The 288,358-nt window shown below is 39.8% G+C and overlaps 10 protein-coding genes across 23 annotated transcripts in view; 5 read left to right on the forward strand and 5 right to left on the reverse strand.

Moving 5' to 3' along the window:
- Positions 1–8,093: 8,093 nt before the first annotated feature.
- LOC134674423 (serine/threonine-protein kinase Doa) lies at positions 8,094–71,531 on the forward strand. Of its 8 annotated transcripts, XM_063532544.1 has the most exons (14): positions 8,114–8,255; positions 8,970–9,009; positions 10,842–10,981; positions 49,669–49,795; positions 60,695–60,776; positions 61,336–61,402; positions 62,021–62,134; positions 62,463–62,553; positions 63,023–63,202; positions 64,829–64,958; positions 67,466–67,610; positions 68,709–68,814; positions 69,436–69,583; positions 71,215–71,531. In XM_063532544.1, the coding sequence occupies exons 2-14, from the start codon at positions 9,007–9,009 to the stop codon at positions 71,289–71,291; spliced, it is 1,410 nt and encodes a 469-aa protein (XP_063388614.1). In that variant the 5' UTR covers positions 8,114–8,255; positions 8,970–9,006; the 3' UTR covers positions 71,292–71,531. The 8 variants fall into 8 exon arrangements, with proteins under 8 accessions (XP_063388606.1, XP_063388614.1, XP_063388585.1 ...); XM_063532536.1 differs by lacking the exon at positions 8,970–9,009 and having other exon boundaries at positions 8,094–8,255; XM_063532515.1 differs by lacking the exons at positions 8,114–8,255; positions 8,970–9,009; positions 10,842–10,981 and adding exons at positions 40,407–40,534; positions 41,600–42,734.
- A 1,380-nt stretch (positions 71,532–72,911) lies between these two features.
- Positions 72,912–117,452, reverse strand: LOC134674404 (NADP-dependent malic enzyme). Of its 2 annotated transcripts, none has more exons than XM_063532480.1 (12): positions 117,284–117,452; positions 100,663–100,867; positions 83,239–83,397; positions 82,563–82,744; positions 81,901–82,061; positions 79,652–79,856; positions 78,232–78,358; positions 77,549–77,774; positions 76,873–77,015; positions 76,224–76,397; positions 75,511–75,634; positions 72,912–74,313 (listed from the first exon to the last, which is right to left on the reverse strand). In XM_063532480.1, exons 1-12 carry the CDS (start codon positions 117,328–117,330, stop codon positions 74,180–74,182), a joined length of 1,887 nt encoding a protein of 628 aa, XP_063388550.1. In that variant the 5' UTR covers positions 117,331–117,452; the 3' UTR covers positions 72,912–74,179. The 2 variants fall into 2 exon arrangements, with proteins under 2 accessions (XP_063388550.1, XP_063388546.1); XM_063532476.1 differs by lacking the exon at positions 117,284–117,452 and adding an exon at positions 104,594–104,836.
- Positions 117,453–121,655: 4,203 nt separating this feature from the next.
- Positions 121,656–126,659, forward strand: LOC134674528 (translation initiation factor eIF2B subunit alpha). Its single transcript, XM_063532632.1, has 8 exons — positions 121,656–121,806; positions 121,882–121,983; positions 122,342–122,481; positions 122,621–122,737; positions 123,191–123,303; positions 125,257–125,401; positions 125,825–125,971; positions 126,495–126,659. Exons 1-8 carry the CDS (start codon positions 121,794–121,796, stop codon positions 126,627–126,629), a joined length of 912 nt encoding a protein of 303 aa, XP_063388702.1. The 5' UTR covers positions 121,656–121,793; the 3' UTR covers positions 126,630–126,659.
- Positions 126,660–127,025: 366 nt separating this feature from the next.
- Positions 127,026–196,062, reverse strand: LOC134674495 (tyrosine-protein kinase Fer). Of its 3 annotated transcripts, XM_063532600.1 has the most exons (15): positions 195,600–196,062; positions 194,549–194,739; positions 140,723–140,819; positions 139,633–139,834; positions 138,081–138,218; positions 137,143–137,391; positions 135,240–135,341; positions 134,618–134,726; positions 133,411–133,593; positions 131,614–131,814; positions 130,872–131,048; positions 130,195–130,408; positions 129,256–129,531; positions 128,733–128,855; positions 127,026–128,549 (listed from the first exon to the last, which is right to left on the reverse strand). In XM_063532600.1, the coding sequence occupies exons 1-15, from the start codon at positions 195,793–195,795 to the stop codon at positions 128,413–128,415; spliced, it is 2,595 nt and encodes an 864-aa protein (XP_063388670.1). In that variant the 5' UTR covers positions 195,796–196,062; the 3' UTR covers positions 127,026–128,412. The 3 variants fall into 3 exon arrangements, with proteins under 3 accessions (XP_063388670.1, XP_063388678.1, XP_063388668.1); XM_063532608.1 differs by lacking the exon at positions 133,411–133,593 and having other exon boundaries at positions 195,600–196,060; XM_063532598.1 differs by lacking the exons at positions 133,411–133,593; positions 134,618–134,726; positions 135,240–135,341; ... (4 more) ...; positions 194,549–194,739; positions 195,600–196,062 and adding an exon at positions 132,516–133,389.
- Positions 196,063–197,995: 1,933 nt separating this feature from the next.
- Positions 197,996–209,286, forward strand: LOC134674469 (eukaryotic translation initiation factor 4B). Its single transcript, XM_063532557.1, has 14 exons — positions 197,996–198,056; positions 198,564–198,677; positions 199,700–199,893; positions 200,399–200,506; positions 201,054–201,142; positions 201,811–201,986; positions 203,214–203,337; positions 203,839–203,940; positions 204,780–204,853; positions 205,984–206,194; positions 206,997–207,081; positions 207,168–207,207; positions 207,331–207,827; positions 208,303–209,286. Exons 1-14 carry the CDS (start codon positions 198,044–198,046, stop codon positions 208,363–208,365), a joined length of 1,890 nt encoding a protein of 629 aa, XP_063388627.1. The 5' UTR covers positions 197,996–198,043; the 3' UTR covers positions 208,366–209,286.
- Positions 209,287–210,862: 1,576 nt separating this feature from the next.
- On the reverse strand, positions 210,863–228,462 carry LOC134674476 (uncharacterized). 3 transcript variants are annotated; one of them, XM_063532580.1, is made up of 6 exons: positions 227,998–228,462; positions 215,346–215,424; positions 213,261–213,515; positions 213,038–213,161; positions 212,234–212,748; positions 210,863–211,985 (listed from the first exon to the last, which is right to left on the reverse strand). In XM_063532580.1, exons 3-6 carry the CDS (start codon positions 213,423–213,425, stop codon positions 211,410–211,412), a joined length of 1,380 nt encoding a protein of 459 aa, XP_063388650.1. In that variant the 5' UTR covers positions 213,426–213,515; positions 215,346–215,424; positions 227,998–228,462; the 3' UTR covers positions 210,863–211,409. The 3 variants fall into 3 exon arrangements, with proteins under 3 accessions (XP_063388650.1, XP_063388641.1, XP_063388657.1); XM_063532571.1 differs by lacking the exon at positions 227,998–228,462 and adding an exon at positions 217,044–217,252; XM_063532587.1 differs by lacking the exon at positions 227,998–228,462 and adding an exon at positions 217,044–217,251 and having other exon boundaries at positions 213,273–213,515.
- A 1,914-nt stretch (positions 228,463–230,376) lies between these two features.
- LOC134674537 (transmembrane and ubiquitin-like domain-containing protein 1) lies at positions 230,377–258,653 on the forward strand. The gene is made up of 9 exons (XM_063532644.1): positions 230,377–230,575; positions 233,423–233,610; positions 241,416–241,484; positions 241,942–242,067; positions 243,810–243,959; positions 244,281–244,503; positions 251,578–251,737; positions 252,987–253,117; positions 254,727–258,653. Exons 2-9 carry the CDS (start codon positions 233,433–233,435, stop codon positions 254,869–254,871), a joined length of 1,182 nt encoding a protein of 393 aa, XP_063388714.1. The 5' UTR covers positions 230,377–230,575; positions 233,423–233,432; the 3' UTR covers positions 254,872–258,653.
- A 2,840-nt stretch (positions 258,654–261,493) lies between these two features.
- Positions 261,494–263,336, reverse strand: LOC134674545 (large ribosomal subunit protein eL15). The gene is made up of 5 exons (XM_063532654.1): positions 263,219–263,336; positions 262,796–262,988; positions 262,472–262,608; positions 262,067–262,177; positions 261,494–261,776 (listed from the first exon to the last, which is right to left on the reverse strand). The coding sequence occupies exons 2-5, from the start codon at positions 262,965–262,967 to the stop codon at positions 261,582–261,584; spliced, it is 615 nt and encodes a 204-aa protein (XP_063388724.1). The 5' UTR covers positions 262,968–262,988; positions 263,219–263,336; the 3' UTR covers positions 261,494–261,581.
- Positions 263,337–267,776: 4,440 nt separating this feature from the next.
- LOC134672393 (double-strand-break repair protein rad21 homolog) lies at positions 267,777–283,402 on the forward strand. The gene is made up of 17 exons (XM_063530275.1): positions 267,777–267,883; positions 268,150–268,452; positions 268,624–268,739; positions 269,310–269,493; positions 271,028–271,267; positions 271,649–271,759; positions 272,013–272,097; positions 272,803–272,865; positions 273,357–273,526; positions 273,593–273,830; positions 276,287–276,382; positions 276,613–276,711; positions 278,337–278,549; positions 279,109–279,305; positions 280,348–280,440; positions 280,804–280,968; positions 281,307–283,402. Exons 2-17 carry the CDS (start codon positions 268,195–268,197, stop codon positions 281,430–281,432), a joined length of 2,454 nt encoding a protein of 817 aa, XP_063386345.1. The 5' UTR covers positions 267,777–267,883; positions 268,150–268,194; the 3' UTR covers positions 281,433–283,402.
- A 4,242-nt stretch (positions 283,403–287,644) lies between these two features.
- LOC134674562 (ATP synthase lipid-binding protein, mitochondrial) overlaps positions 287,645–288,358 on the reverse strand; it is a 3,504-nt gene continuing 2,790 nt past the window's right edge. For both annotated transcript variants that reach the window (XM_063532679.1, XM_063532687.1), the window contains exon 4: positions 287,645–288,272. In XM_063532679.1, the coding sequence (XP_063388749.1) occupies positions 288,109–288,272 (164 nt within the window). In that variant the 3' untranslated portion in view covers positions 287,645–288,108. The remainder of the gene's footprint in view (positions 288,273–288,358) is intronic.

Raw genomic sequence — 288,358 nt, forward strand, 5'->3', positions numbered from 1 at the left:
ACCTAATCTAGTGTAGGTATCTACTTATTTAGAGCGCATGTCATACCTACTCTGGTACCTAAGGCTAGGCAAGTTATTAATAATCCTGAATCACGCAGCCAAGATTTTTCTTAGGATATTAATAACACTAGACAATTTTTTTAAAATGTAGTACTTATAGGTGTCTGCGTTATCGAGATTTTTCGTACGAACATCTCTTACCTACTGCATCGCTTCATTCGCAGCGCTAACCCCTTTCGAGAGTAATTAGCGCTGCGAATACCTACCGATGGCCGGCTGAGCTTGCACGAAAACTATGCAAAGAAGAATATTTACAGTAAAAAAATAGAAACTACCTCTTAATAGTTATTTTCAGAAGGTATATACGAGTACTTTATACTTGAAAAAATAAAATTGGCTTCAACGGGTCATATTAATTAAATGGGCAACGACTGCTTGCCGGGATGAAGTGCAGAGGTGGATGTGCGGCATGAGGCTCGACAAAATCCGTAATGGCTCCTCTACACGATGGGCCAACGCCGGCCACTCCAAGGGACGCAGCAATGCGGTAGAATGAGATAGCAATATCACTTGCTCCCTCTAACGCATAAATGCGTCCCTTGGAGTGGCCGGCGTTGGCCCATCGTGTAGAGGAGCCATAACGAGTACGTAGGTACGAGGAAAGCCTGGGCGTGCGCGATATCACCGATTAAATGCAGGACAGCAGGCTGCGATGCCCGCGCCGATGATACCATACGGTCACGTAAAAAGAAAGGCCTTAAGTATGAGTACGTAGGAAATTTGGCACTACAACTTTCCATCTCAGGTCTAACGCCAAGCGCGCACCACGATTTTAATTTTTGCGACACGATTTTAGAATCGCGCTGTAATTTATCGCAGAAATTTCAGTGCGCGCACTGCGATGAAAAAGTCGACGATTTGTTCATTCTCGACATGGATGTCGTACCAGTCGCTTGTCGTGAAACAATATGCAATCGCTGTATGACTGAGTATTTATACCACAAAGGTGATCTCCTTCTATTTCTATAATTAAACGGTCAACATCTAGCGTCTCATCTTGTAACTCCATTGGAGAAGCAGGTTCCGATATGTTGACGCTTGGAGAGCGAAATGCCGACTGAGGTCCCGGCTGCGATTTTATTATCGCAGTGCGCGCGGGGCCATACAGCTTCGTATGCTGCAATTCACTTTGCGACAATCGCGTCGCGCGCTGTCGCGGAAAAATGTAACAAATCACAATTTTAAAATCGCTGCGATTTTTTTGTCGCATATGCGCGCACCGCCATATAAACCCATACGTTACATTTCTGCGACTAAATTATCGCGCGACAAAAAATCGTGGTGCGCGCTTGGCTTAAGATCCAGGGGCATACCAAAACAAGATGAAAGAATGTAGTGCTAAAGAACATAAGTGAGTGCCAGTTGTCCGAGGACGATGACGTAGACAGGGCGAAGTGGAGAAAGTAAAGCAGGAAAGCTAACCTTACCACCATGTGGGATAGATAGCTAGGAAGAGAGAAAGAGAGCTACTCCTCCACCATCTACTCGGTACTTACATCTCGTATCTTATCCCTCTATATTAGTCTAGATAGGTGTGTAGTAGTTTATCTCACTACGAAACTTATCTTATCAGGAAGTGGCATCGCCTAATTAATCTTGAAGGAAAACATTTTAGATAAATGCTTTATTAATTTGCAGTGATTTTGTGGCGAATGTGCGTGTCGCAACTGTGCCAATGACTTTGTGAAAATGAGTAAAAGGTTAGCTACTTACATTAGTTCTACCTCTAATCTAATACGTAAATATAGATGGTCAAGCAAATCTTGTCAGTAGAAAAAGGCGCGAAATTCAAATTTTCTATGAGACGATATCCCTTCGCGCCTACATTTTTCAAATTTGCCGCCTTTTTCTACTGACAAGATCTGCTTGACCAACTATACCTAAGCGTTAAAATTTGAAATTTTAAACTACGGAATTCAGCCGGTAAATAATTAGTATGAGATTCCTAGTATACGATATTTAACGGTTTATCCGTAAATTCTTTGCAATTATTTGTTTCCTATTCTAGATACCTATGTATAAATAATATTGTATTATGTAAACTTCAAAATTACAATAACATTGTAAAGCATACAAAGTTACAATAAACCTATATTTATTTAAAACATATATATATTTAATTAGAGCTTATTACACTTCTCCTCAATCCGCGACGTCGGTGCCGATGTTTTCCCTGAGCGGCTACCGCGAAAACCGAAATTCCCAAATTGCGGGGATCTTTCTCTTTTACTCCAATGAAGGCGTATTTAGAGTGACAGAGAAAAATCCCCGCAATTTTCGAACTTCGATTTTCGCGGTTATAGCCCAGTATTTTCGTTCTGGGGCATTTTTTCAATTTAGAGGGCTCTAATATCACCATAAATCTAAAATTGGAGATTGGAGATTAACGCCAATTTCATTTATATATTTATAATCAAATCGACCAATTTGATCAGTCCCGTCTGAGCGGCTACCGCGAAAACCGAAATTCGCAAATTGCGGGGATTTTTCTGTCAGTCTAATTACGCCTTCATTAGAGTAAAAGAAAAAAATCCACGCAATTTGCGAACTTCGATTTTCGCGGTTATAGCCCTGGACTGGATACCACAAGCCCGCTCCAGACTATGCGCGTGAATCGCGGGCGAAGCCGCGAACGCGAGTGTGGAGTCGATTTCGCTGTCTGCGAACATCGACGCCACACTTGCGTTCGCGGCTTCGCGCCGCGATTCGCGCACGAGTGTGGAGGGGGCTACACAGAGCGTACATTTTTTTCACAAGCCCGCTCCACACTCGTGCGCGAATCGCGACTTTGATCGCGACACGAAGTCGTGTGGAGCGGGCTTAATGCATTTTGGGGTTCCGTAACCGAAGTATAATAAGCGGCCAAGTGCGAGTCGGACTCGCCCATGAAGGGTTCCGTAACAGCAAGTAACATAATAAAATTGCGGTTTACGATTTATAACGTATTAAGACTGCGTCGAGCAAAATCAGCGAAAAAGGCAGTCACCGTTTATTAGTTGCTAGCGTTCAAATCTCTTGTTAATAAAAATTATAATAAATGTCACTATTATCCCAAAGAGTGTGTTTACAACGAATCACCCTTGAAAATCTGAAATCTTTTACAACATAATATATACATTTATGCAAAGTTGTACCTAAAATGAGATTGAACGAGTGTCAAAAACTACTTACTAGATCTCGTTCAAACTAATTTTCGCTGGAAGTTTGCATGGTAATGTATAACTAAAAAAATATATGATGTATAGCCAAGCAAATCTTGTCAGTAAAAAAGGCGCGAAATTCAAATTTTCTATGGGACGATATCCCTTCGTGCCTACATTTTTCAAATTTGTCGCCTTTTTCTACTGACAAGATCTGCTTGGCCAGCTATACATCATATATTTTTTTAGTTTTATCGTTCTCTTATTTTAGAAGTTACAGGGGGGGGAGGACGACGACACACATTTCACCACTTTGGAAGTGTCTCTCGCGCAAATTATTCTGTTTAGAAAAAAATTATGTTAGAAACCTCAATATCATTTTTGAAGACCTATCCATAGCTACCCCACACGTATGGGTTTGATGAGAAAAAATTTTTGAGTTTCAGTTCTGTTTAAGTATTGGGATTATTGGGAACCCTCAAAATGTATTGTTTTTTTCTATTTTTGTGTGAAAATCTTAATGCGGTTCACAGAATACATCTATTTACCAAGTTTCAACAGTATAGTTCTTATAAGTAGTTTCGGAAAAAAGTGGCTGTGACATACACGGACGGACAGACACACAGACATGACGAATCCATAAGGGTTCCGTTTTTTGCCATTTAGCTACGGAACCCTAAAAACGGGACCCTATTACTAAGACTCCGCTGTCCGTCTGTCTGTCTGTCATCAGACTGTATCTAGTATGGCTCTTCTACACGATGGGCCAGCGCCGGCCACTGGGCAAGCGGTAGAATGAGATAGCAATATCACTTGCTCCCTCTAACGCATAAATGAGTCCCTTGTGCCGGCTACATACGTAACGATAAATCGTTGCGATAAAACTGTGCAGTCCGACTGTGCAGATAAATCGAACCGTGTGTATGACAAATCGTTACGATAATCGACAACGATCGATTTATCGTTACGTATGTAGCCGGCATTGGAGTGGCCGGCGCTATCCCATCGTATAGAGGAGCCAATAAACCGTGATAGTGAAATTTTCACAGATGATGAATTTCCGTTGCTGCTATAACAAAAATACTAAAAACAGAATAAAATAAATATTTGAGTGGGGCTCCTATACAACAAACGTGATTTTTTTGCCGTTTTTTGCGTAATGGAACGGAACCCTTCGTGCTGTGAACGGAAATGGCTTGACGCTTGACTTGCGCTTGAAGCCCCCTCCAGACTATGCGCGTGAATCGCGGGCGAAGCCGCGAACGCGAGTGTGGAGTCGATTTCGCAGGTCTGCGTTCAGGACGGTTTACTAACGAATGGGCCAAAATCGTTTCCCAAAGTATCACATCCCAAACTATGTTTCCCAAATTATCATTTCCCAAAAAAATGTTTGGCAAAACAACTTATCGCAAATTTTCAGTTAGCAATAGTCTTTTTTGGCAAGTTATTGTTTAGCAAATAATTACTTGGACAAGTTTCATTTTACCAAATATTATTTAGTCAAATGTATCATTAAGCATAACTTACATGTCCCAAAATATTGCATAGCATACAATTTACATACCAATAAAATGGAGGCTGCAGAATTTTATTTGTCTAGTATTTAACTGATCATTACATATACATAGTAAAATGTAACGTCAAAAAAAAATATTCTTACTGCCAAAAATACATATTTTTAGTAAATGATCACTAAAATTAAAACTCCATTTTAATGTAAAATGACAACGAAATTTGTTACATCTTGCTATTCTATTAAAGCAAATAACACCAAAGTAATCATTGTAACCCAAAAATAGTAAATAACCACCAACCAATTGAATATTTCAAACCACATTTTAGTTTAAAATGTCATGCAATTTTTTTACATCTCGTTATTCTATTAAATTAATTAATCCACTCCGACCTTTTTTTAGTACATAGAATTTCGTTTCTGTAAGGACCGCAGTTCTAACCTAACCTAACCCACTTTTCTAATAGCATTTCGATTCTGTGAGGGTGACAGTTCTAACCTAACCTAACCCACTTTTCTGATAGCGGTTCCGTTTTGTGAGGATCGCAGTTCAAACCTAACCCAACCCACCCAAATTACGTAGAATTTAACGTACCTATTATAACATAACAAAAAGTACTTTAAATAGAGATGCCTATTTGTCAAATTTGCGAAGTGACAATTTTGACCAAACATCTTTTTGGAATATAATATTAGACAATAAAAAACGTTTGCTAAATAAGTTTTTGTCCTAATAACATTTGACAAAGTAAAATCATGCCAAATGATAATTTGACCAAATAAATTATATGCGAAGTGTAACTTTGCTAAAGGTTCCTTTGGGAAATGAAACCATTGCGATAAGTTTGTTGGGAAGTGAAATTTGGCGAAATGTATTTGGCCGAAATGAAAGTACACCGTTCAGGACTCCACACTCGCGTTCGCGGCTTCGCCCGCGATTCACGCGCATAGTCTGGAGGGGGCTTGACAGACAGCGCATAATAACACTAGCTTTGCACCTAGCCAAAGAGCATATAATCACTACGTTTTAAGAGTCGGCACTCTCGAACAATCCTCGAACCGAATTATGAACGTACATATCCCAACACACCAAATACAGGCTTAAAGATCTCGCATCCAGGCCATAATTGTTAAAAAAAGAAAAACCACACAATACTACCAACACAAAAAAAACAACGCTAGGGCTCGACACTTCCAGTATTGTTAAAATTTTTTGAACTGATCTTGTTCACTTACCTGTACTAACAATGGCATTGTTCTATTACAATCCTATTATCTGCTTTTGTTCTCGTAGGCGCCAACCAATTTACTTACAAAATAAGTTAGAAGTACATTGCATGTATATTGAATTTTAAACCTTATTTCTTGTTGAATGGGGTTAAAATGGTCTAAAAAGATAATATCATATTCAATCTTTTGGAAAGTCACATGCACCTTAGCCACGACAGGGACGTATTCTGGTGTTAAATAAAATATGCAGAAAGATAAAAATGTATAATTATTATACATATTAGTTAACTAAAATAATCATATTTAATCAAAATCAACAAGTTCTTATACAAATATATATCAATCTTCAATCTGCAGAATGTTTTACATACTACTAGAGCCAGAAAAAAGTTACGTCAGTGTATATATAAAAAAATAATCCCATGTGTCCAAAATCAACAGATTCTTATACAAAAATAATCTTATACAATGTGATAAGAGGCCAGGTCATTTTTTTTATTGGTGTCTCGCTCGCTCTTTAATTACAATTGTAGTTAGGTATAGGTCAGAAAAAATTACCACTAAATAACATTCCGACATAAACAGATAAACCACGTGCTTATCAATTGCAACAATGCGAGTACGACCCTGGCGGCACATCTGTTATCTCTAAATGCAAAACGTTTGAAGTGTTATCCTTATCTTCAAAGCATTTTTATCCTTATGATAAGACTATAGAGCCGATAATATAATGAAATATTATGGTATCTCATAGCTGTTTTTCTACTGAGTGAATTCTTTTTGAGTGTCGATGGTTGTTAAATGCAAAAAAAGTTAGGTTAGCCATTATTTAGTTAGTGTATTTTGTAGTCTATTATTTAAAGAAATAGAGTCGTTAATCTATACTAACATTTCAAGGCGGTTATAATCTGCTTTTACTACGAGGTGATTATCCTAATTTGTGGTTTACCACTCAATGGTATTGTATTCTTGAGACTCTTTGAGTAAACTAGATCAGATCGCCTGATTCAGACTATACCTACTGTTTATCGATATCGATAAATGTGCGATACGTGCTGCTGTATTTACCTACTGTACTACCTATTAATAAAATAAAAGAACATTATATATATATAAACAATTTTATTTTACATGATAAAAATAACATATGTAGTTTATTATTCAAGTAGGCATATTACAATATGCTGAATTCGCGCGCATTCTTTTTTAATCTGGTCCCTTTTTATTGAAGGCACTGGATGGAGAATGATTTCCACAAATGAACTTGTTTCCATTCAGCTTTTGAATAGGTAAATAAATACGCCAAATCCTCATTTCCTTTTCCTCAGCTTTGCCCATAATCGACATCTGAAATAAAGAGATTATCGATAAAATTGGTCGTACACTATTCGTGTCATAGGTTACTTAGTTTTTTACTTAAAAATACTTTATTCACAAAATATTTTCGTTTTAATCATGGATTGTACACGACTAAAACTAATTAAATTAGTAACTGTTAACGACTCAAAGTAAAACATTAAAATATTGCATACAAACATCAGTTTACCGACCTGTTCGGATCAAGTTGGAAATTTGGCCAAAAATGCGTCAGTAGTTAGTCTTCTTACACACCCACTACAAACTTCACATTTCCTTAAAGATTTGGCCCCCATTTAAATAACAGCTAAAGTTATTTTACCAATTACAATAAAAAATAACCACGTATTTCCACGTTCACGACAATTCAAATGACATTTGACGTTTTACTACCAATCATACCAACCTAAAGAAAAGTAAGTATAATACGTCTATGTTAAAAGCAAGTATGGTATGTGCCACCAAAATGCAACAGCAGTCATTTTAATTCGATAAGATTATTTCTATGCCTCAATGTTGGTAACAAGGGCTTTCATAATTTATCAAAGTATGGGGTGTCGATGGGCTGCACCTAGCAACACACCTGGTCACATGGCAACACATAGTTCCTTTTCCGATATTGTATCAATTTGACATGATTTAATTTATTACTTTGATTTATTTTTTGAGAAATATATAACGTTATTTTAAAGAAATTATATTATTTGTGTAACTAGTGATTTATTATTTTCACAAATAAACACTTATAACATATAAGTACATTGCTTGACTAACTTGACTTACTACGCCATTGCAGTGCTGTTCAGCCAACCAACAAAGTGCTTGGATTCGGATCGATGTTCGGGCCCTTGTTGCGAGGAAACATTCTACAAGGCTCTGCATCACGAACTTGGAACTGCGTTACAACTTTCAGTCATCAACTTTGGTGTAAATTGAAGTATTTACGTGAATTGAGGGTGAGTTAGAAGAATATGTTACTTTCTAGATAAGCGTATCCTATAGTTCCTACAAACTTGGAAACCAACATGGCGTTAGCGTAGCATGTAAATAACTATTGACGTTTATCTAATGGATTCTGTTATTTTTATGCGTAGTGTCGTTTTTAGGTGTATGTTGTAGTCGTAGTTACAGTAATGTTTCTATACAGGTTGTTATCCTTGGTTTACAACGTTACCTACAATGAATATAATATGTACTTGCTCCTCGTAGACTAACTTGAGAGTTAAATTGGGAAGTTTATTTTGGTATCTTATTGCTAGATCTACGTCTTTTATTGAAATTTAAAAGAGTAAATTACTAAAATATCTCCATCACTTGTAGTACATTGTATTAGTATTAAGAAGAGCTAATAAGCAATGTTCATAGAAAACATTAATATCTTAAGATTTTATTGCTTTGTACTTTGATGTCATAAGTAGATACATCATTTAATAATCATTATAATTATAATGCATCTATAAATGTAAGTAATTTTTAGATTGCTGTTGAGCAAGTAAATTTTCTTTTTATAAACACTTAAGACTGGTTTGCATGGCTAGAAACTTATGCACAATCCCAATAGACAGGTTTTCCAGAATCCTTGCTGTTAGACCTATTTGGCATGACCATATCAGTCTGATATAATACCCGGGGGTGCAATTCCACTGGTTAAATAAGTTTATGTTTTTCAGCTTTTTCTCATTGGATAGGAGTTTTGGTATCCGATTTATGGTAAGTGAAGGTACCGCTGTACTTTCCTTATTGTAAGTAAAAACAGTGACCCTGTCAAAAATATTAATTGTTTAACATTCATGATGATAAACAGGCTAACATTCATTGTAATTATTTTTGGCAGGCTCATACAGCATGATTGGTTTTGTGATCAAAGCTTTCTCTTTTAATTGCATAGCGGCAGGCTCATCTGAACACCATTGAACATATTTTAACCTTACCTTTTATTTTACATTAGGACATGTTTGGGAAGATTACCTAAGCCATAGAGAAATATAGTAAAAATAGAGAGCTCACTCCATACATCAGTTTTGGAACCAAAACGACTATTTTTTTCGCAGTCGACATCTAGCATCGAGTAGAGGAATTATCAGTACCGCTACTCGATACTAGAATTCTCTAGTGTCGCGACTCACGAAAATTGTATTGAGCAACAATTTACCACTAAACAAAATAGAATTCCTGTTAAACCGGTTATAATACATATATGCTAAAAATTGTTGAGCATTAGACTTTTCGGTTGGTGCTACATCTATTGTCAAGTAGTGATAATTCCGCTACTCAATGCTATTTATGTCAACTATGAAAATAATAGTCTTTTTGGTACTAACTGAAGTAAGTATGGTCTGATCACTCTTATGTATTTTTTTCTCTGTGCCTAAGCATAGACATCAAATATATGTAGATAGGTATTCATTATTCAATAAAAACTTGTTCTCCCAGCAGCAAAAGTGAAGACCTGCTTTATGAATGGAATGCATTCATAAAGTGGGTAAGCATTTTTGCAGCTGCAGTAAATACATATATTTGACATCTAATATTAGGTTATTCTTCTGGTACCCTCCTAAATCTATTAACTCTCCAACACAACATCACCATTATATTGCAATTTTAGGATCAACAATTTAGAAAGACATACTAAAGGTGAAATCAAAGTAAAAATTATATTTTCAGTCTTAAAAATCACAATTTCTGCTTACATGTGCTAGCAACAATTGCTTCAAATTATATATTGTCATTTAGTTAATTTTACTGAAGTTGTAGGTTGTCGAGTATAAAAAATAGTTTAGTTTGCTGTTAACCTAATGACAATAAGCTGTTTAGATTATTTTGAGCTTTGCAGGGCCTACATATTCTTTTATAATACTTTAAAAAAGTGGTGTAGATTTGAAGAGAATTGCCATGTGTAGAATTTTACTAAATAATAAACAGGATGCTCCGCAATAGTCATACCTGGATTATTGTCATAATAATTATATTTAATGACAATTCACACATTGGGTGGATACATTGTACGATGTTACACCCTAGTTTTCATCGCATTTTAATATTTCCATTAACACAATATCTTTTATTAAACACACCTGTTTTTCATTATTAAAAACATTAAACATGTTATGAATAAATTTTTCTAATTAGTTGCTTGCTTAGAACCCTATGCATAACCTTTTACTACTTTAATACAAGCAGATACCTCATTCCAATTCCTTGTTTTTAAAATAAACTTTTGCTTATATGTATTACGAATTGTTAATGGTTATGTTATGCAAAAACCCTTGAACTTTTAACTCTTCAAAATTCAGCAATGATTGTACAATGTTTTAGGTCCCTATACATATTATTATATTGCTAATAAACGATTTTCTGTTACAATTTTATATCCTTGAGCCATTGTCACTAGCTTGTTACACTCAGCCGTACGAATAGTTGTAAAATACCATTGTTTTCACAACTATTGACACAATTGCCACAGCATAAAGCCATAGAAATGGTACAGGGTACAACAACAATTTGCCAAGGGCACCAGTTACGAAATGAAACAATGGTTACAGATGCCGCGAACTCGCAGGAAGCACTACGCGTCGCACTCGCGGTCCCGGTCCCGGTCCTACGAGGCGAAGCGGAGGCGGCTGGACGACGGCGACCGGGAGAAGGAGGAGCCACACAGAAAACGTAGCAGGGATAATGACAGGTTAGTGCTGCTCTTCTCTTTACAATCGTTGTGCTATTGTAGAACCTTTAGGGAACACCATTAACACAAGCAAACAATAAGTTGTTTAAAATCAAATTTCAAGTCTAGGGCCTTAATTTAATGATGCTCAGTTGTAAAAAGATTCAATTAATTCAATGTTTAAATTCAATGTTCTTTTCAATCTATTTACCTCAACTTAGTGTGTTTACATTGAGTAACTGGCAAGTGAAAGTGAAACCAACGTGTAATTTGATCCACTCCATTACAGTAACAATAACTGCAGCTAGTGCAGCTATTTGGTCTGGTGTTAAATTACTATTCAAACTATCATTGAGTATTGTATACGTATTGCAATAAAATAAAATGGCATTTATTTACTCGTTTACGTACAGTCCTACCCATGTTGGTCAATAAAATAAGGCGCATATACAGCATCGTTGAGTGGCGCCCTCTATTAGCGCGACGCATATTCTATTAGCAACAGAGAGAAGTTGTGTTAACTTCAGTTACTGTAGCTTCGTTGTTTTGCTACTTGCTCACAGATGGCGCCTCTAGTAGCGCAAAGCAAAGCTAATCCATCTAGTGACTAGATTCTAGTCCATCTACTACGTGGCCCATACTGAAAGTTTCTGGATTCTGATATATGAGACGACTTATTTTTTTCTAAGTGGCCAGTCCAGGAATTTTCATTATGCCCTAAGTAAAACCAACCTAAATAAAAGTAAACTTTTTAATTGATGATTCATGTTTGTGAACTTAACACATTAAGCTTCAGCATTATCACATTTCTATATTAATGTTTTCTTAGTTCTTCAATTGTACTTTTAACCAATATTTGTATTTTATTAACCATAAAACAAATTATATGTTATGCTCACTTCTGACACTCACTAGCATATCATTAAGTTTCTAATTAATCTAATGGAATAAAATAATAATCTAATCCCGTTATTTAGTCCCTGGTATACACATCAATTTAACTACTTAATTCAGTAATTACTACAAAAAATATTTTATGATTCATTAACCTCGTGCCGCCCAATGTGCAATACATTGTACAAAGTGACACTCAGCATAACTGCCCAGACTTTAGAAATTAAATTCAGAGCTAAACGCCCAGTGTACAATACGCTGTACATAAAAGTTTATCAGATGTAAGTTTAAAATTTTCGCGGATAATTGGAATTTACCTAGAGGTCGTGAATGGTCGGTTCAGTGGCGACCATTTTGACAGCTGACGTTTGACAGATATTCATAGACAAGTGTTGTACTTCCGCAATTATTCAAACACGCGCGACACATGGGTATATAATCTTGATTTATTAAATGAATCATGGCTTTTATCGTTTAGAGAGTGATATAAAAATTATCCTAAATGTTTGTTTTATTGAAATATACTGTTATTTTTTTACAAAGGCACAAATAAACATTTTTTTTCTTAATCGTAAGATTATGTTCATCATATTGCACACTGGGCGCTACTGTTATAAAAATACATAATATAACCTGCAACTGAAGGTTCTGTTTTGATAGTTTATTTTAGGTTTGCGTGATGATTTACTTGTTGAATACGAGCTGGAAGACTTTTTGCAATCACACAATAAAATTTGTGATCCTGAATACCAACATTCTGGTGATGAACCAAATATTTACACTCTTACGCTACGTCTTACGTAGGCGAACAACGCGCGAACGCGGCGCGGCGAAATCAATCCTTTGATGCCCATAGAAGTGTCCTACGTAAGCGATCTCGTTGCGAACGCGGTGCGGCGCGATTTGCACGCGAATGTCAGGCGGCGCGGCGCGGCGGCGGCCGCTTTCGCCGCGCCGCGCCGCGCCGCGTTCGCGCGTTGTTCGCCTACGTAAGACGTAGCGTTAGTGAAAAATAAAGTTTCGAAGGAAGTGATACTGAAACACAGCAAACATACTATAACTTATATATAATTAAGAAGGATATGAAGTTGTATGTTAAGGAAGTTTATTAACTATTTTTCAGACCTTGTTATAAAGCATTTCATTGTCAAATATGAATGTTAGCATACATAAAAATATAGCCCAACACTAAAAAATTGTTTTTCTAATTATTTTTGACTTACGTGGCTTATTATGTAACTATTTAAGCAGAATAATAATAGGCAGAGGCTACGTTATCGCCATTACGTGCCTTAAAGTTGATTTAAAAAAATATATTTTATTACTTTATAACATCAATCAAAAACCCAATGTGCATTTAAATGAACAAAAGATACGAAGGTGAAATTCAGTTTACTGTATTCATTTTTATTCACATATACCCAGAAAAAAATAAAAAAAATCCTGCTCGCTTTTTGTGAAAAAAAAATATGTTTTAAGTGCGTGGGCAGTTACGACTTCAAAATATTATGGCTCATATATTGCACACTGGGCGTTTAGCTGATCTTGCGTTTTTTTTCTTGGGCGGCACGAGGTTAAATACAATTTATATAAATATACTCAACCATTGACAAAACAGCATTGTTTTGACGTTGAAAATCGTCAGAACTCCTAAAATTGTGATGCACTATTGCCAATCCTCAAAGCCCATTTGTGCCAGCAACAGTTTTCCAATTAATTATAGTAAATTACGTCACTAATTGCCTTTGAATTTCCTTTCAATGACGAAGTAAATGACATTATCGTCACAGATAAGCGCATGGAACGCAGTGGGTGTGACGCAGGTCATAGCTAGTAGACGTACTTAGAAGTTAGATTATGTAGGAAACGACCTCCAAACGTATCATTTTAACCACAGGCACCACAGCCCATAATTATAACCTAATTGTGTAATTACTTAGTAACATTAAGGTATGAAGACAAAGCCATGTACAAGATATTAACGACATTTACTAAAGTTTCCCTAGCACGATATAGACAGAGTGCTCCTAATGGAGTTTAGGAGAGGAAGTTTTTATTTTATTATACATATTAGTTCATAATGTAGTAGTAGGTACTAGGTATTGGACTTAGATACAACTGAAGAGTTAATGCTAGTGGCTGTGAGCTACAGACCACGCGAAAACTATGACCAAAACCGCTATATTGAAAAAAATCTAAAAACTGAATCCACAACATTAATTGAACCTGCTGGGATCAAACGTTCACGAGAATCGGTTGAATACCTCCAGCAGAAAATATCCAGACATAAGAAAGCGTTACTGCCCAAGCTGGAACGGAGATGCTTCGCGTTTAGCTGGGTCCAATTAGCATGGGATATTATTTGTTTTAAGAATTCAAATTACAAAGATAAAAAAATAACTAAGAATGAGGTTCCGGGGCAAGCCGCCGAATCTGACACAAGCAGATGACTTTGCAGTATTTTAGTCTATAATATATTTGTAATACTTAGGTCTTGTTGCCTGATCAAACAATAAATAATAAATAAATAAGTCCCCAAAGATAAACGCTTCATAAAGCATAGTCCTTGTATTTGTTGTTCATCTTTCCTGTAACTTGCCTACTTAGTAGGTAACTAGATTTCCGTGAGAAAACTATCCAGTTGCAGAATTATTGTTACATGTAGTTCAATCGTTCACCTGCATGATCGCGCAGCGTGAATGTAACGGTCAGTGCGCCGGCCGCTTCACACGGCGACCTAACGGAGACCTTTGCCAACCAAGGAGAGACGGGCCAATAACACAAAAATTATGTAAAACTATCCATTGCAGAGATGTCAACATTGTCAATATGTTGATCGATCGGTAACATGAATGGTCAGTGCGCCAGCTGACGCGGTGGCGGTGGTATCTTCCGAAGCGAAGCCCAAAACCAACAATAATTTAGAAAGATTACCTGCCTACAACTCATTAGATTAGACGACAGCAGGGACGACGTCACGTCACACTTTATACAAACGTAGTCCCCATTTTACTTTCTCATTTCCTCTTAATAAAATTTTAAGCATAAATTCCTCGAATTGGAGTATTAAGAATCAAACTCACCTCTTCTAATTAGATCAATTAGAAATCTATTCCATAACATGATTGGGCATTTTTACTGCAATTTGGGTTATTTAAATGACTCATGTACTCTCAGAAAACATCATGTCCGGGTTGAATGTTTTTTATCTATATATACCATTTGGCATACTGTCTACCTGGTTTTTTAAAAGCATCGAATCGGCAGCAGCGATTGCCTGGTATATCTTTAATAATAATAACGTAAGGCTTCACAATAAATTAGGTATTTTAACCTCTATTTCGTTAAGCGTACTTATAAGAAGGATGAAAAGTTGAACGATGCGATTCGTTCTCCGTACTGCTGAGGAAGTCGTGCCGCGCCACGCCGGGTGAATCAATCGACCTCGCTCCCAGCGCTACCGGCCGACCCCGGTGAACTACGCCACCGGGAAATGCCGTACTTGAACACTTCGTCTATTGGAAATGGCAGACGTACTCAATACCCTTTCAAATTAAATCTGTCGAAGCAAAAACGAATTCACAAAAGTATTCATCAAATATGACCTCCAGAACGGACAGACAACAAGAAAAATGATAATGACATTGACATCTGGTGAGCAACTAATAGTGAAGATAAGCATCATAACAGCGGCTATGGCCAACTTGTCCAGACCAAAGTTCAACCATGAATTGAAGACAAGATAGTAAACATTTTACTAGTTTGTTAAGTAGATAGGTGGTAATTAGGTATTTGTGATTTGTAGCTATTTTCTCCAATAAAATGTAATGCGCATAAACCAAGTCCAAATTTCCAACAGTAGGTACTAATGACAGGCATGAAATCAGTGAGAAACTTTATGTGTCTGTTGAAAAAACGAAACGTGTGGCGCAAGAGCCTCCGTAAAATATGTGGTGGCAGCTCATGGTTACGATAAATAAGTAATTTTACCGACTTAATGTATGAAACTGTTATTGAATGCGTAGAGTTGGCGGCGCCTTTTTGTTGGCGCTCGTCAAGAGGTGCCAATCAAATTCGATTGATTACCTTATAATTCTTATAAACCTCCTATGAAGTGCAATTGTTTCATCGGAAAATCGACCACATGAACTAGGGAGTAAGATCCAAGTTTCGTCAAGGTGCCATTAAAGTTGTGAGTTTGGGAAGTAAGTGATCGATTTATGTATGATTAAGTAGGTGGTTTTCATGTCGAGAGTTGTACAAATTGGCAGCACGACGTATGGCGGGGTGTCACACGTGTCATGATTAAACACTCGGCCTTCGACGCATGTCTCTTCGTGGGAATGCGTTTTTTTCTTTTTTGCTTGTTACTTTGACATTTACGCATATCAGAATAAGCGATTCGAGCGATCGTGACCTGCCCTATCCCGGGACTACCAAAAATATGTGAAGTCCGTTATGTTTAACTGCACCTCCCAGACTTGATTCTCTCTCAACAAAAGTTGCTTTTGGTGGTATATGTAAGTACATTAATACAACTTGGCCCTAAGTATATTTTTGTATTGTACCTAGCACAATATCCGTAACTGAAACAATTTCAGGTTAATCAGGTTTAATAATACTTACCTATAGGTATTCACATATTATTGAAAAATTCGTCCGTAAAAATGTTTTCATGATCGATCTTTTTTCCATCCAGATTGTTCTAAGAGCTAAATATTTTCTTAATTTTTCGCTGTTTGAGCTAAATTATATTTTGGTAAATAATATCGCCGCTAGTGATCCAAAGGACTCGAGCCTTTTAGCTTTTTTTTTAGGGCTCGCCTCATCTCTTGACGCCTAAAAGGCTAAAAGCCTATTTAGTTAGCTCTTTAGCTCTATAAGGTTATTAGCCCCAAGATTCTAGGCTCTTAAATAGAACTAGGCTCGGGGGCTAAAGAGATAAATAGGCTTTTAGCCTTTTAGGCGTCACGAGATGAGGCGAGCCCTAAAAAAAGAGCTCCAAAGGCTCGAGTCTTTTGGATCACTAATCGCCGCACCTGCAACCGAAACATAATAAGTCTCTACTATTAGTAATTTTTATGGAAATTGTAACATAACATTGATATTTCTTTACATGTATTTAAAAGACAACATGCTCACAGAATAGAAGGTGCGAGGGGGATACCTACTGTTAAATTGTTAATGCAAGTCGGACTGGTTGAAGGTGGAAGGCCCGGCCGGCCGGCGCGGGCGCGGGCCCGCAGCGCGCGGAATCCTGTTTTGTCCTTGCGTGCCTCGCGCTCGGTTTTTCATCACGCCTCCTTCACGGATCCCCGGCCACCAAGTTAACGAAATGCAGCAATGTTTTATTTTCTTCGTTGTCCTTTTTAATTAGATGGTAATGCATTCAAGTAAAAAGATGGACGGGCATTTAAAAAATCTTGAAATAACCTGTTAAAGAAGTGTATTTAACGCACGTCAGTTTTACAATTTAGCTCACTTGTAGCGATTGTTACTCTTGTTGAAACTGGTAATTATATTAGACAAATTGACACATTAAGTACAATAGGAACATTTGTTAACGTTAAGTTAATAGTTCCTTAGTTGACGATGACGTAACTCGGTTATTGCTTCTAATGCATTTGTCCAAGAGGCCGTTGAACTAACGCGCGCGCCGAGGGCCAAGTCATTTACATGATAAATGTAACTCGTAGGGCAATAAATTGATATTTCGCACAAAGGCCCGACGACAGTAATTGTAGGTTGTCGGAAAATCGCGCGTACGTGTCGCAAGAACGATTTCTTTAATCATATGTCTGGTCTCAAGGATATGACTCTGCTAATGCCAAACTGTAATTTATGACAATGAGTGCTTATTGGCACGGAGATGAGCATCGTGAACAAAAGTGTCATTATGTAGATAATACACGAGAGTGTAATAAAAGTCGTCGCATAAATTCTCTTTTTGGTTGACACGATTGTTTTTATTATGAATTTTGGTATTTTGCAATATTCGCAAACCGGGTACTACAAGGTCGCCTACTGAAAATGGTAATCTTAATGTTGATCTGCAATATGAACGGGCGATGCATAAGTTTTCACTGACGTCATGTCAAAGCGTTGGATACGCTTGGATTCCACTGTTTACGTCCTCAGTTGGACAACAATGCATACCTACCTAAATTTGTTATGATTGGTACACAATACATAGTGCGTGCCCGTGGTAATTTTTCTTTTCTTTAAAAAGGAAAGGCTTCGACGTTTAGAAAAAACTGTCAGATAGTCTCGTAAGCGCTTGATGCTTACGTCCAATGTTCTATTGTCGCAAGACTTGGGTAGAGGCGACGGGCGAGCCGGGGCAGCTGTGCGGGGCGCGGGGGCGAGGGCGACAGGCGTTGTTCTTGACACAGTAAAACTAGAAGTGCAGTAGGTGCAACTTGCAGCCCACGTAGAGCTTTTTGCTAGCCGACAGCACCTTACAGACATACCTACTTCGTCTAACCCGCTTAGTTACCAAACCAGATATAAGTCGTTTCAGTCAGAACATCTGCCTAGAGCGAGATTATGTTAATTGTATTTAGTTGCAGTGAAACTTGCATAAATTATAAAACATTGTATAGAAACTGAGTGAGAACAAAAGGCATTCTTAGCAATTAAGACCCCGTTTGGAAGTGCTGTTACTGTATAGTATTTTTGATTTCACCGCGTTCCCGGCTCGGTAAGGCACGCGGCTCGCGAGTTATCTGGCGTGATCTGCGTAGATCTCGGCCAAGAAACGCTTTCCATGTCGCGAGGCGGAACAGCGGCCCGCGATTTATGCCCCGTATCGCGCCTGCGCGATACAATCCGATCAGGATTTATACTTGACTTTTACCCCAGCACTGCTTGGCTTCCTGCATATTTTAAAACAGCTCATATTCATTTCTCCTAATATGTAAATTTAAACATTGCATTTTTATTGAATAGTTAAAATAATTTGGCTAAGTGTACCAAAAAATGTACTAAAACAACCAGTGCAAAAAAAAGCTGCCGCCGTTAAGTTCTATGGAAAAGCATGACCCGCGAAAGTGCATAGTATATCCTCGATATGTCGGACCGGAACATGAAGCTAAATTGCTACGTCGTTTAATCCAGTTAGATGGTACAAAAGAGCGTCGGAATGGCATGCTTGATCTCAATAGTAATCGCTTGTGTTGTCAATTTATATTAATTTATAGAACATGTTGAGTTTCAAGTCCGTGCAAAATGAAAACAATAATTGAAGAATGTTATTTGCTTGTAATGGTCTTCTAAAGAGTGATATTAATTTTATTTGAAACATTCAATCGATATAATTACAGTAGAGTCCGGTTATAACGACACTCAAGGGACCGCTGATATTACGTCGTACTAACCGGACGTCGTACAAAACGAGCCGCCAATTTTAATATATTTTTTAATCAAAATAATTACATAATTTTGTATTTATTAATACTTATGCGACAATCAAAGAAATAAAACATTTTTTTTAAATATATATTTACGTTAGTATTACGTTTAGCAGAAGCCACTTTTCATCAAGGTACGCGTACTCACTCGTCATCCGCAAATTACTCGAATCCCGTAAAATAAAAAGTCGTAATTCTTGGGGATCTAATCAAGATGACGTTGTTTTATCACATAGTTCCTGTGGCCACCTCCTGTGTCCATCGACAGATCGGCTCGAAGGTACCTACCAAAATATTGCATTGTCACCCAACTTACATAATTATATCTTATTTATCTTATTTATTTTTTATTTTTATGTGTGTGAAGTTTAAGCTCAATCGAATAATGGGAATTGTTTTATTTAGTTTGCAAGATTACGAAAAGTCGCATGACTATCTATTTCATCTTGCTCCCTATATGCAAAAGGGGGAGGAGAGTTGGGTGCGCGGGACGGAGTAAGCTTCTTACCAACAATTTATTTGTAAAAACTACGTCGCTCGTCGTTGTAACCGGACTTGACGGACGGATTTTGAATCAATTTCCGTCGTTAAAAGCGATCGGTCGTTATAAGCGGAGTCGTTATAAACGGTTGTGCTTTCATAGTAGCTTGTACTAAAACCAAACAAGTGCCTATACTTACGTCGCTATAAGCGGTTGGTTGTTATATGCGGAGTCGTACTAACCGGACTCTACTGTAGTTTGAATAGACTTGTATTTCAACAAAGAGTCTTGTGTTTTTGTTTGAAGAATTGCCGGGGCCAAACGAATAACTAATTATTGTAGTTTACTTTTATGTGTTACAAGTCACGACCCTACTAATGGTGTTAAATATTAATGTAGTTGCAGTCTAATGTTTTAGTCAAGGCACTGCCGAGTAATGTCACATTTATGGCAAGGTGATGATCATTACCGAAAATGATTTCCTACCATGTCGGGCGCCTCGTCGGATTACCGCGAGGTCGCCACAGCCACATCCTGCTGTCGACAATAGGCCATCTCGGCCTTGCCGCGAGGGTCTTCAGGGCCTAGTTAAGCACGTCTGAGGATTAGGTACACCTCTGCACTGCACCAATTACTTATAAAGGTGATAATACCGCGATAACTTGAGTTTATTCCTGTGATATTTGTTATTTGTCTTATTCGTCGCTTATTCTGTCGCATGGCAATGTAAAGTACAAGAAGCGTGAAGTGTATGTCATCATTTCAAAGACTTCCCATCTACATTATATTTAAAACTATTTTCAGTGGGATTAGGGATAAGTAGATTTATAAATTACATCCTTGTTTGGAGGCGGGCAAGCGAATCTGATGTTAGTGAAGATTATTGAGATTGACTTCAATAGTAGGTACTGTTATTGGGTATGTGTTATAATTTATTCGGATGAATCCGTGAAGTGACTAATTATGGTTGTATAATTGTACATGTTTACTAATATTTTATTTTTATCATATTGTGATCTAATGTTAACTCAATCATTTTACAATACTGTAATCTGTTGGGAATCATTATAATTATTATCTTTGACATGTAAACCGGTTTTATCAAATAAATGACTATGACTATGACTTATTAGTGAAATTGTGTTGCATGTGTCACGCCAGTGTATGTCGCCGAAAAAATTGATATTTTAGTGAAATAAACAACTCGTCAGAATTTCATTAAACACTCGTCTTCGTGTGGGGATTTAGCACACCTCTGCAAATTTGCTTTAATCTCATAATTTTAATAGCGACAGCTTAAGAGATTTTAATTTTTTAATGACGTTTTTATTAGCTTCCTCACTCCCACATCTCGACAGTACTAAAAATGTTACGAACGGTTTTTTCCACTGCTGCTAGTAGATATCCGATTTATGATTTGTGTTACCTATTTATAGTTCTTTTTTTTAGCATTAGAAAGAACTTGCAAGAAGGTAAGCGATCTTGACATGTCTTTTAATTGAAAAACGCTTTTTAAAAATCAAAAACTATTACTTATGACAGCAAAAGAATATAAATGATCGTATTCGATTCATAATTGTTACATATTTGACGTAACTTATTTTTAAAATGTGTTTTTCAATTAAAAGACACATCAAGATTGTTTACCTTATTTCTAATGCTAAAAAAAACGAACTATATTGACAAATATATTTAAGTTAACTAACCCAATCCTAATGATTTCTCATGGCTATGTCGGATATCTCTATCGGATATTAGTAACACTACTAAAAAGGGTAATGGATTATAGTGATGAATTTTTGTGGATTACATGTTTTGTCCCTGAACTTATTCTTACATCCAATTCAAGTTTCCATTATTCAAGCTAAAAACGTATGAACCCTTTAGTCTGATTTAAAGCCATTGTGGGCGATTTGACGCAAGAATTGCCCAAGTTAACGGAGAATTGACGTGTTTATGAAGAGTACAGTGTTATTTACGATTCCCCGGTTGTGGTCGCATTGTGCGCCGGAACCAACGACCGTTTAGTGAGAGCTCGTTGACTTATTTATAAATACTGCAATCACGCTAATAGGTACACTACGCAAAATAAAACTAGCCACTTGGAACATCTAAATTTCTAATATTAGACCATTAACCGCTGCCAAATACGCGACAATAAAACTTATTTATCTATATCGTTAATTCTTTCAACGATGTTCTTTAGAACAAATTAAATAGTAACACAAAAACAATGTCTGGTCGTGTAGAGATGTTGATCATAAATGGATACATCGTAATAAAACAACATAAGAGCCAGCCGTGTATTTATTGATTGTTGGTTCCGATAAATCACTGCTAGCGGTCCTGCTCGGCTCGTCTATAAATCATTTGAGTTTGCAACATGGACCCACTTTTACCTTAATCGGTCAGCAACTAAGTGTTTTTAACCGAGAAAATTACATTTTTATCATCTTTACTATTCTGACAACGATACAATGTTGCGACTGTAGATGTATAAACTACGTCCCTATACTACTTTAGCCTGCACATGATCCCTGAACAAGCATCTGAAGTATCATAACATAACACCTCGACTATACGAGTCTTGTTCAAAATTTTCAGATATTTCTTAATTTAATTATAATTATAACATTACCATTTTTCACCCCCTGTCTATCCGATGGCAACTCTGCAACCCATTGAGATAATTCATACGATTTTACACAAAACTGTAACTTGATTCTTATCTTAGCTCTTGTACCTATTATTAATTATTCAGTAAAATTATGTACCTAAGTCTACTCGAATTAGCTTTTAGCATTACGGAACATCGACCTACTCGTCCGGAATCCTACTTGTTGGTTGGTCGGCCACGGCGCGGCGTCGTCGCCGCTGACCGACACGAGCAGACAATAGCCCGGTTGTCACGTCTGTGTCTCGTTTGACGTGACATTTGACGCCCAATTCCTTTACTTTAGTGAAATTGCGCGAGGGAACAATCGCTCCGTTCACCTATTAACACAACAACTTGGATAATAGGCAGTACTTTATCTTCATACAACTCGGCACAGACGCGTTACGACAGGATACTTCGAACATGTTAACGGTTATTATTATTGGTTTCATAAAATTTACGTACATTTAGCACATGGTAAAACTGCCAAATGATTAAAACGACTGTTACTTTCCCATTATTTTCCGCTGAACGAGAGGTTACTAGGTTCTGTATTTCCTTAACTAAAAGTTACAGGTTGCTAATTTAGAATTTTCGTCGGGTAGAATTTCGAATTTGGTGTGCTCGCTAATTTACGAAGTAATGGTACTGATTATGTATAACTGTGACTAAACGGTGACATAATGACTTTGATTGTCTCCGCTGGACAGATCTTGCACAACGAGCCGATAGGTACTAGTAAATCAATACGTGCCTACTTATTTGTTACGTATACCCTAGTTGAGAAACGATTGCTGAACAAATGAAGACATGTCTCATCAAGCATTTAATAAATAATTTGAATGTAATATTAAGTCATCGATTCATTCATATTACAAGCAATTCAAAGATTTTTAATACAACAAACAAATACCAAAGCAGAATGTTCTCCACAAAGCAACGAAGCGGGTTTTCAGAGTGAATCCAGTGGGGCTTGCAGACAGCGTACTGTACGATTCTTATCAGGCAAAGTAAATTAGTCAATTAACTAGCGACCCGCCCCTTAACACAAAACCTTAACAAATTATACACCTAAACCTTCCTCAAGAATCACTCCATTGATAGGTGAAAACAGCATGTAAATCCGTTCAGGAGTTTTTGAATTTATCGCGAACATACTTACACACAAACAGACAGACGCAGCGGGGGACTTTGTTTTTAGGGTTCCGTACCCAAAGGGTAAAACGGGACCCTATTACTAAGACTTCGCTGTCCGTCCGTCCGTCCGTCAGTCTGTCACCAGGCTGTATCTCACGAACCGTGATAGCTAGACAGTTGAAATTTTCACCGATGATGTATTTCTGTTGCCGCTATAACAACAAATACTAAAAACAGAATAAAATAAAGATTTAAATAGGGCTCCCATACAACAAACGTGATTTTTGACCAAAGTTAAGCAACGTCGGTAGTGGTTAGTACTTGGATGGGTGACCGTTTATTTTGTTTTTTTTTTGCATTATGGTACGGAACCCTTCGTGCGCGAGTCCGACTCGCACTTGCCCGGTTTTTTTAAGGTATAGTGATTATATGCATGTTAATCAATATCTGTTCCTGTGCACAAGGATGTCGAAATGGGCCTAAAATTATTACTGGAGCTATTCAACTTTGACGAAGTGTGTCGTTAAAATTATCCACGCTCCCTAAATTTCAAGTTGATTGGATTTCAAGCACCTAAATTGGATTTCAAGTGATATATATAAGAAATCTGTTGACGACGGATCAACTTAAGGTAGATCTGCTAATTAAAAAGAAGCTCGACCGCTTTTTACAGGCGTGTCGTAGAAAGCCTAAGCATGATGGCCATGATGGGCACTTGATGAGCTCACGATTTCTTTCAACTACAATTAAAGTTGCCTTTTAAATAGATTTTTCTGTATTTCTGCAGATAGGATACCAAAACTTTAGCAGACATGTATAGTTAAATTGGCAAGGTACATTAGGTACAATTACGCGCGATTATCTGTTGATTTGATACCCAATACATACATTATATAGATCACAATACATAGATCATTTGGCTTAAATAAACATTTATGCGATAATTTAACTGCTACGTATTAAAAGTCATAAAAATTTAAAGAAGCTCTTCGCGCTTAAACCGCTGTACCGATTTGAATGAAATTTGGCATTTGCCGAAGCTAGCACTAAACATACAGATTATCACACTGGCCAGCTTATTTTTATGGTGAACATATGGCAACACTGTCCGCAACGGGTTGTGCATGTTGCTGAGAACCCGTTAGCCGCGTTTAGGCGCGGACGGGAGCGGTGCGGGATCGATTAGCGAACCGGTCCCGTGGACGTTGACTCCCGAGCCTGCGCCCACGTCGCGAATCGCGCCCGCCGCGCTAACCTAGCTACATCAATTGACCACCTAGGGCTATATGCGCGAAATTCGACCGTCTTTTATTTCGATCGCTTTTGATATAAGTACCTACACAAAAGAGGGTAAAGGATAATACGTAGACAAACAACATTTCAACTGACGGTAGGTCCTGTGATGCACCTCTTTATCTCCTCATCTCTTTAATAAAGGATTTTTTTATTAAAGAGATGCGTTCCTCATTTGGAGAATCACGCACAGATCGCAAGATTCGTCGTCGAACGAGATTTTAACCCTTTAGGTCAGGAAATGAATGCTCAAAAAACGTTGTAGAGGGAAATGCTAGGAACACAATTTTTGACTCCGTAACTTTGTTTGGACTAGTTAGGAGGTGAACATATCAAAAGTCCCCGGCCGTAGCCCCGGTGCTGGGGGGCAGAGGGGGGGTAAGAAGGTCGAATTTTTCGGTTTTTCATTGATATCTTGGAAACTTTGCGTCTTAGCGACATGACCACTAAGACAAACCGAAAGTTGATAAAATTAGTTACAAGTTTTATCCAGTCAAGTTTCTCGATATCTTGACTAGTTTTTGAGATACCCGCTCTTGAAAGTTTATTTAGGGATTTTAATTTTATCTTGATATCTACATCAGGGAAGCTATTAGGCCATGTTTGGTATCATTTTCGTATAAATCGGGGATGCTGAATTCATTTATGATATCACATTGGCACTATTCCGAAGTAAAACAAAAATTAATAAATGTATATTTTTGAAAATCCCTCTTCACGCTTAAACCGCTGAACCAATTTCGTCGTTGAAATTTGGTATAGAAATAGTTTCAGTCTCGCTCTCGACACAGGGCATAGGATAGTTTTTATAACCAAAAGCATCTTTTGAGGGTGTGAAAAGTGGGGTGGAAATTTGTATGGGTCAATAGTCAATAACCGCTGAACCGGTTTAGATGAAATTTAGGATGGTTTACATCTGTGATTTAGATGAAAATGATACCAAACATGACTTCAAACCTTACTTTAACCAGTATTAACCTCAGGAATTCAGTTTCGTCGACGAAGTTTAATTCCCTCCATACTCCATTTCACAACTTTAAAGGATGATTATTGAGATAAAAATTATCTTATGTCCTGTCTTGGGACTCGAAATATCTGTATACCAAATTTCAATTAAATCGGTTGAGCGGTTCAAGCGTGAAGAGGAATATAAAAAAAAAGGTATTTGTTTAAAGTTTTTATGTTTTTTCTTAGGAATGGTGTCAATGTGATACCAAAAATGAATTCAGCACCCCCGATTTATACGAAAATGATACCAAACATGGCCTAACAGCTTCCCTGATGTAGATATCTAAATAAACTTGAAAGCCCTAAAAAAACTTTCAAGAGCGGGTATCTCAAAAACTATTCAAGATATCGAAAAACTTGACTGGATAAAACTTGTAACTAATTTTATCATCTTTAGGTTTGTCTTAGTAGTCATGTCGCTAAGACGCAAAGTTTCCAAGATATCAATGAAAAACCGAAAAATTTGACCTTCTTTCCCCCCTCTACCCCCCAGCACCGGGGCTACGGCCGGGGACTTTTGATATGTTTACCTCCTAACTAGTCCAAACAAAGTTACGGAGTCAAAAATTGTGTTCTTAGCAATTCCCTCTATACCTTCTTATTTCTTGGCCTACTTCCTTTTCTAATTAATATTGTATGAGTGAAAATAGAGAACGGTGCTGTTTTTCTTGTACCGGGCAATTAGTAACATGGCGAACAGTATAAAATGATAAAATCAGCTAGATATTTTTATCACAATGAATTACCTACTATATAATATTATAAATGCGAAATTAACTCTGTCTGTCTGTCCGTTGCCTCTTCACGCTGAAACCACTGAACCAATTGAGATGAAATTTGGTATGGTGATTGTTTGAGGCTCCAAAAAGATCAACCCACGCGGACAAAGTCGCCGGCAGAAGCTAGTATATTATTCATCCTTAGCTTTGGTATAACTACACTCAAAACAGCATTAAAAAAAAATTAAATCATAAAATTAAGTTAATCAAGATGCATCGACAGCTAGTGTTTAGGTACCGTTCACTTTTAAAGTGACGCCCAAACAGTAACAGTACCCTTCAACAATAATTGAGGCTGTATGTCAGGCGGTGCCCCAGTTGATGATATGTGAGTCATAGCATGATATGCGATATTAACTTTAAATTAAGCACAGTTAAAAAAATGCATGTCAATTTCTCTTTCAACATTGAATGTAAAAGTGCCATTTAATCGAAAGTGATATTTTGTTTTCATGTAATAGTGTATTAACGGAAGTACCATTATAATCTCATACATTGTTTGAATGGTTATTTATTTACAAGGCCTACATTATAAATACCTTATTGACTAACATACAATATCATACATATAAATTTCATTAACTTACATTTCACGAATACAAATTGTGTTCAAGTCATAAACCACTCCATATGGATTCCGCAACTGCATAAGTATTGAATTAAATTTAAAACGCAACAAATATTCGTACTTCACTTTGCAAGTGTCAAGTACCAAACACCACTCGGTCGCGCACTCTTTCCCTGTAGTTTGCTTTAATAGAAATTCAACAAATTTAACCAAAATTAAAAGTATGTATGTATATGTAGTTTGCTCTCGTGGCACTCTTGATTTTCATAATATGTATTGAGAGAGCTTTGGTCTGCTTCAATTAGCGTTTCCAAAAACTCGCGGTCGCAACATAGCTGCAATAGTAATTGGCCACTCCATCGAAAGAAAACAACTCGATAGAAGTCTTATGTTAAAAGTGGCCGATTGCTATGTAGTGGCCTATAACTATAGCAGTCACCCTAATTATTGGATATGGGAGCGCCAAAGCTCGATCAAGTTCGCGCTCGTAAGCCTAGTTTTACTGTGGTTGACGGGTTTAGCGACTGCCAAGATAAGCAGGTGCGGGACTCAGGTGGTGACTATTATGAGGAAAAAATCCTGTTCTTGTTCCGTTGGGCTTTAACTACCAGTTCTTAACGGGCATGATAATGTTTCCTCTTTTTTTACTTGCGTTTGACCCTCACCTGCTAAATGACATTAGGGTGGAAAATTGTTACTCTGAAGTCTCGGAACTCTGGTCATTATATCTGAGATAGTATAAAAGATTTACCTACTGAGGTAATAGTACAGTATTCAGTAACTCCCTAAGTTTCTTTTCCTTATGGTATATATTGATTACAAATGAAAAAAAAAAACTATTTTTAAAACCCTTTTTCTGTGTTAAAACCACATATAAATGGTTCTGTACAAACTGCTGATTATTAGTTCCTTTCGTTATCACATCTCAGGGTTTTAGATGCATTCAGTTAATATTTGTATTAACTAAATACATCTAAAACCGCTGCATTGCAGCAATATGTTATGACACTCAATCTGTTTCGTCACAGCACAATAACATTGTGAATATTAAGATGAATAGAGCATAGTTAATAGTTTTGTTCTTTTGCTTGGTAAGCCACATAATCCCGAGTCAATGTCACAGGCGTGTCCTTGTCGAGTGAGAAACAAGAAACATAATACATATTTATTCGCCTTACTAAAAATTGTGATGCCATTTCCTAACCTTGCCGTACGTAAAAGAACCTAAATAAAGGTTATTCGCAATAAATAGCCGGGGAGCGACTGTTATCAAGGTAAGAAGAATCCGCTAAGTGGCCAGTGTTGAACTTTTAGTTACGAAATCTTGTGCATTTGACAGCGACCAACAAACTGCTAAATTGCTATATGCTGTTTATTGTGAGGCTTCTTTACTTACATTAGCATCCGAGATCTGTGAAAAATATTTCTTTAAATCCGTCCCGTTAAAAAGAAGTCAGTCCTTTTGTGTTAACTGGTTTCTCCTTTCTTTCGCCATTTATCTTGAACGGTCCGAGTGCATGACAGGAAATTCTGGGAAGTGTAAACAAGAGGCAACTGTCGGAGCTGATTAAACATGATAAAGCCGTCTGGTATCGTCCTGAAGGTGCAAGGGCCACGGGCGCGCGGGGAGGGCCGGGCGACGAACCCGCGTGGGTCGCGGGTCAGCTCCGCGCCGCGCCGCGTTCATTAGCGGCGCAGGCGCACAATGCTGCATTTTACGCATACTTGAAGGAATAAGTGGGCATAAACATTTTACGCCTTTAAATAACTTTCCGTTTACTCAACTCCGCATACCTTATCTCAAATCTAGAAATTGAAACTTAAACGATCTCACCGCCATTAACTCCTTGACTCGTAATTGAAGGTCGGGTGAGATATCGGACGAAGACCTCACCGCGGAAGCTGTAACTTTTTGTTTTCCGCCCTGTCCAAATCGCGCTTTATTGACTGCCCTCGAATATGTTTATTCTTGTTTTTATTGTCTACTGCCCGAGGTGCTGTAGGTACAGTCCGGTCCGGTTAATAATAATTCATTTCTTTGTAAAGGAAACCTATTGTTGAATTAAAGGTTTTGCGAGGGCATAGCTCTCTCCGTTCAGGGCCGACGCGAAGGTTTGCGGCTTGACAATAATTTTCTTTGCACACAATGCGTTCATTTAATACGCTCACTCATTTTAACTTGGAAGTTTACTGCGCAAGTAACGTTAAGTGGCGAGATGACTCGTGTCTTGTACGTGGGCACTGGGGATAACCGGCGACTCTTTTCATAAAACTGACAAAGAAATGTACATATGTAACGTACGTATAAGTAGGTGTACTGTCATTGTTGCAGAGAAACAGTGTCAACGAAAGTTTTTGTTATTGACATTATGAATTTGTGTCAACGAAAAATAATTTAGACCGGTATCATTAATCTAATTCGAGTCGCTAGACGTATGCAATGAATCAGTATGAGTCAATCGAGAAAGTAAACCAGTAAGCATTGTTCCAGTGGATGCGCGGCGCACCGAGACTGCGTGGGCGCAGCGCGAATTAAAGCAGCTCTCTATTCATTACTCATCATTATTGCTATATCCATTTTCGGAGACGAAAGCGAGTGTTTTTGAGCTTGCTTAACTATCTTAAACATATAAAGAAACCTTGAAATTATCGGTTTATACACTTTCCTATGTACACGAGCGGCCTGTTGAGGAATTTATTATTCTGCGAATCCTCAACCGCCCTCTCAAAACGAATCTCAATGAAGATTTGATAACAAAGAGATAATGAAACTCAATAAAAAATATTGTTCCATTGAACTATTCGATTATTATTGATTTGGTCGCTATTAAGCACATAGAGCTTTCCCCATTGGTTCGTTTTCCCGGTACCGAAACCGTGTCCTGTGTTAGGTACTAGTACTGCCTCCTTTCTTTATATGCGTATTGTATTTTTGAAACTTGGGTAATTAGTATTGACTACTGATATTAGTAAGAAAATCAATTAAGTCAAATTATCCAAGTGGTTTCAACGGGAACGACTAACAAGTTTTTATAGAAATGCACGAATATTATTAAATAAACTATAATGTAACAATAAGTGCAAGTACATAATTAGCCATGGCGTAGTTGTTTATTAAGAAAAGTCAAACAATGTTTACTCTTACTAATCTACACAATAGGTATAATAAAGCGATTGTTCGCGGATCGCAGTCGTCGGGGCTAGAAAGTACGGCGCGTAAGAGCGGTAATTACCTGACGCACAAATTGTATTGTTCCGACACCAGTAGAGTTCCCTGAGATATGCTTGCCGTTTCTACGTCGTTTGTAATAGCAGATAACAGTAATCATATTAAATGCTATTTTCCTACTTAACCCTACTACACCACACTTTGTTGCACGATACCTTATAATAATGTACTAATGGGCGACTTAACAATCTTAACATCCAATGACATTTTCTACCTTATTACGAGTACCTTGCGATTGTTAGTTGTGATTCTGTTTCATCATGCAGTATCATTATGAATATTTCATCACTCGTATCCTAGTCTGGTCACAGCCAACGGGTTATAAAAAAAACTCATGTTCTCTGTACTGATGATTATTATTTTTATTGTGTAGGGTAGCGGCAGCTGATTTTCACAAGGCTTCATATTTCCCTTACCACTCTGCCGGGGAAGCCATGACTAACGAACATTATTGCTGGGTCGAGGTTTATATGAAACATCAATAGCAAGACTCATACAAATAATGCAAGTAGCTCTTTCCAAACCTGCCTGTATCATGTCGTAAGTTAAACTGGCCTTTTCAGTTATTGTAAATGATTATTTTGTTGCCGTCACTGCGCTTCAAATTAATTAGTGCTAGTTTCGTAATCAGAATGCAAATGCGTGTGGTAATGTAATAAATGAATAAAAGATACACACATTAAATATTTTTCGTCTTGCTTGTGCCTTTCTCTATCAAAATTACACACCGTGATATCTTTTCACTTTCACGACCACAATGCCAATCAAAATAAATCTTTAAAAATGTAAATTGTATTCAAATAATGGGTTTAAATTAAAAGACGCTTTAAGGACCCAGACATGTACTAGTCTTTACATGCTTTAAAATGTATATTGTATAGTAATATCATATTCATTTTATTATATATCGATTAAGTTTATACTTAGGTACCTGTACCTTTCTCATGAGAGTCATGAGTTTCATAGCGTTCCTCATAACTCTCATAACTAATCTGTTTTTCGCTCTATAATAGTACATTATTTTTTTCTACAAATGCACATGAGAATGTTGCCGTCATAGAACTGGATTGAAGAAGATCGCTACTAATATAACTGTAGTGTGAGTAGAGTGTACCGAACCGAACGATCTAATGGTATCTTTAAGATATACCGAGTGTCTGTGAACCCCATTACGCACAATTGAAACAAATTGCCGTTTTTCTACGAACAGTAGCAGCAAACCAGTACATCTCTGGCGGCATTGAAGCGCTCCTCTGGCGGTAGGCGGTAGTGAAAGCTATTTTATTTGCGCTTGTTTACGTCGGCTTATCTGTAAACATTAATTATCAGCCTACCTATACACTCTCCATTTCACGGATACAATTATTTTTGATGCTATCATATCTCCGGAGGCCACAGAATGGAGACATTTACTTCTTTTTAGGGTTCCGTATTCAAAGGATAAAAAACCGGGCAAGTGCGAGTCGGACTCGCGCACGAAGGGTTCCGTACCATAATGCAAAAAAAAAAAACAAAAAAAAGCAAAAAGAAAACGGTCACCCATCCAAGTACTGACCCCTCCCGACGTTGCTTAACTTTGGTCAAAAATCACGTTTGTTGTATGGGAGCCCGCGATGCAGTTGAAATTTTCATACAAATTACTATGAAGAAATTTGGTCAGACAGTAAGTTATTGGTTTTCTGTTCGCACACAGCAGTAGTATGATGTGAAATAATAATAAAAAGAAACTCATTAATCCTATTGAAAGTGATCTTAAAGTTATCACCCACGCTTTATAAGCGTAGATTAGACGAGAAGACTCAACACCAAATAAAGCAAGTTACTAGTCATATAAAAAAACCGGACAAGTGCGAGTCGGACTCGCCCACCGAGGGTTCTGTACTGTTTAGTATTTGTTGTTATAGCGGCAACAGAAATACATCATCTGTGAAAATTTCAACTGTCTAGCTATCACGGTTCGTGAGATACAGCCTGGTGACAGACGGACGGACGGACGGACGGACAGCGAAGTCTTAGTAATAGGGTCCCGTTTTACCCTTTGGGTACGGAACCCTAAAAACGGGACCCTATTACTAAGACTTCACTGTCCGCCTGTCACCAGGCTGTATCTATCATATCATGAACTATCATGCACCGTGATAGCTAGACAGTTGAAATTTTCACAGATTATGTATTTCTGTTGCCGCTATAACAACAAATACTAAACAGTACAGAACCCTCGGTGGGCGAGTCCGACTCGCACTTGTCCGGTTTTTTTATATGACTAGTAACTTGCTTTATTTGGTGTTGAGTCTTCTCGTCTAATCTACGCTTATAAAGCGTGGGTGATAACTTTAAGATCACTTTCAATAGGATTAATGAGTTTCTTTTTATTATTATTTCACATCATACTACTGCTGTGTGCGAACAGAAAACCAATAACTTACTGTCTGACCAAATTTCTTCATAGTAATTTGTATGAAAATTTCAACTGCAAGTCTGCACGGTTCCAATTACAGGAATGACTTGAATTGTTTTTAGGATGTTTTGGGGTATGCGCTGTTATTTTATAAGTCGCAAAATAAGGGTTCTTCTAACATAAGATAGGCTTAGATGAAGTCGCTTTAAAATTGGTTTATTTATTTGTTAGGTTTTTAAGCAAAAGGTACCGTGGGTGCATTTTCGATTGTCCGCTGAGGCAAATTCTACTTGCGTTTATCGATACATCCGACAATGTTAGTGTCCTATTAAATATGTCGGCATACGCTCCTCATTCTGATAACTTAACACGTTTTTTAAATCGGATTAGTCATTAGTTATATTATAAGCCGTGTAGCAGTTATAGGAAAGTAGATAAGAAATCATCTTCATTGTATTCATATAGGACCTAATCGAATGTGCCAAATAAATATGCGCATGGTATTAGATAAATGGTATCCGTTAAGTGTTTCAACGTGCTGATTTATAATGTACCTACTCTGGTATTGTTTCGTCCGGGTGTGGGCAGCGGGTCTGTTTAGCAGTCAAGCAGTAAATAAAATATGGGTCACATACAAGATATGTATAATATAAATGTACCTATTATCGAATGCTGGTTTAATCTTTTACTTTTAAAAGTGTTCACGGTTTTTAAGAGATTTAGTCGTTATATTAAGAAAAATAAGTACATAATCAAACATGTGCTGGCTTGCCATCAAAGAACGGTTCCTAATGTTCCTATGCTTCATCTGCATTGCAATAAGGACTTTTATATCAGGATTGCTGTTGGAATATCACATAAAACGTCCTTATTGCGTGATGGAAGCCTACTGGCGTACACTACTGGCTTATTAATGACTACTGCCATGCACATATTAAAGTTACAAACAACGATAAAAGCTCCTACTCAGCATGTTGCCATAGAGCGCTAGGGCGAAATTATATTCTCTTTTATAAAAGCCTATAGCTACTTACTAAAAAACGTGTGTGCCTATATTCCGCAGTCCGCACATTCAATACTCACAGTGAAAATGTTTGTAAAAGAATACTAATTACGAGTATGAGCATTGTATTGAATTTGGAGTAATTTGCAAATGTAGGGAATGGGGGCAATCGGACCTAAGCCAATACTGTTAGCTCCGGTGTTGAGTCATCGGTAAATGCTTTTGTTAACTCGATTTTCATGAACAGACACGTGTTACCGTTTCCACAATCGCCTCGCGATGTTTCAGATTATTGATAAGTTGATAACACAACAGGTCTCTACACTTAATGCATAGACCGGATAGACTCGTAACCATTGATGTGGCACGAGGAGTGTGGTGTTTGTGGTGGTAAGTAAATTAAATAAGTGTCCAACATTTATAAAAACCGGCCAAGTGCGAGTCGGAACCCTAAAAAGCCAAATTTTTGTACGCGTGTCTTTTTACGTAATAGGGTTGTGTAATCCAACCATGCAATCATTAAATATTTACAAGTCGCCTCTGCGTATACATAGACTTCATAAGCATATTTTCTTTTTAACACTTGTACTTTTCTAGTAGGGCAGCCTAGATTAGCGACGCGTTTCGCCAGTGCCAAAGCACGTTCTATCAAGCTTAGTGAGTGTTAGTATATCATACTCTTGCACGTGGCCTGTTTACTCATCCCTAGACAGGAAGTTGTAATGCAAAACTTAGACATTAGTCTGAATCATGAAGAAGCTCTTTGTTCGTCTCGGTGTTGATGTTTAGTTGCCAGTTAGTAGCAATGACATTGACCATCACGCTCGCCATAGGAGGCAGTGCCCTGCCTGCGATTAGTCCGTATGTTTATATTGTAGCTTATAAAACTGAACGTCACACCACATTAGCATCTTAATATGACATTTTATAGGTAATTTATTCAACTCTGTGCAGCTACACTGTGCTTGACTTGTTAGTTTATCCGATTCGCTTACTAAATAAAGACATACCGTGAATAGACCTCTAGACGATTATGCAAATAGTATCATTTATTTCCATTTACGAATCGAATCTAAATTAAAATTATTGGATTTGCCGATGCACTCGTGATGTTTACTAGCGGGGCCTTCGCAGGCCGCTCACGTTTACGGAAGTAAAACACTATTCCGATCATTTTTGTCAAGGACAAGCGTCTGGGTGAAATTCCACATTCTTCGCAAGAACGAACTTAATGACTCGAGGCCTTGCAGAACCGATAGCGATACTATTTTAAAGGAAAGACAAGTAAGGTACCCGTTTAAGGAGTTACGGCAATGCATCGACCGCCCACGATTCCTTCGGAAAGCAATGGAGGCGTCGTACTAAAACCCTACAAACGATCTTTTGGATCGTAATTTGTATACGGAAGCATTTAACTGATACTCTTTGTTATTATTAAACGGTTTAGCGGCGACATTTCTACCGCGTACTTCATAATATATATTGCGTCTCGTGTTCGCCCCTACGTATATTCAAATATCAAGTAACTATTGAGGTAACACCAGATTTGACCAACCAGTTAGTTCATTTACAAACTGAAAAGGATACATCTTCATGTGATACGTGATCTATTTAGGTAAGGTAAGGTAGCTTCATACCATATATAATTAAACTAGGCAGTTGCTGCATATCCTGAGTGTGGGCGCCGTGGTGTCCCTCGGAGCAAAGCTCGTCGTTTACGCAACTCTCAGTATTTGGCGTATCTCGTAAACTGTGATCACTTTTGTTTTCAAACACAAAGCCGCCCCGTGGCCTTGATTACGATCCCGCGCGGTATTATTTGCAGCCATTTGTCAGCTGACGTGACATGATTTCCCTTTTATCAAAAGAAATATTAATAAGCGAAAGTTTCCTTTTCAAGCACTGGTTAAATGACGATTTATGACAAGTATCCAATCAACGAATGACGTGTCAGATTATAAAGCAACGTCAACTCTTAACCTTTTTCTTGTAAAATGCTTCCGCGATTCGAAAACAAAGTGCATTTTCTGCATGAGTCAATCAACCCGATGCTAATGACGGCGGCGTTAATTAATATAAAATAAACGTTTGTCTTTAGCAATGCTTTATTGCCTTGTTGAAAGGGAACTGTTTGATAAATTGAGTTTATCTGGAAACTTTCCGATGCGATATATTTTTACACCTAAGGATAATTAAATGACATGCTTACAAGTTTAATTTCTGCGTTGAAAGTAGGTTAAGTTAATATTCGCGCTACGCTAAAGCAACTACGGCACTTCACCTGTTTTATGACCCGCAAACGAAGCTTTAATTGCTTCTAAACTTGAAACCATGTACAACACCCACAAGCGGTATTTTCTCTAAAAGCAATACATACAATTGCAATTTCTAACCACACGTCATAAGTGTGACACGACCCCAAAAGTTTGATTATGGGAACAAGTATATAATGTTGTGTATGAAGGATGACGAGCGGCCGCGGTAAATGCTGACCGCCTACGCGCTCATTCGCCGAATCGAACTGTACGACGCTGTACTGACAGCTTTCTGCCCCAATTACAGACGTCTCGATTTCGCCGAATTGTGGGAAGTCGCCGCCCGGTCATAGACAGCGATTTGTACTCCCGCCGATAAATAATGAAGCAAACTTTTACTTTACTCCTACGATATCTATCACAAATTGTGGCCACCAGTTTTTGTTACTAATCTTAAAAGAATTTAACTTTTACGTTGTCGTTGATTTTTAACAAGTCACGCTATAAACACTCGAATGCTGACTTTTTTTTGTCTGGCGTAAAGGCTCTACCGTCTCCGTGAGTCACAAGCACGAAGGATCTTTGTTGTGCTTCTGAGAACCTTTGCCATCCACCAGGCCCGTGTGATAAAAACTTTTTGAAATGCGGGTCGATCGGAGAAAATAATTAAACGTCGCATTTAGTTTAATATCGGCTGACTGCATCCGCTTGGTTGTCGTCTAATCGGTCCCTTGAATTATTTGGGTTTTTAAATTAAAATGTAATGGAATGCATTTCATTTTATTTCAATAATTAAAGAGTTGTTATAGTGATTGGTTGATCAGATCTTTTTTATTGTATGTTAAACACAGTCAAGGAGATGACGAATCTATAACGTGTACCTAATGTTCGGTTATTCATGAATCTGTATGACCCATTCTGACCCCAATGAATAATAAGGACCGTTAGCTACTCCTAACTTGTTATTATTGCGTTACTTATTGAAATATCAGCCGTCGATATAAACGTTTTTTGCATAGTTTCAAGTGTTCGTATTGGGAATTAATTGGTGCGCTTGTTGTAACTATAATTATCTACTGGGTGTAATAATTGGCTTATGTACTCTCGGGTACACACGCAGGAAAACGTTAGTGAGGAATCCCAGATTTACAGGAAGTCCATATATAGAAGCTATTTTGATAAATTGTTTAGATTGTACTGAGAGATCAGGTTTCCGAGAGGGCTCCATTTACGGCGCTGGATTAATTTGCTACACCACGGTTCGTGTTTTAAGTGCCGACTAATCCTTTTAGTCGAGCATGTTCAAATGATTTGATTAGCCTTAAAAGTTGGAATGGTTTTTCACATCATTTCCATCCTCGGAACTATTTAGGACCTCCTAAGGACTCTAGTAGCGTCAGTATAAAGTCGTGTCGAATTCGTACTTGTTCGTACGTAACTATCATCTCACACATGTAGTTGATCAATGTTCATGAATCGCGGAAGCGATCCGGCCTTTGATTTATTATAGGCATCTCGGAAGAGTTGAGAAATAATTTAACCTTATTAATATCAGAATATCTAATACTAGAACTCCTAATTTAGTCACGTTTTGCGTAAACAGAAACAAAGCAGTGATACGCCGCAGCCGGCTCTATCCAATTTTTCTTTCATTATTAGTCTAACAAGGCTGCCTAGTAATGAACCATTTGGGTCATTGGTCCTCGCCGTTTGCTGGCTGACGCCGCCTCCGGTGCTTTTATTTTTTGCCTCTATTTGCCGCCAATAGTCTGACGTAGTAACTAGCCTACACTTACAACTCCAAGTGTTTTCCATAAGCACCTCTATGACTCTACTGATTGTGTTTTCATATACTCGCGAGTAACGGATTCATCTCGAGGGTTGGACCTGCTAGTCGTTGCGTAGGTTGGAGCCAAACACTTGTTTTACTAGGGTACACACAGGGTGAAATCGTCAACATTAAAATGAATCAACTTATTTCCTCCCCTGTGGGACGTTGCCCTTGGATGATTATGAACAGAGATCAAATGTCTATGCTCTCTTAACTAATTGCTAATTAATTAAGAGAGCTAATTTGCTGAGATCTTAATTCGTGCTTCATGTTCATTTTAGAAAGCTTTTTCGGAAGATGTGGCAGTTTCACAACTTAAACTCAACATCTCTACACTAGCCTCCTAAGGCCCAAGGTCCTACCTATAGTACTTATTCAGTTCAATGGAATTTTAATCATATTCGATTGGAACAGAGTTGCTTTTGCTTTGTTTCGTCCAGTTTTTGAACAACGCAAAATGAACTCTATTTCCTGCATTGTAGGTTCAAATTTCTGTGGAAAATTATACATTTTTCATTTGTATGGCGGGGCCTTAGGAGGCTAGAAAATTTATTGAGATATTGTTTTATACCTCTAGGTACAAATTCTACCTTTTGAGGTAAAAGCGTGAAAAGAAAAAGGAATCTTGTAATTATACAATTCAGCACGAGATGGTTTGGGCCCTCTCGTGCTTGAGAGGAGGTATGTGCCCAGCAGTGGGACGTCTATAGGCTAAATTATTTTATTTGTTTTATATACATTTAAGTTATTAGTAAACAAGTAAAGCTTCTCGCGTTCAGTTAAACGCACCATGTTTTCCAAGTCATATGCGTCCGTCGTTTTTATACTATGAGTTTATGAGTTTTATTTATAATAACGATCGGGAGATAGGTCAAGCTCTACTGCGTTAGCTTTGAGCCTAAAGGGGAAAAATTACAGAAGCGCATAATCGCTGGCAGTGACACACTTTGTCCGCTGAACAGGAGATAACACTCTGGGCTGTTTATTTGTTACATAAATAAATGCCAAATGAACCGTGTCGCGATATAATGCGGATGTTTACACAGCGGTTAAATGACATCGCATCGATGCGTTTATGTAGGCTAAGCTAAAGCACTCGTCACTTGAGTAAATATTACCCGAATTTTTATAAAGTACTTTTTTTGTGTATTATTAATTGTATTGATAAACGGTTAAATAAAACTAATGATATCGGTTCGAAGATGCAAAAGACAAAGACCATTTATCGGAATAATGTGGAAAGTTTAAACTCGAAGAAATGACAATAGGGAGGATAATATTATATCTACCATAATTCCGAGACAATTTTATTTGTCAATATTGATTGATAAATATTGATTGATAAATAAAATTGTCTCGGAATATGGTAGGTATAATATTATCCTTCCTTTGTCGAAAGTATTTTCTCGGTAAAGGACTGTAGGCCGCAATGATTTATGTCTGCAGTCTCGGCTATTAATTCGATTTGTTTTTAATATTCGATCTTCGCCACTTTCTCTCATATTGGGCAGCCTTAAGCTGGTATCTAAATTTCTCAAACAATTGATTTATATGTCCTGTCAATTTCTATTTAATAATAGATTAATCAATAAAAGCTTGATTAATGTTACAAATGTGGATTTAAATAAATATAGAAGGAGCAATATGGTTTCTGTTTTGTTTTAATTATGTCTGTGACTTATGTGTAAATCTGTCAAGAGTATTGAAACCGCACACGCCTTGTGTTCAATTAACGTAAATTTTGAACGCACATGAATATGCGTTGTTTTATTTTTGTCTGTGGCCCAAATGCATATGTAATAATGTTCGATGCGTGCAGTGTTTCGAAACCCGACTCGGCCATCTGCCCTTGTCCGTAGGTTTTTTTTATGAATGTTTACTTCTGGGTACTTATGTATAAGTGCATATTATCGCTTTAGAATGGCTAATAATGTTTTAATCTTGTTTCAGGTAAACAAACAGCTTGAAATCTGTTAAAAATATTTGAGGTGAGGCCTTTTTACATGATAGTAAATAGTAATCGTTTTATATATTGATCTTAATTAATACCTATTATAGCGTGTGTTTATTAATTATACGAGTGTTGAAGTCGAAGCGTGGAGCTGTTGCTGACGTTCTTATGGAATGATTTGATTTGCTCGTCTCCTGCTATCGTCGAATTCTGTAGTTTCTTATACCTAACCTAAAGTATTTTAATCCATTTAAAATGACGAAAAAAAAAATTTTACGCTTTATTTTTGTCTCTTACTGCGTGATTGCCAAAGGTTTTTCTGTCTCCATTTAGCCTTATCATATGATGGTAGTTTGTTCGCTGTTTTTAACATAATTTATTAAGTTCTATTAATATTAAATCTATCTTGACGTTACTCGTACTGTATGGTGGTGGCTTAAAAGCCGTGTCGAGCAGTCGATCCTATGCAGGGCAGTCGAACTGGCTCGGACGTATGTCGGCGGGCGCTCCTGCGATTGCACCCGTAGCGCTATCGAGTTAGAGTCACTTGTGGTAGACCGCAGGAGAGAGGCGCGCAGCGGTGGGGTCCTCGCACCGGTCCGCTCTACGCCTCCCTTCAGTCAGTCTAGTAGCAGCGGTGCACGCACACCGCACGCACAGTTCTCGCGCGCGCAACGAGAAGGTACGAGTATGCATGCGATCACGCACTGGCTTCCGGTGCCCTCTCGACCGATACCGAGCAATCCCGGCTAATGGGTCCCACACTTATCGGACTTTGTGTAGTGCCCTGTGGAGCCAGTGTATACGATCCGGTGCCTAGATTACAGTGAAATTCTCAGTGCCATTTAATGAGCGGAAACGTGTTGATCTAATTTATCATACTAATAGTGTAGTGTTTGTTTCTCTCAACGATAAAATTAATACTGTAATTTATATACAAATAAACTAAGTGTCTCATATGATCTGTCTATCACATTTAACCATACAAGCACGACGCATTCATACATAATTAATGTGTTTCGGCCTTGTTGTCATAGCTTAATTGACAAGAATAATACATGTTTAAAGTGATTGCAATGAGAAGAAAATGAATAAAATACGATTGAAATATTATAGACTAAACAGAAGTCGTGAAATAATGTATTATAATCTCTTGTAAATAGCTTGCATTGTAATATTGCATTAACCTAGAAAAGTCGCAGTTAGATAGCGATAATATGTCTGTGGCGGTGCAGCTGGGGTGTAGACAGGCGAGGATGTGTCCGCCGCAGGCCATATGGCAGCAGCGCTAGTAGCCTTATTAGGGATGCCTCCAAGGCGACACTCGATGCACTTATACGGCGTAATTGCTTCACGAAACGGGCTAACGTACAAAAATCTTATCACCACTTAATAACGGATACTGAACATTTTTATTAAATCTTTAAAACTGTAGAGTATTGAAAGCGGTTAAAGTTTGACCGGCTGCATAACTGCATAAGAGATAAGGTAGGGCAAGCGGTTTGCGAGTAAGTTATGCAAGCGAGACGAGCGGTGGAGCGCTGCACGGCGGGCACGGCCTGGCGGGGCGGTTCGTTGACCAGTGCGTTGTCCCGCCGCGCGCGGCTGCCGCGAAGGTCGCGGCCCACAGCCCATAGACATCCATGCACCACACGCTGCACCTTCACGACTATCCGCAAAAATACCACCAACTCCCGTCGTCCCTAATTAGATCAACACGTCACCGTTCCCTCCTTTTTCTGTACAGGTAGAGCAGCTATGTGTTCACTGTGTTCAGTGCTGAAAGTTTGATTGTGAAACTAGTTATTTTTAATTGATAGTGGAATTTTTGATCTCAAAATGGTGACTTCGAGAATACCGGCTTATTCTCTTAATTCGGAGTTCAACAGGGAGTTCAGAAGTTTCCGCATAACTCGAGCGACGCCGCGGTCGAGCCTATACGCGCCAGCCATTGTCCCCATCCACGAGTACCCTAGGGTCAGCGTTCACGAACGAAGGGAGGCGCTCAAAGCGGCGCTCGCCAAAGCGTGGTCATCCAAGAGTAGCGAAAAGAAAAAGCACGACACGTGGACCGTTCCCAACGAACAGAGCCGGACTGGTATCATGACCGCAGATTTCACCAACAAGTCGCAATATAAAAATGGTGTGGACGGCGAAGACGTTTCGCGAGTTGCACTCGTCAAACATGAATTCGAAAGCAAAGATGTGGAACGCAGAGAATCATTCGACAACCGGGTGGAAGGCGGTCAACCTGCAAGCTTTAGTTACAGCCGGCTCAACGGGAACGGTATAGACATACAAGAAACTCTCAAGAAGGGCTGTGATAAAGGTTTACACAGTAAACATTCAGGCTATACAGACTACTTAAATAATGTTCCTAAATGTAAAACTAGTTTTGAAAACAACTTCCTCAAACAGAACCACGAGGAACGTTACGGAAAACGAAACGGGTACGATGTGGTACTGAAGCGTACTGATAGAGACTTAAACCTTAACAATGTCGAATACAGCAGCCTAAATGGCGACACTTACGATTCTTTGAAGTATTCGCGAACTGCGAACGGAACAGAATCAGTGCAATATAAAAGTTACGGTAAGGCGGACACCGTTAAGAGTAAATTGCTCAGCACAGATAGTCCGAGAAGCGTAACGTCTTGCAACGGAGAAAAGTTGAATGGATACGGAGGAGCCGAACGACGCAGCGCCAAAGAGCAACAGAGGCTGCTGACCAGCGGCCCCAAGTCCGTCGTGGAGCAGCGCCTGGCCGAGCGGCTCGAGGTGAAGGTGGCCGAGCTGCCGGCGCTGTACCTCGGCGTCGACTCGTGGACGCCCAAGTCCCACGCCTTCCAGAAGAGCATGCGCGAACACGAGTGGAGCGTATCGTATGTAACACTATTTTGCCAAGGAGCAATGCATTTACATGTTCTTTACTAACAAACACTTTCCTAATATCCTTTCGATGATCGTCCGATAGTCTGTGATTTCAGTAGGTATTTTTGTCAGGAATTTATTGGTAAATATTGACGGATTAAGCCATACGATCACGTGAATGGCAATAATAAGCTAGGTTTGCGATGCCCGAGTGCATCGACTTTCTACTGGTCTGGAGCGCGCGAGCCGGTCCCCGCACATGTTTCGCTAACCACCAACTTGCCATAAATGCTCTACCGTTCTTACTCCATAACATCTCACACTTCCTTGTTACTAAAAGCGACAGTTACTTAACATAAGATATTTTTTTTAATTTAGGATATTTGTTAGATATGTATTATGCAGATTATGCTTTATTTGTTTGCGATCAGAATTATCCTTATGTAGATGTCATTTATTTATGTATATAAATATGTTCGGCGACTAAATTAGGAATAATTACGAAAAATAACAAGGACCTACATTCTCGATTGTAAATTGATTTACTTTTAAATTGTGGTCATTCGATGATGAGGTCTGATAGAATTGCCCATACCTATGTTTTAAATAGCAACAAACCAATATACGGTATTACGTAATAGCTACTATACGGAAGTACAAGTTGCATAGCTATCAGCAGATTCTGACGTCCTGAATCATCATATAACGAATTAAAATATTTACTCACGATCCCTATAGAAATCTACTGACGACCCAAAATCGCCATACAAAAAAGGCCCTGAAGACTAAGCCGTGTGCTTTTCAGGGTGATTCCATCGTTAAGAAACTGAATTCTCGTGGTCATAAAGAGATTAGTCAACCATTATAAAAATTGACTAACCTAATTACAACAGCTTTCACAATTTAAAAAACTTTCAGTGTACGTGGTACGCAATAAATAACTTGAATTCTTCATAAGCCGAGACGCTACATTCTTTAGCAAAATAATCTGTTTGCTCATAATGCAATTTTATAATTCAAAGTGACAGTCTCCAAGTAGTTTGGCGGGTTGTGCAAATTGTTGCACAATTTAGCGTGAGTCACCATCGTTGCGCTTTATTCCATCCTGCTGCTGCCCGGGTTGCTTAACCTCGCTACTCATTCTCATTATCGCCATTTCGCCGCCGTAATGGTAAACGCAATTGAAGTCAAATATTCATTAAAACAATGTTGTTTTCCCAAAATATAATATTTTACATATTATTTCGTGGTCACGTACCTCAAAATCGGCTACCACTTTCATCTTCTTCCTGCCCTTATGGGGTCAGCACTTTAATATGAAATTCGTTTTGAGCTATAATTTACCAGCATTCAAGTTCCGACATCAAGTTTCACGACAGGTGACCGAAAGAGAAGTGCTTACAACACAGCACACTCGCACTTTAAAGGCTTTAATTACTTATCAAGTTATCAGTTCATTATTTCTACAGCAGAAAGAAAATATATCACCAGTCGCGGTCCAAAGGGCATCCAAATTAATTTTACTGATAAGACTACATTTTTCACAAATAGCGTTACTAAACACTACTTCTGAAGTTCTTAGTGCGTGACTTTAATGAGCTATCAGTCACGTAAGTAAATGCCGCAATAGTTAATTGTTTTCTTCATAAGTATTTTTAAAATCTGTATACATAATAACAAACTAATGACACAATGGAACGTGGATGCATTCGTCCATTGAGATTCATTTCGATAGTTTGCAGTAAATGTTTCAAGGTCTTGTTCTGCTTAGCTGCTCGGAAAGGATTTGTCCACTCCGTTATCCGTATTGTATTGTCTTTTGTTCCACTTTTCTTGTCACCCTCATATGAGCACTGCAACGTTGTAGTTATTGTTATGGCCTAGCTAGAGAAGTGTGTGTGTAGAAAGTGTCTTCAATGTTGTGGTGAAGTTTAGTGGCCTCCTTGCGAAATCTTGAGACAAATTCACCAAATAATATGTAAAAGTATATCGAATAGGTTAATGATTAAAATCAGTTAAGTACTTTGCTCAGATATGCTCAATTCAGCGAAGTGTAACGGGAAATAGAAATAATATATATCGTAACTGCCATGAACATTATACCTAAATAAGTAATAATCATTAACGTATACAAGTTACGCCTGAACCGTAATATGAGCGTTTTGTGCTGGACCTAATACATTAAAGAATAGTTAAATCGATGTTTAAAGTCACACATTACATTAATATCAATTAAGATAAAGACTATTTTTCTTATTATTTACACATATATACCTAAATCAATGCGCTTACATTTATGATGGATAGGAAATAAGTTTGTTTGGTTCGTACGTCGGACATATATGTCAAATGTGGGTCCGATCAACTTTCACTGTTGACTGACTGGTCCCACTCGGTACCACAAACACGTGCCCGCACCATACCTAACAACCGAACGTCTCTTGCATGTTTTATGCAATTTCTTTACGACTTCTAACGTAACATTTAAAATCGGCTAGAATAATCTCGTATTCAACATATTAGGCAGTGGGCGGCACCTAAAAAATGTCAGGCGATTAGTTATAAATGTTATAATAAATAGTCTCGCCTTAATGCAAGGTGTTTATTTATTGCAGCTCGATTCGCTAACTAATTAGGTACATACCGGTTTGTTTTAGAGTCACATTTCGTAATAATAATAAACTAATTTGCCTAGAGGTCATCATATATTTTCTCTTGGTTTGTTAATTAAGAGCAGGTAAGCATGTTAACTCCATATATTGATGTTGATAAATAACTAAAACTATAGTAATTACACTTACAAGTAAAGCTAAACTAGTAACTAGTAAAAGTAAATGCGTAGATCCGACGGTATATGGTGAAATCGTTAATTCGGTAGCAGTCTAATTTGTTTAGCGCTAGAAAGGAGTCACGGTTGTCATTGACCCGGCGACCGCCGGCGCGGGCGGTGTTTTTTAGTCTCGCCCGTATTGACACAGTTCACAGTATCTGCTCATCCGGCACGGCCTTGTCGGCGACCGACAACCGACCAACTTGACACCAAATACAAACAATTCTCCAACTACGGAAATATTTCCACACACAACTGGCGCACTGCTCAAGAATCTGCTCTCTATAGATATCGAAAAGTTTTAATATTTGAAGGCGATTCTTTGTTCTTCAACGAAAAATTTATTGGTAAACTATTTATTTACAATATTGCTCGGACAAGTTAACTTGTTAGTCCATATCCATGCAATTCAGAACGGTTCCTCCACTGTGACTTCTTCTTCTTCCTCGCGTTATCCCGGCATTTTGCCACGGCTCACATGGGAGCCTGGGGTCCGCTTGACAACTAATCCCATGATTTGACGTAGGCACTAGTTTTTACGAAAGCGACTGCCATCTGACCTTTCAACCCAGAGGGCAAACTAAGCCTTATTGGGATTAGTCCGGTTTCCTCACGATGTTTTCCTTCACCGAAAAGCGACTAGTAAATATTTCGTACATAAGTTCCGAAAAACTCATTGGTACGAGCCGGGGTTTGAACCCGCGACCTCCGGATTGCAAGTCGCACGCTCTTACCGCTAGGCCACCAGCGCTTCCCGGTTCCTCCACTGTGACTATAACATTTCTAATTTCGTTATTGCTTTTAAAATGCAGTTGGGCCCATGACATATAATAGACATGACGTCGGCTAGTCTCAAACCTCGTAGCTCGTGTCCAGGAGAGTTCAATCAACGGTGTGATCCTTACAAAAAACGGGCTCGATTAACATCAAGAAAAAAAGAGGCAAGCGTATTACCGGCTCACAATTGGCGTGAAACCTTGACCGGACGTGGTCGTGTCACGTTGGGTTATGATTTCGTAACCAAGTCGACTCGCAGTTTCGGCCCGAGATCGATTATGGTCATTGTGCCACGACGTTTCACTCTCGGTTTCACGATTTGAACTTGTAAATTGTTTTCGCTTTTTTTTATTGAAGGTATGTGTATATTATGATTATGACAGTGATTCGTCTATTCGTAGTATAATGTAATTATTTATTGTTTCTAAATCTTATTTGTTTATTAATTTTTATACAATCGTCTCCGGCGACTAAATAGTAAACAACGATGCTTTTAACATTTACCATTCCAAATACCTAAGTCCATCAGAAGTATTTAATAGCTTTAATAAATAATTATATTAATGGAGTTTCCGGTGGCTATAATATAATTAGAACTGACGTAGATATTAAGTGTAATAACCGGGAAATAACGAGCCGTAAAGGAAATATCTATTGCTTTTCCCTCTCACTATGTATATTGCCATGAAATATTTAATTACGTTTACCAGTAAGCAGTGTTTACATATACTTGTACATGTGTCGCAGGTTCCAAGTTACATACTCATGTAGTTACGTAGTCGGCTTTCACCTTCGACGAGCAACCACCTCAGGTTGTCCGTCGTAATTAAAGCTCCCTAACCGGCAGTTTTACGAGAAGAGCGAGCGGAAGGAACCGACCGACCTGGCGCTTTCCATTCCACCAATTAAAAAGAAACAAGGCCTTAATGAGCGAAATTAAGCCAGCCGTTAATAAAATTCGTAACGAGAACTTTCAGATGTTTTAAATCACGAGCTGCAACTTCTCGTCACTGATGTGAATTTGTCGTAAGTATTAGTTTCTTAAGAGAGATTCACAAGCCGGTTTTCGCAGTAAACATAACAGATACCGCGAATCTAAAATGTTGACGTCGTTCGTCGTTGAAAGTGAACGCTGCGTGTTTGTATTCGAGACGTATCGTTTGACACTAACGCTTGGCTTTGTCCATCATTGAAACTCCCTGGGTGACTGTCGGTCGCGGCGCGCCGACGTTATTCAATGATAGCTATTCAACGGAAGTACATAAACGTGCCTTCAACATTTTATATTCAGACTATTCCTATCTGATAATGACTCACCTCCTGTTGCTGAAATTATTCACGCATGTCACACTCCGTCAGATTTAATTTAATTGCAGTTTCATGCCTATTTGAAACAATAATATTTCATAATGCACCTGCATTGTAATGCCTCTAACTTCATTATGCACGTGCAGAATCGATCACATGAGCTGCCATTGAGACGTGTTAGTTCAAGTTCAACGTGTGGTACTAAACACAATGTGACATTTAAATGCTGCCATTTATTAGGCGCCGCCCGCGCAGCTCTGTTGGCGTTAGTTGCCGACTCGAACGAGCTCTGAATTGGATCGTTCGCGAATGCAGATAACTTAATCTATTGAACGCCATATGTCGCATATGGCCATCCATCAATCGTTCTGTACACGGCTTCATTAATGCAAGGCTTCCCAACTTCCAATTGTTATACAATGGAGTCTTAAGTAAGGTATTCATGTTTAAATAATTAAATCTCGCCCAGATTTTTGTAAGGTTTTCTCAAAAACAGTTGATAATCCTATAGGTAGTCAAAATAGAATTTTTCACAACTTTGTTACTATTTGAAGGGTCGAATAATGAATGATGTTCAGTTCGTATAAATAATGATTCAACTACTCGGTACTAGATGTCGCCACTTTGTTCATAGCTTATAAGATTCTCACTCTACTTAAAATTGGCATAATCTCACACTTCTAGTCATGTATGCTATATTTAACCCTTTAATATCTCCGTCGGTCGGTAAACCAATTACGTAAAGTTAATTCCATTATAGAAGTGAGAGCGCTACTTACACATTCTTGTAGTGGCAGTTCACGTCAGTTGGCCATTCATTCCCTACCTTCTTAACTGGTACCTATTTGTATTTAATATTAAATTTGACCATGATGTATATAGATAAATTAGACGAGGAGTGTAATGATGGTGTTCGATTGATAAGGTATTTCGACACGCTTCTCTATAGACCACAACACATGCGGGTTTGTTGGTAAGTCACCTTACCAGTCTGAAACCAACTCAGGGCGTGACAAACGTTCATGCCCGTCAGAAACGAAACCTGTTTTGTTTGCAAAGACCCTGTCTACTTTCATCAATCCGAATAGTGTATGCCTACGAACCATATAGAGATTTTCAATATTAGGTGCATGCAAATTTGAGGTCAAGGTAAGCTGTTCTCAGTAAAGTTAACTCGCTGCACCTATACCTACAAGCTCAAGTACTCGTATGCACCTTAATCTCTATCTCCAACACGCGATCTAATGATAACCTCGTAAGTTTTTTATTCGTAATAATAACGTTTTACCAAGATAGATTGTTCAGTTAGGTATGAAGTAAGTTGACGCACCGTTTGTAAACGCGAATTTATTGTATGTCGCTGTATCTAAGCAATCATGCCGCGCGTGCGACAGTGGTCGTGCTGAGTCGATTGGCAGTACACCGGTGACCGCAGCCCACGGCGGGTCCCTGTCAAGTATGGCGTACTCTTGACGTGCCTCGCTTCGCTTTACTTGGCAGTTCTTCTCGACCCTCTATCGCAACATTCGCTATCATTCAAAGAAACAGTCGACCGCGATACACGTCATCTGTTAACCTTGGTTTGCTAAGTATTTATTTTGTGCCCGACAATGCAGCGGATTTAGTGCTAACATTTTACGGTTTATTATTCAGTTTGGACTTTCATATTGTAACTATTATATACCTGTTAAATGATGAGTGAATAGAAAAGAACTTGATAAATGGCATTTTTGTATACAAATGTTTCACTGTAATCACCAGTGGACTCTAAGGTTATTAAAGGCCTAGGCACGGGGAGACGTCGTTGGTCTGCTCTATGCGCGGTCCTACGCGTCTGCTGCGTGCCGCCTCCCGACCAACTCGCGCAGCTCATAGACCCTTACTCCGGTGGCAGAGGACGATCGACAACGTTAGTAACAGCTCCGCGTTCCTAGCACGCTCTAACCTCACCTCACATTATTTGAATACGATTCGTTATCGTGTTACCTATTCACTAACCCCCTACAGACTATTGATCGATGATTTCGCAGCTCGGAGCACTCGTGGAGGCGGCGAAATGAACGCTCCAAACGTTCGCATCACAGGCGTTCGCCGACTTCACACAGGCGGCGGAGACATCACCGCGACGAGTCTTCACCACGTTCACCCCCGGAACAGGTCAGTAACCGTTCCTTATTTCTTACTTTAAGGAGAAGTATGAAAGGATTTTTTTCTTTATACCCAACGCTCGTCATCACCACAAGTGTTCACCCGAAAGCCTGTCTGTTAGCCATTCGTGATAACGTTAGCTCGTGTACCTTTCGAATGCAAAATGCGGAACCAGAATAAAGCGCGAAACGTCAGCGCGCCCGTTTGGGATAACGTGCGGGACGGGTTTGGATTGTAAACGCGCGTGCGCCTTCGCCCGTGAAGATGTGCGCGAGAGACGGCGACCTCCTCGCGCTTGCGCCCGTTCTATTTGCGTTCGCCTTCGTCAGTTGGTACGCCTTCAGTCAGTCGCGAAGCTCTGCCGGCCGCCTGGCGCGCTTCTCCCGACGCCCCGAAATACTCGCCCGCCGCGCCCGGCCGCGCGCGAGCGCGAGCCATGGCTGACCAACGGTCGCGTCCGCCGCCTAACAATTTACTCTTCTGCGGGCCCCCGCCCGCCCTTCCGCCCGTTCTTCTCTTACCGGCAAACTACCCGCTCGAACCACCCGTACTGCCTGCTCAACCTGACAGTGCCCCAAGTTTAACAAACAATGAAAATACTCTGCACGAAATAAACAACGTGGGTGTGCCAACTTACAACACTCAATTTGAAACGCATTCGGATGACCCCGAGGTACAGAAGGACCTTTATACGCAGCCTGTGTTACCAGAATTCAATAGCAATTTTAGAAGAACAAATAGTTTCGACTCGTCATACATATACAATGAATTAGAAAATGAAATTGAAATTAAACCACGGCTGTGTAGGTCTGAGCCAGATTTATCTAAATGTGGGTTGATGGTTGAACCTGAAGCTTTTGTAGGATATGAACCCCACGACCCTGCTCCACTTGTACTTAATAATCCGTTTTATGACGGATCATACGCTCTTGGTCCGGCACAATACAGCCAACCAATGGTCATGTTACCTGATAATTACTTAGCGTTTGAAGACTGCTTCGTGCCAACGTGGGATTATAAACCAGAACAATTTGTTGAGAGAGAAATGTATTATGACGGTTTACCCATGATACCGTCCAACGATCCTTGGGCCATTATGCAGTATGGCACAGACAATGCTGCATTTGAATATTACACACCTCATTACGACGAAAACGCAATTGGAGATCATAAAGATATTCATTACATGCCATTGAGTGACATAGAATATGCGATACCTCAATACATGAGTTTGCCAGTGGTAGAAGAACCTAAAGTTGAAACGTTTACGGATAGTCATAGTCAACCGTCAGCAACAACAACTACTGTTGATAACGAACAAACCGAAGACGACAAAAGTTTACGAACTGAAGACGATCAAAGTTTACGAACTGAAGACGACCAAAGTTTACGAACTGAAGATGCAACAACAACTTGTCTATCAAGTGTTTCTAATCAAGAAACTGACGATAATGAAAAAGTCTGCGGTGTAGACTCTATCTCCGATAACAGACAATCATCGGTCCAAAGTGAAGGGTCGTTAATTGCAGATACCTCGATCGATGTTACGTCTAGTTTGGCATTCGTACCGACCAGCCAAAGTTCAGAGACGCCCCTCGGCGGCGACGCCACCAGCGACGACGACACGTCCCCGTCCTCCACCGACTACCACGAGGCCTCTGCTCTCGACCTAGCACAAAGTCTCGACGAACTGTCTTCTTGTGAAAGCACAGACTTTTCACAAAGTAGGGACGAGGTTTCGCCGCTTATTCCTAATCCACCAAAATTTGACGAACTAGTGCCAAGTGATGTTAGTAACAGTGTGAAAGATGAAAACTTAGTTTCAAATAAAACACCAGTCAATATTCCTAATCAGCTCATTCCAAATAATAACAATGTGCCAATAATTAACATAACTAACAGTATACCAGATAGAATAGACTCTAAAACAGATGTAAGCATATCAGTTGAAAAACACACCATTGTACCTGTCTTTGAAAATCATGAACAAGTTAGTAAAGTGAGTGAATCGTTATACTGTAATAATAATAATGAAAAAAATATAAAAGCTAGTCAAATTGTGAATAGCAGTGCTGCAAAAGTCAGTGTCGCCGAAATATCGCCCATAACACCGCCGCATCCGCCGGCAGTTCCGTCTTCTTGGTTAACTAGTAAAACATCGGTTTGTGACAATGAGAAAGATGCAGTGCCTTACACATCGCCTCAGATACAAATAGAACATGTAGAGGCGTCAACAGTAGTGGAAAAGGATGCTAAACTTCCGCCAAAGCAGCCATCTTGTGTGAGCAAGCTGGCTCCAGCTGAACCCAAGCCTTCCTGCTCTTTTGTGCCACTTGTTGTACCAACACACGGGCCCCAATTCAAGCCGAAAGAACCACCTAAAGAAGTAGAGGTCAGACTCATATTTAACTTAAGTGTGTATAAATACATCATAAATTTTTAGTCGTTATATTTTTATTAGACATTTCTGAATCAAGTATGACCGCTATTTAGAATTTCTATGTACGCATTGCGCTGCTGCTACTAGCATTCGTGAATATTGAGAGCATGTGTATCTATTTTTGCATATTATCAGGTCAAGGATTGATATTCTTATCAATCAGATATTTAACCACGCTGTTAAAACCACTGCATTAAATGTTTTAACTAATGAAATGCATTTTCTCAGATTGCTGTTTCGTTACATTATATTTTATACAATAACAAAATTTATATGCATGTAGGGTACATCGCCAATTATTAGCCAGTTTTCAATTACTGGCCACCTATACTAAAATGAATTCTGTGTATAGGTGAATAGAACTCATTTTTGTAAGAGGCGGCCAGTTATTGAACGAGTGGGTTGTGGATAAATTTCAGTTACTGGCCATTTTCCTTATACTGAAAATGAGTTTTATTTATCTGTAAATAGAATTCATTTTTGGAATAGGTGGCCAGTAATTGAAAACTGGCTAATAATTGGATTTTCGTACCTTATATACTAAAATGAACTTTGTTCACCTATAAATAGAAATCAAATTAAGTGGCCAGTAATTGGGGGGTGGCTAGTAATTGGCGATGTACCCTATGTCCTCGTTTAGACGTAAAAATTCAAATTAATTTGAACCAATGGTAATTTTCTATTTAGGGTAATTCCTCATATTTTCGGTGTAATAGTTGGCTTATGTCATGACATGAATATAAACGCAATGAAATTTTTATGAAGCCATCGGGTGTAAACAAATCCACGTACATGACAACGAAAATAGTCTTAGCAGCTGGTACAAGTATGTGATTCTAATGGCGTTCGCTAGATGGCGCCACGTGGGGCATATTCGCGCGTTAAAAACAACGCATGCGCACAGGAATAGTATTGCGACGATCACCTTCACCTAGGCGTAGCATCGCAGCACCGCACGCCCGTTGTTATGATTACACACGACCCTCAAACGCGCGCCGCCCACTCGATGAGAAGACAAAGCTTTATCCATGCACTGACATGATAAAATACCCTTAACACCTCACATAATGAAATTTCGTTTATTTGTCATCTCATCTGTAACCGCAAGTCATATTTTTATAAAACAGTAATAACCAGACGTTTTATACTGTTGTTTTGCGCTGTGTCACGTTTTATTGCTTCTGGCATTTAACAGTTTGTGCATTCTATTGATACTGAAATTACTGAATGGCGCGTTGTAGGTATATTGACAAAAACTTTCCAAGCGCGAATAGTACTAATGGACCAAAATAGGTTTTGTATTTTAGGTAGGCAAGTAAATTTGTGATAGAAAAGCTCGACCTATGATGGCGCTATACTACCCATGTTGTATGTACTTCCCGGGTATCATTTACAAACTGTAACCGAAGCCAGGGTCCAAAACAAAGGGTCCACAAAACCGTAACGACCTTTGTCTCTCTATATAGACGAGGAGCACACAACAGAGGCGAACGGATTAAATAATTGTTCTCCTTTGGCGATTCCTATGCTGGTTTTAGTATATAATATCTGATTTTTAGGCACTCGTCCGCAAGGGTGGCATGTTAGTATGCATTTCCGAAAAACTAAAAATGATAAAATAAAGTAATAATTTTACCCTACCTGTAACTGAAGCCTTCGTCTCGATTACGCCGTATGCTGCATTGATTAAGGTTTAGATTGCCTAGTTAAAAAAAAAAACATTACCTACTCGTAGGTAAAGTCAACGTAGACCCACTCGAACATTTGACTAATAGATAATAATCAAGAAGCGTCCGCTTCAATTGTTTTGAATTGTACTACGAATTTTAAATTGAAACCCGCCTCCAGCTAGTTCGAGTCAGTTTTGCGAATGAATCAGATGTCCCGCAACTTCTTTACAACTGAAGAAATCATTCGGACGTTTATAATGCGTGAACAATGACCCATATTGTATATGTGCACGTTTGTTGAGAAGTTTGGAGTTGGAGTATTGTCTAACTCCGAATTTCTCTCATTACCGTGTTACGTGACTGTACACAGCTATTTATATACTGTTTAATATTAAAAACACCGTGTTATCTTATTCCCTATTAACAGTTATCTGTTGTCCTTCTGGATGTTTTTAGCGTTTATATCTTAATCATTTACACTTGACGATTACTCAACATCAAAGTCAAGAGTTCAAGTTCACCGGTATAGGATGTATATAGGCATTTCGGTATCGCGTATCATTAAAGCCGGCGAGTGGCACGCTCGCAGATATGGTCTGATAAATGCGGTACGCCGTTTCGTAGCCCACCTATCTATTTGGTAATGCCCAGTTCCTTCCGGCCGACCTTGCCCGTATCGCTTACTGCGTCTCAGTGCCGGCCACCTTCAGTTAATTCAATCAATTTAGCCCTCGTGAGACATACGAATAAGTACTTCATGTTTATTGAAATAAAGGAAAAATATTTTAACAACAATACTTATAGTCATCAAAATTGCTTTAATGTTCTAATCGTATACTGGCAGGAATAAAAAATATGTACCTAATCTAAAAATGATCAATTTATTTACATTTTCCGATCCTTGCTTTTCTTTACATTAGGACGACTGCAACTACATAGGCTGTGATGTGATGTCACACCCAGCACTTGCTGGTATGGTATGATACGTACTTACGGTATCACTTTGTAAGAGGCGTTTCGTTCCAACGCCAGGTACAGTCACCTGCTACAATATGTTACTCTTCGAAGGCCGCAAAAATATGTGACACGCTCTTACGGCTGTACAAATAGGTCGTGTCAGATATTTTTGCGGCCTTTGTTGATATTATTGCTGGTAACTGTACGAATCGGAGTAGAATTCTCATTTCCTTTTTTTTCTTGCTTTATCCCCTCAATTTCTACCGTCGCGTTCACGGCGGCAGAAAATTTACCTCTCCCGTCCACACAGCTCCGATGTCGCTCAATGGATTTCATAGATAAGATATAAAGAATCAAAAACGTGTGGGAGTCGAGGGATTAAAAGTTAGACCCATTTATACATATTGGTATTCTTAAAAAATAAGATAAAATGACGCCATACAAAATGTAGTCAACATGTGTATAGCGATACCTAAGCATATATTATGGTGTTTAGGTATTCAAAGAAAACGTAATTGCGTTGCTCAAGGAGTTGTCGACAATTAACGGGCCGCCTGAGCGCGGATAAATCCTGTTCTAACCGAAAGATTCCATTACGACTCTCCGCTCCATTGGTTTGCACTCCTCAATCCGTCGCGGCACCATAAAGTTCGTTTTAAGACGACCAACGTCTCGCCTGAAATTCTGCCACAGCCGCTTTAACGTGTTTTTATTTTATATTTTGCTTTATTAATATATAATCTTTATTATCCATTGTTATTGGAAGAAGATACGCCGCGCATTGGGTGGTTGTATCGCCCCCGCGATACAGTTACGAGGCAGCCGGCGGGCTGAACACCCGCCGCCCTAACTTAGGCACTGCTCCGTGTAAACCGTGTGAAGTGTAGTGCTAACACAATGACAGAATTAGTAATAAAACACCAGCATATAAGGTTGCCTCCCTCCTTGAGGTTCACGTCTTTCTATGAACTTTACAAGCGGTTTCTTAAAGATCATGGGTGCAAGTGGCATGATGTAGTTAAAGTGCTCTCCGCGGTAGCTGAAATACTTTTCGATGTGGATGGTGCGTGTAGTGGACTAGGTTCCAAGGTCAGTGTCATCTCTATAAAAGGAGCTCTCATATATTTTCATCACTTCATGCCATTCTTTTACTGCTTCAGGTTAATGAACTAACTACGTTTCTTATTTAAATTTTAACATATGTATTTACATTTAGCAAATTCTAAATCTCTTAGATTATGTTTCCGAGTAAATTGAGACGGTAGGTACTTCGTTTATTTTATGAGTTCACTCAAAACTATTTTAAAAATTCTTAACCCGGGCTTCTCAGGTCCCCTCTTTGTAGTCTTAACAATACGTACCACTGAGAACTAGGGGATGCGTTATCCAATCCCGAATCGTTTCTTACCTGCACCCCAACTCGAATAAATACTAACAACCGACTTCATCGGCAGTTGACAGCCGGCTGCACTATGTAATTTGTACGAAACGTTCGTAAAGATAGTGTTTAGTGATGATAGTACCCATTCAATATCTAGAATTCACCTGTGATAACCCTTCATTCGGGACGTTGTTTTTATTAATTACTCTGTGTACAACAGCTTACAAAATGAAGACTTTAAACATTGTAAAGACTCTCAAATATAAGTTACAAAGTTTCAACTATCCTCTGTCTCTCGATGATTACTTGTTAATACCAACGGTATGTACCTATATTCTCCAGTCTATTAAATGAAATAATCTTTTCTCAATAGTTGCCAAATAAGTGGAATTCTGTATTGGTCTAAGCCACAGCTACTTGTCAAACACGTCATGTGGTTTGCATGTCGTGCTATTTAAATTCTAGAACAGCGTTGCCATTTCGCTGAAAATGAACGTAACCTACTACCTACTGTAAATTTGTAAAATTGGCTAGTGAAAGTAGGTAGCCACTTTTAAATGACGTCGTGTGATCGTGAGATCTTGGCAGAGCGTTTCCGTTGCATTGCATGCAAATGTACCTTAAAATGAGAATTAATGCAACTCACCCTTAACACGTTCAGATCAAACATTTATTTAAAGTAAGTAGCTAAACGAGTACGTACTAAGATAAAGATATCGCATGAGTACTCTCTTTGCCTGCAACAGTTTTGTTTACTTACACTGTGCCTTGTAGGTAAATGATAAGTGTGACAGTCGCACGGACCGCCCTCGTGTTTCGTCGTTTCCTAGCTATCGGACGTGCTTCATTGCGCCCGCATCCGTTCTGCTTTTAACGCATTATACTTTTTCCGTATTAGGATATATACTCATACATGATACAATATCCTTATCGTTCGACATTTGACCTGTTAGATAAGGGTTACGGCATGTTCAGTGATGATGATATTGTGGCACACGCGTGTCAAACGGCAGCGCATCATTGTTCCGTGCACGCGCTCCACTAACCCAATTACACGCCGCTTATTGACAGAACTGTCTTGGCTCTCAGCTCGCCGGTCAGAGAAAGGCGCTCGCCTCGCTATCAGGCAAACATTGCCGTATGTCCCTGTCAATTAAAATGATAAAAGGTGCCCTTGGCGCTGAAGGTAGACTTCTTCATCTTCACCTGAAATTAAACTCGAAAGCGTAGGCAATAGAATGGATGCCAAAATCTTGCGTTGGTGACTAATGCCGAACCGATATTATTTATGAGAGTATAATATTAAATTGAAATAAGTATACTTATATATGACTGATATGCAATTGGAAATCAAAAGCTGAATTTGTGCTACCAATTTGTTAATAACTTAATATGTACATGACTATAAGGTTACTAAAATATTTTTCTCCAAATATATCGAATATTCATTGTGCCAAATGTAGTAAACTGGTGCGGTTTAATTTATAATATCGTTGAGTAGGTATTTGTAAGCAGGATTAGGTGTAAATGGCACTTTGACATATACTCGTAGGTATAGAGAGAGTAATGCGACGAAATGCGCGCACGGCGGCCAGCCCGAGCGTGCGGGAGGGCGCTCCCACGGGTTGCTGATATTTTTAGTCCACGACCATTACTTGGCACTGCCGGCCGCACTCGCCTGCGCTACTGATCTTTCTGATTCTGAAATTCGTTCGCGCTTAGGTACGCTCCCAATCTCGAGATAGAACCAGTGGTATGTCCGGTGGGGAAGCATTAACCCCATCGGCGAACACAAAACATATCAATTTAATAATCCTGAATGTGAAATTATGACGTTTAGTGAGTGTTGCGAGACGTGTCCTAGTGAAAAGAGTGCTTACATAAAAGTGAAAACTACTCGCAAGACTAAACAAACATGGCCAACATAACTGCAAACGGTAATGGCACAACAAGCCCTAGACGGCACCGCTACCAGAGATCGTCTACTACGGCAAGCGTAACTCAGCTGTTATCAGATGGGTATTCCAGTTTTATCAATAGATTGACACGACGGGGACCCTCCGAGAAATCAGACGCCGATACAAAGTTGACAGCCGCGAGAACTAGATATGACGATAAGCTTTTGTCCAATAAAAACTTATCGCTGTCGAACGTCCAACGATATGACACCAATGGGCACATCTCGCCGTATACGTCGCTCTCCGGTGTGACCAGTGCGAGGAAATTGAACGACGACCGTACGTACTCGAGTTACCTGGGCGCTTCCAAATCCCGAATAGACCTATCCCCACTGCATTCTACCTCCGGTATTAATGCTCTCGGACGTAGTGACTCATTCCGCAGAGCTCACATAAAAAATAACAATAACAAGTTATCACCGTTTTCGAAACGATATCCCCTTAAAGAAACTAATAACAATATAGACAGTACAATTTTTCTAGGTAGCACTAGAAGTCGATTAGAAGATAAATATTCATCCGTACTTGATCGAATTGCAGTTCAGAAAAAGGAGAAGGCCAGAAAAGACATTGTGGACCGAGATAAAACGTTAGAGCCGGAACCGCCAAGAGGGTTGATGAAAAGTTTAACGACTACTTTCTTTGGGGAAAACTCATTTAAAAGAAATAATGTTTCTAGAGAAAAAACCCGAGATAAGACGCCTTACAGAAATACAGCTGACCGTCGAATGCCTTCGATGGGTAAAAAAAACCTGGAGAAGGAACTCTATGATAAAAATGGGTTTGATGATCCTCTTAGAGACCGTCATTATGGAAAGGATAGAGATAGCATTTATCGCAAGCACAGAAGGAGGTCTCTGAGGGCCGAAAGAAGCGAGAACAACGACAGAAAGAAACTTTCGTTGCGACCCATTGATATCAACATACATTCAGGTGCTAGAGACTTAGTCTCGCCTCCACAGCACAGTATTTACGATACGAATTCGAAAAACAAAGTGACAAGAACTCCAACGTCGCCGGTGGTAGAAGTGGGTAGACAGAGACAGATTTACTTTCCGTCGAGCGACGAGGACGACGACAAAACCCCTGTCGGCGACCGCATACTCAGCGAGCGGGAAACGCGACGTAAAGAAATCCAGAGTTTGATAATGAAGTATGCCCACCTAGACGAGATGTATGGGCGCATGGCGGAGAAAGGGTCGGAGCTGACGGAACCCGGGCGCAAGCCAGAGCCTCTGGGCGTGGGCGACGTGGTGGCGCTGCCGCCCGAGCTGCGCAGCCGTCGGCGCCCGCAGCGCCCGCGCCACCACTTGCGGCGCGCGGCCACGCCGCCTGTAAGCACCGCCTAACCCACCGCCTGCCGTCTGCGTCTGTGTGCCGCGTGTCAATAACTTGGTCCGTGCTTTTTTTGCTCACATTCCAATATTTTCAATATGTTATGAAATAACATTCCGTCACAGTCAAATATCGGCCGAACCCGAATTCGAACAAGTCCCTGTTAAAAAAAATGTTTTGCTTAAACTGCAACCTATAAAATCCATTGCTAAAATATAACTAGCGTGTCTAACACCGATCACAGTATTGGCTGCGTCGTTACGCCTGCAAAATTGGCATCTGCAACAATAAGATTCTGCAAAAAGTAATTTTGGGTTTAGGTATTATATTACCGTATCATTACTAGTCATATTTTATGCACATACTTATTGGATTTTGTAAGCGCAGCGACGCCACATTTAAAATGCAAGTATTTCATCACTGAAACATAAATTATATATGTGGGTACTTAGTAAACCATAAACTGAGGGTACACGATGAACTTCGAGTCGTTATCAATCGCCGAAGTATAACCGTGCGTTGACATTGATTTAGTTTAAATATTAGTAAAATTATCAATGACTGCCATGATAGTGCATGTATTGTGCTTTTTTGTACGTTTTCTCAAGACTAACATGTCATTATTTTGCGTGAATATATTTTCGAAATCCAAAAGAAAAAGGTGCTACATAGATACGAGTGCTAGTGTTAGTATTGCAATGATGATTCTATTAGTGTAATTGGTGTTTTAACGTCAGGATACGGGTGGACACTTTCCCTATGTGACCTGTATGAGTGGTTATTATGAGAGCGAGATGAAAGTCAAGTGCGTATGTTGCGGTCCCACCCCGTCCCGGTCCGATCCCGTCGAGCGACGCGCGGCGGAGGCGCAGCGCCGCATCCGACCGCCGCGCGTTGCTCGACACCGCTCCGCAGCGCCCACCGTCCGCCATCTAACAGCATGTACGACACACAATACCAATTGTCGCTTGTCTGACGGGCAACCGTTCCATTGTCTGATTGTTGGGTACAACACTACTCGGGTCGTGGCGATCGCGTGGCGCTCCTCGTGCTTGTGGCGTGGTGCGTGTGCGACGCGGTGTGACGGCGCGGCGCGGTGCTGGCGGCGCTGGCGGCGACTGCGGGCGACTCCTGGCGGCCTGGCGCGGCGGCGGCGTCCCTCTGCAGAGTTCCCGCGCACGCTCCTCCGTCAAGGACGACAAGGACGGACACCTCGTCTACTGGCCCGGATATGTCATGGGAGCGAGATGTTCGTGTCCACAACATAACTTAACAAACTATATCTTTATTTTACACTACACATAAAATAATACTTTTTTCAAAGACACTTAAAAATAACTAAAAATCTGGTGACAAATATTAATTTGTCGCGCATTTACATTCACACAACAGTTTGAAACAACATAAAAAAATTACACATAACATCCACTTTTACAACAGGAATCAAGATTTTATAAAATCATTTGTTTCTTACTAGAACTTCAGTCAAGCTTTCCAGTTCAGTGTTTCCAGTTGAAAATGAAGATTTTAAATTTATTTTTTAATTTAAATTCTGATTACAAATGATATACCTAAATACATAAAAAATAAAGTTTAATACCATCATTGTAATATATTTTATCGGAAGTCATGGTGGGGCTGTCAACATTGGTTTTAATCCTTTTTTATACACATTGAAATTAACAAGTTACAAGTCTTGAATTCAAAGGGTAACTTGACAGTTTTATGGTTTAAAATCTAATGTAAACTCCACCATGACTTTGTCACCGCTTCATGTGACTAATTGTGTCTCCTTGGTTTCATTGCAGACAAAATCATCGACACGCTCGGTGAGGGCACGTTCGGCAAAGTGGTGGAGGTGAAAGATTTAGAAATGTAAGTATTATTTATTTAGCTTCTGTTATGATATGTGACGTTTTCAATCAAAAGGTACCACATTGTCGGTTGTCGATAAGGTTGATTTCAAATTGAAGCTATATGGAAACAACACCTTATTGACAACCGACACTACCCTTTTGATTCAGAATAGCACATATACCTCCAACTGTATTTGAAGAATTCAGGGGGAAAACGATTGTAGCCCATTTTAGTATAATGTGATATATAGATTATTTTACTTTTAAAGTCATATTTATCTCCCGGACTTCTCTAAGGATCATTGTTCCTTAGTAACTATGGTATCCCAAAAAACCCACTATGTAACAAGTTGTAGACTGAAAGACTTGAGATTTTTACGTACCTTAAATTCCAGCAAAAATAAGGCAATACCTGTATGGGAAATTTTAAATGATCAATTACTTTCACGTGTTTGTTTACAAGTCGGTTCCTACAATAATCGTGCCGAATTAGAGCGATGACTAGTACTTTGAATGCCGGATGCTGAAACATTGTTTGGCAGTGTTGTTGTGTATTTTTATTTAGTTTTTGCTTTGATGTTGTTACCTGCAGCAACAATCGTAATCATAGATTAAGTCATTCTTTATATGATTTCAGGGAACACAGAATGGCTCTGAAGATAATTAAAAATGTAGAGAAGTACAGAGAGGCTGCGAAACTAGAGATAAACGTATTAGAAAAGTTAGCTGAAGTTGACCCAGACTGTAAAAAGTGAGTACACCTACATTTTTTGAATAGTTTGCGAAACTACTATTTGATATGAAGGAGATTCGAATGTAACAATATTTGACCTTGCACGTTTATAAGCGAGATTATGGCTTCTGGTTGGCAGGTGGCCAATGAAGAACTTGATGTCAACTCAAAACACAAAAATACCTTTTGCTCCCGCGTCATTTATTTCTAAATAGCGAACTTTTTGATAATAAATCTAGACTCGTACAGATTCTTGTCTCGGGCGTAGACTTCAGACTAATTGTTTGTATTTATACCCACGATATAAACGCAAATGTACTAACGGAAATTTTTGTTTCTCTTTCAGCTTATGTGTGAAAATGTTAGACTGGTTCGAATACCACGGACACATGTGCATCGCATTTGAAATGCTCGGACAAAGCGTATTCGATTTTCTGGTGAGTTCTACCTCTCATTTTAAATAATATCTTAAAGAAAAATAAGTAAAATCCAGGCATTATACAATTATATAAAAGATACATCGTGAAAAGAAACTTGCGAATGCCGTCACGCTCCACATACCGTGCATTTTTGCTAAAATTTAATCTCGCATACTAAAGAAGCGTAGCGTGTCAATTTATTGCCTAATTTACTCTCAGTTAGTCTGTAGCGGCGAAAAGGCCTTTTCTAATTGTCAGTTGTAAAGCTCATTAGAAAGCAACGTAAAGAGAGTGTCCTTTCTCCAGGCGTCTATAGTTTCTTTCGGACTTGTGTAAAAGCTCCTTTAAGAAAATGTCGAGTTGACTCATTCACCAAAACTGGCGCGAATAATCGACAACTAATATAAAATAGTTAAACGTTGCGCGCGGATGATGTGTTTAACGGCGAAGTTGATGTGTTTAACGTGTTACGTATATGTCGTTGCAGAAAGACAACAACTACCAGCCGTACCCGCTGGAGCAGGTGCGGCACATCGCGTACCAGCTGGTGTACTCCGTGCTGTTCCTGCATGACAACAAGCTCACGCACACCGACCTCAAGCCAGAGAACATCCTCTTCGTGGACTCCGACTACGAGGTGCTCAGTGTGTACGCTAGCTCTAAGAAGGTACGGACAAGCGCCTGAGGGACGGCTACCATACACAATACACATCGCAAAACATTACTCTTTATAACCTGGCGTGTACCTACGCGTGTTGTGAAAATTCACGTTAGCAATAGGGTAAACGAGGAAAATTTATGTCCATTATATGCCATTTATTTTAAATGCTTTTCAAGGTAGTGTTTAGTTCGGACACTGCTGTTGGTAGATCAAACTGAAATGAAAACACGCCAGGATTTACGATGGTAAACAGTAATGTCGGGATGGTAATGTAAGGAGTTTTAATCGCAATTTAGAGGTGTTTTTGTTTACGATACCTTGTATATAACTGTACTTTTCAATATTACACCTCTACATATACTTGATGACTCGAATTCTAATATTACTTTCGCGACTCATTGAGCGGTTCCGTACGCCTCCGATGTTTGTCTCGCCCACTTACGGGCTTAGATACTGTGAGCTTATTAATATCACGAATTGGTTTCATGAATATTATCACTGTAGCGTAACTCTAGAGTGCATTGCTTTGGTGCCTGGTTTTCCCTAACATTGTTTTTCATAATACGGTTTCTCCATTCTTTAGTATTATTATCAACTGTGTGCTCATATTTCCTGTTATGTTATGTACACATACTTACTGTACCGTCGTCCCCTTTTGTATTGGGGCCTATAATATTAACTAATGAGGATAAATCGGTCCATTTAATCTTTGACGTCATGGAGTCATGTGTTATTTTATTAACTACTAGCGACCCGCCTCTGCTAGTAAATTATACACTTAAACCTTCCTCAAGAATTGATATTGAATTGATAGGTGAAAATCGCATGAAAATCCGTCAAGTAGTTATAGAGTTCATACAAACAGACATACGCGGCGGGGGACTTTGTTTATATGGTGTAGTTGTAGTGATTGTAGTAATAAATTCGTTGATATAGTGAAAAGTACTATTATTAACAAACGCTTTTTTTATTAAATACCGATATTATGACAACGAAATCTTTTTCCAAAAACAAATGAGAGGTGACTATCTATAATTAATTTGTTGAGTATTTTTTTACTCCGGTCACAACCAGAACAACCTGCTAGGCTAGGAGTACTTGGGTGAATCAACTTTATAACACTTGGTTTCGTATCCCTAGACTACCTAGCAAAGAAAAGTCGATTTTTCTAAAACAATGTTGATGTTTTTACTTTTTGTTTACACGGGCATTATTAGATCCATAAGTATTTAATAAATACATTAAAATTATGGGTCTAATAATGCATGTGTAAACAAAACAGTAAAAAGAACGACATGGTTTTTAAATATTGTTTTTTTTTTGCTAGGGAGTCTAGGGACACGAAATCAGTGTTCTAAAAGTTGATTCACTCACTTATGCCAAATAGTAAAGTTCCTATTCTAGTTTAAACCGGAGATAATATTCGTCGAATCCAGTGAACGGGGTAACGAAATCTGAATAATAAAAACGATCGCCCTAAGGATAAGTAGGCGGGTGTCCTTCTGAATCCCTGACAACGTTTGTCCTATAGTCACTTGCCCTAACTGGTTTGTCAACAAAATAAACAAAGTAGATCCAAGTAGGCATGGGTGAGGGGTACGGTCGGTACAAGCTTGTGCGTTGCGGTTGCAGAAGCACGACCTGCGGCGCGTGAAGCGCAGCGACGTGCGGCTCATCGACTTCGGCAGCGCCACCTTCGACCACGAGCACCACTCCACCATCGTCTCCACCCGCCACTACCGAGCGCCCGAGGTCATACTAGGTAACTACCGCTACCGATACCATATCTACTCGCTACTAGTGCTTCATTAATACACGTTGCCGTTGATTCACCGAAGCTGACTGGAATGAAATATTAAATAAACTATACTATAGATATCACGATTCGTAGACACGTACAGTATGGAAAGTCAAAATGGAGGCTCGAAGGGTTGGCCTTCAATAGGAAAATTGAATTACCTACGCTATATTCCCTCCTTTCTACTGACAAAGTGGGTTTTCCAGAGATTTTGTTCATTTTGTCAAATATTCGTTTAATTCATGCCAGCGTTGATGAGAATCAAACGTTTGACCTGTTTAATAAATGAGAGTATTTATGTAGGTAAATAAATGTACACAAAAATAATTGATAACGATTAATCAAGCCGAGGTGATTATTGAGTCACTACGCCATTTTTTTTTTTCCTATTAAACCACGATAAAAAATGTCCATGATATAATCTCATGATACCATTCTAGATGCGTAAGGGCATCATAATATTATTCAATATTATCTTGCGTGACATGCGCTCTTTGACCTTAATTCTCATGTCAACTTTTACTGCATTTACAAACAGCCACTATCTGTTTATGTGCCATATAATGTCTCATGTATGTAATATCAATGCTATTGGCGTGAACATGAATAACTAAAGCTATATTCGTTTCGTGATTGAGTAATATATCCATACTGTATTTGGGCTTATATAATGACAAGTAATTTAAATAATTGTGAGAATAATTCACACTGCAAATCTAGACACGCGGCAGCGTGTCAAGCCAAGTTCAAGCAAAGGAACTTGCTAGCCAGCGCCGAGTGTAATATTACACGAACCACTTGGTGCCACTTTTGACCCTTCTATAACTCAAAACATCTTTGACGTAAACACATAAAACTACGTGTGTTTAATTATATCCATAAGGATATCTAGAAGCCTAAATTTCATGAAGCTAGCTCAAACGGTTATAAAGGTATGAAGGTCAAAAAGTCGTAAATTTTAAGACTGACTTATGACTTATAGTACCTAAACCTAACCTACTTCCAGATGACCTAGAAGGATGAAATTTGGAATCCAGCTTGGTTATTGTGTGTAACCGTAGGAAAAAATCTAAAAATAAAATAAAGTTAAAAAATAGGGGGGGTCCCCATACAAAAAAACCACTTTTTATTGGGACTGACATATAAGTACCTAAACCTAACCTACTTCCAGATGACCTAGAAGGATGAAATTTGGAATCCAGCTCGGTTATTGTGTGTAACCGTAGGAAAAAATCTAAAAATAAAATAAAGTTTAAAAATATGGGGGGTCCCCATACAAAAAAAACCATTTTTTATTGGGACTGACATATAAGTACCTAAACCTAACCTACTTCCAGATGACCTAGAAGGATGAAATTTGGAATCCAGCTCGGTTATTGTGTGTAAGCGTAGGAAAAAATCCAAAAATAAAATAAAAGTTAAAAAATAGGGGGGGTCCCCATACAAAAAAATATTTTTTTATTGTAGCGTTGGAACCGTTACAAGCAGATATTTGAAACTACCCCAATATATGTATTATTATATTTGCTATATTAAAATAAAGTTTAGTCAAAAAATAAGTGGTGTCCCCATACAAAAAACTTGTAATACGCTCTAAACAACCGGCCAACGGTGTGTCGTCGGCGGCGCGCGGCACCACATAATTATACAAAGAACAGAAGTAAAAACCATACAGCGGAAACACAAGAAAAAACATTAAATCTCAATACCTGCCTAGTTTTCTTTACAAAAAGTATTGATATCCCACCAAAAACATAAATGTAAAAAAGGAGAGCCAAGTTCAATACAAAAATTATGCTTGGCTGTGGGGCTCGCCGCAAAAATAATGGAGATCTAAATGAGTGCCACTGCCAAGTTCTATGCAAAATCCAAATATGTATTTATAGGAACAAAATAACATTAATAAACAAGTATTAAACTCTATTTCTTTGCTTTATTGGATACCTATAACAATTGCTGTTATTTAAAAAAATGTGAGATTTTAAAGTAGGTTAGATTTGGCTTGGCCAGGTTTTATCAGAATTACAATATAGAATATATATAAAATGATTGATATAATGAAAACTGGCCAAGTCAAATCTAACCTACTTTAAGATCTCACATTTTTTTAAATAACAGCAATTGTTATAGGTATCCAATAAAGCAAAGAAATAGAGTTTAATACTTGTTTATAATGTTATTTTGTTCCTATAAATACATATTTGGATTTTGCATAGAACTTGGCAGTGGCACTCATTTAGATCTCCATTATTTTTGCGGCGAGCCCCATAGCCAAGCATAATTTTTGTATTGAACTTGGCTCTCCTTTTTTACATTTATGTTTTTGGTGGGATTTAATCCAATTTACCCTGAAATAAAGTAAATGAAATATGTATTGCAAAAGTGCATATTTTGCTTGCGACTACGCCAACGTCTAAACAAAGTATAAATATTATTTCAGTAAGTAATAAGTACATGTTGTGATATTCCAGAATTAGGATGGTCGCAGCCGTGTGACGTGTGGTCGATCGGGTGCATCATGTTCGAGCTGCACCTCGGCATCACGCTGTTCCAGACACACGACAACCGCGAGCACCTCGCCATGATGGAGCGCATCCTGGGACCCATCCCCTACAGGTACCCTCCCCACCTCCACCTCATACACCTACACTACACTCTGTGGTGTGCCACCACCACACCAGTAGGGAATGGTTCCGCTATCTAATTTGTATATCGAGGACCGGATATTCCCGTACTGTTTGTATCATAGAAGGTAGCATCCTATAGAAGAGGTAGACGCGTGCCTCCGTGAGGGACAAAACATACACAATGCGACAATATTAAAAACACGTTTTAACATTCCTGACAACATACCAAAAACAATCTACGTAATTCGGTCGGGTTATTTGTTGCCCACCATAAACTATACTAAATAAGGACACCATAAGGTGGGGAACAAACAAAAAGTGAGACTGACAAGGACAAGCAATAATTCCATAAGTGCATCTCGTTCAGTCATTTGGGGGTCCCCCGTTTCATCTCGATATTATTGTACCTCTATGGTTTGTATTTTGTATTGAAAGCTAAGACTGGGAGCCGCCGCCCCCCCCCCCCCCCCCTGCACACTAACTGCCCGATTCGAACTTTAAGATACGTCAATTAATAGATCTAGAGTCGATATGAATTAGATGTGTCAGCTTCAATAGTGACATTCTTGTTTTAAAAAATGTCACATTTGACACTGACATATCTAATCCATATCGCTTCTAGATCTATTAATTAACGTTTAAGATAAGTTCGAATAGGGCCGTATGCTCTCTTTCTAGCAATTTGGCGGTCTGCTGCGTGTTGTCGCGTGGCTTTATTTTTCTTTGATATGTATTGGAATGAGACGACTCATTAATATTTGGGCAAATACGTCAGCGAGTGTTGCTGGCATTTGACAATAATGAATAAGACGCGCCTAGCAATAGATAGGATTATTCATACCTACTCCATTTTCTGAGGCAAAACACTATCTTATCTATAACTTGCCCGCAATCGGCCTCGTTTTATTAAAACACACTAGACAGGGCATTCCTTAATCCAGGCTAATATTAGCATATAACTTGTTTGATTTGGTAACAATCTGGTATTTACTCACAGACGTTGCGAACATGACAACAGAGTACTTCATGTTTATTTATTATTTTGTGTTACTGAACTGTGTCTAATATATTGATTGTATATTTCCAGAATGGCGCGCAAAACGAGAACGAAATACTTTTACCACGGCAAATTAGACTGGGACGAAAAGTCATCAGCCGGCAGATACGTCAGAGAAAATTGCAAACCATTATTAGTAAGTAACCGTTGTGTCGCCCTTCATGCTCCACTGAAGTGCGCGCTCCACATAGAATGCGGCACGCATTGCGTACGTAAGACTTCCGTTACCCTTGACTGGTGCCCTGATTGCACGATTTCTAACATAAACAAAGTTAATTTAGATAAACATCTGATTAACGATAATCCGCTGTGTATGCATTGAGGTGTTTCTAACTGCCGACTGCTTTCTGATTAGTGCCAAATTAACTAGCTATTTCAATGCTACATCCGTCGGAGCAATTAGAAAAAAACTCTATAAATAAAATATAATATGTAATACAATAAGTTAACCCTGGCCAATTAACGGCCAAATGTACGTTTTCTTTTTTTCGAGAAACCGACATCCCCATTACTTTCAGCAAGTGTTTTAAATGCGAATCGAAGTATGTAGTTAGACAACGACTTTTACTCGAGTTACGCAAAAATTACATAAGTCGATTGCCACATGGAAACCTAAAGCTCCGGTGTGCGAACGGGACATAGCCGTGTACGTGATTAGCGCTGTCTCGCTCACACACCGGAGCGCCGTGTGGATCTGCAAAACGATAACCGCGTAAGATGAACCTAGTAATGTAATGCCATCATTATGTTCCTGCAGAGGTATCAACAAAGCAACAGCGAGGAGCACCGGCAGCTGTTTGATCTCATCACGCGCATGCTGGAGTACGAGCCCAGCCAGCGCATCACGCTGCGCGAGGCGCTCAAGCATCCCTTCTTCAGCAAACTGCCCACACACCAGAAATTAGGTCCGTATACTGACTAGCCTAAACTGACGATCGACTCGAATCGACGACAAACAAAAAAAAACAATTACAAATTAACTTTATCGACAACCTTGTTGTAGTACCCCTTGATGAACACATCACCTACAAAGCTAAGCAGCAGAGCGTCAGAATCGTAAATTGTCTGTTTAGTTCATCCGAATCTGACATCAGCAGTGGTGAATAAATCTGTAATATGACGCGATAAAATAGGCGCTATCACAGAATAAATAATAGTACTAGGTACAGAAGACTCACTTCACTTCGTTTTGTTCTCTAACAAAACGCGTCTGTTACGATCAGGACAGATATGGCCGCTAGGTGGCGACAGCGCCACGCGCGGCTTATGGCTAGCCACCAAAATTGGTGTGGAACGGATGTACTTGTAGCTACCTGTTGCGAAGCGACGAAATCGCGGAGTGAGCCATGCCTGGCGCTATGTATAAAAGTGGTGACCTCGCCTTTTCTTCTGTCTATTTTGTACTATGTTTGTGTTTTGTATTTACTTTGTACAAAAAAGAGTCATTACACTCCGTATGACAGTAATCATGGCGTACATTTACGTTTTCAACCAAAAGGTACTACTACAATGTTGACGCTAGATTCCAATTACCGTAATGACAACGTACAATTATTTTTTTATTTCAAATAATACAAATCTTTAAAGTTGATGTTAGTCATAACATAAGGGACATTATGTTCCACGTCATAGGTGCACTGCCATCGCCCAGTGTTGATTCACATTTGATAATCTAAATCATTAATTCAATGTACATAACAATCACATTGTATTACAAAACAGTGATCTCATAATCAACATCGATCTATATGACACACTTAAGGCAGTCTGCTTCAAAGTATAAAGCTACTTTGACCAGTTATGGTGTTATTATTATGATGAATGGTTTTTTGTTATAGGACACCAGTTTACAAGGCCATCATTCCTTAGGTCAGGCCTGTTTCACTTCTAGATGCTTCTGAAGCTTCTTTATGTTTTCATGTAAACGGGTCATTCCTGAGAAATCTCACTCCCAGGGGATTCCCATACCTATTCGCAAATTTCTAGGAGATGCCGCTTTATTAGCATCTGGTTATTGGTGACCAGTGATCAACAACCATAACTGCTGAGCTCTCCTGGGATTTGCGATTATGTAGAGCCGGGGGAATGAGTTTGCTGAGAAATGACCAACCCATAGTGCGACATGATATTTTAAATGATTGTTTACATTGTGTTGTCAGTGTGCTCTTAATCTACTCGCTTCCGTATTTATATACCTGGTTGTTTTATGTTTTAAGTATCATTTAATACTTACAATACTATTTAAAGCTTTCGTTTCTTAACAAAAGTATTGTGAAAGATGTTCATTTCATTTAAACAGTTTAATTCTCACACTATCATCATATATTTTTTCTTATTTCCGACTTAGGTAGTTTGATATTCTGTCTTTTCAAATTTTAATAACGTGGGTCGAATCGGGTTGTAGATTTTATGTTACTAAAGTCGCACCGTTCTCAAATAATTGTAGCTAGTGCAATAATGGACAAAGAGGGTCTATTTTACCGATTACTTATATGTTTATAGGACATGTGTAGTAATTATTTGGTGCACGTTACAGGCAATGACCGGTCACGCGCCGGAGCCGGAGCCGGGTCGGCGGGGTCCCGGGAGCGCTCGCACTCGCTGTCGCGGTGAGGCCGCAGCCGCGGGGCCGGGAGGCCGGCGGGGACCCGCGAGCCGCGGCGAGGCCGGAGGCCGCGGGCCGACGCGCCTGTGGAGCGCCCGCTCCCATCTTGTACATAGATCGTTATAATGAAGTGATAAGTGATCATTATTTTGTCGAACATTGTAATCTAGGTAATTTGTTGTGAATCGGTACTTCTCATTTGTATTTATAAATAATTATTCAAAATAAAGACTGTCGGTCTGAAATTACACATGCATTTTTACTGACGCGATGTCGAGAGAATTATGGTTATTAGACGGGCACACGGCTACCGAGTGTACTTTGTAGTTTTACGAAACTTAAACCTCAAGTACTTTTTTTCTTTCGCCTATAAAGATCGGTCCAAGCTCTACACAGACTATAGCACCATAACGCCATAACATAACCATCAGAATTTAGAGACACAAAACCTGGTGAAATAGTTTGTGGGAGACATTTCCCTATTAACCCTTTAACCACCAGAGTCTGATATATAAGACATTACATATCCCGCTCATTTCGCCACAGTCTGATAAATAAGACAAAGATCTGATTTGGTTTTTACAGCACATTTATAACTCCCGTAACTATTCTTACCTTACTCTGCGTGGTACAATTACTGTCGGTGGCGACACGAGCACGCTCGATCAAAAATTGCTGGGGGTTAACAGGTTGACAATTGTTTTGGGGTTTAGTATTAACCCTTTATAAGGCCCGTTGACAGGGACGTGCTATCGCAGAATTTGTTGCAGCTATCAGAAGCCTACATTTCAAAAATCTATTTTAAAAGCAAGTTGAATATTCAATTAATGCAAACGATTTTGAGCCCTATTATTAAAACAGTATGGTTGAATTTCTGATTGAGCGTATGTGGTCGATATATCGCCTCTGCCTTATAAAGGGTTAACCTAGCTTGGCAAAAATTTACACAAATTCATTCTTTGAATTTGCCGTCCATGTAGACAACGGCCCATTACATTCAAATCCAACCTATCTATTTCAACTATCAAACCAGGAGCACGATATGGCCAGAGCACACAGGCTGCGTGTGCGTAGACGTGCGCGTGCTCTAAAATGTTTGAGCCGAACCGACCCGTACGTAAAATACATAATACCGTAATTTTATACACCCATGTCGCATACGTCATGCAAGCGGTGTGCCGTCTTTCATAAGGATTGATCATTACAGTACATCTGGTGCTCCATTACGACACCCTGTGCTATAATAATAGTAAAGTATATGCTATAAGCAAATTACGTAAACTTCGTCGAAACTTTAAAGGGCGATATGTATGTATCTACTGTAAAGCGTACGATACACGTGCGAATACGTAATTTGCAACTCTTGATCCCTTCTCAGAGTTCATATTGGGACTGCACTTGCTATAAATATGTAAGTAAGCATCAAATGTACACATAAAACGTTTCGCAATTGTATCGTAAACTAGTATTTTACAACGCCCACATGCATTCAGTGTGCACAGGCTTCACATCTCTTCTAGATTAATCTCTTTAGCAATTAGTCCCCATCGGTAGGATATATGTATATAAAATATTCCATACCGAAAATACACAAATATGATATTGATTTTATAAATGAAAGATCGTGGAACATTTCATTAATTTTTATTATAAATACCTCGTTAAAGCCGTGTAGCATCCACACAATCGTCTGCTTAGTTTTATCTCAGCGTATACACAGTTGAAAGGAACAGAGCTAAAACCTGAGCCATTATAAAATCTACCTCATATAAAAATATTATAAATCACAATTTAGATCCGGGTAACTTCAACATAATCACCAATTACAACTAATAGAAATCTTTGTTCGAAGATGAGACTGACATAACCGTAAACATCGTAATGAAGGAAAACTTTAAGTACATATATTACAAACAACGACTGGAATCCATCAAACTGGAACTACTTGATATACTAAAACAATAAATAAATACCTTGTTTACCGTTTTAATTGAAAACATTTTCAGTTAGATGGAAAGCAGTCTATGTGGTAGGTAATTAAATAATCATAGGTGTACACCTAAATAATTTCAACATAATTTTGTCCCTATATACACATATACAAACAATAGTGTCATATATTAGAAAATAAATAACTAGGTACGAAATGATACACCGCCAAGAATTTTTGGAATGATAAATGTAACGACTACATAATATTCGCTGATTTCAGAAAAGGTATTTGTTATATTGAAGACAGGCTCTGCTGGAGATAGAAGAATCTTTACTATATTTTTTTTGTTAAGTATCTTTTTTTGGACAATAACTACAGATCAGAGATAATTTTAATTAACTCGTATAATTTATAGTATTTTATAGCAAAGCACTAACAATTTTCTCAAAAGTGCCTACTCGGCACGTAAATGCACTTGTTTGAAAATTCATATTAAGTAGATATTTCTTCAAAAAATTTAAACTTAAGTTTATATAAATATATACGTTGCATCACAGATTGCAAACTGCATTAATGTTTATATTGTTGCCTGGGCCGTTAAGAAAGGTGTCCCATAGCACACATACATAGGTACCCTTAAAGTCGCTGTAATTAACAATTTTACCACTGTAATACATATCTGGAAAATGCGGAGTGATAATTTTATTGTACCAATTAATATTTTATATAAGCGACTTCAAGGTATACTGACGATAAATCACTAATTTACCTTCTAATTACGATCTTTATTATACTTGAACTTTCCGCGCAAAAGACAGTTGCTGAGCACATTTGTACTACATCTGTACCACAGTGAATATGATTTAGTATACATATTTACTTACACACAGTGAACCTTGTGTAGTTAAATAGAAGGTTAGTTAGTGATTCGTGATCGCCGGGTTGGTGGTGGGCTGGTATAGGTTAGACGACGTCGACGCGGGGCTCGCTGGGCCACGAGTACACGGGGGGCACGGCGTTGCCGTACCGCACGTCGTACATCTGCGCGCGGATGAACGCCTCCGTGTCCACGGGCTGCGGCTGAACGGTCGCTTTGCCTGCGAATTAAAAATTATATAAATATACATATTATTAAAAAAACATCACCGGGTCCAGAGGGAGGGGAAAGGCCGAAGGCTTCGTGGATGGTTTGCAATATGTTTGAAACCTACATACACACGTAATGACAACGTGGAAGGAATAAACAAAGAAGGCAGAATAGTGGATACCCTCAGATGGGAACAAAAAATCATTAAAAAAGATTGCATATCAATAATAAGGATGAAGTGCACGTAATTGCAATTAGGAGCGCAAAAATAAATATTAGTATTTAATGGAACTGATAATAATATATAAATATTAGAAGTTACCTAACATAAGATACTTTCAGGTAAAATAGGTACTATTAGAACGTTAAATAGGACATCTCACATAAATTCATGATACATAAATATTTACAATTTCGTAGCTACATAGTGAATCAGATGGGTTAATAAACGAGTAAAGTCTATTTTCATCTTTTTCCAAGATTTGGCAAGTATTTCGGAATTTGTCTATTTAGATGAGGAATGCCAATAATATTAATTTTGAAGTCTGGATATAGAAAAACTGCAGACAAATTCATTACAAATCACAGGTATGTTTTCTTTGGCCGTTTATAATTGACATTTTGGCACGGTTTTGCGCCACGACAGATGTGTCCTCAAAACATAATTCGTCATGGCGCCCCGAAAATAGACGTGACGTTGACCCTCCGCCGACGCGAGGTGGAATTAGAACAGGCGGCTATACTACTAACTATTAAGTATTGTACAAAATAAGCCTAGAAAGTTCTTAAAACGCTAAAACTAGGAGGCAAAATATCTATTAGATAAATTCATGTAGGTATTCCCATTTGTCGCCGCCTAATGTGGGGCGAGGACAAATGGGAATACCCAGAAAAAGTTAAAGGTCGAGCTTAGGTAATCTAGTCCTTAGTTTAGCTAATCTAAGTTAAGGTTTCGTCTTAACAGACTATCGCACTGCACCGCGACCTTGGTGCGCCGCACCGATAAGTGAGAGCGATAAAGAGGTAGAATAGTCTGTTACGGCCTTAACTCTGCAGTGATTTTAATAGCACAGTCGTGCAAGTGTTATTTTAAAGTTTAAGTTATAAGCTAGGTTTTTTTATAGTTTTTGATGCTCTTTTGCACCACTTCTACTCCTGCAGATTTTTACAAAACGTAAATGTATAAATTATATGCAGTTCGACTCACCAGTCTTGTAGGCGCGCTCAACGATCTTCTTGGCGATCTTGACCGAGCAGTCCTGAATGGTCTCAAGCGGCGGGTACAGTCCGCCGTGCGCCAAATCGTCGTCCGACACGATCTCCGCCAAGGACTGCAACATATTTGCTACATTACGACCATGTACAAGTACATACACTCAGAGTAGGTAGACCTTCCGGGGACGTCAGTACTTGCCTAGCCAATTGTGTGACCAAGAAGGTTATCAGACACCTTCAACACCAATAATGCATTGGATTTGTTATCCTATTTATGTTCGGGAAAGAATAATTAACTGCAAGACATAACAATCACCTACATATATTTGATCCCCCGGTACTAACTAAGATTATTTTCTCCAGTTCATTAATACAAAAAGGTATAAATAAATCCTGTTTAGTACCATATAAAGAATTGAGATTATTTTCCCGTTACCAAATTTGAGTAACAAATGGGAGGACGAACTAAAAGAATATACAATACAGGGTGCCCAGTAATTATTGGACAACCTTCTAACCATTGACAGCCCGCACCTTAGGCTGGTCCAGAAAATGCACTTATAGGTCTATTGTAGTAAAAGTTTCGTGGTTTTCGAGACAATCGCACTTCACACGAGACGACCCCCAGTATCGCGCAAAATGGAGGAAAGCGGACCCTGGCAAAGGCCGGGAAAACGCTAGGTAGAAGAAGAAGAAGTGATATACCTCGGCTGCCAGCAGCATGAAGTCCTCGCTGATGTCGATGAGACCGGCGCAGATGATGCCGAGCGCCAGGCCGGGGAAGATGTAGGAGTTGTTGCCCTGCCCCGGCCGCAGCACGCGCCCGTCCTTGGCGCGGTACTCGGGGAACGGCGAACCGGACGCGAAGATCGCGCGGTCCTGGTTACAATAAATTGATACTTTTTATAAATGTTAACAAACAATACCTAACGATCCTACTTGAAGTTTAAATGAAACAGATCATCTCCCTTTTAAGTTATCAACCATTTGCGCCTAGGTGCAAATAACAGATTCATTTGTGTAAGTACCTCGCAAAACGGAGATATACTCGAAACGACGACCTCACTCGGAATTGTTCATAATAATTAGGTAACACTGTACCTACTTTGTGTTTTATTAAATAAATTTAAAAAATATATATACATGTACTCGACCTTATTGCCTATACAGATAGTGTGTACATATTTTTGGCACTTTGTCGTAAGTTTTCCAGCGGGAAGGCAAGGTAGATGTAAGCGGCTTCGACAGTGCACTCGGCTTTGCTAGTGAGGTTAGACAGCGAGAAGATGATCGGTTTGTCAGCTTCTTGCTCTAATGGATGGCTGGCACTTCAGTTCCAACGTGATAAACTTACGCCGGTGTTGGAGTAAGCGGCTTCGGCAGTGCACTCGGCCTTGCTGGTGGGGTTGGACAGCGCGAAGATGACCGGTTTGTCGTTGAGCTCGCCCATGCGCTGGAGGATGGCCGGCGTGAACGCTCCGCCAATCGCAGCCGCACCTAAGCACCATACATTCGAATTAGGAATAGGTACTTAACAATTTAAAATACCTACGTTACTAATCAAATTTTCAAAATGACCTTCATTTATGATGAAAATGTAAAGTCTACTCCCTGGACTGTGCACATCATAGGTGCACATCCACATTATCTATGTCAAAGGCAACTTTAGTCCTCTGTGTGTTTTCAACGAGTATCTTTAGTAATGATGGAGCCAGGCCGCGTAGCCAAGATGCTAATCGCTTACGCTTCGTAGCGATCGAAACGCAACTGTCACTGTCACGCTAATATGGAAGAGTGATAGAGAGACATAATGCTTTTCGTTGTCGAAGCGATAGCGATTGTAATCTTGGCTAGGCCGGCAGAACCGCTTCGCATAAATTTCTCAAGACCGATCCTGCGTAATATTATTTTGTGATGGTGAAATGTGGTGAGTTCAACCTCGAGTCGGTTATTGACTAGGAACTTCTTGGGGTTGACCATCCAGATCAAAGTTAAGTAAGCCCTAATGAAAATTACGTAATAAATCTTACCAATAAGCACTGTAGGCTTGGCAGTTTCAACGACTTCAGCAAGCGTCTTGATGGTGGGACGATTTTGTGCGAACTTTTCCTTGTGATGGTTCAGGCCGCCTTCGGGCCGGTCCTTGACGATGAGGCCCTTGGAGTCCACCATCCAGATGCGCGCGCGCGCGTCTGCGTCGCTTGTGCCTTCGGCCTTCATTGCCATCACGCATAACTCCGCGATTCCGAGAGCAGCCTGGGAAAACGATTACGTTAATAAGACACGAACTACTTATAAGGGGAAATTTGATAAGTGAAAGATAACGCGTTAGCGTTAAACTTATTATATTTGTAGCTCGTATAGAGTTTTTTGAAACGTGACAGTTTTTAGGTCTTGGAATACGTTAATAAGACACGAACTACTTATAAGGGGAAATTGGATAAGTGAAAGATAACGCGTTAGCGTTAAACTTATTATATTTGTAGCTCGTATAGAGTTTTTTGAAACGTGACAGATTTTAGGTCTTGGAATATACCTATATCTATTGGAGCGAATTAACTAGTTCTTATGTCAGTGTTAGTCACGAAAGAAAAGATAAAAATTAAAATTAGAAAAACTAATCTGGTAGTGACAGTAGACAGCAGCCGGGCCACCGTCTCTGGGGCGGTGACTTTGTATGTCGTCGTTGAAAGATATAATTAGTGAAGCTCACCTCGCCAGCGCCCTGGAACACGATGGTGTTCGAAGACAGCTTGGTGCCGGTGAGCCTTAAGCTGGCCAGAAGCCCGGCCACCGCCACCGCCGCGGTGCCTTGAATATCATCGTTGAAAGTGCAGTACCTGAGGACAAACGTCAATCATTTCATTTTATTGCAGACCTATCACCATACGTCGGACTATAGGGGGCAGTTTGAGGGCAAGGTAAGGTTTACAAAAAAATCTTAACTTACGAGTATTACGTTGTAGTAGAGTTTAGTACCTAGTATTTGTAACATAGTTAGTGTAACATAGCTAGTTAAATTAGTTACCCGTTGTCATTTATCTTCTTTGTTCTTCTTTAATGTGTAAATACTCTTTGAAGTGATGACTGATAGCCCACTGAAGTGGCCACTTAAAAAACAAATAACGCAGTTAGTTGCTATGATATTTGGAATTTCACATTATAAATACTAGCTACCAAATACTTAGTACAAATTTAATATTCGAAAGTGAATTGATTAATTTGCGAACCTTACATTCTGACATGCCACGAAAATGCCCGCTGGAGTCCGTCGTATGCCTATCACATATGAATGTCACCTTAACATGTTACCATTTTATTGATTGAAAAACCTTGACCATACATCCAACGAGGTAACACTAGCTTGCAATTGGATTGGAGTAGATACTTGACACAAATCAATACCTATTAGGCATCTAGATGCCTAGATAAAGCACTAATACATCTGTTCTTGATTTATCTTATCTACGACACTTTAAACACGAAGTAGTGTGCATGCATAATAACTGCTGTAGAGTATAGAGAAAGTATTTTTTTTTTCAGTTTGTCTATATACCTACATCATTTATCCTATAAAAGGGTAGGTATATGTACGTAAGTTTGCTTTGGGTTAACATTAATCATGTTTGCTGTTAAAAGTTTAAATTAATTTTAGCACCTACCTAATCAGAACTAAATTCAAGTAAATTCACTTGCTAACGTGAATCTCAAGTAACCAATCATTTACTTTGGCGAAATCATCGAACTAGATCGGTGAAATTGCCCAAAGCGGCAAACTAAATTCGAACCCGAACTGCAATCTTATAATCATTGCTAATTAAGTAGATGCTAAGGTTTAAACAGAACAGGCCGCGTAGCCAAGATGCCAATCGCTTACGCTCCGTAGCGATCGAAACTGCCCCTGTCACTGTCGCGCTAATATGGAAGAGTGATAGAGAGACATAATGATTTTCGATGTCGAAGCGATAGCGATTGTAAGCTTGGCTAGGCCGGCTGATCTCCCTTTTGAGTTATCGATCGGGAATTGACGGGTAGTGTAGTGTAACTAACATATTATTGTGTAAGGGTGGTATTCCACTTGTCCACAAAGCGGCAAACTACTTCGAACCCGAACTGAAAACTTGGCCACTCACTTGCCACGGTACTTCTCGAGCAGCCTGAAAGCGTTAGCATTAGCGAAGTCCTCGAACTGGATGAGGCAGTTCTGTCCGAAGCGGCGCACCACCGCGTTCATGAACTCGTCGATGAACTCGTCGTAGGCGGCACCGCGGACGCGCTTGTGCCGCAGACCGATGTACAGCGGGTCGTCCAGGAGCGACTGGGTGTTGGTGCCCACGTCTGGAAACATTATTGCATTTTGTTAAACTCTGGCCTGTTGGACTCGGACTATAACTAAGCACTTCACGTGTATGGGGGTGCAGGTTTACAAAAGGCGTACTATATACTGCGCGTCTTACTTAGGTACCTTGCGATTAAACTCCCTGAGGGGCGCTAGGTATATAATGAAGCGATCTGTGCCCGGCAGGGCTGAATGAAACCAAAAACATGTTTATTTTGACACGGATGATCGGAGTATAATTAGTAATGCCTGCTGATTAATCACGGCCTTTAAATCTCGAGCCGTAACTTACCCGTGACCAATGATTTCGTGTTCAAATGCAAATAATTAAATATTTGCCTAGAACGATTTACATTATATGTTTACCTACAGAAGGCCTTTATCAGCAAGCACCTAACTAATTTAGGCCATATTTATGATTTTCACATGATTGTAAATATTTGCTATTGACAAATAATATTTAGCGGTCTATAATTGCACCTACAAATAATTGCTTTTATTAACTATTCGGTACCTACCGTGTTTAATAAGTATTGAAGCAAAATATGAGGAAGTGTAGCACTGGAGTATAGAGTAATTTAATTGGCGCGAAAACAAATGTCGCCCACGCACTTCGCTGGCCCAATATTACAGGGTTCTATGTTACATTTTCGAGATAGTTGAAATTCGACTTAATGTCACAATGACAATGTTAAAATTTCAGTTCGATAAAAGTGAAACATAGAACCCTGTAATATTGAGCCAGCTGCTTGTTACAAATGAAAAAACAGATGTAAATAACAATAATGTTCGTGCATGTTCAGTAAACTAGTGTGAAGTAATTAATAATGTAAGTCTAAAAAGTAACAGTGTGAGTTTAATATTGTCTCTATGGGCCCATTTCTCGAACGATATTAGTCTAATATTTTTAGTGTGTTGCCATGGCAACCCATTCGATTTGACAGTTCGTAGACTAATGATATTAGTCGTTCGAGAAATGGGCCCTATGCCTATGACGTACACTAATAATAGTAATAATACCCCCGCGGGGGCAGCTTGTGGCGAGCTGACGGTGAGTGGCGACACCGCGGACCCCTATTCCAGAGGGCCCTGTCATCTGGCCCTCACCTCTGTGCTTGCCTTGATTGGCCGGCCAGAGTGGAGTCGCAAGAGCGGGACCTATGCTCCAGGTTGGTTGGAAGTGTAAAATGACGCCGGCGGCCTGCTGAACGGATTACCGGGATCTGGCTACCGCAGACTCACCTCTCGACAACCTCACAGCCGCTCCAAAGTGTTGCCCTGTTGTCGCACTGTGCGTGCGGCCATTGCGGGGCCCACTCAATGAGTTGGCGAGTCACCACCTGTCTTATACAATTTTGAGACTGATTGTCACGGCAGGTGTCCGCTAGTCTCTCCCATAGCCCATTATCCAGTCCATCCAACTTTCAAATCTATAGCCCATGACCTTAGTTCCCATCGCAGCACAAAAGTGCTGCACTGTAATAGTCTTTGCACCTGGCGGGGACCATCTCCGGATGCATCACATTGTGCGTTCGGGGATGGTATCCGCCATGTGTATCCCTTGCTTTTAGATTAAAGTGTCTTAAAGGGCCTCTGCGCTGTTGGCTTCGGCTCCACGTAAGCCTCCCAAAGGTCCGGGACCCCATGGTCCCGAGATATGGAAAAGACATACAAGTAATAATACTAGGCCTGAGCAAGTGGGTCCATTTCACGAACGGTATTAGACTAATATTATTAGTGCACGAACTGTCAAATCGTATGGGTTACCATGGCAACACACTAAGGGCCACTTGCATCACTACACTAACCCGTGGTTAAGCGGTTAAACCATTAACCTAGTGTCAAATTGTACTGGTAACCATGGTAGCTCCAGGTTTAACCGGTTAACCCCGGGTTATTGGAATGGTACAAGTGGGCCTAATACTATTAGACTAATACCGTTCAAGAAATGGGCACCTGAGTGGGTACAGCGCGAGCTTGCATGGGGATGCCCATACGGCACGCCCGGGGCCCTGGCCCGGTGCTGCAGCGTACGGTACTGACCTAGCGTGATGGGCAGGCACTGGTGCGGCTTGATGCCGGCCAGCGCGGTGTAGAGCGACAGCTTGCCGACGGGGATGCCCATGCCGCAGGCGCCCAGGTCGCCCAGGCCCAGGATGCGCTCGCCGTCCGTCACCACGATCGCGCGGACGTCCGTCTCAGGCCTAAAACACAATATACCAATCTTTAGAAAACGCCCTCTACTTACATTTATCGTGAAGAACATTGTCACAGTTAATTACGAAAAATAGAGTAGAAATGGAATCATGCAGAATTTATGTGAATGCCATCTAGCTGCCCTATTTAGAATAAATAGCTTTTGTAATGAGATTTATTTTTAAATACGTAATTTTCTTTCAATTTGAATTAGATACTTAATGGACGTGAAAAAAATCTAACAATAGGCAATTTAAGTTTTTCTGCCAATAAATTACAGTACATAACAGATACAGTTTTCTTCTGGGCTAACTGGAACTACTGGAAGATTTTTCCTCTATTATAGTTTGAAACTTTTATATTGGACACCCAGTACGATGTATGTAAATATGAGAGGTACATACAATGAAGATTCCACTCGGGTAAAATGAATGAGCCTGTATTTATGGCGGGCCAGGCCCACGGTGGACGTGTACAGAACGGGCATCAAAACAACAAGTAACGCTCACCAGTTCTTAAGGATGTCGTAGACATGTCCCTTGTCGTGGATGGTGATGAACAGGCCGCGCGGACGCCGGTAGATGAGCCCGTACTTCTGGCAGGCCAGCCCCACGGTGGGGGTGTACACAATAGGCATCATCTCCGCCACGTTCTCGCCGATGAAGCGGTAGAACAGATGCTCGTTGCGGTCCTGCAGATAACCCATAATCAGTAAGTTTACTATCTACTCATCACTACAGAATAATAATACGATAAAGATCCTACACATTAGTACCTACTTAAGTAATTTGTCTGAGAGTTTTCCCTGTAGGTAATTGTATATTAATACGTACCATATTTTTCCTTATACTGTCTGTCGCTATGCTCAACTTTAAGTCACACTTGATATTTCGATTTCCTGACTAGTAACGATACCTACATTAATAAAGATTAAAGGCGCGTATAGGTATGTATTTATAGTGTGAATGACCATGTTAGCTTCAAATCTTATAAAGACATATTCTGTTTAAGGTTCGAATGGATTGAATGTTAGTTAAAGAGCGTTCAGATTTTATTTAATAATTAATAATTTCAGATTGGCGCCAGCGCCATTTATTACCCTCGACTTTTAAGAACACAAAATAAACACTATTTTTCGTAGCCAGGTTATTCCGGACTTTCCGGAGGTTGAAATACTATACTCACCAAGAGTCCCATGAGGTAGATGTACTTGTTCAAGGGCTCTTCATAGCGGTCGATGGAGAGCTTGCAGAGCTGCACCTGTTCCTCCTGACTCTTGACACGAGCTGGCAACAGCCCGTGGATGCCCAGCATCTGGCGCTCCTCGATCGTGAACGCCAAGCCCTGTCGAACAAAAATTTTATATATTTACAATGTGAAACATATGTAGGTACTTAATGTAAAATGGAAGACGATCACGACTGGAGAACTTTCAATTCCTATCTATGTCGTATCTTTACTACTCAAATGCGTAATAGAGACAACATCGCATGGGCATATTAAATGTTACGAGTAAGTTATTGATGTAGGGGAGAGCGGAGTTAAACGTGCCGGAGGTAAGCTAGTTGATCCGATGGGAATAGGAACGCAAGTAAACCATGGAGCGATTCGTATGATGTTTGTCGGGAAAAGTCAGACCACTATGCGGTTGCAGGACCCGTTTTCATTGCTTCCATTATAGTAGAATAGTAGTTATGGAAAATAAATCAAAAACGAGGGCACAACGAACCCCACGGATAATCACATTTTTGTTTTGGATTTTTTTTACTATCTGTTGATAGTACACAACAAATTATCATATATTTTGACGAACTGCAAAAGACTCTATTAGCGTGTGTGAACTGAGATTTAAATATTTGACGGATAACTTATAAATTTTAGCAACGGAACAACCCGCCCCATAGCGGGGTTAGTTGTTCCGTTCCGACCTATCTCATAAAAAAAAATCTGGTAAAAAAACTGTTTAACGATGCACAAAATAATATCTCTACTCAGAAACGCAAATAATCATTATTTAATATAGCGCAACCCACATACCTTATTCACACTGTTTTCATAGATCAAATTTGTATTTTATGAAAATCGGCACGTTTAACCCCGCTCTCCCCTACCTAACTCAACAGGGTTATTCAAATTCAAAAGAAGACAATTTTATTTTCAATACGAATGAAATTTGTGGTCGTAAAAGGGAAGTTAACTAGATAGGTTATTGAATTTTCTACAATGGACACTGGGCCCGATTCGGATTTTGAAATAGACATCTATTAGATATCTTTTAGACATTACCAAGATACGATAACGATATATTTAAGATCTAACCTGTCAAATTTGACATTTACGCGATTCTGGAGATACTCTTGAACGATTTCCACAGGATATGACTTAGAGATCCAATTCACATCTAATAGATATCTTACTCTATCTAACGTAAAAGTGATATTGGTTGCCCGAATTGCGCTGCAAAAGAGAACTAGTTGATATCTAAACTACAACGTACCTAGAATGGATCTAGTACGTGTCGTCTCTTGTGGATATCTTGAAATTCGAATACGGCAGACTTTCGCGTCCGGGTTTCTGGATGCTAGAATACTCTAGCTATATATTTACCCCCAATAAGTACCTATTTTAGTATCGACATTTATCTAACTTTTAGCATGTTTAGTCGTTTAAGTGTCAACTGAATAAATAAATAATAATTGTTTTACGGTTCCACTCTCGTATTTTAGTCACAAATACCATACGCGACCGTCACGACATCGACAATTTTATTTAAAATTAAAGAATTGTTCAGTAACTTCTTTGAGACTAATGGACCGTAGTTCTGTAGAAAGCGACCAACTTTTTATTTTTGTCAAAGTGACTTACACCCTAACTCAGTGGCTTTGGTCGCTTTCTGTATTGATAAAAAAATTGAGTTGGTCGTTTTAAGCCTCGTACATAAATTATTTATGTACGAGGCTTAAATCGACATTGATGGATTCTGAAATTATACTTTCAGTTATGTACATATCTATCAACCGCCTTTGTTGAAGTTGAATACCTTGTTCTACGAAAAACAATGCCACTGAAGTGGAAGTTCGGAAACAAAAGACAATGCGGTCGATTGTTAACAAACAACCATAAACAACATACTTAGATATCGAATGTAGATAAAAGTCCCGGTGGAACATTTCCCTCAGATAATTTAATTGCAATGCCATTTTTCGACGTCATCTTACATTGCACTACCAGTTACTATAGTGAGTCATGCATTTCCTTGTCACAATCTGTCAATTACTCACAAGGCTACACATTTAGAGGTCTAATCGTTCATGTCATTGTTTAAAACCGAGCAATTTGTAATTTAGACAAATGTATCGCAAACATTCCATTGAATATCAACATCTAGATAATGTACTAAGTATAGTTCCAACGATGACTTCCTAAATTACCTCTATAGAAAGCGTAAAGCGTAACACATATGATATGATTGTGTACACAAAGAGCTAGGAAGTCACAGAAGGCGAGAATATTAGAATCGTACGTGTAGTAACCGGCCACTTCCTTATTAGGTACAACTGCAGAATTGCAGATCTAAGTACATTCCGTCTATTGCAACCATCAGTTTGAGTCAGTTTTGCATGGGCAAGAAGTTCCTTGTAGCCGAACTAAAAATGCATTAAGTATGTATATAGTTACTTTAAATCTGCTTAATCTCATAATAAATGAACATACCTACATTTGACAAACTCATTGCCTTAGAAATATTGGTTATGTTACTGAGATACCAATAAGCTACGTTAAATAAAATCGTACTTATGACTTATGATTTATAGCATAAATTCTGCATTTTGCTCAATTAAATTACCTACGATAATAGTCGAGGCATTATAGTGTTAACTACTTACCTACGACGTATTGTGTGCTAACACTGCAATAATGTGCAACGAAGAAACCTTTGAACGGTAACTGGCCTGCGTACCTCATCAATATGTACTTCTATTATCATCCATATTGCTTTTGTAATGAATTCATGAACGAGCCCATGTTATCACTAAATTTCTAATATTTATATTAGGTACAGTCAGCCAAGAAAGTGGTCTACCACTTTTCGACTCTATCAATCAGGTGATAGAGTCACTTTCTTAGCTGACCGTACCATTATTGTGACAAAAATAACAAAACTCCCGTCTACCTCCTTGTTAACTTTTCAAAGCTAATCGTAAATCTTTTGTTTTGTATATATTTTTCCCAAGTTACGCATAGATTACCTTTATGTTAGATAATTAACTTTCCGTTTCTACAAATAACTGATGATCGATTATCTCTATAGCGAAAAAGTCGTGACCTGGCCGTTAAACACTAACTTATTAGCTCTCATGTGTCACGTACGAAGGTTATCTCTTCGAAACGTCTAGGTCTTTTATATAAGTCTCCAATCACGCGACGAAATCATAAAGTTGAGACAAAGTTGACGATGACAAGTGGGTGAATAAAAATTATTCTGACACTGTACGGCGTGTATGAGTGACCCCGGAAACGAGTTCGCACCGTTTGATAACAGTCAGCTGTGCGGTGAAGGTGACCGCTGCCGACCTTCAACACTTGCTTCAAGCCGCATACTTAACTATGCCGCCTGCGTAGTACTTAAACCACGGATATAGAGTACGATTTTGTTATTACGGAGTTTAGAAGTTAAAATGGTTTGGATAAAGTGAGAATAAAATCACGTCAATTCCCACTATCGCCTGTTCGCGTGTCACGGTGGGACTTTGACCGGTCATCATAAAAGTGTAGGTCTGTTGTACGCGACTATGGAATTGATAGGATGATAATATTGATAATGCTTAGAAACATGTACAAATCCAGCTGCAGATACTTAAGAGCTCTGTTACATCTCATTTCAATACGAAGTTAACCCAAAAAGCATAAATCCGGCAATTCTGAGCATCGTATCAACAAATGAATATACGCGTACCGAAATGTCAGGGCTGTAGAATTAGAAATTAAAATAACTAGAAGTTTGCTGAAGGATAAAATACAGAGTTTTATACTTACCTAAAGCAGATAAATATTTTATTTAGGTACCTCAAAGCAAATATCGCTATGATTAACTAATGGCGCAATTTCTTTTCGTTCAAAGGGTACGGGGCTTACCTCGTTCCTGGTAATTTATTTCCTTTCTTAAACAGACCGAATTACCAATGTTACTTTTTTCTTTCAAGTTTCACTATCGTTACACCGAATATACATCTTAAGCATGCCAATTCTAGAGCCAGAATACACACAACGCTACAATAACGACTCTAACCCTGTCTATATAGAGTCTGAAATGAAAGTTATTCATAAACACAAGCCGCCGGAGGCGCGGCTGTGACGTCACGACCAAATGCGAAAAGGTCGTTATACTTCATGTACTATGGACTTAATTAATATCAACGACCTTATGTCGACTCAGGCCGCGTAGCCAAACTGCCAATCGCTTACGCTCCGTAGCGATCGAAACGCAACTGTCACTGTCGCACTAATATGGAAGAGTGATAGAGAGACACTAAGCGTTTCGTTGTCGAAGCGATAGCGATTGTCATCTTGGCTAGGCCGGCAGTAAAGGCTAAACTCGAATGTCAGCCTTAATCGCGTTAGGTTACCGCTTTACTCGGCAGCGGCACCTAGGTGTACACGCGTCATGGAAAATTGAATCAATCTAAAACACAGAATAAATTGGATGTGAGCATTAGATGGAAATGTAATTAATACAAATTAATTAGGCGCGTCAATCCCACGCCCACCTGACTGTGTAAGTAATAGCTGGTAATTATTGAAATTATGTCGAAATCATGACAAATATACGAATCAACGTATCTAAACCAGTAATTGAATGTTGAAGTGGGATAATTACATATTGAAATGTTTGTATCTACCTATACGCGAGTGACGTTTATGGATTGACTGACATAGAATTTCTCTGACGTCGAATGAATGTGTCCGGATACCGTGTAATGTAAATCCAAACGGTGTAGGTGGAATATGAAAAAGTGATTACTGGAGTCTGTCTGTCTGTTCAAGTAATCTCAAGGCTACACACAGAACGTACCTATTCAATTCCTTTTATTTGTACAAAGTGGCTCTGTGCCTATGGTTTAATAAATTAATTCACAGTATTTTACAACATAAAGAATGTAGCTGTTAGCAGCAATTTTATTTTACCACCAACAGGTAATTAATTAAATGTGATATAAACCTTTCGAATGCAAATTATTATTTACAATGTAGCTACTCTGTACCAGGTACACTTTATAAATTCATTCAAAATAATGTGTCCATGCAATTTTACAAAGCGCTGTACTTATACACCGTGTTGTGCACAAACCCTCTGCGGCTTTAATCAACAGTGACAAACAAAGGTGTGTGAGGCATCTGAAACGGGCACGAACCCTGGAGTCCACGGCGGCCAGGCACTCGGGCAGCGCGCACAGCTCGCGCCGCGGCGTCAGCTGCCACCACTCACGCTCCATCCTACACCTGCCCCACCACCACCGGCCCCTTGAGCACCTGACTCCTAATGGAGTGGTGGAGAACTTCACAACTTCGCACTACACAGTAGGTTTAAACACTATTTGCATATGGCAAGCGGCGTTACCGCGCAGAAACTCGGTCCGTGTTTTCACTAATCCGTTTTATTGACACAACAAACAATCCTTCGCTAACACAATCACGCGCACAAACACGGCACTCGTAATTTGTTAACAACAAGCTCTGTACGTACCTTGATTCTAATACCCCTCATAAAACCAAGCTCAACGATCACTTGTCAAAATTAAGCAGGAAATATATGTTGATTAACAATCAAAGCCCGTTGAATTAACGTTAAACTTTATCGTTTTCCTCGTTTATTTTGTATGCTATCGGTACCAAATTAGAGACGTGTGTCTAGCGGCGTGTGACTGAAGGAATAGAACTACAAGCTTTAGTCCCGGCCAATATTATTAGGAATTTATTAGAAATGCAGCCAACACCGCGATCGATAACTAGGTTACTTACTTATGTTCAGAACAGCGGTTCTGAAAATATTGCTTAGGTATAATATCTGACGAAGATATTAAAATTAGGACTTGTTGTCATATTTCCTTCTCGTTATATTTTGCAACAGTTCGCTTGCAAGCGCTACGCACTTTTCATTGCTATGAACATAATAGGTATGTATAGGTATGATACGAGTACATTTGTTTATTACAAAATCTTAACTGCGACGAATTAATCGTGTTAACCAATAATCGACTTTACCCATTTACATAAAACAGAAGGACCAAAAACGTTTTACGTACTGTAGGTATTTCATTGCTCTATCAAATTAAGACATATCATTAATTAAGATTGACAAGGCGCTGTCCAATCTGTCGATAGATATCAGTTATAACCAAGTTAAGAGACATGTACTTAAGTGCCCCATAATGATTGTGATTAATTTTAGATAAAATGAAAATGAATAGATAGATCAAACGAATTAATTATGAAAGTTTAAGAGGTTTGAGGAGAAATAAAACAATTATATATGTTGAAGTAGCGAGAAAAGACGCCGCGCGGCGGCTTACGGAAGTTAAAGTGGAAGTTTAATTAACTCTCATTAATGTCTTACCCTCCGGGCTCTACGACCGCGCGGTGATTTGTTTTACTTAGATTAAACAAAAGACACTTGCGTGCACCCGACCGATAATCGGTTTGTGCTATACAATCAGCTTTGTAAAAAATATATTAAATTACTTTAATGCAATACAGTCATTCGCCAAAGTTACGTAATAATAGCAATACTTCTCTACCATCCATCACTGTTAATTGTAAGTACCTAATGATTTATCTTATCAGTTGAATTAGGTCAAAAGGTTCAATAATTAAAACCAGCATTGACCTATCGAGAAAAAAATCATCAGTGATAGGTAATTTGTTTTTTTTTGTTTAACTAAAGGTCAAGATCATAACTTTTTGCAGCGTTTCAGTAAGAGTGAACGAAATAACTTTTAAGAAAAAAAAACCGACTTCTATGGGGCCCGGTGAAAGATTATGGTAGATGGTGCACTATGTAGAAAAGGAGGTAAAACGAGTACTTTCTAGTAGCATTTCGTTTCCGTAAGGGTCGTAGTTCTACCTACTTAACGGCGCATGCGGTGCGGTGTACGGAAGTATGAGCGGGAGGGGTTTGGCATCATCATACCCACATTTTATGGTAGGTAATCATAGTGGTTGATTTAGTTTAGGTATCATAGTGGTTTTCCGGGTCAAGGTCCGGGTCTCTGAGTCAGAGTCCGGGTCCGAGTCCCGGTCCGAGTCCGGGTCCGAGTCCGGGTCCGAGTCCGGGTCCGAGTCCGGGTCCGAGTCCGGGTCCGAGTCCGGGTCCGAGTCCGAGTCCGAGTCCGGGTCCGAACCGGATCCGGGTATGAGTCCGGGTCCCAGTCCAAGTCAAAACCGAAATTCGAAATCACCAAACATGTACTATGCGTCGTTGAAGAGTTCTGTTCTGATCATCATCAGCAGTTCCACTTCATCAAATGCGACAGTTTTTAATGTAAATGCTTGATTTTATGATGAAAATACAAAAAATTCTATACGTATGCCTTTAAGATTTGAGGAGTTATCTCGATTCCTTATGGATCCCAACATCAGAACTCGAGCTTGACAGAAATGTGGCTTAAAAACTAAACTTGCTTAAACAAACATAACGAAGAGGACAAATCGCCAAACGTGAACTATGCGTCGTTGAAGAGTTCCGTTCTGATCATCATCAGCAGTTCCACTTCATCAAATGCGACAGTTTTTAATGAAAATGCTTGATTTTCTAATGAAAATACAAAAATCTCTATACGCATGCCTTTAAAATTTGAGGAGTTCCCTCGATTTCTCATGGATCCCATCATCAGAACTCGAGCTTGACAGAAATGTGGCTTAAAAACTAAACTTGCTTAACAAACATAACGAAGAGGACAAATCGCCAAACGTGAACTATGCGTCGTTGAAGAGTTCCGTTCTGATCATCATCAGCAGTTCCACTTCATCAAATGCGACAGTTTTTAATGAAAATGCTTGATTTTCTGATGTAAATACAAAAATCTCTATACGCATGCCTTTAAGATTTGAAGAGTTCCCTCGATTCCTCATGGATCCCATCATCAGAACTCGAGCTTGACAAAAATGTGGCTTAAAAACTTAACTTGCTTAACAAACATAACGAACTGGACAAATCGCCAAACGTGAACTATGCGTCGTTGAAGAGTTCCGTTCTGATCATCATCAGCAGTTCCACTTCATCATATGTCACTTTTTTGGATGTATATGCTTGATTTGTTGATAAAAACCCAAAAATCACTATATGTATGCCTTTAAGATTTGAGGAGTTCCCTCGATTCCTCATGAATCCCATCATCAGAACTGGGTTTTGACAAAAACGGGACCAATCTGTATGCATAAACATTCAATCAAAAAAAGAATTTTCAAAATCGGTCCAGTAATGGCGGAGATATGGAGTAACAAACATAAAAAATAAAAAAAATAAAAAAAATAAAAAAAAATAAAAAAAATAAAAATAAAAAAAAAACATACAACCGAATTGATAACCTCCTCCTTTGGGATTTGGAAGTCGGTTAAAAAGTGGGCACAAAGTTTGAGGATAAAGCGCCTAAAAATACGCTCACAATAAACCCACGGTGTTCATAATGGGAATATTACGGCGGCTATGACGTAATTTGCGTATGAATGAGCAATATTGTTCGATAGTGCCATGCGCAGGGACGACACAATGGTTTTGCTAAGGTCTACGTTGAATTATTAAATTATTTAAGAGAGCTATATTTTTCAATCTTTTTTAATATAAACGATTCGAACAACTCTAAAGAAAGATACCTACCTAAGTTCAATAGTACCTAATAGACAACGGTCAGTTTGATTTATATATCGTCAGGTGACAACTAGTCCAAAAGTAGCTAATTTACTTACTATCAGAAGTTCAGATTAATAGTAAACCGTACTAGTACCAAGACAATGTTGATTTTTATTTAATAATTGTTTTACAATTAGTGACGTTATGACTTACGTGTCACCTACAAATTAATCAGTTACCCTATAAAATATAATATAATACCTATTGTACAAGTTGTTGAAGTGAGTATAGTCTAAATTGTACAGATGACGTATGGAGTAAAAGTAAATCGAGTTAGAGCTAGGAGTGGGCCCGGCCTAGCAACTAGCAACTTCGTCGGTATTGCATTCCTCCACTTGTTTAATTGATTGTAAACCACTTCGATTGTGCAAGTGTCACTTGGATTATAAACGAGTAGCGCATAATTAATATTTTTTAAATGGCAATAGGAGACGAGGAGCCATTGATCAATATAAAATATGACAGGCATATAATGTGCCATTCATTGGCTAACCCTTTTTAATATTCTTATAATAATCAATTGTATTTGCAAAAAAACTTAACTGGGAAGGGAAATTAATAAATCAATTTTTGTTGCTCTCATTATATGTATATCTATACCATTTTCCGGGGCTATCTCTCCGTCTATCAGATACACAGGTGTACAGTATCAGCTATAATATAACAGTAATATTGATAACACCAAAATACACAAACAAACCCATGTTCATAATTGTCATGAGTAAAATTTTGACGTGGATTAGGCTAGGTATAAAAAATTTGGCAGCATTTATTACAACGCTTATAAAACTCAATTACGACTTCCTGAATTAGGAGAGTAATGTAAATGAAAAAAGTAAATAGAATTGGAAGCAGAAATAATGTTGTACCTACATGAAAACAGTTAATTAAAAGCTGGTGAATTTAAAGAGAAATTATCGACGAAAATCGTTTGTTCTGAATACAAAATTATTTGAAATGTTCTTGATACTCATTCCATTAAACAAGTCACTTCTATTTATATTGTTGAATCAACAAGCTCATTGAATAGGTATTTATGTAAAACAACAAGTCTTAGGTTTTTCATTTATGATTTAAATTTTGTTTCTTGTATTGTAGGTTTACTTTTATCTAATTTATTTTAGAGTGTTCTAATTTTAAATCGTTGCAGTATTATTTACACCTAGATATAGATCTAGCATACATCTGCATCTTTATGAACATGATTTTGAGATCATACATGCAGTGACTTTCAATACAAAGCAAGGATAGCCTGGCTTAGGCCGCACAAATGTTTTACAACCTAGGCCCTCTCGACCGATATAAATGTTCTGTTCTAGGTCTGCTCGCAACGCCTAGGCTAGACACATGTCCACATATTAAGATCAAGGTACAATAAGGCACCACTCATTGACATTTGCGCACAATTATGTTTTTATACAGATGTTTAACGCGTAACCACATCCTGCTCGCGAGCGGGAAAAACTATCGAGAAAAGAAGTTGTAGGTATTGCATTTATACGCAAGACTTAAAGGGACCTTATACTAACGACGAATGTTATTTTTCCATTTGTTATGAATTTTTATAATAAAGTGTTTTACTATTACTTTTGAACAGCCTTGAACAACCAGCCAACGTTACGAGTTAGACTTGACAGGGGACTTCAAGATACATAATTAATCTTTTTACGACCACACCAACACATAAACCCTAACAAACGTTTTTGCATGAGTAAGTATATTTAAGTCCAAACCTAAACACACTGCATAATGTTATTTTCAGATCTTAGTGCAAATACTAAACTATAAAACGAACAAACTCCCGTTTTCTTTAGTTTGCGGTGTAACCTCAGTCGCGGCGGAGGGCTAAATTGAACTAATATTGTGTCGGGGTTTAGCGCCGGCGACGCGTTATCTGTCGTTATGGCGACGTTAATCCCGCCTGCAAACTGCCGGAGGGCCGATCATTAGTTTTCCTTGGTTTAATGTAGGCTTCCATTCAAATAGATCGCAAACAAACACGAACATTTGCAATTGAATAATCTTGGATTTAATTTAATTTCTCAAACCGCTGTTTTTCTGATGAAGATATCGAAAAGTAGATAGGTACTTAAAGCAAAACTGAACTATTGCAGGATGTTATCAGTAGACTAATCAATACAGTGATAAAAACTGCAAACACGAACTTAATCCCTATTAATATGGCAATTAATAAGCAATATAGGTACCTACTAATAACACTTGGAAATGAATACCGCGATTCTTATATAGATAATAAAATAGATTGTTGTGTAAATATATTATTGCACTTATTGAAACATAAATACATACTACACATATCATAATTCTTTACAGTGCAATGTAGGTATTTGTAGCTTTCTGAGAATTCGGGTTCGCACGGCAAGATATCGCAAACAAGACAAGTAAACACCTAAACAATGTACAACTGCGTCAGAGAAACTCCCGGCATTGAACGCAATTCCGAGTTCACAGGAATTCACTCACAGAAATATTTGGGACGAATCCGATGATAAAACATTCACATAGAACAGAAAGGGATCTCTAATACGACATATAAAGACTGACGATACTGACATGTCAGCATTCTGCACATTTTTATTTTCTTGTCTACGCAGTTTCTTAATATACGGCGCACAACCAAGGCACACAAAGGGCGTACCTATTTAATTAAAATTTTGCGTTTTCTAGTTCAGCTCTTAGCAAGGCGGTTTAGTTATAAATGCGTCCTTTGTCCGAGTTATTCGAAAATGAAACATAAAATCAATGATTTTCTGAACCCTATAATCAACAATTAGTTGTCTCGTGTAGCGATTACATTATATATATATCAAGTTATCGAGGTAGCTACGACCACTATGTAACTTTCCCCTTCATAAAAGATAAAACATTAGCAATGCGACCTACATACAAGTCCTGCTTATACCTAAGTAATCGTTATGTTCACAACCATTATACTTAAACATAGCCATGTCCCACGCCCGCGGGCTGAACCGATATGCCAACACATGCTCGTCCCTGAACTACATGCATGTCACATGCTCCATTACTCACTGCTCTAACCCGATCATTACTGTTACCTGTCTTTCATTGACCCACAGACATAATCTATCGATCAGGGTCAATCTATGCAGATAACTTAATGAACAGGACGAAATTAACGAACGAATAAGTACCCAAGACCTTGCAGCAATGAAGACTCTAAAGGATTTTTAAGAAAATATTTAAAAACAGTTTATAAATGGGTAGCATTTATCTGCAGATAAAAAGATGGTGGAAGGAATATATAACCCGCGACGATCAAAGGTTCCACGAGTGCCAATTAGGCACCTACTTTGCAAAAAGCTCAAGCTTGTAAAAGCAAACCTTATACCTATTCGATCAATTAGTGAGTTTGAAGAGTACTTAGACTTTCGAGAAAAAGACTGTGGAAAGATTACGCAATCATTTATATATCATTATCATAACAACAATTTACATGAATCTTATGGGTACCAGTTATGGGATATTTTATGGACCTTACTGCTATCTAGTACTTGTAAAAACCCTAATCTTAATGGTTGCATAAATAACTACTTGGAATTGGAATTAATTACATATTTTTAGAGAAGATTGTGTATGTACCTTTACTCATACTTTTCCTACGTCATGCCATTACTCGTATAATCAATAATTTCTACTTCGTAGGCATTAAGTTTGCTTGTAACTACTTACTTACTTCAAATTAATTTAGCTAATGGCAATAACGTACGATATGAGTCGTTACTGTCGTTAGAGGATGGCCTAAGAGAATGGCCACATAGCTTGGCCACTAGCTAAGTACGAGTAGTTACTGCCAATTTACAACTTCCTACTAAATGCGTGAGTAACCTGTTCCGATGGTCAATATTAAACATCAAGTCACCGTGACTTGGCGCGGCGTAATGATGTCGAACACGGATGAATTCTTAAGTTAAACCCCAAATCGATATTTTCTAGCAGGCCTAAATATAACGCAACAAAAATAAATTCGTATAAAAAGCGTACTTTTGTCCGTTTTATGCACATAGTAGGGGATAATATTACTTTGATAGAATTTTCCAACTACGTATCAAGTAGGTACGGCAGGTAGGTATTGCAATGAAATCGTCTGCGTGCGCGTGCGCCTCGTCACGGTGATGCGCGTGAGGCATAGGTGGTTTTCCTTCAGATTTTCAGCAGACAGCCAACATTCACTATTCAATTTTGAAAAGCTTCATGTCATGAGATATTCGCTTTCGATATGTCTACGAATAGCTATTAATTTTATTGAGGATTTATGAGATGGCCACCTTTTGAACGGCTGAAAATGACGGGCATACGTCCTACCGATTCACAAGTAACAGACGATATTGATTGTTTGCCAACTACGAGCAACTTGCGTGATGTCAGGAAATCCGATACTTGTCATAGCGAAAACAACTTGTTTCTTTACTTACACTGCCGATAAGTTTTATTTTTTAAGTATGGCAGACCAAAACCTTACGATGACATAATTGTACCTATACTAATGTTTCAGCAACGCCATGACATAATAATATCCATGTGCGTCATTTGATTGTAAACAGGCATTACCTATTGACTTTTTTAGTTTAGGTAAGTAAGAGTTTGACTTGACCAAGCATTTTGTGTCACAAATGTTTATTAAGCATTTTTAAGTACGAGATAGCTACTCGTAATATATGTAAAATATGTACGATAATATATACTGGAGCGGCCTTAGAACTTTAAAAATAGTGTGTCTCGCATGCACTAGACTCGGTTTTATGATGTTGTGAGTGGTGGAGTCCAATCTATTTCGAAAGTTTTATTGAAATAAAGCGATGGAAATTGTCGTCTCTCTAATATAATAAATATAATAATCTCCTGTGAATTCTCTATGAATAGACTTTTTCATTCATGAAAATATTACTCGATTCTCACATGATATAGGTCTTCATGTCATGAAGTGAAAAAATGGAGAGATTGGGTAAATTAAGTAGGTACACATTTTTTTATCAAACGCCTCCAACCTATTTTAAGGATATTTCTTGATACTATTCGACTCTCCGCTGTCATTATATACTCGGTTTGTCTGTAATGATCAAGAAGTAATTCACAAATATATTGGAATTTAATTTCTTAAATCCCAAATATCCCAATCGCAAGAATACCCAACAATGCGAAAGACGAGCCCAGTAAGCCGACACGCGTATTCGGGAAACGAGATAATCACAAGATCTAGAAACGATATAGAGATCAACTAGATTTACATTTATAGATATCGACTAGATGTGACTTGGATAACTAAGTCATAACTTGTCGAAATCGTTCAAGAGGGCCTCCAGAATCGCGGAAACGTCAAATTTGACATATCTATCTTACAAATATCTTTAAATTATCCATATCGTAACTTGTTGAGGTCTAGTAGAGATCTAATACATTTTCAGAATCGAGCCGCGAGTCTCCCTATTTTAGACGATTTGAATGTAATTGAAAATGTTGGTGAAAACACATGTAGTGAGGGGTCTGCTCGCCACACAGACCCTCGCGAGGGCCAGCTACAAGGGGGCCCTACTACAAAGACTGGTACTAAAAGGTTTGTATAGGTACCTATATGACCTATAGGTCGGTATTAGTATTTGGCTATTGACGTGCATGCCGATTAGATATTTATCAATCATGATTGGAGCGATATATGAATAATACTTGAATACTGAATAATTTCGAATTTGTATTATTACTTGTTGAATTTATTTTGTTATTAAGTTTACATTATTTTTTTCTAGATGCTAATGGTAATATCTAATTGGTAGCATTATTCATAATAAATATCAGTTTAGGTACATACGTAGGTATTGGAGTCTTTATTCCAAATGCAGACAAGGATTACTGTAATATACAGTTACTTGTACAATAATATATGACTACCAGTTAGCTGGTCACTTAATTTATACAGGTTGTCCCAGAAATCGACGTCAAGCCGTAAACGGATGATAGACCAAGTCATAACAGTTATCATAAAAATACAAAAAAAAATCCAACTCATGTTCTTTAAAAATTATGGTCACTTTAATAATTCACTAAAAAATCCACACCCTGTAGTGGTTCTTTAACTCTTTTTACTACAAATTCCATAATTTATTCGATTTTTTTTATTATTATGTAATCTTGAATAATGCTTCTGTAGATTTTTGCCTAAAATTTAAAGCCAACTGCTATTACTTGGAAGAAAATTACACTTTTTTAAAACCAAATTATTTAAATTTACTGTTTCGCCCAACTTTAACTGACTGTACTGGAAAAAAAATGTACTACGCTAGTTTGGCAAATAACGTTAAAAAGTGGCGCGTTTAATAAGGATTCCAAAATGGTATAACACCTGCTAGATTACCTTTTAAATAATTGGTCAATTTTTTTTGTAAATAATCCCAGTTTTTTAGCAAAATGTCCATACTTCCTTAAAATGACTTTAGCTTACCTAAAGCTTTGCTCAACGCCGTTTCTTTGTTTGATAGAGACGGGAAGAGTCATTTTGGAGTGTGAGCGAGATAAGAAATCAAATTTCCACGTAATTTAAGAGCAAGGTTATGATATTGACTCAATCTTTTTACTTTAATTTAGGACCAGTTTTCTCATTAGAAAAAAATTAAATAAAAAACAAATTATCAGATTTACTTTTTTTTACAATAAATGTTCAAACTGCCTTCCTTCAGCGGCAATGCACGCACGACATCTTCTTAAAAAAGATCGGGTTATTTTCCGGGCAAATCTTCCCCTATTTACAAATTCAACCGCCTCCGTTATTCTTTCCCGCAGCTCAGCTAAATTCTCAATTGTTTTTGAGTACACTTTCTCTTTAACCGCTCCCCAGTAAAAAAAAAGGGGATTAAAATTTTAGTAAGAGAATATCTTGATGAAGAATACCCTTGCTCAGGTGGATAGGGCGCGCTGGGACAGTCTTGTGGCCACCCCGTTCGCCTGATTTAAATCCCCTAGACTTTTTTTACTGGGGAGCGGTTAAAGAGAAAGTGTACTCAAAAACAATTGAGAATTTAGCTGAGCTGCGGGAAAGAATAACGGAGGCGGTTGAATTTGTAAATAGGGGAAGATTTGCCCGGAAAATAACCCGATCTTTTTTAAGAAGATGTCGTGCGTGTATTGCCGCTGAAGGAAGGCAGTTTGAACATTTATTGTAAAAAAAAAGAAATCTGATAATTTGTTTTTTATTTATTTTTTTTCTAATGAGAAAACTGGTCCTAAATTAAAGTAAAAAGATTGAGTCAATATCATAACCTTGCTCTTAAATTACGTGGAAATTTGATTTCTTATCTCGCTCACACTCCAAAATAACTCTTCCCGTCTCTATCAAACAAAGAAACGGCGTTGAGCAAAGCTTTAGGTAAGCTAAAGTCATTTTAAGGAAGTATGGACATTTTGCTAAAAAACTGGGATTATTTACAAAAAAAAATTGACCAATTATTTAAAAGGTAATCTAGCAAGTGTTATACTATTTTGGAATTCTTATTAAACGCGCCACTTTTTAACGTTACTTGCCTAACTAGCGTAGTACATTTTTTTTTCAGTACAGTCAGTTAAAGTTGGGCTAAACAGTAAATTTAAATAATTTGGTTTTGAAAAAGTGTAATTTTCTTCCAAGTAATAGCAGTTGGCTTTAAATTTTAGGCAAAAATCTACAGAAGCATTATTCAAGATTACATAATAATAAAAAAAATCGAATAAATTATGGAATTTGTAGTAAAAAGAGTTAAAGAACCACTACAGGGTGTGGATTTTTTAGTGAATTATTAAAGTGACCATAATTTTTAAAGAACATGAGTTGGATTTTTTTTTGTATTTTTATGATAACTGTTATGACTTGGTCTATCATCCGTTTACGGCTTGACGTCGATTTCTGGGACACCCTGTATATGGTGATGTGACTGATGATATATATTAATTAAGAATACTTTATTTATACTTTAACAATATCCCAGAATCCAGATCAATATAATTCACTTAATTGTTACAAAAGAAATATAAGATATAATTTTATTACTTACATATGTTTGAATTATCCCTTTTTTTAATATTTTTTCCAAAACTTTTAGAAGCAAATAGGTATATCAACGAATGTTGATAAGTAGGTACCAACTAATATAGGTAGTATAGTAATAGTAGTAGTGGTAGTGGTAGTAGTAATATAGGTACGTATAAGTAGATATAATTTGTATTTTAACAAGAACCTGGATGAAGGAAGTAAATAATTAAATATTATTTATAATTTATATGTAATGGTAACTAGCGAGCCGGAATAAGTTAACTTTTGTTAGTCATAAGTGAGAATTAATAAACTATTTTAAATAATTAAGTATATGTATATTTCCCATGGTACCCGGAAAGAAAAGTGAAGACTAAGTTGTTGTTAAGTCCTACATTTAATTCAATTGTTTTTATTAAAATGTAAACAGTCTAAACACGCTGAAAAGTTGTCAGAAAGTTTAAACCACGTGAACTTTGACACCTGGCGCAAACAATCAAACATCGCGATTAGCATGACAATCGAGCAGCAGTTCCAAGTTCCGACGCCGGATCCGGGCCGCGGTGGATCACTGCGACCACTTCCGCACACAACCATGACCTAACCAAATTATTCGCGGTCATCGATCTATCCACAGGTCACTGTAAGGGTTACTACCACTAGTTACCTTGTTTAGGCCGGGGTGTTTGAGCCGGTCAAGCCCTGACAGCCGGCTGGAGGACTGTCCGTCCCCGCAGCCCCACAGCCCCAGTCTGTCGCGGTCCATAGCGTCGAACGTGCACTTGGCTCTGGCGTCGGCCAGCGACTGCCGTTCGCCGCCGAACGCGCCGCTTTTGTCTCGCACCGCGGGGGGACCCATGGCGCACTCGCTCCTGGGAAAGCGGGAAAATTTTCAGCGATAAGTTTTCCCTGATAGGACGGTGCGGTTGCGGCCACCCGATAAGAGATGGCGCTGTGATACAATATTCCACTTTAACTTTAATAATTGTAGAATTAAGTATTGAAATACCTACGTACCTAATAATAAGAGGGGCAAACTGAAAGTTTTTAGATTAGAGAAAAATTTCATAAGTAGGCCGTCACTCTTATGATTTTGGGTTCTCAAAGGTTTTGTGTAAAATACATGATTAACATAACATGAGGTATCTACCCATCAAAATTAAAGAATTTCATGCAATATTTGTCTTGTGTCATAGTCATAGGGAATATTGATTGATGTCAAAATCTTCTGGCTTATTTTATTCGATTTGTTAGGAATGGCCAATTACAATGTAGTGGCCAATAACTACCTACAGCAGTCAGAGTCACCATATCATTCACCTCAAAAAAATTAATAAGAGTTATATTATATTTTCCCAAATTATATGCCGCTATGTTACATTACCTCAAAGTGGCGTTATCTAAAAACTTTCAGATTTGCCTTTGTATTATAACGCGTGAAGGATGTATATTTAGCTTACGTTTATGATTCGCTACATTTTCTATGACATCTTTATACATAGACTCGTGGTCACGGAACTTGTGCGGTCTGTCCATTCGATAACAGATGGCGGGCCGTGGGAGTGGGAAATGTTACGATTGCACAACTTATGTAATTAATTTCATTAATTGAGTATCTAGATAAAAATAACATCGACTGTTTTATATCAATCAGGTATTATATTACTCTTAAAAAGTGCGTTTGCTTATGGATAAGTATTTGCAATTATAGGAAACGTAAGGTAGATTTCTAGTCTTTATTACAATATAGTTAAAGAAAATTTGTTGCAACCATGGCCATTTTACTTTAAGAAGTCAGCGTAGACCATGTGTAACTAAGTTCAACCGGGGTTGGTTGCAACTAAGGGGTTATTGCGTCTATGTTAAGTTTTATTCTCCGAGTATAGCTCAAGCTTTATAACTAACGTTAGGCGGGACGTTGTTTAAACAAAGACCTTAAATAGACGCAATAACCCAGTAGGAACCTTACTTACAAGTAGGTATAGTTCTAAACAGCACCATGTGTTCCAACTGTCATACATATTACATACTTAACATTCATAATTATATTATTTGATAAAATGATGCCACCAGAGACCAGAGATAACTATAGTTGCGTAATAGATATACCTAAAACTTCAGTTATACCACTGAATAATATATAACAGTCATGGAAATCGATACAACCACCGAAACCACATACACGTTTATGTTATCATTCAGCGATAATTGCGGGGGTCGGTGACCTGCGACCAAAACACGTCGCTATGTAGGATAGCAAACTACGAGTACCTACATACATACCTATCGCTATGACCTCAACTCAACCCCCCTGAAATAGATCGATTGAGAATTATAAAGCGATAGGGACCTGCCTACTTGAAGTTTATCCGAGCACTTTTGCTTTCGACTAAAAGGAGGTAATAGGTAATAGAGGTACCTACTTAGTATACTACTTAGGTAGGTACTTACAGCAAAAACTGATTGTGATTGTAGCTATAAAACAGTTAATGTTTTCGCACGCGGCCTGCTCTTATGTAAATAATTGCTGAGAAAGGTTTATTCTTAGATACAGCTGTTACAACTTATATTATTATTGATAATTTTAATTCACTTTATTATACTTAGGAAACACATTGTCAGGTGACAAGCTAAACTGACTAATTACCTACTTTATTACATACCACAAGTTAATGCCTAAATAAGATTGTTTTATACTTAATGTTTTTTTTTTGTAATTAGTAATTTTTGTTTTTCACCGAACGACATACGGACAATCGGACATAATCTGCTTAAGTGGAAGCCTTTTCGTCATGAAATACGCTATATCTAAAGCTACATCTCGGTCAATTAAAAAATATGATAACTATCCGTGATCACGCTCTCGCACAGCCGTCTCCCTCACGCTTTCGCTTAGTGATTAGGAATAGTTTCATAAGTTTATACTTTAAATAAATGAACAATAAATAAGAGGGTAATTTATACTAGCCAGCAGTACCTTAGTGACTTTCCTACTAAACTACTTTAAAGTTAGGGTCAATCATTGGCTAATTCACCCTACCAACCTCTACGACGTGGCTACTACGACGGCCCTACGGCTACGATCTACGCGATGCTACGTCACCGCCCTGAAAATTAGTTCAACCCAAAGGGCCAAGGCGTATAAGTTACTTTAGGCTTTGCAAAATAATGCTATTTGTTTTATAAATAATGAGAAATTTTACATAAAAGAGCATTAAAATAACATTGCCGCGGGAAATGCTGTTAACAAAAACGTTATTGCAATTTTCCTTTCTTATTTTAAAAGTAATAATTAGCATGTCACCTAAATCACAGAATAAATAATAGTGCTAGTACTACTACCTAGGTACAGAAGACTCACTGTCTAACAAAACGCGTCTGTCACGATCAGCACAGATTTGGCCGCTAGGTGGGGACAGCGCCACGCGCGGCTTATGGCAAACCCCAAAATTGGGGTCGAACGGATGGATTTTTAGCTACCTGTAGCAAAGCGACGAAATCGCAGAGTGAGCCACGCCTGCCTAAAGCTAGTTACGGTGCCCTTAGAGAATGAACTAATCTTGTCTATTAAATACTTGGCTACGGCCTACCTACGCGGGCACCCAGGGCAATCGAAGCCTCTCTTCTGGCACACACACGCTTCCACACCCGACATTCAGCTGTAGGCAAACAGTCTAGAGTAAGTGCAACATTAACGTACCTACTACTGATAATATATATTTAGGCTACATAACTACGTTGTGTATAAATATTGGAGAAAACGGAGAGTTATCAAAGCTATCAAGTGATTGAAACTATTACATGTGTGTTGATAAAACAATCAAAAAACAAGAAATTGTAACAATACTAATGATCTCTGTCTACCGACTGTGTAAGTGTGTATGTTATGTGCTTGGAAAAAGTTGGTATTAGTATTATTACTCAGTTATAATATTCCGCGCTGTGGCAAATGTCGCCTCTAGAGCTGGTGCCAGTGCTAAAAACCAGTCAAATACGAAAATAATTAAAATACCTAATAAGTAACAAAAATACGTAAGGTGCAATGGGTTAACTTAGATAGCAGGGTAGTTTTGAAAATGGCAAATATCTACCAAATCGAACACGTTAATTAAATTGTAAAACTGACAAAATCGCGTGTTTAAATTTTAAGATTTACCTCCGACCCTTCCGAAATAGAACACTTTAGAAAGCACTTCATACTTTAGCAATACTCATCAAGGCATCTTGCTTACTGTTGCTAGATTTGTAAATAATTTACCTTATTTAAAATTAACCCGCTTTCGAAGTTACCCCAATGCGCCTTGCCTATATTTACATAAAATATTCAATCAAGTAATTAGGTGATGCAATTTGTGGCAATTTTGTTCATTTCTTATTGAATTTGTAGCAAATATAGAAAGCGTACACGACCGTAAGATAATCAAAGATTTCGTGAAGACCGAACTTACCTTTACCAGTATCTAGAGTTGTCTGTAATTGAACGGGCTCCATAGAATTTAGTCAAGAAATACAAAAATAGAGATTGTTATATTAAGCAATAGCTTCAATAATTAATCTCGCGCGAGACTAATGTTTATACAAAAAAACATGTAACTCACCGTGTACTCTGTAAAGTGCCCGCGCCATTCACCTGACGGGTGTCAAGCTGCCCGTTCGATCTGACTTTACGCGACAAAAATTCCATATTCAAATACCAAAGAGATCAAATAATATCACAGTGAAAACGTTTACTAAAAAGTAAATATATTTTTCAAAAGTTATAGTTTTAAATGTAAAGAATTTTTTAGTAAAATTCCGAAAAATTAAAAATGATAACACATTTTTAACACAGAGCTTAGGTAGAGCTCCAGTGAACTCTCAAAGACGACTGAAGGATGGAAATCTGGTGATCCCAATAAATATATAAGAAGCTTATCGACGACTATGCACTATGGTGCGGGTTGGTGACTTATATAATCACAAGAAAATAAATATGCATCAAGAAATGGTTGAGATAAAAACATCGTGGCTTATAATAAATCAACAGTAGGTACGGTCTCTAAAACAATTACGTTCCATTTATGTTGTTACTAAAACAGATGTATAAGTACCTAATCTTAGTGCAAATCTAACAAAAAAAAACACAGGTACATTAGGTACAATCAATATCAAAGATAAATACTTTTTAAGTACTTAGGTATTTTTTTATTTTTGCCGCAAAAGTGTAAAATACGTAAATACCTATTTCACGTGTTACAATACACGTGGTTTGACCACGGTGGTCAGCGCTAAAACATATTTATTATTGTAACATACCATCATGATAAGCCGGTTCTTAATTTAGTTTCCGTTTTCAGCTGCACTGTTTATTTTTCTGATTGCGTTGCCCACTTGCCCACCCCTTTAAAATAATCCTTCACTTGTCTATTTTTACAATCTTCGATCAAACGTGTTAGTAATGCTAATGTGTCCGTTAACCGTTTATATTTTAATCTTTGCTTGATCTTAAGCTTGGCAAAGTTTACCGTTAAAATTTAAAATTAATAAAATTTTAATGGATATTAGATAAATATTCTGCGATCCAGAATGGAAAGAAGAATAATAAATGAACTGCTGTGGCGTGATGTTTTGATATATTATGTAAGAATATATAACAAGTAGATAATGAACACGTGACACCATTATCTCGAGGGGTTATGGCTATTTACCATTGAAATAGCCATGACGTACACCTCTGATTACAACCAGTTAATTACGATAAAACTTCAATATTGGCATTAAATAGCATAAAATGTAATGAAGTCTTTGTCTTTTTTATCTAAGTCTTACCCGGCTGCGTGGGAGCATAGACTGTGTATTTTTGTCCCAAAAAAACACGCATCCTCAATTGCTCATTGATTTAGTAAAGTGTTCAGTAAATCGTAAGAGACAAACGCCAATCCGATAATCCCGCAGGTCGCTAGCGCATGGTCAAGATCAGCGGAAGGTCGCGCGCACGTGTCCCGCATGCTGCGTGATCGCACGCCGGCGCACGCGTCATCCAGGGAGTTGTCGTTCAGAAATGCAACTTTAAACTGCATTCTAACAGACTGAAATATTATTATGCGGGCGAAACGATACCGTCCATGTCACAAAGTGAACCTCTTAAGTAATGTGTCTGGAGCGCGTCGCAATTCATCTTCGAATTTATTTGATCCACGACAATAATAAAAGCGACTTCATACAGTCTTATACCTATATTTATCGAGATAAATCGTGTCGTTGCCGTCGATGACCACGATATAGTACCTATATCCTCCTAAGGCCCAAGGTCTTACCTATAGTACTTAGTTAATCAGTTCGATGAAATTTAAACCATATTCAATTGGAACAGAGTTGCAATTGTTTTGTTTCTTTAAATTATCGAACAAATCAAAATCATCTCTATTCCCTGCGTTATAGGTTCCATTTTCAGTAGCAAAGTTTGGATATTTCATTTGTATGGGTGGGCCTTACTAGGATATTATATACCCAGCTACGTCAGCTCAGAGGCGTAGGTAAAATTGCCACCTTTAGGTTCATGTCATGAGGAATATTGTGTTCACATACTGAATGTGTTTTTACATGTAATGTAATGTTTATTACTTTATAATCAGTCAATCAATCAAATCAAAATATACTTTATTCATGTAGGCCTAGCAACAAGCTCTTATGAATCGTAATTAATCTTAATCTAATTATCAGAGCAATTTATTGATGTTAATATTATTCCATAATAAAATTGGATTATTATACATGTCAAATTTAACACTAAGAATTTCACAAAAGGATCGTCAAACATTAAAAAAAAAAATTGTATAAAAAAAATACTAGTCTAGAATTTCTAGAATAAAATCTAAATGTCAAAAAAAAGCATAAGTAACAAACAAGTAGATAGTATTACATCGGAATATCCATTTCCTCATCAATAATCAAATATACCTAATAAATAAATAATCATTTCGAATAACAATTAATCCCACGTTGTATTATCATTCATGTAGTCCTGTGTGGTATAATAAGCTTTGGAAATAAGTTTACGCTTTACATAATTCTTAAATTTATTAATAGATAATTCAGTAATATGGTTTGGAAGTTTATTATAAAATCTTACACAATTACCCATGAATGATTTTTTAATTTTATGGAGCCGAGTGAAGGGCACTGCGAACTTATGTTTATTTCTAGTATTAATATTATGGATTTCACAATTTTTCCTAAAATTTACAATATTTTTATGTACATACAGAATTCTCATAAATGTATTGACAGTGCACTGTCATTATGTCAATTTCCTTAAATTTATCTCTAAGTGAGTCTCTATGGTTCATTTTGTATATTGCTCGAATAGCCCTCTTCTGCAGAACAAAAATGGTATTTATCTCTGAAGCACCGCCCCACAGTAAAATACCATATGCCATAATGCTATGGAAGTAACTAAAATATACTAATCGAGCTGTTTTCACATCAGTTAACTGACGGATTTTGCTCACTGCAAAAGCTGCAGAGCTCAGTCTATTCGAAAGAGTAGCAATATGGGGACCCCACTGGAGTTTAGAATCTAAAGTTATACCAAGAAAAACTGTACTATCAACTAATTCCAATTCCTCATCCTTCACAATGACACTTGCTTGCACATGCCTTACGTTACTACTAGTGACAAACTGAATACATTTAGTCTTTTTCTCATTTAACATTAAATTATTAACATTGAACCAATTTACTACTTTTGAAATAGCATTGTTTACATCATTGTAAGCTTGTTGCTGTCGTTTGACTTTGAAAATAAGTGAGGTGTCGTCTGCAAACAATACTATATCATGGTGGGTCTTAACAAGGAATGGCAAGTCATTTATGTAGATAAGGAACAGGAAAGGCCCCAATATTGACCCCTGTGGTACACCCATAGAGACCAATGACCCAGGTGATCGCTGTCCATTCACATCGACCCTTTGTATTCTACCATTTAAGTAGGACTTAAGTAAATTCAGTGCCGATCCTCTAACGCCGTAATAATGAAGTTTCCTGATTAATGTTTCATGACAAACACAGTCGAAGGCCTTAGATAAATCACAGAAGACACCTAAAGCATCTCGTGACTCCTCCCAGGCATCGAAAATATGCTTAATTAGCTCAACACCAGCATCGGTTGTTGAGCGACCCCGTGTAAAACCAAACTGCTTATTATGCATCAAATTATTAACGTTAAAATGTCGTACTAATTGAGAAAGAACTAATTTTTCAAAAATCTTGATAAATGTTGGTAGCACAGATATCGGTCTAAAGTTAGTGGGGTCAGAGCTGCTACCAGATTTAAATAAAGGAATTACTTTACTATGTTTCATTAGATCAGGAAACTCGCCGCAATCAACACTGTTGTTAAATATAACTAGGTACCAAGTCAGGCGCTACAATTTCTACTAAGGATTTGACAGCATGGACAGAGACTCCCCAGAGGTCACTAGTTTTTTTGACATTAATTGATTTAAACGCCTTTATTACATCTGAGTTACAAACATGTTCAAAATGAAGGTCTCCACAACACTCTGGAGCGTTATCTTTTAATAATGTAACAGCAGATGAGGGTGATGAATTTAAATCCTTAGTTGTAGATACTGGTACCTCGGTGAAAAATTTTTCAAATTCTGTAGCTACTTCTAAATTAGAATCTATAATTTTGTTATCAATGTTTAGTTTAAGTTCTTTAATTGTGTGTTTCGAACAACCAGTCGCCACATTTATTACTTTCCAGGTTGCTTTAATAATGTCTGAACTACTTTTTATTTTCTGACTTAGATAATTTCGCTTAGCTATATGACAATCTACTTTAAACTTCTTCGAATACGCCTTCACATGTTCTTTAAATTCATCACTCTGATTAAACCGCCGTTCCTCATATAAGGCATACAGTTCACGTCTTCTTTGATGTAAGTCCGCAGTAGCCCACTCACTAAAAACTGATGCACCACTAACTACGACCGATTTTGAGGTGAATATCGCATTATAATGATTCATAAAAGTGTGAAAGAATAAATATAAATTCAATTAATTAATTTCGTGATTACCGATAACAAAGTCCACTGGAGTGTCTCTGTCACTCCAGTCGCTTAATGTGCGCGGGCGAGATAATCATTAATGCAAACCAGTATAGCGATTTCCGATCATGCAAAGTTATAATATTATCATTATGTTATACATAACGAGGTCACGTTATGTAAGGGTTAGTCTAAAAATCGGACTCACCCACGTCTAAAATATGCTACTTATTTATTATTGTTTTTTACATAGGCACACACAACTCACATGTACCATGTTAATATGCCTACAATAACTACTACTACACTTTGCTAATAGAGGATATAATAAAAAAATTACCGTCACAATAAAGGTGTTTTACCTACCGGTAATTATAAGACTTCGAGAAGTCTTAGTCATACCGCGGTCATTAAATATTCAGTTTTATTGTAGTAGGTTACTTTTGAGTACAAAATGTTAATATTTTTCAATTCACGATTCAACCGCAACATTTTGTCTCGACTGCGAGTTGGTTCTTAGTATAAATCAGACACTGAGCCCTATTTACCTACACCAAAATATACGTAATCGGAGATCACAATTTTACTAGTCAGTGATGGCAGTGAAGTAGTCGGTAAGCATTTTGAACTGACTGCTACTGCACAGTTTCGCAAGTCCCGTCCCGAGTCATGGTGGCGGATGGTTTAGCAACTGTGTGGTCTACCGCAACCTCATCGTGCTTCTCGATACAGGACCTTACGACGACGGAATAAGCAGACTATTTGCAATTCATGCATATTGTTGCAATTTCAGCACAGACTACTAAAATGCCTTATTTAAAACAATGGACGAAAATGCTATTCATAGAAGCCTGAGTGCCATATCAGTATCACGTACGTTTAGCATGAAAAAGCCTTATTACTAAGCAATATTTATAATAAAATGTGCATTGTATATTACTGGCAACCGTGACGAAACTGTTACTGAAACCGAGTCGTTACATATAAACATTTGTTAGGAGAAAGTATAATTTGTTACACATTTGGCGAACGATTTGAGCTTGGAGAGAGCGATAATAAACATCTCAATTCGATATAGCTCCATCTATCTATTGTTAAGCAGCGCTTGGCCGTTAACATTACATTGCATATATCACAGTTAACATTAAGTATAGTCATACAAATTAACCATAAGAGTTGAAACTTGAAATAGTAGGTGGACTCTTAGCTGCATCCACCGTTCAGTTCAGTGACTTCATTCTGTGTACAGAATTACAGATCCCATACCAAATGCGAATGTGATGATGATGATGAGGTCGGCACGTTGCAGAACTTACGATTTTCGATAGTCTCGGTACTTTCAATGATTTACATATCGTTGTAATTAATTAAACAATGAATTTTAGCAGAGTCAATATACAAGAAACTCTAGAGCCCTTGTTCAATTATATTATTAAGGATTTCCTGCCTCAAGGGCCGCTGTTTCCGGATTTAGATTACTCAAATTAACAGCAGATGTATTTCAACTCTATCTCTAACTCTATCATTAATTGGAAACTTTTGCTTTAACTTTTTTACTCAGTGCTATTTTCAGTTAAATTATTAAAATATTAAGCATGGTTTGTGTTCATATTACATATTACTATAAATATTACTTCAAAACATATAGGTATATGTGAATAACCCCAGTAACAAAGTTACAATTACACAATTACATCAACGTACCTGTACCTAATCGTCCTAATCAGACATAATCAGAGCGCGCATCTCTGATGAATGCGATGTGTCTTGCATTGCACGTGTAGACTAGCTGTTTATGACTCTTTTTAACAACCCCTTAGATGTAGATGTAGATGTAGTGTAGGGACGCCCGGCCGGAAGCAGGCGGGCTATCGATCGCTTGTCGCGTTCATTTAGCCCGGTTCCCTGGAGTTGGAGCTGCAGGTTACTGTCCCGGCGGCATTCCCACACTATTCTCCTCAAATCTTCTTGTTTTCCTGCAGAACAGAAGGACATCTTTGAGTTCGACGTCCTTTAGTTCGTTTTCTTCTAGTGTGTCTCTACCGAATGTATTATATCGCGGTGCCGCGTACATAGTACATTCTGCTAGTAAGTGTAAGCTGGTCTCCTCCTTACCACAATGTGGACAGGAGGCATCTCTACTAATTTCCATTATCTTAAGGTGTCTGTTGAGAGTATTGTGACCTGTAATGATACCTGTCAGTAGTCTCAGACTGCTCTTACCTAGTTTCAAAAGATACCTGGTTCTCCTGTGGTCTATATCTTTGATCATCATCTTCGACTGTCTGCATCCAGTCTCTTCTTCCCATTCTCTCTGTGCTTCCATCTCTTTTACCTTCTCTATGACTCCCTTCGTGACATCAGCTGACATAGGCAGAGCCGGTTCCGGACCTATGTATTCCGTCTCCGCCCCTATCCTCGCCAGCTCGTCTGCTTTCTCGTTTCCCGTTACTCCCTGGTGTCCTGGTACCCATGCCACCGTGACACTTCTTTGCTTGCCTATCAAGTTGAGCTCCTCTCGGCATTCTCTCACGAGCGAGGAGGTAACTGATATTTTCTTTAGTGCCTTTAGTGCTGCCTGGCTGTCTGTGTATATTACAACAGCTCCCTCTTGTTTTGCGCTCTTTTTGATTATGCTTGCGCAGCGTGTTATAGCACATACCTCGGCTTGGAACACGCTTGCATATCTACCTAGTGGTACTGATACTTTCTCTCCCAGTTTGGGAATCACTATGCCCGCTCCTGCTAGTTTCGTCGAGCTTCTTCTTGAGCCATCCGTAAAGCAGATGGTCGTCGGGTGTCCGACTTCCACCTTCCAGTTGTCTCTTTCTCCTATGTGTATTCTATATTTCTTGTCAAAAATCTCCTGCCTCTTTATAAGGTCATTATTAGCCATCAACATTTCAAGTTTTGATAGTGCCTCTCTTTGTATTAGCGCGTGTCTCTTGTCCACGCAGCTTCCTCTCCATTCCTTGCATGCTTTCATTCTATACCACTGTTCCGTGGCTCTTTTCTCCACCTCAATCCAGAGTGGCTTCAAGCCTAGCATTACCTCCATTGCATGTGTCGGGGTTGTTCTCATAGCCCCCGTCATCATGAGGCACGCTAATCTCTGGACTTTGGTTAGCTCTCTTTGGTTTTCTTTGATATGTGCTCTATGCCACCCACCTCTAACAACCCCTTAGCCACCGTGGAGCTCTAACAATGTGACGTCAAAAACACGACGGCAATAATGTGGCATCTTTTTTATTCATAATATTTCAGCATAAAGTTATGCCTGAAATATTATGAATAAACTCTAATAACTATTATATTTTAGATCTTTCGATAGTACAAAATTTTATAGGGGCTGAAAATTGGATTAAGTAGGTACTTAACCATACCTACATGGTAACGTATACGTTATATGAAAATTTTGTTGAAAGATTCTGGCAGCTCAGCTCAAGACGTCTAGAGGTATACGCTATTTAGTACATTCACGAAAAATATTGTCTACCTATGCCATAGGATAGTAAGATACCAAAAGTATTGAACAATTTAACTCCTTCCAAGGGCACTAAGTACTTTAATTATTGTGGATGGCAGGCTATTGATGGTCATGCAGCAAGATAAGTACGTTAGATTACATTTATATGCGGCATCCGGCTTTACGCGATTAAACCTTATGGCATAAAAAATTAAATTAACTTTAGCAGATATACCATCATATCTATTAAAGTCTGGTCGGAAGACAAGTTTCCTTCCGGCTTCACTACTCTTCTGCTAAACCTAAAACAGACAAAATTAAGAAGGGTAGGTATTTGGTAGGTATATTATAACTTATTACTACAGTTACTACTAAGCAATAGCTTAATAAGCATGTTAATAAGCTAGAACCTATCATTATATGATTAAAAAAAACACATTATAACCACCACCATATTATTGTTTAGACTCGACCGATTGTTTGATTAGGTACTTATACCTACATACTTTATAATTACTACGACCGCACTGGATTTCGTTTAACTAAATGTTTCCTTTCAGTTCTTCAAAATTTATTTTATCTAATGAGTTTATTTACCTACGTGCCCCTATTATTTATGAACGCAATATTGTTTAAAAATTGCGTCATTCGTAAATGTTAGCATGAACGGTATGAATGTGAAGGAAAATTTTAAATATCAGCAATTGACTTTTTTTTGTCATTTCCTTAACGGGTAGCCAAAGTGCCTTCATATACCTACTTACCATGGCCCAGCGAAATTGGACGACGACGACGACGTCCACAACTCCACATCGACATTAGGATTAAATAACAAACTCTTAGCTATCTGAGTAATAAATAGAATATGTCTATACTGAGTAAGTTTACAAAACAGAACTGTTACCTATAGGGTTTCTGGTTTCTCGACCTTTTTAATTTCTCGAGGCACGGGAATTCTCGACCAAGATTTCTTGAGTTTCTCGAGAAATTTTGAAAGCTCAAAAAAACACCATGTTGTTTAATTTTTTTTTTTGCTTTTTTATAAATCAAACTCGTAGGAATCATAGGTGAGATCAATAATCAAACATATGGTACATTTTAGTCACCATAAATTGCACTTAATAATCAAAAATACAACAGCAAAAAAACTATAGGTCCAGGCGTGCGCACCGGCGATGTGTTATTCTATAGTGTATTTCTTTAGGTATTCAACAAAATGTAAACAAACCACAATATGGTATTTTATATAATATTCAAGTCAATAAATTTAACTCGATGTGACAAAACTTACAGAAGTTTTACTACGTAATATTAATTAATCGTACTTACTCAAGTACTCAACGTAACAATAAAGCTGCTAAAATTTTAATATTTTGCTAATAGGAATATATCAGGATGATTTGATTTATCAATAGTACTTTAGTTTTGTTATATTTGTTATTACACCTATTACATGGTCCTATAATTCGTTACAAATTTTTTTTAAGCTTTTTTCAATAAAGAGACACTACATGAATGTCATGAATCATGATAGTTCAAAAGTTTCAAAACATGAAAATAGGTTAAAGCTATAGAACGATAGGGGACGGATCAAGATAGTTTTTTATTTGGTCGGTAATAAATGTTTTAAATAGTTTCCTACCTGAAAATGTAAAAAAAAAACATTGTTCATATTGATTTAACTACCTAAAGAAATGCATTATCTTAGACACATCATGTGTTATACGCGTGTTTTCTTTTTACTTATCACAAGAGATTTATTTCTCGAGTTCTCGAGGCATTGAATATTTTTTTCCCGTCTCGACTTAGGACAAATTTCTCGAGATTTCGCGCCTCGGGAATTCTCGAGCAGAAACCCTAGTTACCTACCTATAAGTTTATTTAAATATGTACCTCGACGTTTCAAATAATGCCCCGTAAATTTGCACCAATCTTTTACCATTCAGTGCAAGGAAATTTCGAAAACAGATTCTAATATGATACAATTACGAGTGACTAGTGAGTTTCAGAACTACCCGACAATATGAAGTATTCGGAATCACTCGAATACATTTTACCTGAAAATATGAATCATATTTTCTAAAATTAAACACATTTTTGTTGCTCACAAGTAAGTAAGCCTTGGCAAAATGTTCCCGGGGCAATGCTAGAAAGGTGGGATCTCTACGGGCCCCATTCCAAAAACTTTCAGCGTTATCCTCACACTCAATCACTGTAATTTTAACAACTGTTCCAAGCTTGTCTAACCACTTGCACGGTTTCGTTTTCTTTCGCACGCTTTTTATAACGTAATGACATTGAACGTTACCGTAATTTTAAGTAACGTCTGTTATTATTTATAATGACGGCTTCGTTATAGAAACGCGACGGCTAGAGTATGTTACATAGAAATCTTGTCGTGGTAAAGAAAATCTGTAAGTGCCGAGCAGAGTGGTAGCAGCTTAATTTTATGTAATAAAGTATACAATACACGTGATAAAGACTTGAAAGTGTTTATAGTGCTACCTCAAACACTTAATTACCATGATTACCGTTTGATTACCATTTACTACACTGACAGCCTAGGAAGAGGGTTTATGTAATAATTAGTTTGTTTTATATTGTACCTACCTATTATACTGTAATGAATTTAATGTAATACTTTAAAACCGAATCCGAATACTTTAACTGTTACAAGTATACCTGTTTTATTATCGGTTTTGTCGGTGGTCACAGGACTTACAGCTTACAGCCCACCTAATAGTCTATGGACTTACAATTCTAGAGGTGTCACATGCGCGTTGCCGGCTCTGTGATGTGTAAAATCGGTTTATTCCCTTGAACTTTTATCAATGACCCCAACAGTAAATGGAGCGCTCTATTACTAGAACAAGGACACAGGTGACGATTTTCCCAAGAAAATTCATTTATCTAATTCTTAATAGCTCCTCGTGTACACACTGACTCAGCTTGTAAAGGCAATTTTAGCTAAGTAAATGCTTAAAACGATAGTCACCCCGTCAAGGGACATAACAATATGGACATAGAACCTAAATACGCATACCTAAATACCTTCCTACACATTGTTATAATATATGTGTGTTGTTGACTGCTAGAGAATGCCTCATGGCATTAAGGTCGCCTTTTGTACACTAAGTTTTTCTTTTCTGCAATAAAGTATAAATAAATAAATAATTCCAGGGTAAATAAATATTTTGGTGATCGCGTCAAATTAAATCTTTTTTCTTCGTTTTCGTAAAATTCGTCCAACAGCAGGTTCAAGTATTATAATAAAAAAAGACAAATAAGTTCCGTGCGTCATTGTTAAAAGCTAAAATTGTATATGCAGGCACTGATGATATGTTATAAACAACAAGTTCTTTACCTACTATATAATTAGGTATTTATATTATGATACAAGCATAATCACAGAACTAGTAACAGGAAATATAAATACTTCGATGAGTAAGATGCATAGCATAAATGTCTACTCGTATGCATATAAGGTGTTTCGATATTATGTATACATATATCGTTGCATGTAAATTGTTCATTATTTATTACACCTGCATCAGCTAAGTAAACCTTTCATAAACAATAGACAATGTAACCACACAGTGTAGGTACCTAAGTATACTCTAGATATCAGTCTTATCTAGTTGAAGCCTAATCTAGATTCACAAAGTCTACGTAAATAACAAGTAGATATGCGTATATATATTCATTAAATAATACATATTAACTCAAACCCAGACATCAAAAGTTGCCAATTCCAATATAAGTTATAAGTAGATTAGGTAAGTATCTAATTTGAACATTAAAAATGTATGTATGCAAAAGTAACAACTGGCGGTCTTGTTGTTGGTAAATAGCGATCTCTTTCAGGCAATTTAAATACCTTACAACTCTTGCTATTCATTAGTAAAATGGTTATGTATACAGTGTTGCCAACTTGGCATAAATGATGCCAGATCTGGCATATTTTCACTCGCTTTGGCACCAAAATTTTCCATTTAGCATCTGGCATATTTTTTAGCATAATTTAGTCTAAGCCAAGTTTGCACCAACTTAGCAGCAATAATATGCGCCATCGCTTTATGTGGTTCATAATTTCATATGAATTTTGACTTTTGTGGACGGATGGACGTCAACGCACTAAATAAAGTTGGTCAAGCAGATCTTGTCAGTACAAAAAGGCGGTAAATTTGAAAAAAGTATGTGTTTTAAGTGTCTAATTTCAAGTGATATTTTAGCATTTTTTTAGCATAGATGTTTCAAAAATCTTTGGCATAATTTTGGCATAATCTAGACTTTAGTCTAGCATATTTTCAAAATCCGAGTTGGCAACACTGTATGTATACCTAATTAATACCGATTTAAGACTAGGTGACCGAAATCCATTTAATCTTTCATTATCCATTGTCGACTAACCCCAAGGAAAAAGGCCTAGGAGATTCTCGCTAAGATACCAGCCGTAATTCTTAGTTGTAGCCGCTGTAGGGCTAAGCATTTAATTTGTTATCTTATCGTAAAGGTAAAAGCTTATTTGCACCAGCTGGGTCTGGCCCGTGCAAATCTTGACATTCTTGACAAGTTATGTTTCTGGCCAGAGGACAAAACCCTCCTAGCCCCATGTACCTTTGGCATACCTACGTGTATAATTACATCAATAAACAAGAAAATGCTTAATAAATTTATTTCATACCTTATTAATTAACCTAACTCGATCTAATTCTCGCAAACGACCTGTTACATACTCAAACGATAAAATAATGTTGTTTATTTATAAACAAGCAATCACAACAACTTACTGCCACTTCCTCTTATCGTTGAGCTTGACGGACGCGGAGTTCCCCATGGCACCTGCACTTCAAGAACTTTATTTAAAACTATAGTAAAACGGTAGACTCGATCGACAGCGAGTGGCGGTGTGCGCGCGTCTTAGCCATGCGACTCCTCGAGACTGTTCTCCGCGGCCCTGACTTTCCCTCCACCTTTTCCACCACTTGTTGCGAACAATGAACATATCGTAAAATGAGCTCCGAATTATCAAGATTGAGTTATCAGTATAACTATGGGTAGTTTTAATTTTCATTTCGATACGTCATATTTTTTCTACTTGGCGGTAGATGGCGTAGACAGTTCCGTAATTCCGTTGATTCAATCTTCCTGCTAATTAACTACTATACAGCTAATGAAAACTTATACCTAGCCACCTAGACTTGCATTGATAAAGCAATAAATAGATAACGCACCCTCGTTTTTTGCATGTTTAGAATAAGCGTAAATAAATAATTCAATGTCAGTGAAGGTGACCTAAACGCACCGCACCAGAATGTTGTAGGTATAGTATAGCTCAGACCAACAGTTTAAAACAGAGCACAATGGTTAGCTGAACAGTCTAAACTACTTTTGCAAGCTCTTAATATTTCAGCAATAAAGTTATAAGAATAGTCAAATGCTTTTTAACCGACTTCCAAATCCCAAAGGAGGAGGTTATCAATTCGGTTGTATGTTTTTTTTATTTTTTTTATTTTTTATGTTTGTTACTCCATATCTCCGTCATTACTGGACCGATTTTAAAAATTCTTTTTTTGATTGCATGTATATGCATACAGATTGGTCCCGTTTTTGTCAAAATCCAGTTCTGATGATGGGATCCATGAGGAATCGACGGAACTCCTCAAATCTTAAAGGCATACATATAGTGATTTTTGTGTTTTTATCAACAAATCAAGCATATACATTTAAAAACGTGACATTTGATGAAGTGGAACTGCTGATGATGATCAGAACGGAACTCTTCAACGACGCATAGTTCACCTTTGGCGATTTGTCCTCTGCCTTATGTTTGTTAAGCAAGTTAAGTTAAGATGATCAGAACAGAACTCTTCAACGACGCATAGTACACACGTTTGGTGATTTCGAATTTCGATTTTGACTTGGACTGGGACCCGGACTCGTACCCGGATCGGAACCGGACCTGGACTCGGACTCGGACTTGGACCCGGACTCGGACCCGGACTCGGACCCGGACTCTGACCCGGACTCGGACCCGGACTCGGACCCGGACTCGGACCCGGACTCGGACCCGGACTCGGACCCAGACTCAGACCCGGACTCGGACTCAGAGACCTGGACCTTGACCCGGAAAATCACTATGATACCTAAACTAAATAAACCGCTATGATTACCTACCATAAAATGTAGGTATATAGTATGATGATGCCAAACCCCTCCCGCTCATACCCCCGTACACCGCACGGCATGCGCCGTTAAGTAGGTTAGGTTAGGTTTGAACTGCGATCCTCACAGACCAAACAAAAGTGGGTTAGGTTTGGTTAGCACTGCGGGCTTTACAGAAACGAAATGCTACTAGAAAAGTGGGTTTGATTAGGTTCGAACTACGATCCTCACAGAACCGAACTGCAATCAGAGAAGTGGGTTAGGTTAGGCTAGAACTACGACCCTTACGGAAACGAAATGCTACTAGAAAGTACTGGTTTTACCTCCTTTTCTACATAGTGCACCATCTACCATAATTTTTCACCGGGCCCCATAGAATCCGGTTATTTTTTCTTAAAAATTATTGTTAAATATATTTCGAGCTACTCGAAGCTAGATGGCGGTTATGTCAAGATTCCCACAATGTACTAACATTTAACTTCCTGTAGCTAAATTATGTTTAATCATTAGTGTCCGACCGAAGGTTCGGTTTCGGTTTCGGTTTCGGCCAGTTTCGGCCAAAAAATCATGTTTCGGCTGTAGTTTCGGTTTCGGCCAAAAAACGGCCGAACCTTTCGGCCGGGCCGAAACTTACAAAATGGTACTTCGGACAAAGACCAAAAGTTGGGGAATAAGTAGGACAACAATATTAATATCTACATATACTGATTCATGTATAGGTACAGAAATTAATTGGTTTATTATAAAACACAATTCCACTAATGAGGGCGCCACTGGACGGCCGACGCAGTCTTAAGAGGCTGTCAATAATTATAACGCGCACACTGTCTAATTGTATCGGAGTGAATGAGATAGCACTGTCGCATGTTACTGGGCCCTGGGCAAGAGAATAATAAGAAAACTCATCATCTTCCTCGCGTAATCCCGGAATTTTGCCGTGCCCTGGCAATGGGAATGGGAGCCTGGGGTCCAATAGACAACTAATCCCAAAAATTGGTGTAGGCACTAGTTTTTACGAAAGTGACTGCCATCAGACTGACCTTCAAACCCAGAGTGTTAACTAGGCCTTATCGGGACTAGCCGGCTTCCTCACGATGAAAACATCGTGAGGAAGCCGAACCTTCACCGAAAAGCAAATAGTAAATATCAAATGATATTTCGTAGGTAAATAAGTTCCGAAAAACTTTTGCTTCGTCGAACGTCGAACGTCGACGAAACTGCGGTCTCGCTTTTTAATACAATGGACATTGGTTGGAGTCTGTGCTCAACTACTTATCCTGAAGCCTGAAGCACGGCTTTGACTTCGCATGAAAGTTCGCCTCACTGGGGCACTTCGGACTTTTAGGCCCAGGTGAAGATTGGTACCTGGCCTTGCGATATTGTTGACAAAATATTTCGCGCTCGCTGCGCTCGCGTTTTTGGTTGACCCTGTATCTACATGTTAGCTTGACTGGTGACTGAATAGAGTTAGACCAAGAAAATTCTGCAATGATTTTGATACGCAGTGCAACTAGTGCAAATGTTATTGATACGTCATAATTTCATAGAAGTTTTGACGTTTAAAATAACACTTGCACTGCGTGTGTTATCAAAATCGTTGCAGAATTATCTTGGTCTTAGTAATTTTCTTAAAAAAACTGCTTAAGTAACATCAATTTCAAGGACATTCGGTGTTGTCAGCCCCATAATATGTGTATAAAAGCGGTTTTATGACATTTTTCAACGATTTTATCAAGTCTACAAAAGTTTCGGTTTCGGTTTCGGTTTCGGCCGAAACTAGAGCCAAAGCCGAACATTCGGTTTCGGTCTCGGTTTCGGCAAAAAAACATGTTTCGGTCGGACACTATTAATCATGGCATTCATGACCTTTGTTACTGTTTTTGCAGCGCTAGCAAAAACTGAGTAATTGGCGGAGACTCGTCATACACCTGGGAACTTAACAAAAAATCTCAATTGGACTGAAATTTGTTAATGAGATAATTAAAATGCTCTAAGCGGTACCAAATTGTTGATAGCTTAACTAGGTTCAGTCGGTATTTTTGACACTAGTTTGGATCCATCTGGGGGTCACACAGAAAAACAAATGGTCTAAGTAGGTATCTTCTTCCCGAAAGGCATGTAATATTTTATAATGGCATAATGGAAAGAGTGTTACGATGTTCTGGGATTATTATCCTAGGAAATTCTTGATAATATAAAGGCGATACGGTGTTTTTATATCATTTCACGGAACAGCGTCAATTTAACAGCGTCATCTAGCATGCAATTTATAAACGAAAGGAAAATAATAAATCTGGGGTCATCATGCCGAAAAAAATATTTACTGTAGGTACATATATATGGTGCTACACATGTGCTACACACTAGTGCGGTAATAAGCACTTTCCATGCCTAAGTCGAAAATTTAAAGGGCCATATATGTACTGTAAATCGTTGTACGATAAGCCCCCTCCAGACTATGCGCGTGAATCGCGTGCGAAGCCGCGAACGCGAGTGTGGAGTCGATTTCGCTGTCCGCGAAAATCGACGCCACACTCGCGTTCGCGGCTTCGCGCCGCGATTCGCGCACGAGTGTGGAGGAGGCTAAACAGGTGCCAATAGGTAATTCGCAACTCGTGTCGATTTAAAACAATCCCTTCGGTCGGGTTTTAATTTATAACCACTAGTTGCGAATTTCCTACTTTCCGAACTTGTTTCGTAAATAACTAATATAACTATTCAGGTATCGGAGACAGGCGCCATCTAACGTGCTATTCGTAAACTAAGCAAAATGTGTGTGAGTCTGGGGTCATTACATTATCGAAAGAAAAATCTAAATAGTGCGATTCAGGATTTTTAATACACGGAAAAGCGCCATCTTTCGAAGAGAAAAAGAAGAAGACCCATTAGAACGCAGCGCACTAGTAAGTCTAGTAAGATGTTGTTCCGAACGCGACCACAATCTGCTGTCACTGTCATATTGACATTTGTTTGACAACGTTAAAGCGACCTGAGAACCTGACGAAATATTGAAATAGGTTAAGAAAACTAAGTTTTAAACATTTATAGTACATATTTTATATTATAGAAAATTAAAGAATTAGTTCAGTATACTTTATATAATACTAGTGCTTAAATTCTTATTCTTAAATCACAATGAAAAAAGAAGGTAAGTCTCCTAAGAATGATTTCAAGCACCTTATTGTTTCTTAGATGTTTTTAATAAAACTTTTGTTCATTACAGAAGTTCAAGAAATTTTCTTGAAAATTTTGAGAGAAGAGGAAGATGTATCCGCTGGGGTTGCTGCAATCAGAACCTTGCTGACTGTTATAAAAACATATAAAGGTAGGATTTTGTCTTACGCAAACATACTAAGTATTTATAATTTCAATTTGTAAGAAAATACGAGGACTTGGTGTGCTTTAGGGCTATTACATAGCAGTAACATTTTAGCAAGATTGTGTAATAGAAAACAATGTGTAGATGTAGATTACAGAGAGTATTCAATTTACATTATCATGAATGCTCATATGCTCAATTTCTTTCAATTGTTTTGCATTAAAAAGTAGGCTATTAGTAATTTCACTGTTTTCATGTAAATTTAGCTCATATAATAGGAATGTATGCATTGTATAAAATTGTTAGCAATTTGAAAATGTTAGGTGTAGTATGTCTCAATAGTAGAATATTACATTAATTTCAGTGGCAACAGTGCGCGAGCTAGACCTGAACCTGCAGCTGGCAGTGGACGCCATGCGCCACTGCGACCAGCCCGTCACCGCCATCTCCTCCGGCTGTGAGCTCTTCATGCGCTTTATCACATTTGCCAAACTTGACATGGAGGTTTGTAATATATGAATAAGTTACTTTTTATGAAATATATGAATGACTTATAATATAACTCAGCTTCCCTACTGATTATTTTCTCACAAAAACATAATGTTAATAATGTGGTAAAATGTAATTAGTATGTTTGTTGCAGTCATTTGACAAGTGCCAGGAGATCATGCTGGAGCGTGGTAACGTGTTCCTGCAGACGCTGCTCGAGGCGCGCGGCAAGGTCGCCGCTCAGGCACTGCCTTTCATCAGTGACGGATGTGTGAGTACCTGCTCTGTGAAACCATCAGAGCAATGTCTGGCTACTTCAAATGACATGAGGATTTCTGGGACAGTGCTACAAGTTATAGATAGTATACTTATCAGTCATTTCCAATTCCCTCTATTGACAGTAGCTACAGACTTACAGAGGCAAAGGGGAGGCTTAAGGTGTAATATAACATGATTTTTCCGTTATTACTTAGTATTTTAATCTGTGAGTCATCAGGAGACTTATTGTGTGTTTCATTGTTCTATGAAGTTTAGACCATATTTTAGCAAAATCAATAATTTTTATTGTGGACAATTTATATAAAATGGATACCTATGTACCATCGCCCACACTTGTTAACAGTACATCAGTGGACCTTATGCCTTTTGTAATAAGGTCCACTGATGTGCAGTTAGGAGTGTTGCTGTTTGTACTATTATCCATCATATTATTCTATATTTTTAGAAAATATTGACACATTCGAGATCAAGAGTGGTACTGCAAGCCATGCTGGAAGCTGCTCAAGCCAACAAGAGGTTTCAGGTTTACGTCACCATGTCTGGCCCAGAGAATAGCGGGTTCGTATTATGTCTATTGAATATTAAAACCAAAATATAACTTTGCTAATCCGCGAAAAGATAACGTGCTAGTCAATCAAAGCTAACCCGTTATACTTACTTGCTTGTTTTTTACATGCAATTAATGTTCCCACCCTCCCACCGCAAAAATAAATATAACAAACCACCAACAAAAGAACAATAGTCGACACGTGTTTCGCCTCTCTACGAGGCATCGTCAGGAAATGTTGACGGTCAACCGGCCGTTTCCGTTGCCGGGCGTCGCACTATCCTATTTTTTTTTTTTGCTTTTTTTTGTAAACTCAATTAGAAACGGGCCACGATGGTCATTTTATTTTAAGAACCGGGCCCCTGAAGGCACTAATTGGCGACCCGTGCAATAGAGTATTTCCATAGACGTATGGAAGAGATCACGCAAGTATTAATTCTTCTTGTAATAGATAAGAAACTGTCAATGCTATTTCAAATTTTAGTTCATTATTTTTAGGGTTCCGTACCTCAAAAGGAAAAAACGGAACCCTTATAGGATCACTCGTGCGTCTGTCTGTCCGTCCGTCTGTCACAGCCAATTTGCTCCGAAACTACTGGACCAATTAAGTTAAAATTCGGTACACATATGTAAGTCTGTGACCCAAAGACGAATATGTAACGTCATCTAATGAATTGTAAACGTAAGGGCTACTTTTGGGGGGTAAAAGATAAAATTTAAAAACAAATTTTTGCAAACTATATCGTGTTACATATCAAACAAAAGAGCTCATTGTGAGAATCTCAAATATATTTTTTTTATAAATTTACGATAAATAGTTTAGAAGTTATTCAAGAAAATAGACAAAAAATGACCATTCCCCCCCCTCTATCTCCGAAACTACAGGGTCTAAAATTCTGAAAAAAATACACAAAATAGTCCTTTACCTAAAGATGACAGGAAAACCTATTAGAAATCTACAGTCAAGCGTGAGTCGGATTTAAGAACAAAACTGCGGTTTAGGTTTTTTAGGGACACAGCTGCAATGGTTTAAGTGAAACGTGATGTAGACAGCTATTGCGAAGGCCCTAGGCCGATATCCGCATAAGGCCGAAGGCCCGAAGCATCCCGAAGAGGCCTGCCTTTAGCTTCAAGCATGAGTCGGAATGACGACAAAAAGTGCGACTATATAGTTAAACCGTAACAAGCCTGCAGCGATTTTGATAGCCCACGCAGTGCAAGTGTCATATTAAACGTCAAACTTCTATGAAATTATGACGTATTAACAACACTTACACTGCGTGGGCTATCAAATCCGCTGCAGACTTTTATTGGTGTGACTATAGGCTGTATCTGGCACACAGCCGCATTGGTACAAGTGTAGTACTGATTGATTAGGTTACTATTGTTACGTGTTTTAAAAAGCACTATACAGGGTGGCCAAAAAATAACTAAGTGTATTCCCGTTGCCAAACGTGCAACCCCGAAATTGCGAGGAAAAATTTGGCTGTTTCATACATTTTGGGTGGTTCGTTTTCTATGGAAGGATACATTTTTTTTTCGCGATTTCGGGTATTGGTCCCATAGTAAAAGTTGTAAAGCTCAGTATAATCTGAAAACCTCCCCGGCTACGGGAATGCACTTATTTTTTGGCCACCCTGTAGGTATTATCTCTCTTCGGCCTTCGCTTTTAAAACACTTGCGGAAGTTGTAGGAAGCGCGACCCGTCGGACGCTCCGAGCTATTAGCCCTAGGCGGAGCTCGGTCTCGGTCAAAAAAAATTGTTGAAAATTGTGTGATGTACGGAACCCTTGAAACGCGAGTCCGAACTCGCACTTGACCAGTTTTTTTATTAAAAGTGTGTGTAGCATAACATTCCATTGATTCACCATCCGGACAGATATAATAATCAGCCTTTTATTCATTTTTTCTGCATTTCGAGACGTATAAGTGGGAGTCTGACTGATGTGTCTTGTCTATTATAGAACTCTTATGCACAAGCAGCTGACGGCAGCGGGCGTGGACTCGACGCTGATCCTGGACGCGGCCGTGGGGTACATCCTGGAGCAGGTGGACATCGTCATGCTCGGCGCCGAGGGCGTCACCGAGAGCGGCGGCATCATCAACAAGGTACTTTGATGGTACATTTATAGTTCAATAATGGTGACGCCTTAAAGCGTATGAAACTTTCACGAGTAAGCAGAATTTGCAGGTGGAATATCCCGTTGGTCATATAATTCAACATTAGCGACATGTATTAAACTCACGAAAGTAGGACAAGCAGTTTTGCAGTTGAAATCTCCAGCTTAGAAATAATTTAGAAAATTTATTAGGGTAATGCTTGAATTCACTTTGCTTAAGAGCATCCGGTAAGAGTCCGGCCTGAGAAAAGATCCAAACTCCGACCAGCAACAAGGAAGCGAAAGCCTGGCTGTCGCTCTCGTAGCGTGTCTCGTAACTTTAAAAAGTTTATACTCCCTTGAGTGTTAGCCAATACCAATACACAACTGTTTTATAATAACACCTGACAGCCTATTGAATTTAAATCAACAGATCGGCACATACGGCCTGGCGATGGCAGCGCTAGAGCTGAAGAAACCCGTATACGTACTCGCAGAAAGCTTTAAATTCTCAAGAATATACCCCCTCAACCAGCAGGACCTGCCCAAGGAGTTCAAGTATCTATCTAGCGTGCTAAAGGTAATTATAGCAACATTAACGTCTCTAGTCCACTTTAATATTTTAACGGGCCTACCACCTCGTGATCTAAATCTAAAACTTAAACTTGGCATTGACATTTGACTGCTGCGCCCTAGATACAGATCACGCTTGCTCCCACACATTAGGGACTGTCATTTTGTTATCTTATACATACCTTTAAACGAGCAATTGTTGTATATATATTCATTCATTTATTTATTATACTTATTTATATATATTCATTTATTTATATATATACTTCGGGCTTCTCGGAAACGGCTCTAACGATTTCGTTGAAATTTGCTTTATGGGGGTTTTTGGGAGCGAAAAATCGATCTAGTTGGGGCTTATCTCTGGGAAAACGCGCATTTTTGAGTTTTTATATGTTTTCCGAGCAAAGCTCGGTCTTCCAGATATTAATATGTATAAAACGGGACTTAAACTTGACAAACTGCAAATACTACTAAGCTGCCCCATTCCATACAGACACGCTCCCTATTGATGACAGACTTTATCTGTACAGAACGGCGCAGATCTGAGCAAGCAGCACCCGCTGGTGGACTACACGCCGCCCGCCTACATCACGCTGCTGTTCACCGACCTCGGCATCCTCACGCCCTCCGCAGTCAGCGACGAGCTCATCAAACTATACTTGTAATATATTTATTGTTTTTATAGCCTTGTTTTAGTTGTGTTCTCTGTACTCCTCGGAAATACTAATTGCGAAATTTCCACTTTGTATTTTTTCGGAAGTCTCATATTTTTTCAAAATTAAAGTTTCATTTATTTCCTTTTGGAAACTTACGCGATTTGCACATATGTAGTTCTCTGTGCAAACAAGGGAAAAACTTGCATTAATGTATGGAGTAGCTATTAAAAGTCAGAAAATGAATCGTCCAGCAGTAAGCTACAATATTTTGGAATTGGACTGTACTTGTTATAGGCCCCTAATTTTTTAGTTCTCTCGACCTTATTTTAAGGCGAAAGTGAAGACAATCGTAGCTCTTATTTTAAATGATCAACATAACATTATCTTAGGATAAAAAAACAAACATTTCCAATATCATCTGGCACTTTTATTATGAAAAAAATATGTACAGTCAATTTGTTACCATTAAAATATAAAACGCAATATACTATAGCACTTACATTAATATTCATCTCACTTTGTGTTTCATAAACGTTAAATTCAAAAACTCTCATCACGTATTCATGCACAAGATACTAGGCAAGACACATAAGATTATATAGAAAATAAAGTACACGGAAGCACTATTATACGAGTTATCACATTACATACCGAATTCCCGCGTTCATTTCTTAGCATATAAACTGTCATAAACCATTTAACAAGCATGTTTTTATAACATCAAGATATACAAGGCACATAATGGAAGCACAGTGAAGTATTTTACTGAAACTACACAGCAATATCATAATAAAATACAAATCTCATTACATAATATTCATACAAAAAACAATATGAACTACAGAATATTAATTGCATCAAACACTTATGTATTTATTATGTGGAAGACTGTCTTAGAACACCTATATTTGAAAGATAGTCTTCATTCCTATATATGAAGACATTTACTGACTACGGTCCGTGTCCTACTTGCTAGAAAGTACCATTCGAAAGAGATCATCACTCCGCGTCGTTCCAACAATACTAAACAACAAGTACCCTAACTGTACACACACATAATTCTTACAACTTACTTTATTCAAATAAAACAACGTTACATTTCATTTATACAAACCAACATAATTATATTTAAGCATGTTTTCACAAAGAGGTATAAGTATTCCTCCAAATAACTCCTAACTCTCGGTTCTATAGAATCTGGCCATTATTACGCTTGCTGCAAACTTTCAATATTTTTCTTGGCCAAACATTTAAAAAAGGTAGTATATAATTGTCAGATAAATTAACAAATTGATCCAAAAAATTTCGTTGAAAATACACATTCACTTATCTATGAATGAAATGAATAGGTAATACAAATAGAAAATACTATATCAATTCAATGTCAACATTTTTGTATTTGCATCACTTTGAATTGTGCAAACTTTACTTAACTGACCATTATTATTTATTTTTGTCATATAAGGTCCACTAAAGGTCAATTAACTAGAAAAAGGAGCACTTTCGGAAAATAGTTCCTAGTGATCGTTTTTTACCTATCTGTACCGTTTCACTGTAACGACGGTGTTACGGTGCAATCTCCAAGTCCCAAGTCTTTTATATCAACGGTAAGCTAATTATATATTCTCTGTGGTCTGGATATTGATGCATTAACAGCTCAATCATTAGATATGTGAACGTCACGGCCACGTGGCGAGCGGTCGCCCCACTGCAGTCATCCGCTCTGTGGTCTAGTGTATAGCCCCAGCAGCGTAACCTATAGATACAGAATGGCACAGCCCGTAGGACAGGGCTATCTGTTGTAGATGTTGTCGATGGCGGTGTAGAGCTGGTGGAAGTGCGGCCGCTTGTCGGGCTCGTACTCCCAGCAGCGCAGCATCAGCGCGTACACGTCCTCGCCGCAGCCCTCGGGCGCCGGCATGCGGTACCCTGCAACGTGCAACATTAAACACTCTCACTAAACGAGGCCAAACTGGGTGCGTATATGGAAATATGTTAATTTATGGAAATATGTTAAAAAACAAATCATTTATTATCAAGTGGTGTCAGAACTATGTTACGAGTATTGAGCGTCAGCCGAGTGTATAAATGTTAGAATTAGATGGAGCGTACCCGAGTCGATCTTCTCTCGAGCCCGCGAGTTGGTCATACCGGCGTAGGGCGTCTCGCCCTTGGAGAAGATCTCCCACATCAGCACGCCGTAGCTCCACACGTCGCACAGGGACGTGTACTTGCCTGGAACACGACAATGTTCTATTTAATACACGTTAGTCTTGTTTGACGCCGTCAGATCGGGAATGAACATGGAAGTGATGGGCGTAGCAAGTCACGCTAATTCGGTGTTAGATGGCAAATACAGGGCGCTTTTTGAACAACTAGCCATATTGTGCGAGGTGATTATATAGGCTATATTGAACAACTTTTTCTAGTGTTCTTGTTCTTTGTTCAACTCTATGGCTAGTTGTTCAAAAAACGCCCTGTATATAGTAAGAATTAATGTATTTTATTTGGGATCTCTTTCCGAGCCATTGACTGACTCAACTGACTGGCCATAATAGCTGTAAGGGAAACTTCCCTGCGGATGCGGCCAGGTCGCAGCGGATGCAGTTCTCGTTAGAATAGTTGATATACTAACCATAATTCAAGGCCTCCGGCGCCGTCCACTTGATGGGTATCTGCTTCATGCCCCCCGACACGATATACTCCTCTTCCTCTCTTGACATTCCGAAGTCGGAGATCTTGACCGCGTGGTCGTCTCCAACCAAGCAGTTCCTCGCGGCCAGGTCCCGGTGGATGCAGTTCTTGGACTCGAGGTAGCGCATGCCGGCGGCGGCGTCGCGGCACATGGCCAGCAGGGCGCGCGACCCGAGCGACGACGCGCGTTGACGGAGGAACGTTAGCAGGGAACCACCTGGGAAGAGTTTATTCGGTTACATATTTATTTACTTGTGAACTAACTCCTTACACTGTATAAATTAAGGACATTCTATGAAAGATAAAGATGCCAACGTATAAAACGAGACGCAGTCAGCCCACGCAATCTCGATTCTTGAAATATCTCAAATCTCGAAAGTTCAATCTATGGATACGTCGAGACGATGTATTAACTGCTCAATGAATAACGTGATTACTGTGTAGGTAATACTTTTGGCGAACAGGTAAGTATAACAGAAAATACCGGTCGGGGACGGACTCATCCGACTGGCGATGCGGGCTGCGATCTTATCGTCTGGCCGGTGACGATGGCGGCAAGCGGCGCGGTCACACCGCTGCCCGCATCGGCGATCGCGTGTGCCCAGTGTGCGGCCTTCGGTATTCGGTATTTCCCATCCCGTTCGTCTTTAAAACATTACTTGAGATCAGCTCCATAACTATCATGATGTTGGGGTGCAGGGACCGCTCCAAGAACCTCATATCTTGAATTATTCCAGAAAGGTCCGCTTGTGTTCCTCTATCACGATGGACTGCTTCTGCACGGCGATGCCGAGGAGCCTCACGATGTTAGGGTGCTGGTACTACTTGGGTATCCTGCCTTCTTGTAGAAAGGTCCGCTTCCACTCCTCGGGCCACTTACCTGAGACCAACTCCATGACTATCATGATAGGCTGCTTCTGTACAGCGATGCCGATGAGCCGCACGATGTTGGGGTGCTGGTACTGCTTGAGGATTCTTCCCTCTTGCAGGAAGGTCCGCTTCTGCTCCTCCGGCAGCGCTACGCGACATGTCTTCACCGCCACCTCCTGCCCCGTCGTCTTTAGCCGCGCCTTGTATACGTCGCCGAAGTTGCCCTGTCAATGATTAGGTAACTGTTAGAAAATAAATTTCGAAAAGAGGTTGTAGTTTGTTAGAGTTAACCGTAACTTTTGGCGATATTTAAAAACATTCAACAACAATTCTTGCTGCAAAGATAAGGACAGCATCATAGTAGGCGACTCAAATACTAAAAACGTGTCAAACATGAACAAAATGCTGACCTGTCCAAACGAGTGGCTAATGAAAGATTACGCACGATAAGTTTAGGCTTGTTCATAATCATATTATAAAGCAAACGCAGTGCGTCCAGGCCCCGTAGACAACATGCCAATCGCTAACGCTACGTAGCGAACGAAACGCCACTGTCACACTAATATGGAAGAGTGATAAAAAGACACAAAGCGATTCGATGGCGAAGCGCAAGCGATTGTCACCTTAGCTAGGCCGCCAGTACTTGGTAATAGTTCCCGCCGCGCCGGTGGCAGCTCGTTCCCTTACCCGTCCGATCTTGTCGAGCAGCTGCACGTCGTCGTTGTTGAGCTCCCAGGTCTCGCGCGGCACGGCGCGGCGCAGCAGCGCGCCGGAGCGCGCCGTGACGGGCACGCCGCTGGTGCGCTGCCACGCGATCAGCTCCGCCACCGACGGGAACGCCGCGCCCTCGAACCTGTAGTGACCCTGAAACACGCACAAATACGACGACTTAGTGCCAGTTGCACCAACCACATTTGACAGACTGATCATCGTCAGCCGGCGCGCCCCGCGCCTTTACTATGAAACTTTCCATACATAAAAATTTAGCGAACTCTTTAACGTTCGTAACAGTTTGGTGCAACCGACCCTTATAGGGTGTAAGTAATCATTCAAACATGTATAACAAGGAACGTTCCAACAAGGGTACAGTATATATTCGATATTTCAGAACAACCATATAATCAAGTATTTTTGCGTGCCTACACAAAACAGGCGAAAACAAAAAGGTGATTTGAGACTGACCCCGTTTCTTTGACAGAAGAAATTAAGAATTCCACTGTAATGCTGTTCGAACAAACTAGAGATGTAAAGTGGTTTCTGATAGTTGATTTCGGATATTTATTTTTAAATTAAGACACGGGTTGTAAAAGGATGCTTCTGGGGAGGCGTGTACGTGATTGTGCTGACCCCAGATACGTACAGCGTCAACTGCCACGCACGCGTGATTGCGCACGGTCTCTCCACTAGTAGGTATACAATGATGACGTACCTCCGGCGTGGTCTGCACGATGAAGTGCTTGTGCTGCCCCCAGCAGACGGACAGCACTAGCTGCCGGGCGTGGTTGCGCGTGGTCTCGCGCACGAGGTAGTCGCCGTCGGCGCGCAGCAGCCGCACCACCTCCTCGCGCGGCAGCACGCCGTGGAACCACTCCTGCTCCACCAGCGACCGCTCCGCCTCCAGCGTGCCCACCTGCCAATCCCACACAACATGACTACAAGCATTGGTTAACAAAAAGAAAGCATCTTAAGCAATGTGGACCTGATTTGAACACGATGTGTTTCCTCGAGTATCCTTAATAGATGTTCATTAAACATACTTACATGTATTATAATAAAGCGATAACAAGTAACTCGGTATACGCATGCTTCCGAAGTTACCGTACATTGTCAGAGATATACGCCTGCAATATAACAGGCATACCTACATCACTCAACAGTGTCAACACGCTAGTGATCAGTGTTTAGCTCCCTAAGTATATAAATAAACCTAATGACACCCTTTTTCTCACATTAATTGTAAGTAATTAAGTATGTATTTTATAGAAAGGGTTAGTGCACTTGACCCTGCCGGTAAGATAAAATGACATGACAAAACATCATTAGATTATGACCCAAAACCAAAACTATCCTTGGTTTACCCATATGACTCACACCACTAAGGAATTAAGTGGGTCGATGTGACGCTTCTTTCTAATAATACGTAAATTGGGTCATGTGTTAGGTTATTTACTCGTATTTTCCTAATAATGAGTATCGCAGAGCTAAGTCATTCAATTAGTTCTCACAACAAAACAGCACGCGTTAAGTGTACTTAAACGAAAACAAACGATTGATTTCAAATTACATGCAAACACGACACTCCAACAACAACGACGCAGAAATCGGACGTACGCATTCTTCTTCAAGTTGTAATTCTTGTAGCTGCTGTAATTCCTGCAACTGTTGTAAGTCGTGTAGCTGTTCCAATTCTTGTAAATGTTGTAATTCCTGCAGCTTTTTCAGACGCTTCTTACGCCGCGGCACCACCACCGGCGGCGGCAACTCCGAGCGGGTTATGTACATCGAAAACGGATCATCCATCACGGCGATAGATAATTATATTATCACTTTATTATTATCTGTACATAATCACCAGACATCAACCGAGAGAAACAGGATGCGGTTGATGTAAAACCACCGACTGAAACGCGTTTAGACATCACGTAAACAGGGAAACGTTCGAAGAACGTCGCAAGTTCGCTTTACCTTGATTTTGAAACTGAGTTTTGGAGCGAGGCGGTGCTATTTTAATTTCATTTGAAAGCTATCCCGAGCGAAGTTCGCACGCTCGCGCACGGTGCGTCTATAGTTAGAACGTCGCTGACGAACTCGTGTGTTTATACGTTGTCGTATACAGTTTGACGCGTGTAAAAATAAGCCTCATGCATCCTGCGAAAGCCCATGCCTTGCGTGATGGCGTTCGCCTGCAGGCGCCGGCGGACGACGCCGCGGCGACCTTCGACCATCGATCAGCGTGCAAGAGCGCGTGACTTGTCTTTGTACAGTTTCAATGGATCGGAGGTGACTACCGCATCGTCCCGGCCACCGCAGGAGAAGCCACCCGTGCGAGTGATCATCAGTGTTAGGCTCGCGCACTCACCACACCGTTAGGACAACTACGTTTTCGCCTCCTTCTCTTCTTGAAGATGCCTTTGTTTACACGACAATGCACATACACGTCCATGCGTTTGGTCAAACGTCTCTTAAGGACTCCGAGCCGTTTCTTGCGGCGGGTCCCGTCGGTTACCGAGTCGGCGGGCCCCTCGCTGCTGCTGCGGTAGGTTTTGGGGGGGAGGGCCGGGCTGGAGGGCACGGACTTGCGCCGGAAGGGGCGCGCGAACATCCGGAAGAAGGGTCGCGGCGGGATTATGGAGTGCAGCCGCAGGCGCAGCGCTTCGGTGGACGTTCTCGACCCGATCGAGGAACGCTCCTGAATTCAATTACCTTTTAGTGTCCTTAATAAGCAGAGGCTTGTTTGTATTGGGCACCGTTGGCTTAACTACTTAACATAAGGAAACCCAATGAGAAAAAATACTTACAAAAACGTAGGTATTAACGTAACGGATACTGCAGACGTTTGTAGATGTATATTTTCGTTAGCGAACTCTAATATTCTACCGGAAATCAGAAGGTTAACTTGTTACTTGCTGCCAGATACCTGTTTGTTATCTTAATCATGTGTTTGTTTGTATGCGTTCACATATGATAACTAAAAAAAACTCGTAACTCACGTAGCTCCGCTAAACAAAACATCCTACGCGCGATTTCCGATGTACGAATGTTATTCTGCAGCCTGAATTAACAACGCGTAGATTTCAAGAATTAAACCATGATTCATAAAATACAGTGGCTAAATGTAGTTCTACTTCCCAAACACCATTTCATTCAAGTGTATGTATAACAGGTTCCTAAACACTTTAGAATTATATCTATGGCTTGCTATGACGTTATTAGTTAGCAGAGTTAAAAAATACACTTACGGACAATATTACATAATTTAATAAAATACTTATTAATGAAATTCACGTTCTCTGAGAATGAATCTTGGATCCGTAGCTGATCAACTCTGAAGTCTCAATTATTTCTAAAAACATTCTGTATTACAAAAAAATATTATATTGACTAAGTATCATCATTCATCTGATTCCCAAGATACCAATTTCCCAAAATATTACATGGTTTAATTTAGTAGATATTATTTAGTTGAGAAGAGGCAGTTCTGAATAAACTTGTTCACCACTCTATTTCTAACTATTCAACACTCCCTCTAAAAAGTTATCAGTTCTCGTAATTTACGTGGTATGCAATCTGTCCAATGTGCATTGCTTCTCACACTCTCATTAAGCAAAATATGAGACGCAAATACACTTTGGACAAGAATACATATACAGTACAGTATACGGTACCTACAGTGAATATCCACGCTTATTTGAACCAGCAGTAGGTATACTGACCTGGTGGTCGGGCGAGCTGCCGTCCAGACTGTCGACGCCCACGGTCTCGGCCGACAGGTCGGGGCAGCCGCTCGGCGCCTCCTCGCACCCCAGCTCCGCCAGCGCAGACCTGTCGGAAAACACACCTCATAACTATTAGGCACTCGTAGGATAACTGTCAAATTGTACTTGTTTATGAACACTATACACCTGACCTTAGCGGACTGCCTGGAATCGAAATAGTCGGTTCTTATGACTACCTATATTTATTAATGTAACGAGTGACTACTAACAACTACATAATTTCATGGAAACAATTAAAAGTCAAACACGGTGATTTTATGTAGGTATGCACCTCTTATCGGTTTCGGTTTTTAAGAAATATGCATGATACACAGAGTAAGTTGTGTTGTGTGAAGATTATTCTTAGTGCATTACGCTGCGTTTTACGGTACAATTTAGATCCAAGAAACAGACCACGAACCAAGACTCTCTCTCACTCTAGAAGTTGGAGAATGTGTTGGTCTGCTCGATCGCTAAAAATGTTAGCCAAGCGAAACCAAGCCAAGGCTTGTACATTTTACAAATCCAACAGTCAATGAATGGAGGTTGTAGCTTACCTAATGCTGAGAGTGGTACTTACCTGATCATCTCTGCCTGCTTGGCGCACTTGCGCTCGGCCATCCGCAGTTCCAGCAGCTTCACCGGCTCGGACGCCGTCGCCGGGATCGGCGGAGGGGAATGCCTGGAACAATAGTAACGACACAGTACTGTCAGGGAGACACGTCGAATACATATTTTTTTAATGTATATTTCACTTATATCACTTATATTGCTCATATTTAGAATACATTTTATTTCACAATTTCCTTACATTGATAAATAATGGCTTACATAACGTAGCAAAATAAGAAGATAAAAAACCGGGCAAGTGCGAGTCGGACTCGCGCACGAAGGGTTCCGTACCATAAAGCAAAAAATAAAAAAAGGAAAAAAATGCAAAAAGAAAACGGTCACCCATCCAAATACTGACCACGCCCGACGTTGCTTAACTTTGGTCAAAAATCACGTTTGCTGTATGGGAGCCCCACTTAAATCTTTATTTTATTCTGTTTTTAGTATTTGTTGTTATAGCGGCAACAGAAATACATCATCTGTGAAAATTTCAACTGTCTAGCTATCACGGTTCGTGAGATACAGCCTGGTGACAGACAGACGGACGGACGGACGGACGGACAGCGAAGTCTTAGTAATAGGGTCCCGTTTTACCCTTTGGGTACGGAACCCTAAAAATGAATATAGGTAGGGCTGGATGAGCATATATTATTTTATTATAACACCGCTATATTCATTAATTTGCTGTACATTATTTTAGGTAGCTTACATCAGATGTAGTGCATAGTAGTTTTCCATCGTATTTTCTCGGAAACGTTCGTATTTGTAATGCTACTTCAGTCGACGTTTCCGTGAAAATACGATAGAAAATAATTATGCACTACATATCTGTACTCTGTGCAAACTAGACCTAGTTAGTAGGTACCTACGAAGTGTGTATAATTATACTTTCATAACTATCAAATGTAATCATACTGATAAAAAATGTCCGCTAACATTGAGTATCCGTAACTTCTGTAAATAATAGGTAAATACGCGTTTAGCCTACAATTAGTGTACTTGTTTATTTCTTCTCGGCAAGGTACTAATTTAGGCTAGACTTCCGTAACGTTATCGCGTAACCTAAACAGGTATTGTGTGTTTACCCCATTCCACTGTGTTTTCCATACATCAAGTCGTATGAATATCGGACTTCTATGACGCATAGGCTTTTCTGTGTAATACATAGGTAGGTACATAATTACAATCATAATAGGCCAGAAATGCGCACTGAACACTATTTCAACACAATGCACTTGCAATGTAAGCTATATAGTTAGGTAGGTACCTACATAAAGATAAATATCATCAGAAAACAAACATGTACTTAATAGTTATAATTATGCTGATCACATATTTATGTAATCAAAGTTATATATGCTACCGCCGAATGAGTATCAGAAAATATACCTAGTTACTCGTAGTTTTATGTGTATGTTAATGTATCCTTATTGTTCGCTTATACTTTATTTTAAGTTAAAGTAAGGAAAAAATGCATTTTAACTACAGGTAAAACAAATCAAATACAAAACAACCAATTTTAGTAAAATGCTATAAGAATATCGATATCCCCAAAATATACCTACATAGGTATACAAAAAACCTGCAGGAAAAATATTCAATCAATTTACATACCGAATATTTATTTGCCCACAGAAATATCGTTGCATAATTGACCGAAGACGTGCAAGGGTTACTATCATACATGTTAATGCCATTGTCACTGTTAGTGAGGCTGAGGCTGGTGCTGTTCTTGCAGACGCCATTGGCGTCCGATACCAGCCGTGCTTGTTTCCCGCGGTTATTCGTAGCGCGCTCTTGAGTACCGTCAGTATCTCCTTGAGCCATTCCACCGTCCGGTTGTCTACAGCCCACACAACCACTAGCCCTACCTGTCGATCCCATTGACGCCGTTGGTGAGACTGGTGTTGTTGTTCTTGCAGACTCCATTTGCCTCCGGCACCAGCTGCGCCTGTTTCTCGCGGTTGTCTTGCAGGGTGCCTTCGAGTTCCGTCAGCTTCTCCTTAAGCCACTCCACGGTGAGGTTGTCCACTGTCAGTTGGTTGGGCTGCAGCTTGCCGCTCGTGTCCTCCACTAGACTCTCGTCGAACGTGAACGATACTGGCGTTGAAGGGGGTGATCTGAAACAATGTAGCAATTCATCAAAAATATTCATTTTCAATTAAAACAAACCTATATTTATTTTTTAAAACAACACATATGTATTTGTTGGTGGAATCATCGTATAGTAAGTAAGTATTCTCAGTTAATAGAATCATAAAATACCTAACAGGACCTTTTCCTACTCATAATTTAACGGCCAAGCCATGCAAAACAAATTAAATTCATCAAATCAAATCATATTATAACCACAATGATAATCGAATGATCAAAATAATATGTAACTTTTCTATGAACTCCTTGCACTCGTACTCGTGGGGCTTTGCCTACAGTACAGGTTCTGTACAGTAGGGTCCACCTTGCACTGGATCTCGGATCTCTCGAAACTAGTCCGTAGTTGGCATCCGACTGCTGGTTAGGTAAATAACATGGTAGCTGTAATTGAGTTGCGAGTAAGTAACTCTACGTAGTGTGGAGGGAACCAGATCGCGCGGTAGATCACCTATGCGTTTGACTGACCAAATAAAATCCGCAGTGGGAAACCGCGTATCAGATGATCTGACTGTGCCAGATAGTCTGCCAACAGGGAGAGATGGCGGGAGATCGTGCGAAGAGCTGTGTCCGCCTCTACTACCGATGCGGACGCCTCAACATGACCACGACCGCTCCGTCAAGAGCGATACGACAGAGAAGAACCCTACGTACTGACTTGTACTTGTCTATGAACTCCTTGTACTCCTCATGGGGCTTGAGGTTCTGCACGGTGGAGTCCACCTTGCTCTGGATCTCCCGGAACTTGTCCGTGTTGAAGTCCGACCGCTGCACCACCTCCAGGAGGATGTTCTTCCTGTTGACAACAAATATTACTTTATATAGGGATACATAATCGGCGTAATACCTTAACGAAACACCACGGTGGCGCAATCACAGAATAAATAGTAGTACTAGGTACAGAAGATTAACTCTCTAACAAAACACGTCTGTTACGATTAGGACAGATATGACCGCTAGGTGGCGACAGCGCCACAAGCGTGACGCGCGGCTTATGCATGGCTAGCCACCAAAATTAGTGTGAGACGGATGTACTGTCTTGTAGCTACCGGTTGCAAAGCGACGAAATCGCGGAGTGAGCCACGCCTGGCGCAACTGACTGTAGTTTGCGACTGTAGCGGCCAAGGTGCTCACAAATATCTGAGCACGCCTCTATTGTCAAGGCGTTAGAGTGCGTGTTCAGATATTGTGAACACCTTGGACGCTCCGATATATCTGATGGCGACTGTACAAGTCGCCGACCACCAATAAAATGTACCTATACACTAGGTAATATACAGCTGCGCAATCAAGCGAACATCAAACAGGTGAGATATACCCTCCATAGAGTATACTATAAGCTGGTCGCCGTGGTGTTCCGGTGTCATATGGACCTTACTTTTTTTCATTCCACCAGCCTAATAAGTTCACAGTTCAAGTTATTAGCTCTAATATAACTATTTCGTAAATTATTTCACATCGATAGTGTCACGTTACTGAAGATTGTTTATATTTGTTTCTGTAATGCAACAAACAATTGCATTTATTATGCAATGTTCATTGATGAGTTGTTGACTGATTTATTTAAACAAATCACGCTTTGCTTATAGTGAGTAGGTAGTAATAGTAAGGTAGGTAAAAATAACCCCCCGCCGCCGCCACGAGCCGTGGGGAGAAGAAGAGAAAAGTAGAGAGCTACAAGAGGAAAAATTAGCAAGTGGAAGAACGAAGGAAGATGGAAATCGTTTTACTCCTGTCAATTTAATTTTGTGCATACCTAGACCCCGCTACTGTCATACATTTCCATTTTTCCTATTGCTCGCAGATGTACGCGTATCTGTTTGGAAAAAAGTAGCCTTTGAGGCGCCACCTACCTACCACCACCTACTGTACTGACCAGGAGGTGGCGGTGGCCTCGCCCTGCCGCCGCTGCAGGTCGAGCAGCGCGGGCAGCGCGGCGGTCCGCAGCGCGCGCTCGCACTCCGTGGCCTCGGCCAGCAGCAGCACATACTCGTTGTGCGCCCGGTGCAGCCTCCGACACGCTACATGTCACACTGTACTGACCAGGAGGTGGCGGTGGCCTCGCCCTGCCGCCGCTGCAGGTCGAGCAGCGCGGGCAGCGCGGCGGTCCGCAGCGCGCGCTCGCACTCCGTGGCCTCGGCCAGCAGCAGCACATACTCGTTGTGCGCCCGGTGCAGCCTCCGACACGCTACATGTCACACTGTACTGACCAGGACGTGGCGGTGGCCTCGCCCTGCCGCCGCTGCAGGTCGAGCAGCGCGGGCAGCGCGGCGGTCCGCAGCGCGCGCTCGCACTCCGTGGCCTCGGCCAGCAGCAGCACATACTCGTTGTGCGCCCGGTGCAGCCTCCGACACGCTTTGCCGTACTTATCCCGCGTCTCGTCCAGCTTGCGACCACCGCGGCTCGTTGGACCTGGAATGTGCACATATATTTAATGTCAAATATCACGCCACATAATTAAAACTATGAATGGATTTAGTATATCGATCAAGAAGTTGCTTGGAAGTAAGTTTCCAAATGTATGTTGCATCTATTTCTCAATGCCAATAGAGAAAAAAAATTACGTATGCAACTGCCAGTATACTGAGATTATTTCTGGGATTAAATAAATTAGACGTTCCACGCCAGGAAGTAAATAAATATATTTTCTATAGATGTGAGACAGTTTTACATTTTAAGCGACATGTTTTTAGAACATTAAGTTATGGACAGATTTTAGAAAGAAAAAAATGTAATGTAAATGTATTAGATCAATTTTCAATGATAATAATATTTACGGAAATGTCTTTGTCTATAAGAGTTATAGATACTTATGAAAATTCATATTCAGAATTAATGGCCAATTAAAATAGAAGAGATGATTAAAAAGTGGTAAAGAAAGCCGGTGTACGAATACGTTGCACGTCGCTAGTCCGGATAATACACTCGGTAAGTATTGGGTGCACGATGAGATTTGCAAGTGACTGTCGATCAAATTACCGCTTTCATACATATTTTCTGAAATATTCATGTAGAGTACTGTAGATACATTTTCTCCTACTTGACAGCTAAAGTGGAGTATCTCGAAAGAAAATTGCACGAGACTTAATTACCTATCTATTCTACTGAGGTTTTCATTATCATATGCTTATGTACGTGTACTTTCTCATTACCATGCACTCAGTGGCGTATGGCATGGGTGGCACCCGGGGCGGACATTGTGGGTGTCACCCCAAAATTCAATCAAACTTGTAAAATATATAGGTATATTAGTGCACAGTATCAGTAAAGCATAAGTGATGTCGTCCAACTTACACTTACATTTAAGGTAGTTCTCCTCGAACTTGGCGCGCATCTGCTTGTACGACTCCAGGCACTTCTGGTACTCGCTCTGCTTCCGCGTCACCTCCTCTGACAGCTGTAATAAGATAGATTAAAATAGATATGATGAAAATGTCTATTGCATATAAAAAAGATGAATAGAGACGAGATTAAAACACAGTACAGTCACCTGCAATAATATGTTACTCTTTGAAGGCCGCAAAAATATGTGACACGCTATGACTCTAGAAATAAGATCGTGTCAGATATTTTTGCTGCCTTCGTTGTGTAATATATTATTGCAGGTGACTGTACCTATGCCTAAATTCTCATACGAATTCAAATTACAGGGGTCCCCCCGCTAGGCTAGGTCTGTATCGATACCGCAGGAAACCAAAAGGTATGCTGGGTTGGGAGGTAATATATGGCAGTCTCTTTCGTAAAAACTAGTGCCTACGCCAAATTTTGGTATTTATAGTTACCATGCGGACCCCTGGCTCCAATGAGCCATGGCTGAAAGCCGGAATAACGCCAGGAAGATGATGATGATCCCTGTCTGACGCTTCATACGACTATGAAAATGAGGTTTTTTATAAACCAAGTATCAGGGTAAAGAAAAATTACTTCGAATATGGTCCTAATTGGCAAAAAGCATTGAAACTCTAAGGTAAGTACAAAAGAAATAAATACTTACAATAGACGTGGAGACTAGTCGTAAAGGCGGGTATTTAAAAAATAGATAATCGCTTTTATCGACTTCTATTCTGTGGTTGTGCATTGCTCTGCTTACCACCAATGTGAAATCTACAATGAACAGAACTAGAACCCTATAATTATCGGCAATTACCAAGCAATAAAGACAAAGTGTCAATTGACTCAACTTGAAAACTACAACTTTCAAATCAAGACTCGAGAAACGTAATTTTATTCGCATCGGAATCGAATCAAATTACAGGCATCGAGGAAAATGATCGAGAAATAAAGTTGCCTCTTTGCGAGCGATGTTATGGAGTAAGATGTAATAAACCGGTGCGCCAATAATAAACAATGTAATTAATGATAGGCGCGGGCTGATCGATGAAGCGACTTGATTGATCGAAGACCAGAAGGTACCGACGTGAGGAAAGTTTCTCACGAGCCGCTTGTTAAATGAACACCTGAATTGCTTTTATTTAAGGCTGCTCTACATAATCTTACTGATATGTCGATAAATCGTATCGAATAAGTCATACGAAGATAACGCGCGAAGACTGGTCGACATTACGTTATGACTAGAATATCAGCTGTTGTTGGTGATACTTATGTTAACGTCAATTTATCAACAGAAATATATTAAGTTTGATAGGTACTTAATTGCTTTACATTAGGTGCATTTTAAATAGCATTCTCTGCTTAGCCATAAGCCGGCACTCAATTTTGTAATTTTAAAGTAAAGATTGCCAAAGCCTGTCCTAGATTTGGCAACAGCACTGTTGCAGCCACCTTCATTAAATCTTTAAGTAAATGTATCTACCGTCTTATGTATAACATAGTCTCATAATGACATGGAATTTTTTTTAAACCCTGGTTTTCTGTAAGTCTGTTAAAATAAGTCAACCGGACTACAAAAATAATTGATAGACTCCTTATATGTAGTTCTTATTCATCATCTTAATCATCATCGTGAGAGCGCTGGTGGCCTAGCGGTAAGAGCGTGCGACTTGCAATCCGAAGGTCGCGGGTTCAAACCCCGGCTCGTACCAATGAGTTTTTCGGAACTTACATATGTACGAAATATCATTTGATATTTACCAGTCGCTTTTCGGTGAAGGAAAACATCGTGAGGAAACCTGCATACATCTGCGAAGAAATTCAAAGGTGTATGTGAAGTCCCCAATCCGCATTGGGCTAGCGTGGGGACTATAGCCCAAGCCCTCTCGCGCTCGAGAGGAGGCCTGTGCCCAGCAGTGGGACGTATATAGGCTGAGATGATGATGATGATGATGATTCATCATAATGGGGGCTTAGTACTTTCAGTAGGAGTGAAGGTACGGTGGGTGGATGGAACACTAGGTAGACATAGCGGGCTCACCCACACTGCGAAATTCATAACAGTTCCTTTTGATTTTGCCCTTCCTTTACATGTGTATTCGGTAATAGTACATTATTTCAGAGGCCGGGAAAGGGCAATTCGTGGATGAGTTTCGATTTTGTCGGACGACGCGAAGCGGAGCCGACAAAGAAGACGAATCCACGAATTGCTATTCCTGCCGAGGCATAGGTATATAGTGCTTTTCTCCAAACATGCGAGGAAATAAGCTAAAATAATTATTATTTAAGCATCAAGCATCACTCAAATCAAACCTACACATCCAAAATGTCAAAAACAATTTCCCTCTTTAATTAATTTTTAAAAGTTAAAGGCACAAACTTATTCTGCCATTCAGTACCATTCAATATTCGTTCATTCAATATAATTGCGCAATATAGTTTGTCAAACCAACTTTTCAGTCAGTAAGAACCAGGAAAACTACACCCATCCTTTTCTTTTGGGTGCTAGTACTAGTGTAAGACAAAGATAGTATGATTCTCTTTGTCTATGTTTGAAATGAGAAAGTCCTTTGACAAACTATGTAAGCTTTATGAACACGGATGAGATTTAAAAAAAATATAAAAATAATCTTTGATTTTATTAAGCAGTATTCGCACGATCATACACGTGAAATGATAGCTGATCGGGTCGTGTAAAAGCGGCTCGCGGCAATAATAATTGGCTGTTTGCGTTTTTTATTATTAAAAAGTAAAAAACACTACAGTAATAAGTTATTACTGTAGTGTTTTTTTACTTCCCGTCCGCTAGAACAGGACAGCGATAGTTTGATGTTTTTTAGTTAGAGTTTGACATTAACGAAGAACTTCCCGTACTATTTTTGCTACAGTAAGGTGTACATTTCCGAGCATATTGGAGAAATAGTACATTATTGCAGAGGCCGGGAAAGGGCAATTCGTGGATGAGTTTCGATTTTGTCGGACGACGCGAAGCGGAGTCCGACAAAGAAGACGAATCCACGAATTGCTATTCCTGCCGAGGCATATATAGTGCTTTTCTCCAAACATGCGAGGAAATAAGCTAAAATAATTATTATTTAAGCATCAAGCATCACTCAAATCAAACCTTCACATCCAAAATGTCAAAAACAATTTCCCTCTTTAATTAATTTTTAAAAGTTAAACGCACAAACTTATTCTGCCATTCAGTACCATTCAATATTCGTTCATTCAATATAATTGCGCAATATAGTTTGTCAAACCAACTTTTCAGTCAGTAAGAACCAGGAAAACTACACCCATCCTTTTCTTTTGGGTGCTAGTACTAGTGTAAGACAAAGATAGTATGATTCTCTTTGTCTATGTTTGAAATGAGAAAGTCCTTTGACAAACTATGTAAGCTTTATGAACACGGATGAGATTTTAAAAAAATATAAATATAATCTTTGATTTTATTAAGCAGTATTCGCACGATCATACACGTGAAATGATAGCTGATCGGGTCGTGTAGAAGCGGCTCGCGGCAATAATAATTGGCTGTTTGCGTTTTTTATTATTAAAAAGTAAAAAACACTACAGTAATAAGTTATTACTGTAGTGTTTTTTTACTTCCCGTCCGCTAGAACAGGACAGCGATAGTTTGATGTTTTTTAGTTAGAGTTTGACATTAACGAAGAACTTCCCGTACTATTTTTGCTACAGTAAGGTGAACATTTCCGAGCATATTGGAGAAAAATATATTTAGGTACCCGATTCTGCAATAATTGTAATCGAAATCCGTTTTCAACGTAATATTAAGGACAGTCACGAGCAAAAATTAATGAATCACGACTTTATTCACAGCAAAATGTAGTCGTCTTATAAATGTACCTATTTAACGAAACAGACACTTATCATTACCCGAGAATACCAGTACCAGGTGTACCCTTATGTCCAAGTTGCGAAATATGGCTATAAAATATGAGGCCTATTGGATCGAGCTGCCTTTCAAAATGATCGCTCACCTATCTGATTTATAAAACATTGCCCCTATGTGGTTGCCAGCATAACTTGACATCAGTATTGGTTACAGCAATGCCTAACCAGTGTTCAACCTATACTGGCACGGCCGTAGCGACGCGTTCGGTAGGATACGTGAATAGTAGAGACGCGAGCGCCGGAAACGGTTCGAATTACAATCCCATGCCAGCATCGCGAGACTGACAGACGCGTGCGACATCATGGCTTCACAAATTAACATCATAGGTAGCTACCATACCAAGATATTTTCATTAACAACTCTTACAGCTGTTTGGGCTTTTGCGTCTCAATTAAGTTTAATCTGTTTAGTTGCCATGCTGACCCCAGGTTCACATAAACCGCGGCATAATGCCGGGACAACGATAGGAAGATAATGATCATCAAATTTGTGAACCTTAAAGTTGAATCACAATAAAAAGACCTTCGATAATGGAAATTCAAAATCTTTCATTAAATAGGTACTTGTAGTCTCATTTGTTTGAATAATTATATTAATTATTACAGTACATACATACATACATATTCACAAATAAAATTCAACATCTCCACTGTAGAAATGCACTGAGTCACACACACAACTCACACAAGTCATCAATATTCGATTAGCCAAAATGCTTCTGAAGTTGAACTGGGTAAAAGGTGAGGTACTTGCTCTCAACTAAGGAAATACCCAAAACACTGCAATGACAAAGGTGACAAAAAAAATCTGACAAGCTAGATAATTTTAAATAGGTACCTATACCTACTACTTTTTTTGCTGTGAATGAGTATGACAATGATTCTGGAGCCTGATGGAAATAGCCCATGGTAGGTACCTAAAGCACGAATAGATGAAGAAAACTCTGTAGCCTGCTATGACAAAGTCCGATCGGTTCTCAAGTGGCTTACAAAAAATCAACTCTGAAATTCAAAGGTTACTATCACGAACTAGGAGACTGAATTTTTCCAAACAATAAAATTTACGACTATATAGAAACGGTCTAGGCAGAGAGAGAGCAACCAGCCCTTAGGATTTAATATTTAGGTGTTGTACTCGAAGTCAGGAAAAATGGAATAAAGACTTAAAGGGAAAACGGTGCGTTAAAGACGTGTTAAAAATTGGTACGAGTCATTCCCTAAAATACTCGTACCTATTTATTTGTTACATAGAGTAAGTTTAGCATCACATAAGTCGTAAAGTACGTATAATTAAATTAATGTGATATTTTAGGCAAAATGTACCATTGTCGGCCACAACATAACGATGGTTTTTATAGGAATTTCTTTCTATAGCGGTCGATTTTCTGACAACCGATAGTGGTGCCTTTTGTCTGAATTTGCCATAAAATTGATTTGAGTGATAATGTAAAAAAATATTCATGTTCTGTTTGATGGACAGCTCTAAATAAAAACCTTTATTATTGAAACAAGAAAATATATAGTGCTTAAATATTTATAGATTAACCCGCCCGTAGTTAAATAAGCGAATTATCAAGTCAAGACAAGCCTCAGACATGAATGGCCCTAATTCATGAATGAGTCTCATGAATAGGCAACAAGACAATGTAAGTAATTCTGAAATCTCACGATTAACAACAATGGCCTATCCCATCCTGTTAATGATTGGCAGCCATAAGCCATAACTATTTACATCCACTCAGGCGGGACCAGAGCAAAAAGCCGTATAAATACAAGAGCTTAATGAAGCATACACTTTTAATCGGAATTAACCCAGCGTTCAGAACAAAAATACTTTAACAATGTTAAAAACTCATACATTGTAATCTAGTTAGTACCTTTTCTTTCAAACGATACTTTATGGCAGTACCGTTAGCAAGAACAATGGACGTGTGCTGTATCTCGCGAATTATCGACAAATGTCGCGTCGGTGCAGATGTTAATTATGATTGCCTTGATACCATAATAAACTATGAAACACAGCAATAGCGATGCGGCGGCGGTAATGTTCCTAATATTCCAGCTTCGTCGGACGATGTGACATACAGCGTCATGCACCGAACGACCAAATTGATGCTCAATGTGAGCTATTTCATACAAGTTCGAATAATTACCACCACCGATTCGCACTGGTACCGCTTTCTGTGCGTTCCCAACTTTACCTGCGATTCCATATAAACGATAAGTAAGTGTAATGGCAAACCGTTTCAGATTGAGATCTTTCGAGACCGAACAACTGTTAAGGCGCCGGTTGAGTTCGCCGCCGTTGAGATATTATTAAGAGTCGTTAAATCGATAAGATAACGACGTTTAGCTTAGCTCAGAACCCGCCTCGCGTAACATGACTTACATGACTTAAGCACCTACAGTAGACAATATGAACCGAAACTATGATTAGGTAAAATCAATTATCTCATATTAATATACGTGAGAGCCCCATGTCAACCCAGTTAGTTCGCGAATTTATTATGAAAAGGCAGACCGGATTTCTTATTTCTTATTTTTCCTAACTTATACATCGCTTTAGTTGCTCAGGAAAACATTGACAGAAATATTTAAATGGGCACAGTCTACTCGCTTCGGTACTTACCTAACTTGTACAATATACAAGTAATAACTTTAACCACAGATTTTAACTGTAAACTATGCTGTAAACCGTTAAATATAAAGTCATAGTCAACGTGTTGTGGTTTTCTAAAAAAAAATACTTTAATATCTCGATGATGCCTTAACCCTTAACTCGTGTCTTAATAAAACAGCCTTATATTAATATAATGCCATAGATGATACGTGCGTGCGCGGACCGCAAGTTTTAACGGGTTGTAATGAACACAAATTATTGCTTTAGACATGCTGGTTGACGACGGTCGCAATTGGGCTCCATTTTGCTGGTAAAAACCGTTTTTTTGAACTAATATTTTCACTAAGGTATAATACATTATTTAAGAACCATATAACGAAAACTCATAATCCAACACAACATTCACGTTCACACAGGTTAATGTCGGAACAAATCTTTTGTGAGAAACTTAATCTGCATACCGGTTTCGGAATTCAATTTAACCGCTCACCAATAAAACATCGTTTATAGGCCGGATTGTTAAGTACAAAGAAACCATAAACGTGGGGTCCCAGAATCGGACCCTGCGGTACACCGCTATTCGCTAACTTGGTTCATTGACTCGGATCACTCTCGCTCTTGGTGATATCGCGGCCCGATCAGCCTCACCTCATGTCCACATGAAATTAAAATGCATTGCTGTTGCAAATGCTCAAACCGGTGTAATTTCATCAGCTCCTCAGTTGAACGCTTATCCTAAGTCAAAATCTTTTTTTTTTACCATAACCCGCAAAATTAAGCACACGGCAAACTCCAAAAATAAAATGTTAATCTGTCGACATAATGTTCCTATAATAAGTGTATTTAATTCATTTACACATTTGAGCTATCAAAGAGAATTTGATAACAATAGCAGTAAGTAGTCTCTTCCAGCATTCAAGAAACCTGTCATTTGCAACTGCAGAATTGCAATTGCAGATGGAAGACAGAATAGCATCGCATCAAAGCACCATGAGGCTGACAAAGGCTGAAAGTGAAAATGTCGCGGAACAGCTAAAGGCGACATAAATATTTCATGCAATATCTTTTGTGGTATTTTTTGCCCGGTGTTCTCTTGATTTACCTGTGGTTTTTTGCATTGGATTTCAAGCTATTAACTTTCAAGCTTATTCGTGTCGCAATAATTGCATTGTTTAAAGCAGGTACGACAAATACAGGCTGGCATGATATAAGTAATAAATACTACTTTACTCGATTGATTTTTCAGAATTAATGTACATACAATACTTATAGTACATATGCATTTGCACCTCGCTTCACACTAGGTACCAATAGATTTTTTAATTGTATATCAGGATGGTGGCAAACGTAACATAATGACAAACTACAGTTAACTTTTCAAAACAAACTTGGGAGCTTTTATGAAAAAATAATATCATTACTTTTAGGCACTGGTCCCACCGCGAGCTAGTAAGCTATGAGGCTATAAACACGAACAAAAGATAAGCACTCCCGTGTAAATAAAAGAGACACGGCGATATTTATAGTTACTCGCCCAGCGGTGAGCTTACCGTTAGAACGACGCAGCATTTGTTTGAATGTATTTAAAAACCATCTATTGTCAACCAAACGGTGACCTACATAGGCTACATACCGCGAGTCGCTGCTCAAGTGTTCGTACCGAACTACATCTGTCAGTATGTCATCGACAGATTTGCGCCTGACATGCCGACTGCGATCAATTAGTAACTTCTAATGTGTAAATGTCAAAAAAGTTAGTTAACGTGAACAAATCAGTGTTACTTTTTTCAGAACATAAACATGTAGCGGATGGCGCTGGGCCTAACATACGGCGTTGGATGAAAAAGAGATTTCCTTTGGCAGGATTGGTCCTTAGGACCCAGGGATGGATTCAAGAAGTGGAGCCACCGAGATTTTTGATGTAAATTTTTAGGGGGGGGGGGGGGGGCACTACACACTTGATCTTATTAACTGTATCATTTAAACTACTAGGTCAAGTTTGGTATCGTTTCCGTATAAATCGGGGGTAGCGAATTCATTTCTGATCTCATAATGACACCATTCCGAAGTAAAAACACATAAAATATGAAAAAAAATCTTTTTTAAAATTCCTCTTCACGCTTAAACTGCTGAACCAATTTAGTTAAAATTTAGTACAGAGATAGTTTGAGTCCCAGGGAATAACATAGCATACTTTTAATCTCAATAATCATCCCTTAAGGGTGTGAAAAGGGAGGAGGAATTTGTATGGGGATTCAATAACCGTTGAACCGATTTAGATAAAATTTGGTATAGAGATAGTTTGAGTCCCAGGGAAGAACATAGGATAGTTTTTATTCCAAAAAAAACCTTAAAAATGAAAGGTAAGGTGGTAAGGTTAGGATTGTATGGGAAATCAATAAACGCTGAACCGATTTCGATGAAATCTATGTCTACATCTTTGATTTAGTTGAAAATGATACTAAACTTGACTTCGAACCTAAACTAAAAGAATTATTAACCTCAAACGTCGCAGACGCTTAAACCCCCCCCCCCCCCCCACCTGCATCAAAAATCTGGGTGGCTCCACTTCTTAAATCCATCCTTGGGTCCTAAGGACCAATCCTGCTAAAGGAAATCTCTTGTTCATGCAACGCCATGGTTGACCTTTTTTTGCTCTGAGCAAACACAACTAATAGAATAAGTAAGTAAAATGACACGAGGGGGTGATTTTAATATACTCACGAAAGGAAGGCAACGTGTGAATGAGGAATATCTACTGCAAATTGCCAGAAGTCTCGTTAATAATTCATGCTATGGGCCTTTGATTATAAATCAGATAGAAAATGGTACGACAGGAACTAACTTTTAGCTATAATCCATATTTTGGACAGAAGTTAATGGTAAATAAGAGATATCGAGCTGCGGAAACTGATATAAAACCGTGTCACATTGACACCACAACACTGACACCTAGCCTAAGTGCACAGTGAGCCAACAACACAAAGATACCATGAGCTAGCTGCCGCGCGGAGAAAGCGTTTTTCTCGGAAAAACAGAAGGCCGCTCTTTGTGACACTTGCCACATTGCCTTAAACGGAACAAACGCGCCTTTATACAAAATATATGTTCTTGAAATTAATGAGTAACACTTGAAACAGGTATTAAAATGCAAACCAGACCGCAACCCACCGTCTGACCAATGCATCGACAAGAAAATCTCGTTCAAGAGCAACTCTTGTTATTAACCATTTCGGAGGCTAATAGCTTTGGATGGATAGGTACATTGGTTTGCTTTGGTAAGTACGTTAAATAAGAAAGAATTTATAAAGATTAATTTAAAGTTACACAAAATAAAAAGCGTTAGTAGGTAGATGAAGGGCGAAGCTTAATATCTGAACACCGTATTATATCTAGATAATTGGCAGGCTAGACATGACGTTATTGTAAAGAATGTTGACGTATCAACATGGCTTGCAGGTAACATTTTACATAATTGGTTATCGACATGAGTCATACTTAGGGACCGGGAGCTTTCTCGTGCGTGGAATAATATTCTTGCTCCGCTTTTACTTCAACAACGGCGAATAATTTATGTCATACATATGTATAGTGGTCGGGATACGTCTAGGAGTGACGTACCTAATTCACTCGGTTTAAATTCCAGTTCTTCACACGCGCACACGGGTGCCTAGCCAAGGTGACAATCGTTTGCGCTACGATAACGAAACATTTTGTGTCTAATTGTAGTAATTGTCTATCACTCTTTCATATTAGTGCGACAGTGAAAATTGCGTTTTGATCGCCACGGAGCGTAAACGCAAGTACGCAGTTCGCTCCCAAGGATATCAGACGTAAGAAGGATGCTGACTCTCTAAATATGTTTGTACCTAATGGTCACGGTCACGTATTATCCCGATTTCGTTCTGTAAGAAAAATAATTTTGCTACTAGTATCTAGCAAAATTATTTTTCTTATATTTTATAACTCCATCCAAATGTCAAATTATCAAATATTTTGTGTATGTTTTTAATTTCCAGGCAGTAAATACATACACAGATGTATGCCCTGTTTATCGTTACTATCATTAGGTACCTAATTTGCAGGAGATATATTTGGCCTGAAACATATTGCATTTGGCTAAAAGGAAACCGTTTGGCTGGCAGCCAGGACTGGAGAGAAACGAGGCAATAGACGTAACGTAAGAAACAACAAGCCTTTACAAGTGAGTTGCTCGATTAGCAATAAAGTCGATAAATCTCGGTATGGACAGCGTGTCTATCCACAGACAATTTTGTCTCGACTGCGAACTGGTTTCTAATGTAACTTGACCTGGTGATTGATGACAATTTTGCGAGACGTTATACTTATTCTGGTCTGATTGTGGTGGTGTGGTTGGTAAAAGTTGTGAATAGCTGGGCAGGAAAAGGCGAGGCGTGGCCGGCCGGGCGGGCTTTCTCCGGCCGCACACGTGCAGCCACCTGCGTACCCGCGGATCCTATTTCCTTACAAGCTCTAGGTTTGAGTGAGATTAATTGAGATTATAAACTGTCATATATTTGTTTCGACGTTACCTTATAAGACTCACAAAGACTCGGAAAGAATGATGAAATAAGTCACAATCAGCACCTGGTCTTCTTAAATAGAATTGTCTTATAATGTCATTCTATTTGCAACCCTGATTATCCTACAGCATTTAATTAATACGTGAACAGGCCTTAGGCAGTTAGGTAGATACAGTACACTATGTCTGCCGTGTAAAGGATGACTCACGCTAGACCGGGCCGTGCCCGGGCCGAGACGTCCGAGATGTCATTTTCTATGAGCGTGACTCATCCTTTAATAGGTAAATTTTAATTAAGCGGGTGAAGTACAAAAGCTAGGTGGCGTCCGTCCCTATTCTTCATCTTTAATTAAAATTAAGTATGAACACATAATATTTATCCAAGTTCCATTGAGTGTTTAATCCTCAGTTTTCCTCAAGCGAGGCTCGAGAGCCGGAGTGCCCCCGGCGGGTCCCACGTGAAACGCCAATTAGGTATGCACCACGCCTGTCTTACGTGTAACATAACATTTTTTTTTGCAATGCACATTTTTTATACTACGCTGCGAGTACAATGTTGTGATGATAGGAAATGGAATAATAGGCATTGAAATACATATAACCAAAAAGAATAGATAGTATAGAGGGGTCCTGTCATTGTCAATTTTGTAGTCACGGTACATTTACTGCCATCTATCGACACACGATTAAAACTTAAAATAAAATTGAAAATGTATAAAATAATCAAAATATGTTTACGGATAAATGATTCTTAATTTTTATTGTTCCCTACTGACCCATGTTCTTTCACTGATATGTGTTAAAATTGTTAAATACCAAACGGTGTCGTTAACGCCATCTAGCCGAGAATAGTAAAAAGGTAATGGCGCATCTATTCGAGAACGACTTTTCCTTGGCCGTCCGAGGCACGTTTTTTTCTTAGACTTTATTTATCTTATACGGAGTTATATATATCTCTGATATAACTGACCATCGATTGACCCTAGTCAAAATCCTGATGATTCTGGTGGAAGATGACGATAAGCTAAGTGGTGTATTATAATACAATCACTGTGCTTTGAAAAAAAAACAATATGTCAGGAAGAAAATCAACTTGCTTCGCACGAGTAAAGGATGACCCACGCTAGACCGGGCCGGGGCCACGTGATCACCAATCAGCCGCCATAGAAAATGACATATCGGACGCATCGGCCCGGGCCAGGCCCGGTCTAGCGTGAGTCATCCTTTATTGTTATATGTCAACGTAAGAATACAATAGGGTATTATACTGTATTTAAAATAAATTATTTTACACCATGCATGAAATAAAGCACCAGATAATTATTAGAAAAACACAGATAGAAGTTATTTTTAAACACAAGTTCTATTTAATAAATCTGATAGATATATAAAAAGTAGGTGAGCTGACCGTGACGTCACGATGTAATGTTTCATATAAATTCCATATTAGCAAATCGTTTTGACAGTTCTAAAAAAGTAACTGATTTGACTAATAGGAAAATACCCTATTGGTCGCACATACATATATGTATATTAATTCATTTGACACGCCAAGCACAACCCTTTTAAATAGGATTCTTTAATCAGCCTACTACGACACGAGTATATCCGTGAACACTAAGCCTTAATGCAATTTATGTATTTACTACACAGACAGACACCGGTTTAACTGCATCGGATGACTCACCTCTACGCAGTCTACTCTTTCTTTTTTCCTAGTATAGTCCTTTACTGGGATTGTACAAAACCCGTCGGGGAACCTTTTTTTTTATTTTACCTCTTATTTACATCTTTTTTGTTTACAAAGTACTTGCTATAAAGATGTGATGTCAACAAATAATTAAAAGGGAAGTAGAAATTTAGAGTAATTCATTATTATAATTATAACATCCCCATAATATACATATTATATTTTTTGTTAATCGAATTATTTCCATTTTGTATAGTGATCCAAAAGACTCGAGACCTGTGAGCTCTTTTTTTAGGGCTCGCCTCATTTCTTGACGCCTAAAAGGCTAAAGGCCTATTTTACTAATTAAATAGAAAAGGCTTTTAGCCTTTTAGGCGTCAAGAGATGAGGCGAGCCCTAAAAAAAGAGCTCATCTCTTGACGCCTAAAAGGCTAAAAGCCTATTTTACTAATTAAATACAAAAGGCTTTTAGCCTTTTAGCCGTTAAGAGATGAGGCGAGCCCTAAAAAAAGAGCTTACAGGGCTCGAGTCTTATGGATATCACTAATTTTGTACCTCAAACAAGATAATCGAATACCGGTAGTTAAGTATATACTCGTAATTAGTTGGATGTAAAATAGTGTGCATTAGTAGCTTATATATATACACATATACCTAATACCTACCCAACCTTAACTAATAGTTTTCAACCGTACCATCAAACATCAATGTGTTCTAGAACTAAGTATATACCAAGTACCAATTGCAACGGTAGTTTGCCATAACAAAGTGAGGTGAGCAGGAAAACAAATGTGACCTAAGGGCGTTGACACAGCATGCCGACGCGTACGCAGCGTGACGAGGACCTCCCGCGGAACTAACCAACAACCGAATCCTTTATCCGTAGATACTTTTTCTTACAGTTGTGTTTTAAGATTTAAGAAGGTAAAGGCGTAGACGTACCTAAGAGTTTGATTTTATAAAGAAGTCTTTAGAAACTATTTTATTCGCCATTAGTTTTCGCAGAAAAAGCGTAGATATCGCTACCCCCTTGGCCTACAACATGACGCATCTAAGGGTGATATTCCACCTATCCAATTTTTTTGTCCGATGTGTATTGTGTCTCACATTTTGATTTAATAAGGGAGTGAGACGCACTGACATTAGATAAAGAAATTGGACAGGTGGAATACCACCCTAAGATTCCAACACATTGACAAATAAGAGACGGAACGGAGGAAGGCTTAGGCTGTCCGACCTGTCCGTGCCAACAACAGGCCAGTGTTAGGCAAATTGCAGGGGGAATTATTCTTTATGCAGTGCAGGGCGAGTAGCAAAAACTAAAGCGGTTCGCGACATTATCTAAAAAGTATTTGTGACACATCGACGACTCAACATTGTTTTTTAGTTCCAAATGTTATACTTAATGTACCTATTTCTAATTCATGAATAAACTTGGAATAAAACCACCCTCCAGATTCCAGGTTCCTGCATGAATATCATACTCTTCCGACACTATATCCTTATTTAAACAAGCCGATACACTAATCTCCGACAACCGTTATCAACACCTTATCAACACTAGACTCATAATAAACCTTAAAAAGATAAATATTAATAAACTAAATAAACGGGAAAGTTCTTGGTAGTGGGCGCGTGGTGCTACCAAACCTGCTATTTGCACAGCTAAGCAAACTACATTCGTTTGTTGTTATCGTCAAACCATTCTTATAAGAACCGTATAGTCGACGCTAATGGGTTGCGACAGAGCTCTTGGCTGAATAGTTGAGTTATATCAGAGTGTTATGTGTACCTATGACGGAGTTGCGCCAGCTAAGGAAAGCTGTAAAATAATAGCATCATTGTCGACGATATCGCTTAAACTGGGTTAGGTTGTTTACAGGCAGCTAAGTACTGTTTTGACCAATAAGCATCTTTGTTTGGCTGGCTTGAACTAAGAGGCATGTCATTCTAGCACATTTTGCAACGAAGACAAAACTATGTACGAGTATATTGATTTCAAAAAAGTGAAATAAAAATGGCCGCACGCGACTCGATTAAGTCCCGTTTGGATTTAAATTATGGGAGACAGAACTAAAAGCTAAAGGTGGCCACTGACGAGCCTTCCAACAGTCCAAATAGCGTGGCTGCAATCCAAAATCGGTCCGTGAATGTCAAAAACGTACAATGTTTAATATTAGGATGCCTTCCATTTGGATGAATCCATTGTAACGGCATCCATTTGGAAGGCTCGTCAGTGGCCTGCTTAAGGCGCCAATACGTGAAGTAGGTGAAGAGCCTAGAGTAGTTGCATCAAAGAGTAATGCTGTTCTAGCTGTCTATTCCGAGGGGACTCGGGGACCCCAATGATCACAATGGCCTGTGTGCCCAGAATAGACAATTGGAAAAACGACACTGATGGACCGACTTGCGCCGAATTGTCCGAAAGTCAATGAGAAAGCCAGTGCACAGTGGAAAGCAAATAAACAAATGCAAATGGCATAAAACAAAAGTAACAAAACACCTATTGATTGGCGCTCAAAATGACAGCTGTCACCTATAGTTTGGTTCCCTTAAAACATGTTTGAAAGTCCTCTGCTATGCTGCTGAACCCATGATCCTAAAAGGATTTCTGGCAGTGGTTGTATAAGGAAAGCTCAGGTTCGAATTTAATGGCGCAACATAATTAACATGAAGGAGGCACACGATCAGTGCCCTGTTTATCAAAAGCTTGTAACTTGTAATACAAGTGGAAGTCCCTTTTTGACAGCTCTTGTTAATAAGGGACTTCCACTTGTATTACAAGTGTGTACAAGTGACAAGCTTTTGATAAACAGGGCACAGGAGTGATCGGACATTGACTGTTTCTTAAACTTTAAATAACATGGAAGGTGCTGATAACAGGTAAGGTAAAAGTACGCTCCACCGAACGCTCAATATCCGTCCGTATCACCGAATATCTTCTATTTTAGGCTATAAGTCGATTATTTACAGCTGATATTTACTTGCGTATTTTTTTTCCACGAGTTAAATACCTATCCCTTCAACTATGCCTCAGAGTCGGCCAATTTGTCCCGCAGTTGGGACGTGGCAACTGATCGAAACGGATCGTTGCTGCCGATTGCCACTTTGTATGGGCAACCTTAAAGAAATCGGTAAGAAGTTGCGTATATTTCTTAAGGTCATAAAACCTTTTAAATTTATTTCTGTGTTGTAAAGTATGGTTTTTCAGTGTGACTACTTAATTAGTTTGTGTATTTTAGTAAATTTAATTAATTTAGTGCAGTCATATTATCAGAAATTAAGCTTAATGTGAGTTCGGTGATGAGTACACCGACAATTTGATTGGAAGGTATTATCGAACAGCGTCCGAAATCAGGGAAAGCGTATGTTTTTGAAATTATTTTTTTAATGTTTGATTACGAACTATTTAGATTAACTACCTAACTTCACAAATAACTTAATGTATTTGTAATTTTATGAGCAATTGCCGAACAACAATAACCTATATAGATTATTATAAAACTGCGTTTAAAATGTTCATGTTTTACGACTTTTTGGCATCAAAATAAGGTTTTTGGCAAGACTATTATCAAACAATAATTTTAGATATTTTACGTCAGTATTAACAAGAACTTTATACATGTACGGTTTTGTAATGGATTCAAGTATTAAATTTAATGATATATTTGTAGTTATACCACATTCATTACGATTAAAATACTATTTTCAAAATCCGTTCGCGAAATAGGTTCCACATATTTTCCATGTTTCGTTCACCGAACGGCTGTTCGGTGAATGGTACCCATGGTCTCTGCTACCGAACTCATGTTTGCGTTGGCCATGTTTCTATTCGACGTTCATGAGAATATCATCCTTATTACGATAACGGCTAGGTCGATATTTATATGTTTATTTTTTGTGACCATTATTTCAATGCCAGCGCTTTTCAAACTTTAGACATACTTATTGGACGCCTGATAATAGTCTTGGAATGTGGACAAAAAAACTGAATAGGATAATAAAAATAATGAAGCATGATGTTCAAAAATTTTTTTTAGATTCCTCTCGTCGTGGGCGATTGTGATTTTTTAAACTTTTATCTTTTGTTATGAAATTCCGGGGCTCACATACAGGGTGGCTAAAAATTAACTACATTCCCATTCCCAGGGAGGTTTTGGGATTATACTGAGCAACTTTTACTATGGGACCAACTCCGAAATCGTGAAAAAAAATTTACCCTTCCATAGAAAATGGATCAGCCAAAATTTATGAAACAGCCAAATTATTTTATACATATGCGTACATGTTTTATAATTGTTGCGTACCTTACTTACTGACTTATTTTTCAAAAGAATTTCAATAAAAAAGACACGTCAAGATCGCTTACCATCTTTATAATGCTAAAAAACGAAGCATAGTAGGGATTTAATAGTGAACTACTGAAGTTTGAGCACCACTCAACACCATATTTTCATACAATATTTCCTAGTTCGGTAATGCGGGCTCCCTATTCGGTATAATGTGCAAATCACGTTTCTTAGTTCGGTAAACGGTACAAACAAGGAAATTGGAAGAAATGACTTTAAAAATGTTTTTAATACACGTCCAATCATTTCAGTAATTTATAGGTATATTTAAATGAGGACAAATTTATCTATGTTTCTATTTTAGTATTGAACATATTCGTAAGAAAATATCAGAACGAATAAAAAAATTTAACGTAAGTCTAGGGCTTAAGCATTCGGTGAAGCGTACATTTACCTTAGGTGCCTTTCCTGTTCCATATTAATAAATAGTGGTAGGTATTTGTATTGGCAGTGACGCTGCTTGCAGGGCCCGTATACTTAATTGTCTTTGTTCAGCTTTGGCTTTGTATTTTTAGGAATATTTTTTTGTAAATACTGTGGCAACACCAAAGTCACGGTTCGAATTTAAATCTTGCTCTGTCATGAGCTGTCAGAGCCAGTATGTTATAGAACTACTACCAGTGCACACCGCCTCTCGCTATTCTCGTTAATATTCTCGCAATTTTGTTAAAAGCACTACTGCCAATCTCTAGACTATCTAAAATCAGTGCTGTGTAGCCGAAGGACGCCGTGCCCATCTGTGCAGTGGAAAAACCTAGGTCTAAGTTGGCCGACTGAAGGTAACGGTTCTGAGCTTACCTCTAGCTTGCGACAAGGCCAGCCCGGACCACCACCAGCAGTCCACAACAGAGACCAACGGTTCAACCCACAACCACCGGATTGCAAAGGTAACTTCGTCTCACACTATTTCGCACTTAAATTTAATTTCATAAGTTAATCTGGCATACAACAACTTTCTTGCTCAACCGGCCCTAAAGTATTCCCCTATCGTCCCATTATTTACAGTCCACTCTTTCGCCAGTGAACATTTTGGTCTTCGAACCGGATAATTTGAAAAGTGACCTTTGGTTTTTCGTTTGTCGTTGTCTGTTGCTTATTCAAATTCGTTTCGTCATATCATCTGCTTAATTCTAAATTTAGGGTAGACTTATAAAAAAAGTCGAGGGTAAGCAAGAAAGTTGGTGGTCGTGTAGTGGTGCTTTAATAAAATCATTCGGTCACTTATTTAATTACGCTGGCAACATTTTTCATAATTGTCAAGTGTCAACTGTCAGCTGTCTGTCATTGAAGTTGTGGAAGGTGAATTGCAGTTTGTTTTGAACATTTTTTGTGTAATTACTGCAATTTTGTGTAGTTTTGTGTTTATTAATATGGGAGGCAGTGATAAGTCTGGCGAGAAGGATGATGCTGGCGTAGACACGGTGATGATTGCTCGTGATTATCAGGTAATGAGAATAGAGTATTTGCAAATGTTGTCGGATGCTGAATTAGCTTTGTGTGACGAGAGTGAATTGTGTGCAATTGCGAAAAACTTTCATGAAGCTCAAATAAAACTTTTAAGTGCTGCTCCGCGAAGCGAGCACCGCGAGATTTGTTCCCATACCGCGATGTTCGACTCGAAGGTTAGGGCAGTGAGATCGCGTTTGCAGAATAGGAAGCAGGCCTTTGCTGGGGCTTCCGGGGTATCGGGGACGCCGCAGCCGGTCTTGCCGAAGTTGCCGAAGTTACAAATTAAAGCTTTCGATGGGAAAATTGAAAACTGGGTAACATTCATACAGTTGTTCAATTCTTTAGTACATAAGCGAACAGATATTGCCCCTGTTGAAAAATTACACTATTTACTGTCGAGCGTGCAAAATGAAGCATATGACCTTATAAAAAATTATCCTGTCACCGATGACAATTATAAGGTAGCATATGAGGCGCTGTACAAGCAATATAATAAAATTAAATTAATTGCTACAACTTATTATGATAAGCTTACTCAGTGTGAACCTGTAAAAGTGTCTCGGCCTAGTGACCTACAGCGGGTTCATAGGGTCTTTACTGAAAACTTGTCAATATTGAAAGGTTTCAGCTTGCCGGATAAAAACTTTTTACTTATTCAGTTACTGTGGTCGAAGCTGGATAGGAGCACGAAGGAGCAGTTTGAGCTAGAACACAACTCCGATGATATCCCGGAGTTTAGTAAATTGCAGAATTTTGTTGAGAAAAGATACCGAGCACTAGATGCTGCAGGGTCAACGGGCTTCGTTGCTAGTACCCCTCAGCCTAGCAGTAGTAAGCCTTCTAGTAAGCCAAAAATGGCCTTGGTGGTCACTGCTCCAACGTGTGTAGTCTGTAAGCTGGCTCATAGTCTTGTATCTTGTCCAACTTTTTTAAAATATGACCCCGCTGATCGGTTCAAATGTGTGAAAGAAAATAAGTTATGTATTCTATGTCTGTCGGGGTCTCATTCTGTCAAGTCCTGCAAGTCAAAACAGCGGTGTGAGCAGTGTCGTTTCTCCCACCATACGCTGTTACATTTTAATAATGCAAATGTGCCTGCCTCCCCGGCTGTGGATGTAAATAGCTCGAAGCATCCGTCTGACACATCGAATCCGCTGGCAATGGTGGCAAGTAATGTGGCGGCCTCTTCTTTGTTTGCAACTGCCAAGGTTTTGGTGAAGAATGCCCAAGGCGACTTGGTAGCGGTAAGGGCTTTGCTTGACTGTGCCAGTGCTTGCAACTTTATAAGCGAGGAATGTGCAAAGAAGCTTGGTCTCCGGGCAGAATATGGGAAGCATGCTGTGACTGGCATTGGTGATGTGGTTTCTAGGCCTGGTGGCACATTGTCATGTACTGTCTCGTCCAGGCTCGGGAAGTCTGATATTGCTATTACAGTAGAGGCTTATTTGTTACCAAAAATTTGTCCGGAAATGCCAACGGATCATGTTGATGTCTCATCATGGCGACATATCAGGGGCTTAGAGTTAGCTGACCCTCATTGGCATATTCCAGGACCTGTTGACTTGCTCCTGAACGTCAACATTCTCGCTTCTTCGTTGCGCCCTGGTTTAACCCATGGGGCCCCTGGCCAGGCGACTGCCCTCAACACCATCTTCGGGTGGATTTTGATGGGTGACGCAGGCGACTGTGCAACGGACATCTGTCGTTCTCGGTTCCGTGGTAACAGTTGTCAACTGGTCGTGGGCAGGTTATCAATTGACGACTCTATTAAGAGGTTCTGGGAGTTGGAAGATGTCCGCTCTCCGAACACCGTCATTTTGTCGAAGGAGGATCAGCTGTGCGAGGAATATTTTCTCGCTAACTTTCGTCGCACAGAGGAAGGTAGATTTGTCGTTCCTCTACCTTTCGCTGACACTTCCAATAAACCCACCTTCTCGGGCTCTCGAGCCATTGCTCTTAGGAGATTTTCGTCGCTGGAGCGAAAGTTACTCAGTAACTCCGACTTCTACAAAAACTATGTAGCCTTTATGAAGGATTACGAAAGCTGTCGCCACCTTGAGGAGTGTGACCCTCCAAGGGTGGATGAGGGGAAGTTCTTCTACATCCCCCACCATGGAGTATTGAGGCCCTCGTCAACCAGTACTCCTCTCCGGGTCGTCTTTGACGCCAGTGCCAAGGACAGCCGAGGCATCTCGCTAAATGATGCGCTACTGCCAGGGCAGAAGCTGCAAAATAACATTTTCCACTTGCTCCTTCGTTTTCGGTGGCATAATGTTGTTTTCACGGCCGACGTCAAGCAAATGTATAGACAAATTTTAGTGTCCCCGGAAGATGCTGAATATCAGCGTATCCTATGGCGTCCGTCTGTCAATGAGCCTGTCCGGGACTATCGGCTGCTGACCGTTACTTACGGCGTTTCGTCCGCTCCTTACCAAGCTCTCCGAACTATTGCTCAGTTGGCAAGGCAATCGGGAGAAGAATACCCTTCCGGTTCGGCAGTTCTAGACCGCGACATCTATGTCGACGACGTGGTGTCTGGAGCTCATTCTATCGAAGAAGCACGGAAGCTTCGTTCGGAGTTGTCGGTGATATTAGCTTCTGGCGGTTTCCATTTGCGGAAATGGACGTCGAACCACCAGGAGTTCTTCGACGGTGTCCCCTCCTCAGACTTGTATTCTGAAGACTTTCGGGAGTTCAACTCCATTGGGGACATCTCACTAAAAATTCTTGGCCTCTCGTGGTTACCTCAGGCAGACGACTTCACCTTTCGAGTGGCTGTCGAAGATCGTCGGTGCACTAAACGTACCATCCTCTCGGAGATTGCTCGGATCTTTAACCCTCTGGGCCTTCTCTCACCTGTGACGTTCTTAGCGAAATATCTCATGCAGTTGCTGTGGGTCTCAGGTGTCTCGTGGGATGACGACGCGCCAGAGAACCTTGTATCCGAATGGCGAGAGTTCAAAGCGCAGCTGCCTTCGTTGAGGTCCGTGTCTGTCCCGCGTCGTATGGTCAACGATTTCGTCTCGCTCGAAGTTCACGGGTTCTGCGACGCCTCAGAGCGAGGGTTTTGCGCGGTGGTTTACGTTCGAACGTCAGGCGAGGACGGAACGCAGTACGTCCAGTTGGTCTGTGGTAAATCGAGAGTGGCACCCCTGCGTAAATTGTCTATACCACGTCTCGAGTTGCTGGCCGCGGTACTACTTGCAGACCTAGTGGAGTCGGTCGCAACGGCTCTGGAGCCTCTCCACAAAATCGACAAGGTGTACGCGTGGTCTGACTCTAGCGTTGCGTTGACTTGGATAAAGTCTTGCCCTTCCAAGTGGAAAACTTTCGTGGCTAACCGCGTGAGCCACATCCAGGAGATTATTGCTCCTGATTGCTGGCGACACGTGAGGACTGGCGACAACCCTGCCGACTGTGGGTCGCGGGGCCTCTTGCCGGACGACCTGGTCCACCATAGTAACTGGTGGAAGGGTCCATCTTGGCTCGTGCTGGACAAGTCTGACTGGCCTAAGTCAACGTTATCAGTCGACGTGGATGTCCTACACGAAGAGCGCAAGGTGACTGTCCTTACTGTCTCTGTGCAGGAGACGTGGACAGACAACCTAATGAATAAGTTCTCGGCACTGAGGACACTCCAACGTGTCCTCGCCTATTGTTTTCGTTTCGTGCACAACGTAAGAAATCGGGAGACGCCCAACAACTTGTTGGACGGTCCTCTAACACCCCTGGAGATTAAACAGGCGCTTATGTTCCTCGTGCGTTCTGTTCAACAACACCACTTTGCTTCGGAGATCGAGAAAGTGAAAAACAATCTTTCGAACTTTCTCCCGAAAGCATTTAAGAAATTGTCTCCATTCCTCGATGACGCGGGTCTCTTGAGGGTGGGCGGACGCCTGTCGCGAGCTTCTCTCGAATTCGATGTTAAACATCCCCTGTTGCTACCTCGCGACGATCGTCTTACCTCCCTCTTGATCGACGAGTACCATAAGCGTTTCATGCACCCAGGCGTCCAGACGCTTCATAATTTGCTGGCGCAGCATTTCTGGATACTGTCCCCAAAGCGAGCTATCCACGCTGTCACGTCAAAATGCATGAAATGCTTCCGTGTTCGACCACTCGGTGCTCCTGCGCCGTTCATGGGCGACTTGCCGTCTTATCGGGTAGCCCAGCTCAAAGCTTTCCTGAGTGCTGCTGTCGATTTCGGGGGACCTTTTGACATAGCTCTGGGTCGCGGGCGAGGTAACAAGACCTACAAGGGTTACATTTGCGTTTTCGTGTGCACCTCGACAAAGGCTGTACACACGGAGCTCGTCACTGAGCTGTCCTCAGACGCGTTTCTTGCCGCGCTTCGCCGCTTCGTCGCGCGTCGTGGTCGGTGTAACCGGTTGGTATCCGACCAGGGGAAGAATTTTGTCGGCGCGAGCAATATTTTGCAACGTATTGTAGGAGATGCTGCGACGCATAGCGAGATTAAATTCGAGTTCAATCCGCCAGGCAGCCCTCACTTCTCGGGTCTCGCTGAGGCCGGTATCAAGGCTGTTAAAACACATTTGGCTCGAGTCATCGGTAGTCAGAGGTTGACGTACGAAGAGTTTCTAACCATCTTGACCCAGGTCGAGGCTCTTCTTAATTCGAGACCCCTTACTCCTCTCAGTACCGATCCTAACGACTTATCGGCCCTTACTCCGGGCCATTTTCTCACAACGGAGCCCTTATCTGTCGTGCCCGAGGAAGACCTATCAGACGTTCGGGTTAGCCCTCTCCAACGCTGGAAGCTGCTTCAGAAGATGCACCAGGACTTCTGGAACAAATGGTCCAAGGAGTATATGCATACCCTCCACCAGCGGATGAAGTGGCACGATAGGCAACCCAACGTCCAAATTGGTGCACTAGTGTTCGTTGTGAATGAGCAGACGAGCCCAATGAAGTGGCCCCTGGGTCGCATCATCGACACACACCCCGGATCCGACGGGATCTGTCGTGTGGTCACTGTGCGCACGGCCATAGGGTTGTACAAACGGCCTGTGGTCAAACTGTGCCCACTGCCTGCATAGTCGCTTTAGAGCGCTACCTTTGTGTTGTCCATTTTTTCGTTTTAGACTTAATATTATCGTACTTACCTTACTTTATTGTTTCTTTTTCGCTTAGTCAAAATACAATGCATTTTGGTGGGCGGAATGTTCAGCTTTGGCTTTGTATTTTTAGGAATATTTTTTTGTAAATACTGTGGCAACACCAAAGTCACGGTTCGAATTTAAATCTTGCTCTGTCATGAGCTGTCAGAGCCAGTATGTTATAGAACTACTACCAGTGCACACCGCCTCTCGCTATTCTCGTTAATATTCTCGCAATTTTGTTAAAAGCACTACTGCCAATCTCTAGACTATCTAAAATCAGTGCTGTGTAGCCGAAGGACGCCGTGCCCATCTGTGCAGTGGAAAAACCTAGGTCTAAGTTGGCCGACTGAAGGTAACGGTTCTGAGCTTACCTCTAGCTTGCGACAAGGGCAGCCCGGACCACCACCAGCAGTCCACAACAGAGACCAACGGTTCAACCCACAACCACCGGATTGCAAAGGTAACTTCGTCTCACACTATTTCGCACTTAAATTTAATTTCATAAGTTAATCTGGCATACAACAACTTTCTTGCTCAACCGGCCCTAAAGTATTCCCCTATCGTCCCATTATTTACAGTCCACTCTTTCGCCAGTGAACAGTCTTGTCTATTATCCGGCGAGTTTACATAAGTGGCAGTGGCAATGTTTGAACAACTAATTAAACTTTTTGATGTGTGAATTGACGTCTTCGCCCCTGTCGTGTAGATATCGTAAACCTAAATACATACACGTACGTTTTACGTATGTACATTTTATAGAATACGTTCATGTAACAGCTGTGAGGGAGTAATTTTGGAAATTCTTCGAAAATAACTCCGAAATTCAAATTAAATATGATGTAAATTATGTAGATATATAAAAACTCAAATTATGCACGTGAAACTCTTAATCGATCAGTATTCAGATTACCGTCGACTTTCCCTCGTGTGATGGGGTAATCTAACAGCGATTCCATGTTTTATCTACATCCATTAGTCCGATAATCTATAAGTACATATGTACATGCAATTAAATCCAGTTTAGCTAGGTAAATAGCCTCGGGGTGCTACGGACAGGAAACCTCCCAGAGCGCCAGGTCCCTTCTCATTCCTCTTGAATTGATCCGGGGGTAAGGGAAGGGTTCTTGGACGGTGCACCCCGGGGGCAACGGTAAATAATCTCTTGATTTTCAAGTGATTCCTTACCGGTGCTGCCAATGTCCTGTCGTGGGGGGGGTTGAGGGGGTTCCGCACAGGGTGTCCTCTCAATGAGGGAGAGTTCACCCGAGTGTGTGCTGGAGGGGGCCTACGGGCCGGGCGGCTACGGTCGCGGATGGGGCCTTCGGGCCGGGCGCCTTTGGGCGCGTGAGGGCACAGGAATGCCGCTGACCTGTATAAAACTGCGGTCCCCGTAACTGTCTAGGCAGAGGGCCTATGATGACGGCCGGGGGGGTTGCCACTGCTGGCCGGCGCCGGCATGGTGGCCACGAGGATGACCACCTCTATAAAAAATCGCTAAGACAACCTGAGGAGGTGGAACCCGGGGTTTTTCCATCTCCTCCCGGCGTGGAGGTTGTCATGAGGGATCAGTGTGTGGTGTCGCCCTGCATACTACCTTCGAGAGGGGGAGCTTCGGCTCCAGGGCCTTCGGGTCCAAAGAGGGGACAGCCTCGGCTGTCGGCAGCAGGCGGTGTTCGCGGTAGAATGCTCTGCGATCCCGTGTCCACCGTCACTATTGCTGCGAGACGGGCATACCGTGGAGGGTTTAGTCGGTATTTGGCCCCTTGGCCACGAGTCCGACATATCCGTCCTAGTTCCCCGGCTAGGCGGAATGCCTAAATGCATTACTCCACGTAAAAAAAAAAAAAAAAGGTAAATAGCCTCACGGTAGGTTGTTTAGATTTTTATTTATGTACCTATACCTATAATAAAAATGTTTATACTAATTTGATTATTTTGACTTTACTATAGGGTGTGCTATGTCAAAGATTTGAAAAACAACAGGGAACTGCACACATCAACTCTGGACATCAAGATCCATCCCCAAAAATTATAGTTATTAAAAATCATTTAAGTACCCCCCAAACGATATGTCGAAACACCAAACGATAAAGTCTCCAGACAAATAACAACTGTTATGGTGAACGAAACACGTTCAAGCGGCGCCGAGTCGTAAATTTACGACCACAAACAAGCAGCACTCACACAGAGAAGAGACGTAGCACACAAGCGAGGGTACATGTACACAGCGCAGGCGGGTCGTGCGTCGTGCGCGCCGGCGGCGGCGGCGGCGGCTGCGCGCCCGACACAGGTTTACTCAATGAACACAAGCCAGAGACGGGATAGCCAACAAATTATCGATTGCCAATTGCCATTGAGGCAACACGAAGATGTTGCTAATATTTTAACTACACAATGAACACAACACTGTAGGTACAAGTGGCGATACTCAATAACTAGTCGATTGACCTTAGCACACTAATAACGAAAGTTACTTCAGTTTTACTCCGGTAAGTGTACATAATACCAGAACAAGTCCCATAAGCACACATATAATATTATGCAACCGACGAGCTTGTCAGAATAATATTACAAAAGTGAATGAAGCATTGAGAGATGCACCAACTGTCAGGGACATATGCAGTCAGCGTCAGCAATATTAGCTTGGCACCTTTGCATACAAATTTATATGCAGGGGGTACTTTTTCTCTACAGTTGACTATACCTATCAAATTGAGAATCTGTGACCTTGAGTCGATAGGCACCAGTCCGATAAGTAGTTGCAGGCGTCCATAGGCTACGTTAACTGCTTACCATCAGGCGGGCCATATGATTGTTTGCCACCGATGTGGTATTAAAAAAAAACTCAAAGCGTGGTGACCACCAGATTCTTAACATAAATAAAATAAGACCGAAGTGATCCCATAAGAGCACCGTGAACAAAGTTTTGTACGGTGCTCTAAAAACAGCAAAAATCTATTAACGATTAGGGGTCATCCATTAATTACATCACATACTTAATAGTATTCGAAACTGAATAAATTAATTCTTAATGTATACCTAACATTTTAATATAGACATGATGTTAGCATCATTGACGAAATATACAAAAAGATTTGCTGCCAATAGATATCTATGTTGATGCGTCATCTACATCTTTATACGCAACAGCGCGTCCAACGGACATCTTCTTTACGACCGACCATGTCACTCACTTTTTAATTTATCGGTCCAATAGCTTATGTCATGCTCTTAAACGAAACTATGCTAGAATAATGTGTCAAAATCGAATTAAAACAGTTTAACAAAAAAAAGGAAGGACATCTTCTAAGATCGTAAACATATAAGATTAATGATTGAGATTTTGACACGGTGGTGTATCGATGTGGCGCCACCACACCACTAGCGCAGGAGTAGAACGTTAAGTAGGCGGGATCGTTGCACCGGCTAGCGGTGCAGTACAGCCTTCCTTTCCACTCTCGGAGCCTCATGCCGATTCAATCTATTGTTGCCAAATATAAGTGACAAGTTACATTTGGCACGGCGTGAATAATTCATACTAACTGAGATTAAACGCCAAGTTCCCGAAGCGACTATGCCATAATTCATATCGCTGACAACTACAACGGGTGGTCCGGCCGCAATGCAATTCCGTCGCCCGAGGACGGTATCAGAAGCGTATGGCGTTTCTAGTCATAAACACAGGTGCGATAAGTATCGGGACGCGGGCGATGGGTGGTCGAAGCGAAATTCGGCGCAGCACTCGGGCTCCAGACCGGTTCTGGGAAGGCTCGGCGGCGGCTATTGTGTCTGCCCTCCTCCGCCACACGCACCGCTTCATTACGACTCGCGGCTCACGGCCCGAGGACCTCTCGCGAGCCCTATAATACGACGTGTGATTACACGACTATAATACCTTCCAATTCTAATTAGGCTTCAATCTGCCTATTGTTTCTAAATTAGGTGAAAACGTAGACATAAATAAAAGGGCGTCATCTAATATGATAATCCTAAAAAAACAGTAAACCTTCGTCACAGTCTAACAGGTTGCCCAAAAATAACATGTAAAAAGGTTTTCAAACGGCAAACAGCGCCGCCGCTGGCGATGGTACAATAGACGAGGAATAATATCGTCCACTGTCGCAGAATGGCCTGGATCATCAGATTAATGTCTATTTGTGGGCATCGTAATGGCTAATTAGTCCTAGGGTTCCTCGAGATAATAAAACAGTCTAGATTCAACTGAGACACAATATAATTCCACGGAAGTCAATAAACAACATACAACATTCTTGTATTGCCAAATCTCTAATCAAAATCACTAATTAGGTAATCAAAACTAATATTCGGAAATCAATGCGTCTACACGTGTCAAGGGTCGATAGGAACTGTCGCAGGGCACCGCCCGCGCGCCGGCGCTGGCGCAGCACTATCTCTTTTTCGTTACCGGCGCGCCATATTTCATTCTGGCAGCCATTGTCAATAACAACCGAGGTCAGAGGCAAATAGGAGAAAAAGAACTTCCACTTTTGTTTTCTTTTTCGAACACTCAAACAAAATAAACTCCGGAGCAGCCGCTTGAACGCGCCGCCTTTTAAAATTCAAATTCTAATACTTTTTTTAATACATTTTCTATCCCATCTTTTCATTAATATATTATGTTGAGCGCGGGCTGTCAATTTTAGTTTTTTTAACGTCGAGTTCGTTAGAGCTGGTACCTACCTGAGCAGCAGCACCGGTGGGCGGTCATCGGCGGCGTGTGAAACACCATCAAATATAAATACCTAATTGTAGAGCGAAGAGAACCATTAACCAAACAAGCATGTGTCAAACACATTCATAATAGTTTATTTTAAATAATAACTTATGTTAATTTGATCGCTTTGTTCAATTAAACAATTTCTGTTATAAATAAAGCGTTGGCGTAGCCGTTTTGAATAATAAAAGGAGTGCCAAATTGATACGCCTAATGAATTCATCATAAGTAATTAATTGGTGTTTCATATGATCACCCACTGAGCTGTGCGCCGACGACGCCGCCGCTGACTAGCGATCTGTCAGATTGCGGTGCCTATATTATTTGTCGTTTGTCGCCCTCCACAAATATTTAACTCCGGTTCGAATCGAAAATTATCCTCTACTAACAAAATAAGTATTCCACGACCGCTACGTAGATCAAATCAAGATCATAAAACAGTAAGTTTGGCTTAATCTTCGAAAAGAGACCGACAATTTTACTGTAAACATTAACAGATAATAGAACCATTTTTGATAAGTGCTCATTCGTCATAGGATGTAAATGAATGGATTTCAAAGCCTATAGAGCTCGAAGGTTGGAATGCCCTAGTAAAACAATCCTAAACGTCATTTTATTTCTGTAGACTATCTTGCGAGAAACATTGATCACGATTGAACGGGCAAAATACACGTACTTACTTTTCATGAAAGCATTGAGCAAACCCAAGGTGCTAAATGGGTCGCCTTAATAATTAATCATAATCATGATTCCGGCATACCAAGATCTCAAGTAAGCAATTAGACGGTGGCAATCTGAAAGGAAATTGGCAATTGACCCCTCAGTTGACCCTGTAATCGCTGGTCAGCCATGCCACTGACAACCAGAAACGTTCTACTGTTTGCTCAATTGCGTGTGATGTGAGAATGAAAATAAGTGTCACTCACTCACTTCATCTTATTCCAATACTGGGTATGAAAATAGGAACCTAGACACGAAAAGAATACTGAGTCAGTTGCACCAAGAACTACTTTTTATCGTATGGGGGCCCGGAGGGTATATGGAGTAATCATATCAAATTTTTCCCTCTAAAAATGCAAGAACTACTTTAGGACGGACTCCCCGGGTTCTTAAAATTATTGGAAATTTGACAGATTTCATGCAATTCCGGAACATGACCCTACACATTTTTGCAGGTTATTATTATTACAATTGATTGTGTTTATAACTACAAAATTGTTTTTGTAGTTTAAATAAAAAAAGATTAGATCTCTTGTATAATCTGACCAACTATCCCAGATTTGACTAAATGTAATTCTCATGACCTGCAGACACAAACTCATCAACCAGTGCACGAAGTGTGAGTAACTAGGTGATGTTATTGTGGAAAATGATGTAATTTCAATTAATTGTAAACATAATGCGTAACTTGCTCGTCCAGCACGAGACGGATTCCCACAGCCCACACACAACAACCTTCAGTTTATTATGACATTATGTAGAATGAAAGAAATAACAATTGTCTCAAGTTGCAGTCTTATATCATTAACTGTGTCGATAAGCATCTGTTACGATAAGATTATTTTATGGGCCTTTTTGTTTTTTTGATTAGTGACGTTTAAGATTTTAAAAGTAATGATAATGAATAACAATATTGCAACTGCACGGGACTTTCATACAAGATTTACAGCTTCAGTATTGCTATTTTATAACTGGCCAAAACTAAAAAGAGATCTCTAAGTTTACGTAAAAACAATAATTATTATGTGGATTAAGGTAGGTACGTCCGAAATAAATAGTATTGTAGAGTGTCGGTGGGTAAGTATAATATATGTAAATAATGCTAGTACCAAAATAAATACCGACGCCCCTGCAGAGTGATAGTAGATGAAAACTAGCAATTTGCTATGACGAAATATGTAATTTGCCATAAGTTACAACTGCCTTAAGTTGGCACCTTAAACGAGTGAAGTAAAACGTTGTGAAATTTTTAACGATTTTAACTTTTGGTTCTCCGTTCACAATTCAAACTATTCTTTCATTTTCAGCAGTTTTTTTTGTTTTTAACAATTTGTTTCGTATTGTGCTAATTGTGCAATAAAATAGGTACGAATGAAATGATATGTCACGAATGTCACGGTGCAGTTGTTGTAAAACATATTTTGTAGAAACATCTTACAATTTTAATATCATCATCATCGTGTTGTAAATAATTGTTTATAAACAAAGCCAATGTTTTTGTCACGAATCTGAGTCATTTACAAACATCCGAACATGACAGATAGAAAAAAAAAATATCTCTCATTTAATGATCTATATCTTCACCCAGCCCTAAAAGTATATATAAGTCGATATTGTTTTGTTTACAATCACTTGGCAATAAGCGTATTTCAAATACTTAAGTACTAAACTAAGGTTTCGACGGGTAAGTTCTAGTGGTTATTTATTCCAGGGACGTAACGGGTATATAAGTACTTCAACTGTTTCTTCTACCTTTCTTCAACCTTAAATTTGCTTACACATTTCCGAGTAAGCAGGAGTAGACATAGTTTTTCATCGAATTGTGTAAATCTTAGAGGCATTCCATGACGCTATTTTTTAACACTTCTGATTAAGCTATGAAACCGATATTTGGCATGATAATATTGGATAACGTAGCTTTCAATTTAACGGTATATCATACAGGTTTATGCAGTCACCTTCTCGACTAGTTAGGTAGACCCTTTTGTGGAATGACCCCCTTGTCTTCCCATTTTAAAACTACCGGCTCGATTCGGGAAATGAATTAGAGACTCACTAGATATGAAATAGTAAAGTTATGTGACGTTTCACGGGTAAAGGTACCCTATGACGTTGGCGCTTACGCTATTATTAACGCCGCTCCAATATTATGTGTTCCGTACTCCACATCGGATATCTTCATTGAGAGAGTAACGCGATCGTTGACCAATGATGCCGCTAGCGTCTATGTAGTCGCTCCGCCCCACGCCGTGACGTAGTTCCGCTTCCACTTCCTGCGAACCGTTGCTCGCTTCCCGCCACTCGCCACCGCCATGACATTGTTTCGTCGACCGTCTTGACCGATGGTCCGCAAATATTTTTTGCGTATATTTTTGCAGCATGGTGCTTTAACATTTCCGATCCAAAGCTCGGTCGATTAAATAGTGAGATATGGCAGAGATCGCCACTATTAGTCTTTTGGCGGTCTCGCGATCGAAGTCATCGAACGGTGCTTTTCGATTCTACCCACTTTTTTCTTGCTAAATTAATTTTCACATTCCATGCTGCTAAAATCGTTACCGTTAACTCGCATTTTCGAGATCGAAGTAGGAAGTGCGTCAGTGGTTTTTGTTAACAAGTGGTAACAAGTCGCTCCGCATCGGAGAGGGAACGCGCGGTCATCGTGCCTGCGGCGGCGGCGGCGGCGCCCGGGCGGCGCGGCGGCGGACGGCCTGCGCGCGCTGCTTTCGGGCGCCGCGCTTCGCCGATAAGGAGGTTTGGATTGTCTCGAACCATCCGGTGAGCCAGTTTAAGATATTCTAATTTTATTGGCGTTCAGAAGTTACTTCGTCACTCGCGGAGGGTTCTCAGGCAGTAGCCTGGGAGTACCTCGTGTTGTTAGTTGCGGCGCGACCGGGGCGCCCCGTCCCCCGGCGCGGGGGCGCGGGCCCGGCGCCCGCCCCCGCCCGCGCGCGCCGCGTCTTCTGCTGTCGTCCAAGGTGACTCCGAGACACCGCGACGCTGCGGGCCACGGTAGATACGCCCGCTCCTGTTGCTGCAGTCGCGGTGCGGACGCCTCCAGTCCGCGGGAGAGAGCCCGCTCCTGTTGCTGCAGTCGCGGTGCGGACGCCTCCAGTCCGCGGGACTCCGAGAGACGTCACACGCCCGCTCCTGTTGCTGCAGTCGCGGTGCGGACGCCTGTCGCGGTGCGGACGCCTCCAGTCCGCGGGACTCCGAGAGGCGTCACACGCCCGCTCCTGTTGCTGCAGTCGCGGTGCGGACGCCTCCAGTCCGCGGGACTCCGAGAGACGTCACACGCCCGCTCCTGTTGCTACGCCCGCTCCTATTGCTGCAGTTGCGGTGCGGACGCTTCCAGTCCAGCGGGACTCCGAGAGATCCGCGTGGCTCTGCGAGACGTCACACGCCCGCTCCTGCAGCTGCGGGCGCATCGCGGGTGGATCGCGCCAAGGTGAAGGCGGACCGCTTCTGCGTCCCGACTGCTCGAGCGGAAGGAAGGTAAGTTACGTATAAGCAGTGGAAATGCTACGAGTACAGCGACGATCGCCGCGTTGGTTGCCGGCCGTCATGACGTCGCTGGTGACCTACGCGCCGGTGTGGCCACCACGATGGCACCGCCGAGGGCAACAGCGTCGCCGTGATGATGCGTGCAACTACGAGCCTAGCCATCGGCGCCTCCCGTGCCGGTAACGTCCGTCACGCGCACCGGCGCCTGTCGAGCTGGCCGCCACGACGGCGCCTCTCGCACCTGAGCCTGGCGACGGTGGCCGCCATGATGGCGCCGCCCGCTCGATGACACCGCCTGCCCCCCGAGCTGGCCGCCACGATGGCGCCTCTCGCATTACGCATCGACGCGGTGGCGGCGGCTGCCACAATGGCGCTGCCCGCCACGATGATGCCGCCCGCCACGATGGCACCACCACCTGCGCACTGGCGCCTCTCGAGCTGGCCGCCACGATGGCGCCTCTCGCCTCACAGCAGTGCCTCCCAGACCAGCCAGCCAGACGGCGACCGCCTCATGCACCGGTGCCTCCCGAGCTGGCCGCCACGATGGCGCCTCTCGCCGCACGCACCGGCGCCTCCCGAGCCGGTGGCGGCGGCCGCCACGATGGAGCCGCCCGCCTCACGCGACAACGCCTCTAGAGCGGGCCGCCACTATGGGTCCTCGCCTCACGCACCAGCGCTTCCCGAACCAGTGGCGGCCGCCATGAACCGCCCGGCCTCAGGCACCGGTGCCCCTAGCTTCACGCACCGGCGCCTCCCGAGCGGCGGCGGTTGCCACAATCACGCCGATGCTGCCCACCGATGCTGCAACTACGACGATGTCGTCCCTTGCTCGCTGGGCGCCACAGTATCAGTTTTGTCCTGTCCACATGGTTCCATTGAGGTACGCAGGCGCCTATAGCTATGGTGCAGGTATAGGTATGGTATGGTACAGCACGAACAGACCGCTAAGCTCTTGGTTTCGGTTAAAGAATCCTCCGGCGACGGCAGACAAGGTCGTAAAGAGCCCCGTCCTAGCGCGGCTCGACTGCCCGGAGTTGAAAGCGGTAAGATATGTCGATACTCAGAGGAAAATACGTCGTGTTCCCGGGCTTCATAAAGGTGCTGATCGACTTCGCTGTGTCGCTTCGAAGCTCCTACGACTTCTCGAGGCCATGGAGTGGTCCAACCAGAGAACAGCTAGCGACAAGGCCCTGTGCGACCGCTCGAAACCGAGGTGAAAGGCATCGAAAAGGTCTGCAGACTTCACATAATTATCTCTGCTTGCTCGCGCTCTCCAGCTTAAGTTCCGTCTTACAAAGACGAACTCGTGCGAAAAGCCATAATAAACAAAATGGGACAAATAAACCCGCTGCGCCTGAACAAGCTTGAGTTTCCGGTGCTAAGTAAGAGAAAGGGGCCAGGAGGACTCCAGCAGTTTCCATCTGTCTGTATTCGACTTTATCGAAACAGTTTTGTTACGCAAAGCGCCAAAATCGATTTTAGACTTGATTTCATCAGTTCGATTTCCTTAAAAGCATGCTACTAACTCGATGCCCTATACTAACTCGATATAGGGTGTCTCTTCGGATAAAGCGAATTAGACCATCACGCTCCTAGACATCACGTGGTTCACGCGGCACAACACACCGATTGAAAGTTTTCTTTTTCGCGACATACAGGCCTGCCTTGCTGCAGAGTTTCTCGCAGAAATGAGACTCAATGCCTTCTGTTCAGTCTCAAATTCGCAAACTTTAGTTCATGGAGGAAGGTGAAGCCTTCGCAGTCCCCAGCAATACGGAGCTGCCGAAAGCCTCGCACCACTTTCTTCCTCATCTTATGCAAGCAGTCCGTTACAATCTCCAATATTGGTAGACAATGTACGAGGTAAGGCCCTTTCAGCGAAGAGTAACCGTTAACGGGCCGCATCTGCAGCGCTGACGACAGAAGTGTAAACATACAACCGCACCGGTACAGTATACATAAAACGACGGCGACACTACATCCCTTCCGTTACTACGGCTGTCGCAAAAACTGCTGATGCCAGCAGATCGTCTACAGGTCGCGCTGGTTGCTTGCTACTTGCCAGGTCGGTACAACCCCCGAGGGCAACGGTTTATCAAGAAGTCACTGCGCGCCCGAGTGGCAGCTGCGCCCAGCAGCCGCCGAGACTGTCTTCACCTGACAGGCGCCTTGTTGGCCGGCCTCCGCTTTCGAGAGCCCTCGCACTGTGCCACGGTATTTCTTAACAGACTCATTGAACTGCTACCACGACCTTTGACAGCTGCCTGTGAGACTTGGCATGGATTTCTCCACCTCCCAGCCTAGTCTGTGTACTGCGACGGCGTGATAAGGAGTCTTAAAGCAGCTGTGGTAAGCTTGCAATTTACTGGCGGTCCTAGTGAACACAACGTCAGACCGCCCTCCCTTACGAGTCAACGACCTTAAGAATGAGGCGTAGCTCCTGTCAGATAGGACGCTCCAACACCGAGCTGGCGGGATCAGGAGTGACGTCCGCTACTGGCGTGACTGGCGCATGCATATAACATGCCAAGGTCTAACGCTACGTAGCGAACGAAACGCAACTGTCACTGTCTCACTAATATGGAAGAACCGGATATTCCCGATTCCGGTACTGTGTTTGTATAGAAAACAGTAACGGGAGCCCCTAGATCGTCCCCTTGTCTAGGCTGCATGTACGGCCACAATGTAGAAACGGTCTTTATGGTGCATCAAAAATAAGATCAACTGCCAGGTACCTCTATCCAGTGAAGTAGCGAGCTATCTCAGACGTCTATTTCTATTATCCATGTTAGCTTTCAGAACGATACTCGTTCATAAGCCTCTCACAAGTGCTGTGTATGAACCACTATCGGACACTATGCCTTCTTCCAACGCCATTAATAGCGAGACCAGCGCCTCCCAAAGCACCAGCTTGGGACGCGAGACATCTACTTGCCCTAATTTAAATAGCCCTACAAAGTTAGGTACGTTAGAAGAAGTACGATAGAATAGCTGCCGCACTTTTGCTGTTAGCATCAGGCAGCAGGGTCAATGACCTTACTCTACTACACTGTAGCCCGGGCAATTACATAGATAACTTTAACGCTATTATTTTGTGTCCGTAATTCGGCTCTAAACCAGATAACGTGTCTTACCGACTGGACTCTTAGAAGCTCCGGAATAAAGTATAGACCCAGTATAAGTAGGTAGTCTGGGTACGTCACCTTGCGAGAATTACACAAAATGTTAGGGGACACTTCGCTTATTTCTTTCAGCCACAGTCTCATCCAAGCCGGCCTCGCCTACGATTGCTTTTGATCCACGATGTACTTAATAACTAAATTGGCTGGAAAGCTATTCACTTAGCGATATTTTCGCTTATGTTAATTGGGAACATGACTCGCCGAGATTCTGCGGATCGGATGCGATTTCGAATGAGAATTCTCTTAAACCAGTTTCGAACCTGAGATTACAATTTCAATTCTCAATTTCCTGTAATTCACATTATAACGAGTCACTGTGATTTCATGGGTTGCAATATGGTGTATACATATTTATTCGTTCTCTGAGTTCTATGACAGTAGGTGTAGCCCTATCGCTTGCGCGCCCGCTAACTCGCCACCAGGAGATAATAAACAGGTCTCAATGAAGATATCCGATGTGGAGTACGGAACACATAATATAAAAATTTTACCTTCCAATAAAATTATTATTATGTTTCCTATCCACATCGGATATCTGAGTAATGCCTTCCTGGCAGGCTACTAGGCTACTTTTATGCCGACGGTACTTCTCCTCAACAATGACATGGCGGTGGCGAGTGGCGGGAAGCGAGCAACGGTTCGCAGGAAGTGGAAGCGGAACTACGTCACGGCGTGGGGCGGAGCGACTACATAGACGCTAGCGGCATCATTGGTCAACGATCGCGTTACTCTCTCAATGAAGATATCCGATGTGGATAGGAAACATAATAATAATTTTATTGGAAGGTAAAATTTTTATATTATTGCGGCGCTATGCGACGTAAGCACCGGCCATCATAAGGTACCTTTTTCCGTGGAATGTCACATACCTTCACTATTTCATATCTAGTGAATCTCTAATTCATTTCCCGACTCGCGGCGCCAGCCGCCATAGGGTACCTTTTGCAGTGGAACGTCACATATCTTTACTATATCGTATCTAGTTAATCTCTAATTCATTTCCCGAATCGCACCGTGAGTCTTGCGCCAAACTATTTTTTCATCACACTTGCTCGATGTACATACTAGAAATAACTATTGTGTGCAATTCATGTAATTCGGGTCGTTACTAAATATCTGACGTCGGTACGTTCTGGTCACTAGCTAGTTATTTAGTGCCCAATCTTTGCCGCACGTTTCCGTCCAGTGCCTGTAATCTTTGCGCCGCACTCTTTATAGACCAATGGAGGATGTAATTTAAAGAAATTGCCTCAAACACTTGCACTACAGAGAGTTATTTCAACCTTACATTTTACATAAAAGCCTCTTTCAACACAGTGGTTTTCTTAATAATTAACACTTGCTGTTTAGTGAAAATATAGGTAACTTTCAGCAGCAAAGCTTTGAATGACACTTTGAACTTTAAACTACAATTGGACAAAATTCTTCCTTAAGATGAATTACAGAAATAACAGAAAACTTCCTTCCTTAGAAACAACATTACAGGGGAGTTCTGCAATATTAACGTAAAATTAACCTCATTCATATTTCCGATCAACAATGAAGTCATCATCATACCGTAACAAACAAAAGATTCTGACATTGACATTTAATAATAGTTCCTATTACGTGTTTTCATCATCTTTCGGATGAAGGTAAGTACTTCTGTTTGATCATACAAATAAGTTATAACTAGCAGCCAACACCGTTGGGAATTGGGAATTAAAAACTCTATAAATTCAACATCGCACTATCACTATGGGCTAAAACTTAGTCCAGTCAAAAAACTTCAAATGTCCTCTTTTTTAGCGTTTCAGCCCATAGTTCATCGTACGCACCTATCTACTGGTATTCTTTAGCGTCTCCTTACCGCAATTTATGTCCATACAAGTTGTTTATAGCGGCCGAACAGTGCAACGAACTATTTAGAGCAGTGCGACATCGCGTTCCGAGAAACGCACCGCCTCGGCCAAGAGCCAGGGCACAGAATAGACAAGTTTTTTTTATTGATGGTGGTAAACATGCACAGCGACGGCTGTAGTAAGCAGAAACTGCTCCACAAACCTTATTTAATTCAGTCGTCCTAAAACTAGCACCGTAACTAGCATCCAAAAAATTTTGGTCCTGATAATTAGTGCAGGCAGACAACTCTTATTAGGCTGCTTACTTCCTAAACTAATTAGGTTACATCTTTAGAATTCTGAATTAAATTAAGTAAGATGTGTAAAGCATTTGTGTAGGTACTTATATGTAGTTGGGGGTGTTCACAGTTGAACTTCAACAAAAAAATAAACAACGGGTTGCACTCCGGGAGTCCCGGAGTCCCACTTCACTGCAAAAGTTTTCACTTCAAAAATTAAACGAAAAACACGCTATTACAAAATACAAATAGCTATCAATTCTAATGTACCTACCTATTACCTGATAATAAAAACAACATAATGTAAGCAACATGATATACCTTTGATATCATGCATATAAATAATAAATTGTTACCTTTTATTGAAACGTACCTATTCGTATAACCGGTCTAAAGTGACTTAATAGGCGATGACGTATCTCAACGAATTAAGCGTAAAACGTAAAAAAAAAACCAAAGTAGTCTTCTGTAGTTCTTCTTAAGTTCTATGACTATTACTTTGTCTATCAATAAATTTTTAGAGATATTCGGATTGCGACAGTAGTTAACTAACTATTGTTTTTTTTTTTTTGTGTAAAAGCGTATTTATTATTTATACTTTTGGCGCTTATCCGTCCTATCACCAGATCCGAGTGAAAACCGCTTAAAACTAGGTCTCGTTTAATATTCTAGAAGAATGTTTAGGAAGGCTACCGCGAGGACGAGCCGACGAATGCCCGCTAATGTCTATTTCTGTTGTCACGCTCACGATTAATTCCGTGCGACTAGCGCTGATTAGACATATGGCCTTAGATATGTGGACGTGGCATTTGTGCGGCTATAATGGTGTTGTTATGATTACTGATGATTTAGTGCTGGTTGTAATGATTGAGAATCAATTTGGTTATAACAACCAATTAAAATTTTATTTCATTGTATGTATTAAATGGGTTGTTTTATTATTTTTACTGGAATTCGTACGTGCATGGCGCAGGTGTTCATTGAAAAAGAAATCTATTAACATATCCTCACAAGGTAACTAAAACATATGTAAATCTATGCTGATAATTACATAATTTATCATTATCAAGAATTGTCACTTCCACAAGAAAGACAACCTCCCTTTATTTTATATTTGTGTCATTTTCAAAACCCAAACTCAGAGTCCAAAACCCAAACTTTCGAAATGCCCCGTCAAAATATAGATCACTACCTACATGAACGTTATTGTAGCGTAGCGGTAACCAATCTTTATAATCAGCTGCAATACAAAGGATAATTTAAGGTAACATAAAAGCGGCAAATTCAAGTAAAGCTACACGTACAGCAGCTGATGCTTTATCCATCTCGCATTTTACAACTATGCTGCATCCAAACATAAACGTTATTGAACTCAAAACAAGGTCGCTTTTAATAGTACAAGACGGAGTGAGATAAGAGTTTTACAGAATTATGGACGAGAGAGGCGGTCAGACGCAAATAACAGGTCTGGAAGAAGCTCTAACGAGCGACCGTCGGCGGCGCGAGTTCGGTTGCATCAAAATAAGTAAACAGCGGCTTGCGGCACCTCAAAGTCCGAGTAAAGGTGAGTGTCCACTACACAATTTGTTACCGATCTCACCGTTAACATTTATCGTAATGACATATTCATAGAATTTCTTTTCCACCTGGGAAGTCTGGAGTAGAATCACGCAAGAATCTCAAACAAAACCCATCGGCATGAAAAGCCACTGCAAATGCCCTCTGCCCCATCGAAGGGGCAATATAATATGCCTTAAGGCAAGGAAAGCCATGGACGTGGAACATTGACACTGCCCGGACGTGGAACATTAGGTATCAACTGATATGACGATCTGTAATTTGAGTATATATCAACAATCTTTGGGACAGTTGTCAGACGATTCTTTTGTAGTGAGTACAGACCTTAAGCAAATTGACTGCATATCACCGAAGACGAAACGGAATACATTAACGATCGATCGATAAAACCTGCAAATTGCTTCACGGTCTCATTTCTGGGAAGTTTGGATCAATCGCTTTAAAAGTGGGCGGCATAAGTGAATATATATGGCCGACTTGCCGGAACAGAGTTAGAATAGTTTAGACGGCTAAGATAGAGGAAAATCAAGGATCTGATATTTTATTATACTAATTATATTATTTACTACTCAATTAACGTATCTATTTTATTTAACCTACTCATATATTCAATTTAATATATTACAAACCGCGTGGTTGCGAAATTATATTAGTAGCAGCTGCGTTGACAGACATGCCATTTACAAACCTACCTACCTATAATTATGACCTAAACGCGTTTTAACAAAAACATTTTGTTAATCGACTTTCCAAGAAATCAGAATCGAGTAAAGCCCCGACTACTTGCAGACATAGCAAGTAGGTATAATACATATCAATTATGAATATTATATTACATTCGTCGCTTAACGTAACACACAATTAAATAAGGCTTGTTGGCTACCTGCTATATTAACAGTATATTAAACACACATTACCAGATTATAAATATATAATTTATAACAATGCGCGTTACTTTTATGGCCAAAATATGGATTTTATGACGAAACATAAATGGCCTCTCATCTCAAGAATCCGCAATGGAGCACGAGGTCTGCGGACTTCGTAAATATGATAACATTGATAAAAAAATGAACTCGGGGAAGAACTGCTAACTGGATTTGCCGTCTCGAAGAAACAATCTCAAATAAAACAGCTACAGCCACCAACGATCGCTCATTTGCTCAATCTCATCTGAAACAACCACAATGAAGAAATATTCGGTAACGGGGAACAATTTGACGATCAAAATACACGAGAACAAAACACGACTACGGATTATAGGAAACAACAATAATGTGGAGGCTGATAAGAACGAAGGCGAAATACAAATGGTGGGAGTCAACTGCACCGTGACAGTCCACCAGAATTCAGGAACGATCAAACTATTAGTCACTGATCTAAGAAAAGAAGAAAGCAGGTTATTAGATGTCGTGAAGGACATGAAAATGTCTTTCATCGAAAAGCTAAGGCAAACGTTAAGGAAGAATATCTGCATATAATGAACAGCGGCAGTGTAGTGGATTGTGTTCTGTGAATTGTGATGTGCCCGTGAACTCTGATATTAATAGATTGTCAATACTACTGGTATGTATTATTAATAAACCTCGCAAAATCAGAATGTCCTAAGATATTTTAAACACTCATGGTACTCTGATACAATTAATAGTAAAATAACAATGTCTTTTTTCTTAAACGCAGAGTTGTGAAATTTGACATATTTTTTGTGGTTAAATTTTCTGTCTTGCATAAAAGTAATCTTAACCTATTAATTTAATATTTTATATCCAGTCATAACCGATTACATCGTAACATTATTATGTTAAATAATGTTTTATATTTGAAATTCTCAAAATTAATCATTATCTATGAAACAAGCACACTTGTGTTGCACTGTTATCTCGTCAGATGCAGCCTTGATATTTGCTGTGGTAAAAGGAATTCCTGACGGATAACCGTTTGGTGCTCGGAATGTGGTAGATAAAGCCTCTTTGTTCACGATAAACTTATGTATGCATTCAATTGCAATGCATAATTTATTATTGAGGAGTTGTATTTTGCTGGATTTTACTTATTATGTTACGTTTTTCATTAGCAAAAAAAATTTACAAGGTCCAATTTTTTCTTTGTAGTAGGTACTTACTTAAATTTTATTTTAACTAAGCTATCAGATACTTTTGCCTTACAGAAAGTTAAGATTGCTGCAGTTATTGTGCTTTAGGGCTACTCCCAGTATTAGCTAACTGTCTAGTCCTCAAAATAAATTAAGGTTTCAGATTCTGATGCATTACCGACCATTAGCAGATTTAATTTTTTCCAATTTCTAAGTGAAATAAACTGGATCGATGTCTTTTCATGATGATAACTTTTTGATTGTCTGTCTCTGATTTTTTGTTTTTGACACGTGCAAAAACTATTATAATATACCTATACATTTTAGCTATGAGCATTTTGCAAAGTAGGTACTTGCTTAGATAGCATATAGCAAGGGCACCAGTTAAAAGTCAAATTTATTATTTTTGCACAATTTGCTCTTGACTACAAAGACAAAATAACCACGGCCATTTAGTTGGAAACTTTCAATGTCAAGACTATCCTCGACGTTAGTTAATCGGTGTAACATCCGCAACCCGAACAGGTATGACGTCACGTCAACCTGTTGCCGAACTATCAAAATTAGATAACGGCGATGGGAGACTTTCACTCATCGACTGATTTCACTTTCCCCGCGCGGCCGGCCCACTAATGAGACGGTTCGATCTTGCGCAATAACAATGAGACGTCGCATCGAACCAGGCAAGCTGGCTGTGTAACTTTATATCAGCTGATATCTCTTTTTAACCATGCAGCCCATGCAGGCAAAGGACAGGAGGACTAGAGGAAGAGGGACCATTAACTATCGGTGTCAAGTCAACCATAAAACAGACTCTCCGAGACTGTGGTCGCCCACTTCACATGTGGGCGCTGGGCGACTTGTCCTTTTTAAGCGAAATGCAAAAATATGACGTTTTACATAAGTACCTAAGCGTTCACACATACGTTCACACATAATTTTGCAAGTCAAGCATTATGTTTGTATTCTATAGCCTTCTCGAATTTGCAACGAAAGTCTACCAGCAAATGAGGAACTGAAACGAAGGCCCAAGGTAACGAGACGAGAACGTTCACGATAAATATATCGGTTAGTTAGTTTTTATCAAGATAGAGTACTAAAATAATGCAATGTCGTGTCGCAGAAACACGTGGCTGTTTGCCAAATTCAAATCCAATCAATAATGTGTCAAACACAGTACCTAATACCTACAACATTTTGTCGGCCCATTTTATGATGGATTTATGAATTTTGTAGTAAGTATTTGAATTAAACCAAAGGCTGAGAAATTAGAGGTCTATGTTATTTCGATTCTTTTCTCGACGATCGATCGCAGTCTATTTAGTTATGTACTTATATTATATTAGTGAGGAAAATATTTTACAGAACTAGCAGCTAAATACAAACACTCAATTTCAATTTAAAAAATGCTGTCTTCAAAAGTATAGGTACAGAAAATAAAGTATACAATCGCCTATTCATTTACAGAAATAGGAGGACTCATTTGAAACCGGCAGCTTGGCCTAGTTGCTTCTCTGATCTCAGTCGGCCTACATGGATGAACAGAAATGAATCCAGCTCATAAACTTACAATGTAATTTGCGGTTTAATACTCAACTTTTATGATTGTTTTAGTTTAATTATTGTATTAACTTAACAAGGCCTTGGTTCATTTTTCTTTTAGAAACAGAAAGTAAATATTAGTACCTTCATAACGATTATCCGACTATATATCTTTAAAAATGTTTTCTCATTATTGTTTTGAAATTCAATCCTTGACGTAATAGAAACGTGAGAGGAGCCATGCGTCAAGGTATTGTGAAAATCTACTTTAGCCTTACATGATTCATCGCAAATCAATGAAGGTCCGTGTTTGAGGTCACTAAAAATTGAGGGAAGTGTCACTGACTGAATCAATCAAAGAAATTACATAGTTTTAAAATAAAAGACATTCGAATGATGAGAATAATATCTACGGATTACGGATCAATATAGGTTCAATGTTCGCATATCTTTATACATTCGGGCGCTGAGCGAAGCCTAATGGACGATTACAATGGTCTAGCTAAGTACTTATTAATGGTGGCAATCCATTCTAGGGTTTAAATTGATTCGCAATTGATGATGTCCACAGCAGCCAAATGGCCAAGAAATGAAAAACTTATCATAATCTGAAATGGGCACACAAGTGTAGTAGCTTCCCAGAAATAGGGAAGTCGAGACAATCGGCCTAGATCCCACATCTCTCGACCACGGATGGGTTACTCGATCTCCGCAACCGGAGCAACTGGGCCACATCCGCTGCAACTACTCGGAAACAAGAACATTGACTGATACAATAACATTAGTGTTATCTATTTATCGGCGGCCGATGTAATACCCGCCAAGATCATACCAATAGTGAAACGTGAAAATCATTGCCTCGTCCCCTGGGTCGACGGAGCCACCACATTTCTGAACAGTTTGCACGGGCATCTGAAGCAACCTTACGAAAAGATCCTACCTATCTATTCGTCAAACTACACTATCGATGCAGATTTAACTTCATAGTTAGAATGTTTGCTGACGTTATTACTTATGAGTCAAGTATTTCGCATCACTTTTAAGTCATGCGCGAAGACTGCTTGAAAGTTGGGCGAGGGGAAATCCAGTCGCGTTGCGCGTGTATTTCATAAGTAATAATATGTAGCCGATCTTTATGTATGATTAATTAGAGTATTTTAGAGTATTTACAGACGTCGATCTTAAATTAGCAAATATCTAAATGATCACCTAGGTACAGAATTAGATCCCCCCGCGGGTTGCTCACCTTGTCGTGGTGGAGGGGCTTAGTAATCGTGGCTTGTTCACCCACGGTGAAGCGAAGCGGCAACCAGGGCCGGCCTGTTTGACGGTCGGGCTGGCCCGAGGAGGACGCTCCAAGTGGGCTTGTTAAGCCCGCTTGTGACGCGTTGGAGGTGGACCGTCGAGGAAGAGGAGTGTCGGTATTGCGGTGAGCCGTTCTCCCTATCCTCGGCGGCCGAGGTGGCATCGCAGGGGAAGAGGCGTGATGGTATTACGATCGCCACTCGCCCTATCCCCTGCGAACTTGGCGGTGCCGTTCCGCTGTAGCGGCGTTGGTGGGGCTGCAGAGGAAGAGGAGTGTCGGTGTTACGATGTGCCGTTCTCCCTGTCCTCTGCAGCCGAATTGTGGTTTTGCGACAGACCCATAGACCTGATCTGTCGCCGGGCACCGGAGAACTTTCTGGCGCCCGTAGCTTCCTTGTGGCGGGCTCGGGGGGGTCCGCTACAGTGCAGAACGGAGGCGGAGGAGGAAGGCGCGTCGAACCATCTGGCGCGCCTAGCGTGAAGGGCCTTCGGGCATTTGCGAAGGATATACCGTGGATATACGTGGGTATACCGTGGGCCTCATTAGCCTAGACGGGAGTCCCACATAACCACTCGGGTCACCCCCCGCACCCGGGTGGTATGCGGAATGCATTTTCCCCCCTACAAAAAAAAAAAAAAAAAGGTACAGAATTAGATAAAATTCACGCGATAATCTTTAATAAAAACAACTGACTAAACATAACGACAAACTGTAGATTGGTTATGCTCGCTCTTAGTATTACACTTACATATAATTAGCCCAAACATGGATTGAAGGAAGTGTTTAATTATGAAAGAATTCCGTTGTTCATTTTATAGTTATCAATGTTGTCATTGTCAGATCCAAATTGTCCAAATGTCACCAAATGCTGATTTCGGTGAGCAAATCGCACTTAAGGTATACGTATTACGGCCTGGACAATTATAAACATTACTTAGTTGAGTCTTGAATCAATACATTTTTAATGAAAAGTCTGAAAACATGTAAAGGTAAAGAAATGTAGAGCCGGAAATCATGTTATATTTATGTTGATTGTGGGTAGGTATTTCGTTACTTTAGAAGTTTAGAATGTTTAGATGTTCGGTCCATAGTTTAAATACGTTTTATACAAGATAGTAGATTACTGGGCAAGAGTATGTATAAGTTATATTCAACTTCGGAAGTCTAGGATAAATTTGTCAACAAAAAGCTAGTGGAAATAATGGCACTGCAATAAAAACATGTAAGACGTCGGTGCACGCGCCGGGCGCAGGCCAATGAACGGTGACAGGTGCTGCAGCCAATCCCGGCACTTTATCCGACTCATTTACGGAGATCATAGCGTGTCCTGTGTCCTTTTCTGGCTCGTGAACACCTAGCATACCTGAGCGAGAGCGCCGGCAAGACGGGATATTTTTAAACTCTGTTGCGATGCAGTTATGTCTGGGCAGCTTTGTTTACCGATCAATCTCAGCTAAGCTTTCCTTTTTAGGATATTACGGTAAACTTGGCTTGTAATTGGTTTACACAAAGTATAGTGGTCGGTGGTTTTTATCTAAAACCAACCATCTCTTACTCGAAACCGTGCAGCTTTACGAGTACTTAGATAAGTATTCCTTTGTTCTCTAACATCTAAGCTACGCGTGTCACGCTAAATTTTCATGTTGAACCAGACAGTGACCTGCAGCCATTGTCATTCTACGGGGATAGGCCCACGCATTCCAGGAGGTCGTTACTGCGGACTCTAATGTCAGTCATTCATTAACCGAAGTGCATTCCCTCCATACAAATGACTCTACATCAACCCGGTGCCCGGTACACTCGATGACAATTCTAATGGAGAATTTAAAAGAAACCTAGAGTTAAATGACCGGCGCCAGATTATTCAAAAATACTTTACTCAATATTTTGTCCAGTTTACAAGTAGGTATACATAGTAAGTAGGTACGAACCTTTATGGTATACCTTCGTAGAGCGAGATCGTAAAACCACCTTCAAACAAACGATGTACCGCACAATAAACGCTGTTAGAGACTGGAACAACTTAAAACATGTAAATATTACAGAGCCAACGTTTGTTGTATAATATTAATATTACAAATGAGCATTCGGAATACTAGGGCAGCGTCGCGATTTCAGGAGCTAATGCAAACGTTACAATATCGTATAAGTAGGATTTATTTTGTAACTGAAAAAACAACCTTTCACGGGGCAGAATAAGATTCAAATTACAAACGCATGATGAGAGTTTGATGAGCAAATCCCGTTATAAAAGCATTTCTACTTACACCACGCTGCCAAAAAATTGGCAATAAGCCCGATTAGCGAGCAGACCGGGAATTATAACCTTGCGATTCGCTGTGATACTATGATACACGATATACCTACATGCTTGAATCTCTTATCGTAATGTAAGAATAATGTTCAGGACACTATGTTGTGAAATAATTAAAGTATGTAGACAGGAACTCCATTTGTTAGAAACTCTTCCTACTATTAAGTAACCCAAGTAACAATTAAAACCGGGCAAGTGCGAGTCGGACTCGCGCACGAAGGGTTCCGTACCATAATGCAAAAAATAAACAATAAAAAAACAAAAAAAAAAACGGTCACCCATCCAAGTACTGACCCCGCCCGACGTTGCTTAACTTCGGTCAAAAATCACGTTTGTTGTATGGGAGCCCCATTTAAATCTTTATTTTATTCTGTTTTGGATTAAAAATTTATTCAATAACAAAACTTATACAAACTATTATTAAAATTAAGTATAGACTAAATAAATTAAAACTAAAACTAATAAAATAAATAAATAAAACTTACCCACCTACCTTAGATCCCCCAGATCTGTCCCCTGCGGAAGTGTGCCCATAAGGCTGGCTACATTCCCACGCTGAATAGCTATGCCTATTCTGTTTTTAGTATTTGTTGTTATAGCGGCAACAGAAATACATCATCTGTGAAAATTTCAACTGTCTAGCTATCACGGTTCGTGAGATACAGCCTGGTGACAGACGGACGTACGGACGGACGGACGGACGGACAGCGAAGTCTTAGTAATAGGGTCCCGTTTTACCCTTTGGGTACGGAACCCTAAAAAACAGAACATAATAAATTGCCTATGTAGATTATATATTGGTTCAACATTCATTGAGAGTGGAACTGTTCCTAACAGCAGCAACCAGACACCCTTCCCCGGTGCAAAAACCGATGGTGGCCCGCACGAAAATTTCTGAGGCGCAGTATGGCCCTCAGGTAAAAAAGTTTGGAGACCCATCTGAGTTATACATATGAAATCGATCTTAGTAAATGTGTTCGAGTTAACTTATGTATAAAGTGACATTTTTAGGGTTCCGGACCCAAAGGGTAAAACGGGACCCTATTACTAAGACTTCGCTGTCCGTCCGTCCGTCCGTCCGTCCGTCCGTCCGTCTGTCACCAGGCTGTATCTCACGAACCGTGATAGCTAGACAGTTGAAATTTTCACAGATGATGTATTTCTGTTGCCGCTATAACAACAAATACTAAAAACAGAATAAAATAAAGATTTAAATGGGGCTCCCATACAACAAACGTGATTTTTGACCAAAGTTAAGCAACGTCGGGAGTGGTCAGTACTTGGATGGGTGACCGTTTTATTTTTTTGCTTTTTTTTGTTTTTTTTTTGCATTATGGTACGGAACCCTTCGTGCGCGAGTCCGACTCGCACTTGCCCGGTTTTATTTCAATGTACGCTAGGTACAAACAACAACACTCCTAACTGTACAATGTACATCGGTGGACCTTATTACAAAAGGCATAAGGTCCACCGACTGCAAAACACAATCCGTGTCACTGTTCTTGATATCTAGTGCATTTAATCGTTCAATCATCAACAGATGACCAAGTCCGCTAATTTAGCTCGCGTCGTTTACCGTCATAAATCATTCTCTGGATCGAATGCGATCGCTTAGCCTACACAAAAATACGGTTATATTATAAACAGGTTGGAAAATCCTATTTAACAGCTGATGAAATTGACCTCGACATAGTTTAGCCTCAGACCTAATTATGTACAGCGAACAGGGTGCTGCAACTAGATCGACGATAGGAAGCAAGGCGGGAGAGAGTTCCCGTGCTTTATAAAACCACGTATGCGCCAATGAGACTCGAATGTGCATACAGCATTTCAATTACAGTGCTAAGCGTCTACCCCGACCATAGCCCCGACCGGTCGTAACGGTCCAACACTTAACACATTCATTCAAATGTAGCAAGAGCAGTATGATTACAACAACATCCGAGACCTCTCCGAGACAGAGCGGAGAACAGAAATATACAATAGAGATTTTAGTTTCATGAAGTTAAATAAATTAAGTTCTTATACATCATGCTTAATTAGAAAAGCTTTTAAAGGATATCTATCGGATCTATCCTTTAGGTATTTACCTAATATATTTAAAATGATCCTTTCATTTTAATCGGCACATATGGAATAATGGATAATGGGGATAAGGAAAAGGCTAGAAGAATTATGTTTTAATGATATTTTGGCGTTATTCATAACATAAACACTAAATTGTCAAGTCCAACAAGTCCTTGATAATCGTTTGTCCCTATCCGTCATATTGACATTTTTGTTGTTAGAAAGGGACAATTGATCAAAGGTAAGCAGTTGCTTAAAATTTCATGACCTTATTTTAAAATGCCCTATCTTGAATGTGCTGAGCAACATGAACGTGACTTGTGAAGCTAAAAACACGAAAAAATAAACAAAACGGAGAGCCATGGAAACAGTAAAGTTGTTGACAAACTTTACGGCTAAAAGCCTTTGTCAATTACAAAATATTTACGAGCGGTTTTATACCGCAACCCGTAAGTGGGTGAGTCAGTTACTTATCGACAGCTAGACGTGATCCGACACGGTGATAAGTTTATCGGCTTACGACATTAGTCGTCATAGTCGTGTGTCGTTCGAAAGTTTATTGTTTTGATTCGAAGGTGTGTGGGCACGTTGACAAAGGCAGTTTACTCACGAACCATTAGGTTAACAAAGGAACTGGCTAAATAACTAAAGTTAGTATTTGTAATCGTTTTTCATGGCTTTAGTTAGAATTTCTCTCGTTCAGATTTCTAAATGTAAACTTGTAGATTAAGTTAGTGTAGGTAATTTTTTGTTACAGGCCACACGACCGTGTAATGAATAATGATAGATGTCGATCTCCTGTATGATGTGTATTCTGAGTGTGAGAAGCCAAAACGAGTAAGTTGTATAGTTAAAAATATCACAAATTTAATTTTAAGCAGTTAACGTGCCAAATGTGAATATCTCTAGACCTTTACGCACCTTTGAATTGCAGACGATATAATTTCACGCACAGTCAAACTAAATTGGCAATCAAGGCAATTGGAGAATGATGGCTGGATAGGCGATTTCAAATAAAGAATATTGATCGTCAATCGATTCGAATTCGATTGAAGAAGTGACTCAAGCAAGACAATTGGGTAGGTAAAGTTTTTTGAAGATAGGCAAATTATATTTTTTCCCGATAGTATTCATTATAGCGATCACGGAAATGCAGCTCTTTTATTTTTATATTATTTTATTTATTAAATATAATTTTTTAAATGATCGATATGACGTTTGTGAAGTGAAATGGCAGATTCGAGTAATTAATTCCTTTGCCGTAGTAAATGGGACGAGATAGAAAAAAAATCGATGTCAACTGTCAGTGTCATTCTTGGAAAATAACTTGCAAATAATTTGAAAATAATGGTCGGACGAAACATTTGTGTTTTCTTGTAATTGGATGTCGGTGTGATTTCTAGAATAAGTATTTTTAACGTCCCTAGCACGCTCAACACGGATATTTTGATAATGATAACGATTGCTTTCGACTACTTGGCACTGCTTCTTGGAGAACATTTTCATTAACGCCTTCACCACGACTCTTGGACTGCTACACGAGTCATTTTGGATCTCAGTATCAACACAATAGATGGAGACGATCCCGGAAACGTTCGAATGGAAATAGAATATTACAGAGATGAACTCAAAAGTGCGTCGTACCGTCTTGTAGGAAGTACAGACGTTACTTTCCAAATTCAGCGTATTTGAGCACACCAAAGTCTTTAACAGCGATTCGGTGCCAAACTTTGAAGATATATTGGCCAAAATGGTAACTTATACGTTTGTGAGGACTATATAAACGTGATTGTTGTATTATACATACATGATGATTAAGATTGTAATAGTCTTATAACTAGGTCGTTATTGGCTATTATACCTATATGGGCTCGGCAAGGTGTTCACAATATCTGAACACGCACGCCCTGATAATAGAGGCGTGTTCAGATATTTATGAGCACCCTAGCTGCACCAATATATCTGATGGCGACTGTACTTTAGAAAACTTATAATATAAATCCAAAATAATGTAATATATTTATGTGAAACGTGAGTGAAATCTCTTTATAAATCCATAGGGGTCGGATTAAAAACTAAGTAATTAAGTCCGACTCACGCTTGACTGTACATTTCTAATAAGTTTTCCTGTCATCTATAGGTATAGACCTATTTTATGTATTTTTTTCAAAATTTTAGACTTAGTAGTTTCGGAGATAAGGGGGGGGGGGGGAATGGTCATTATTTGCCTATTTTCTTGAATTACTTCTAAACTGTTTATTCAAAAATTATAAAAAAAATATATTTGAGATCCTTACAATAAGCTCTTTCATTTGATATGTAACATGATATAGTTTGAAAAAATTTTTTTTTTAATCCATTTTTGTTATCCAGTAAATTCCGTTTCGTTTTATTTTATAAATCCACAAATTATTATCCTTAAGCATTAACATTACAACAGTATATAGGATCACGCTGTGTGGCGTGCCCTTGAAGAGAGTTGAAAGGTTCAAATATGGTCAATATGGATAAGTATGTCTGTAGGGTAAATGTGCTTCACGTTGGGGCCTGTTTACATATTGATTAGTGTTGATTGCGGGTTTAATACATTTGCCACTATACACAAGTAGCAAGTGTATCAACTCGCAAAAATACTACATTTTTGCTTCCATTGAGGTATACATAGTAAGCACTATTCTCAAATTATGTGAGGAAATAAAACAAATTCAATTTAGTAAAGCGTATTTAATAGGGGTAAAGTGACGCGAATACAATTAAAAAAACAACGCATATTCTTAGTTTATATTAAATGTAGATGGCTTTTTAGTTTTCACTTGGTCACAGAAATACGCTAAAAACCATTTTCAGAATAGGTGTTTCTTGCGTTTTGGCTGTCCTTCTTGTGTCCTTCCACAGCATGAGCATGTCGTAAGTCCTGTTGTATTTGTTCCTGGACTTAGCAGGAAGCTAGTTATTCATTATTAAGTTTGTTTCTGCTTTCAAATGAGGTGGTGTGCCGTCTATTCCAGGTCGTTTTCGTCACTTGAACTCATTTTGTTTATTACGAGTATTAAAATAACAAGCGGTAACTTATTGAGTATTGCACAACGAATAAACTTTGCCGCCTTTTATTTGCATATTTTTTAAAATTATATTACCATAGATACTAAGCATACGGTACGCGCATGCGTCAATCCGGGCGCACCGCGCAGCGCCCTTTCGCGGTGCTAAAGCGGTATCCAGACGGGACTGATAAAATCGGTCGATTTGATCAGAAATGAAATTGGCGTCAATCTCCAATTTTAGATTTATGGTGATATTAGAGACATTTAAATTGAATAAATGCCCCATAACGAAAATACTAGGCTCACAAATTGGTGTTCTTGTGTCCGCACCTCATTTTATCGGTCATTATCGGCGGTTGAATTCGGCGAGCCAAATTGGCGTTTGCGTCCGCACGTCCCGATTCGATCGGGCAATTTAATCAGATTGGCGAAAAATTGACTAATCTGGATACGCCTTAAGCAACATCGAGTTCACGATAATTTGACATATAATAATAATAGATTTTTAGCATAAGTTGCATTTCATAAAACTTAACCCAAATCATTTGTACATTTTCAAGTCAAAGATAAAGACATGTTGGTTTTAAAATTTTAATAAGTATAGACCATAACATTGTCATGATCTTGTAACATTGTTAAAATAAGAGAGTCTCCCATTTTCATTTTATTGCATTTTTTATAAAATGTCTTTAGATTCTCGGGATATCTTGGTCCTAATTCGATTGCTCTTTTTTATGGAAATAATTATATCCTTCAGATTCAGAGGATGCTCGAGGCTTAGCCGAATAACACTGCAAGGAAGTATGTCATGGCTCAATGGTTCTAATTAGCCATCAGTATAATACCGCCAATGAATGTTTACATCCACCTGAAAATAAGAACAACATTCATAAAATGAGGATAACCACACAAAACTAACAGATGGTTGAAATTGTTAGAAAAAATTAGACCGATTTCTTGTTTACGAACTTAACAGCTCATGGCAATTTAATAATAAAAATCAAAACACAAGTGAAGATAGTTTTATGTACCTATGTATTTCACGGATACGTACTCCTGTACGGCCATTGCTCCTCTAATTCAACGGCATTGTGCTTATCACTGTTATGATAATAATTTCAAATTTGTAGAATCTGCTCGCAATCTCGTATGAACTCGCTTATTTTTCTTGCAAAACTCTGTCCAAGGGTCAGCGCAGGGGCCGTCGTGTAGGGGTGGGGAAGAAAACGTTGTCCAATAATTATGCAGTGCCAAGTTATCGAAAGTAAATTCAATCTTTGTCCAAATACGCGCAGATGTCGTGGGGAATCAGAAGTCCGTGGGTCGTGCTGAGGTCGTCGAAAATCTCAATGATAACATTAATAGCAATTCGCAAGGTAACATGAGGCTTGTCCGTTATTTTTCGGGAATGAGAGCTAAGTGACACTGACAGTTGACATCGATTTTTTTTCTATCTCGTCCCATTTACTACGCGCCAAGGAATTAATTACTCGAATCTGCCATTTCACCTCACAAACGTCATATCGATCATTTAAAAAATTATATTTAATCAATAAAATGAAATAAAAATAAAAGAGCTGCATTTCCGTGATTGCTGTAATGAATACTATCGGCAAAAAATATAATTTGCCTATCTTCAAAAAACTTTACCTACCCAATTATTAGGACTGCTAAAAAAAATCCGTATAAAATACATATATACATACATACACATATACATATATATACATACATACAATAAAGGAACTTTGAAGTGGGTTTTTAGATAGAATCTACACCTAGGCTGTTCCATCGGTTCTTTAGCAAAAAAAAAATTGGAAATACAAAAATTTAATGCGTTTTTAGATTTTTTTTAATGTGTGCTCGCCACACGGAACGCTGTCAAATTAAGGGCTCAGAGAACTGACCTGTGTGAACTGCGAGGATATCTTGGCGTGGTCCTCCTGGTAGACCTTGCGGGCCTTCCGCCGCTCCACCATGAGCGAGGCGAGCCGGTCCAGCGCGCGCGCCTCCAGCGCCTCGGCGTTGGCCTTGATCTGCCGGCTCGTGTTCTCCCACTCTTCAGTCATGGTGCGCCAGGCTGACGCTATCACTGAGCCTGGGAACAAAATACTCTTTAATCTCGGACCTGTGGTAGAAAAAGAGCAACACTAAGCCGTTGCTTTTGTAACTAAGAATTAGTAATTTAAAAAACTATAAATCGGAGAAATTCGTGTACCTATACCTATAGCCTGTATCTTTAGGTGCCTATTTAAATAAAAGTAAACAAAATCTACCCTCAAATAGCTCCTTAAGCCAGTTGAGGGTAGATGAAAACATTACATGATCAAATAATATTTAGTTAAAGAAAGAACAAAAAGATATGTAGGATAATTGCGTCAGTTTACCGTCCGGTGTCAGTTTCCGTCCACATGTCGGATTAGTAAATAGGTAATATTATAATATTTGCTACTTGCGAAATATATTGTTTATGTCAATTGTGAATAGATAAATTGTTTAGGTATTAAGGATGCAATACGTCCAAATTGCAAGCAATGAAGGTTTACATTCAATTCGTCAAGTGGACGGAAACTGACACTGGAAGAAAACTAGCACAAGTACCCTATATTTTCCTATCTACGTTTACCTATATAAGCCCGCTGCTATAAATTGTGGCAACAAAAATCATGTGCCTTTTTTGCATTCTACACGAGTTTCTAACTTTGACGGGCAGGGTGACGAACGTCAGGTAGATAGAAACTTTCACAAGGAACTTTATTTCCTTCCTAATTTAAATATAACGTTCACGTGTTAGTTCAGCTATTTTGTCACGGTGTCCATTAGTGTTAATTGGCAATAACAGCTATTTTAACTCGGGCTTAATGAATATTTAAAGCTGCAATTCAAGTTCTTATTGTCATACCGTTAGAGACCAATTTTGCATAGTGCTTCAGAAATCAACAAAGGAAAAGATCGTACCGTTAAGTTCCTCGCATTTGTCCATCTTCTGGCCCTGAGCAGCGGCCGCGGAGAGAGCGAGGGCATATTCCCGGTCGCTCTTCATCTTGGCCTGGAGACTCCTCTTCATCGTCTCCATGAGCCGGAGCTCGGCGTCCTGTCGGGCCAGCAGCGCCTCGTGTGCCGCCCGCCCCGTGCCAGCCGACGCATACCCCATCCTAACGAAAACTACACAAGGCACATCTCAATCACAACACAACACAATTCACATCACCCTTGTCACCGGCACTGTTTTTACGTCATCGTCAACAAAAAGCGTTACAATGAAAGAATAAAACAATTTGTAAAATAAAAATCTGTTAAACAATTTCGCGTCAAGACAGAACACGAAAAGGATTTGAACAAAAAACGAACGATGAAATATTGCTAACGATAAAGTGAATACGCACTGTTGAGACGTACGTCCGTGCGGATACGGCGCGCGACCCGAATGCCATCTATCGCGATCGCAGCGCCGGCTCGAGGTTCTAGAGGTGAGGCGCTCGAATCGGTGCGCAGGCAGCTCGGGCTTTGACACGGGACGGGAGTCACAGCGCCGGCACACGAGAACTACTCACTCGGGCTTATATAAATTTTATGCGGCACAGAAATCTTTTACCCGCTCATCTACGCCTTCCTCGCGTTGTCCCGGCATTTTGCCACGGCTCATTTTATAACGTTATCTGAATATATGCATTATTTTATTTTATTTTATTTTATTTATTAAACTTTACACATAAATTAACAGTATGACACCAAAGCACTTATGTGGTATATTACATTATAGTATTAAAATTAGTATTAAAAATCATGGAAGTCTGGGGTCCGCTTGGAAACGAATCCCAAGAATTGGCGTAGGGCCTTAGGCACTAGTTTTTACGAAAGAGAATGCCATCTGATCTTCCAACCCAAAGGGCAAACTAGGCCTTTTGGCATTAGTCCGGTAATTCGGTTTCCTCACGATGTTTTCCTTCATCGAAAAGCGACTGGTAAATATTATAATAAAATTAAAGGCAATTATATTTCGTACATAAGTTCCGAAAACCTCATAAAAATCGTGTTCACATTCAAGTCCAACCATGTATTAGTCCACTCAAAGAACACTATACATAACATACGACTTAAAATGTGGACTCGATTCTAACCTGATTTCTAGTACGAAATTTGTTGACAGGGGCCTATGTTTCAACCCTCCCCAATTTATCGATATCGATAAAATACGCAAGCGTGTAGCATACACTATTTAAATTTATTATGTTGGTACTATTGTTCTTTGACAGTTCTTTGTCGTACATGTTGGTAATGATTGGAGAACCAAACATACACAGACTGATCCATAGATATATAATATACAGAGATTACGTCCAAGCGAGCTGTCACTGGGACCACTTTTGTTTAGTGTACGATCAACAATGTGGAAACACCTTAGCCATGTCGGTAAAGTCATATCGATAAACTATCGACATTTCTTGCAAATTTAATTTTACTTCAAAGGTTTAACGATACCTAAAATGAACAAAAACGCTTTTATTCTTTATTGTGGTTATCAGATCACAATTATATCAGTCACGCCTCAGCAGGGAACCAAGGGAAAGTTCAGATATTTAATTAAAATACATTAATACCTACTAAAATAGGTGTTCCGCAATAATTGAATTATTTTATTATATTATAATTATATATTACAATTATAATATATAGATGGTCAAGCAAATCTTGTCAGTAGAAAAAGGCGCGAAATTCAAATTTTCTATGAGACGCTATCCCTTCGCGCCTACATTTTTCAAATTTGCCGCCTTTTTCTACTGACAAGATCTGCTTGACCAAGTATAATAAAAAAAATTCAATTATATCATTATCCATTAGTATTTCAATTATGTTTATGTTTAACGAAGATATTGAAGCTTAAATTAATCGCTATTTCGTTCCGCTGTGTAGCGTTTATCGATATATAACATGATTAAAATCGACTTTTCACATCCCTAAAAGAGCACACATATACGTTATTACACACACATACACAACCTGGTTCTACCTAAAAAGGGGACACCCGGATTTGAAGTCCATCTTGTCAACAGTATGGTTGTCCTTTTTTGACAAACGGCATTTTTAAAAGAGCGAGGAGAGAGAAATGATACTAGTTGCTGCGCCGTCAAAGAGAACAGACAGCGTTCGGGCCTTGGACTGATCAAGTCGCTAGTATGGAAGTCCCGTCTCTTAAAACGTAGTGATTATATTCTCTTTGATACATATCTCCATCTCACTTTTCACGTATAAACTCTCTATTTTTGGACGGATCTTCTGAGTCTAGGAGTCTGTAATGCCCTTTTTTATTTCTTTGGTCATATGAACGCATCTTTTATATGGCAGCATTTGAATTTCGACAGTTTTTAGATCACTGGCAACATTGGCCCCAGCCTTATAATATGGCCGCTACAGGTTAGTTGCTCAAATTTTGTCACGTGAAAAAACCCGAATTTTGACTTGTTTTATGTTTTAATTTTGATATTTTCGTATATTTTTAGTTTCTCCCAACACATGTTAATGTTATTTAACCTTTAAGTATGTATTAAGTATCAATTATTAATGCTAACGTGTCATCATTTCACCTCTGCGGACGTTTGGATTTACCGCGTGGCCACATTCTTAACTTTTTGTGCAGAATATTAATTACTTAAATTTCAGCATTACGTAGTTTCGTTTTACCCTAATAAATTAAAACTATAAATAAAACTTTGATCAGTGTACTGTAACATCTGTGCGGCAAGTGGCGATTGTCCTTTGGATACGTGCCTGCTCCACGGATAACCGCTTTTCAGATTCGGTCGTAGTAGGTCGTTCGCTTGCTATGCGTCATCGAAACAATGCCATCCACTCACGCTTCATTCTCATAGCATATAGTACGCTTTCACCGAAATTAATTCAGTTTTACGTAATGTCTTGCAGGCAACAAGAAATCAAAGAAGTCGAAATGGATCCCAGTGAACATCACAGATATTATTGCGGAACCGACTACTATTTCGACCACAAACAACTGGGCGGACTCTGTAGATGATGAACGTAAGTATATTCTATATATTTCCTTTGACTAACGCCTTAAAAAAATAAAAAATTGTGACCCAATGATGACGTGCAGAGGGCAATGGCCGGCCAATGGTAATCTCGTACTTGGGACACACATACGGGTGCTAGTCACTCTCTTTGTCCCGGGAAGGTCTGAGGAAAGGTCTTTTGTGATTTATACACATTCTAGCCGGGTGCTTCTCTCACAGAGAAGGAGGGGGAACCAGAAATCACGGTGCCATGTCTAGCCAGGGAAACTCAACCTGTGGGGCTGGGTGGAGGCACAAACATGCTGCTGTTGGAAACCCCCATGACCAGCAGTTTGAGCACAATCTACGAGATGGCTCTTGCCACAACTCAATTCAGACTAGTCTTTCATTGGCCAGCTCCCTAAATATTGCTGAGGGTCTATATTTTTAATAACAATGATTAAGATGTAAGATGTTCCAAGAATTACATCATTGATTTAGTTATTCCTTATCTGTATGTGTAGGTAGAAGTGAGTTAAACACAAATAGGTAATAATTCTAATTTACAAACAAATTGCTGTTATTTTTGTTGTCTTTTTCTATTTTTATATTTGTTTTAGTTGGTGTAACTGAGTAAGGTCTTAACCATTTTGTTGCACCAACAGGAAAATGTACTGAACTAATACACCGCAAATTTTCTATTACATTACCTACTCTCGGACTTAAGTTGATATCAACATGATTTGGATAAAATTTAATGAGACTGACTCATTACAGACTTTGATAGTGTAGAGAGAAACCAATTGTAATGTTCCAGCAGATTATAACTATATTACTATTTGATTTTGAACCAAAAAAGACAACAAGAAACAAATCAATTCAATAAAACTTAAAATGCACATCTCTCCAATTACAAACCTGTTACCATGCTCTAAGCCAGTTTTACTCTATATTCTAGCATAATTTTGTTACAGTAAAAAAGTAGTCCTATATTTAGAACATTTAAGTAGCGGGACTAGTCACCCAATAACATTGTTTCCGTTGTGGCAGCTACGGAGAGCTATGGGTACGCGTCGCGGTCGCGCGCGCCGGTGGTGCTGCCGTCGGCGTCGCGCGCCGCGCGCGGCGGGCTGGCCGTGGACGACGACGCCATCCCGCGCCGCCCGCCCTTCATCGCGCACATCTCCAACCTGCCCTATGATGTGGACGAGAGCGCCATTTCGGACCTCTTTGAAGGACTCAAGGTAATATGGTTTCCGTTTAATGCAGCGGTCGGCAACAGGCGGCCCGCGAGCCCCCCTGGCTATTTTGTATGTAATATTAACAAAGTGTAGCCCGCTTAAATTTCATTAACTACTATGTGGCCCTTGACTGCTAAAAGATTTCAGACTGCTGCTTTAATGTAATGGAAGTGTAATAATTGTTTACATACACACATAATCTCTGAAAACTGAAACTTTTTATCACTTACAACTAAATTGTCTATGAAAATTGGTGGCTTTACCATTTGTTCATCTCATTTCTTAAATGCAATAGTTTAAAATTTAAGTGAAGCCTTATTTTACAAACATTAAATTTGAAGCATGGAACTTAATCATGCTTCTCTGACTTTCTTCCTTTCCTACTTTGCTGAGAAAAATAATAAAATAATGTAGAATTATCAATGTTTCGTCAATGAATATTTATTTTGTGTAATAAATAGCGGAAAATAATTATTGTGCCATTATTAATTATCTACATCTTCTACAGATCATTAACTTGAGGCTGCCGCGAGAAGGTGACCGCCTCAAAGGATTTGGATATGTTGACTTTGAAGACCGAGAGAGCCTTATCAATGCCATGAACCTGCCCGATCTTGTAAGTATATTTCATAATTATGCAGAGGAAATATTTGGGTTGTTTTCCTGAAAAATAGCTGCATTTTCCATTTTCTGGCAGCTTTCCAATGCATCTACTCCAGTAATCTGGGGTTACATAAAATAATCTGATGAAGCGGCAGTTGGCCCGGCTTGACCTGACCTAGTTTCAATGTAAAGTGTTGTTAGTCATTCCTAACTTGTTTTTTTAATGAGAATTAAATTCATGTAACTAGGGGGTGAATTTAGCGTTTGCGTTTGTTAGTAGAATTAAATAATCACTAATATTTGATGGCACATTAGCATTTTAATAATTGAGACTTAATACATACTTAAAGGTTAAATAACGTTAACATGTGTTGGGAGAAACTAGGGGGTGTTTTGAGTGTTTTCTTTGTGAAATTAAATAATGACTAATATTTATATGCATTTGTTTTTTATCCATATTCATTAAATTGTGTTTTTAGCAATTGCTTTCTCTTTGTGTACTGTACAGATATGCGAAATTGTGCCAAATCATTGTGAATAACAGTAATTTTGTTTATCAGAGTGTCGGCGGCCGGCGGATTAGGATAGAGGTGTCGACCGAGAACAATGACCGCCGCATGGGCCGAGGGGGCCGCTCCGACCGGGACAGGTAAACTTAACGACCATTTGCATAGAATTTAAAAAAAATGGGATGCCCCTCTGTTCCCAAATTCTGCATGATTTATTCCAACGGTTTTAATGTGACAAAAGAATGTGCGATAACTGTATTTTGCATTGTTAAACGAATCCAATAAGTCACGTTTAAATGCATGCAACACGAGAACAGAAGAATGTGACCTACATTAGAAGCTCGATTACGAATGCTCTCAGGCTTGATATTGACTGGTTTATGTATTTAGGACATTTAGGTTATGCAACCGTCGTGTGACACTTTACATTATCAATATTATCATCATACGTAAGCTGTATTGTTTATAATTGAGGAGATTATTTCATAGAATAGAATATTTATTTGTATTCATTGTACATTGTCATATTCAAAAATTATTTACAATTAGAGGAACAAAACAATAATATTAAATTAATGATACATTTATATACATGTCAATACGCTTCTATGCAAGTTAATTAACAATAATTAATTAATTAACAATAATTAATTAATTATTGTTAATTAGTTAATTAACTATTGCTAGTTAACTTAGCAAATTTCGCAATATACATTTAATACACACTCTAATTTTTAAGTCATGTATAAATAGTACCAGATTGAGGGTCGGGGTCTCGTCGACATGAGCAATGTATGTTTGGTTACAGGGACTACGACCCGGAGCGCACCATGGGCGACTGGCGCTCGGGGCCGCGCGCCGCGCCCGAGCCCGCCGCGCGCGCCGGCGCCATGACGCGCGACCGCGACATCACCCGCGACCGGGACATCACCCGGGACCGGGACATCACCCGCGACCGGGATCGAGACCGCGATCGTGAGGAATGTCAGTACTCAATATTATCTTTCACTTTTTTGTCAATATTATTATGTCGTTATATTATCGTGTTATTCTTATGTATATGCTCGCCGCAATCAAAATCGGGGCAAGCATATTTCGACAGGTGTTCATGCCTACAGATTCTTAATTCTAAAATCATAGGAAAGGATCGTTATTCTTTCCTTTTCAATTCAATCGTCAAGCATGTATTTATTTTGCACTTGTATAAAAATTATGTTCAACAGAAGGGACTATTGTCTACAGTCTGTGTCTGACCATGGGGCTTTAAATCCAGGGCTTGATTTTACTCGCTAAACGGAGCTACTTTCACTATGGGACCAACCCTAAAATCGGAGAAAATTTTTTGGCTTTTCCATAGAAAATGTCGACATCTAATCACCAAAATGTATGAAAAAGTGAAAATTTTTTCGGGGTTGGTGCCATAATAAAAGTAGCTCAGTTTAGCGAGTAAAATATCGCGAGTAATCTGATCCATTATGTACGAATAATGCGGTCACAATGATGATAAGCAAACAGTATTATGGAGCGGGCTCTAATGTCACACATGGGACGTACACACTGAGTACAGTAATTATCAAGAAGCACACCATTTTATGGATTCATTCTCTTTTACTTTTGCAAATAAATTATTGACTAAGTACTATGTTCTAACGCCATAATCGACAAGTTACTGAAGTGATCCCTCACTTTGTGATCTTTTGGCAACAAAATTGATAATTTAAGTTACTCTAATCGTCCCGGGAAGGTCTGAGTAAAGGTCAGGTGTCGTTTATCACCAGCTAACAGTTTTTTTATACTAGCCATATACTTATATCCTTAGAGATGAATACTGTTCGTAGAGCCAGAAAATACGCTTAGCGATCAGTAAGCGTTTTCTTTGGAATGTTCGTAAATCGCTAGAATAAGGAATAGTACCCTCTAGCCGGGGACGTCGCCCACAGCGACGGCGGGGACGCCAGAAACGCCGCCCGCGGGGCCGCCGGGGACGCCGCCGGGCGCGCGGCCGAGGCGAGGCTCCGCGGCGCGTTGGAAGCCCCCCGCGACCGGCTCTTTTAGTACAATCTGTGACGCGGCGCGGCCGTAACTCAATTCAGACTAGTCTTTGGCCCGCTCCAAAAGACTTTGCTTAAATCTGAGTGACCTAGATTTTCCGTTAGGTGTTAACTAGGTAAAAGAGAGGTCCTAATTTAGAGTTGTGTGTCGCACTTGCAGCCACGGCCGACATGCGGCCCGGCGCGTGGCGCGACGGCGAGCGGCCGGCGGCCGAGCCCGCGCGGGCGCCCTACGGCGGCCGCGACTCCTTCGGCCGCGACCGCGACCGCTACGGCGACGACCGGTACTTACATACATATCTAGTGTCATCTGCCTTCATTTATGCTGTTCTTAAGGAAATGGCTTAAATTAAAAAATGCAGCTGAAAACTGGTAAAAGTCTGACCTACAGAGCGCTTCGTGCTCACATTCCGTCCTGGATGGACACGATTTGTTTCAATTACTCGTCAATTGACTAGAATTAACGTCGAAGCAAAACTGCCCATTGAACATAATGAGATAGATTTTATTTCAAGACTTCTGTGTACGCTTTTAACCTTACAAATAGTCAATTCATAGATAATCAGGAGACCTAGCCAAGAGACTATTATTAATAGATAATGCCTATGGAAACGTAAATGGAAATGATCACATGACGTTTCGTTCCCACCTGTCACCCCATGCCTTTTTCGACTGGCATTTGGCAATACGTGTAAATATTGTCATCTTAACTACGACCCCAGATTATCCAGTATATCATTGATGTAGTGTAAGTATAGGGAGCTAATGTGTGTTGGCGTGTGCAGCGGCCGCGAGCGCGGGTTCGGCCGCGACGGGGAGCGCGAGCGCGGCGGCTACGGCGGCCGCGACGGCTTCCGCACCGCCGAGCGGGACGGCCAGGGCTTCGGGTACGTACCACCACTAATTCTTACTAAGTTACTACATAACATGATCGTTCCAAGGGCCGCAAACTTAGTTTGGTTCGGTCACATACAACATTATGAATCCTGTTGGCGAGTTGAGAAATATCGATCGGATCGACACGCATTTGTCACGACTTCCAATTAAGTATTTGTTTCAAGTGATTGCCACAATTATCAGTTTCATGGCTCCTTTACACTATCGGCGATAATCGTTGATAGAATCATCGGCAAGATGACCACATCAGGCAGGGGTGTGCAGGCGTCCACATGACCGCCTGTACAATGCAAGCACCCGGCGATTCGCTCGATTCTCTCCGATGTATGCCCAAAAAACCGACAACTCTCGGGTTGCAGGCGATAATAGACGATGCCTGGTGGAGGCTGCCGAATGTGCCCTCTACGTTATCGTCCCCGCCAGTCATCGTCTATCATCGCCGATAGTGGCGATAGTGTAGAGGAGCCATTACCAACCACACATCTATGCACATGAAGCGACAGCTAAAATTAGAATATCTTGATTGTCGTAATTTTATCTTCTATGTGCTATATGAAACGGGTTACCTAGACACCGATTCGTGCCTAATTATGCGCGAACTGGTCGCTTTACACCAACATACTACTCAAATTTATTTAATTCTGGATTCTAAGCTAAAATAGTTAATTTACACACATGGCTGTCATTACCTGCACCTGCTGCCATTTCTAAACTTAATTACATTACCCATACACCAGTAAATCAAATATTACTACTTATTACTTTTTTTTTAGTATTCTTAGTAACATTTTTTTGTCATAGCACTTAAATGTTTTCGTGCTAATTTTAGGAACCGCGAAGGTAGAGGATTTGGAGGCCGAGGTTTCGGTGACAGGGATCGCGACCCACCTCCACCCAGAGATGGTAAGTTATATTTCTAACATTGGTTTACAAGTATTTGTTTCGATACATACGAGTTCCAAGCCAAGGGATCCAAGATTTGTTAATGGTAGAATAAGGTAATAAGGCCCAAATGGCCCAATATGCATTACAATGCACACACCGTTTCGATCTAATTAGAACCTATAAACATATCAATGTTATAAATCAAATATGTAATCTAGCATTTCTTTTTTTGTTTCCTCAGATAAACTAAATTAATTTATATACACGAACATTCAATTTAAAATACGTGGGCTTTACGAGGAGGGAAACATTGGTCTTCGAATTTGATAGTTGAAGTACACGTCATTGTACAGTCGGCGTCATATACGTGTACCGAACTATTTGAATACTTTAGATACTACCTACTATATGACGCTGACTGCACGCCCCGTGCATGACGCGGTAGTTTGACTTTGACTGTCAAATCAATTACCACAAATCGAGACACGTATTTTCTTATACTTCTTCTACAGTCTAGAAACTCTTTGATTGTAGATATACAAAATATTATTTTTCTCAAAAATGGACGGCAAAGTCGACTTTGCCGTTTAAAAATATGGTCGCGAAGCGCGTAGTTTATGGTCAGTCAAAAATTAAAAAGTTAAAAACATTGCAGTCTCGATTTTGGGACTGCAATGTTGCATACAAATTCCATTATTTGTCGAGTTCCAAACTTTTTAAAAGTTGAAATGACCATATCAAATGACGGCACAGGCCCATTAAACAGCCAAACAGATGATTAGTACCGCGACTATTTAGTTGTCTCAAATAGGTTGGGGTATTTTGGGCAGAAAAATACACTTCTATTTTTTTTATTAAAAAAATAAAAAGGCGGCAAGGGCTTTTTTCTGTGAAAATATATACGTAAGAACGTTGTTTTTGTAAAATATTTCTATGATATTTATATTTCTTGCACCATTTTTGAGAAAAGCACTATATATGACTCGGCAGGAAGGCTACTTGCTGGCTTCGGATTCAATTAAACGGACTCCCAAGGTCGTCCGTTTAAAACGAATCCTCAGCCTGCAAGTAGCTACTTCCGAGCCTCGACAATAATGTACTATTTACTAGAATAGATTGAAAATGTAAACAATGTGTGGTGTATGCAGACAAGCCCCGCGAGCGGCCGAAGCTGAACCTGCTGCCGCGCACCGTGCCGCGCGCCGCCGAGCCGCCCGCCACGCCGGCCGACGGTGCTACCCCCGCCGCCGCCGCCGCCGCCGCCGCCGCCGCCGCCGACGAGCGCGACAAGCCGCCGCCCAAGCCCGTCTCCGCGGAGAAGGTGTTCGGCGCCGCCAAGCCCGTCGACACCGCCGCCAAGTCAGTACCACCCGTTTCTCCGGGAACACTCTTACCGTACCACCTGACGCGGCCAATATACAGGGTGGCTACAAAATAACTGCATTCCTGTTGCCAGGGAGGTTTCGGGATTATACTGAGCAACTTTTACTATGGGACCGACCCCGAAATCGCGAAAAAAAATTTGGCTGTTTCATACATTTTGGCTGGTCCATTTTCTACGGGAGGGTAATTTTTTTTTTCAATTTCGGGGTTGGTCCCGTAGTGTTTAAGTTGCTCAGTATATTGCTTAAAACAACCTTGCAACGGAAATGCAGTTATTTTTTAACAACTGTATACATATATTTGTCTTTATGTACCGTTATTAATATTATACTATTAACTTACTGTTAAACAGTGGGCGATTGCCATACTATACTACCGATTCCTCCGATGACACTTTGCTTTGCTGTTTGAGGTCATTATGTTCGAGATGGTGATTTAAAATTCATGTGATGAAATAATACCACATGTTGCGATTACTCATATATGGTCTGATAAGAACGCGACCCTTTCTGTCGCTTATCACTGCACCCTGCGCAATAAATGCATGCTTTTTTTATAAATTCTGATAATGCACATGAAGCGACTTTAAAAAGTTATGATGTTTTTAAAGTTGAGATATTTACTTCTTTGTGCTATAATAAAAGGGTCATCTAGACATCGTTCCGTAGCTATCGATGTACGGATCGATCGCTTTAAACCGACATATTGGCCAAAATATGATTTCATTTCATTCTTAACTTTCTAACACATAAAGTAATTATTATTTTTTGTTTTCTAGGGAAAGGGAAATAGAAGAACGTCTTCGTAAACAAGAAGAGGAGGCACGAAAGGGAACTGAGGATAAGGAACGCTGGGGGCGCAGGGTAGGTTTAAAACTTACATCCATATTTGTATTGTGAGTTAGTTTTGAGTTACACACATTACATAACATACTCTTATTTCTTTTCAGAATGACCATTCCGGAGAACGTCGTGGTGGCGCTAGACGTGGTATGTATTGTGTATTTTCTGTTTCTGTTGTCAGTATCAATTACTATCAACATCAATGTGTTCATACAAAAGTTACAAGCAAATAGTTACCACACCAACCAATTGATTTATAATATTTTGCAGACGACCGCGGCAGAGACAGCTACAACAGAGACCGACGCGACAGGGACGACAACGATCGGCGCGACCACAGAGACGACCGGGACCGACGCGACTACTCGGGCAACCGCGACCGGCGCGACTACTCGAGGGACGACCGAGACCGGCGCGACCCCAAGGACGACAGAGACAGGCGCGACTACTCCAAAGACGATCGCGACAGGCGCGAGTACCCCAAGGACGACCGAGACCGACGCGACTACTCCCGAGAGGACCGCGAGCGCCGCCCGCCGTCCCGGGACCGGCGGCCGGCCTCCCGGGACCGGCGGCCGGCCTCCCGGGACCGCGAGCACCGCGAGGCGCGCGACCCGCGGGACTACCCGCGAGACGCGCGGGACTCGCGGGACGCCGACTCGCGAGACCGCGACCCCCGGCCCCTCTCCCCGCGCGCCGACGACCGCAACGGCCGCAACCTCACTCCCGACCCGAAGCTGCCCAAGATGAAGGAGCAGGAGAAACCAGTGAGTACTACTTACTATTAGTCAATGTAGACTTTTTTTCAAACATAGAGGTACAATAATATAGAGATGACACGGGGCAGGGGCCAAACGACCGAACGATATGCACTTATGGAAATTTCAGTAGGAGTAGCAGAGAAAGCGGTATTATTGCTTGTCCTTGTCACAGTCTCACTTTGTTTGTTCCCCACAAAAAATTAGTATGGTTTATGGTGGGCAACAAATAACCCGACCGAATTACGTAGATTGTTTTTGTTATGTTGTCAGGAATGTTAAAACTTGTTTTTAATATTGTCGCTTTGCGTATGTTTTGCCATTCACGGAGGCACGCGTATAGCTCATCTATGTAATACTAGGTCTATGTTTTCAAACCTATTAAGTATGTTCTTATATCAGTGTTCATGAATGTATAAATGACAGATAATAGTAGAAGAGTAGAAAAAAACGTATTTACAATACCATTTCTCTATTGTTACAGAACTTTGTAGCGTCGAATAAATTTAGCTTCCTGGAGGACGCAGACGACGGCGCGTCCGAGTAGCGCCGCGACTGCCGTGTAAAAGTGTAAATTGATCAAGTGTAAAGACTTGCGCCACTGAGACTCAGTCGCGCCGTGTAACAGAACTACAGTGCGGTGTGGATATACGTCTGGGAGGTTGCTGCATGCTCCCGCTGCTCCGAGCCCGGCCCCAGCCCTCACTGGTCCCTAGAAGGCTGTGACTTCTACTTTTGTAATATTCAGCTTGTCTCCATTCCGGTTGTGGGTACTCATTGTACATATTAGGGGCTCCGACGTCGCTTTCCTTGTAAAGGAGGCCGCAGTGAGGGCTGGGGCTCAATTTGTGACCATGTACTGATTTGATGTAAATTTTTCTATAGGTTTGCTATGTAATAGTACGCGTACGGTCGCAAAGGCAACGGCGAGCTTTCCCGCGAAGTTTAGCGACAGGTTTTGTTTTTACGATTTGATACAGGTGCTGCTCTCCGATATTTTGTGAATATTGTTTTGTAATTTCATTTACTTTGTTGAAATATCAAAGCTTTTTTTTGAGTACTGCGACGCAATACATCGTGATTGCCACCAAGGGAATCTTATTTCATTATTTTAGAATATTCCTTTATGTTAAATATGTAGTCGATTTAGATTAATAAAATGTTAATTGTATTATTTATCTTTACAAACAGATATGGTTCCATAATCAATTGCCATGGTAGTGCAACAATTACTTGCAAGTATGCATTTTTCTGTTGTGTGGCCTGCCCCATTGAGTTTAGTCAATGTGGAAATTCAGTGTACCTACAGACGGTTAGGACCGACCTTGTCACAAGGATATTTTTATTGGTAAACACATGTCCAACGACGTGAAAATTGTTTAATATGTATTAATTTCTCAAGTTTATTTCATATACTTTGTTCTAATTGTGAATTATAAATAAAATTACTCTTTTTACAACCAAATAAGTGTCTTTTATTATGAGAATAGTTAAATCTATTACATTGTGGTCGCCGTCATACTGCGTTTCATTAGGTATTACAAAATGGTGTTCTAGAATCAGCAGTGGCACTTTGATCCCTCCTAGCAAGGACGGCAGAAAAGTCTTTTTCACCACACCAGCTCGGAAAGATTTACTTTGCACTTCAAAAACGGATAGCAAAGTTGCACTTTGCTATCGGTAAATCACAGGTGAGGCAAAGTAATCAAATGAATTGTTTTTTAATGTTTGCTGGTAGAATTGACTTTTATTTTGTTTGATATTTTACATTTAATATTCCAAAATTGAACCACGGGCGTAGCGAGTGATTCTAAGAATGGAATCTTGAGCGTTGCGAGGGTTTCAAAACACGAGGGTTAAACAAAATTTGGCCCCGAATGAAACAAAATTTTTCAGCACACCAACCCGAAGCAAATATTAAATGTAAAATATCAAACCAATCAAATGAATGTTATTAAATATTTATCATCTAAAATCATCATTTAAAAGTCAATTATGCCAGCAAACATAAGAAAACAACTCAAAATTGGCATTTGATTACTTTGCCTCACATGTGAATAAAATGCAACTTTGCTATCAGTTTTTGAAGTGCAATGTAAGCCTTTCCGAGCTGGTGTGGTGAAAATAACTATTTTCGAATAGGTGATGTGAAAACCAAGTTCTAAATAATCTTGCACTACAGGAAAACCAGGATCTAGGTCTGCCTACTTATTTTTTTTTTTTTTGTTATAATTTCAGCAGTGAGAACAGCCTTAACCTTTTCGACGCCGTGTCGAACACAAAAGCTGTCACTGACGCTACGTCACCCAAGTATCAAAACTGAAATTGAACGTTATGCATATGAACGTAGGTCTATGTTGCTCTGTGTGTCCGTGACCGATTCATCGGTCTTTGGCGTTGAACCTGCGGTGATGATATATCGGTCATTGGCGTCCAAAAGATTAAAATTGTGAAATGCTAACAAACTGCAGTTTATATTTAACTCCAATTTATGCAAGTAGCTCTAACAGAACTTAACCTATACTTAACCTATATAGAATTACGGACCGGGCTGTCATGTCAACCAATAACCAAGATGTAGAGTAACAACAGAACTCAACCTTTTAGCAGATGGGGTTTCCTGATTCAACCCTACGGCATCTGAATGCCTTGCGGTATATTTCGTCTCTCTCATAATGTAGGTGCTAGACAGAGCGATATGTAGGTACGTGCCTATATTATTGTACCGTCTGTGACGGGCTTTATAATATTTCTGATACTTAGTATTTTCGCCCATTAAAGGCTTGCTACACGGTCGCCGACAAGCCTTCTAACCGTCTGACCTTGGTCTGTCCTTGGTCAGTTTTGGTCAAATTTTGTTGGTAACAACTGTCTACACGGTCCGGGACCGGCCAAGGCCACGCGGTCTGGGGGTTTGTCGGCGACCGTGTAGCAAGCCTTTTATAGTGGTTCATTCGTAAACATTCCTACAATAGCCGCAGATTTCGATGAATCTGCGATCTAACTGGGATTACGTAGAGGTATGTATATTTTTAAAAGACATGTTTCAATTCACAATCATAATATTTACTTTCATTGATAACATATAGAAAAAAACAAAACCATCACATTACCATGCAATATTTTAAAGAAGTAAGATTTTACGATTAGTATTCAATGTCGACAATTTACAACTCTATAGAGACCTAATTACACGACATTTTCAACTTATACAAGATATATTATATTTTACTTTTAATTTAATTCTAGCAAGATAAAATTATCAGTATACGAGACATTGTCGACATAAGATAAATGTAAGCTCTAAAGTAATTAAATCTTAAGTCTAAGAGTCAAATCTAGTTGTTTTTTTTTTTTTCATTTCCATGTTTTTATACAATCCAATGATTGCGAACATAACGACAATCACACATGCTATGTGCATGACACCAGTCCCATCCATTTTCACACGAGGTACATCGCACTAATAATTACTCGTTAATATATTAGTTGTACTGGCCAAGAGGCGTCACCCGTGCTGTGAGCGTGGCAGACTAGCGTATGTTTAGAGTGCAAGGCACTGGAGACGCGATCAGGTCGAGCGGGCCCAGATTATTTCTGCATGATCGACGTGAGCAGAGCATCCTTCAGCCTCTTGGCCATCTCCTCCAGGATGCCGGCCTGGACGCGGAGCTTCTTGTTCTTCTCCTCGAGCTCGTCGGCCTCCTGCTCCATCTGGAGTTCCTTCAGTTTCCTATGCATCCTGGATCGCTTGGACGCCTCGTTGTTTTTGTCCCTCAGTTCCCTGTACTTCATGTCCTGCGTGGACACGGAGGAGTTCTCGCTGCACGCGTTGGAGGCGACGCTGTCTCTCCGCTTGGGAGGGCGTCCTCTGCGGGCCCTCGTGAGCTGCTGCGACCCCTCGAGCGCCAAGATCATGTCCTTTATAGGTATGTTGGGCTTTCTCCTCTTGTATTTTCTGGGGGTGGTGCGCTCCTGATGTGGTGAATACTCCTCGTCGCTGTCCTCGCTGCGGCGGCGCCGCCGGGACACCCTGGCGGCAGCCTCCTCCTCGGAGTCGGGCTGAGGTTCGCTCTTGGGTGTGATGGGCTGGTAGTCCAGCGGAGCCGGCGTCGCTGCCAGTGGAGACAAGAATGTCTCCTGTGCCAGAGTTTGCTGCCGAGATTTCTGGGGACAAAGAAATTTAAATAATTAATAAAATTCATTTATATTTAAGTAACTGGCAAGAATAGATTGATTTGACGACTGATAGAAACAAGTAAAGCTCAAATATTTTGAGCAAATTTACTAAGTATTCTGTGAAAACGACGCTCCTATAGTATAGGCTCCTATTCAGTAATTACTATAGTTAAAGTCCCAATCAATGCAATGAGTAGTCTCCTCCTCCTCTTGAAGAACCGTAGTGACATACTTACCAAGACAGCGAGGGGGTGTTTCTCCTGCTCTAGTTGCTCGACGAAGGACAGCACCTCGGGCGTGCTGATGACGTGGCTGGCCAGCGCGGGCCGCGCCGCCACGTCCAGCGACAGGCCCGCGTGTTTCCGTGGAGCCACGATGTACTCTGTGATCACGTCGTCGCAGCGCTCCACCTCGCTCGGCGTCACCGACGCCATGTACTTCAGGTCCTGGGAGTCGTCATCGATGAAGGGCGTATCGTGTGTGAGGGGTTTAGTGTACGTGTCCCAGCCGGCCCACGGCTCCTGCTGGTCGATGACCACGGGCAGGCTGGCGATGTCGACGAACTGCTCGGTCTCCGGGAGGGCGAACATCGCGTCGACGCCCTCGGCCGGCGACAGCGGGTCCTTGGGCGTCGTGGTGTAGAAGCTCGCTTGCGCGGCGACGTTAGCGTCGAAGCTGTCCCAACCGGGGGACAGTGGTGTGTGTAGTGTGTCAGTGTTGAATGCCCTGTCTTCAATTTGTTTTGCTGAATCTGTGGAAAAAAAATGCTGTTAGAAAATACTTTAGATTAAGCACCACCTATTCTTTCAATCATATCAAGCATCGCTACATGTCATATACTCGTTAATTTTGTAATAAATTCGAAAACCTGGTCAACAGACTGATGAGGATTTTGTAACATGTAGATTATTATCAGGGATAGTTTTAGCCAATAATGCTTTAAAATGTCTCTTTACAGTGCTCCATGTGATTGTATTACTAACAGTGTTCGATACTTTAGTAAGAAATACGTAATCACGACGTGATGGAAAATATCTTACCAATGGTTTGTACTTGTTCTTCCTTGGCGGGATCGGAGCACCACCCAGCCAGTTCTTGGAAGAACTCGTAGTCCGTGTCGTGATACATATTGCTCTCGAACACTGGCTCCGGTTTCAGATACTCCTGAAAATTCAGTTTAACCACGTTAGCAAAAATCCTGGAGGTGAGCGGAGCTAAAAATAATCTTATAATACATAATAATTGATTATTTTAGGTACTCACGTGAGTACTCACCTCGGTGAAGCTGCAGTGCGGCTGGGGCGTTGCGGTTGGTCCGTCGGCGATTACTCCGTTCAGGCCGTTCTCCTGATTCTCTTTCTTTATGCGATCTATGTCTACCACTTTCAAAATACTTTGAGTCCTGTGACTCGTTTGCGAAAAAACCATATCTTTTGGTGTATAAATTGTTGTTTTGATATCCGAGATTGTCGGTGCCACTCGCACAGATGATCTTTTGACCAACCATTTTGAATAGAACTACAAACAAAAATGATACGACGTAACATAATGTGCACATCCGTATGAAGCCAGGTGGAAGAGGAGGGAGGGGGTGATGGAAAGATACATGAATATGCTTGATTTTTATTTATATGCAAGACATTGAAAATGAAAAATAAATAATGGATGTGTTTCAAGGAGATATTCAAAAGCTCGAAATCAAATAAGTATGTATCGGGGTAGAAGATGCAATAAGAAGTATTATAAGAAGTCGGACATATACATATATATATGATAATTAGAAGATAGAGAATAAAGAGCAAAGGTCTCTCGATGAGCATTCTGTTCCCCATACGACATTTATGATAATAATTAATGATGTGCTCAGTCACCGTGACTGGCAGAATAGAGGCATTACGTAACGTCACAAGAGACCTTGGCCACGACATCATAATGGGTAAATGCTTTGTGTAGTTTTTTTTGTATATTTTGGTTAACGCATAGATATAATTATATATTATGATTAATGATATATATTATACGTATAACATGAACGGAAGATTAAACCCTAGTTTCATTTGAATGGAAATATATTTTTAGTTTTTTTTTGTGATGTAGCGTAGGTACCTAGAGAGAATTTCCTGCAAGTAAAAAATGAGTGTAATTGGTCCCGGAAACTGCTATAAGCGAGGCCCGGCTTGCAACCGGGCCTGACTATATCCGCCCCTGTGTTAAACATAGAACTAGACTTAGCTAGAAAAACATGACTAAATTACTGTCTTTATACTAAAAGGGGAGACTGCTTCTACAAGCGAGACCCGGTGTATAACCGGGCCTGACTTTCAGACCCTGTTAGATTAACTTAACTAGACTTAGCTAGGGAATCGTAATTAGAATTATGAGTTATAATATAAAATAAACGTACGCTAACTATATTCTATAAAATTATGTATCAAGACGTAATATTTCTTAGAACTAGGGCGAAAAGGTACCTACGTTATCTTAACATTAATTAAATAAGTAATAAAGATAGGAATTTTAATGGTTTTTAAATGTTAATCCATTATTTGTTTTTCATTAATAGATCATTACGCAATAATGTTGTGTGGAAGCATTATTGGACTTGTTAACTGTTTAATTTGCGTCAACTCATCAACCTGTACTACACATTGTATTAAATGTTTTGTGCTCATGTTTAGCATCACAGGAGTATAGATAATTCAGAAAGCTCAATGAGTGTGTGTGTTTGTATGAATGTGTTATTTATGTGATGTATAAGACTACCTATATTTATTTTTGTTCAAATAGTTAAAATTTTAATTGTAACTGTTTACGGTATTCTTTTATAGTGTAATGTCAGACGTTGCGCGATGGTACCAGTAGACTTGAATATTTAAGAGCCAGGACATGGATGATCATGATGAGGAATGATATATGATATGATTAGAATTTAGAATTAGTCTCTACGCCCACTGCCAAAAAAAGATTCGAAAAATTTAGTTACATAATTATTTTGCACAAAAGAAACATTGAAGTTCAGTTCAAGTAGTGCACGTGATTTTGTTTCGAAATGACTAAAGACGTTTTATACTCAGAAAGTCATACAAGGCAAATTTATTGTAGGTAACTACGATTTAAATGCAAAGATTTTGATAACAATGTTTAATTTGCTATTTTTTATGAGGAGTCCTTTAGTTAGGTAATCAATTTTAAATGGAATCTTTAGTTAATGACTTTTACGTTCAAAAAAGTTCAGTGTACATTTGAATTTTCAGCTAGAATAGCTTCTGATGTTGACCCCGAGACGCATGGGCCGATGGGTTCTGTAACAGAAAGGGTTATGGAGGTTGCGCGAACGCGATTACTTACTTCTTCGAACTCTTCTTGAGCTCTTGTTGAAATTGTAACCCTTTAGGCTCCCAACCAAGTGACTGTCACGACAGTAGGCCTGTAACAACGAAAAAAATACACGTTAATACCTAAATATCATTGAACACGCAAACAAAATGGCGGCATCATAAATAGGAATTAATGGATTCCGATAAATTGGATCCAGTAGATCGGGGGTGTTGTAATAAGCTCACAAATTAATTAGTTGTAACCCTTGTATTGTTAATTACGAAATGGGTTAGGTATTACCAAGCCGTTCTATATCTTAAGGTATAGTCTTGCCACTCTTGCCTACGTCGCAATAAGTAAAACACCAATGTAGGTCAAGGTAAAAATAAGGCGATAAAGCCATAGGTAATCTATTTATATCATCATTATTTTAAAACAATCCCCTTAACATCCCATATTGTATGCAAGTATTTCAAAGTTAATAGGTGTATGTAGAGTCTACACATGTGCGAAGTAAATCGTTCATAAGTACAGTCAAGGAATTTAAATTCCGACCCATTTCGTACTTTGTCACAGTGACAACCGTATGAGGTCTCTAGCGGCTTTCATATTGATTGTCACTGTGACAAAGTACGAAATGGGTCGGAATTTAAATTCCTTGACTGTACCTATTTAGTATTTACGTCATTTTCTCGTGGTTTGCAGAGTTATTAAATAAGGAACAACATGCAGATTAAGTAAGGTTACAAGAACCGCCTTCACAAGGAAAACGATTGGAATTTCAATTATTGCTGCGTCGGGGGTTTCCCGTCTTCGTCCGCCCACTCACTCACGCACGCACGGTGCGTGGTAGGGGATTCGAGAGTAGGATCCTTATGTACCTATATACATTTCTTTCGGCAATTTTATTGTTTAATGATTGAATTCGGTACAAAACTTATAGATGTAGTTTCCAACTTCACTAGCTCAGGTAGCTAGGTTTGAAGAGGTACTGGTAATTCCTAAAGCTAAATCCTAGGTACCGGTACCGCCTAATATCTTGAATAAGTACCTAGTTCTAAAGCCCTAAAATCAAATGTACTTAATGTCAATAATTATAGAAAAAAATATTTTTACTAGGTCTTCTATCGATAGATCGATCGTCTATCTTATTAGGATTTCCTTTTGTTAAGTTCTGGTCCATTCATCAATACATAAGTAAATGCCTATAAAAGTCATGATAACTCAAAACTCAACCGATTACAGCCCCTCGACCCCGATTGAAATGTCAAAAGTTCCAAGAACGCAATTGTGAACAAATAAGTTTAATAATAGGTACCTACCTACATAAAACCTAATTACGATGTCAAATTATTAACAAAGTATTCGAATCAATAACTTAAGAATCGAAAATTCGAAATAATAATCAACTTGGAACTCTTGGAAGGTACAGATACAAGAGTCGAAATTTCTAGAATTGAAAGCTGGCGTATGTAGAGTAGAATGTGCCAAATGCCAATGCCAATTCGATTCCAAATAGACGGCGAGCGGTTCAAAACGAGGGGACGACACCGACAGGTTGAAACTTGTTCGCGGTACGTCGACGCAAGCTGCGGAAGGGGCTCAAGCTTACGTACTACGTATATGGCTCTTTTCCTTTCCCGAGTATAAATTATATAAAATTGTACCACCAAATTCCAAGTTGAATCGACTCACTTTGAAAAACAATATTGAAATAATTAAACTTACCTCGTTACGAACAAATAATGTAACGCCTCCAGTCGAGTAGAGCTCGTAGAACTTTTCTTTTCACAAAGAATTAAATTAATTGAAAGCCTTAACGTGTCTGTCTTATTAGCGTTAGCTAGCAAAGGCAATTGAACCGAGTGTATACGAAATCGGTATTAGCACAAATGCGGAGAGCAGTACGTGCGCTCCGTGAAGACTCCGAAAATGTTGTGCAATAACAACGTGCTCGTCGCAGATACAGTTTTCCTCTATCCCCACCATTCACAATTTCATTCTAAAAATAAATTTGCCGCTCCGCTATTGGTCGCTGGTAATGACGTCAACTGCGAGAGCCAATGAGATGGGGTTACAGTCACGAGACAGTACACCGTAGCGTAGCATATCGACTGGTATCATAGTGTGTGTGGGTGCGGAGCTATGCGCTGCCCTCCTAAGCAAAAGGACGTATATTCAATGAAAATTTAATGCAAATACCGCTTTTTAGCTATAGGACAGCGGTATGCATGTTGGATCCTGTTTTTCACCATTGCCCATGGGTTTTTAACTAACCGCTGTGCAAGAGAAATTATTGCTTTGGTCGGAACACTCGGAACATCTGCAGAGTGCAGAATGACTCATTTTCCTCAATGTTTGGAGCGAGCAAGAACATAATTATCCGTTTTCAGATCAGAGTAATTACGTACGACTCCTCATCGTGGCCCTGGTTGGTCAGAATTTTAAATAAGTAAATGGCGAATTAACTACTATCGATAACAGCAAGGGCCAAGTTCGTTAATAAATGCTAAATTTACTAGAAATAGTATTTTTATAGCGAGTTCCACCACTTCCACCACAATTCATTCTTGTCCGCCTTACACAAAAATGCACTGCCGAATGTCTTCCCACGAGACCTACGAAAACAACTCATTGCTCTGATGTAATGTAATGCATGTAATTAATGTTATTTTCCTTATTGCAATTCCAAGAAGAGGATGAGCGCCGTCGCTGTGCACAATAACAACCCAAAAATAACCAATAGGTAAATAGTCTCAACATTCACCACGGTCTGTCTTGACTTGACTGTCTTGTGATCTTTGTCTGGTTGCCACTTCGTCAAAACAGATGAAAAACATGTTGATATATACAGAGGTATTTATTAGCTTAATGTCGGGGATGAATCACCACATAGTTTAGATTTTGGACGTTTTTTTTTTACCTAAGTACTTTGCCCTCTCGCGCATGAGAGGAGGCCTGTGCCCAGCAGTGGGACGTTATTATTATTATAGCATCTTTATTTCCATAACTCTTACAAACTATTATTTTTTAGATTCGGTTTAAAATAACCGAACCGGTTCGGTTTTGCAAATTTTTCTCCTCTCTCCGTTTAGGTAAAGGGCCTCCTCCAATGATCTTTCCTAGCCTCCTCCTATTTCTTCCATAAATGTCTGTGTCTGGCATTGTACATCCAGTCTTTTCGTTTGGGACGTATATTTTTATTTTGGGCTGAATTATTTATTTTACTTTCAAGAACATCCCGCTCATATGTATCATGTGTAGGCCTATCCGCCTCTAATAAGATTTGCAATGTGAATAAGTATTTTTGTTTCTGAAGCCTGTTTTGTGTCCCACGGCTGATTTCCTTGTCTGAGAAATGTCACATATAGAGATTATAGCGCAGAAAGGAGGCATGAAAATAAGATTATCAAAAATACTATTTGGTTAGTTTCATTGATAAATTTATACTGATGATGATGATGGTATCCTGTTATCCCTCATCAGGGACATAGGGCTCTCAGAAGGGATTTCCATTTTTCACGGTCCAGCGCGGCCTCCTCCAGCTCCCCCCAGCCGAGGCCAACTGGTGCAGCCTCTTTTTCCACTGTGCGACCTTATCCCCTTTATCCGGGAATTTTCTGAGCCAGCCCTTGCTTGGATAGGTGTTTGTTTAGCCTTCGTAAAACATGTCATATCCAGCGCCATTTCCGCAGAAGTATATCCTTAGCTAAAGGGTTTTGTCCAATCAATTCCCATAATTTAATATTGGAGATGGTCCGTGGCCAGTAGACTCCTGCGATTCGGCGCAAACACTTGTTTACAAACACCTGGACTACCTGGAGTCTATGTAATGTCATGTTTGACGGGCCATATCTATGTCTCCTGAAAACCCTTAGCTTTGTGCGGCGAGTTATGACTGTGGAAGTCCATACGGGTTTCAATTGCGCATATGCGGCGCGGGCTAGGGGGTCCATAACGCTTCCCAAATTTGACCACTTCACTAAGTTGCAAGTGGTGGAGAGATGGAGGATAGGCTCCCAAATTAGGAACACTATAAAAATACGAGTACTTACAATTAATACAATGAACATATAAATTGGCTGTACTTTGCCTTGAAGCAATGCAAGGTCAGTTGTTTTTCTAGAATGATTCACAGCTAAACACAGCTCGAACTAAACATAGTATGACATCAACGATAAGGTTGTTCAACTCTAGTACGCCGATTACGAGATGTATTATAAAATTCGTCTCTCTCTTTCTCTCTCTCTCTCTCTCTGTATTTGTTTTGCCATTGGTGTTTAGCACTATTATCTATCTAGTATCTAGCAGTAAAACTACCTTTACCTTGACTATTAAACTCACAATCTCAATCTGATATAGTGGAATTGGCACTATCATTTTCATGTCAATGTAAATTATCTCAATTTTTTCAGAGCCTGGAACTCAGCAAATTCATATATCGGGAAGCCGGTGGACAAAGATTTTCACGAAGATTCACACGTCCTAGAAGTTAACTAGCTAGAAGCTAGCTGAAACCGGAAAAATGTACTCGACCGTCGCACCTGGTGAGAGATATCGTGTCGTGTATGTAATCTAGTGTAGTATGTACAATGTACATGTACATTGTACATCGTACATCCTACACGATACAGTGGAAGCCACCCATTGGGGCCCCGTACCTGTCTGAAGTGCAACACGCTGTACCACGGCATCATGATGACTAGGCATTTACTGCGACATGTTATGTACTCGAGAGCTCTGGTAACGTCACTCAGGAAAATTTCAATATAAAGGTACACGTTTTTAATGCTGTCGAGTGTAATGTTATCGGGGACTTTAAATATGTAGCTTTCTTCTACGTTATGTTATGTGCCATTTAAAGAATTAATTTTGCATATGTCGACTGGATTCGGTAGAGCATGCGATTTTATCAAAGTTGAGGTCGTCTTCGACGATAAGATAGATGAAGGCGTCAATAATCAATACGGACAGCAGTAGTACATATTAGGCTAGGCTAAAGCTTAGGTAAGTTGATAGTGAAAATAATTAAAGGCTACTTGTTTTGCTTACAAAAGTATAACTAGAAATCTGTGGGCGGCAGAAGTACCCACCCACAAGTTAAATTTATGAAGAGCAACATAGATCTTGGAAAATCAAAAGTCGAAGTCTAACATCGTGAGGTCCGGTACCTTAAGAATAATTAACAGCGAGGATCAGGTTTTCTCCAAACTTTGTTGCGAATTCTTTCACCAATTTCACATTTCAACCATCACAAAGGATATGCGGATTAATACAGACTCGGCTTCGTAATGTTTTTGCCTGCCAATAAGAAAAAACGACAAAACGGCATACGGTAGGCGTATGTAATGAGGTGGATTGAAACCCATGGAAGACAATTGTGCGGAAATGTTGAACTTATTGAAAATCTGGGCTAATAACATTAACCGAAGGCCGACGCAATTTTTTACATACCGAGTGTTTGAGTGTCACACATTTAAGGTCAATGCCCGTCAGTATCTGATTGCGTATTAACACTTACGCTAATGAAGATACACTAGCTAGTATGCAAGGCCTGTTCACTTCCTAAGAAAGTTATGTCCCCAAATAATTGCGCATGTGTGCGCCTGAAGCTTCTATGTGTGCGTTGGCCTCCGAGAAAAAGTTGCGAGTAATAAAAATAAAAACATTTTTCTACAGCAACATTGCTCCCAACTCTGATTTAAATTATCACGAATTTTATACATAATTAATCATAAAACGGGACTCAAAATGCTTAAAACTTAATTACACGCGATTAAGTTTTATAATGAATATTTGCTTTGTTTGAGCGTTATATATATTATTATAAGATTTATGAGTAATTTGCCATTTATAGTGGAAATAGTTTAATTTGAAACCTCAAACAGCTCGGCCTAGATCTATGACAAAGAATTTTATCTGTGCTTTTCGCTCTTGCAAAAATGGCCGCTCAAGCTAGTTCGCTTTCCTTTACAATAAAACTGAAAATTAGTTATTGTGTCGATTCACGGTATAAATGTGTGTGAAAAGTAATAATACAATGCGTCTTTTCATAAAATCAAAGTTTTATTGCATAATCATCCACCATAATAAAAAAATATATTTGTCAATGACTCTGTCCAACTGCTGTGGTTAAAGTTCATAACGAACATTTTATTTATTAAATCTTTAAATAATAAATACAACGTAGCGGTACAACCACTTAAGACTGTAAGTCTGTACCTACATAGATTACAGCAATGCACATAGAAAATGTGTTAAATGCGGAGCAATGGCTGTTGAAGCAGCCAGAGTGAAATTTATACAGCTTTAGTGGGTTCAGAAGGAACCGAGTCATAACGCATCTGGAAAGCGTATTAATTAACCGTGAAGAAATGTATGAATACAAGTTAGAAATCTGTGTAAAATGCCGTGTGTAAAGTGTAGTGTATCTGTTTGTAAAGTGTAATAGGTAGGTATGCCTAATGTTATTTGTATAATACTGAAAACTTTGTGAATGCGCTTTATTAATGTCTATTTTTATTAAGTTGTCAGGGTTTAATTTTCAGTGTATATTTCTATATGTAAAACAATACAATGTTATAAACATAAATATGCCTTTTATTTAAATCAATAGATAATACCACAAACAAGGGGTAATATTTGCATCTTTCATATATTTCGTGATATGAAGATAACAAATATGTTTATCAACATAATTACTATATACCTATAATACCAATACCCGCCAGGCTAAACCGGTTGTTAACTTTAGTTCCATTGGTACACATCGAGGGCGCCAGTAGTATAAACGTATAAACGGTTGGGGACATTTTTTTGTATGGAGTTACCGTTCTTCTCCTAGTGAGTATTGGGTAGGTAAAGTTTTTTGAAGATAGGCAAATTATATTTTTTCCCGATAGTATTCATTATAGCGATCACGGAAATGCAGCTCTTTTATTTTTATATCATTTTATTGATTAAATATAATTTTTTAAATGATCGATATGACGTTTGTGAGGTGAAATGGCAGACTCGATTAATTAATTCCTTGGCGCGTAGTAAATGGGACGAGATAGAAAAAAAATCGATGTCAACTGTCAGTGTCACTTAGCTCTCATTCCCGAAAAATAACGGACAAGCCTCATGTTACCTTGCGAATTGCTATTAATGTTATCATTGAGATTTTCGGCGACCTCAGCACGACCCACGGACTTCTGATTCCCCACGACATCTGCGCGTATTTGGACAAAGATTGAATTTACTTTCGATAACTTGGCACTGCATAAATTATTGGACAACGTTTTCTTCCCCACCCCTACACGACGGCCCCTACGCTGACCCTTGGACAGAGTTTTGCAAGAAAAATAAGCGAGTTCATACGAGATTGCGAGCAGATTCTACAAATTTGAAATTATTATCATAACAGTGATAAGCACAATGCCGTTGAATTAGAGGAGCAATGGCCGTACAGGAGTACGTATCCGTGAAATACATAGGTACAGAAAACTTTCTTCACTTGTGTTTTGATTTTTATTATTAAATTGCCATGAGCTGTTAAGTTCGTAAACAAGAAATCGGTCTAATTTTTTCTAACAATTTCTACCATCTGTTAGTTTTGTGTGGTTATCCTCATTTTATGAATGTTGTTCTTATTTTCAGGTGGATGTAAACATTCATTGGCGGTATTATACTGATGGCTAATTAGAACCATTGAGCCATGACATACTTCCTTGCAGTGTTATTCGGCTAAGCCTCGAGCATCCTGTGAATCTGAAGGATATAATTATTTCCATAAAAAAGAGCAATCGAATTAGGACCAAGATATCCCGAGAATCTAAAGACATTTTATAAAAAATGCAATAAAATGAAAATGGGAGACTCTCTTATTTTAACAATGTTACAAGATCATGACAATGTTATGGTCTATACTTATTAAAATTTTAAAACCAACATGTCTTTATCTTTGACTTGAAAATGTACAAATGATTTGGGTTAAGTTTTATGAAATGCAACTTATGCTAAAAATCTATTATTATTATATGTCAAATTATCGTGAACTCGATGTTGCTTAAGGCGTATCCAAATTAGTCAATTTTTCGCCAATCTGATTAAATTGCCCGATCGAATCGGGACGTACGGACGCAAACGCCAATTTGGCTCGCCGAATTCAACCGCCGATAATGACCAATAAAATGAGGTGCGGACACAAGAACACCAATTTGTGAGGCTAGTATTTTCGTTATGGGGCATTTTTTCAATTTAAATGGGTCTAATATCACCATAAATCTAAAATTGGAGATTGACGCCAATTTCATTTCTGATCAAATCGACCGATTTGATCAGTCCCGTCTGGATACCGCTTTAGCACCGCGAAAGGGCGCTGCGCAGTGCGCGCGGATTGACGCATGCGCGTACCGTATGCTTTGTATCTATGGTAATATAATTTTAAAAAATATGCAAATAAAAGGCGGCAAAGTTTATTCGTTGTGCAATACTCAATAAGTTACCGCTTGTTATTTTAATACTCGTAATAAACAAAATGAGTTCAAGTGACGAAAACGACTTGGAATAGACGGCATGCACCGCCTCATTTTAAAGCAGAAGCAAACTTAATAATGAATAACTAGCTTCCTGCTAAGTCCTGGGACAAATACAACAGGACTTACGACATGCTCATGCTGTGGAAGGACACAAGAAGGACAGCCAAAACGCAAGAAACACCTACTCTGAAAGTGGTTTTTAGCGTATTTCTGTGACCAAGTGAAAACTAAAAAGCCATCTACATTTAATATAAACTAAGAATATGCGTTGTTTTTTTAATTGTATTCGCGTCACTTTACCCCTATTAAATACGCTTTACTAAATTGAATTTGTTTTATTTCCTCACATAATTTGAGAATAGTGCTTACTATGTATACCTCAATGGAAGCAAAAATGTGGTATTTTTGCGAGTTGATACACTTGCTACTTGTGTACAGTGGCAAATGTATTAAACCCGCAATCAACACTAATCAATATGTAAACAGGCCCCAACGTGAAGCACATTTACCCTACAGACATACTTATCCATATTGACCATATTTGAACCTCTCAACTCTCTTCAAGGGCACGCCACACAGCGTGATTCTATATACTGTTGTAATGTTAATGCTTAAGGATAATAATTTGTGGATTTTAAAATAAAACGAAACGAAATTTACTGGATTTATATTATATTATTTTGGATTTATATTATAAGTTTTCTAAAGTACAGTCGCCATCAGATATATTGGTGCAGCTAGGGTGCTCATAAATATCTGAACACGCCTCTATTATCAGGGCGTGCGTGTTCAGATATTGTGAACACCTTGCCGAGCCCATATATAATAGCCAATAACGACCTAGTTATTAACACTATTACAATCTTAATCATTATGTATGTATAATACAACAATCACGTTTATATAGTCCTCACAAACGTATAAGTTACCATTTTGGCCAATATATCTTCAAAGCTTGGCACCGAATCGCTGTTAAAGACTTTGGTGTGCTCAAATACGCTGAATTTGGAAAGTAACGTCTGTACTTCCTACAAGACGGTACGACGCACTTTGAGTTCATCTCTGTAATATTCTATTTCCATTCGAACGTTTCCGGGATCGTCTCCATCTATTGTGTTGATACTGAGATCCAAAATGACTCGTGTAGCAGTCCAAGAGTCGTGGTGGAGGTGTTAATGAAAATGTTCTCCAAGAAGCAGTGCCAAGTAGTCGAAAGCAATCGTTATCATTATCAAAATATCCGTGTTGATCGTGCTAGGGACGTTAAAAATACTTATTCTAGAAATCACACCGACATCCAACTACAAGAAAACACAAATGTTTCGTCCGACCATTATTTTCCAATTATTTGCAAGTTATTTTCCAAGAATGACACTGACAGTTGACATCGATTTTTTTTCTATCTCGTCCCATTTACTACGCGCCAAGGAATTAATTACTCGAGTCTGCCATTTCACCTCACAAACGTCATATCGATAATTTAAAAAATTATATTTAATCAATAAAATGATATAAAAATAAAAGAGCTGCATTTCCGTGATCGCTATAATGAATACTATCGGGAAAAAATATAATTTGCCTATCTTCAAAAAACTTTACCTACCCAATTATATTCTTTGCTAGTATGCTAGCTAGAATAAAGGCGAGATCAGAGTGTAGTTATGAAGTCGCAGAGGTTATAAGACTTTATAAGCGATACAGGTCATACAGAACTCGATCACCCTTTATCCTTTTTTAGGGTTCCGTACCCAAAGGGTAAAACGGGACCCTATTACTAAGACTTCGCTGTCCGTTCGTCCGTCTGTCTGTCACCAGGCTGTATCTCACGAACTGTGATAGCTAGACAGTTGAAATTTTCACAGATGATGTATTTCTGTTGCCGCTATAACAACAAATACTAAAAACAGAATAAAATAAAGATTTAAGTGGGGCTCCCATACAGCAAACGTGATTTTTGACCAAAGTTAAGCAACGTCGGGCGTGGTCAGTACTTGGATGGGTGACCGTTTTCTTTTTGCATTTTTTTTCCGTTTTTTTTTTTGCTTTATGGTACGGAACCCATTGTGCGCGAGTCCGACTCGCACTTGCCCGGTTTTTGCACAAACTTGCAGGTATAAGCAGTCAAGCCGCACACATTACCTATATATCAGTTTCGTGTTCATGTATCTAATTTACTACTCACTATATTTGTTCACGGAAGCGGTGCGTTTTATCATCACAAGCACTGGAAAAAAAGACTGCAAACAATTTATTAGGTACCGTCAGTACCGTGGACGTTAAGTCGATGACGTTCACGATATTCCATTACCGTCCAGGGTAAAATCGTTATTCCCTCTTTTAAGGGGTTATTACATCCAAGGACGTCGCCAGGGGGTAGCAGCCCTACAGATAAATGTATGACCCTCCCAAGGAGGAAAGGAGAGGACCTTCATAGAGAGGGCATATCAACATCAACTTCGGCAAGCAGGTTTCGGCATAAAAATCTTGTTTTGGCCGAAGGTTCGGTTGCGGCCAAAAAACTGCCGAACATTTTGTATTTTATTTTATTCGGGATGCTTACTGCTTAATTATACTAGGTTAATAGACTTATCTACTACCTTCACCGATTTATCGCGTCCTGAGGTCGTGAGAGTCGTGACACTCGTGTGACAGTAAAACGTGCCGTTGCCGTAAAAATCCACAATAAAATATAAACATTGTATTAGTTAATTAGGTACTAACATTAGGAACGTAAGTCTACTAACAAATCTGTATGAGTGAGTCCATAGTTGCTCGAAATAAATATTTTTCATTTCATTTCATAAACTGTTTAAAAGGAATGGAATTCCTTGCCGGCGTCTATATTTCCGTGTTCTTATAACCCGGCAATCTTCAAATCAAGAGTGAACAGGCACCTTCTGGGCGAGCTCGCTCCATCGTAGGCCACGTCTACGCCTCGGCTAGTCTGTGGCCATCAGTAAGCCCATTCATAATAAAAAAAAAGCACCCAATAATGCAATAATCAAAATCCTGTTTGTGAAAAGTTATCCAAGAGCTTCTGAAGTGAAGTTAGTATCGTGAACGTAATGGCTCCTCTTCACGTTGGGCCAACACCAACGCCAACGAGGGATGCAGCCATGCGGTAGAATGAGATAGCAATATCACTTGCTCCCTCTAACGCATAAATGCGTCCCTCGTTGGCGTTGGCGTTGGCCCAACGTGAAGAGGAGCCATAAAATGCACGAAATTAATGAACGATCGAACTCTGGGCAATAACCGCGAAAATCGAAGTTCGCAAATTGCGGGGATTTTTCTCTGTCACTGTAATTACGCCTTCATTGTAGTAAAAGAGAAAGATCCCCGCAATTTGCGAATTTCGGTTTTCGCGGTAGCCGCTCTGAATGTCATGTCACTATGTACTTCTAATGCCGGCTACATACGTAACGATAAATCGTTGCGATAAAACTGTGCAGTCCGACTGTGCAGATAAATCGAACCGTGTGTATGACAAATCGTTGTCGATTATCGTAACTGTTTGTCATACACACGGTTTGATTTATCTGCACAGTCGGACTGCACAGTTTTATCGCAACGATTTATCGTTACGTATGTAGCCAGCATAACAGTTCTAACTTTAGGTAGGGTAATGTGACCTAATATCGGCCACGTAAGCGTTTTTCTGACTTTAACCGCTAATAATGTCGTTGTCTATCTACCGTATCGTATGGCATAACACCTTTGCGCTCGGCGAGCGACTGACGAGTAGTGACGAGTCAATTGTGCACCGATCATGGTAATTTTTGCACAGCGTATGCGTTATAAAATAAGGTATAAACCTTATTTTATAACGCATACGCTTTCGTATCAAAAAATCCGTGTAGTTTTGGACATAAATTAATTAAAAGTTATTCAACGATTAATGCCGGTGCCTGCATGGTATTATTAGGCGGGTAGCTGGAATTAGGGCACTTTACCCTATAATACGCTAGACTAGTCTAGAAGGTGGGTGGGGCGCTTGTGGGGTGGCTGCTGTCTGGACGGGGCGTTTGTGGGGTGGCTGCTGTCTGGACGAGGCGGAGTGGGGTGGGTGGGTGGGGTGAGACGAGACGAAGAGGTCAAATCAAAAGGCAAAGTCGCAGAACACACAGAATAAAAGCGGGAGTTTTAAACTAAGTACTTACATCTTGATATGTCTTCTAAAAATGCTGGTCTTAAACTTCTTCGACTTCTCCTTTCGCAAACAAATATTTCTACACACAGTGCCCTGCATCAACTGGGGCATGGGATGGTTATACAACGCGCTGGCCAAACTCTTGGGTTTTCGGGAGTACACGTAGCTCATGATACCTTCTCTACAACCTCGTCTTCTTTACTTTTAGATTTATTTCTTTATTTGCAACGAAAAAACACTGGCGGAGGTCTTATAACTTCTGTTAATAAGACCGGAATGAAAATAAAATAAACGAATGTAACAGCCAGAATCACGAAAATAAACGCCGCTTACAGAAGAAAACTAAAATAGCTTCTCAAAAATCAGTTTTGATTTTTCTTTTCTTGATTCATAAACTATTGCGAGTGTAAACAATACAATTTATAAATTAAATCGCGTATGTAACAGATAACCAGAATCACGTACAACTTTGACAACGAGTGTGTCAGGAATGACGACTGGCTGCGGCACGTTGAGATGAGAGAACCTCGAACCGGGGCGGCTGATGGGCTGATGCAATAGTAACGTTCCGTTCTACATCTTTAATCTTTATGTAATTCTAGATGTTACTAGAAAGGTTCTCGTAAACATGATATAAGTAAGTTATATACATATTGGTATAATGTATTCTTATTTACTACTATGTTACTAAATATTTTAGCTATATACGAAAATGTTAGGACATAAAAAATGCTATCTAAAAATAACGAGTAGCATATACCTACAAAGTCCTCTGCGTAGAAAGGTAAAAGAATAACTTGGTGCGTTCCTGTAGTCACGAATTGCGCTAATTTTAATAATGTTTACAAATTGAAGACATTATTATTGATTCTCTACATACGTTAGATAAGTCATAAATTACAATGACAATGTTTCTTTACCGTACTTGAAAAACTCTTTGCAAAGATTTCCTGAATGTTGGATTGTTTTTCCATTGTTTTTCAGTATTTGATGACGTCATAAACTCCACGAATCCGGTTTTCTGTCTCTTTCTAACGAGTAGATATAGTCATGCCATTTCTTTTTCTGATGTTTGGTTGTGTAATTTAATAATAATAAACAATATATTACACCTACAGAGAGCTACAAACGCTTGTATGGTAATTTTATTTCAAAACGTGTTTGTGTTATTGCTTTAAAAAAATATTAAAATTGTAAAATCACATATAGGAGAACGTATAAGATGATGCAACTTATTACAACATTGAATGAGAATATTGAACTTTTGATTGAACCTAAAAAGGGTGTAGGTACCTACATATATGGTCAATTTACTTGGAATACTTGGATCACTTCGGTCTTGCTTGCAACAGTTATTTAAGAGTTTTGGAACCTTTCTCTTTAAAAGGGCCTCGCCCTCGAGAATCAGTGGCCTATTTTATAAAGCTACAAGTTACAATTTACAAGCGGAAGTCTCTTTTTAACGCTATGTGTTAGAACGAGACTTCCGCTTGTAAATTGTAACTTGTAGCTTTATAAAATATGCCACAGGAGGATAGGACGGGTATTCAAGTTGTCAATGAGGATTCCGGGCTCCGAGAATGCAACTGCAACCGGGAAAACCAAAGATACGAAGGAGACTCGTAATTAAGTATGTAATGTAATAACGACCAACATAAATACTACTTGCTAGAAATAGCATATGCTATATGCTATGCCTTTAGCATACACGTGGATCTCATGGATCTGTGGACTCATAATGTAATGAATAAATAAATAATATTCTAGGAAAAAATAATTTAAAATACTTACATACAAGATATTTATAGTTGATCAAGCAGATCTTGTCAGTAGAAAAAGGCGGCAAATTTGAAAAATGTAGGCGCGATGGGATATCGTCTCATAGAAAATTTGAATTTCGCGCCTTTTTCTACTGACAAGATTTGCTTGACCATCTATATGTATACAGTGGTACCAGTAAACGAAATGGCTTGAATCTAAAATAGGCCCCCGAGGGCTCTGAGCCATTGTACCAAGGATGCTGGCGGCATATTCTTGAATTAGACCTACGCAGACCACACGCAGTGCAAGTATTATTTTTCGTGATATTTTCATAGAAATATGATGTTTAAAATAACACTAGCATTATGATCTTTGCAGATTTATAGATGGTCAAGCAAATCTTGTCAGTAGAAAAAGGCGATATCCCTTCGCACCTACATTTTTCAAATTTGCCGCCTTTTTCTACTGACAAGATCTGCTTGGCCAACTATATCTTGGTCTCATTATTGACTGACAAGTTGTGGTTGCCAGACTATATTTCGTAATCTTAACAGTGTTAACTGTTAAAAAATATAATATTTTTTTGCGTCTAGTAATTCCTTTACATAAATGTCAACGGATCTGTCAATCTCCCCCAGAATCTGTCACTCTGTGGCATTGTTATTTATATTATTTCCGTCGTATCTCAATTGCAAATTACTTGTTTAGCATTATTTCGTTCTAGTTTTTTGTTAATATGATACAAGTGATCGTGCTCGGTGCATGGGTGTTGCATTTCTCGTAGTGTATTCCGATCCATTCGGTCCTTAAGCTGATACTGCAAACAGGTAAGCAATGGTGATTTGTGATCTCTCAGCTGTGTCAAGATGTCGCGTTATTATTGATGTTATCTCATCTAGATGTATTTTGGAACATATGTTCATCGTTAACAGCATAGCGGTACATAAGTTTGTGGTAAAAACTATGGGAAATGACAGTAGGATAACCACTTGGATGACCTTGAGTAAATTACGGCCTAGGAAAGTTTATCTAGGTATAGACAGACCTTATGTCCATAGATAGATTTAGATCTGAGGTTTGCGACTTAGCCTACTAGCCTTGGGCTTTAATCATTAACTTGTACATGTGTATTTTGCATTATGGATTGAAGAATTGAAGATTCTGCTGGTTGTTTGAATTGTATAGACTAGTTGCCAAACATGGTGTTAGGGCAACTTCGTGAAGCAATTGGATATTTAAAATATAGCTAGGGAACAAATTAAGCAATTTTATTAAATATTTTGGTTTGTGTTATTTTTACCCAATGTCTCCGGACAAAAATTCTAAATATAGTTTGTGATGCCAGAATGCGGTTACTAACTCTTACATTTATAAAATATTAATATGACATTTCAAAGTGAGGAGCCTCGTCATAGATATATTCCATCAAAACATGTTGGACACTTGGGGTGGTATTGTGAGACGGAGATTTTGAGTTCTTCCCTTCACACCCGTTACCGCCAAATTGCTACCACTGGGAACTGTTTGGATTTTTTTCACATCTGTTATCACTAGGCAATATAACATTATTTCATTCATTACATTATGCTAAACTACTATCATCTTCTTACTCACTTCTGATAAACACACACTTGTCAAAATCCTATCAATATTTGGTATATGTATATATGTATATTCTTCATATGCTATAGTACTTTTTACCTGTTAATAGAACTTAAATGCGAAATTTAACCCTTGTCATGTATCTGCCAGCAAAATGCACATATTTATTATAGGCCAAGCAATAAGAAGTTATAGAGGGAAATGCTAGGAACACAATTTTTGACTCCGTAGCTTTTATTGGACTAGTTAGGAGGTGAACATATCAAAAGTCCCCGGCCGTAGCCCTGGTGCTGGGGGGTAGAGGGGGGAAAGAAGGTCTCGTTTTTCGGTTTTTCACTTATATCTTGGAAACTTTGCGTCTTAGCGCCATGACTACTAAGGCAAACCAAAAGCTGATAAAATTTGTTACAAGTTTTATTCAGTCAAGTTTTTCGATATCTTGAATAGTTTTTGAGATATCCGCTCTTGAAAGTTTATATAGGGCTTTCAATTTTATCTTGATATCTACATTAGTGAAGCTCTTAGGCCGTGTTTAGTATCATTTTCGTATAAATCGGGGGTGCTGAATTTATTTTTGGTATCACATTGACACCATTCCTAAGAAAAAACATATAAACTTTAAACAAATAACTTTTTTTTTTAATTCCTCTTCACGCTTAAACCGCTCAACCGATTTAATTGAAATTTGGTATACAGATATTTCGAGTCCCAAGACAGGACATAAGATACTTTTTATCTTAATAATCATCCTTTAAAGTTGTGAAATGGAGTATGGGGGAAATTCAACTTCGTCGACGAAACTGAATTCCTGACGTTAATACTGCTTAAGGTAAGGTTTGAAGTCATGTTTGGTATCATTTTCATCTAAATCACAGATGTATACCATCCTAAATTTCATCTAAACCGGTTCAGCGGTTATTGACTCCCCATACAAACTTCCACCCCACTTTTCACACCCTCAAAAGATGTTTTTGGTTATAAAAACTATCTTATGTTCTGTGTAGAGACTGAAACTATTTCTATACCAAATTTCAACGAAATTAGTTCAGCGGTTTGAGCGTGAAGAGGGATTTAAAAAAATATGTTTTTTTTAATTTTGGTTTTACTTCGGAATAGTGTCAATGTGATACCATAAATGAATTCAGCACCCCCAATTTATACGAAAATGATACCAAACATGGCCTAACAGCTTCACTGATGTAGATATCAAGATAAAATTAAAATCCCTAAATAAACTTTCAAAAGCGGGTATCTCAAAAACTATTCAAGATATCGAAAAACTTGACTGGATAAAACTTGTAACTAATTTTATCAGCTTTCGGTTTGTCTTAGTAGTCATGTCGCTAAGACGCAAAGTTTCCAAGCTATCACTGAAAAACCGAAAAATTCGACCTTCTTACCCCCCTCTACCCCCCAGCACCGGGGCTACAGCCGGGGACTTTTGATATGTTCACCTCCTAACTAGTCCAAACAAAGTTACGGAGTCAAAAATTGTGTTCCTAGCATTTCCCTCTACAACGTTTTTTGAGCATTCATTTCCTGACCTATTAGAAGATGGCATCTTTTGAAACTGAATTTATTGCCATCACAAATCATAAAATTACTTGTTTAGCTCACAAAACATTACACCTATTCATTCTAGAGCAGATTGCTATAACCCAGAATTAAATTTATGGACTTTAATTTTCGTCTTCTCTTCTCTTAGTTAGTTAAGCTCCTAAGACACGATTTATGTGTATTAAAAATATTACACTGCATAGTCAAGTGTAAAAATATGGGTGCACAGTGCACACATGATACTCAAACATATGTCCCATAGTTCTTATGTCAGCGAATTAAGGGACTATGGGACATATTTTTGAGTAAATTAATACGCACCCATATTTTTACACTTGACTGTACACCCTTTCAATCTAATTAGAAGCATTGATAAACGATATTCATCCCAATTTACTATAAAACAAGCTTCAAACATAAAATTGGATTTATTTTATGGTTGGACTTAGGAAGTTAAAAGACTCTTAAAGTCCAGATTAAATTAATTTAAACTAATATAATTGACATGTTTGCAGATCACCGAGGATGACATTGATAGAAGGCGTGGGGGATGAAGTGGTCCAATTCATGGCCGCGCTGGCGGTGGTGGGCGTCGGCATGCTGGCGTGGTGGTCCACCAACGCCCGGCCGGACCGCTACCGAACCGTGCTGGTCATGCGGTCGCGCGCACATCCTGTCACAGTCAGCATTCGGCCTAGCCCCAGTAAGTACCACCTTATCACGCAAAATAGGTGCAAGTCGACGAGTTGCGGAAAATCGCCCGAACTACAATACAATACAAGTAGTGAAGTGCTGGTCCACCAACGCTCGACTGGGCCATGCTGGTAATGTGGTTGCACACCCCGAAACAGTCAGCATACGGCCTAGCCCCGGTAAGTACAATAGGTATTGTGTGAACGTGCTGGGGGTCCACCAACGCTCGACCGGACCGTGCTGGTCATGCGGTCGCATCATAATATTCATAATCAGCACATGCTTCAATGTAGTAGCTAATTCATAGAAGCTTCTAAAATCTATATTTTAGTTAACTCGGACATTGGCTTGCGCGGCAGCCGCGCGCAATGCATACCGGGCTGGCTCGCGAGCCAACTCGATGGATACCGGGCTGGCTCGCGAGCCAACTCGATGGCTCGCGCGGCAGCTCGGTATCCATTGCGCGCGGCTGCCGCGCAAGCCGATGTAAGATGGTTTGCCGCGCGATATGGAGACGGGGCTTACGGTTATCGTCGACATCCTTTATCTACCTTCCTTACTATGACAATGTTATACAAATATACCTAGTTGAAAGAAAATGATCTCATCTCATGATCATTGATACTATACATATTTATCTAGCACATTTTAACATTGATTCACGGCTTATTTATTATGTTAGACCATCATTATAATTATTTTATAATCTCTACCTAAATTCGCATTTTGCTGATAATTTTATCATTTATTGACTTATTTTGCACAGTGCATAACTGCTTATCGAGATTTTGATGTAGTTGTAACGTTAGCGTTTCAACGCTCCCTGAGTGATCAATTTTGTCATAAAGGATACTAAGAATAATCTTAAAAACTAAATAAATTATAAAAGGTAAAACTAAAATATAAGTGCCTAACTAAACAAATAATTCTACTGTAATATTATTGCTCGTGTAGCAATGTAGGCGCTTATCCATCGCGAAACACGTATGTGACGTATGTATCGTCATCGCGGGGCGCGAGGGGAGTTCATGCATATGGCTCGTTCATTTTGGACTTCTGCGGCGGCGCGATGTGTTCGCTCCATCTTAAATTGTAACGGTCTCAAGCAAGACTCCAAAAATGTGCCGTCGGAAAATTAATAATTTGCGATAGAAACTATCGTTTTCTAAATTTATTTTGTGCGTGAGTGTTTTCCCCCGCTCGGGGGTCCTACCACCTACGCCTCCAACACTGGCTCCGGAGTCCACCTGCTGCCCTGCTGACCCGTGAAGACCTCAAGGCTGTGACGTCACCACCACTTACATGCGCAACCACCATAGCACCAAGCGCACAGCAGGGGAGTGGCACTCGTTCATGAGTTTGTGCAAGTGAATACGGGCTCGCTTTAAATTGTCTAAGGAACCACCTCTGAGATCTATTAATTTAATCTACCCTCAAATTTGGTTAATTTTACAAAATCGTTTTTTTATTATTCTTAATATAGTTTTTTATTATGTATTAGTTGTTTTACTTCCTAGAACACTAAATAACAGCTGAACTGTTACATTGGCGCCCAATAATAGGTTTCGAGCCGTATTCACTTGTGCTTGCTGTAGTATTATCTAGTAATCTTTGGTGTTGGTTGCTCCTTTAGTTATAAGTCTTCTTTCCCAGTGATCATCAAAATCGTGCTGGTAAAATCGTTAATGATATTTATACCTGCTACTTTTAAGATTTTCTTCGTCTACCCACATTTTGCTGATCACTGTTAACTACCTAATTTTTAAGTTGATTTCAATTTCTTTCTGCTTCTTTCTATTTCTGTATTCTTCTGGGTAGTAATTATCTGCTTTTATTCTTCGTTAAATTGCAACACGCACCTACGGGCTAAACATGTCTTACCAAATTAAATATCTTTCATTGCAAAAGGCTGAACTAGAGTACGAAGTCGGTGTCAGGGGAGGTAATATAGGAGAATCTGTTCAGGAGCTTAGGAAACAGATTGTCAAATTAGGTCCATTGCTACCCCCCGAAGACATATTAGAGTCTCACTTAGATCCAAAAACAGATTTAGCACAGGTTAAAGATACCTTGGTTAAAACGAAGGACAACATAACGTCTTTAAAATCTAAATATGACAAAAATGGTTATTCACGGACAGAGACTATGCTTCATCATGTCTACTACCGACTCATTAGGGTAGATAGGGCAGAGGCGGATAACTCAATTTACTCGGAGCTATCTAGAAGTTTTAAACAGCAGTTCAGCGAACTTAAGTCTTTGAAAACCGAACCATCTTCGGTTCCATCCGGCTCTGACCCACTGTCAGACCTCATTTCGGTGACCTGTGAGAAAAGGCTTATTTCAGATGTGGTTAATAAGCTGAAGTTCTCTTGTAAAACGTGTGTGCGGTCTTTCATACAAAAAGCTGAGGAACTAGCGATTTCCAGAGGTATGTCCAAGGACAAGCTGCTGTCTTTTGGCTACGAAATTTTTACTGACTCTGCTCTGCATTGGTACCGCTGTGCCAGAAATAGGGTTCAGTCATGGGATGACCTAGTTAAGCTCTTAATACAGGATTTCAGTCAAGCTAACTACGACTATGTTTGGATGTCTGAAATAAAGAAGCGGACACAAGGCGAGCAAGAGAACATTACAATTTATGTTTCTATTATGCAGGGTATGTTCTCTAGGCTTACCAAACAACCGTCCGAAGAGGAAAAACTGGAGATACTGATGCATAATATACGGCCTATATATGCTAGTACTTTGGCAGCGTCTCCCAATATCACTAGTATTCAGGGTCTTCTGGATTTATGCCGCAGCTACGAAAATATACAGTCTCGCATGGCTCATTTTCAGGAGCCATCTAAGGTTAATTCCGATTCACTGGCGCGGGAATTTGCGTACGACAGGCAGAATCCCAGCACTTCCAGTAACCGGTTTGGTGCTTCGCAAGGGTTTAGTAATTCCAACTACAGGCAGGATAACAATGATAAACCTAGATTTTTCAAATCCTACCCAAATAGTGGCAATCAATATACAAAAAAATATACGGACCAGACGAATAAAATAAACGTTAATGCAATAGAGGCGAAGACTAATTCTAATTCTAAAAACCTATATTGTCCTAGATGTCGCGTGAATTCGCACTCTTTAAAGACTTGTAGTCAACCCCATTTCCTGATTTGTTTTGAATGCGGCAAAAAGGGCGTGCGTTACCCGGACTGCCCGGATTGCAAGTCAGCTGTTCAAAAAAACTAGATGCGGTGGGTTGCAGAAATGGAGAACGCATGATGAATACAACTAGCGTTAATAAACATGACAGTGCTGACTGGGCCAATTGGCTTAATTTCATTTCAAGCTTCTTTTCATGCTACTCTGTTTCTTCAATCCACAATGTACATTCTGATCGTTCTCGTCCTCACGTTATGGTCGAACTTCAAGATAAGCCACTAATAGGATTGCTAGATACCGGTAGCCCGGTGACGATTCTAGGAAATAATTCGCATACATATTTTTTGGAAAAGGGATTCACCTTACAGCAGGGGCCGTCAACGGATCTCATATCGGCCGGTCGCCATAAACTACCTTGCTTGGGTATTATGTACATATCTGTAAGGTTTCTAGATCAAAATCACTTCTTAGCTGTCCACGCCGTGCCCAGTGTACAGAACTCGCTCATTCTTGGCATGGATTTCTGGAGAAAGTTTGGGTTGTTTCCTGAACATTTATCTCGCGTTTTGATGCGACCCGAGTCCGAGGTTGCGCTTGCTAGTATTGAATTAGATAATACTAAACAGCTGTGTAGTTACGACCATTTATCTAACGACCAAAAAACGACTGCTGATCACATCATTTCACAGTTCTATGACATATCCTATGAAAAGTGTGGTCTAGGTAGGACTACCCTAACTACTCATATTATTGACACTGGGGATGCTGCCCCCATTCGTCAACGTTATTATAGGATGCCACTAGAAAAACAGCGCGTATTAATTGAACAGATCGATGAAATGCTTAAGGACGACGTAATTGAACCTTGCGAGAGCGCTTGGTCGTCACCGGTTCTGCTCACACCTAAAAAAGACGGTAAACTAAGATTTTGTCTAGACAGTCGGAAGCTCAATGCTGTAACAAAGAAAGACGCATATAGCCTACCTTATATAGCCGAAATTTTAGATAATTTACGCGATGCAAAATACCTTACTAGCTTGGATCTCTCTAAAAGTTTTTGGCAAATACCGATTAGACAGGAGGATAGATGCAAGACAGCTTTTTATATTCCGTCCCGGGGTACCTTCCAATTTAAATCAATGCCTTTCGGTTTGACCAATGCATCAGCTACACAACAACGCCTCGTAGATAGACTGTTCTATGGTCCAGAATTTGAGTATAAGGTCTTTGTGTTTATTGACGACATCATAATAGTATCTCCTACTTTTGAACAACACATTTCTCTCTTGGTTCGGGTTAAAGAAAAACTGAAGACCGCGAACCTAACTATAAACTACGGGAAGAGCCAGTTCTTTAGGAAGCAATTAAAGTATTTAGGCTATGTGGTGGATTCCAATGGTTTACACGCTGATCCTGACAAAGTCGATGCTGTTGTTAGTTATCCTACTCCTAAAAACCGCAAAGAAGTTAGGAAGTTTTTAGGCGCAGCTTCTTGGTATCGGAGGTTCATACCTAATTTCAGCTCTCTAGCTGCTCCCTTGAATAAGTTAACGTCTCAAGCAAAAACTGCACCTCCGTTCGCGTGGACGACCGAAGCGGATGCGGCCTTCAGAGCCTTGAAGGACTGTCTAGTTTCTACCCCAATATTGTCATGTCCTGACTATTCTAAGCCATTCCAGGTACACTGTGACGCTAGTGATGTAGGCATTGGCGCGGTATTAACCCAAATTCAAGACAATACCGAGAGAGTGATTGCGTACATGAGTAAAGCTCTAACTAAACAGGAACAAAACTATAGCGCTACAGAGCGCGAGGCGCTTGCTCTTCTAACGGCGGTCGAACATTGGCGTTGCTACCTTGAAAACGGTCATAAATTTATTGTCTATACGGACCACTCAGCGCTTAAGTGGTTTCTGAACTTAAATAACCCTACGGGCCGTTTAGCTAGATGGGGCGTCAGACTTTCGGCATTTGATTGCGAAATAAGACATCGTCGAGGCGTTGATAACGTAGTTCCCGATAGCCTATCTCGTATACCAGTTTCAGCTATTGATACGTCAGCACCAAGTACGAGCCACAGTCTAGCGGCTATAACAGATTCTTGGTACCTAAACATTTTTAATGGGTGTCAAAATACACCCGCATCGTTTTTGGACTATCAGGTCATAAATAATAAACTATATCGCTACAAAAGAACTCTAAATCCTCTTGTAAAAGAGTTTGAGTGGAAAGAGGTAATTCCATTGGAAAACAGACGGCAGGTTCTTGAACAAAATCACTCTTGTCCTTCAGCTGGTCATTTTGGTGTTCTAAAAACATACAAACGTCTGTCTCTTAAATATTTCTGGCCGGACATGCATAAGGATGTGACTGAATTTGTAGGGGATTGTGATGTTTGCAAATCGTATAAACATGCCAATCACACCACTCTGGGTACTATGGGCCGGCCAAAAGATTGTAGTAGACCATTTCAAATGATCAGTACAGACCTAGTCGGACCTCTGCCGCCATCTAGAAAACAAAACACATTTCTATTAGTCGTAACATGCTGCTTCACTAAATACTGTCTGCTATTTCCCATACGACGAGCGACTGCTGAAATCATTTCGCGTATACTAGAGGAACAAGTATTTCTGGTACATGGCATTCCAAAAACGATTTTAATGGACAATGGAAAACAGTACGTCAGTAATACTCTCAAATCATTATTTACTAAATATAAAATTCCTGACATTCGATACACCCCTAAATATAGTCCTCAAGTAAATTCGGTAGAAAGGTATAATAAAACTATCGTTACGGCCATCTCATGCTTTATAGAGAATAATGATCACAGGTCATGGGATTCCAATATCCCAAAAATCCAGTTTGCTATCAACTCATCGGTAAATGAAGTGACTAGTCATACACCATCCTTTCTAGTTTACGGTAGAGAATTGGTGACTTGTGGATCCCATTATTTAGATAATGACACTATTAATGACCTAATATTCGCACCTAGGGATGAGTACGCAGAGAACTTGGGTGTACTACGTAGTATATTCGATCAAACGCAACTGGCCTTATTAAAAGCACACTCTAAAAACTGTGGTACATATAATTTACGGCGTAAGCAGGCCGAATTTAGTGTCGGCGACACCGTTTGGAAGCGTACCTATTATCAGAGCGATAAAGACAAGAGGTTTGCCAAGAAACTAGCACCTAAATTTATTGAATGTCGGGTTGTATCAAAAAAGTCACCACTAGTATACGTACTTTGCGATAAATATGGAAATAATTTGGGTGTTTGGCACATCAAAGATTTAAAACTTACTAACTACAGGTCCTAAAGCCTTTAATTGAGTTGTTCTAAGGGTATTTATTTCTATTCAAAAAAAAAAAACAACTGCCTTGGTCTCACTCTAGTACAATGCGTTCCTATTATAACTATCAACTTTTTCACGAATACTCCGACTAAGGGTACAGGGTGGAAGCCTCTACCAGGTCCATCACTATAAACTCTTGGTTTAAAAAGAAATACAGTATCTACCTACTGATTTTCTTCTACCATTAAATACACATTTTATTTATCTAAGAATTAAAACTCCAGTAAGGAAGCAAGAATAAAAAGATGTGAGACCACTAAATATTTTAACATCCACTGTTGGCTACCAGCGAGTAAAAGTAAAATAGTACAATTACTCTGCATGGAAGAGGCTGGAAGCATACTATAATATGCAACGGCGTTATAAAAGACGAAGAATGACAGATTGGTATGAAAGAGTGAAGAATGTGGCAAATTAGTGCTTAGGGCGGGTAGCTAATGAGTCAGTATAGCGATAGAGGATTTTCCCTAGGTAAAACCCTTCCCAATCAAGGGGGGTATGTAACGTTAGCGTTTCAACGCTCCCTGAGTGATCAATTTTGTCATAAAGGATACTAAGAATAATCTTAAAAACTAAATAAATTATAAAAGGTAAAACTAAAATATAAGTGCCTAACTAAACAAATAATTCTACTGTAATATTATTGCTCGTGTAGCAATGTAGGCGCTTATCCATCGCGAAACACGTATGTGACGTATGTATCGTCATCGCGGGGCGCGAGGGGAGTTCATGCATATGGCTCGTTCATTTTGGACTTCTGCGGCGGCGCGATGTGTTCGCTCCATCTTAAATTGTAACGGTCTCAAGCAAGACTCCAAAAATGTGCCGTCGGAAAATTAATAATTTGCGATAGAAACTATCGTTTTCTAAATTTATTTTGTGCGTGAGTGTTTTCTCCCGCTCGGGGGTCCTACCACCTACGCCTCCAACACTGGCTCCGGAGTCCACCTGCTGCCCTGCTGACCCGTGAAGACCTCAAGGCTGTGACGTCACCACCACTTACATGCGCAACCACCATAGCACCAAGCGCACAGCAGGGGAGTGGCACTCGTTCATGAGTTTGTGCAAGTGAATACGGGCTCGCTTTAAATTGTCTAAGGAACCACCTCTGAGATCTATTAATTTAATCTACCCTCAAATTTGGTTAATTTTACAAAATCGTTTTTTTATTATTTTTAATATAGTTTTTTATTATGTATTAGTTGTTTTACTTCCTAGAACACTAAATAACAGCTGAACTGTTACATAGTCTTGAAATTCTTGAACGTATTATCACGTCAGTTTCACCTTCCAGGGCCGGCTACAATTGTCGCAAGTACAGTTGCCACGGTTTCTACACCAGCTTCTACATCTGAACCAAATGGTAAAGTGAAGATTTTAAAATGTATACAGTCAGCAGCATTAATAGATAAGCAGCTTAGGTCAAGCGTCTAGAATAACGCGCTCTTATTCGCATAGCGATAAGGAGGTGTTTGGGTCATTTTGAACTTTATCTGCTTAGTTACTTCTGTTGCCGACTGTTATTTTACGGTTAGGTACTCTCGCCTGGTTTGTGCCGTCATTGTTGTGCGCGGGCGCTGTAACTGCGGCCGACTGTACTTAGGGGCCGCCCGGGGCTTGAGAATTTAAGGGGTGGTCTTACGACTGGCGAGAGTAGCGTAGCGTAGGTGCGGCCCGAACTTTGGAATCATAACTTTACTTATGAATCTTATGTTCATTGTTACTAGATCGATTAGGTTAAATTATTACTAGGCAAGTTGGTTTAAGTTTCCTTTTTTAGGATATATATAACTAACCAAACTTCATGATCGGTTTCGTAGGGAGCACAGAGGAGGCGCCCCGGGACAATTCCAGGGTGATCCCCCTGCAGGAGATGGACAGCATCGTGGACGCCGACATGGCCATGATGGACAACAATCGCCTGCACTTCTACAGGAGGATTGACTGTATGTTTAGACTAGTTATAGTAAAAATCGGGGTTTCTAACACTTTACCCTGCGATTTTGAAAAAAGTATTTAAGAGCCCATCATCGTGCACACTAGCGCCTAGTTTATATAGCGCCGCAAAACCTAGTTTGATGTATTCAAAGGGTACTTAAATAAAAATTACGGTACGTAGCGGCCCTCTTTTTTAAATGTCTTTCGTTAAATTTAAATAATCACGATTATTTAGCAGTGGCGCTAGTGTGCACGTTAATGGGCTCTTAAGAAAATCTGGTTATACTTTTCGCTTGTTGTGAATTCCATTACGGTCGCAGGCGAATCACTGGTGGTTTGCGTAACACACTTTATCTACGCACATATCATTACTGCTCTAAAATGCATTCAGAAACCGTAGGAAATGACCAGCATTATCACAACCAATTTTACTATGAGAACTTTCTTATCTGTGGTAGTAGGTAAAATTTGTACTTTAAAGTTATAACTTTACAGATTTTTGTAAGGTTATGAGTTTTAAATTTGGAACAGCTGTCAAAACTCAAGTGGGTGTCTATTCTAGTATCCATAGATATTAAAACAATTATCGATACGAAACGTCAATTCGGTATATTTTTTAATATAAACCGTACGACATTTGATCTCGAGTGGCATGAGAATAGGGACTTCATTCTTTTGTCTATAAATTAAAAAAAACTACGGATGCGTGACATTTGTGAAAAAAAGTTTTCATTTACCGCCATTTGACTTACAGTTTCATCTTTTAATTAGTTTTAGGTTATAAAATTGATTTGATAGTTGTTTTTAAACAAACTTTAAGCAAAAGTATCGTGTAAAACGAGTGATAAAAAGATATTTAGGAGCCGCCACCTCTCAAATCTGCGAGTTAAGTCAGACAGCAACGATGGATGTCGGTTGAAATATGAGGTTAGTGAATATATAATAGAAGGTAATAATATGTGTGTAGATAAAGTAGTGTATGTAACTGTACATAATTAGGCATTAAAACACTCGTGTGATCCTTTTAAGAAACTCACTTCGTTCGTTTCTTAAACCCACACTCGTATTTTAATGCCTTTCATTATGTAGCAGTCACATAAACTACTATTGAGAACTCCTGGCATAAATATATGTTCTTATCAAAATTATTTTATTTTTAAACAGTAGCTAAGTTATCAATTACATAATACTTTGCATTGACAATGTTTACACTTCTTATATAATACTGATATCTGCTAACCTTAACGTTAGGCAGTAACATTAGCGTAATGACAGAGCACATTTTTTCCTGATTTCATAATAATACCTAAAAAATCTAGGTATATTAATATTACTGAATTAAATGCTATTTTTAGTATTTCTTATTCTTAATTATGTATTTGCGGCACTTGCAACTGAAACTCTCGGTTCTTGGTCGTCAGACACCAAAAAACTAGTTAAAGAAATTTCTACCAAACTAGTCTGGGTGTCTGGCGGCCTACGAGCTGCCCCTTTTCAAAACTCAAAACTTTGCAAAAACTCAGCCTCGCTATGCAGAGGGGGAACGCGGCCAGCGTCCTGGGAACAATGCCTCAGGCTAATTTAGGGCTAGATTTATGATTTATTTATCTGATTAAAGCTCGTTCTTATTATTTATTCAAACAAATACAAGTTTACAGCTACCTATGCCAAGATTTAAGAAGATTAACTTTATCCATTAACGTTCACCCGTCCCATTGTTTTGTGTATTTATATGTATACATAATTTTAGCCCCCCACACGCCGCTGCTGACGCCAGATTCATCAGGCGACGAGGTAGAGGAGGAGCGGACACGCGCGGGCGCCGCGCAGATGCAGGAGATGGATAGCATCGTGAGCGCCATGGAGGCCGACGTTACTGCTCGAGACTTGTTCACACCAGGTCAGTTGTGTACTTAGGTATAGCATGCATAAGTCAAATATATTTGTAGCCCCCCATACATCGCTGCTGACACCAGGTTCAATAGGCGACGAGGTAGATGATTTACAGATGTAGTCCATAATTGTTTTCCCTCGTATTTTCTCGGAAACGTTCGTATTTGTCATGCCACTTCAGTCAACTTCAATACTTTTTGTACCGAAACTGACTGAAATAACAAGGGACGTTTGTACGTTTCCGTGAAAATACGAAGGAAAATAATTATGCAATACATCTGTAGTGTTGACATCTATTTCAATTTAAAATATGTTCTCATCCTTCCAGAAGCAAACTCATCCAAGGCTCCCGCTAAAGGTGACACAAAGGACAATAAAGAAGATGCCGAGCCCGCCGGCGCTGAGGCCGCCGCCGCCGCCGAGGCCGCCGACGCCGATACCACGGACGCCGACGCCGCCGCGAGGAAGATACTCATCAAACTTAAATATCTTAACGATACGCTCAAAGAAGTGGAGGGGAGTCTAGACGAGTTACTTAAGGACTTTAAATGGTGAGTTTTTAAACCGATTTGACGCTAACATGATTATTCAATTACATTATAGCATTTATAAAAAATAACCTATAGTTCGTTTTTTTAGCATTAGAAAGAAGCACAAAGAAGGTAAGCGATCTTGACATGTCTTTTAATTGAGAAATGCTTTTTAAAAAGCAGTAACTATTATTTATGAAAGCAGAAGAATATAAATGATCGTATTAGATTAATAATTGTTACATATTTATCATGACTTATTTTTAAAACGTGTTTTTCAATTAAAAGACATATCAAGATTGTTTACCTTTTTTCTAATGCTAAAAAAAACGAACTATAGACAAATTTAATGTACCATTTACCACGAGCGGCTCATAGTGCAAGCACTTTAGGGTTAAAAACGGGTTATATATTGTAACTTAATTCCTTTGACGTGTCGATGTTTCGGAAATAATATTAAAAAGATAGTAGCTGAGGCCAAACAAAATTACAATTTAAAACCATAGGCAATTAATAGGTTGTCACTATTCAGTTTAGGAATAATGATAATTGAAAACAAAAAACTAAGATTAATTTTTTCTTTCTCATGGTATGAACCATATGATTCATCTTAGAAATAATGTATAATTTAATAAATGAGTTGTTTATCATTAGAGTTATTGATCTCTCAATAGGACTGAGGTCACGCATAATCATAAAATAACTATAATTTGAATTAAACAAAACAATAAGAATGGCATAATCGTATCTCCCGTGGAATAGGTCAAATTAAATAATGTTGTTCGTGGCTTTGATGATGACATTGCGACTTGTGACACGGTGTATTGTACTTGATGACCTGTCGACCGCAGCCACAGATCACTTACGTAGTATACGAAGCATGTAAGACGAGACGAAATCGCTACACATTGGCGCTCCCATACCGCTTGTATTAGTAGCGTACACTTTCACAATCTGTATTTACTCGTATATAATTATAGGTCGTAAACGCGGACAAGTGTAAACTAATATTATTTACTAAATTATATTCACTTTAACCGCCTATTTTGGTTGCGTAAAAACAATGTGTTTAGGTAAGCATTAGTTGTTCAAGTATAAATTTGCAATTGAGTGACAATAGGAACGCCTATGTGGTGGCCTCAGTTTGGTCGGCATGTAACCGCTTCACTAATCGGAATCTTGTGGATGTTAGTCTACGATCACAGTGAATGTTTCAACAGCGCTGGCTACGTAGCACATTATCTCATGCGTGGAAAAATACAAATGATTCCGTTACGGGGTAAAAATCCTATTGTTACGATTATAATTTAACAAATGATGTTGACATACGTCTTGTCAATAGTACCTAAGTGTTGTGTAAGGGCATAGTTATATTATAATGAAAATGAAAATGAATGAAAATGAAAATGAAAATGAATGAAAATGAAAATGAAAGTTTATTGGTAACAATGGTTACAAGTCTGTTTAGTAAATATTTTTCACCTACGTACACAAACATGGTAAGTTAGGATTTTTTAGACATCAGACCAATTTACAATTTGGAAATTCATTACGTATACATTTATATCATTATATTACATTCATTTTACTATATATTTAAGGTTCATTATTGTTTATTTACATTAAAATTCACAATTTATCATTATATTATAAGCTAAGTGGCATGTCAAAAAATTCATTATAGTCATAAAACATATTAGTAAGGAGCCACTTGTTTAATTTAGATTTAAAACCGGCGGTGGAAGTTGCATTTCTAACGCATTCCGGGAGGCGGTTAAATACTGATGGTCCAAGACAATAGACCGATTTCGCCGACTTCGCTAGTCTGTGACGCTCTGCTACTAATCTATCTGCGTATTTATTGCTACGTAGGGGGTACTTGGGATTTGTACCTCTGCATTTAAATAGCTCTCGATTGACGTATGTGAACACAGATACCTGTTGTATAAGTATACAGGGTAGGGGCATGATTTTAAAATCTATAAAGAGATCGCGGGCAGGGGCGTCGTTGGGCTTGCCGGCCATACCGCGGAGCGCTCGCTTCTGGAGGGAGAAAACGCGGTACCAATCAGCAGCTCGGGCCCACAGCTCCGTACCGTATGTTAAAGGCTTGCTACACGGTCGCCGACAAGCCTACTAACCGTCTGACCCTGGTCTGTCCTTGGTATGTGGGTCCGTCTGAGTTGGCTGGCTAGACGGTGGCAGACCACAGTGTGTTCAGAACTCGCGGACGGACAACACGTATTGCAAGCGCACAAAATGGCCCCTAACCTTGCGGATTGCATTTTGTTTTTCTTCCTTGACTTCTGGGGCAGCAAAACTTATTGGCGGGGCGCCAAATTTCATAATCTACTCATACTAGTGCAATGACAAAAAAATAAGTTTTTGGCAAAAATGTCATTTTTGGTACAAGCTTTTATCGCTGAATGTACTTTTCTTTCCACAGGCAACTAATTAAATACTCGTCGAGACAATTCTAAAAACCCCAAACACAATTAGGTCGCGTTGTTCTATCACAGGGTTCCTATGGCCACCTCCTGTCTCCATCATCAGATCAGCTATATGGTACCATAATAATGCATTGTCACCCGATTTATATATGTATGCAAATGTTCAGCTCCATCGGAAACTAGAAAGTAGGTCTAATTTAACTTGCAAGATTTGACCCGTACAAACATATTTACATACTTACATTAGGTATATTGCAAGTTAATAAAAAGCTTGTAAAAAAAGAAAAGGGTATACGAATGAAACGCTGGCTCAAAAAACGACATTTGTTGAGTCATTTCAACTTGATGAATTTGCTGGACTACGCTACGGGGCCATACATAACATTCTGAGAATGAAGAGAAAAGTATTTGATGAATTTTTAGAAATGCTACTGAGTACCCATGGCATGGCTATAACCACACGAGCGCACACGGCGCGTCCTCCAAGCGAAATGGCCTAGTGCGGTCGGCGACGGGCGGCTACACGGTTCCGGACCGACCGCTCAGACCGCGGTCGCTGGCGCGCGCTCGCATGCCAAGGGCGTCCGGAGGTCAAACGAAATTTTGTTGGTAACAACTGTCTACACGGTCCGGGACAGACCAAGGCCACGCGGTTTGGGGGCTTGTCGGCGACCGTGTAGCAGGCCTTTTAGTAACGAGTGGACCGTTGCAAAGTAGCATTCCCGCACCGCGGCCCGGCCGGCTGTTCGTGCCAGGCGGCGCAGTGCGAAACATGCCTTACCCAATCGGCTGCACACCTCATCTATGTGCTGCTCCCATGTAAACGCGCTGTCGAGGTGGAACCCGAGCAAGCGAGTACAGGACACTTGCTGTATGGGGGAGTCGTCTGCACACACGCGTAGGCTTTCACTGGGGTGGCCGTTTAATTTGATTATCATGAAACAGGTCTTGTTTTTGTTTAGTGCCAAACCGTTTGTTTTAAACCACTCGTTAAGCTGCAGTACTATGCTGTTTGCGGCAGCGCCTAGTTCATTTTTCGTAGGCGTACTTATAACTGCCGTGACATCGTCGGCGTACATGTAGATATCCGCGCCTTTTATTGCCAGCGGTAGGTCGTTGAGAAGGATGCTGAAGAGGGTGTTTGAGAGGCAGGACCCCTGCGGGACCCCCAATAGGTTTTGGCGCTCCGATGATGCGACGCTACCACATCCTCCGACGACCACTTGGGTCCTACCGGTCATAAACGAAAGCAAAAGATTAAGTGCAGGGCCACGGATACCGTAATACTCAAGTTTGTCTGCTACAAGCCCGTGGTCGGCAGTATCGAAGGCGCGTGAGAGGTCACAGCAAATGATAGCCACGTGGTGTCCCGCCTCGCGGGCGCGTGGCGCGCAGTGTGTCACTTCCCTTACCAAGTCTGTGGTCGATCGGCCCTGGCGATAAGCGTACTGTCTGTCCGATAGAACGTTCCTAGTAAACCAAAAGGACAGCAACCTTTTGTTTAAGCCCACTTCAAGGCATTTGCTGAGAGCTGGTACTAAAGATATAGGACGGTACGATTTAGGGTCTTTTTTGTTGCCTTTACCTTTGTATAACGGGCAGACTTTTACTTTCTTCAGGCTGTCTGGGTATGATCCTAACCGTATACAATTATTAAATAGCTGTGAGAGTACGAAGCTCAATACAGGGCTGGCTTGTTTTAGTAGGTTTGCGGATAAGCCGTACACGTCAGTGCTATTTTTTGCTGCTATGGATGATGATATAATTATATTAATTTCACCCGGGGTGAAGGGAGATAGTCGCAATGAACAATCACTATATGACGTGCGGCGGGATATCGACGTTAGGCATAGCGCACGATCGGCGGCAGGTGCGCCGCACGTGGTGCCTGCGTATATGAATTCCTCGTTCAGTGCATCGACAAGTTTTTGCTTTGACGCAAATGGGTTTCCGTCATGGTCGACGAGGAGGTCTGTAAAGTCAACACGCTCACGAGGTGCTCTAGCTATCTCACAGTTTATGGCACGCCACATAGCTTTGCTTTTATTCAAACTGTTATGTATTGCGGAATTAAAGTATTCCGTGCGTTTTGTCTGCAATTTACGGTTGTAAGTGTTGAGTAGTTTGGTCGAAACGGTATTTAGGTGACTATTATCGGAATTAGTTTTGGTAATGGCAATTACGTCGAACAATAGTATTTTCAAGTTAATGAGTTCGGAGTCTATCCACGGGTTTTTGTTGTGCTGTATCGTGACAGTTTTATACGGTAAGTGAATATCTATTAGGTTGGTGATAGTATTCAATATTCTAGAAGCAAACTGCTCGCACTCGCCTTGGTGTTTAGTGGCTAAATTATGCCAGTCTATGCTTTCTAGCGCGGTTACAAACGAGTTTCTATTTTTATGGTTAAAAACGCGTTTTTTAACAGTAATGGATCGCGGCTCTGGGGTTGATCGCGGGACGACTAGACGCTGCGCCATATGGTCACTGAGATTGGTGATAACGCAGGACGCGGACACACGGGCGTCTCGGATGTTAGAGTAAGCGTGGTCTAGCAATGTTGCACTATCGCCGTCTCTCCTGGTAACTTCTTTTATGTGTTGCTGGAAATTGTGAACAGAGAGTGTGTCAAGGAGATGTTTTTTAGTGGTGTTGTTATTGAGGAGGTCGATGTTAATATCACCCATTATAATCGCGGTTAGCTTCTCATCGTTTATTTTGGTAAGCAGGGTGTCGAATAGTTTCAGGTATTCGGAATGACTCGTTAAATTAGAGTGATATATTCCCACTAATAATAGGTTCTCGTCGAGTAAATGTATTCCACATACGTCAAATATCTGCTCGCAGGATAATTTGCAATAGTCGGGTCGATCTATGGCTTTAATATGGGGTTTTGCGTAAATGCAACTTCCACCGCGCTCTTTGTTTGTTCTACAAAAGTAGGATAATAAATCAAAGTTAGTTAATGTTACGGATTTAATTTCATGTTCACGCAAAAAATGTTCAGTTATAATTAATATGTCGCATGTCAGATCGTCGCTTAATAATAGTTCTAATTGTTTAGTTTTACAATTTAAACCTCTAATATTTTGGTGACAAACCGTGAGGGTTGTAGTTTTCCGTGGCTGTGTGTCGCGCCGAGGTGCGCTGGATGTTATTGTCGGCGGCCGGTCGCTGGGCGCTAGCGGAGCGGGTGCGACGGCGGTGGGGGGCGCGCCCGGCGCGCCCGGCGCTGATGCGAAACCATTCGCTAACAGCAATCCCGTGTGGCCATGTATGGGGGGACATCAATTCCTCAAACTTACTGCATGGGACGGTAATGGAAAACGACGCGTAATGCTGGTGTTTGAGGCGGAGTTTCTCCACTGCGCAGTTTGTATAGCCGGTTTTCTTGGCAATATAAGTTTGGATGACATCCTGAGTTGTATCACTCCTAAAAAAGCATGCGTGGATTTTCTTGACACGCTCTGCCGTGTGCAAGTCGCTGTCTACCGGGCCGGTCCCGGTGACTGCGATACGCTTCGGACTTAGCTGCATCCGGCCTCTTTTATACGTCACTGTATGGTAGTTGTTTTTATAAGAATTCGTGAGAATAGTCGATTCGTCATTCAATACATCTACTCCTATGTTCGATGTTTCCAAATTGTCGGGGTCGGCCGTTTTAGTCGTTGTAGGTGGATTCGCTTGCGGTGATGACACATTGGTGTTCGCAATCGTCGCCGGTGCGCTCACCTCGGGTGTTTCCGCGCCATCTAGTGTGCTTGATCCGCCCGCGCGCTCAGCGCTTGATTTTTTCGCTGCGCCGGCTGCTAGGTTCGCGGCGGCTTTCATGCGCGCTTGACGTATTGGCCGCTGCAGCGCTACCTGGGTCGGGGGTGTGATGGACTTGCGGTGCGCCGTTGCGGTACCCTCCGAATTCGCTTTTAGAACTTTTATCACATCACTTTGCTTTTTAATTAACTCACTTTGTTCGGTTATTTTCAATTCGAGTGCACTTAATTTATTCGACATTGCCGTCACTGTTAGTTGTAGCTCGCGAATTGCACATTCGAGCGCTTTTTGCGCCATCTAGATATTTTATTTTATTAAATTGCTTAGGACCGATCTGACGCGCGGGGCTGCTAGCTACCCGTACTATTAGTGCCGTTATATTAGTGATGCATTTTAACTTGTAGGTTTTTTTTATTGTTGAAAGAGGATATGAGAAAGAAAGGAGTGAGTGCTGAGGACACGAAAGACAGAGGAGAGTGGAAGAGAAAAACATGTTGTGCCGACCCCACATGACGTGGGATAAGGGCGTGGGAAAGGGGGGAAAGAAGAGGTTTTTTTTATTGTTGAGTCACGTGTAACTTTTCGTTGTGACCCTAATGTTAAGACTACCGCTAACCGGCCGTAAAAAGGTACATAATAATTATTAATTATTTTTATTTATTTTTAAACACAAGTTCTATTTATTAAATCGGATAGAAATATAAAAAGTAGGTGAGTTGACCACGACGTCACGAAGTAATATTTCATATGAATGCCATACTAGCAAATCGTTTTGACAGTTCTAAAAAAGTAACTGATTTGACTAGTAGGAAAATACCATATTATTATGTTGTTATGTCTTATGTAACACGGTTTCATATGTGTGTCCTCCCAGGCGGCACTTCTCCGTGGAGCTGTCAGCGGAGTCCCGCGTGCGACTGATCTTCAACGGGCGGGTGCTCCTCGACGACGGGCTCACGTTGCGCGCGTGCGGGCTGCACGACCGCGCCGTCGTGCACTGCCTAGTGCACCCCAAGCGCGCCGTGCCCGCACAGGTATACACTATACACTCAGGAATCACGTGTATAGTTCATAACTTTGTAACAGAGCCCGGCGGCTAATCCTATTGTCTATTGTTAAGTAAAACCGCACGTGCTACTTACCTGCAAAAAGGGATGACCCTTAGGTGCCATATAGAATAAGTATGAACTTATTCTATATGGCACCATATAGAATAAGTATGAACTTATTCTATATGGCACCTGAGCGCAGGCTAGTCCAACGCTCAAAAAACCAGTGTAGGTGCGCTCTACACTGGTACTCTGTACACCAGCTCATTCCTATTATAGATAAATACAGTCGACGTCCAAGATATGTTTACTCTTTTGCACCTTACTCCTTTGTAATGAGGCGAAAAATGTAAACATATCTTTGACGTCGACTGTATCTATTCTATATCTATAATAGGAGTGAGCTGGTGTACCTACAGGCGGTTTTCAATTGGATGCGGATCCGCACGCCACTCCGTTGTGCCAGTGGGACTTTGCCATATACGCGCATGGCGCTGTCTCACTCACACGTTGTGACATACATAATATCCATCTACGTCAAGGCGTTTCAGCAATGCATCCCATTAAGTTCTCTGTCAGGATTGCGGTTGACCAAGTCGTTACCGCATTGTTTTCCAAAGACAATGTCTCTTATGGAGCATTCCACGGGCTGTCCCGTACAAACGCTTTTTATTTCCTGTGTTGCGACTTTTTTTCGGCATTTAACCTCGCAAGACCCAATGTGCATTACAATGTACACTCAGTTTCAATCTAATTTGAACCTTTTGAAGTGGAAATAAAGTAGCATTTCTTTTGTTTCTTATTTTCTAAAACAAACGAAAGTCACCCTAATGTACTATATAACAAGGTTCAAAATAAAAACTGGGAAACTTTGTATTGTGGGCTTTACGAGGTTAAAGCAGGCAAATATTTTTGGACATTTTTCATGGAAAAGGAAACTCCTATACCTGCAAATTTTGAGAAAATTCGCGTTTGTACGGGACAAACGGTAGACAATTTCATGGAATGCTCCTGATGGTGATGTTTATCAGGTCACCTTTTAGAAATCTGCATGCAGCCAAATCTTTAACCACAGCTTAGCCAACTATTTTCTCATCAATCGTCAAAATCAAGTGGTAAACCTATCTTGCTGCCGTTAAGCTTTAGGAGCTTTTACTTCCAGATAGTTTAAGGATAACATAGAAAGAAGTGGTGGCAAGATTCCAATGCACTAACTTGATATTTGTATGTCCAGACTCTGAATCCAGAAGAGACGGGCACGGCCGAGTTGGTGACGGAGGGCACGCCGCCCGAGCGCGCCTGGGACCTGGAGAACATCCTCATGACGCTCGTCTCCGTGGCCCTCACCGTGGTCTGGTTCTTCAGGTGAGTGGGGAGACCCGTGGACCGATGACAGGCCACAGGATAGAAAATAACAATAAATAAATAAAAAATAAAAAATCACATACCGTGCCACCCAGGGATGTTGCGAATATTCGCATCCGCAACCGTTGAACTTCCGCATCATTCTCAACATGCGCATCTGCATCCACATAAAATCGACGCCAAGCTTATGCGGATGCAAATGTTTCTGAACAACTCAGTACAGGAACGTCTTAGCGGCGGCGTAATTTCGTCATTACCTATAACGTGCTAATTGGTGCAACTGCACACCAGCGATACCATTTTCCATAGCACTGACTAGTGTGGGGTCTCTCTTAGACCCGGCGCCCACTGTCGGCAAGACACGGCACGGCTGTAGCCTCGGCATGCCTAATACGCCTTGGCAGTCTTCGCGTTGGTGTGGGTCGGGTTGGCAGCCTTAGGCGTACCTAGGCGGCATGACTGAGGACGCCTCGACAATATGAAGGATCCTTTACCGTGCTATGCCGTTACTGGGCGCCGGGCCTTAGAGTACTAACAAATATGAGCTAAATTACGTGCTAAATATTGGCTAAGTATAAATTGGCAACCCCACGCTAAGACATTGTTTTTATTTGTTTTAGCCCTGGCACTGACGTTCTCTTTGGGAGTCTTGTAGTTTTGCCGTCGGAAATGTCAGTGTTGTTGACTGCCATCATGAGGCTAGTGAAATATTTTAGATACCGTTTGTTCTTTCGAACACTTTCTTCATATCACACATGTAGAAATTTAATTTCTGTTTTATTATTTTGATCATGTTTTTGGAGATATTTCATTAGCCTTTAGACTTAGACGTCATCCTGAAAGTAACAGCATGTTAATACAGACATAATGAATGCTATATGAATTAAAAACTATCAATGTGTGTCTGTTAAAAAACTTATATGACAGGATGGCAGTCGCGCAATGATAACTATCATTCGTATTATTAGAACTAGCTCGTAATAATGTATGTTTTACTTGTAACGTGGGTATCTCAGTGCTTCCGGCCGGTATCGTCTTGGGTCGTCACATTCGTTTTTCGTCAAGTTCTTAAATTAGTCCTATTCTGCTTTGGTCACGCATTCTACATTGAAAGCCACCGACGGTTGTGACTAATGTAGAATGGATGACGAAAGCAGAATAGGACTAATTTAAGAACTTGACGAAAAACGAATGGGACGACCCAAGACGATACCTTCCGGCCCGCGGAGCTCGATTTCTTTCGAGTTCCTCTTGTGTACCGCGTGCACATGCCTATGCTTTATATTTTAATTTTACCCTTTAACTTTTCCGACGCCATGTCAAACACAAAAGCTATCACTCGGACGCCACGTCACCGAAGTGTCAAAACTGAAATTGAACTTTATGAATATGCACGTAGGTCTATATTGCTCTGTGGTCTATGACCGATTAATCCGTCTTTATATCGGTCGATATAAAGACGGATTAATCGGTCGATATGTCTGTCATTACTGTCATTAGCGTCCAAAAGGTTAATCGCCAAATATTCACAAATACCACTGCCCGTCACTTTTGGTCAAGTCGAGTGTGTTTTTATATTATTTTAGAGTAATAGTGCGTTTGTCAACAGGTGCGAATATTCGAACATGTTCACGGCGAGCGCGAGCGTGGCGCTGTTCGGGCTGACGGTGTTCTACAGCGTGGCCATCTTCGGCCTCTACCTGTCCGACACCTTCCACTTCGAGCGGCGGCCGCAGCCCGTGCCCAACAACTAGACACCTTATTATCTAAGCCGTTAGGTCGTTTTCAGGCTGCGATACTAAACCGATATAAGCGATGATGCTCAGCCTTGATGACTTATTTCAGGGGTCGGCAACCCCGCAGTAGAAACTACCAGTTTAAGGAATCTCAAAGGGCCGCAAATGTTGTTTTCAAGGGTCTAAGATGTGATTTTTTTAGTCGCTTGAAAAATTAAATCGTACCTCCAAAGAGCCGCGGTTTGCCGACCCCTGGCCTACTTATATGAATGGCAAGCTGGAGCAATAAAGCCACATATATTTGTCTCGTTCACTGGCGTCATGTAGCCTTCGCAAGGCTCGGTAACAACGAACCATATCTGGTCTGATTACGGCCTTAGGAGCGTTGACGTTCAGGTAGGAATCATTCGGATAAAGGTTTGATTTAACGCAGAATCGACTGCGTCTTACGTAAGCGAACAACTCGCGGCGCGGCGCGGCGGGCCCAAGGCGTTCGCGTTCGCAACGAGATCGCCCACGTAGGACATTTCTATAGGTATCAAAGGATTGATTCACCCCGCGCCGCATTGCTTCGCTTCGCGTTCAGGTGTTGTTCGCCTACGTAGTACGCTGCGTTACTAAGGAATCTTGTACAATTATTAACATTACTACGCAACCAGACAAGTTGATTTAGTATCAGGTTGCAGATCCAGCCTCTGTGAAACCCATTTCGAAGTCAACATTAAAATGTCATCAAAAGTGAAATACGGAAATTAGCGGTCATTGAAATCGTAATCGGAGTAAATATTGTAATAACGTGAATGTTGTTACAATTATTATAAAGTAACTACGAACGATACATTCATCTTGGTGAAGAGTAGTGAAGACATCTTTACGCATTGTATGATATATTTCATGTTTTTCCAATGGACATCAGGACATATGAAGTTTACTACCATAATTTCTACCTGATGCACGTACGCTCATAATGTAACCCTTTATATAAGGCATAAGTTTATCAGGTAATGCAAAATTGAACCCTATCACTTTGAAATAAAGTTCAAAATCAGGTGGGTAATATATGCTATAGTATTAACAACATTATTTGCGGTATTTGACACATTATGACTGACGTATATAGAGATGTAACTAACGCAAATCGATTGTCACAGCAAGCGATTACGATTGGATGGCACGTAGACTGAGGTATCGAATTGTGGCGTATAATGAATTTTTATTTGAGATTTAAATAAAGCTAGAATTATATGGTTTTCCCGCAAGCTAAATGCATTTAATACACCGACCGAGTAGGTCGCACCCATTGTCAAAATTGAAACTAACTGGGGATCTATTTTAAAGTTTATTTATGTTATTTCTGTGTCAAATTTGTTGTCTGTTAAGTGACGATAAATATATCCATATTTCCAGTTAATTATCCACCTTTTCCTTATTTTTATTAAAAGAAAAATGAAAAATTTATATCGATTTACTTAGACGACTACCGATTCATGACGGTGGTGTCCGGCCAACCCTAAAATTAAAAAAAAAAGACGTAGAACGTAAACGTTCGCAGTGCAGTTGTTTTCCTTTGTGATTTCGATGTGCAAGACATTTTACGTAGTATTGCTGTTGTGAGTGACAGACGTCAAATACCGCAAATAATGTTGTTTACACTATATATGCCATATAAAAGGCTTGACATACCAACAAAATTATTTGCACCAAGCAAATTTTATGTGCGTACAGGTAAACAAAAGGTCGTAGATATAAAAAATCTTATTTATTATACTTATCCTAATGCGTTGCAATAAATCAATAACAATCTTTATTTACTATAGGATACAGCCCGATTTAAAAGTAAATTGTTTTTATTTTAATATTGGGGTAATTATTAAAATCGTAAATTATGTTGTTTCAATTTCATGATAAGTATTACTTTATGTTTCTTAATTGGTTCGGAAAATTCTACTTTGTCTTGAGGGATTTTAATCGTCTCATTATTTATTATATCGGGTTTTTGGGAGTCAAGCCAAAACGGCTCTCGGGAGCTTTGGCTATTTTTGGTTTATTCTCATATCATGACTACTATGCAAAGGTTTTGGGGTGTAGGATTTCGTGTTTATAAAGTTGAGAATGACCTTAATACGTTCAAGTTTTCATATTTTTTTTATATAAAACGATACAGTCGTTTTTTGCTAATTCAGCCATTTCTTTTAAGGCCTGTGGCCTGTGCACGCTGGCTGCGTGTGCGTAACGTGCACGTGCGTACGCGCTAAAATGTTGGAGCCGACTTGTCACGCAAGCGGTGTGCCGTCTCTCATAAGGGTCTATACACTACAGCGCCGCACGTGCACGTCACGCCCACGCAGCCGGTGTGCATAGGCCTTTATTGTTGTGCATGGAACTTATGTATTCCATTGCACTAACAGAGATAGTCTCTGTACAGTATGTGTACACTGCGTACCGTCAGCTGAAGAAATCTGACATCCTCTGCAGGCATAGGTACAGTCAAATAATTTAATTTCCGTACCATTTCGTACCTTTCACGGTGACAATCAATATGAAAGTCGCTAGGGACCTCATACTATTGTGTCGAGGTACGAAATGGTCCTGAAATTTAATTGTAATTGACTGTACATGTTAATCGAAGGGCTTTGAAAGTGTCTTTCCTTTTTGACATGGAATGTCTAATCTAGCCGTGCACAAATAAGTAAAATAACCAATATCGCGGGCTCTATGACAAATGGAATAGGTGTTCACTTAATTATACGGCAAATGATGATGATGGAATTTCCTTTTGATTTCCCGTAAATCTCACTTTTTTGTCGTGAACGCCACGGATTATAGTGTCAATTCCATTACAATTGTCATTGGAGTTTCGTCATAATCAAAAGTTAAGCTCCCTATTATCTATCAAGCATTACGGTATATTTTCGAATGGCCGAGTAATCGTTGTACTTTGGGTGACTTTGTTAGTTTTCGACACGTCGGTATAAAGACTTGTAGTAGGCAGGATTTTATGAAAACAGAAGGTACACTCCAAAAAGTGTTTTAATTAGATTCGAGACGTGTTGCTTTGATGTTTTATCGTGTGTACTTTCAGATAGAGGTAGTTTGTGTGGGTATTTAAGGCTGCAAAGCGTTTCAGCCGCCATATTTTTATGCACAGTCGTAAATGGAAAATAAGATGACTCAAGTTCATAGCAAAATGTGCGACATATATTCCTTAAAGTCATGAAAACTATATGAGTTTCTTGCATTTTATATCAATGAGTAAAAAATGCGATTGAAACGTTATGGGAACTTGTAAGAAACTTGTAGTTGAAGTCGTTTGAGATTATGTAATTTACAAAAAACTTTCATTAGACGGACAGTTAGATCAACATTTGAATGGAACATTTTGTTAAAACGCGTCTTAAATTATTTTAACCATACCTCTTTATCTGCAGGCATCAATATAACTATTATAGCAAACTGGTTCATAGCATAGCATCATCTAGCAAACTAATGTAAATATACACGTACCTACTAGATATATACTTTTTGTATTAATTTAGTTGTAAGATTCATTTGAATTTCATAATTATGTAGCCATTTGGACACGCATTCATTTCTCATCGCTATCTTATAAGCGTGTTTGCACTTGTACATACCAAATTAATGAAACCATACGGGATATATATGTATTTGCCACAATCACGGTACGAGGACGGGGACACTGCGAGTAAAATTCGGTGTCCTGCGCTATAACTTTTATTGTTATTTACTTTTTAAGATCATTCATTATTCAAATAAAATATTGAGACTTAGTTGTAAATTTATTTTGAGCATAATTGAATTATCGTTAAACTCAGATCCCTGTATGTTAATAAAGTTAGAGCATGTTTACATTGAGATTTATGATTTTGATTTGCCAATGACAAAACGTGGACATAACATCATAGATGTTATATCATTCCTGTTTATAAGGACATATATATGTCGCAGTCGGATCGTATAATCCGCCGTATTACATTACGGCTAGCCGTTTTCAAAAACAGGGGCGTTTTGAAATGCGGCGGTTTAACGATTAGCCGTATTGAATGCGGCTGAATGAGAATCCGCCGGAATGTATTCGGCGCCATACGTTCTTCAACACGGCTAGCCGTAATGTAATACAGCGAGTCATTAGCCGCCGCTTTGACAGTTTTTAGTTCCCATTTTTAACACTCGTGGCGCTGCCTGACAAACGCTGGGGTGTCCATCAAATCTGGAGTTTGTCGGACTGTTTCTTTTCAAAAAAAAATTTCCTTCGCAACTTAACTAGACGGAGCCCCGCGAACGCGGGGCTCCTATTTCTGAGCGGTTTGCCCTTCGGGCATCTGAAGCTACCTAACGAACCTAACCTACCTACCTATTGATTAAGTGAGACGTCCGTGAAAACGTTACACTTTGGGGAAAAAAGCGTAGGTAGGTAATTAGGTTAGGTTCGTTAGGTAACTTCAGATGCCCGAAGGGCAAACCGCCCAGAAATAGGAGCCCCGCTTGCGGGGCTCCGTCTATTTAAGTTGTGAAGGAAATGTTTTGGAAAAGAAACACATGTAGTGCGGTGGGACCATGGTAGAAATAAATTAAATTGCAAACATTGTCAAACTCCGGTTACGTAGGCGACTGAAAGAACTGGTCACTCTACAATGTACGATGCGGCTAAACGTGGGCCGCCTTATTGAAGAACGTATCGCAGTGACAATCCGGCTAATCGTCGAACCGCCGCATTTCAAAACGCCCCTGTTTTTGAAAACGGCTAGCCGTAATGTAATACGGCGGATTATACGATCTGACTACGACATATATACACTTTGTTTTGTCACTGAAATGGACTTTCAAGGTGAATTAGGAAAGGTAACTTTAATAGTAGGTACGATGCAGAATTATCACTATACAAGAACGGCGCCATCTATCGCGAGACTCGTAAAATAAAACCGCATCCATATGTCCATTTCTTGGTGGAATACCACAAGGCCCAACAAAAATAGTATTCATTATTTTGTGCGCTACCTAGCGTGCGATTTCTTTCCATTTTGAACGCCACGCCTATCGTGCGCGGCGCGTCATTGTGAACCTTGTGGGGATGCACGAAGGTTGATATTGGTCTGTAGCCGAGCGCGTCAGTTGACATCTTTGATTCTAGTTGTAGGGTGCAATTCAAAATTATTGTCACGCGGAACAGGCTCGTCTAGCGTCAGATTCGTAAACTGTTTAACCTTTTGGACGCCAATGACCGATGTATCCGCTCCGCAGGTTCAACGCCAGATTGATTAATCGGTCACAAACCAACATAGACCTACGTGCATATGCAAAGTTCAATTTCAGTTTTGACACTTCGGTAACGTGGCGTCCGCGTGAGTTTTGCGTTCGACACGGCGTTGAAAAGGTTAATAGTGGCAGTGAGTAAGGCTCTGAACCGGTTATTTTCGAAACCCCGAAATAGCCCAATATTTTTCTTTACGTAGAACCGAATCATGTATTTAGGTAACAACCAACTGTTCCAATAAAAATGAAATAATAACCAAAACCGAAATAATGCCCGTATTTTTTGTATGAAGAGAAAACCGGTTCCGAGCCTTGGTCGTGATGATCACTTTGTTCCTGATCATTTTTATCAGTTACAAAGTTTTCTAGATTACAGTCCGACCACTTAAACGAGTCTTCGCCTGCGCGGTACGGGGGCGACAGGGGGTACCCCCGTACCGCGCAGGCGAGGACTCAGTTAAGCGGTCGGTGTATAGTTCCGATATGTCGGAAGCCGGTGTTGCTCGAAAGTGTATATTAGTTTCAGTTAAGTTGCAATTAATGAAACCACGAGAATAATTTCATAATTTATTAATGAGAAATATAATTTGCCTGTACGAAGCATTTTAAATAACCCTGGTTCTTCATTCTCCAGCCCAGATGTTTTACCTGAAAACAAATAGGACAAAGTCAGTAAATGTAGAAATTATGTAATTACTGAAATTTATTGCAACTTTATACAGTATGTATCTCGCCGGATTGAGGTTTATTGAAAATGTACATAACAATAACCTCACCTAGACAAGAAGTTGATCTCTCCAAATTCAAAGTTCTTGTAAACATGAGGAATAAACAAGCAATCTAATTTGAGTTTGGATGATTAACACTGTAGAAAAATTATATTTACCTGTGTAGAGCCAAAGTTGATGCGATGCTGGCTTCATCCTGTAAAACAAGGAAAGAATGCATTGTAGAGATTTGTTTGCTTTTGCACTTCACTATTTAAATATGAATGAGAGGTCAGCCATCCAAGGAAGTTTTAAATGCGTGGTAATCAGGGTTGCGCATATCATTAAGCATTATATCATCATTCAAACTACTGTAGAATTTAGTTTATTGTAGGGTACTAGTTGGATATGGATACTACATTTATTTATTTGGGGCAGTCATTCAATGTACCTACTACTAAGGGGGCAAACCATTATATGTAATGTAAAAAATTACCTTTTTTCGAGTTTGGCTCCTTTTCAGCTGAGAGCTTCATCTGAAATTAATAAAAAACTAGTGAGAGGCCAAATTTTACATCAATTCAATATGCATCCGGTATTTTAACAATTAACATACTTACATGAATAAAAAACTTAGGAAACTTTCTCAACAAAAACAGATCTAGGTTTTTATGTTTATTAGGCCATTGGCTTTCCATGTGAAAATAAAGATAAACAAATAGAAAGTCATTGACAAGTGGCATTTGTTGTTTATCGCTTGCGGTGGAGCTGCAGCGTGTTGCGGCGCAGCCAGGCGGCGCGGCGGGAGCCTCCCTTGGTCTGTGAGTAGCGATGGCCCTTGCCAAGACCACGAGAGCTGCGACCAGCAGATGTGAGGCCGCGCATCTCGCGATGCTTGTGGACGGCATTCACTATCCAGTTGATCTTGGGGTCTCTGCGGATGGCCTGTAAATATGGGATAAGTTTAGTGAATTGTGTAGATAGGCATGAAAGGATGGAGTTTGTGAAAGTATATCAGATAGTTTGGTAGGTGAGTATTCAGCAAAACCTTTCAGATTGGTGCATGACAAAGTTGTTCATCATAAGAATGCTAATGTTTTAACTATTATAGGACAAAAAAAAAAGAATAAAATAGACTATAAAGAGAACATGTATCAGACTGCCTATAACTACTTTCTTTCTTTTTTCATTGTTAAGTTATAGTATTGACAAAGTATAAGTCTGGTATTTCTTACCTTGTGGGAAGGATCAACCAAGATGACCTCAAAGTATTTGTAGGAAGAGTCCTGGGCAACCCAGTACGAGTTGAGGACGCGGAGACCACCGCAACGGCGACCAACACGCTCCTAAAAATACAGAAATATGATTATTTAGACATGTGTTTAAATATATACCATCATAAAGTTTGTGTACATTGAAGGAATTTTAACTAATTTTGGTAAATGCATAACCCAACTTTAATAGTACTCAATACTTTAACGAACCCTACTAGAACTTGTTAGGCAAGACGCTAATACTCTAGTCAGACCTGACCTCAGTTATTATGAAGTTAGCATGAAAACAGCATGGTAGTGATCCAGACGTATCCTGCATAAGGTTCTCTTGACCACCATTAATGTTGCATTCCTGTAAAAACTAACCTCGGCAATGGACTGCAGGTTGCGCGTGGGCTTGAGCTGGTTAACTCCGTGGCTCTTGGGCTTGCCGTAGGTGGCGCCCTTAGCGACCGGGCGCTTGCGGCCTCCACGGCGCACGCGGATTCTGAAGATCACGTACCCTGCACGAACGGTTGTGGGTTAGGATACAAAGTTGGCAACAGATTTGAGGGTATAGATGGAAATTTTGATGAATTGTGATGGCCAATGAAACTTTTATGACATTTATAGATAGAACATAAATTGATTACTAGGGAAACGTGGTTTAGGTTATTTATGAATGAAAAATTACAGAATGAGGCACATTACCTTGCTTGGCACGGTATCCCATCCTCCTCGCCTTGTCAGGCCTGGTGGGCCTGGGGGCGCGGTGCATGCGCGTCAACTGCCGGTATTGCCATACCCTTATGCGCAAGAGAAAACGCATAACATCGCTCAGCTTTTTGCGGTACAATTCCTGAATATATCTGTACGCGCCCATCTTGGGAAGCCTGTGGCAGACCTAGCAACAAAATCAATTATTTGATCAGAAGTCACATCATCGGTCTGGCCACAAATAGAGCGATCCACGACCCTTCCCCGTCACATAAAACATGTTCACGCTGTAATCAAAAACTAGATTAAAATGCACGTAAATACATCAAGAGAACAATGCTTTAAGGCTTTTTAGTACTAGGATTACTTAAAACACCACTAATTCACTATGATTATTAAAGATTAAATTCAACATACGTCTCGCGTACTCCACAGGTAAACCGGAAAAGAATACTAAACGACTGACATGTAAATGACATTGACAACCTGAACATCAATATGGCGGCAGTGTATGTTGCCATGTGCATGAATAACTTTTCCCATTTCAGTTAATTCAAGTTATGTATAAATTTTTTTTCACCACACCAGCTCGGAAAGGCTTACTTTGCCATTCAAAAACTAATAGCAAAGTTGCATTTTATTCACATGTGAGGCAAAGTAATCAAATGCAAATTTTGAGTTGTTTTCTTATGTTTGCTGGTAGAATTTACTTTTAAATGATGATTTTGGATGATAAATATTTAATAACATAATTTGGATTTGATTTGGTTTGATTTCGTTAGATATTTTACATTTAATATTTGCTTCGGGTTGGTGTGGTGAAAAATTTTGTGTTTCACTCGGGGACAAATTTTGTTTAACCCTCGTGCTTTGAAACCCTCGAAACGCTCAAGATTCCATTTTCGAACCACTCGCTACGCTCGTGGTTCAATTTTGGAATCTTTCGCTTGCTCGGGTATCAATATTAGCACGAGCGGTTAAACAACAACTTTGCCCCCTTGTAAAACAAATAACTATTATCATGTGCTCAAAAGTAATAATTAATATTGTACCATTTTCAACAAAAAGGGTATTTATTGACGGTTGTTAATAAGACGCTATTTCCATAAAGCTTCAATTTGAAATCACCTTTAGAGTCTGTGCGGAAAGAGAAGAGTCGTGGCAGAAACGGGAACTAACATTTTAAATTTTATATGGCAATCAAACCTTTGACACCTTGTCATGTAAAAAGTAAACAAACTTCTGTCATTGTATATTTATTAACAAAAACCGCAAGTTTTATGTATAAAATATTTTCAAAACACGATAAAACCGTACATAAAACCACAAGGAAAATTATATTTAACATTGTTCGGTTTTGTCAGCGGGAAGAAAACGGCTAAAAGCCGACTATCGACTTACAAAAAGTCGCGGAACGTGTTTCCGCTATTCGCGGGTATTGATGTTGTATTTAATATTAAATAATTACCTATTTAATAAGCCCCCTCAGTAACTTGTCTCCGGTACATAATCCGTAAGTATATTCATTCAAAATATATTAATTTTCATAAATATGCAGGTCATTCATGGTCTTTAAAATAACTGACAAATAGTCTTGATACTTGCCATTTTATGCACATTTATATGTAATTTTTTTTTCAGGATTGTGTAAAAGTACCTACGGTATCTCGAATAAAAGACCGCTAAGTAGGTGATATGCAAGAATTCGTAATCTACGTGCCGGATTCAAGCACATCCAGTTCAGATGAAGATAGTTCTATGAGTGTCCCTGGTTGTTCTGAAGCTAGCTCAAACATAAGTGACATTGAATATTTTAATTCAGACTTCGATTACAAAGAATAAAACTTTTTCTAATAAAATATTTCTGTTAGTTACGAAATTATATTTCATATTTAGCAGTGACTTTTCGGTGAAGTAAAATATCGTGAGATGAGAGAACCGGACATATCCCAATAAGGCCTACCTACTTAGGGGCCATCCATTAATTACGTCACACGATTAGGGGGTGCAAGGGGGTCAAGAAAATGTGACATGTTGTGACATAGGTGAGGGGGGAGTCATAAACATTGTGACGTCACTTTAACTTCATCGATATTCATCAGTAACCGAAAATTAATCTATATTTTTTTAATCGCTGTACATTTAAATAATGAGGTTTTGGAAGTAGGTAGGTAATTTTGGTTCCTAATTGGTTTTGCGTTATAAAATTACTAATTTCTTTTACCAAAAATATGTTTTTATAAAAAAAATAAAGCCGAGTTAGTATTGCCGATTTCGTTGAAAACAAAATTGCCTAAATGTGACGTCACACAAGGTGGGGAGGGATTTGCAAAATGTGACCAAGTGTGACAAGGAGGGGGGGAGAGGTCAAAAAACCTAGAAATTCGCGTGACGTAATTAATGGATGATCCCTTATGCACTATTTTTATTCATATCCATATTTATTATTAATAATGTACACATACATTACAAGTCAAGTTTACAATGGGTGAAATATATCCCAGATAAAATTACAGTTCTATTGCCCAATTTCTACCCGATCTACCCGGTTTTAATAACTGTTGGACTGCACAGATTAGGCAGTACATAAATGAGACTCTATCTTGTTTGGTACTAAAATTACAGTTGTATTGGGCAGATTCTTAACTAGTTTTAGCACTTTTAGCAGTTTTGTCAATCGCACTGTCACTTTTTAGTATCTGAGACATAAAAACAAGTGTGTTTTAAAAAGAAAACTAGTGCCTGCGCTAAATCAGGGGATTGAGTTGACGAGCCGACACCACCACCAGGCTCCGTTTAGTAAGCCGTGGTAATAAACCGGAACAAAAGGGATTCAAGTATCAAGACCTTTAGTGTCGTACTATAATCACGTGACCAGTGTTGTCAGCATAGCAAAAACCATAAAATAGCACTGGCGCGCCCTCAAATCCCACGACTCTTCTCTTTCCGCACAGACTCTACCGACAACAGACAATGTATAGTTGGTCTAAACAAATTTGTCAGTCAGTAACAGGGATGTTGCGGATATTCGCATCCGCATCCGCGGAACTTCCGCATTATTTTCAACATCCGCATCTGCATCCGCATCCGCATAAAATCGATGCGGAGCATCTGCATGATGCGGATGTCGACCAAGTCGATAACTGGAACGTGTTAGTGGCGGCGCCGGCGGCGTAAGGGATAGGTAATTTCGTCATTATATGTATATAACGAAATTGTCTAGATCCCGAAAAGTCGGCCAAATTACTGTTTATTAAATAAAACGCACCTATATTCTTGCTCAAATACTAAACGTTTCGTTTTTTTTAATAAAAAAATGCTAAAAATTAGGGATGTACCGACTAGTCGCCGACTAGTCGGGAAAGCCGACTATCCGGCCTCATTTGTAGTCGGCGATTAGTCGGCGACTAGTCGGCAAAAATGGCCGATTAGTCGGCACTTTATAAGTGACAGAAAAACAGGGCAAAAAGCTAATATTTAACATAAGCTTTCCACCTATTTTACCCAAATTCCTATTTTGGGTGCTTACGAAAACTTTGGTTCGAATTATTGACAGTGTGGTCGCTTTCTTATGTCCGATTGTCCGGTTGTCGTCTGAAATATAGCCTTAGGTTTTTTTTCATTTTTAGCTTTACCACCTGTTTTGCATTTAGATAGACGAATAGCGCGACGATAGGGGTAAAACGACTATTTTTAACTGCATCTGAACCGAACTTAGAGGAAACTAATGATCTGGCCGACTAGCCGACTAGTCGGCCGACTAATCGGCCATCAGAGCGCCGATTAGTCGGCTAGTCGGCTAGTCGGCCAAATCAATAGTCGGTACATCACTACTAAAAATGTAATATATGACGTTTTTTGAGTACCAAATCTTGACATCCGCATCCGCGGATGTGAGGCTTTAAATATCCGCATCCGCATGTCAAAAAATCTGCATCCGCAACATCCCTGGTCAGTAAGAAGTAAGAACCAAGAAAACTCTACTCATCCTTTTCTCTTGGGTACTAGTACTAGTGTAAGACAAAGATCGTATGATTCTTTCTGTCTACGATTGAAATGAGACAGTCTTTTGACAAACTTATTGATAGTCTGCTCAGAAAGAGGTAAGTCGTGGGCCCCATACATTTTACGACTCTTCTTTTTTCGCACAAATTCTACCTTTTAGTTGAAAACTGTTTTAAGCCCATAAATACGCAGGTGGAATACCTATTTCGTCACTTACTACTACTATTGGAATCTGGAGTATCTATCAGCCTGCCTTTATTCTTATCAAAAAAAATAATGTTCTTAATTAATTTATGTCCCTCATTTAAGGGTAAATATATGAAACTGGCAACATTTTTACACTGCCAATGCTACCAATCTACAGGAAAAACCCGAGCTATTTAAGGCAAATTTATAAACGCGGAAATATCGTATGATATTTTTGTCTGATTCGTTTTGACTTAAAATTTTTATTAAATTTCTAAACGAAATAAATATGTTGCCATTAATTCAAGCTACATCAACCCTCTAAATTTAGGGGGTTTTAAAAAGTCTACGAGTAAAATAAAATGTAAAATATATATCTACATCGCCTATTTCTAACATAACTAAGAGTATTGTGTAGATTACGGTGGTATTCCTCCTGTCCAATATCTTGGTCAAATGTCATTGCGTCTCACTCTCTCATTATTAAGCAAAACGTGAGACAAAATACACATTGGACAGGTTAAGTACCACCCAGATGTAAAATGAACGGTAACCACGGTAAAACATTCTTAGGACATTATAATAAATGTTGAATCCTCATATTATGTCTCAAAATTTACTCGTGCTAATTTTAAATAACTTGCTGATTTTCAAGATACAAATGAATGAAATATAAAAAAACAAAATGCTATATATGTATTATGAATACTATTATATTTAATAATTTTTAGAAACTACTTTATCACAATAATTATGGCGCCTTGGCATTTAACGGTTTTTTTATACCCCTTCTTGGAAACACTGACGGACGACGGCCATCTTGAAGTGTAATTGTTGTCATGTTTACGTTGTGTGAAAGGTGAAATTAATGAGTTTTCATAGAATAATCAGGTAATATTACCGCTACTATCCTTAAAACTAGCATATAAACCCTGAAGTTCCACGTGAAAGTGTTTTATATATTAAATTTAATGCGTTCGCCCAAAAAGTCCACTATGTAGATTGGGCGCCAAATTGTGTTAGTCGTTAACGAGCGACATCAGTGGGCATTGTTTAGTTTGTTCCTGTTTTTTGTGATCAAAATGACTGTGATAGACGTTTTTGCGTTTATTGGGAACCACTAGATTTGTTTATCGTATGTTGTGTATTTCTTTCAGGCCAGCTTTGATGTAATTCTGTATTGGAACAAGTAGACATTCACTATGTTTTACGCACATTTTGTGCTGGCCAAGAAAGGGCCGCTAGCCAAAATTTGGTTGGCAGCCCATTGGGACAAGAAGCTGACGAAGGCTCATGTGTTCGAGACGAATATCGAGAAATCCGTAGATGGTATTTTGAAACCTAAAGTGAAAATGGCTTTGAGGACATCTGGCCATCTGCTGCTTGGTGTTGTAAGGATTTACTCGCGGAAGGCCAAGTATCTGCTGCAGGATTGTAATGAAGCTTTCGTTAAGATCAAGGTGGGTTATGTTTTTATTTACTTTCTCAATTTAATACAACAAAGTCGTTGTAAACAACATAAATGTTCTTAAAAATTTCAACATTATAAGCTTAGTTAACACAGCTGTCTCTTTCTTTACATTTCATTGTTACTTTTTATTAGATATTATATCTGAGTGTGATAATTTCAGATGGCCTTCCGGCCTGGCATGGTGGACTTGCCTGAGGAGCACAGAGAGGCCGCCATGAACGCCATCACCCTGCCTGAGGTGTTCCATGACTTCGACACTGCCATGCCAGAGTTGAAGTAAGGATTGTTCTGTTAAGTTTAAGTCACTCAGTGTAAAGCCCGTCACAGACGGAGCGATAATAAACCAAAAGATATCTTACAGCAAGGTATCATACAATATATTTTTCTCAAAAATGGTCCATCTAAAAAATAGGTCCTGAAGCGCGTAGTTTATGGTCAGTCAAAAATTAAAAAATCAGCCAAACAGATGATTAATACTGCGACTATTTGGCTGTCTCTAATAGGTTGGCGTATTTTCGGCAGAAAAATACACTTTTTTTATTAAAAGAATAAAAAGGCGGCAAGGGCTTTTTTCTGTGAAAATGTATACGTAAAGAACGTTGCTTTTGTCAAATAGTTCTATAATATTTATATTTCTTGCACCATTTTTGAGAAATGCACTATATATGACTCGGCTGGAAGGCTACTTGCTAGCTTCGGATTCAATTAAACGGACTCCCAAGTTCGTCCGTTTAAAACGAATCCTCAGCCTGCAAGTAGCTACTTCCGAGCCTCACCAATAATGTACTATTACTTACTATTTGACACAGTCCGCACATGAAGCTATAATGTTTTGTTTTCATACAGTGAGGTTGATATTGAGGCGCAGTTCTCAATGAACCAGTCCCGCGCGGAAGAGATCACCATGCGGGAGGACTACGGTTCCCTCAACCTGGTTAACCCAGACGATGGGTTTGGCGACATGGGTTTTGACACGGACAACCCGGATATCATGCGAGAGGCTATTGGCAATGAGGGAGGGTTGGAACAGGTAAGCGCTTGATAACACATATAGTACAGAGCAGCATCATTGCCCAAATCATTGTCCAAAATTATTATTATTATTTATGTATCTCCTTTTGGATATCACGGGCCTATAATCCCGGTTTTTTGATAGGCTTGCGTGGGGACACAGATCCAACACGTAGAGGCCCCTTGGAGAGCTTTAATGTCATGTAGAACGCCTGCTGGAACCCGTTCACAGGTGCAACAATAGGCACCCATGAACCGGTCTCAGCAGGCATTGGGACTATTGTAGCAAAAGTGAATAGTATACCGGTCTATGGATTGAAGTTTGGGTGGACAATGAGACTGGGCTATTGTAAAGAGTTCGGACACCTGCCATAACAATGCTAACACACGTTATCGAGGCAGGTGGTGACTTACCGCCGACTAGATGGGCCCCTGAAACTGCCGTCGCGAAGACGACCAGGAGCAACATCGGTGTGAGCGGCTCAGGGGTGTCGAGAGGTGTGCGCCGCTTTCTACCCAGTGGCTGTTAACAGCCACTGTGCCAACTCGCGTCTTATGCATCTTTCACTTCCACCCCTGGAGCATATAGCTCTAACGACTCCTCTCTGGACGGCCAATGAAGGCAAGCCAGAGCTGAGAGTCCTGCGGGTCCCCTTGGGGTCCACTCCGACCGATGAAGACACGCCGGAGACGGAGACCCTGACCGACTCTCGGGAGCACTCGGGTCCGTGGGGTCGTTACTCCCCAACAGCTCGCCACAAGCTGCCCTGCGGGCTTATTATTATTATTATTATATGTAAATGCACAGGCAGCTTAAAGCTGATACGTGCACATCAATGTCCACTTGTGTTTTGTAGTCTACGAAAGTGTTCATCGAGTTTGTTTTTAAAAGAGTTTATCGAAGGTGCACTGATCACTGACTCGGGTAAACCGTTCCACACTTTCACTACGCGGTTAGACAGGAAGTGTCGTCTGGGGTTGCTACTACTCTGCGTCCGTGTCAGTTTCAGAGAGTGTCCTCTCAGTCTGTCATTTATGTTGCGAGTAAAAATATCGCTTAACCCGGGTACGTTGTAGTGTCCTGTGAGTATTTTATACGTTTCTATCAGGTCACCGCGTTGCCTTCGCTGCTCCAAGGTTGTCAGGCCCAATTCCTTTAGTCTATCTTCATATGGTTGGTTACGAAGAGACGGTACCAATTTTGTGGCTCTTCTTTGGACTTTTTCAATAAGAATTATATCTTTTTTAAAATATGGATTCCAAATTTGGAAGGCATATTCCAGTAAGGGTCTTACATATGTCTTATATAGCTTAATAAAGAGATTCTTGTCTATGTAACGAAAAGCTTTCCTGATCATGTATAAAACCGAATTTGCCTTTTTGGTAAACCCTAAAATATGTTCCTCCCATTTAAGATTGTTAGTTACAACTACACCAAGATCGCGCTGGGAAGCAACACTCTGTAAACTTTTGGAATACCACCCATACACAAAAATTAATTGGCTCTTTTTATCAATTGCATAAGGTTTTTTTCACTTTTCACTCATTAACATTTGTACTCTGCTCACACAGGCATAACAAAAACCAAGCGCAAACGCAAGCTGATCGTGGACGAAGTGAAGAACATATCCGGCGAGGAAATGAAGAATCAGCTGAGCAACACGTCGGACATCGTGACCACGCTCGACCTAGCGCCGCCCACGCGCCGCCTCATGCACTGGAAGGAGACCGGGGGAGTGGAGAAGTTATTCACCCTGCCAGCAAGGCCCATCCCGTCCAGAGTCTTGTTCAAGGTATTTTTTTTTTGTTTCCATGAGATGATGGTAAATCGCCCCTTCAGGCACTGGAAGTAGACAACTGGGGACGGGGAGAAATGCGTGCGAGACTTGACTTGTATACACTGAAATTCTTACCCTTAATACTTTTCGAAGTGGTTTTACAGACATGCAAGTAGCAGAAAGCTTGGAAAAATTTGGAAAAGGAAAAGTACAGAAATTCGAGGAATGTTCTATTCTGGAATATTATTTTCACGGAAAGGTTATTCAATCTTGGAAACTTTCTGTGGGCATATCAGAAGATGGGTTATATTTCCGCATAACCTTCTCAAGACCTGCGTGATAATACTCGTAAAAACTGATTGTATGAATAGATTGTCATGGTTGGTGTTCTTTCAGAAATACCAGCGCAACATGACGCTGCGCAGCGAGGGCGGCGAGGAGGGCGACGCCAAGTCCCCCGAGCACCCCGAGCCCGCGCGCCGCATGCGCAAGCGCAGGCACGACGAGGTACGCCACTACACTGCACAGATGCTCACGGGCCTCACGGCTACTTCTTAATCCTTTGACCGCTAATGACGTTAACTGACGCGCGCGGCTACAGCCCGATATCAACCTTAGTGCCTTTCGATAAGGTTCAAGATGACGCGCCGCACATGATAGGCGTGGCGTGGTGTTCAAAGGGCTCAATAAAAACTTTTCCGTTTTGACTACACATTGATACAAAATGCAACATAAATGTCAACATTATTACTGTCCACAGTCGATGCTGCCCCCGGACACGCCGGCGCCGGCACCAGACCTAGAACCCCCCACACCTGTACCGCAGGAGTACGAACCTTCAGTCGGTGAGTACCATGGACATACACATCTAGCATTGTGCCGTTCTCGAGAAATCTCTCTGTTCTGTGTAGGTAATGTTCTCAAGCAAGAATGTTTCCTATTCAAAACGAAGATTCTATTTGAAATGTGCAGAACATGTTTATGTGCACCTCCCTGGTTCTTTTCACGGGTCTTTTAACATGCATTTCGCATTTCTTGATAATCACATTTTCTCTCTATGTAACATAAACTTTGTCAATACCAAGGAATATTTTTCAAATCTATCATGTTACCGCAATCTTAATAATATAGACTCACAGAACCACAAGTCATGCTCGAGAGGTCCAGTTATGTCAATACACAGAATTTGCTCCTTAAATGACTTGATGAGAAAGCTATTAGAGTTTATCAATGTACTAAAGTTACATGAACCTTATCACTCCAAATATTTGGTAAGATTTCATGGTAAATAAGTTTAAAATTTTAAATGTAGCTTTACTCTCTAAGTGTATATATTTTGTTAAAGTTGCTATGCAACCGTTATCGTAACTGAAAAACATTTAATTATTGGTGTCCCAGTAAATTAATTGTAATTGACTAAGCAAGAACTTCCCTCAGTAACATGTCTATAACGCTTGGCTTATAATACTCTTATTATCATTTTTATCACCATTTACTTTAATCACCATTAACCTCCGCCTTACTAACTGTAACGCCATCTGGTTGGGTAGAGCCGGCGCAGGCGGGCTACCAGACCCCGCGCTCCGAGGTCGACGAGGCCCCGCAGACCCCAGGTAAGACTAACTAGCATTACACTGCTTTGCTTTACATTTTACTTACAAGTAGCGACAGCTGTGCTATCTTCTATTAACCTTTCATACGAGTATGAGTGTGGGTTAAGTATATATTGGGTTCAAACATTGCAAACTTCGGCTGACCCGTATAGAAGCTAAATAATAAAAAAAAAAGCCGTATAAAGTTTAATAAAATGTTCTTATAGAAATTGAGAAAGGTGACTGTAAAATGTTTGCTACCTACCAAACACAGATGAAAGGTTTAATCTTAGGATACTTTAAATTTTAAGGTGGCTTGGGTTAATTTGTTTGTCAAATTATAGAATAGGTATGTAGCTCGCCCGAACCGGATCTACCCGAATTCTGAACGTAGTATGATTTTCTTGTAATTATTTGATGTATCATTGTAGTTTCGAAACTACTGTGTACCATGGTCTAAACTCTAAAGTTTCACAAACTTTTGCACATATACAACATTGTTTAAATATCAGGCATGCTGAGCGCGCTGGGTCCGCCGCTGACGCCGGGCGGGCTGGGCCCGCTGACGCCGGGCACGCTGCTGCAGGGCGGCATCACGCCGGGCGGCCTGCCTCACGGCGGCCTCACACCGGGCGGCTTACCGCACGGCGGCCTCACACCAGGTCAGTCACGCTTCTGCTGGGTAGGCTGCCATACGGCGGCCGCCATGTCAGTATTGTCATGTCTGACGCCGGGCACGCTGCTGTAGGGCGGCATCACGCCGAGCGGCCTGCCTCACGGCGGCCTCACACCGGGCGGTTTACCGCACGGCGGCCTCACACCAGGTCAGTCACGCTTCTGCTGGGTAGGCTGCCATACGGCGGCCGCCATGTCAGTATTGTCATGTCTGACGCCGGGCACGCTGCTGCAGGGCGGCATCACGCCGGGTGGCCTGCCTCACGGCGGCCTCACACCGGGCGGCTTACCGCACGGCGGCCTCACACCAGGTCAGTCACGCTTCTGCTGGGTAGGCTGCCATACGGCGGCCTCATGCTATGTCAGTATTGTCATGTCTGACGCCGGGCACGCTGCTGTAGGGCGGCATCACGCCGGGCGGCCTGCCTCACGGCGGCCTCACACCGGGCGGCTTACCTCACGGCGGCCTCACACCAGGTCAGTCACGCTTCTGCTGGGTAGGCTGCACTACGGCGACCGCACGCTATGTCAGTATTGTCATGTCTGCCGTCGGGCACGCTACTGCAGGGTGGGCTGCCCTACGGTGGCCTCACACCAGGACAATAATGTTTGAGGGCGGCGTCACTCCGGGCAGGCAGCTCCACGGCGGACTTATGTCTTGGACCTTAACAATAATGTATATAAAAAAATTAATAAATGAAAAATGTATATCAAATTATCAGTTAACTGTATGGGTAGATTATGGACGATCTTAGAGAATATAACCAACGGAGACGCCATGTCTATAATTTTCGGTACAAAATAGTCTATTTATTGCGGGGGAGGGGCACATCAAATGTATACGTAACGTAAACATAGCCATGTCAGATAAACGTCAGTCCATACATGTGGTTGACCATTGGCCGCCTATTTTCGACAGAGGGGAACGCCTGTTAATGACCACTCCGTTTGGTTATATTCTCCAAGTGGGCGATGGTACTTTCGTATGAGGTTAGATACGTAAATTGATAATACCTCTTTAAATCTAAAGAAGGCGTTAATAAGACCTTTGCATAAAAAAGGATCCAAACAGGAATTAAACAATTATAGACCCATTGCTTTGCTGCCAAATTTTTCAAAAATATTCGAAAAAATTATATCGAATCGCTTGACATCATTCTTTGACAAATATAAAATATTAAACGCAAATCAGTTTGGGTTTCAAAAGGGGAGAAACACAACCTTAGCCATTTTTAAAATTCTGTATCAAATATGGATAGATATGGACATGAAAAAAACGTCTTTCGGATTATTTATAGACTTGTCAAAGGCTTTCGACTGCGTGACTCACAAAATTTTACTGAAACAGCTGGATCACATTGGGATACGGGGCGTTGCCTTAAGATTAATAGAAACCTATCTTGATAAAAGAACTCAAGTCACTGTATTGGATTCATATGACAGGACTACTAAAACAGTAATAAGAGTGCAGTCAAATTGTGACATAAATCGACAAGGGGTACCTCAAGGCAGTGTGCTGGGACCACTATTGTTTCTGGTATATGTAAATGAGTTCCCCTTGATAGCTCACCACTTGTGTGTTATGTTTGCCGATGATGCCACTATCTTTGTCTCTGAAGAGAATGGGTCAGATATAGCCAACGAACTACATAATACCTTAACTCATGTAATTGAATGGTTGTCTACTTTAAATCTAAGTGTTAACCTAGAAAAAACGAAAATTGTACAATTTTTAAATTATAAACAGGCATCAAAAAGTGTTAATGTAGTTATAAACAGTAAACAAGTTGAACAAGTAAATAGTACAAACTTCTTAGGAGTCACAATAGACAGCAACCTAAACTGGAAGCATCACATAGATAAAATAAATAAAAAACTAGCCAGCGCATGTTACGCATTATCAATATTGACCAATATAACCTCAACCGATGTCGCAAAGAAGGCGTATTATGGAAATGTTTATCCTCACCTGACATATGGCATAATATTTTGGGGAAATTCGGTAAACGTAGAGTCGACATTCATTCTTCAAAAAAGATGCATGCGTATAATATTTAAGCTTAGGCATCTGGAATCTCTAAGAGAAGTTTTTATAGACAATGGAATATTAACTCTGACATGTATCTATATTTTGGAAATTTGTGTATTAGTTAAGGAACAAAATGACATATTTATTAAAAAAAGTGACTCAAAAAATAATATAAGATTGCAATACAAATATGATGTTTGTACGATTAGATCGTCTAGTTTTATACTAAGCAAGAGCACATATGCCTCAGGAATAAAAATATTTAATCACTTGCCTGAATACATTAAGGCCCAAGAGGGGATCAGATTTAAAAACCAGCTCAAGAAATGGCTGTTAACAAAAAGTTTCTACAATTTAAATGAATATTTTATGTACATAGACAATTAATAGTTATGATATGATGTTATGTTATTGTTATTGTTTATTTGTTTTTTTTTGCATGCATTAGGTTAGTTTATAATTGTACGCCCGAAATGGGCAAGCTGATGGACTTCTGCAATATTTATAAGACCTATGTACCAACACAGCTTTGACAATAAAGAAATCTTATCTTATCTTATCTTATCTAAAATATGGTTGGTTATAGCGTTTTTCTAAAGTATGTTTAAAGCTCTCTGAAACCAAATCACCTCAATATTAAATTGGATACATGAAAGCCTATTTCCACACATTTTAATTTCGTTTGCTCTTATATTTTCTAATGGTATTTTAGTTAATTCTAAATAATTTGTCTCGCAGGAGGCCTGCAACACGGCGGTATGACGCCAGCGGGCTTGCAGCACGGCGACGGGCACGACTTCGGCCCCATGACACCCGCCGGCCTGCACCATGGAGGTAATATATGCCACTGATATTAGACGTGCTAAGGAAAATATAGTAAATTAAAAGTAAATTTATGGAAACAAACCTCTAACTCTAGACCCTACAACCACATGTATTCACTTGGTAAGAGTTGAAGGGTTAGTGAAATATAGGTACAACATAGACAAACGACGGCAATCAAATAATGAATATGATAATCAAATCATCCCAGAGAGCCTATTAATAAGTTACAATCATTTCAGGAATGACGCCAATGGGGTTAGACAGCGGAATGACGCCGGGCGGCCTCGGCCACGGCGGCCTCACGCCCGCGGGCCTGCACCACGGCGGCATGACACCAGGTGATCTTATTCACCATCACAATATTTATGTATTTAGTTAAAAATTTTGGTCTCCCTTGGTCTACTACAAATTGTCTTTTCTCTTTTCTCGCCTTTCTCCTTCGGGTATAGATAGATAGATTAATTAATGGCTGCTATTTAACTGATCACCAGATTTAATAAAATTTAATACCAAAAAAATCTACTTTACCACCCTAAAATAATGAATGATCACCAAAATTGTAACACCATTTTAATGTGAAATGATTACCAATTTTATTACATTTTACTATCCTATTAAAGGAAATGACACCAAATTAATCATTATTAACCCAAAAATTGTAAATAATTACCAAATTTCAAACCCCAATTTAATGTCAATTGAGAACCAAATTTTTACATCGTGCTATCCTATTAAATAAAATGACACCAAAATAATCATTGTAAACCCAAAAATAGTAAATGACCACCAAAATTAGAACTCCATTTTAATGTAAAATTATAACCAAATTTTTAAATCTTGCTATCCTATTAAAGCAAAGCAAAATTTTCTAGTAGCATTTCGTTTCTGTATGGGTTGCAGTTCAAACCTAACCTAACCCACTTTTCTAGTAACATTTCGTTTACTGTATGGTTCGCAGTTCAAACCTAACCTAACCCACTTTTCTAGTAGCATTTCTTATCTGGAAGGGTCGCAGTTCAAACCTAACCTAACCCACTTTTCTAGTAGAATTTCGTTTCTGTGTGGGTCGGAGTTCAAACCTAACCTAACCCACTTTTCTAGTAGCATTACGTTTCTGTAAGGGTCACAATTCAAACCTAACCTAACCCACTTTTCTAGTAGCATTTCGTTTCTGTAAGGTTCGCAGTTCAAACCTAACCTAACCCACTTTTCTAGTAGCATTTCGTTTCTGTAAGGTTCGCAGTTCAAACCTAACCTAACCCACTTTTCTAGTAGCATTTCTTTTCTGTAAGGGTCGCAGTTTAAACCTAACCTAACCCACTTTTCTAGTAGCAATTCGTTTCTGTAAGGGTCGCAGTGTTAACCTAGCCCACTTAACTGATAGCAGTACAAACCTAACCTAACATACTTTTCTAGTAGCATTTCAGTATGCCTACCTATGTTATGCGGTGCGGGGTACGGGGGTTGAGCGGGAGGGGCTAGTAATTTTGGCATCATTTTACTTTATTTGGTAATATGTATAAATTTTTTGGTATCATAGTGGTTTATTTAGGTGAAAATATCGCATTTATTTGGTCTTCAAGATTTGGTGATCATTAATGATTTTTGGTAATCATTCAATATATTTGGTATTCGAATACAATTTGAAGTGCAGTCGTAATTAAAATGGTGGTACATTTGTAATTTTAGGCCTTATTTTTTTGGTGTTCAGTAATTTTTTTTGGTAAGCATGATTTTTTTATTTAGGGTACCAAAGTATTTTTTGGTGGTCATTATATTTGTAGCCTTAATTAATTAGTAAAATTTTCGTTAGCCCAATTCTAAACATCATATTACAACATTGTGTTGGTTTCAACGTTGCTCCATCGATAACTAAGACTTCACTTTACATAACATAAGTTATGTTATGTGATATAACACTTAAGAGCCTGGATCATCTTACTGACAAAACCTTTATTTCCAGGCGGATTAGACCACGGCGGCATGACACCAGCAGGCCTCCAACACGGCGGCATGACGCCCGCGGGTCTCCAGCACGGCGGTATGACGCCGGCCGGTCTCCAGCACGGAGGCATGACACCAGCCGGCTTACAGCACGGAGGCATGACGCCCGCGGGGCTGCACCATGGTGGCATGACGCCCGCTGGGTTGCAGCACGGTGGAATGACGCCTCAAGGTTAGTGATAAATATTTGCGATTAATCCTACAAATTAATAGTTCCAAATTGCAACAGCATTGCACTTCAATAGGATTGCCAAAACCATTTCATGTTTCAATGTAGCTTTATTCTTTAGCTACTATTTTTTTTAAATAGGGTGTCTTAGGGCTTAACGATGGTATTCCTTCTGCTCAGTGTCATTGCGTCGTGGTTTTGCGATGATTTGTCCGATCACTGCTCATTAAGCAAAATGTGAGACAAAATACACATTGGACAAAGAAATTGGACCCTAAGGGTGGCATGGGACATTAATCCGTTAAATCCTTCAATGTATAAAATTAACCTAAACGCTAAAATAATAGGGACAAACGAATAGCACGTTAAATCTGGTACCGTTGTAAGTGCTATTTCATTTCTTGTCCATTAACCCTTTGTTGAATGCCATGCCTATCGTGTGCGGCACGGCATGATGAATCTTGTCGGAATGCACGAAGTTTGATATTTGGGCTGTAGCCGCGCGCGTCAGTTGACGTGTTTGAAGGTCAAAGAGTTACGTGTTGTTGCATCGCATCCACAGGTCTATCGCACGGCGGCATGCTGGGCCACGCGCTGGAGCACGCGCAGCTGCCGATGATGCCGCAGCTGGGCGGCGACGCGGCCGCCGCGCTGCTGGCGCGCGCGCCGGCCGCGCAGGCGCCGCCCGACCACGAGCTCGGCCACACCGTGCCCATGGAGCCGCTGCCGCTGCACGCGTTGGACCCCGACTACCATCAGGTCACCATTTTACACCACCCTATCTCATTGGGCGCGCGCGAGGCGCGTCTACACTGGCCGTTTTGTGCGCGAGGAAATTGCCTCACGAGTATGCTCGTTTTGTGCGGACCCGGCTATTGAACTTGTTTCCTTGTGTTTGTCTCTCTACAAATAAAAACTGCTCAATTTCCTATTCATACATCTCATCTTAGTATCTTTCTGATTGCATGCTAAGTTGATTAAGATATTAAAGATTGTATCCTGAGTTGGCGTAATTTTAGTCTTGTGACGAAACCGCCTGCCATCTGACTTTCCAATACTTAGGAGGACTGGTCCGGTTTTTACAAAGCGACGCTACATAAGTTCTAAGACTCATTGTAAAAGCTGGGGTTCAAATTTGCGACCTACCGTTTAAAAGTCGCACGCTCGAGCGCTAGCCCATCTTTTGTATATTTGTAACACACAATATACAATTTTTCAAAGGCCAAGCGCGCACCACGACTTTTTGTCGCGCGATAATTTAGTCGCAGAAATGTAACGTATGTGTTTATATGGCAGTGCGCGCATATGCGACAAAAAAATCGCAGCGATTTTAAAATTGTGATTTGTCACATTTTTCCGCGACTGCTCGCGACGCGATTGTCGCAAAGTGAATTGCAGCATACGGAGTTGTATGGCCCCGCACGCACTGCGATAATAAAATCGCACCCCGGACCTCAGTCGGCATTTCGCTCTCCAAGCGTCAACATATCGGAACCTGCTTCTCCAATGGAGTTACAAGATGAGACGCTAGATGTTGACCGTTTAATTATAGAAATAGAAGGAGATCACCTTTGTGGTATAAATACTCAGTCATACAGCGATTGCATATTGTTTCACGACAAGCGACTGGTACGACATCCATGTCGAGAATGAACAAATCGTCGACTTTTTCATCGCAGTGCGCGCACTGAATTTTCTGCGATAAATTACAGCGCGATTCTAAAATCGTGTCGCAAAAATTAAAATCGTGGTGCGCGCTTGGCGTAACTCATTTGCTTAACCAATATGTACCTTTTTTTAGGGTGGCATGCAGATGACCAACTTGGGTTACGAGGACAACAATGGCCACCAAAGTCCACAGCACGACTACGACTTACCACCCAGTGTTGAAAATGTAAGTATTTCTTGCCATGTCATGATATTAACATAAAAATTATATGTACGAGTATTTGTCAAATAAAGCATAATGCGGGCTGTACACATTCGTCGAGAGACCCTGAGACCGGCCGAGAACGAGTGTGTACATGCTGCTCTCATTTCATCTCGCGTTTCTCCGATTGGATCGGAGCCGTGTCGAGACTCGGCGATAGGCTCTCGACAAGTGTGTACAGCCGACATAAGAAAATTACCAAGAAGAAAGGAGTCGAACGGCCAGTAAATGTTGCCGAATTTCACCTCTCAGTCGTAAACTGAAATCTCGGCTTATAGAGATGATATCTGAATACACGCTATAGAGATAATTTGTTCCACTCTCCAGGGCGAGGAGGGCGAACGCGAGGCGGGCGAGACGGACGAGCAGTTCGAGGAGCGCGTGCTGAACCGGCGCGCGGCGCAGCTGTTCGCGGCCATGCGGCCCAAGCTCGCCGCCGGCCTGCAGCTCGCCTTCAGCGACCTGGCACCCCGCCACAACAACAGGAAACAGGTAACGAGCCCTATGCAAGTGTTTTCAATACATAAGCGAAACATTTTGTTCGTACTAAGGGGGTCGCGTCATGAAAAAGTTTGAAAAACACTGCCGTATACTATACCCTGTCCCTTACTAGAGAACGCTCTTCAAACTTTTTAACCTGAGGACCTCTGCCTCCGTTTTGTGGACCGGATTGCATGGAATATGGCGTTTTCCGCGGGCTGAATTGGCAAATACGCGGGCCGTAGTTTGATTCCTTAAAATAGTAAATCCCAAAAGATTCTTTGCAGAAATGTGTCCTGTCATGTTTTTATTAAGCAAATAATTAATAAAATTATTAATTCTTGTTCCAGGTGGCACAGAAATTCTATAGTTTACTGGTTCTGAAGAAACATCAAGTATTAAAGTTAGAACAACACGAAACATATGGACCTATTACTATTATTAAGGGCGCACAGTTCGAAACGGAAGCGATCTAAATGCGATAATGTTATTTATATTAGCTATAATAATATAAAAGAGGAATATCTAAATTAAGAATGTAAAAGAGGGTATAAAGAGGTATCAGTTATAGTGATGTTTATTGAAGTTTTCTACTTCACACAGTACTAGATTGAGCCAAAAATAACAATTGTAAGTTGGCCTTACGATTCGAGTCCACGGGGCCCTAAAATGGAAAATATTAATTGATGGACCAAGGAGCACGCTGATCTCAGTAATAAAAATGGATACGATATATCACTACTGTACATGTAACACTCGTCCCGTGGTCTCTATTCGTAAGCGATGACAGTTCTTTGATAGCCACGAGTAGGGAAATGCCTTATTTTGTTTTGCTATAGGTTAAGTCAAATTATTGTAAAAATGTTTACGAATAACGTTTTAAATGCTTTCAAGTCGAAGATAGTAGGTTGCTATTGTTAATGTATCTTGAATCCCAAAATTATGTAAGCGTGTATTTTTTGTACTGATCATGTTAAGGAGATAATTGGTATGCATGTTTGCAGAGTGCATCTATTCTCAAGGAAATGTAGGATATTGTAGAAAATGTGGCGAGGTGTACTGCTGCAGTGTGGGTTTAGATCTGGGCCTTGGCGGGCCTAACACTGGGGACCTGAATTCGAACACTCTTTATTAATATTTTAAGACATTGTCAATATGGGTACTTCAACATCTTCAGCAAAAGCCATTAAGGGTGATGAATACTGATCATTTTTGCCACTCGGAAGTATGCGATATCGGAATTGTATATTATATTATAATGTAGTAATATTTATAAATAAATAATAAGAGGATACACACAGAATTTCCTTATTGTTAGATGTCAGCTTTTAGAATGCTTTTAAATCGGTACATAACTTATATCGGATTATATAGAATGCGCGAATAAGTTGCGACTTGCGAGATATTTCGTGTGTAATAGTAGTGAAATTACTCCTCCTTACGTCGAAATCTGTGTTCAAATGCCACGAATGATGTTGTATGATGTGATGGCTTGGAGAACATATTACAATTATTGTACCATAACGTTGATACAGACTGGATTGACAGCTAATCAAATTTTCGACTATTAATAGTGGGAAAGACACCCTACGTTTAGTAGTGAATTAAGTTTCTCATCCGCTTCCAAGCTCCACACTGTATACTCGTACCATCATCGTGTGATTCAAGTAAATGCCTTATCGTAATCTTTGCAATATCACTGTTAACATTAGTTTCTTTTTTTAGTCACATAGATATTTCAAACTTGCATGTAAATTAAAAACTATTACGTTTTGCCAGGATACTTGTGTTGGTTAGATAAGTACAACAATAACGTCAATGTGGCTAACAATTAAGCTAATTAATAATATTTGTTTCTACGATATACCGCTGTTTTATTAGCGCTAGGTATAAGTTGACGCTGCTATAGTATTTACATTATACCATATTTTATGTATCGTTTATTCGAATTGTTAGTATTAGCTTAAATATTGCACATTGCGAGTATAGTGTGGTTGAAGAAATTAAATTAAGATCTTTATCTAGATAAATTAGTCTTGACCCCGAAATGTACAAGAATTTAGAGTGATATTGTATGAACACCAACAACCTTCCATAAATAAATATAAGTTTGTGGGGCTAGAATAGTTGTTACATTTCTTTGAGAACGATGTTTTTTTGTGTTTTTTGACATATCAAAGTGGATCCATTCCACATTTTTTTGGATTGTATTCATTTTGGAAACTCATTTAAAATTATGTGTAAAAATTATAACGCATTATAAATGCCAGGCACTTTTACCAAATCTTTCAGTTGACTAATTAATATTTAAGTGATTACCTCCGCTACGCATTGAGGTATGCCTTCACATCTACGAGAGCGTTCTCTACCGGCGGGGGTAGTAACTTAGATTTAGATTTTTTTCGTCATAAAACTTTCTGTATTTGCAATAAATTTGTTAATAAAACTGTGTAGTATTCATTTACAATTACATCCTTTACTTAAAGGTTTACAATTTTGGACCTTGTCGCTTGGCTCATTAACAGCGCCATCTAAAATATGGAAACTAGGCCGATTAAGCGTTTAGAAAAGTATAGTTGACGCAAGCTAAGGTCATATAATTTGACAGTTATGAATTGAGCCTTAAGCAGGCGTGGCTCACTCCGCGATTTCGTCGCTTTGCTACAGGTAGCTAAAAGTCCATCCGTTCGACCCCAATTTTGGGGTTTGCCATAAGCCGCGCGTGGCGCTGTCGCCACCTTGCGGCCATATCTGTGCTGATCGTGACAGACGCGTTTTGTTAGAGAGTGAGGCTTCTGTACCTAGTACTATTACTTATTCTGTGCCTTAAGACAGTTAAATGGTAGAGTCAGACCATTAATAGTCTGCAGCGGATTTGATAGCCCACGCAGTGAAAGTGTTATTTTAAACGTCAAACTTCTATGAAATTATAACGTATAAATGACACTTGCACTGCGTGGGCTATCAAATCCGCTGCAGACTTCGGTTCGATTCTAGGTCGCTTTCATTTAGATAAAATATAATTGGTCAAACCAAATTTGTCAGTAAATAATAACAAAAAACTATTCTCATCCTTTTCTTTTGGGTGCTAGTACTAGTGTAAGACAAATATAGTGTGATTCTCTGTTTGAAATGAGACAGCCCTTTGTCAAACTATATACATACATTAAAATATGGTATAATAATGTAAATTCATAACTGTAAAATATGTGATCTTAGAAAAATCCACTATACAAAATGTAGACCAGCAAGCTAAGTTGGCAGCGATTTTGATAGCCCAGACTGCGAGTGTTATTTTAAACGTAGTGTTTTTCGCATGAAATTTATATGACGCCAGTCTGGGCTATACAAAATCGTTACCAATTTAGCTTGGTCTAACTACCTACCAAATCTGTCGTCGTTTTTTGTTAAATGGTATTTTATTCTTCATAATTGTTTTAGAATGTTCAATTTGAGCCGTTTCAAATGTCACCCGATTTGACCTAATAACTTGACTTGATTTTGTGCCCTCTTCATATTGGGCATATTCCATAGTTAATAAAAACAAAATCATAACACTTTTAATGTGTCTGGGTTAGCATTCTTCATAACTATTCCAAATCGACTGCCAGTAGTTCTCGAGATATTTAGCAATGTGACAGATGGACCAGGCGCGGATCCAGCCCTCAAAAAGGGTTGTGGTCACAGCCACTCCAAAAACAGCCAAGTGCGAGTGGAGGGTACCTGATGATCCCCGACCAATAAATTCGCAGAGGGATCGCAAGCGATTTATTTCAGTCTACTTATACACACTTAGATAGATTACTACGCTAAAAAACTAAAAACTAAGCTAGAAATAATTGCCCCTGTTAGTAAATATATAATTCTTGCAAATAATTAGGGCACTGTATTCAGCTGGGGTACCTAGCCTAATAATTCTCCGACCAATTTTTAGCAAATTGTCGATTCGCTTACAACGTTTCGCCGAAAATGGTTTCGCAGAGTCAATTATTCGTAGATGTAACTTTTGGTCGACTAACTTTTGGTAGACTCTTGATTCACATATCATTCAGATCGCTTCTGTGTACATAAATTAGCAGACCAATTTGGTAGAGTAATCTTTTCATCAAGCAACCTTCAGTCGAGTAACGTTATATAACTTTTTGTAAAGTTTTTGTCAAGTGGCACTCGATCACACTACATATAAGTATTGCATGTGGACGGTTTTGCCTGTGGACACTGCCGGTATTCAAAGAACTACTAACGATAGATAGACTACCATCGTGCATACTGCGTGGGGAGTCCGACTGCCCGGAGCTTGTGGCTCGAGTTTTACGGCTGTATGTCCTTGACTTGCCAAAAATCACTTTGAGGCCGCGAGCGCGTCCACTGCTTGCAGTGCCAGCGGCGCGCACGGTGTCGCATAGGAATTCGCCGCTCTATCGTGCGTTGACGCTGCTCAATGCGCTCCTGACATCGGCACCTGAATGTGACTTGTTTGCTTGGAGATGGGCGACTGTGTGCCGTGAATGTCTGAAGTTCTGCGAGATGATGGATGACAGGCTGTCCAGCATTTATGTTTAATGTCACCTTATATATTTCATGTGTTTGTAATTTGTATACTGTGTGTGTTGCAATGTTTAATTTCTCGGTGTATTGGCTTGTCTGTAATGCCGTGTAAATATATTGTTAAAATAAATAAATAAATAAATCGTGAACTTAAAAAAATGCATTTTCTTATGGCTCCTCTACACGATGGGCCAACGCCGGCCACTACAAGGGACGCAGCCAGGGCCGGATTAAGCATGTGGCCCTAGGCAGTGCGAGGCACGGGGCGGGTACAGTCAATTCTGCACACACAATATTCAGTACAGGGAAATAAGTTTGAGTTTTTAATTTATATACAATAACAATTTTGATAGCACTCGCAGAGCAAGTGTTATTTTAATCTTCAAAACTTCTATGAAATTATGACTTATAATTAGCACTTGCACTGCGTATGCAAGAAAAGTCTGCAAAATCATTGGTCTTACTCTATTCATTTACTAGTCACAAGCTAATATGTAGATACAGGGTCATCTAAAGAACAAAAAGAAACGCGAGCACAGCGAGCGCGAAATTTTCTGTTAACTATATCGCAAAAAGGCCGGGTATCAATCTTCATCTGGGCCTAAGACTCCGAAGTGAAGCGAAGTTAGGACACCCTGACTAACGAAAAATCAAGCTTTATTCGTCTAAAGCTTTGCATACTAAACGATGATTTCGAGGTCTTTGTAGACCCTGGAGACAATATCAAGTCCATAATAATTGCTGAAAAGTTGTACCAAAAATATTGTCCATAGGTACAAACCCTGCCTATACAAACAGTAGTTGTACCTATGAACAAAAATATCAATTTTAACATTTATTTTATATCTATGGTTCCTATTTAGCTAACGTGGGAAAACTAGTCTGCAATTATAGACTATATAATAATTATTCAAAAGAAATAAATAAGTTTATGACATTGTCAATAGTTTATGATTTATGAACAAAATAGGGCCAAAATCTGGAAAATGTCTACATGTAGAGCACTTGCCCCTACACTTAAGTAGTCGGAATTTTACCAAAAATGGCATGCGATTTTTGTAAGGTCTATGGAGCCCTTTCCATGCCCATATAGACCTGTGGCCTATTTTATAAAGCTACAAGTTACAATTTACAAGCGGAAGTCTCGTTCTAAAACATAGGGTTAGAAAGAGACTTCCGCTTGTAAATTGTAACTTGTAGCTTTATAAAATGGGCCACTGCGCTCTAAAACTCCTATGACAGTCAAAGTCCATTAGAAGCTGGCATGGCACGTTTAAAATTTAAATTTAAGACTTCATAAGTTAACAATTTAAAAAAAATGCTGTTTATATTCTGTATCACTAATAATTTGAGTTGTCAGCTGATACTAAATACTTATGACAGGTAGTTCTATTTAACTAAGTACCTTCATAGGTATATAGGTACCTACCGTGTTTCAGCCAATGGTTAATTTACTCGGGCAATTTTAACTTTTACCAAACTCAACGATCATTCTACGATAAGTAAATCTGCTTACCTATCGATCAACTGACTACCTACTCTGTGTATTTATATGTACCTAATGAAATTCTATCAAATGTTCCTCTGCCAAAGCGTCTGCGAAACAAAAATCGGCGTAATTCTACTCGGGGAAACAATCGGGCACCCTATTAGGGTTGTGGGCATGCCCACCGTGCCCACAACGGTGGATCCGCGCCTGAGATGGACAGAGTCGCACCATACCTTTTTGGTACGGAACCCTAAAAAGTATTGTACTTCATGAAAACTTTACAAATCAAAATAATTCCGCATTTAATATCAAATGCAAGTTACTCTAGCTCTAGGTTTTAATGGAGCCTAAATCTTTCTAGACCAATTTGTTAGTTCCATATTAATTTAATAGAATAAAGAATTAATTATATATATTATATTGCATTGGGAAACACTGCCCTCCTAAGCTAAAAAGCGGTATTTGCATAAAATTTTCATTGAAAATACGCCCTTCCCTCCTAAGCTAAAAGGACGTATTTTCAATGAAAATTTAATGCAAATACCGCTTTTTAGCTTAGGAGAGTAGCACTGATATTTTCGTTTAGTCCTATATATGCGCGTATGTTGATACAAATTGCAGTAATAACGTTTAGAAAAAATAAAGGGCCAATGGGTGTTTAGTATCATTTAATCGCCCTAAAAATGTACAATACATATTGCTGACATTCTCGAACAAGATAACGCATTTATAAAGTCGATGAAAATTCGTACACGCATACACGCATTCACTGGCTTAGTAAATTAGCATCGACTTATCAACATTAAACTCGAGATAAATGAATAACATGATTCAGAGAAACAGTCTACCAAAAATCAGGAATAGAAATAATTGCAGCATACAAGTTAATGTTTACGTACAACATTTTATTTGCACATTTTCATTTATACTACATAATTAAATAATTGCATTCCTGATGACGCGCACTGACAAGTGTAACACATTATTTCAGTCCTTGCATCACTATGAGGGTGAGGTTTCCACACATTCGATTCCATGGCCGACCCCTAAAAGATATTACACTTGAAACCTCTTCAGTTTGGTGGCAGTTGTAGTGTTCTTATAAAGTAAACGGCTTAGAAAGCGAACAGCAGCAGGAACGCCATCATAAGACAGAAGAGACCCATAGCCTCAGACAGGGCGAAACCCAGGATGGCGTATGAGAACAGCTGCTGCTTGAGGGATGGGTTCCTGGCGTAGCCGATGATCAGGGAGCCGAACACCGTTCCAATACCAGCACCTGGAATGTAGAATCATCTCATTAAGTACTTTTAAGATAACATTTACAATAGGACATAGTTTAGGGAAAAGGATCCAATCCACAAA

Source organism: Cydia fagiglandana, chromosome 2 (assembly GCF_963556715.1).
Source record: "Cydia fagiglandana chromosome 2, ilCydFagi1.1, whole genome shotgun sequence".
Taxonomy (NCBI): Eukaryota; Metazoa; Arthropoda; class Insecta; order Lepidoptera; family Tortricidae; genus Cydia; species Cydia fagiglandana.

Excerpts from the sequence above, each read along its gene's own strand:
- LOC134674495 (XM_063532600.1), bottom strand. The coding sequence starts at position 195,795 with ATGGGGTATGCGTCGGCTGGCACGGGGCGGGCGGCACACGAGGCGCTG. Across the intron at positions 138,219-139,632 it reads GAGGCCACCGCCACGTCCTG|GAAGAACATCCTCCTGGAGG; the intron begins GTCAGTACAGTG and ends TGTTGTCAACAG. Across the intron at positions 131,815-133,410 it reads GCGAGGGGCCCGCCGACTCG|GTGGGCACGCTGGAGGCGGA; the intron begins GTAACCGACGGG and ends TGGGATTGGCAG.
- LOC134672393 (XM_063530275.1), top strand. The coding sequence starts at position 268,195 with ATGTTTTACGCACATTTTGTGCTGGCCAAGAAAGGGCCGCTAGCCAAA. Across the intron at positions 273,831-276,286 it reads GCACGGCGGCCTCACACCAG|GAGGCCTGCAACACGGCGGT; the intron begins GTCAGTCACGCT and ends TTTGTCTCGCAG. Across the intron at positions 276,383-276,612 it reads CGCCGGCCTGCACCATGGAG|GAATGACGCCAATGGGGTTA; the intron begins GTAATATATGCC and ends CAATCATTTCAG.
- LOC134674469 (XM_063532557.1), top strand. Across the intron at positions 198,678-199,699 it reads GGACTCTGTAGATGATGAAC|CTACGGAGAGCTATGGGTAC; the intron begins GTAAGTATATTC and ends CCGTTGTGGCAG. Across the intron at positions 207,082-207,167 it reads AGGAACGCTGGGGGCGCAGG|AATGACCATTCCGGAGAACG; the intron begins GTAGGTTTAAAA and ends ATTTCTTTTCAG.
- LOC134674528 (XM_063532632.1), top strand. Across the intron at positions 121,984-122,341 it reads TGTTATAAAAACATATAAAG|TGGCAACAGTGCGCGAGCTA; the intron begins GTAGGATTTTGT and ends CATTAATTTCAG. Across the intron at positions 122,482-122,620 it reads TTGCCAAACTTGACATGGAG|TCATTTGACAAGTGCCAGGA; the intron begins GTTTGTAATATA and ends TGTTTGTTGCAG.
- LOC134674545 (XM_063532654.1), bottom strand. The coding sequence starts at position 262,967 with ATGGGCGCGTACAGATATATTCAGGAATTGTACCGCAAAAAGCTGAGC. Across the intron at positions 262,609-262,795 it reads GGGATACCGTGCCAAGCAAG|GGTACGTGATCTTCAGAATC; the intron begins GTAATGTGCCTC and ends CCGTTCGTGCAG. Across the intron at positions 261,777-262,066 it reads TGGTTGATCCTTCCCACAAG|GCCATCCGCAGAGACCCCAA; the intron begins GTAAGAAATACC and ends CCATATTTACAG.
- LOC134674537 (XM_063532644.1), top strand. The coding sequence starts at position 233,433 with ATGACATTGATAGAAGGCGTGGGGGATGAAGTGGTCCAATTCATGGCC. Across the intron at positions 242,068-243,809 it reads CTTCTACAGGAGGATTGACT|CCCCCCACACGCCGCTGCTG; the intron begins GTATGTTTAGAC and ends ACATAATTTTAG. Across the intron at positions 243,960-244,280 it reads TCGAGACTTGTTCACACCAG|AAGCAAACTCATCCAAGGCT; the intron begins GTCAGTTGTGTA and ends TCATCCTTCCAG.
- LOC134674476 (XM_063532580.1), bottom strand. The coding sequence starts at position 213,425 with ATGGTTTTTTCGCAAACGAGTCACAGGACTCAAAGTATTTTGAAAGTG. Across the intron at positions 213,162-213,260 it reads TCACCGAGGTGAGTACTCAC|GAGTATCTGAAACCGGAGCC; the intron begins GTGAGTACCTAA and ends CTGAATTTTCAG. Across the intron at positions 212,749-213,037 it reads AGAACAAGTACAAACCATTG|ATTCAGCAAAACAAATTGAA; the intron begins GTAAGATATTTT and ends TTTTTTCCACAG.
- LOC134674404 (XM_063532476.1), bottom strand. The coding sequence starts at position 104,679 with ATGGAATTTTTGTCGCGTAAAGTCAGATCGAACGGGCAGCTTGACACC. Across the intron at positions 100,868-104,593 it reads GGCACTTTACAGAGTACACG|GAGCGAGTGCGCCATGGGTC; the intron begins GTGAGTTACATG and ends CCGCTTTCCCAG. Across the intron at positions 83,398-100,662 it reads AACACCCCGGCCTAAACAAG|GGCTTGGCGTTCACGATCGA; the intron begins GTAACTAGTGGT and ends TTTGTTCGACAG.
- LOC134674423 (XM_063532491.1), top strand. The coding sequence starts at position 50,223 with ATGGCTGACCAACGGTCGCGTCCGCCGCCTAACAATTTACTCTTCTGC. Across the intron at positions 52,179-60,694 it reads AACCACCTAAAGAAGTAGAG|AGTTCCCGCGCACGCTCCTC; the intron begins GTCAGACTCATA and ends GTCCCTCTGCAG. Across the intron at positions 60,777-61,335 it reads ATATGTCATGGGAGCGAGAT|ACAAAATCATCGACACGCTC; the intron begins GTTCGTGTCCAC and ends GTTTCATTGCAG.